This window comes from Arvicola amphibius, chromosome 12, assembly GCF_903992535.2.
Source record: "Arvicola amphibius chromosome 12, mArvAmp1.2, whole genome shotgun sequence".
Taxonomy (NCBI): Eukaryota; Metazoa; Chordata; class Mammalia; order Rodentia; family Cricetidae; genus Arvicola; species Arvicola amphibius.
Window position 1 is genome coordinate 152,050,034 of NC_052058.2, and position 264,866 is coordinate 152,314,899.

The window sequence follows — 264,866 nt, forward strand, 5'->3', positions numbered from 1 at the left end:
TATGCATGCATGCATGTATGCATGTATGCGGATGCTTGTGGAAGACAGAAGGCAGTACTGGAGCCCCTGAAACTGGACTCACCACTTGCCTCGTGGGTGTTAGGAACTGAACTCCCATCCTCTACAGGAGCAGTGTGTGCTCTTAACCAATGAACCGTCTTTCCAACCTTTATTTTTTTGTGTATTTTATCTGAATATATGGATGAATACCATAAACCTGCAGTGCTCACAGAGGCCAGAAGAGGGCATCAGATTTCCCTGGAGCCAGAGATACAGTGGTTGTGAGCAGCCATGTGAAAGCTGAGAACAGAACCAGGTCCCCTGTAAGAGCAGCCAGTGCTCCTAAGTGCTGAGCCCTTTTTCTCTAACTTCTCCCCCCTCCAAACTCTTAGTTTTAAGTCTTATGTTCTATCCTTCAACAATATAAAAATTGGCTAATAGAGTGATTCAAATGTTTTTAAATGGTCTGGCCACTTTTAAAGAGAAATTTAGTCTTTTTTGATAACAAGAGCATCTGTAAAGGAGGCAAAGGAGGCAGGGCACTGAGCAGGAGGAATGTAGCCCTGTCTCCCACACACAACAAGCGAGGAAGAAATTGAGTGATAATCTGTGCTGGAGAGGCAGCTGGAGCTCTGAGCATGAGCACCCTCAGGGATCATGAGGAAATGGAAGCCCCACAGGTTGAAAAAGCCATCTGTTAAGAGTTAAGCATTAAGCATCCATATGCAAAGTCTGAAGGGTAGGCCTAGTTAATGGGTTTCAGATGGCAGCATTCTCCATGGGAAAGGCTCGGGAAGCTTGTCTACTCCATTAGCAATACAGCACAGGCTGTCACCTCAGCTGAGTAAACAGAGCCTGACCATGTGCCCAACCGAAAACTTGCTTGCTCTAAGATTCCACATTAAACAAGACAGACAGAATTAGAAGATTTGGGACTAGTGTATATTGGCTTACCCTACATTCTGTTTCCCAGGTGGCTTCAAAATGAAAAGAAAACACAGTTGGGTTTTAGTCACAACTTCAAACTATCTCCTTAAGCCTGCATTAGAGAGAATGTAGAGCCAGTCACTAAAAAGAATGGGTTTAGGAAATCAGAATTGCAGCGGGTACAATACTGGTCTCCTGTGCCACCAGGGCCTCATCCGAATGCTGATAGTGAGGAACGTGCTGAGAGGGCCTCCAGGGGACAAGGGTCAGGTGTTTCCACAGCCAGGTGAAGCTCTCAATCACAGCACCTGGGACTGCACACCTCTGAGTCACACCCCAGTGAAGAATCAATTGTATGACTAAGATTTCCTATGAACGTCAATGGCTACACTGGCTTCATAAAAACAAAAACAAACCTAAACAAAAGCTCATTTGCTAGTATTTGGCCAACCTTAGCTGAAGGACAGTTCATACTAGAGCCTTTTCTCCTTTCTAGCTTCTCGAGACAGATCTCAATAGCCAGGTTGTCTTGAACTCACAATGGAATTGAGGATAACCTAGAGTTGATCTTCCAGTTTCTGGTGCTGAGACAGCCCAGGTTCTGGGTTAACAAGCATGTAATCTCCATGCTCAGCCACATCCAAGCCTGTGTAAACCCATAATGGGCATTAATAACCGGCCAAGGAAGGCACATTTCAGAAGCTTTCCCAACAAACACAATTCCGGGAAAGGGGATCAATGTGCAAAGTCTTTTATTTAAAATTTTGAAAAGTGAAGACTTCCGACCACCTCAGCATGTGCCCTCCTGCTCTAGGGAAGGACGACCGTAAGCTCGCGCAGAGCTGTGTTTTCATCCACAGAACTCTGTAGGCACTTTGAAGTGAAGCTTGGCTTCAGAATACAAACACTGGGGGCTTTGGCTCGACCTTTAATATAAAAATTCACTGGTGTACAAAAGTGTGAAGAGTGAAATCCTGTGACTGGAAGTCCCCTCGAGTGCACTCCACGGTGCACGTGCACCCGCCCACACATCCTCAGGTGTGGAAACAGAAACTAATGCAAACCAGTGCTACCAAGAAGCGCCAACATGTGTGTCCTCCGAATATCCGCCAATCACAGACCAGGATCTACTCCAAACAGCCAGTAACAAAAAGCACAGCATCTTCCAGGAACAGCGCGGCCGACTTCTTACTCACGATGGACCAGCACAAATAAACCCAGCAGAAACAGCACTGCATACTAGAAAACGAAACAAGCACGGTCAGGGCACTGCCAACAGCTCTTAAGTCTTCAGTGTTAATTAACTCTTCTGTGACCAGAGGCAATGGTTCAACCATCTAATCATGCCTGCATGCTTTAACTGTAATCCATTTAACAGTTTCCAAAATTAAATGAAAGCTACTGTGGGGGAGGGAACTGAATTTGGGGCCTCCTCACACATGCTCAGTACCCAAAACCCAAGAGCACTGCATTTTTATTCAAACACACGGTAGGGCAATCTCACCTTAAATTTAGGATAGTCATTCATGAGGATTGTCACAATTCCAATATAAGGAACAAATCTAGAACAAACAAGCAAACAAACAACTTATCATCACAGAAAAATGCCCTAAACAAAGCAGCTGCTGACATTTACTGGCTACTAGTTACCAGTACCTTCCAGAGTGCTAATTTTCAGTACAAAGTCCAATTTGCATATATTATATTTGCTCCTTCCATCAGCCTGTTACAAGGAAGTTAGGATTATCACCATTTTATAGATGAGGAAACATGATCACGCACCCAAGCGGTATGGTTTGTGTGTGGCACAGTTGGTATCTCTAATGACTAGGGGTTGGGTGTGGCCTCCGAGCCTTTGGGGAACTGTCAGTCATGATGGAGAGATAAGGCAGAGCCCTACAAGGTATTTCATGCAGAGCAGTCAGCGATCAGAGGAGCCTTTTTACAGAGTTCAGGGGTTCACCACCGGCCTGTGTAACTGTAACACAATTAAGCTCTTAACCCTGATTGTATTTTTCAGACAGGATCTTGAAATGTAGCCCAGGCTGGACTTGAGCTTACTTCCACCTGCCTGAGTCTCCTAAAATGCTAGGACGAGGACATGCGCCACTACATCTAGCTCTGAAACATCTACAGAGCCATGTTTGTCGGCACACACAGCAGACTGCTCTTAGTCCCCATCTTCCTGAGCACCTCGGCAGCATTTCATTTATTATTATTATTATTATTATTTTGGTTTTTTTCTTTTTTTCGAGACAGGGTTTCCCTGTAGTTATTAGAGCCTGTCCTGGAACTAGCTCTTGTAGACCAGGCTGGCCTTGAACTCACAGAGATCGCCTGCTTCTGCCTCATGAGTGCTGGGATTAAAGGCGTGCCCCCCCCCCCCCCCCCGCTGCAGCATTTTATTTTGATGACCACAAACTCGCTCTTGAAACGCTTCCTCTCTGGTCTCGATCACCCACAAGCCTGTTTCTACACCCACCTCTAGACTGCTGTACCTATTCTTTCATTTCTTTCCCAAACTGGAATCATAGATGGGTGACCAAGCTCTGGGGATCTGAGCCATCTCCCCAGCCCTGTGTTTTCATTGCCTTCTTTTTCTTCATCCCCTCAAACTAGACAAAACCACCTGCTGAAAATATACACTGCCACTGAGGTTTTTCCTCACAATTTTAACTAATTTGTTGTATCCCAATTATATGGTACCCGCCTCCCCTTCAGACTCTATGAGAGCAGCAATCTTGATCCCCCGCAACCTCAAGGCCAACATAGTGCCACACTGCCTTGTACATCCAACCCCTCCAGTAAACGTACAAGTTTGCACAAGGACACACACACTCACATGCACATGTGCACAGTTTCACCATGCTGGAAATCAAGCCCAAGGCTTCAGCTAGGCCAGGCACTCGCTACTGCTGAACCAAGTCTTTGGGCCAATACTGCCTCATGAAATTTTTGAATATCTGAGGTTTTTCTTTTCATTTTCTTGAGAAATTTCATTTTCTCCAGAATTTTCTCTATGCAAGGCAATTTAACATTGTAAGAATACAATGCAGGGGCTGGGCATAGTGTGCATGCATTTAATCCCAGCTCTTGGGAGGCAGAGGCAGGTGGATCTCAAGTTCAAGAGTAGCCTGGTCTACATTTTGTTTCAAGTTAACCAAGGCTACCTAGCGACACTCTATCTTAAAAACAAAATAAAACAACTCAATAATTATAATGATGATAATAATTCAGGACAGAACAAGAAAATGACCCGGTATCACTGATGTGAGAGAAAAGATGGTGTTTCTATTTAGAAACATTCAACTTCTTCCATTTTCTCCTCCCCTGACGGGTCCAGAGTAGACTGGACACACTGCGTGTGGCAAACTAACATTTCTCACAGAGAAGAGTGGACTCTGAGCTTCACCACAGCCCACTCTCACTCTGTAAAGGGAGCCTTCCTGCCATGCCAAAGGCCACAGAAACAGAAATTACCTCTTACGCAACACCTCTGCCATCAAAGTCACAGGCAAACCTCAACACTGTCTTTATAGGTGTCCTTCACTTCCTGTTCAGAACTCTCCTCACTTCCTATCTTCTCCTGTTCTCTATTAAAAATTAAACCGGTCTCCTCCCTGCCTACCCCCCTCCCCCGACTCCCTTTCCATATACTGGTTTTTAACAGCTGGACCTTCCTTGTTAGAATCACTTTGGGCTGCAGCTGAGCAGGGCCTAGCACACAGGCATGAAGCCCCGAAAGCAGGGTGCTCGTGCACCCTTGTAATCCCAGTGTCTGAGAGGTGGAGAGCTCACTACAGCAGAGAGCTTAAGGCCAGCCTGGGCTACATGAACACGGGGTCAAACACGCACAGCATCACCACTTTCGTATGGTTCAGACTTGCTGAGTGAACAAACCCTTCAAGAGATGCTCTTCAAATGATGCTCGAGCACACTCAAGTTCAAGGCGTTTAGGCTGATATACGGTGCATGACACGGGGACATGGTGACAAGCATGAGGACTACAGAGAATCCATGTCAGCATGTGGGTTCCCCAAGAGCTGAAAAGAGACACCTACAAAATACTGCTAAGCTCTGGGAAAGACTTCATTAGTCCCAGTGGTTTTAAATCCAAACCTGCAGTACTTTCCCCACCCTGCTCAGACAAACGGCTATGTTAAACAGAGCTGCTAGTAAGCAGAATGCGATTGTAGAAGAGTAAACAGATGCCATTCACAAACTACCTCCAGCCCCAGCCAATGCCAAGTTATTACCTGGACGGTAGAGCAAGGTCTATGGTTCACGTGACCAAGAGTGCTGTTCAAGCTCTGTGGGAGGCTGAGGCTGCACTGACTGTACCTGCATGTGGATTTTATTTTTTGTGTACATTTAAGACTTGAACACTCTTATGGAGTACCTCTCACTGTACTTCAATATATGTATACAGTCAGAGCACAGAGTAAGACACTGACTTCAAAAGGACTGCTAAAGAGACAGCATTACCAACTGGGATTTAAAGAGAAAGTAAAGGCTAGAAAGACGGCTCAGGACTTAAGAGCACAGGCTCCCCAGAGGACCAGGTCTGATTCCCAGCACTTTCATGGTTGCTGACAACTGTCTGTAACTATGGTTCCTCTTCTGACCTCCTCTGGCACCAAACACACATGTGGTATGGACATGAATGCAGGCAAAACAGCCAAACACATTTAAAAATATATTTTAAAAAAAGGGAGCTGGAGAGATGACTCAGAGGTTAAGAGCACTGCTTGCTCTTCAAGAAGTCCCAAGTTCAATTCCCAGCAACCACATGGTGGCTCACAGCCATCTGTAATGAGATCTGGTGTCTTCTTCTGGCCTGCAGCAAGCACACATGCAGGCAGAACACTGTATACATAATAAATAAGTGAACCTTTAAAAAAAAAAAACACTAAGGGGCTGGAGAGATGGCTCAGTGGTTAAGAGCATTGCCTGCTCTTCCAAAGGTCCTGAGTTCAATTCCCAGCAACCACATGGTGGCTCACAACCATCTGTAATGAGGTCTGGTGCCCTCTTCTGGCCTTCAGGCACACATGCAGTCAGAATATTGTATACATAATAAATAAATATTAAAAAAAAACACTAAAAGATTAACATATCAGCTTAAAGACCAAACAGTAAAGAAAACATGCTACACAAATTAAGAGTAGATCTAAATATATTTAAGAAGTTTGGGGCAAGTTGGGAGTAATAAATATGATAGCTAAAGTTATGTTTTAAGTTTAAATTACTGTGCTTAGGAGATCTGTAATATAAAGATGCCTCTGAGCTGTAATCCGCATTTGCCGAAAGACAGACAGCTTCCTAAAATGCTGGGAGCTTTAGTTAACGTAAGATAACAATTCATGTGTTTTCACTTCTGTAAACAACTGTATAGGATGTGCTTGATCACACACAGGCAGAAGGGTAGTACATAGCCTGTGGGTTTTGCCTTTATAAGCCTCTGACTAATGTAATTTGGTGTCATCCTCTGGGCATCCTAGGTATGGACACAGCCAGTGTCTATTGTCCAGGCCAGTACTTAATGAACCTTGTTCCAAACATGGCTCAAAATCTGTAGTAGTTGTCTTATTCTCGTCTGCTGAGAGGAACATAATTCCAGAGCTTTGGAGACACGGAGGTGGACTGCTTTAAGTTTGAGGCCAGCTTGGTCTATAAAGTGAGTTCCAGGACACTCAGATCTCCATAGTGACACCCTGTCTCAAAAAACAAACAAACACACGGGGCTGGAGAGATGGCTCAGTGGATAAAGCACCTGCCGCAGAGACCGACGACGTGAGTTCGAGCCCTGGGACACACACGGTAGAAGAAAGAATCAACTTCCCCAGGCTATCCTCTGACCTCCACATTGGAGTTGTGAAATAACCACATACACATTTACAAAAATAAATATTAATAAAAAATCTGGGTTTGGTGGATGCCCTTAATCCCAGCAGAGGCAGTGGTAATCTCTGGGAGTTCAAGGCCAGCCTGGTCTACAAAGTGAGTTCCAGATCATCCAGGGTTATACAATGAAACCATCAAATAAATGAATAAAAATAAAATAAATGAACAAACAAATAAGGAGTCTGCACCTCAAAAGCCAAGTTAATGAAACGCTGTATGATGACCCCAGAGTAGCTGGATTTGGAATGACCTGCTTCAAAGTAAATCTTGCCTTTTGAGGCAAGATTTCACGTAGCTCAAGCTGGCCATGAACTTTTAATCCTGTTAAAACAGGCATACAACTCCGAAGCCTAGCTGATAAAAAGTGCATTTAAAAATGTATATTCATAAAAAACATATAAATTGTAATTGTTGATTTTAGTCAAGAGAAAGCTCACATCAAACTCGTTTCTTATATTAGTGTGCCCGGTGCCCAAGGAGGTGGTGAGGCCCCATGTGGGTGTTGGGAACTGAACCTGGGTCCTTTGAAACAATAACCAGTGCTCTTAACCAGAGTCAACTATTCAGCCCTATATTTTAATTTCTGTGCTGCTGTAAACAGCTTCCACCTCCAGAGGACCCCGTCCCAGCTCCCAGGTAGCTAGGATTATACATATGACATATGTGCCACTGTACCTAGACACATGCTTTATTTTTTTCTTTACATGTAATTTACATGCGTTTTATGGGATACCACTTAACATACTGTAATGCATGTATACAGAGTGCGCTAGGCAGTCAGGGTGACCCGCATCTCTGTCCACCACCAAAGGCTGTGGCAAACCTTTAAGAGCAGACATTCTGCCTGGCATTTTACTTCCTCTTCTGTCGGACAGCCTTGTCTGGATGCTCTGACCGTCACTAGGCTGGTTTCCCTTTCCTTGAGTTCATTCCTTCCTCACCATCACATTTCTGCTCTGTGATCTCTTCTTTTCCTCCCATTGCTCTCTTCCGGGGACTAATTGGTCCTCTTAGGTTTTTTAACTTTCTGGTTCTCCAGAGTCATCTCTATTAAATATTTAGTTGGTACAATAATAGTTTCATTCCTGAAGTTTTTATTCTAGAAGATGAATTAACCTTGAAAATTAGGAGAGGTGAAAGAAGCCAAACACAGAAGACTACCACTATGATTCTGTTTAGGAGAAAGACCCCAAATAGGCCAACCCCTAGACAGCAGGTTAGCGACTGTCAGCAGCTGCAGGAGGAAGGGGTGAGACATGAACGCTGGTGAGTGTGGAGGGTTATCTGAAGGTGGAGAGAAATGTTCTGGAATGAGGTAGTAGTGATGGTGATGGCTGTACAAACTTGGTAGAAATTGTATTTATAAAGCACGAAGCTGGAATCTGTGAATTGTACCCCTTAATATAGAGAACCTTATCTCTCTAGATATGTGAATTCTGTTTCAGTAACATTGTTAAAAACAATTTTGGTTCAGAACCTTAGGTGTTCCTAAAGATATTTGTAGCATAGTCACAGGCTTGCCTGTAGAAATGCTCTGCCCCCAAGAGTAAGGTCCAGCCCCACTCTGAAATTCCAGCTTCGTGCTTTACAAATACAATTTCTACCAAGGAGGGCTACTCACGTCAACACGTGTCAAGTTGTTGGGGGAGATCGATGGAAAGTGAGTTTGTACAGTGAAGCCTGTCTGCCAGCTGTTCGTGTCCCAGGTGTTTCACAGTTCATAGAAGTGTTACCTAATTCATATTATTAATTTTTTATTAAACCATTAAAGGGCTTATATTGTTAAAGATTTTATTTTAAACTTTATATAGATTGGAATTTAAAAAATTCTTCAGAGAGACACGTTATTTGAGAGAAGGAAAACCTAACTACTCTAACCTAGAGAACGAGACATCCTTAGCCAATGAAGGGACAGAAGAGGCAGACACAGTTGTGACAATAAGAACCAAACACACACAAAGGGACACTCTTTTTTTTTTCTTCTTTCCCTGAAACAGGGTTTTTCTGTATAGCTCTGGCTGTACTGGAACTCACTAAGCAGACCAGGCTGGCCTCAAACCTGGAGATCAGCCTGCCTCTGCCTCCCGAGTGCTGGGATTAAAGGCATGCACCACCACTGCCCAGCTAAAGGGACACTCTTAAATGGAAGAGGCATACATAAAACAGTTCAGCAAAATTTGCCAAAAAGCTTTCAACTGTGCATATGTTTTATCCAGTAGCTCAGCTTTATTAATGGGAAGACTGGGTAGAACCACTGGATATATCTAACTACAAGACGCTCATTCTAACAGTGTCTACAAACAAATGAACACCAAGACATAAGCCAGGGGCCAGTGCTAAGAACACCCAGTAGCTCTATGAGCTACCCCGAGAATGGGGTGCTAACTCTGAAAATGATGGCAAATTTGTAAACACACTAATGAGCAGTTAGGAGCACTGGCTGGGCCGGGAGGAGGTGGTGGTGCACGCCTTTAATCCCAGCACTTGGGAGGCAGAGGCAGGCGGATTTCTGTGAGTTCGAGGCCAGCCTGGTCTAAGAAGCAAGTTCCAGGACAGATAGTGCTGTTATACAGAGAAACCCAGTCTCATTAAAAAAAAAAAAATGTTCTCCTGAGGTTGAATATTCACGCACGCAAGCATGCACGCCTACATGCATGTCCACACATGCAGACAAAACACAACACAACGGTACTTGTCTGATCTGGATTCCTTGATATCTCTCACCCACTCAGCAGGCACTCCTGCACAGCAGTGTCACAGGGAGGTGCTGCTGCACAGCTGACGTATTTAGTGAGGACAACGTTCCGACAACAGTAAGAATGCTTTGAAGCACCTAGAAAGAACCAGCACCCATCCATTTGAGGGACAGCAATTCTGCTGTGAGGGCTCAGAGTGGGCTCTGGAGCCTCCGCCGCTTAATCCCACCACCAGCAGCGTGATCTTAGACACGTAACATGACTATGAGTTTCCTCATCTGCAGAATGGAGTGTTAGGGTCATCTGGAGGTTAAAATGAAGCAATACTCATAAGGCACATACAATGAGTGTCTGCTATATAGCAAGCTCTAGTGAAGGTGAGTTATCGTTAATACTATTAATATATTAAAGTAGTAATTCCATACTTCTTTATACCCATAACTTACAAGTCCTGTCCTCCACTGATTTGTTCTCCTGATAATATCTGAAATAAACAGGCTTAACATAATTTAAAATTTTCATTTGACCTCATTAACTTCAAGACTAGAAATAAAACAATATAGAATAAATTAACACAATAAAATTAATTTAGATGAACAATTTAAACTGTCCCAATAAATCTCTATTAACTTAAGTTAATGCTTAAAGCAGCATTAATACTGGACCCAATAACCTAGCCAACTACTGACATCAATATTCCTGGGGTGAACTGAATAGCTGATTTGCTTTTAGAGACGCAGTCTCATGTAGCCCATGTTAGCCTCAAACTCAAAGTTTTTTAGTGAGTCTAGTCTTGAACTCTTAATCCTCTTGCCTCTCCTTCCCATGAGCTGGGATTACAGGTGTGTGCCATCACACCTGGCTGACATCAACTGTGATGTCCATCTCCTTCCCATGAGCTGGGATTACAGGTGTGTGCCATCACACCTGGCTGACATCAACTGTGATGTCCATCTCCTTCCCATGAGCTGGGATTACAGGTGTGTGCCATCACACCTGGCTGACATCAACTGTGATGTCCATCTCCTTCCCATGAGCTGGGATTACAGGTGTGTGCCATCACACCTGGCTGACATCAACTGTGATGTCCATCTCCTTCCCATGAGCTGGGATTACAGGTGTGTGCCATCACACCTGGCTGACATCAACTGTGATGTCCATCTCCTTCCCATGAGCTGGGATTACAGGTGTGTGCCATCACACCTGGCTGACATCAACTGTGATGTCCATCTCCTTCCCATGAGCTGGGATTACAGGTGTGTGCCATCACACCTGGCTGACATCAACTGTGATGTCCATCTCCTTCCCATGAGCTGGGATTACAGGTGTGTGCCATCACACCTGGCTGACATCAACTGTGATGGCCATCTTACAGTCTCATCCCTAGCATTCTACCCTCCATCTGTACCCATTCCCCACCTCAGGAATAAGCACAACGTAAGTAAGGCTTAGGTGCATTTTAAGATGTGTATTTTTTAAAGGACAAAAGGTGACTTGGTGGAAGCTGGGCCAACTGCCATGTGTTCAGTTGTGCACAGTAAGACCACATTTAAAGTGATGTGAAAAGCTCAAGACGTTTCCCATGGGTACTCACCCCCTCGCTCTTCCTACAACGTCTTTCTTCTCTAGCCAGTGTTGTCCTTGTTTATAGAGGCCTCGGTCGTCAACGGCATTATTATCTCCTTTGGTTAGAAACTTGATATGCCCGTTTTGCCTTCAGAGTAAGGGAAACACAAGTCACCAAAAACCATCACGGCCTTAATGCAGAGAAACTGTTCTTCCCAATGAGCACTGGGTAATCATCATGCCCAACAGCGAGTCGCTAACTGCTGAAGAAATGCTTACGGCTGGACTGCTCAGCTAGAGAAAGATTAAGAATAAGTGAGAAGTCTAGCATTAAGGAGCTGAAATACTTATTCAAGCATTATAAACACGGCTCTAGAAGAACACGAAATGACACTAGATCATACAAATTTTACTACTTGAACAGATAAACTAGCATATATAATAAACTTCATTTTATATTAAAATATGCTATGCACAACCAATTTTCTACAAACATAAAAATCAAAGGCACATACTAAATTATCCCTCAGGCTATAACTGTCTAAGTAAAGACCATGGAAAACTAACAAATAGCAGAATTCCTTTAAATAACATGGACATTTTCACATGGAACAAAGGCTGCCAGAGAAGGAAGCTCTAGGTGAAGCAAGAGTCTATACGGTGCAGCCAGTTTGACGACTCAGCAGATAAGGCATTTGCCACCAAGCCTGACAACATAAGTCTGGTCCCTAGGAACCACAGTACAAGGAAAGAAACAACTTCCCCAAGCTGTCCTCTCGCCTCCATATGCACCTGAGGTAGTGCATATTTGGAGGTAGTGCCCTCCAAATAAATAAATGTAATTAAAAAACAATAAAAGTAATTCAAAAAAGCATCCCAAGTAACTATTAAAGCCACATCAACCAACTGCGGCTGAGGACCTTAACTGATCTAAGTTCAAGCAAATGGTTTTAAAGGTCATAATGACAGCCAGGCGGTGGTGGCGCACACCTTTGATCCCAGCACTTCAGAAGCAGAGGCAGGCGGATCTGTGTGAGTTTGAGGCCAGTCTGGGTCTACAGAGCTAGTTCCAGATGGACAGCCAGGGCTGCATAGAGAACCTAGTTCAAAACACAAGACCAAAACCAAAAGAAAAAAAAGTGCAAAATCCCTCACTATCTTGCCTAATCAAAAAATGGTTACCTTGGGACTGGTGATGTAGTTTGGTGAGTGCTTGCCTAGCATATACTAGGCCTTGATCCCTGCACCAAATAAATGGAGCATGGCAGCATATGCCTATAATCCCAATGCTTGGGAGGTAAAGGCAGGGAAACGAAAGGAGACAGCCTGGGCTTCATAAAGCCCTATCTCAAAAAACCAACAGGAAGAAAGGGGAGGGGGAGAGATGGGGGGAGGTCAAGGAATTTAATACTACTAAAGAATGGTAAGACTTCCTGTAACTTTTTTAAAAACTGCTTTTAGATTTATTTTCTATGTACTAGTGTTTGACTGCATATATGTACACCTTGGATGTGCCTGGTGCCTGAAGAGGAAAGAAGACAGCATTGGATCCCCTTGGACCTAGGGCTACAGGGCTTGTGAGCCGCCTGCCGTGTGGGTGGTGGAACGCAACCGGGCCCTCTGCAAGAGCAACAAGTGCTGTTAATAGCTGAGCCATCTCTCTGGCCCAACTTCTAGTAATTCTGATAATGTAATTGAAAACAAAGCTAAGTTTACAGTTACGAAAGACCAGACTAAAACTAATACAAGTGTCTTTAACAATCACAGTCTACAGAAAAGAGACTTAGCTCCAGGTTTCTGCTGACTAATATCCACTCAGGAACTGACTCCCAAGATGCTAAGACCACAGGTGAAAACCGGGAGGTGTTGCAAACACCCAGGACAGTCAAGTGCAAATGCCACACTCAAAATGAGATTCCAGCCAGAAACAATGCAAACATATACAGAGAAAATTAACCGTAGCTGACAATTTGGAAAGTGAAAGAATGTCAGAGATACCATAGGGGATTAAAGAGAACAGTCAAGAGCATGGGGAAGGAAGAGTCAGTTAAGACAGAAAAGCGCCAGGAGGGAAGGAATGCTGGGCTATTCCCAAGGACCTGCTTGTCAGGAAACAACACATAGGCTTTCTCCTGCTGGCCTGGGATCAGCTCACTACTGTGTCCTGAAAAAGCACACACCCCATCATCTACTTAGTGGCAGAACAAATACTCTGCCCTGGCAACTGCCCCTCAATACACCTATTAAGATTTAAGATATGCTCCAGCCAGGCAGTGGCACACGCCTTGAACCCCAGCACTGGGGAGACAGAGGCAGGTGGTTCTCTGTGAGTTCAAGATCAGCCTGCTCTACACAGCAAGTTCTAGGGCAGCCAGGGCTACACAGAGAAACCCTGTCTCAAAAAACTTAAAAAACAAAGAAACCGATATGCTCCAGCCAGATGTGGTGGAGCCTGCAAGGAATTAGAAAAGAACATGAAAAACCCCTGGAAAAATCTTCAGAGAAACAGATGAATTAATAACTATTCAGTTTTCCAAATGTAAGCCAAACTTTCAGATATTCATAAAATTGGATGGAAAGTAAAGGTTAAAGGGTCCCTACTCTCTATAATGTTTTATTATTAGAGAAGAGGCTCATTTAGCCCAGGCTAGACTTCAATTTGCTATGCAAGCCAACAATGACCCTGAACTTGTCTGTCCCTGCCTCCCAAGTGCTGGGATTAGACATGCATGCCAAGGCCTGGGTTTTGTAGTGCAGCACTGGGGAGCTAATCCAGGGCTTTAGTCTAGCAACTGAGTTACATGTTACATCTCCAGTTTTGTTTATTAACTAAAAAAAAAATAAAAAAATAAAAAAATTATTAGCTGGGTAGCGGTGATGCACGCATTCAATCCCAGTACTCAGGAGGCAGAGGCAGCCTGGTCTACAAAGCGAGTTCCAGGACAGAGAAACCCTGTCTCAAAAACAAACAAAAAAAGTTTTACATAGATGAGTGTATTGCCTGCATAAATGTGCACCAAAAACATGCCTGGTGCTTCTAGAGGTCAGAAGAAGGCATCAGATTTTCCGAAACTGAAGTTACAGATGGCTACGAGCTACCATGTAGTTGCTGAGGACCAACCCGGGTCCTCTGTGAGGACAAGTGCTCTTAAGTGCTGAGTCAGCTTTCTAGCCCCGCTCTTCAATAATTTTTATGTATCAAAATTAAACACTTCAAACTCTAAAACAAAACTTTTCAAAAATACAAATGAAAAGCGGGCATGTACTTTTCATGGATCTTCAAGACTCGATGCACTATAGGAATCTCTCTTCCTTCTATCCTGAAGACGACGATCTCCCCCACTCGTATGGGATCTTCGACACGGTTAGTTAGGAAAAGGAGGTCCCCTCTGTGAAACGCAGGTTCCATGCTGCCACTGGGAGGAGATACAGAAAGATAGATACATTTCAAAATTAGATATTCAACAGAGCAACAGATACCAGATGCCCCGTGATGGACTCAGTATTTTAACAACTGTGGTACCAAAGATGACACTGTCCTCAAAATAGGTTGTCTTCATCCATGTGATTTCATTTCTTCATTTTGGGGGCATAGTTACAATCTCATAGTGTAGATCAGGCTGCCCTCAAACTTGTGGCAATTTTTTGACCTAAGCCTCCTCAGTCCTGAGATTACATGTTAACACCATCATACCCAGCTTGGTTCCCGTCAACTAGTAAAAGAATTTTTTAGTTATTAGTCTTTACTAACTAGTTCCATTTTAAGCAATATGACTCAAAGGTGCTTAAGTCTTGAAAAGGGCAGTGTTACTAATTCTTTAACCTTTTAGAATTTCAAGTGACAAACAATATAAAAGACTGAACTTTAAAAACACTGCCCTTCTTCTGGCTTCCTCTGAAAATACTAAACATATTCAAATATTCAAATGAGAACCGGATCATCTCTTGCCATTTATAAGGTACAGACCATGATGACCTTATGAGTTCAACTGATTAGGGAGGAAAACAGCTCATCAAGTCAGAAACAGAACAAAGAGCACTGGCGCTCCAGTCTCTTCTTTGTCTTTAAAGAGAGAGCTCAAAGACTCCTGGGATTTCTGTCTAAGAAATTCGGAAACTAGGAAGGGGGAAGAGCCCGAGAAGAGCATCTCCTTCTCTCCTGCCTGTCCTGCCTCACACCCGATTCTGAGAAGAGCCTAGGAGATTTGCATTTACATCTTCAGGAACTCAAACTCCAGTTTTCAATTAGAAAAACATTACAAAAAGTAAAAATATCAGCTGGGTGGTGGTGCTGCACACGCCTGTAATGCCAGCACTTGGGAGACAGAGGCAGGCAGATCTCAGTGAGTTTGAGGCCAGCCTGGATTACAAAGCCAGGACTGTTACACAGAGAAATCCTATCTTGAAAACAACAACAGCAACAACAAAAAGTTAAAAGTATCAGCAGGAAATAAAAGGAGACAGAACATCCAGGCCCAGACACTGTTGTCTGAAGACTACATATGTAACAGCTGCGGTCCCTAAACTCTCTTGTAACTGGATAACCTGACAATACAAATAAAATCCTCAAGCTCAGGTCACAAATAAACCCATTCATATCAGAGTCTGGGAATGGGGGGCAGGCATCACCAAATCCTCAGAAATTTCACTGTAGGCTGGGGAGATGGCTCAGTGGTTGAGAGCCCTGGCAGCTCTTCCAGAGGTCCTGAGTTCAACTCCAGCAACCACATGGTGGCTCACAACCATCTGTAATGAGATCTGGTGCCCTCTTCTGGCCTGCAGGTAGAACACTATATACATAATAAATAAATTTCACTGTAAAGCAAAATTGGGGAACTATGAGAAACGTGTTTATTTTGTTATTATTTTATCAAAGGCTAGCCTGAACTAGGTAGCCCATGCTGACATAAAACTCACAATACTCTTCTTGCCTCCCAAGTGATGGGATTACAGGCATGTTTATCTGTTTGCTTATTATATTGTTGAACTTGAACTTACAGTACTCTTCCTGCTGGGGTTGCAGTCTTGCACCACCATGCAAGGCTAGTACATGTTTATTCTTTCCCCACCTTCCAGACTGGTTTCTCTGTGTACTCAGAGACCCGCCTGCCTCTGCCCCCTCAGTGCTAGGACTAAAGGCGTTTGCTACCATCACCTGGTGTATGTGTTTATTTTTAAAGCTTCTGTAATAGGCAGGTAGATTTCTGAGTGTGAGGCCATCCTGATCTATACAGCAAGATCTAGGACAGCCAAGGCTACATACATAGTGAGATCCTGTCTCAAAATTAAATAAATAAATTATTATTTAAAAATTGCAGACTGAGGCTGTAGCTCAGTGGTAGAGAATTTGTCAGGAATGAACAAGACTCTGCGTTAACTCTCTAGCTGGATCTACCAAAAATTTTTAAAAAAAAGAAAAAAGAACTTTACATACAAGGCTACAAACACACACACACACACACACACACACACACACGAAAAGGAAAAAAGGATGTACATACAGAATTATCTCCATTACATGTAAAAAACCATACATGAAGAGACAACGAATTAAAAAAAAAAAAAAGGAAAAGAAAGAAAAAAAAGGAAAGAGACAACGATGTTAGCAGTGATTTCTATCTCAGAATTGCAAAGACAGGTTTATCTAGAGTTTCCAACATTTCACATTATGGGAATATATTAACTTTTTCTTATTAGAGAAAGCATTTCTCCTTAAAGGTCACTATGACAGTCAGGCAGGAAATGACAAGAGCCTGAAATAGAACAGCAAAGAGAACAGCTATAAAGGAGTGGAGAGGAGAAAACATCAGTGGCCAATTAGACATACGAGAAAAAAGGGTGACCCATAGATTTGTGGCACTGGCAACTGAGCAGATGCAGTGACAGTCACAGAAACAGGAGGGGAAGGATCAAAATGAAAAAAGGTTTTATCATGCAGAGAATCAAGAGTCTGGTTAGTAGTCAGGTGAAGCTGTCCCATGTAGTGAAATAAGAAACAAAAGCTTTTGGAATTCACATGTAAGTAGCCAGAAGTGGTGGAGATGCTTGTGTTACCAGCTCCTGGGAGGTGCTCAATGCCAGCCTGCACCACATGCCAAGACTGTGCCCCCAAACCAAAATAAATAAATAAGACATATCAAGTATGTGTAGAGGGTAAGGAGGCACAGAGGAAATGTGTCTGTATACCTTATATAAATTCCTGTGCCAAAGAGGCCAGCAGTTAGGAGCAGCTCTTTCAGAAGGCCTGAGTTCAATTCCCAGCACCCACATGACAGCTCACAACCTCTAACTCTAGTTCCAGGGGATTTGATGCCCTCTTCTGACCTCCACAGGCACCAAACATACAAATGGTGCACATACATGCATGCAAACAAAATACACATAAAACAATAAAATTTAAAAATAAAAAAAAACTAATGCCAAAAGAAATTGTAAATATTAAAAAGTACTTAGTATACCAAGCCCAAAGTAGTGTAAAACTTTAATCCCAGCGCTCAGGAGGCAGAAGCAGGTGGCTCTCTGTGAGTTCAAGGCCAGCCTGGTCTACAAAGTGAGTTCCAGGGCAGCCAGGGCTACACAGAGAAACCCTGTCTTGGGGGGTGGGAGGGGGAGTACCTAGTGAGATCTTTTAAACATGTTGTTACTACCACTATAATTATTCTGTTGCTATTTGTGCTGGAGAGAGAAACCCAGGCCTTCCTCTTGCTATGTAAGCGCTTCATCATGAACTACACCCCCATCTTACAAGGGTCATTAAAAAAGAAAATTGAGGAAAATTGTTTAAACAGTAAATCATTAAGTGAATTACGAGTAACTCTGATATCTGATTAAATTACACCTTTTTAGTTTGTTTGTTTGTTTTGTTTTATTTTGTTTATCAAGACAGGGTTTTCTCTGTTTAACAGCCCTGGCTGTCCGGGAACTCACTCTGTAGACCTGGCTGGCCTCAAACTCACAGGGATCCACCTGCCTCTGCCTCCTGAGTGCTGGGATCAAAAGCATGTGCCACTACTACCCAGCTAAATTACACTTTCAATATATCAAACATGCTTCCCTCTCCCCTTTTAAAATGAAGTAGGATTTTATGTATCCATGGTTGGCCTTGAACTGGATGTGCTTGAACATCTGGCCTTTCTGCCTCTACCTTCTGAGTCCTAGATCAAAGGTACGCACTGCCACACATTAAAAAAACAAATAAGGGAAGGGGGAGGAGGAGGAGTGGGGGAACGGGAGGGGAATGGGAAGAGGGGAGGAAGTGTAAATTTTTTGAATGGAAAAGCAAATAAATAAATAAATAAAACAAATGAACAAAAATTGTATGGGTGTTTTACACACAAGCATGCATGCATGAGTACCGTGTGTATACCTGGTGCTCTCAGAGGCCAGAAGAGGCATGGTAACAACTATATGGCTGGAATTACGTAGCCCAGGTTGGCATCAAACTCACAGTGATACTCTTGCTTCCACCTCCCAGATGCTTGAATGTCAGGAATGAGCTACCACATTCAACTACATTTTTATTTAGTTTTTTTAACTGATACATTAAAAAATGAATATATTGGTACTTGAGAAACGGCTCATGTTGCCAAGTCTGATGATCTGAGTGCAATCCCTGGTACTCACATGATGAAAAGAATCGATGCCCACAAGTTATCCTCTGACATCTACATGTGCATCTTGGCACGTGTACATCTATACACATACACAAATAAATAACACGTAATAAAATATTTATATATTGGAGTCTGGGACTCAGACTTATTGAAAAGGGTGCCTGCCTAGCAAGCAAAAGCCCTGAGTTCAATCCCCAGCTGCTGTGGGATGATGTTCTTGTACCCTGTAAAGCTTGTCACTTGTATTGATTTAATAAAACGCTGATTGGGCCGGGCAGTGGTGGCGCATGCCTTTAATTCCAGCACTCGGGAGGCAGAGGCAGGCAGATCTCTGTGAGTTTGAGGCCAGCCTAGTCTACAAGAGCTAGTTCCAGGACAGGCTCCAAAGCCACAGAGAAACCGTCTCGGAAAAACCAAAAAGCAAGCAAACAAACAAACAAACAAACAAAAACGCTGATTGGTCAGTAGCCAGGTAGGAAGTATAGGCGGGGTGACCAAATTAGGAGAATTCTGGAAAGAGAAAAGGCTCAGTCTGCAGTCACCAGCCAGAGGCAGAGGAAGCAAGATTAGACTGTCCCACTGAGTAAGGTACCATGCCACATGGCTAAACATAGATAAGAATCATGGGATAATTTAAGTTGTAAGAGCTAGTTAATAATAAGCCTGAACTAACCAGTTTATAGTTAATATAAACGTCTGTGTGTTTTGTTGGGACTGAATGGCTGCGGGACGGGGCAGGACAGAAACTTTCGTCTATACCCAGCACTCATACTAGATGTGCTGGCAGATGCCTAGGATCCTAGCATTTGAGAGAGTGACAAGTGTAGTGGCATTTCATTTGTATTTTAATAAATAAAGCTTTCTTGAAGATCAGAGAGTCAAACAGCCACACTAGTAAGCCTTACAGACCAGGCAGCAATGACACACACCTTTAATCTCAGCAGCCACGCTAGTTTGCGATAGAAACCGGGCAGTAGTGGTGCACACCTTTAATCCCAGCCCAAGAGAGGAATATAACACGGGAGGAGACAGCTCTCAGACTCAGTCTCATTCTGAGATTCCTGAAGGCAGGATCTGCATTTCAGACTGAGGTAGAGGTAAGAGTCAATGGTAAGAGTCACAACCCTGTCTTGAAAAAAGACAAAACTGCCCCCACCCAAAAAGAAAGAAAGTAGCAGTGGGAGCAGGGAAGCTATGAGTTTGTGCCTAGCCTGAGCTATGCAGCAAGACCTGCCCCCCCCCACCCAAAAAAAACAGTCTGAAAGGAGGAGAGAGCTTCAGGAAAAAACCAATCCAGATTCTGTGGCCAGGAAGGGCTTCCACTGATGGAACAGTGGGAAAAAACCAATCCAACAGCGAGCGGACAGAACGCGACACAGCTAGAGGGTGAGGGGACACGGTGAGAGCTGCTTCCGGGTCACTTCCGATGTCATTCTCTTCAGTGGAGGTACTGAACTTCAAGAACTTTAATGTCTACCTGTGATCAGATATACCTAGGAGGACTCATGTCAACTGACAGTTTACCTTTAGGGCTTTGGTGAAGTTGGTGGATTCTGGGAATAAAAATACTCTTACATGATTTATTATATTAACTGAGACTTCAGGTTATAGGCAAACTTTTCTTCCCTGAGACAGGGCTTAGCACTAAATATATAGAAAGACCTGACCAGCTTTAAACCTGCAAAGATCCTCTACCTCCTGAGTATGGGATTAAATGCATGCCCTGCATATCCAGCTCAAAGCTAATTTATTCTGCCTTTATACAGCTATTAAAAAACAAACAACTTAGCCAGGGATGATGTCCACAGGCAGGAAGATCAAAGATCACTCCAAGTTTAAGGTCAGCCTGGTTTACATAGTGAGTTCCAGGCTAGACAGGGCTACACAGCAAGACCCTGCCTCAAACAGTGTGAGACATTATCTCAAAAACCCAAACCAAAAAGTACTGCCTTAGTTTTGCTGGAGATCACTCAGGGTTAGAACATTCGCCTAGCACACAGGGAGGTCCCTAGGCTTTTCCCTAACACTGAAAACATCTGTCCAGAGTATTACCCCCTGGTCTCACATTCCAACCTTGAAGTGGAGAGTTTCAATTGGTGCTGCCGTCTAGCACTAAGGAAGGACACCACACTATTGACAGGAAGCACAGGGCTTGGGTCATGAGAATTCCTTTGGGAGACTCCTCCTGGGGCTATTCCCAATTTAGTTCTCCTTAGCAGAGGTGTTAAGGGACAGTCATCAGAAGCTGACTAAGGCCACTGGAATAAATGGAGAATTGGACCAGGGAACTTGATTTAAAAAAAAAAAAAAAAAAGAAAAAAAAATGATGGTAGCTTGATGTGGGATTCCCCTCTGTATGCTGTGAATATGTTTTACTATCACTGGTTAATAAAAGCTGCTGCTTTGGCCTATAGCAGGGAAGAATATAGTCAGGCTGGAAGATATGTAAAAAAGAGAGTAGGCAGAGTCAAGGAGATACCATGTAGCTGGCAAAGGAGAAAGCCACCGGCTGCCAGCCAGAACTTTACCAGTAGGCCACAACCTCATGATGATACACAGATTAATAGAAATGGGTTAATTTAAGATGTAAGAGTTAGTTAATAAGAAGCCTGAGCTAACAGGCCAAACAGTGTTGTGATTAATATAGTTTCTGTGTGATTATTTAGTTCTGGGTGGCTGGGAAATGAACGCGCAATCTCTGCCAACCGTAGCTGATATGGTTGAGATGCACCTATAATCTCAGCACTTGGGAAGTCTGAGGCAGGAGAATCATGAATTCAACACCAGCATGGGCAAAACTGTTTAAAAAGAGAGAAAAAGAATAAAAGCAAACATTCTAACATTCTTACCATGAGAGAAAGAGGGGGGGGGGGGGCTTCTGAAAATGCCAGGCACACTTTTGGTAGTGATGGTGGTAGATTTGAAGACATAGACTTACCAATGTCATCAAGCTCTGTACCGTAAAATCTACTGCTTGCTGCGCACTGGTCAGACCTCACTAAAGTACTAAGAACACTCTGGACACTGGACATGGCTCCATTCCCTTTGTACTCTATCAGCTCCAGAAAGGACTGAGGTGACAAACCAAGTACTCAAATAAGAGAGAACTATAATGACTCAATTAAATAACCACATAGTAATTTCCAAAAAAAAAAAAAAAACCAGTTGCTAAATTAGGTTTTAAAATCAGTAGGATTTATTTATGAGTGCAGAGATAAGAAAGGAAACGAGGTGAACAACAATTCAGTACACTCGCCCGAAGAGATGGTATTATTACCTTCAAAATTCCTGGAGTCTAGCTTAGGAAAGATACTTAAAGGTCAACAGAAAATATGGAAGTAGTTAGTGCTGCTGCTAGCACTTGAATACATGATGCAGGAAAACTCTTTAGTGGAGACACTGTACACCTAACAAACTAAGTTCCAGGCCTGATACACCAAACTAAGGAATGCAAAAAGACAGAAGGATAAAGTACCCTTTCTTAAGGGATGAACCAAAAATAAGGTTCACATAGCAACCTTTTTTGTTGTTGTTAAGACAGTGGTCCCATGTAGCCCAGTTGCCCCTTGAACTCCAAATATAGCTAAGACTGGCCTTGAACTCCTGATCCAACTGATTCCTGAGCACTGGGATTGCAGGCAGGAGCCATCACATTCAGCACATAGCAGCCTTCGAGTAGACAGGATCCTGGATTTGGGTGGTGGCTGGAGAAATAGCTCAGGAGTTCAGGGCACACCCTGCTCTCACAGAGGACCTGACTCTGATACTCACATCAGGCGGCTCAGAACCACTGTTTGTCTCCTGGCCTCCAAGGGCAACCGGAGTCACATGCGAACTCCTCCCCCATACATACATACAATTAAGGATATGGGTCCTTTGGGGTTCAGAATGGAAACACCTCCCATGGTATTTCTCACAACTGAGTAGAAACTGACTTCCTTCTGGGCTCTCTCCTAGGTAACAGTTTCTAAGGAACTGATATACAACTATTGACGTAATACCTCTATTTTCTCCCAAGTAACCCCATGCACTTCATGTCTTGAAAAGGAGCAGTTACCTGAGCACCACTACAATTGGACTCTCACTTCCGGTTATCACCATTAGCCCCTTCCAGATCATTAGTGCCGAGGAGACAATCATTCCAAAATTTAGGACTTGGTAGTATAGCTGTAGGAACAAAGAGAAGAAATCAGATCCACTATTATTCTCACTTAGGCAAGTAAAGGATAGTAGCTATTAATTCAAAAGTTTCAAACAGTCAAAATGGGTGCATAGCTCAGTTGGTAGAATGCCTGTCTAACATGCGCAAAGCCCAGGGTGCAATCCCAGCACTGCATAAAACCAGGCATGGCGACTCAGGCTTATAATCCTAGCACGCAGGAGGTAGGATCATGAGAAGGGTAAACGTCCATCGTCATCAGGCTATTTACTGAGCTGGAGGCCTACCTTGGTTGGGAGACCTCCCCATAAACAAACAAACAAACAAATCTAAGGAAGAAAAAAAAGTTCCATACCATTAAACTATCAAATAACTGTGAGGGAAAACTTTCTTAAAACTTTCAAGTAACTAGCATGGTGTCCTGGGCTACAATTCCAGCACTTGAGTAGTACGACGTGAATTTGAGACCAGCTTGGGCTACATGGTGAGTTCTAGACCACCTGACTTACAGTGTGAGGTCTTGTCCAAAAACAAAAACAAAAAAAACAAAAATAAGACAAAACAAATAAAAACCCCAAACGTTTCAAAGAAGCAGTACCACTGTGACTGCTGAAGTCCTGAGACATTTTTCTTAAAAGGTAGCCCAAGGTGGCCTCAGACTAAGTAGCTAAAGTTAGCCTTGAACTCCACATCCCCCTGCTTCCACCTCCCAAGTGCTGCCACCGTAGGTATTTGCCACCAAATATGACCTTTTATTTAGTAAAGCTTAAATCGACACCCGAGAAAAGTCCTGAATCCCACTTGCAGAAACACCAGTGCATTCCAGCATTCCAGAGGCTGAGGCAGGTAGATCTCTGTGATGTTGAGCTATCCTGATCTACATTGTGAGTTCCAGGGCAGCTAAGGCTGTATAGAGAGATCATGTCTCAAAAACAAAACAAGTAAAAATTCCAGAGTCAAGAACTATTTAGGTCACACTTCTTTACTAAACTTGCTCTACTCCACAAATTCTAACATTTCCTATCTTGAACTGATGCACTAGATCTAAACTCATTTTTCTGAATGAGAAAAATAGGGGCTAAAAAGATGGCTCAGAGGTTAAGAGCATTGACTGCTCTTCCAGAAGTCGGGGGTTCAATTCCCAGCACCCACATGGCAGCTCACAACTGTCTATGGTTCCAGTTCCAGGGGACCTGACATTCTCACACAGACATACATGCAGACCAGACACCAATGCACATAAAAAAGTTTAAATGAGAAAAATAGTAAAATTAGTATTGAGTAAAAAATGAAAAAAACTAGGGACTGTGAGAGGTGACTCAGTGGTTAAGAGCACTTCTCTCATGGGAGACCCAGCTTTGGTCCCCAACACCCACATGGCTATTAACTGTCCATGGCTCCAGTTCCAGGGGCTCCAGCACCTACCTGCCTCTGGCTTCAGCAGCCACCAGGTACACATACATACATACATGCAGGCAAAATACTCATATACATTTAAAAAAAACCTAGCAGGGTGGTGGTAGTGTACACCTTTAATCTCAGGAGGCAGAGGCAAGTGGATCTCTGTAAATTCGAGGCCAGTCTGGTCTGCAGAGCATTTCCCAGAACAGGTTCCAAAGCTACAGAGAAACCCTGTCTCAAAAAACAAACAAACAAACAAACCAAAAAAAACAAACAAAAAAATTAAAATTTTTACTTTCTTCTGCTCTTACCTTTGGAACAGGAGCTGTGTAGTCAAAGCTAGTCTTTTTAAACTTTATTATTTATTGTTTCACCCTGCATGCTTATCTGTGCACCTTGTGTGTATCTGACACTCTGAGTTCAAAAGAGGGTGTCATATGCCAGGAACCAAAATTAGGGATGTTGTAAACACCATGTGGGTGCTGGGAACTGAACCTGGGTCCTTGGCAAGAGAAACAAGCGCTCTAGATCAAATGTCTGCGCCATCTCCCCAGCCCTCTCAATGTTGGAGTTAATATATTTCATACCGGCCTTGAAACTCATGATATGCCTCAGTCTCCAAAGTGCTGGGATTATTGGCAGGTACCACGATGCAAAATATGTCTTATGGTTGGGACTTCCTCTCTTTCTTTTTGGTGTTTTGAACCAGGATCCAATAAAAGTTTTTCCATCACATTTGGTTGTTAGGTCTCTGGTCTTTCCTAATATAAACTATCCTCCCAACTCCTTTTTCCCATGACATTCATTCTCTTATGTGTGGGTTGAGGAAGGGAGACTTATGCCACAGAGAACATGTGGAGGTCAGGGGTCAACTTGGGGACGTTGCTTTCCTTCTCCCACCATGTGTGTCCTAAGGCTCAAACTGAGGTCATCAGGCTTGGTGGGAAAGAGACACCTCACTGGCCCAACACCTAGGACAGTTGTCTCACAAAATGTCTACACGTACAACCTGTTCGTTTTTGCAGTGCTTGGAAATAAATGGCTTTCTGATGTTTTGGTTTTTTGGAATCAGGGTCTTGCCACGTAGCCCTGGCTAGCCTGGAATTTGTCAAGTACATCAGGTTGATCTTAAAGTTGGGTTAATGTTCCTGCCTCTGAGTGCTAGGATTACAGATAAGAGCCTGGCTGAACTACATTTTAAAAAAAAAAAAAAAAAAAAAAACAGTGGTGATATGGGATTCCCCTCTGTATGCTGTGAATATCATTGGTGAATAAAGAAACTTCCTTGGTCTGTTGACAGGGCAGAACTTAGGTAGGCAGGGAAAACTGAACTGAATGCTGGGAGAAAAGAGGTAGAGGCAGAGAAAAGCCATAGAGTTGCTGCCAGAGACAGACATGCTGAATGAGACGTTAGCCGGTAAGCCACAGCCATGTGGTGATACACAGATTAATGGAGATTGGTTAAATTAAGATGTAAGAGTTAGCCAAGAAGATAGAGCTAATGGGCCAAGCACTGAGTTAATTAATACAGTTTCTGTGTGATTATTTCAGGGCTGAGCAGCCGGAAAATAACGAGCGGCCACTCTTTACAACATAGTAAAGCTGAACTTTTACTGTTAAAGTTTTAAAACCTTCATGTTTATGTTAAGGTCTATCATAATCATGTGGAGGACCACACTGTCAGTCTTATAGTTTATTATTTTTCAGACTCTGGCACTTTCCAGCCCAACCTTCCATCTGTCTTGTTATCTAGCCAGCCTCCACCTTTACCTACTTTTTCATATTACATTTAAAAAGGTTTAAAGATTTATTTATTTATCATGTATACAATATTCTGCCTCCATGCATGCCTACACGGCAGAAGCAGGCATCAGATCTCATCATGGATGGTTGTGAGCTACCATGTGGTTGCTGGGAATTGAACTCAGAACCTCTGGGAGAGAAGCCTGTGCTCTTAACCTCTGAGCCATCTCCAACCCATATTTATAACTTTTTATTATATGTATGTGGAGCAGGAGTCTAGCTATGTTGCCCAGGCTGACCTTGATTGAACTCCTGGTCCTCCAGCCTTGGCCTCAAGAACAGCTAAGAACTACTGGGGTGCATCACTGCACCTGGCTTAATAACTGGTTTTGAACATTTTTTTTTTTTATTAACTCACTTGCAGTGCTAGTGATCAAGCCCAGGGCCTTACGTGCGCCTAGCAAGCACTACTGAACTACATGACTCAAACCTACAACTGCTGTTTAAAGAAATGATTAGTAACAAAAAAGTTGAAGGTTTGAGGCTGGAGAGATGGCTCAGTGGTTGAGAGCACTAGCTGTTCTTCCAGAGGACCAGGTTTGAGTTCCCAACACCCATATGGTGGTTCACAACTGTCTATAACTCCAGTTCCTGAGTATCAGATGCTCTCTTCTGACCATGTGGGCACCACACACACATAGTACATGTACATTCACACACACAAAATAAAGCTCTGAAAGGAGAAAAAACTTTTTAAAGAATAAAGATGTTTCTGTAAGAAGTGACTTGATGTGGGATTCCTGTCTGAATGCTGTAAATATGTTTTATTGCCACTGGTTAATAAAGAAGCTGCTTTAGCCTATAGCAGGGCAAAATATACATAGGTGGGAAAACTAAACTGAATGCAAGGAGAAAGAAAACAGTAAGGCAGACACCATGTAGCTGCCGAAGGAGAAAGACACCAGAACCATACCGGTATAAACATGGCCTCGTGATAATACACAGAATAATAAAAATGAGTTAATTTAAGATATAAGAGCTGGCTAGGAATATGTCTGAGCTATTGGTCAAACAGTGTTGTAGTTAATATAGTTTTCGTGTGATTATTCGGGTCTGGGTGGCCGGATCTTTGTTTACAGTTACTTTCCCACTTACGTTAGTCTCCCCCTTTCCTTAGACCAAGGCACCACACTGACGATTGGATCTTTCTTCTGAGATTCAGCTAATCAAGATCATCACTGGTATAGGAAGTTCTGTTCATGTATTGCTTTCATTGGTTAATGAATAAAGAAACTGCTTTGGGTCTGATAAGGCAGAACTTAGGTGGAGAAGACAGAACTGAATGCTGGGAAGACAAAGTGAGAGATGCCATGGATCTGCCTAAGACAGACGCTGGTTAGAATCTTGCCAGTAAGCCATAGTCACATGGAGATACACAGATTAATAGAAATGGGTTAAATTAAGATGTAAGAATTAGCCAATAAGAAACTAGAGCTAATGGGCCAAGCAGTGTTTTAATGAATACAGTTTATGTGTGGTTATTTCAGGTGTAAGCTAGCCGGGCAGCTGGGACAAACAAGGGACCCACTCCATGTAACACATCACCTTTATTTTTAGTAGAATATTTTAGTTCCTTTTCTGAATTTTGTGAAAAAACAATGACAAAAGCACTTTAAAGTAGAAAAGGTTTATTAGTGTTCACAATCCAAAGGGACAGTCCATCGCTGAGGGGAGTCAAGACCAGGAGCTTGAAGGAGCCTGATCATATTCCATCCACAGCCAGGAAGCAGCGAGAGAGAAAAAAATGCTTGCTAATATTCAGAAGGCTTTCTCCATTTTATGTAGACTATGATCCTCTGGTTAGGGCTGGTCCCACCCATAATTAAAACGGGTTTTTCCACATCAATGAATGCAATCAAGGTAACCCCACAGGCATACCCTCAGGTAATTCTAGACTCTGTCAAGCTGACAGATAAGACTAGTCAGCACACAGAGAGGTCAGTCTGCGTGTGTATGAGTGTGTGTGTGTGTGTGTGTGTGTGTGTGTGTGTGTGTCTAGTTCCTTAAAAAAGATTAGTAAGTTAGTAATTCAGTTCTGGGAGAACTAGACAGAAACACACCATGTTAAAGCAATGTCCTATCTGAGCAGTGTCAGATGCTCTTACTTTCTTGTCTTTCTCTCTTCTCTTCCTGCCAGGAGACTTTACTTAAAAGTACATGTACCGCTTCTACTTACAGCTTCTTTACACCTACATGTTAATACTTATGGGCATAAATTATTAACTAAAAAGTGTTTTTATCTGTCTGATACTGGCAGGATAAGTTACCCAACCTCATTCCATTTGGCCACATCAAGCTATTGGTAAGAAACTGTGACATGTGCACAATGACAACCACAGAACTGAATCACCCTTTCTAAGAAGTGACCAGAACAGTACGTTCCTCGTTGTTCAAGGTCAAACTATAAATGAACATTATTAACCCAATGAAAACACTGAGCATGCCACACACCTGTCACCCTTGCAGTGAGCAGCCAAGGGGGCTGCCAGCTGCAGGGCTGCCTGAAACCATCTCAAATTTTAAAAAAAGAAAAAAGGAAAGAGAATTTTTAAGCTCATTTCAGGCAAGGTGGAGCATGTCTGTAACCTTAGCATTCGGGAGGCTAAAGCAGGAAGAATGCAGACTCCAGGCTGGCATGGATATGCAGTGAGACCCTATCTCAAAATTTACCTAAGGCTGGGCTCAGTTGGTCGAGTACTTACTTGCCTAGCCGGCCCCTAGGTTAGATCCACAGCTACACATAAAGTGGGTATGATAATGCCCACCTAGCACTGGGGAGGTGGAAGCGGGGGGGATCACAAGTTCAATCCTATCCCCAACTACAGGAATCTTCCTCCTTATTCTTTGAGGCAGTGTCTCCCAATCAAACACAGAGCTCACTGACATGGCTACTCTAGCTAGCCAGTTGCTGAGGCAATGTCCTTGGGTCTCCACCTGCCAAGACTGGAACTACAAACCCACCGCTACATTTAGCCAGTATTCAGCACTGATGTGTAGAGGAATCCCAGATCTGGTCCTGTTTGCCTAGCATGCACTTTAGCCATTCAGTCATTCACCAGCACGCCCTCCCCCACAAGAGAACGCATTTAAAACTGAATGAAAATAAAAATACAACAACAAAATGTATAGGATGTACCTACAAAAAGCAATATGGGAGGCAATTTTTGTAGCTCTAAAGGTTTATGTTGTTAAGAAGTCATCATTGTCTTCAGTACTTGGGAAGCGAGACACCAGCTATGTGGCACTCAGTATGGTGGAGTCGGAGTAATGTTCAATATCCTCCAGGGAGTTACATTTACTGAAAAAGCAACCAACACATTCTGTAGCTAGAATTCACTAGGCCAGTGGCCAATAAGATGTCTCAACATGGAAAGGCGTTTGCTTCCAAACCTAATGATCTGAGTTCAACCCCAGGAACACAAATGGTAGGCGAGTACTGACCTCCAAGTGTGCACCATGATGCAGCACAGACAGAAAGAACGGGGTGGGGGGGGAGCATAAATAAATGTAATTAAAAATTTTAAAAAGATACTTATGATATAACTTGACAGTGATTCCTATGCTCAAAACTCTCTAACATCTGCTAACTTAAAGGCTTTAATTCCCAAAAGAGACAGGTAGAATTCTCTTAGAGAGTACAACTCGAACTTCAACTAGAAGCTAAGAAAGCTGTGTACTATGGGCTCCTCATGCCACTGAATCAATATGCAAGGAACTGAGTTGCTACTGATTGGTGACTGGTCTTGGCTATCAGGGAGAAACTGAAAGGAAGGAAGAAGTATAACTGAGAACTCTCGGGTTCCCATCCAGCAGGACTATTTGACACTAATCTAGTCCTTCAGTAGCAAAGGTCTGAGGCACCCCATCAGGAAAGGGACGATGGCCAGTTAGATTCTTGCCCAGAACAGAAGAAAACAGCTACGACCACGTGATCAATATAGAAACAAAGGTTACATTCTATTAGAAACATAACAGCTTTCATCTTTCTGTGAGAGGTATGATCAAAACAGGTGCAACCAGATGCCAAGGTGACAAAGGGCAGGCTACAGCAGCTTTGTACTCTGTTAGTTTGGGTAAATCATCACAGTCCCCTACGTCCCCTTTGCTGCCATGGTTCTGAGTTAATCTGCCCAATGAGGGCAGTCGGCCAATGTTCTGGAAGGGGAAGGGAAGCTGTGATCATGTCTGAAGGTCACAGTGGTCACAGTGAGTGAGGACACTGCTAGAATCCAGTCTGCCCTTGCCTTCTGCAGCTCTAGGTCTACTTCCGGCTAGCAGATTACAAAAGCAATAGCCTTCCATGGGTCTCACCTGCTCTCCTCTGGGGCCCTTCTCCAGCAGCCACAGGCAGACTCAGGTCCTGGGAGTGTGGACTTTCCCACCCACACATACCAGAGAGGCTCAGGGGAGCTGGGTGGTGACAACTCTTGCCTGAGAGTCTCATTATGAAGCCCAGGTTGGCCTTGAACATGGTAATCCTCCTGCTGGGGAGTAATGAGATTATAGGTGTGGCCACCGAGCCCAGTAATGACAATTCTGTTCTCTAACTTCTGTTAGACTCTCATGTATGTAGTGTCTCCCACAATATGAAAGGTATCTTTATAATAAATCTTTCATGTAATGTTTGTTGTTAGTAACTTTTCACCAACCACACTGTGCAGGCTAACATATATGTGATGGTTAGCTTTACCTATCAATTTTCCATAACCAAAGTTTCCCAAATAGGGAGTCTCAACTGAAGGGCTATGTAGACCAAACTACCCTGTGGGAGTCTGTGGAGACTGTCTTGACTGTTAGTTGGCAGAAACCACCAGGGGCAGCACCATTCCCTGGGCAGGGGATCCCGGCTGTGGAAGAGTAGAGGGGGCTGGCTCAGAGTGAGCAAGCAGGCAGCATGGGTACATTTGATTCTCTCTGCTCTTCACTGTGGGTGTGGTGCGATTAACTGCTTCAGTTCTTGCTTTGACTTCCCCTCTATGACAAGCAGTAACCTGGAACTATAAGGCAGATAAAGGCTTTCCTCTCCTGCAAGGCCTTTCAGTCAGGGCATTCTGTCACAGCAACAGGAAGGAAACCTGTTGAAGACTGTTTCTAGGCGGCTCTGTCTCCATATATCCCTGTGTTTGGACTCTGTTCTCCCTGAAGTCAGAACACAATCCTACTGAGGAAGACCCACACTGCTCCTCCTCCATATTCACGTCTGCTTATGGGAATGAATGATCTCCAGTCCACAGAGAGAATGGTAGAAAGTTGGAAAATATTGAAGAACAGTAGCAAAAGAAGGCTGTAAGCTTTGTGAGTGACATACTCTAGATTTCCCAGTTTCAAATGACACACAGTGAGTTCTGAATGCTTAAGAAGCCCAGCTGTGGCTGGGTGGTGATGGCGCACACCTTTAACCCCTGCACTCGGAAGGCAGAGGCAAAGGGGATCTCTGAGTTTGAGGCCAGCTTGGTCTACAGAATGAGTTCCTGGACAGCCAGGGCTACACAGAAAAAAGCAAAAACAAAAACAAAAACAAACAAACCCAGAAATAACAACAACAACCAAAAGAGTTGGATAACCCTTCACTGCACACAATAAAGACTCTGATGGAGTCTTATGGCTGTCAGTCATGGTGGCACTCTCCTTTAATAGCAGTGTTCAAGAGGCAGAGCTCTGTGAGTTCAAGGCCAGCCAAGACCAAGGAGAGACATCTTGTCTTAGGCAGAAACAGACAGATAATTAAAACACAAAGAGCAGCCTCAGAGCAAATGGAGCGAGCAGCACTTGGGAGATGGAGGCAGGAGGATCAGGAACCTAAGGTCAGCCTCAGCTATACAGAGTTTGTAATCAGTCTGGGTCCCAGGAGAGCCTATCTTTAAAACAAAACAAACAAAAAATAATTTCAAGGGATCCAAAAGATAACCACGCAATGCTCATATACTCATTCAGGCAAAACACTCACACACATAATACAAAATCAATTTTTAAGAAGTCCCAAGAGAGAAGATGGCCTTATGGGGAGTTAAGCAACTCTGATGAGTCAAACTGATGATATCAGGGCTCAGACACGGATCAAGTCACATCCTGGCCAATGTCCCTGAGTCACTAAGAAATCTCAAACAAGGCCAAGCATGGGGTTCATTTCTATAAGCCTAGCCTTTGGGAAATGGAGGCAGGAGAGTCACCAAGAATCACCAAGCCTGTTCTATATAGGGAATTCCAAGGCAGTCTGAGCTACAAGGTGAGACCCTGTCTCAGAGATACATATAGAGAACTCTCAAATTTATGAACATTCTATAAAAACCCCATCAAGTTTGTTGAATAATCAAATTTCTCAAATAGCCCAAGTGATGGTGTCGCAGGCCTTTAATCACAGCACTTGGAAGGCAGAGACAGACAGATCTCTGTAAATTCAAGGTCAGCCTGGCCTACAGAGCGAGTTCCAGGACAGCCAAGGCTACAGAGAAACCCTGAATCAAAAAACAAAACAGAAAAGTTCTCAGACTACTTTTTAATGAAAATTTGTCTTTAAAAGGTAAGTGTGGTGGTGGTAATCCCAGAGAAAGAAGGTAAATCCCTACTGCTGAAGACACCATGCACTTTGGACAGAGCCCAGAGACCAAGAGCTAGGTCTGACCTGAAATCCTCCTGCCTGAGGACTAACTCCCATGGGACCAGAAGGTACCATGTAAGCTTCCAAGGATGGAAGGAACCAACAGCTCTACCCAGTTACAATAGCTATAAACACAACAATGACCACCACGGCACAAGAACCCTAAGCGTGCAGTAGGGACACATGTGCCTTAGTGGACAAGTTCTGAATGGACTGGTGACCTGCTCAACAAGAGAAACCACAACTGGCCACCTACCCAGAGCCAGTGAAGTCGTGGATCTGGAAGAACTCATAACCACCACTTTATTAAACCAGCCTAATCCCTAACTACAGTCTAAATATTTGTCCCTATACCCACAGGGAAGTGTAGTCTTCACCCCTTACTTCTCTTTGCAACAGACAGGGACCATTAAAGAAAACGACAACCTATCAAAATGCAGAGAGGTAGAGACCAGTTCCAACGGCTACATCTACAACACAACATCCTCACAGGGCTCCATGAGCACTGTGAAAGGAGAGAGAGAGAAGAGCCAGGAGACCAGAGAGTCTGCTGCGAGACTGTGTCAGAAGCTACACCTATGAAGTCTTCACCAGTCCAGTTACCTAAGCATGACCTGAACAGTGCAGATGCTAACGCAAAAGGGGCAAAGCTTATGAGGCCTCAAGCCTAGACAAGGAACTACAGGCGACTAAGGAACGCTGACAGTACAAGAAATAATCTTCCCCAGCAAGAGCACACCGGCTGGCTATGCAATCCCAAATGGCCAGCCCTGAAAACATATGCATACAAGTAACATTATATGGACTGAGAATCAGTTTGTATTTATGTATTTAGGAACACACACACACACTTTATTTTTTCAAGGCACGGTTTCTCTGTGTAACAGTCCTGGCTGTCCTGGAACTCACTCTGTCCAGGCTGGCCTTGAACTCAGAGATCCACCAGTCTTTGACTCCCAAGTGCTGGGTTTGAAGGTGTGCACCACCATGCCCAGATACTTGTTAATTTTTTTTTACTACAAATGAAATAAAAAATAAATTTGATATTTGCAAAGGATTAGGGAAATAAAATCCTCATTAGCAGCGAGAGGGTGGTGGCATCACAAGGAAACCACAAGCACAATTCTGTTTTGAGCTGCGTTTTCCACCCACTGATGCATTCTTTTTTCCTTTCCCATTCTTCCCCCCCCACACACACACCCCCCACCTCTGGTTTCTCTGTGTAGCTCTGGCTGTCCTGAACTAGCTCTGTAAACCAGGCTGGCCTTGAACTCACAGAGATCCACCTAATACACACTCTTACTTGTATGTATAACAAGCCAAGAAAAGGGGGCCATGAATTTGAAAGACGCAAAGAGAGGTGCATGAGAGGGTTTAACAAAATTTAATACTTTGTCTTAACTTTGTTCTATGCTGCAGAAGTGTGATTCTCTGTGGTGTATGCAGGTGTGCAGACACAGTCACCCATGTGGGCATGTGAGGAGGACAGAGGTCAACATTGAGAATCTTCTTCAATTGCTCTCGGTCTTAATTTTTGAGCATCTCTCACCAAACTTAGAGTTTGTCATTTCAGTTCAACTATCTGGCCAGCATGTCTGTGGGGTCCGCCTGTGTCAGCCTCCATCGCTGAGGTCACAGGCAGCATGTCAGTGGGGTCCGCCTGTGTACACCACCCCCATCACTGTGGTCATAGGCAGCATATCTATGGGGTCCGCCTGTGTACACCACCCCCATCACTGTGGTCATAGGCAGCATATCTATGGGGTCCGCCTGTGTACACCACCCCCATCACTGTGGTCATAGGCAGCATATCTGTGGGGTCCGCCTGTGTACACCACCCCCATCACTGTGGTCATAGGCAGCATGTCTGTGGGGTCCGCCTGTGTACACCACCCCCATCACTGTGGTCATAGGCAGCATATCTGTGGGGTCCGCCTGTGTACACCACCCCCATCACTGTGGTCATAGGCAGCATGTCTGTGGGGTCCGCCTGTGTACACCACCCCCATCACTGTGGTCATAGGCAGCATGTCTATGGGGTCCGCCTGTGTCACTGAGGTCACAGGCACATGCTGTCACACCCTGTTGTTTACACAGGTGTTAGGGATCCAAACTTAGGTGCTTATGCCTGCACAGCAAGCAATTTACTACTGAGCATCTCCCTAGGCTCCAGCTTAATTTGTATATATCTCCCCCCCAAAAAAAAACAGGGTCTCTCTATGTAGCCTTGGCTGTCCTAGAATCCCTTTGTAGACCAGGCTGTCCTTGAACTCATATATTCACTTGCCTCTGTCTCCTGAATTCAGGGACTAAAGGTACATGCCACCACCGTGCCCAGCTTTTAAGTTTAATATTTATAAAATGTTTAAAATTTGGGTTCAGTCCTTGGTTGGGGGCAGGAATGACAACAAAATAACAACAAAATAACAAAAATGTTTAAATCTGCTGGGTGTGATGGATCATGCTTATAATCATGGCATATGAGACACTAAAATGGGACACTGTGTGAGGCTAGCCTGCACTACATAAGGAGCCTACATTGTAAAGAATGAAAAGTGCAAGCCACGTGTGATGGCTTCACTTGGTGCTCCCAGTCTTTGAGAAGTTTCTGATAGAGAAATAACTTGAATGTGAGGCAGCCTGGGCTACATAGTGAGTTGTAGACTAACCCAGGCTACAGAGTGAGCCTATGTCTCAAAATAAATAAAAAACAAAACCCCAACAACAATAACAACAAAACCCAGAGGGACTAAGGAGATGCCTCAGGGGGTAAAGTAAGATCCTGAGTGCTATGCTGAGACTCCCAACAACCACAGGAAAGCTAGACACAGCAGCACTTGCCTATGACCCCACGACTGGGGAAGCAGAGATGAATGGATCCTGGGGACTCACTGACCTGCCTTTCTAGATGAAAGGGCAAATCCCACATTCAGTGAAAAGACCTGTTTCAAAGAGTAAGGTGGTTCTGTGCACAAGCCAAAAGCATAGCTACCACCTCTCCTCAAAGAAGCCTCTCTTACAGCAAATGGAGACATCACAGAAAACCGCAACTGGGCACAGCATAGAGATCCACAGATATTGGGAAGCCCAGCCCCAAAGGATGCATCTGCATCCCAGCTCCTGTATCTGTGGCTCCGAGAACGTCACAGAAAGGGGACAGAAGTCTGCTGTGAAACACTCTCCTAGAAATAGCTCCACGACCAAGACCAGAACGATGGCCATGCTTAGGTGGAGGAGGAAAGTTCGGGGGTTCCACCCTTAGACAAAGAGCTGCTGGGAGGAGAACTGCCCTCTCCCGGGGATCAGCCCTCTTACTGGTTGTCCAAAGCAGAGTGGTCATCCTTAAAACCATACACACACCAACAACAACAGACTCAGCAGACTGTGTTTACACACATACGCATGTATGTAAGGACAATAAAAAAAAAGCTATTAACTTAAATGTGGGGGAGATGTGAAGGGTTTGCAGAAAGGTACCTGAAAGGGGCTGGAAGAAGGAAATGGAAGGGGGAAGTGATGCAATTCTACATCAGATAAAAACATAAAATATTTTTTTAAAAAAAGGACCATAATTTGCCAGGCAGTAGTGACACACGCCTCTAATCCTAGCACTAGGGAGGCAGAGGCAGATGGATCTCTGTGAGTTCTAGGCCAGCCTGTCCTACAAAGTAAGTTCCAGGACAGGCAAGACTATACAAAGAAACCCTGTGTCAAAAAACAAAAACAAAATAGGGCCATAATTTTAAGTCTTTCTACCCTAGTGATTCCATATAGATGATTATAGATCCACACAAAGCTTGCCATTGTATCTTAACATGGAAATATGTAACTGAAGTGGTAGCAGCTCAGATAATTACTGTTTCAAAAGTTGGGCGGATAAAGTTATTAAGATCTTAAAAGAAAACAGAGAAGGACAGAGGCAGAGCCCCCATATACACATGCATAGATGAGCACCCCTGCCTGCACATGTACACACACTAAAATAAATAAAGAATAACATAAAATAAATGAAAGAATGACAAAAATAATCATTCTAGGGCAAGGGTATGTAAAACAGGTGTGGTATGTGATTAGCATGCCTAAGGCCCAGGAATCAACTTTTAACGGTCAAAAAGTTAGTATATTATATTAATAACAATGAAGCAATGTCCTAAATTTATCACGTTCTGTTTTATTAACTTACTATCACCTATGCTGTTGAGGTTGCTTTTCTATTTTGCCTACAAAATAGAAATTATAGTTGTGTATAGCTGTCTTTTCTTATTTCCCCTTCCTTAATGGCATGATATTAACCTTTTTAGGAGGATTTCTATCCCAGAAATAGGTAAACTCGACTGATCTAGGCTTCATGCATTAAGAAAAGCCTTAGTTAAAAGGTGATATTTGGGGGGAAGGTGTGTGTGAAAAGATGGTTCAGTGAATTAAGGTACTTGTCACCAAACCTGACAACCTAAGTTTGATCTCCAGGACCATAGGATGGAAGAAGAGAACCAACCCCCTGAAGTTATCCTCCATCCCTTGAACTCTTGACCCCACCCCCACCTCCACAATACGGGGATTACAGGTGTATACCAACATGGGGTTCAGTTTTAGGAATTTTGTTTGGTGGTTTTTGTTTTGGGGGGGGGTTTCTGTTGTTGTTTTTGTTTTCTCTTTGGAGGACAAGATTTTGCTTTTAAATACATGCTAGCCTTCAATTATGTTACGCAGGCTCGCTCAGCTTTCCAAATGCTGGGATTATAGATGTGTGCAAACATACTTGGTTCAAGGCAAGGCTGTCTTTCAAAAAACCAGGGGCAAGCAACAGCATAGCTCAATTAGTAAAGATGCTTGCTGCCAAGTCTGATGACCTGAATTCAATTCCTGGGACCCACATGGCAGAAAGAACTGATTCTGGCAACTCAGAGACTAACTTTCACATGTGTCATGGCACACTCACACCCATATACACACATGCACACACAAAATGAATACAATTTTAAAAAGGAAGGAAGGGTGATGTGGGAGAGTCTTCTGTTTGTGTTGATTTCATTCATTAATAAAGAAACTGCATTTGCCAGCCCTTAGGTGGGTGGAGTAGACAGAACAGGAAGAAGGAAGTGAGGTAGATGGCTCAGTCAGATGCCATGCCTCTCCTAAGTGAGATAAATCGCCATGCCTCTCCTCTCTGAGACAAATGCGATGAAGCCAGCCGCCAGGTCAGATGTGCTGAATCTTTCCCGGTAAGACACCACTCGTGGTGTTACACAGATTATTAAATATGGGTTAGTCAAGATGTGAGTAAGAGGCTGAAACTAATGGGCCAGGCAGTGTTTAAAAGAATATAGTTTCCGTATAATTATTTCAGGTATAAAGCTAGCCGTGTGGGAGCCCAGCAGGACGAAAAGCAGGCCTGCCCACAGCTCCTCACTACAGAGGGGCACCAGCTAGACCACTCAGCTTGTAAGCTCACGGACAGCTACCCGGAATACATAGCAAGGCAGAAACAAGAGAGACCCTGCCTCAACGAGGTGGTAGGAGAGAACCAACTCCCAAAAGTTGTCCCCTGCACACCCACATTCACACACACATACATCAAACACACTAAATAATAATAAATAAACAGGAGTAAGTAAGGGGCTAGAGAAATAGCTCAGCAGTTGAGAGCATCGCTGCTCTTGCAGAGGACCTAGGTTTGGTTTCCAGCATCCACATAGCAGCTCACAACTATTAAGTCCAAAGGGTCTACTGCCTTCTTCTAGACTCAATTGGCACCAAGCACAAACGGAGCACATACATATGTGTAGGCAGATACTCATACACATAAAGCTAAATAAGATCTTTTTTAAAGTAAAAATTTAAAAACAAGGGTTCCAGATGTAGTTTACTGGTAGAGCACACGATCAGAACCCGAAAAGCCAAGCCGAGTAGTGGTGGCACATACCTTTACTCCCATCAAATCCCAGCACTTGGGAGGCAGAGACAGGCAAATCTGAGTTCAAGGACAGCCAGGATTACACAGAGAAACCCTGTCTCAAAATAACAAAAGCACCTCAACATAAAGTCAGCCACACTGAACCTTACAGAAGAGAAAGTGGGAAGTATACTTGAACACATTGGCACAGGGGACCACTTCCTAAATATAACCCCAGCAGCATAGACACTGAGAGAAACAATTAATAAATGGGACCTCCCAAAACTGAAAAGCTTCTGTAAAGCAAAGGACAGGGTCAATAAGACAAAACGACAGTCTACAGAATGTGAAAAGATCTTCACTAACCCCATATCAGACAGAGGTCTGATCTCCAGAATATACAAAGAACTCAAGAAATTGGACACCAGGGGCTGGAGAGATGGTCCAGTGGTTAAGAGCATTGCTCTCCCAAAGGTCCTGAGTTCAATTCCCGGCAACCACATGGTGGCTCACAACCATCTGTAATGAGGTCTGGTGCCCTCTTCTGGCCTGCAGATGTACACACAAAAAGAAGAATATTGTATACATAATAAACAAATAAATATTAAAAAAAGAAATTGGACACCAAAAGATCACATAATCCAATAAAAAAATGGAGTACAGACCTAAACAGAGATCTCTCAACAGAGGAATCTAAAATGGCTGAAAGACACTTAAGGAAATGTTCAACATCCTTAGTCATCAGAGAAATGCAAATCAAAACAACTCCGAGATTCCATCTTACACCTGTAAGAATGGCCAAGATCAAAAACACTGATGACAACTTATACTGGAGAGGTTGTGGGGAAAAGGGAACACTTCTGCACTGCTGGTGGGAATGCAAGCTGGTACAACCCCTTTGGATGTCAGTGTGGCGATTTCTCAGAAAATTAGGTAACAACCTTCCTCAAGACCCAATAGTACCACTTTTAGGTATATATCCAAAGGATGCTCAATTGTGCCACAAGGACATGTGCTCAACTATGTTCATAGCAGCTTTGTTTGTCATAGCCAGAACCTGGAAACAACCTAAATGCCCCTTGATTGAAGAATGGATTAAAAAAAAATGTGGTACATTTACACAATGGAGTACTACACAGCAGAAAAAAATAACACTTGAATTTTGCGGGAAAATGGATGGAACTAGAAAACATTATTTTGAATAAGGTAACCCAGACATAGAAAGACAATTATCACATGTACTCACTCATAGGTGGTTTTTAAACATAAAGCAAAGCAAGCCAGCCTACAAACGACAATCCCAGAGAACTTAGACAACAATGTGGACACTAAGAGAGACTTACATAGATCTAATCTACATGAGAAGTAGAAAGTATAAAAAGACAAGATCTCCTGAGTAAATTGGGAGCATAGGGACCTTGGGGGAGGGTTGAAAGGGAGAGGGGAGAGGCAGGGAGGGGAGCAGAAAAAAAAATGTAGAGCTCAATAAATATCATGGAAAAAAATAAATAAAATAAAAAGTAAAAAAAAATGGAAGGAAGGAAGGAAGGATGGAAAGGAAAAAGAACCGGAAAGGTCCTGGGTATGACACCCAGCAACACACATACACAAAATTATTCTTCTGAAAATGGAATAAGGTGGGTGGGAGCTCGGATCACGCAGTCAGGCATGGTGGCCTGCCAGACATGGTGGTATATGCCTTCAATTCCAGCACCTGGGAGGCAAAGGCAGATGGATCTCTGGATTGCAAGACAGCTTGGTCTGCAGACTGAGACCCTATCTCACTGAAAAAAAAAAAAATTCCAGATGGAGCTATAGCTCAATGATTGATCGATTTCCTAGACAGCACTTGCAAAAAGCCCTAGGCATGACACTCAGGACTATATTTGAAGGGGGAAAAAAAGTTATTTGGCCTGACATCATAGTGCAGCACTCAAGATGCAAAGGCAGGATTCCAAATTCAAGGCCAGCTGAGGCTACAGAGTGAGTTCCAGGCAACAAGAGCTACATATAGAGACTTTGTTACAATAGACAGAGAGGTAGACAGTCACTTTAGTCAGTAAGGCCATGTGGTGACATACATCTAGCCTGAGCTCCATATCAAGACTGTGTCTCCAAATAAACAAAGTAATACAAATAAAGTATTTCAAGACTGTGGGAGCCTGTGATGACCATGCGCAAGGCCCTGGGGTTGACCTCCAGCACTAAAATAGGAGCTCCTGCAATTGCAGCTAAGTGACAGATGTTCCCTGAAGCGGTTCCAGTGACCTACCGGAACGTCTCACAACTGTGTAGGTATGTCTAAGGAGAGATGCACCTACCTTCCCTATGTGGTAATTATAAACAGTGCAAAACAAATGCCCCAGTCTGAAAGACAAATCTTTAATAGTCACACCGAGACAATTCTTAACACCAAGAGCAGAGGGAGGGAGGGAGGGGGAGAGAGAGAGAGAGAGAGAGAGAGAGAGAGAGAGAGAGAGAGAGAGAGAGAGAGAGAGAGGTGGGGGAAAAGCCAATGGCTAACAAAAGTAATCCCCTGACACACCTGGGTCAGAAGACAAAAGGGCGAAAACTTTTGAAAGATAGTGTTCTCAGTGCCTTTTAGCTCATGCGCTAGAAGATCAAGATAGAGTAAGGTTTAAGGATAAAACCAGGAGACCTTAGTTTCAAGATTTCTGTGCCGCTGTCGTTGTCATCAAAGATTCAGAGGGCTGTCACCTTCCTGCTAAGGGAACTGACACATTAGTGGTAGAACTGCTTCAACTCCGAGCTCAGAGAGACCCAAGTTAAAATGGATGAAGTCCACTGAGGTCCAGCTGGATTGGAAGGGTGACTATGAACTTAGAGCACCAGACGCTTTTGTGGGACCTGCAATGGTCCTCCCCAGAGCTCCACCACAAACGGTTAAGTCTGTCGCCTTACAGTGTCCAAAACCATAAGCAACCCCAAATCCCATGGACATTTTCCACTTACTCCCCTGCCTTCTAGAGAGGGAAGGATGGGGAAGGCGCACCTTCCCTCTCAGTCGCCCGAATCTGGTGCTATGAATGGGGTCAAAGAGGCCCTGGCTACAGACTGCACAGAAAGTTATGATCCATACACCGACCGACCCACGCAGGCCCTCAAACCCGGCCCAGAGGTCCGCAGAGCCCCCGCAACGGCAAAAAGGACCAGAGGAACCCGGGCAAAGACAGCGGCCAGTCTCACCTGTCTCTTGTTCATCCGCCGCACATCATCTAGAAAATCTAGAGACAGCATGGTGAGATGGAGAACGCGACAACCGGCAGCCAAGAAGAAGCGGCAGAATCACCGGGAGGAACCGCTACCACACGGGCCAGACTCAAAGTGGACAGGACCCCCAGACGCCTGCACTTCCGCTTCCGGGGCGGGAGCACAAGAGGCCCCGCCCCCTCGCAGCGAAGACCGGACAAAGAAAGACTCGCGAGCCCTGAGAATGGCCCGCGGGCCTGGCCTTGCCACGGGAGGATCCCCCGAGCTGACCTTCGGCGGCCGAGAACCCGCCGAAGCTCGCCTTCCGTGCTCAGCCCGCCTTCCGTGCTCAGCCCGAGGCTGCTCGTGAAGGCGGTGACCCTGGGTTAGATAGGCCCGCAGCCTGCGGAAGGCGGGCCGTTGCGTACGCCTGGCCAATCGGAAGCCGCGGCTGCTCCACCGCGAGGCCAGCCGTCTTCCTGCGTACTGCCGGGTCCTGGGTGTGGCCCGGGACGTGTTGCCTGGCTGTTTGTTCTCGGGGTGAGCGTGCTGGGGGTACGCTACCGGAAGCTGTGCGATCTTTAAAGCCTCGTATGCACACACACAGACACACACACACTCGAGGGACACGAGAGAGAGAGAGACAGACACAGAGAGAGAGAGAGAGAGAAAATGAAATGAATCTTCTGTAATGTCATGAAGGCACCACTGGTGCAGGTGGCCAGGAAGAACCTCCTCAGTCTTGACCCTTCCATACAGTAGTTTGCTTCATCTCCTGACACCTGGAAGGGAACCGTTTATTTGACCCGCAAGTTTTCACGAGGGTGGGAATAAGGAGTGACATCATTGCCGTGGCGTTTCTTTTGATGGGTGACAGTTGCAGGACTCTGTGGATACGCTAAAAACCATTGAATTGCACGCATCTGGTGAATTGTACAGTATTTGAATTATATCACAATATAGCGGGCGTGAGAATGAAAAAACTCATTGGTGTCTTCTTCGTGCTAAATTCCCAGCGGTGGCTGGACACCTATCAGTACTTGAATTTAAAGAGAGAGGGAGAAAGAGAGAGGGGTGGTGGTGGTGGGAGAGACTATCTCCAACTACTGTTTGAAACCTCATATTTACTGAGATGAAAAATGAACGTTTTGGTATCTCCAAGTTAGGAAGGTCTATGAAAGAAAATACAGGCCAGGTGGTGGTGGTGCACGCTTTAATCCCAGCACTTGGGAGGCAGAGGCAGGCAGATCTCTGTGAGTTCGAGGCCAGCCTGGTCTCCAAAGCTACCCTGAGAACAAAAACCTAATCTCGAAAAAACAAAAAAGAAAATACATAGAAACCCCACTAGAGCAGGTACTCCAACTTCTATAATGGTATGTGTACTAGAATGACTTACCCATTAATAAATGTTAGTTATGGTCTCAATCTAAATTCTGGCTCGTAGAATCCTTCACATAAGCTTATCAATGTTAAATTCAACCTAAAATCAAATTAAGTGGGTATGAGCTTTTGTCCTTTTCTTTCTTTTTTTTTTAATGTATACAGTGTTCTGTCTGCGTGTATGCCTGCTGACCAGAAGAGGGCGCCAGATATCATCATGGATGGTTGTGAACCACCATGTGGTTGCTGGGAATTGAACCCAGGACTCTTAACTGCTGAGCCATTTCTCTACTCTTCATTGTTCATTTCTTTCTTTCTTTTTTTTTTTTTTTTTTTTTCGAGACAGGGTTTCTCTGTAGCTTTGGAGCCTGTCCTGGAACTAGCTCTTGTAGACCAGGCTGGTCTCGAACTCACAGAGATCCGCCTGCCTCTGCCTCCCGAGTGCTGGGATTAAAGGCGTGCGCCACCGCCGCCCGGCTCATTGTTCATTTCTTATGTACCTTGAAGACCCTCAAGATGAGCTCAAAATCCTTTGGGTCCAAAAAAAGTAAATAAGCTATTTAGTTGGGAAGCTTTAAAAACAAATTGGGGGGGGGGGGCTGGAGAGATGGCTCAGTAGTTAAGACCACTGACTATTCTTCCAGAGGACCCAGGTTCATTTCCCAGCACCCACATGGCAACTCACAACTGTCTGAAAATGCAGTTCCACGAGATCTGACACCTTCACACCAATGCACATAAAATAAAGTTAAATGAATCATTAAAAATTAAAAAAAAGAATGAGGGGTATGGGGTGGGGCAGGGGCAGGTAGATCTCTGTGAGTTTGAGGTCATCCTGGTCTACATAATGAGTTCCAGGATAGCTAGGGCTTCATAATAGAAAGATTGCTATCTCAAAAAAAAAAAAAAAAAAAAAAAAAAAGGCCTGGAGCTCACTGGCCAGTCAGTGTAGCCTGCTTGACAAGTTCCAAATCAGTAGGAGTGACCTTAATCTCAAGAAGGGGAGGGGGACGGGAAAGATGGCTCAGTGCTTAGGAGCACTGACTGCTCTTCCACAGGACCTGCATTCAGTTCTTAGCACCCACATCAAGTAGCTCACTATCAGCTGTAACTCCAGCTCCCAAGGCTCTGACATCCTTTCCTGGACTCTGTGGGTGTCTGCACTCACACGCACAGACACATACACAGATGCACATAACATACGGAGATAAACAGGAGTTTAAAATAGTAAAAATAAACCTCTCATTCTTTAAACAAGCACCTGAGTAACAGCACCTGAGGTTGTCCTCTGGCCTCCACAGGCATGCAAACATACACACACACACACACACACATGTCTGCACACACAAGAACACACATGTACACATGAACCGCTTAGGTTGTTGCCAGATCTGATAGTGCCTGGTCTCATTGTTTCTCTGGCTAACCTGGAAGATCAGACTGACCTTGAACTCATAGGTTATCTACCTATTCTCTCTCTCTCTCTCTCTCTCTCTCTCTCTCTCTCTCTCTCTCTCTCTCTCTCTCTGTGGTTTTTCTTTTTTCTTTTTTCCCCCCAAGACATGGTTTCGCTGTAGTTTTAGAGCCTGTCCTGGAACTAGCTCAGCTAGTTCCTGGCCTTGAAATCGCTAGCCTCTGCCTCCCAAGTACTGGGATTAAAGGCATGTGCCACCATTGCCCGGCTAATTCTCTGTGGTTTTTCAAGATAGGATTTTTTTGTGTAGCCCTGGTTGTAATTCACTTTGTAGACCAAGCTGGCCTCAAACTCACATAGATCTGCCTGCCTCTGCCTCCCAAACTCCCAAATTCTGGGATTAAAGTCATGTGCCACCACCCTGCCTAAGCAATTTTTTTTAAAGTAAGGTTTCTTTTGATTCATGATTGGGAGAGTTACAGTGTCAGGGTGTAGCACAGATCAGCTGGAGAAAGAAGCACTCCAAGATGACATTTTAAGGCCTATGTGGCATCAAGAAGGTCCAGCCTCTGTGATGGACTGAACCCCGAGCAGCCATATTGAAAGTTACACAGGCTAGAGCGATAGCTCAGAGGTTAAGAGCACTGGCTGCTCTTTCAGAGTTTCTGAGCTCAATTCCCAGCAACCACATGGTGGCTCACTTTTACGATTTTTTAAAAATGCTGGCGGGTCCCAGGCAGCAGTAGGCAGTCAGAGGGCTCTGGGAGCGGCAAGATCCCCGGGCGGTTTATGAGTGGTGGCTCGTCCCTGGCGGGTTGGTCCTGCCTCGTGGCAAACGGGTGTGAGCAGTCGGTGGGTAGAAGGGACATGGGCAGACGCATCGTACAGAATTGAATTGAATATTTATTACTTAAAGGAGGGGGGAAAAGAAAGGAGAGAGAGAGAAAGGGAAAAGAGAAGAGAAAGGAGAGAGACAGAGAAGGGCCCAAGAGAGACGTGCACGCCAAGAGGGACAGTGAGAGATCTAAGATGCTAAGATGGGGGGAGCAGGGGTCGCCAGGAGTGGGGGTGGCTTGCCTCTTAAAGAGACAAAAACCATAACACTCACAATCATCTGTAATGAGATCTGGGACCCTCTTCTCTCTCTCTCTCTCTCTCTCTCTCTCTCTCTCTCTCTCTCTCTCTCTCTGTGTGTGTGTGTGTGTGTAATAAAATAACAAAATAATAAAAAAAAAACTGGGTAGTGGTGGCACACACCTTTAATCCCAGCACTCGGGAGGCAGAGGTAGGCAGATCTCTATGAGTTCGAAGCCAGCTTGGTCTACAAGAGCTAGTTCCAGGACAGGCTCCAAAACCACAGAGAAACCCTGTCTCGAAAAAAAAAAAAAAAAAAAAAAAAAAAAAAAAAAAAAGAAAGAAAGAAAGAGAAAGAAAAGAAAAGAAAAAGAAAGTTACACAAAGTATTTCCTCATGCCCAAGGTCCCTAATCTAATTTACATGTCCTATTAAAAAAGAGCATCACATGCCCCATGACTCTAGTCCTTTATTATGTAATGTTTGTAGTACACCATAATGCAAGAGCCTCAGGTGTGCCTGAGGTGTCTTGTGACCAGTCATGGGATGGCTACGAATCCCTTCAGCAGCAAAACAATTCTACAGATCACAGGAAACAGTCACTGTTTCCCACGTGATTCTTCAAGGTCACAGTACTTGTAAAAAAAAATAGCTATTCATTCTAGTACCCCCCCCAAATACGGTGACTCTGCTAAATCTGCACAGCAATACAGTCTGTCACACCAGATGCTTCAGATGGTCAGGGTTCATCCACAGCCAGGAAGCAGGGAGAAAGAGAGGAATCCTGGGGCTCAGCTGGGTTCCCTCCTTTGTTCTGTGCAGGACCCCACCCCACAGGCTGGTGCTGCCCACATTCACAGTGGGGCTTCCTTTGAGCTAAGCCTCTCTAGAAGCCTCTTGTCTACATGTGTATGTTCATGGCGGGGGTGGGGGGTTGAGTGCCAGTAGAGCCTGGAGACCAATATCAGATGTCTTCCTCTATAACTTGTCCAACTTATTTTTCAGGCATGTTTCTCTTGCTGAAGATGGAGCTCACTGATTGGCTAGACCCGTGAACCACAGGGACCCTCCTCCCGTCTATGTCTCCCCAGCCCCAGGATAGCAGGTGTGCCTCACCACATCCAACCCTTTATATGGGCACTGAACTCTGGTCCTCAAGCTTGTGTGGCAAGGACTTTATCCATTGATCCATCTGTCTTCTAAGACGACATCCTTAGCTTTTCACATGGGCTCTGGGGACCTGAGCCCCGATCTTCATGTTTAAGCAGCAGGTACTGGGCATCTTTCTAGCCCTTTATAGACTTAAACTTAAGTGCTAATGGCTGCTTAGGAAAAGACCAGCGCATACCCAGCTGTGGGCATGGACTTCTCATGAGAGAGCAACACTGACATGTCCTAATAGTAAGCACGCATATAATGTTGGTGACTTCTGAAGTTACATTGTTCAAAGGGTTTCTAACACACACACACACACACACACACACTTTTCTTCTCTCTCTTCCCTGAGGTGTATTAGACAGGATTACATCTATAAGGTAAAGCCATAGTTCACAAAAGTGTTAAGAGATATTTTTATTATGTACAGACTTTCCAGGCTTACGGTTAGTAAAGGAATAAGGCCCACATGTGAAGGTCACATGTGCTCAAGCAGTAAGTGTTAAAAATGCTAGAAGATCCCCGGCAGGCCCGCAGAGCAGCTAGTCCCAGGCAGAGACGGCAGCCGGTCCCTGGAGCGGTGGCTGGTCCCAGATGGGCTGGTCCCAGCGAGGAGGGTGGGTGTGAGCAGGCGGTGGGTAGAAGACACATGGGCAGACACATTGTACAGAATAGAATTGGATATTTATTACTGGGGGGGGGGAAGAAAGAGAAGAAGAGGTGAGAGACAGAGAAGGGAAGCTGGAGAGAGAGGCATGTGCGAGCGCCAAGAGGGGACAGTGAGAGTCAAGATGGGGAGAGGAGGGCAGGGGGTCGCCGGGAGTGAGCGTGGCTTGTCTCTTAAAGAGATGAAAACCATAACAGAAAGCATGGTTCATTGCTATTTTAACATTCTTATTTGAACTATTTCTATGTAAAAGGAATATTGTCTCTCTATAGGCAATCTTCACAGCAAATTTTTTTAATTGTGCTGAATTTTTTTTCAGGTCTTTAAGCATTGTGTGTGTGTGTCTTCGTATGATGTGTGGAGAGGCACATGCCAGGTTGAGCATGTGGAATCAGAAGACAGCTTTGCTGAGTCACTTCTCTACCTTCAGTGGGTTTCGGGTTGGGTTCAAACTCAGCTTGCCAGGCTTGCAGGCGGATCACCTTCACCTGCTGGGCTGGAATTGTTTACTCTCAGCAGAAGAAAGACTTTAGCCAGGGCTGCCTTTGTCCCTCAGTCTGTCCTGCCTCAGAAAGATGAGGGAAGCTGATAGAGGCCACTTACATTCTGTGACAGATACGGTGTCTCCTATAAAAATCATGTAGATGTTTGGGTAACCCAAGGACAAAAATGTGCAAGGCCCAAAGAATTACATTTTCCAAATGTGGGATTCAACTTGCTCTTTTCCTCATTGACGAGATGCCAACCTTCCCAATAAACATGGCTTTTGGACCCTATCAGTCATAATGGCATGTTGGTATTTTCTTTTGTAAGTAGCCTTCTCCTTGCCTAAAGGTCAAGTCTCTCACTTGGCTTTTAACCACAGATTACCTTGAGCCTTTGGTTATCTTGCCTTTTTTAAAAGTATATTTTTATTTGTTTTTTGAAATTTTCATACATATGTACAATGTATTTTGATCATATCCACCTGCACTGCCTCCATCCAAATGCCTCCTGAATTTTACCCCAACCTGAGCCCATTTATCTTTTTTTTTAATCCCCATTTTCTAGTGTGCAAAATGAGGATAAAAAAAAAACTCACAGAGCCAGGTGGTGGTGGTACACACCTTTAATCCCAGCACAGAGGGAGGCAGAGGCAGGAGAATTCCTGAGTTCACAAGGCCAACCTGGTCTGCAGAGTGAGTCAGGGGAGGGGAACTCATGGTGGGGCTTGGTGGCTCAACTCCGTAATTCCAACACTTGGGAAGGCCTAATATCAAGGTCAGCACACAGCGAGTATCAAGCCAGCCGAGGTTATAAACAGAGACCTGGTCTCTGAGAAAACAAAACAATAAAAATTCCTACCTGTACTAAAATCGCTATATGCTCGAGTGCATGAGCAGTTCAGTGCCAGAGCGCAGCTGGACAAGCTTGGGGCCCAATCCCATCCCAGGAACAAACACAATAGACAGACAAGTCAGCGATGAAGAAATGTGGGGCTGGAAGGATGGCTTAGCAGTTAAGAACATTGCTGCTCTATCCTGAGGAATAGGGTTCAGATCCCGACACCTACATCAGACAACTCAAAAAGGCCTGTGACTCCAGCTCCAATGAACTCAACCCTCTCTTCTGGCTTCCTTGGGTATCTACATGTGCACAACAGTGTGCACACATACACACCTCTGCTCTCTCTCTCTCCCTCTCTCCCCTCTCTCTCTCTCTCTCTCTCTCTCTCTCTCTCTCTCTCTCTCTCTCTCTCTCTCTCTCTCTCTCTCACACACACACACACACACACACACACACACACACATACACACTCACACATACATAGAAACAAAATAACTTTAAAAAATATAAGGCCAGCCTGGTCTACAGAGCGAGTTCCAGGATAGCCAGGGCTGCACAGAGAAACCCTGACTCCGAAAAAAAAAAAAATAAAAAACACCAAGTGAGGGCTGGAGAGATGGCTCAGTGGTTAAGAGCATTGCCTGCTCTTCCAAAGGTCCTGAGTTCAATTCCCAGCAACCACATGGTGGCTCACAACCATCTGAAATGAGATATGATACCCTCTTCTGGCCTGCAGGCATACACACAGACAGAATGTTGTATATATAATAAATAAATAAATATTTAAAAAAAAAAACCACCAAGTGAACAAACAAAACCCTTTAAAAAGTAAAACAAAAGGATGAACCAGTGGTTGGGGATGTGGCTCAGTGGTAGAACACTTACCTAGCATTTCTGAGGACAGAAATTGTGGCGTATCTGTAAAACATCATCCTCAGCAATCAAAGAACTATCGACATGTACAACATTGGTGAATCTTAAAGTAACCATGCTCAATGAAAGAAGCCACATGCCAAATATGTTCTTACTCTACAATTCCAATACATAATATTCTAAATTTAAAAAAAAAGATTTCTAAAAAAAAAATACAAACGTACATATGCACACAACTGTACTCTCAAAGTACCTCCTTGACCGTCTCGATGAAGGAAGAAAGGCTAGGTTCCTCTACAGTTCAGGAAAGGAAGAAGCCATGGCATTCCACAACACAATGATACAAAGACCAGACCAGAAATGCCTGTGCTCCAGGACTGTCTCCTAAAGGGATCTCCGGGATTTTCTGAAGACAGTCAACCTCCTCAGGGCTAAGCCAGGGGTCTCCAGAGACAGAGCTTTCTGCTTACTGACTCAGGGGCTGTGAAACCAGAGACAAGAAAGGCAAGCTCTTAGAGCGTGGGGTGTCAGCAAGATAGTTCCTTCCCACAAATCAAAGGCACTTTCTATGCAGAGGGATTACTGGAGTCGCTCAAATCTCTGGAAGACTTTTGAAGAGCTTTCTCTAAAAAATCCTGGACAGCTGCATAGGCAGCTGGGAGCAGGAAGCAAGGCCTTCTAGACTGGCATGTGTGTATATGTGGTGATGGACGGACAGGTCAGGGATGCAAGCGCTTCCTGCTTGGCCATGCTGCCTGCCTGTTGAAGAAAGGAATGTAAGTTCTCAGAGGGAGAGCCTCATTGTGAAGGAGGAAGCCCCGTGGGTCGAGTAGGGGCCAAGAATAAGGAACACTTCAGCCTTTCTGCTCCATTTAGCTGGGGCTTGGGCCTCCTCTGATGAGCTCCCCCTCCCCGTTTCTTTTCTACAATCCCAACTCTTCTTTTGAGCCCTGGATCTGGCAGCAGAGGGCTGGCTCCTGATGTTTCTCTACATAGCTTTAGAGATCTTACGGGAATTAGTTGATTTTTTTTTTTTTTTTGAGTCACCACTGAAAATGTGCCTGGTAAGTCTGACTATGAATCTCTTAATGCAACCACATTCAAGGATATGGACATTAACAATCAGACACACACACACACACAAAAGACTACCATGCACCGGTCTTCAAAGCGCTGAAGCTAAAACTGTCTTTAGCCCCTGCCTTGTTGATGATTTGACCTCTGACATTCCTTGGAGAAATTTACCCTATAATCCAGGCATATCCAACCACCTGCAGTCCCAGGATATGGCAAAGGGGTTAATGGATCTAGTTCCGAGGCCAAGCTGCTCTAACCTTAGAGATGTGGAACCCTGGAGAAGTTACCTTATATCCATGTACCCCTGTGCCATGCTCCATTTCCTCACCTATAAGCAGAGGTGATGGTTCTAGGGTTCCCCCCGACTTTGTGAAGGCAGGGTGTACTAGAACTTGAATTCAGGGCCTGTGTCTACTAAACAAGTCCTCTACCATTGTGCAACACTCCCACCCCAGTAGTTTCATTTTTTTTAAAGATTTATTTATTTATTTATTTATTATGTACACAGTGTTCAGCCTCCATTTATGCCTGAAGGCTAGAAGAGGGTACTAGATCTCATTACAGATGGTTGTGAGCCACCATGTGGTTGCTGGGAATTGAACTCAGGACCTCCGGAAGGGTAGTCAGTGCTCTTAACCTCTGAGCCATCTCTCCAGCCCCAAGTTTCATTTTCTGTAAATGAAGATTAAGTGTGCTAATGAGCGAGGGCCACTAGAATATGCTTTGCATTCCATAAATGAGAGCTAGCAGAAGGGTGTCCCACTTCGGATGACCAACTCCTGCTTCTTCGGTGGATCCCATTCAAGAGTCATATCCATTTAAAGCTTGCCTGGTCCTCTCCAGAGCAGATCACCCTTTCAACTGGCTCCACGTTAATAATTTAGTGGGGTTTTATTTTATATTTTTGCTTTTTGGTTTTTCAAGACAGGGTTTCTCTTTGTACCTTTGAAGCCTGTCCTGGAACTCACTCTGTAGACCAGCAGGACTCTGCCTCCTAAATTCTGGAATCAAAGGGCTGCTCCACCACCACCCAATTTCAGACGAGATCAGGCGCGTTCAGGGAGGTATGGCTGTAGACCACCACCCAATTTCAAAGTCATTCTTTACTACACATGGCCTGGGTTACATGGGGCCCTATCTGAAGGGAAAAGAAAAAAAAGAATAAGAAAAAAAAGATGGGGATTCAGTTGATAGATAAAATGTTGCATTCCTAGTGTGAAGACCAAAGTTCAACTCCCAGAACCCATGTCAAAAAGCCAAACATGGTGGTACAGAATTGTAATCCCAGTACTGGGGAGGCAGAGACAGATTGGTCCAGGCCAGAGAGTCCCTGTCTCTCTCTCTCTTTCTCTCTCTCTCTTTCTTTCTCTCTCTTTTCTGAGACAAGGTTTCTTTTTTTTTTGGTTTTTCGAGACAGGGTTTCTCTGTGGCTTTGGAGCCTGTCCTGGAACTAGCTCTTGTAGACCAGGCTGGTCTCGAACTCACAGAGATCCACCTGCCTCTGCCTCCCGAGTGCTGGGATTAAAGGCGTGCGCCACCACTGCCCAGCTGACAAGGTTTCTCTATAGCTTTGGAGCCTGTCCTGGAACTAGCTCTTATAGACCAGGCTGGCCTTGAACTCACAGAGATCTGCCTGCCTCTGCCCACCCCTCGGTGCTGGGATTAAAGGCGTATACCAGCACCTGGCTGAGAGTCCCTGTCTCAAAATTACCTGGAACAGAATTACAGGTGATTGTGAGCTATCTGGTGTGATTCTGGAAATTGAACTTGGGTCCTTTGGAAGGGCAGTAAGTACTCTTAACTGTTGAGCCATCTTTCCAGGCCCTGTCTGTAATTTTAAATGGGGCGACTAGTTGTCTTCTTCTTCTTCTTCTTCTTCTTCTTCTTCTTCTTCTTCTTCTTCTTCTTCTTCTTCTTCTTCTTCTTCTTCTTCTTCTTCTTCTTCTTCTCCTCCTCCTCCTCCTCCTCCTCCTCCTCCTCCTCCTCTTCCTCCTTCTTCTTCTTTTGACTAGTTGTATTCTTTTTTTTTTTTTAAGACAGGGTTTCTCTGTATAGCCCTGGCCATCCTGGAACTCACTCTATAGACCAGGCTGGCCTCAAACTCACAGAGATCCACCTGCCTCTGCCTCCTGAGTCCTGGGATCAAAGGCATGCACCACCACACCTGTACTTAATTGTACTTTTAAATGGGGCTACTAAGCAATTGTTTTTATTAACATTTTTATTGCATTTATTTATTTGTTTGTTTATAGTACACACACACACACACACACACACACTACATGCCCCAGTGCATGTGTGGAGGTCAGGGGACAGCTTGTGGGAGTCAGCTCTCCCTTTTTACCACGTGTGTCTCAGGAATGGAACTCAGGCTTGGTGGCAAGTGCCTTAACCTGCTCAGCCATCTCTCTCTCACTGGCAGACTACAAGAAAATTTTAAATTACAGCTTAAACCAGGTGTGGTAGCTCACAGCTGTAATCCCAGAAGGCAAGGCAGAATGATTGCCACAGGTTTGGGACTTAGCAAGGGCTGCATCATTGACCCCGCTCCACCTACCTTTCTACCCCCAACCTTCCAAAGGGGGAGGGATTTCAAATCATATATGTGGCTCATTTCATAAGCCTACACAGCAAACGGCATGTATTGTGACAAATAGGATTTTCTTGAGAAGTGGGTGGGCTGGGTGTGTAGGGATTAACCTCAAACTGGGTCAGGTGGTCGTTTTGGTTTAGCTACACTGCTTTTTCAGGTTTTTTGTGGTCTACCGGATGCCTTTGTGTCCTGACACTGTCTCAACTATCTGTTCTGACCTCTGGGGTTTGAATGTAGGCATGGCAACAACCCCCACACCTGCTCCTGTGTTCTGGACCTTGAGTCCTATTTGCCCAATTTGTTCACCATAGTTCCAAGTTTTCCTGTCTCTCTGGCCCCAGCCTATGACCTGACCATGACATTGCAGTTTTCTTTGTCCTATGATGTTTGGTTTGGGTATTCTCTGCACATGAGAGTGTGGTAAAATAGATGAGGTCTGTTCTGTAGGTGGCTGTTTTGGAGTCAACAGAAAATAGTAGGTGAGGAATATATCTCAAAGCCTTGTGTGATAACATACCCTCTTAATTCCAGTACTGGGAAGTGTTCTGGTGGAAGATCCACCCCAAGCCCCCTCCCCCATCTTTCTCCAAGCCCTGCAGCATCTCAGAAAGCCAGCCAAAGGATGACCTCTCCCCCACAGAAGCTCAAGACCACTCCCACAGGGTACTTAAACTGCCTCCAAGGAAACAGACACATGGTTTTATCCCCCCCTCCCAGTCTCTCTTTCCTGTCTCCTTTCTTGGGGGCTGGAAAAATCACCCAGGAGAGTTTCATCCATTAAACCTGGGCTTTTTCTATTTCGGTTTGATTTGGTCTGATTTGTATTGCTGTGTTGATGGAGAGGCTTGTTGGAGTGCAGAAACTTTTCAGAGAGGTGGAGGTAGTAGAATCAGAGGTTCAAGCTTATCCTCAGCTGCAGGAAGAGAAGAGGACAATCTGAGCTTGAAGAAACCCTGAGAAACAAAATAAGAAAGGAAGAAAGTTCTAATATTCTCATAATTATCATAAACTTGCCAGTGCACAGTAACTTCTCCCTTCCACTCTCTTGGGTTGAAGGGGGAGTAATTGTCCATGATGCAAACACTTGGGCAGAGGGTGGGACTCTGGGCCCACACAGTTGTTCGGAATCTGGCCAGGTCCTGTTCATTGTCTGACTTTCGAAAGGTCAGTCTGGATCTGCCACCTGAGGACTCTTCTGTGTAAAGTGAGGCCTTTTCAGCCACACAGCCTTTGCAAGTCCCTGTGTGAACAGGAGGGAGTCTAAACAATACAGCCAGATCATCAGCACAGGAGTGTCTTCCAACCCCCCAGTGCCTCGAGAAGTTCCTCTCTTGCCCGCCCATGCGTGCCCTGCTCTGGAGCAAGGGGAGTGAGCAAGCAAGCCTGGGCCTCTGTAGTCACATAACCAACCTGGTTCAGCCCTTGGCTTTGCCATTGATTGACAGTGCGCTCCTGAACAATCGATTTAATTTCTCTGTGCCCCAGTTTCTTCCTCTGAGGATAACATACCCCTAGGGAACATCCTGGCCCAAAGGAGCTATCCACTCCACGACTATATCCTGCTCTTCCTAACTTTCCTAGGCCCTTTTCTACTGGCCAGCATCTATAAATCCTGCTGTAAACACATGCACGCGCACACACACACACACACACACGCACACGCACACTCACGCCTCACTTGACTTTGGAATTCTCCCTGGTTAATGTCTTACTTCCCCCTTTCATTTGGCAGTCAGCGTTGTTACACAGCCTTGGGTTTACTGATCACCTGTCTTTTTCTTTCTGCTCTGTCATACTTCGCCCACTCTGACACTGTAGTGACCCCTCGGGCTACGACTACCTTAGTCTCGTAAGTCTTCATAGCCAGTCAGCTGGCAAATTAAGGGATCCCCCAAGCACAATTCCTTCCTCCTGCCTTTGCGCCGTGATAGTCTATAAATCTGCCCCCTTTGGGGTGTGCTTTTCTCTTCTGTGGCTCCTAGAACCATGGGAAAAATGTACCCAGTCTGTCACACTGCAGTCTCACTCAGCCCCTGGTCCTGAAGAACGTCCCACACTCTTATCCTCTCCTCAAATGTTGTCATGGATTTCCCACCTTCCTTCCCCCTTTGGTGACATTCCTTCTCACTCCTCTGTGGCTGCTTTACTCCATACCTGCACCCACATCTACTCCTCCTGTGGTCCACAGGGGAAGACATTTTATTTTATTTTATTTTATTTTATTTAGTCAGGGTTTCTCTGTGTAACAGTTCTGGCTGTCCTGGGACTCACTATGTAGACCATGCTGGCCTCAAACTCAGAAAGTTTATTTTTCTAAAACAGGCTTGCAAGGTGGTGGTGGCGCGTGCTTTAATCCCAGCACTTGGGAGGCAGAGGCAGGCGGATCTCCATGAGTTTGAGGCCAACCTTGTCTACAGAGCTAATGCCAGGACGTGCTGCAAAGCTACACGAAGAAATCCTATCTCAAAACAAACAAACAAGCAAGCAAAAGAAAACAAGAAAACAAAAACAAAACCAGGCCTAGTGTCTCATACCTACAATCCCAGCCTTTGGAAGTAGAGGCAGGAGGATCAGGAACTAAAGGCCAGCCTGAGCTACATGAGACCCTGCCTTAAACACACCAACCCGGGCAGCACTCTGTATGTAGGTGGGTTCTTTCCAGTCACCATGCCTACTCTGGAAGCTCCCAGAGAGGCTGAGAAGACTTAAGTAGCGAGGCAAAGGTGTGTCTGCGAGGTGACAGTTGAGGATTGCTGCCAGCCTGGAACTCTGAAAGACCAAGAAAGACGAACAGGCCTTAAAGAGAAGAGATATCAGTCGGTTCCCAGTGACTGGGTTTCTCACGCCAGCCACACTCTGGAAGACATAATCAAAGACATGAATAGCTCAGATCCAATCCTGTGGCCATCAGGGTGCCAGGAAAATGCTATCACGGGAAAGGAATCCTTCTCTAAAATTGATTATTGTGGCAGGGCTCGTCCCCAAGCTGGTAGAGTTCCTGAAGGTGGCAGCTCTCCCCAGCTGGCAATTCCAGGCAGCTTGGGCTTTCACCAACATTGCCTTGGGAGCTTCAGAGCAGACCTGAGCTGTTGTGAAGGGTGCCCTCCAGCCCTCAGCTGAACTCCTGTCTTCACATCTCCATGTGAGAGCAGGCCAGGTGAGGCCTTGGTGATAGCCCGGAATTCAGAGAGAGTATCATTTCCAACAACTGTTGTGGGATATTTGTACACTGTGTGAAAATGTATTTCTGTGACTGGTGTAATAAAGAGCTGAATGGCCAGTAGCTAGGCAGGAGGTATAGGCAGGACTTCTGGGCACAGAGACAGGAAGTAGGAGGAGATAATCAAGGTGCAGAGAGACGCCAACAAGACATGGAAGGAGTCAGACATACATACAGAATGAAAGAAAGGTAAAATGTCATTATGCAAAATGCAGATTAATATAAATGGATTAACCTAAGTTATAAGAGCTAAACTAAGGCTGAGTGTTCGTAAATAATAAGTCTCTGTGTGGTTATTTGGGAACTGACAGTACAGAGAAAGACTTGCTACAAACAATGCCATCCCTGTGCCCACTCAACCTTATTTTGATAAACATACCCATCACATTTCTCAGGAACATCACATGGGCTTCGTCCAGTCTAAGCTGAAAGAAGAATCCGTTTGGGAGGAGGTGCTCTCAGCTCCTGTGACATCATGATAATGAGACCCTCTCAGACACCTGCTGGGCCACATCCTACCTCACAGAGGCCTTCCATGAGTACATCCATCATGTGGTGGCCGCTGGGGTCCTGCTCAGGGTGACCAGCTTGGAACTCAATGTCTTGACCCCTTTTCTTCACACTGTGGCAATGTTGTCACAGAGACAGACCAACAGACCCAGAAGACCATCGATGCTGGCATGCTCAAGGTACTGGGCCAGCTCCCGAAGCACCGAAGTCCAGAAGGAGGCTGCCTGGGCCATGAGTAATGTGGCCACTAGATCCAAACATCACATCTGCAGCTGACTGTGTGTAACCTGTGGCCTCCATTGGTAGTCCTACTAAAGAATGCAGAATTCAAAAAGAAGCTGTGTTGACAGTGGCTAACTTTGCAACAGGGCCTCTCAGGGCCAGCTGACCACGCTTGTCTACTCAGGAGTCTTGGGGCTGCTGTGAATCTGCTCACGGCCCCAGATAAGAAGATCATCACCATCATCCTTGACATGGTTTCTTATCTCCTCCAGGAGCCAGAGGACCTGCACCAGAAGGAAAGACTGTGTCTTCTGGTAGAGGAAGTTGGTGGTCTTGGAAAGAATCGAGTCCTTACAGTTTCAGTAGAACTGTTCTATTAGCCAGAGGGACCTGAATAGCATTGAGAAACAGTTGGGTGAGGAAGAAGATGATGGCAGTTTCCCCAGTCCCAGGCTGAGAGCGTGAAGACGTGACGCTGGGTGTGGTATGCTGGATGGTGTGGTGCAGGCCTTTAACCCCAGCACTCGGGAGGTAGAGGCAGGCGGATCCTCTATGACCAGGCCAGCCTGGTCTACAAAGAGAGTTCTAGGACAGTCAGGGCCATTACACAGAGAAACCATGTCTCAAAAACCCCAAAGACAAAACCCCAAAAACAAAAACCAAACAAAACACACATACAAACACGTTCGTATATAGAGATCTCACAACTTCACAATACCTAAGCAACAAAGGGTTAAAAAACAACAAGAAACAGATAAACCAAAAAACTTGCCCCAAATCAGGACTAAACCAGGAACTTTTCGTGGCTCTCCCTTGCCTTCTGCTTCTCTCCCTCTTCTCTCACTTTAGCCCGCGTTGTAGAAATCCAGGTTTGGCCTTCTTTGCTCTTCTTGTATTTTTACTCAGGTTTCTGGCTCAAGACGCTGCCAGGGTTCCCTAGCAGGCCCTGAACTTTCCGTGCTTTTTGGGGGATGGAGGATTCACTGAATCCTCTCAGCAACACAAGAGGGTGGAGTTAGTCCACAACCATAGAACACCAGTAGGGTACAGATGGCATGAGTAAGTTAGCCACCTGGCAGGAGCTGGAAGCCAGAGGGTTTGGTTGAATCTGCCTTTGACCAAAGTAGCACTCTGTACCTTAGCCTCATGGTGAATGGTATCTGTTCCCAGCATTCAGTTTGGGTCTTGCCTGGAGGAGGCCCCTAAGCATCTCTGAATGAATGAATGAATGAATGAATGAGGCTGCAAGCTCATTCGTACCACCCCTAAATAGGCCACTAACCAGCTCTTCTTGAAAAGCACATGTTTTATTGATTCAGTCTCCAGTTTCATTGTCCTGCTTCTCCTCCCTTAGCATCCTGCACAAAGCCATTAGGTGACCAGGCTGTCGATGCCTCTGTCTCTCTCTCTGGAAAAAAAAATGTAAAAACAAATAACTTCTTCCACTTAGAAGTCTTGAATGCCTTCCTGATCACCTCCAAGATAGGAGTCAAATGCTTCAGACTTCTGGAGGTAGTCCAGTGGTAGAGAACTTGACCTGCTCACAAAGTCCTGGGTTCAAACGCTAGCATGGCAAAAACAAAGACAAAACAAAATGAAAACCCTTCAGAGCAACGGAAAGGCTTCAGTATGCCTTCCCACCCTTTCCCAGCTAGAACCATTGGCTCTGTGCCGACTGCAATCTTCTGACAAGCCCTGGGGCTCTCGTGCACCTTCCAGCCGACCCATCAACAGCCACAGTCCTGCATGGCATGCATGATTGCCATGACTAAGGCTGAAATACAGAGGTAAGTACAATATGGTTCATACGCTGAAAAATATGACCTTCAAAGATGAGAGCGAGAGAGAGAGAGAGAGAGAGAGAGAGAGAGAGATCACATTATAGTCACTGAGATCTCTCAGGGAGCAAGGGAGCTTGCTGCCTAGCCCGAGAGCTGGAGGAATCTGATCCCTGGGATCCACCTGGTAAGGACAGACTGGCTTTGCTGAGTTGTCTTCCAAACCCACACAATTGTCATGGCATGCTCCTCACATACAACAAGTAAACAAATATGTAAGAAAACACATTTAAAAATATGTGGAAGGAACTAGGCATGGTGGTATATGCCTGTAATCATAGTGTTTTAATCAAAGAATTAAGAATTTGTGGCCAGCTTGGGTTACATAATGACTTTGAGATTTGAGGCCTGCCTTGATTACATAGAATGATCTCTCTCTCTCTCTCTCTCTCTCTCTCTCTCTCTCTCTCTCTTTTCCGAGACGACAGGACCTTTCTTTCTTTCTTTCTTTCTTTCTTTCTTTCTTTCTTTCTTTCCTTCCTTCTTTTTTTCGAGACAGGGTTTCTCTGTAGCGTTGGAGCCTGTCCTGGAACTAGCTCTTGTAGACCAGGCTGGCCTCGAACTCTCAGAGATCTGCCTGCCTCTGCCTCCCGAGTGCTGGGATTAAAGGTGTGTGCTACCACTGCCTGGCAAATGATCTCTTCTTTAGAAAACTTTTTTTCTTTTTACTGCCATGGGATAGAGATCAGAGGTAGAGCAATTGTCTAGTGAGCACGGGGTCCAGCATGAATGAAGAAACAAAGCTACACGTCTGTGAATGTCTGCACTTCTATCTGTATCCATATGGAAGAATAAACTTCATAGGCATTGTTCCCATTGGGAGGCAGGCTTATGGAGGGGGTAGTAAGGAGGATTTTTCTGTCTTTAGAGTTATGTTTGTATTCATGTCTTAGTGCTGAGGATCAAACCCAGGGTCTCACACATGCTAGACAAGCTTGGTTTACATGGTTTACATGTGAGTTCTAGATTAGCCAGGGCTACACAGTGAGACCCTGTAAGGAAAGACTAAATAAATACATTTAAAAAATTTAAAACAACAAGCAAACAAAGACCATATGAAACAAAGCAGGGATGACACTCAGTAGTTCACTGGCACAGTACCGACTAGACTGAAAAAAATCCACCTCCATCCCTAGTCCCAGGAGCCTCACGTACTTGGTGAGTTCCCGAGCAGACCCTGCCCTAAGATACTAGGTAGGCAGTTCCTAAAAAAGGGGGTTGTTCTGGCCTGCACACACAAGTGCAGACACACATGAGCACATGCACACAGTTTTTTAGAAAGAAAAAAAAAACACTTTTTTTGTTGTTGGTTTGTTTTTCTTTTTTGTTTTTTCAAGACAAGGTTTCTCTCCATAGCCCTGGTTATCCTGGAACTCATTCTGTAGATCAGACTGACCTTAACTCACAGAGATTCACCTGCCTCTGCCTCCGGAGTGCTGGGACTAAAGGTGTGTGCCATCACCACCTGGATAAAAAAATTTTTTAAAAGGTTTATTTAACTTTTTATTTTATGTGCATTGGTGTGAAGTTGTCAGATCCCCTGCAACTGGACCTTCAGACAGTTGTGAGCTGCCATGTGGGTGCTGGGAATTGAACCCTGGTCCTCTGGAAGAGCAGTCAGTGCTCTTAACCACTAAGCCATCTCTCCAGCCCTAAAAAAAATTTTTAAGAACAAGAAAAATGGCTGGGTGGTGGTGGTGCATGCCATTAGTTCCAGCACTCAGGAGGCAGAGACAAGTAGATCTCTGTAATCAAGGTCAGCCAGGCCTAAACAGAGAAACCCTGTCTCCAAAAGACAAAACAAAACAACAACAAAAATAACAAGAAAAATGTTAAAATAAGCCCATACCTCCATTGTTGGGGATTGAACCTGGGCCCTTACACACAGTGAGAAAACTTTTTACCACAGAGCTACAATCCCAGCAATAAAGAGTGCTAGGTAAAAGGATATGTGTAAGTTGTCAATTCTAGTTTTTAGGTTGGGCTATGAGGAACAAAAGAAGTCTGCCCAGAGAGGTAGCTTGGTACTAAAGGATGTGTGTAGTATGAATGAGACCTGGATTCTGTTCCCAAACATGCTGCCTCCAAAGAAAAGAGATCAGTAAATATACTGTCTTGATCTATGTATTATATTTAACAAAATCTTGCCTGACGTTTAAGAAATAAGATTATATAGTATGATAAATGCATTCACTGGCACCTATAAAATATACAGGAAGGAGCTGGAAGATACCCTTATCTTTGGAAGCTCAGTGACCACACTGGCAGTTGTAGACTTATGAACAGAGATTGTCCAGCTTAGTGAGAACAGAGGGTGTGGGAAGACATTAGTGGAAAAAGAACCAGACCTTGTGGCACAGGCCTGTAATCATAGCTATTTGGGTGTCTGAGGCAGGAGGATTATGAGTTCAAGTACTACAAAATGAGTTCAAGGCCAGCCTGGGAAACCAAGGGAAGCCCAAATAAAAGATCAAGGGTGGTGGTAGACGGCCCAGTTGGTCAAGGTGCCTGCCACCAAGCCTGGCAATCTGGGACTCACAGGGCAGAACGAGAGACCTAGATCCCACTAGGTTGTTTTCTGACCTCCATATGTGGCCCCATGGCACAGGTGCACAACCAACCCCCACCACCCCATGCACACAGAATAAAATGTAAAAAAATTTGCTCAATAAAAAATCGGTCTGAGTTTGATGCCCAGTGCCAATGTAAATATGCAAGGAGTGGTGGCTCATGTTTGTAATCCCAGCATTGGAGAGGCAGAGACAGGAGGATCCCTGGGGTTCACTGGCCAGCCAGCTCCTTACCCATTAGCTTCAGGTCAATGAGGGACCTCATTCCAAAACACAAGTGAACAGAAACTAAGGAACTACATCCAAGGTTGTCCTCTACCTCATATGTACATATGAGCACACGAGAAACACGTATCCACATTAAAAACAAGATGAAAATGGGGCTGAAGAAATGGCTCAGCAGTTAGGAGTACTGGGTGCTCCCTTAGCAGATCCGGGTTCAATTCTCAGCACCTACATTGCAACTCACAGTTGTCTGTAACACCAGTTCCTTGGGATCCTTGGCACCAGGCATACATCTATATATGCATGCCGGCAAAAATACCCATACACATAAGATAAGTAAATAAATCTTTCTTAAAAAGACAAAAACAAAAGGGCTAGTGGAAGAGCCCTCGTCTAGCATGTGCAAAGCCGCAGGTTCAAGCCCAAATAATACAAAAAGAAAAAGAGAGAAATACAGCTTGTGGAATGGGGCAGAAATTAGAGGCGACATGGCATGTTCAATAAACTACAGGGGATAAGTGGGGTGAAAAGGAGAACGAGGAAGGCAGAAACAGAGGATGAATCAAGAGTTGAGAAAGGGGATGGTGAGCCAGGCATGGTGGCGCACGCCTTTAATCTCAGCACTTGGGAGGGAGAGGCAGGCGGATCTCTGTGAGTTTGAGGCCAGCCTGGTCTATAGAGCTGCTAGTTCCAGGACAGCCAAGGCTACACAGAGAAACCCTGTCTTGAAAACAAATCAAAACAAATATAAATAAAAAAATAGGTGGTGTTAAGCAGGTTAGCTGTTATCCAACATGGTCGATGAGGGAGCATCAGAGAGTTTCAAGCAGGCTACTGAAATGATTTTGTTTCAGGCATCCCCACGGCACAGCTGGAGGGTGCGGGACACAGGAAGATCAATTAAGGACTTTATGATCTCGGTCTAAGTGAGAGCCACCAAGGGTTCAGTGTGCCCAGAGGGTTTGGCACATAATGAGCTGTGCGGTTCAGATCAAGAGGTTTATCATAGGTAGGAGAGTAGACAGGATTCTATTCTGCCTTTCTCTAGTTAATTTATCTCCACTTAAGCATGGTCTGCCCACCCCCACCAGGATGTAAACGCCACAGAGCAAGGAGGCTAATTTTGTTTCCGCCTCAATCCCCAGGGCCTCGCAGTTCCTGGCACAGGATAGGTACCACAAAATTATCTGTGGACTGCATGAAGTTTCGCTAGGAAAGAGAAACCTATGCTAACAGTCTATTTAAACATATATACACCTTTAAAATGTTTTCAAAATCATTTTTGTGTATGTATGTGTGGGTGGGGGTGAATATGCTCATGGAGGACGAAAGTCACCCTTTAGTGTGGTTCCTCAAGTGCCGTCCACCATGTCATTGGAACCTAGTGCTCACTGATTAGGTTAAGCTGCTGGCCAACGGGCCCCAGGAATCTGCCAGTCTAGACCTCACCACTTTTAATACAAGTGTGGAGCACCATATCCAGAATTTTTGATTTTTGAGACAGGGTTTCTCTGTGTAGCCCTGGCTGTCCTGGAACTCACTCTGTAGACGGGCTGACTTTGAACTCACGGAGATCCACCTGCCTCTGCCTTCTGAATGACAGGATTAAAGGCCTGCATGACCACACTTGGCCTATACCAAGCCTCTGAGTGCCAGGAGACAAATTCAGGTCCTCCTGCTTGTGTAGCAAGTGCTTGGCCCAAAGTGAGTTATCTCTCCAACCCTTTCATACACATCTCTGATTGCTATCATTCCTGGCTTAGACTCTGTGCGAATTTATAACAAAACGATGGACCGGCTTCATTTGGGGCCATCACCCTGGCCTCAGCATGAATTAGTCTTTACTGCTCCTTTTATCTGTCCTATCTGCTTCCTGGCTACCTGTGCTTTCAAACTCTAGATAACTTGCTTCCCCAAGTTCCCTTGAGGTCCTTGGCTACATACTTAGGTTTGTTTGGCTTTTTCTGAATCTTTTTTTTCTTTCCCCATGTGGTTGAATCCAGGACCTTGTTCATACTAGACTAGGGCTCGAGCACTGAGCTCCACTTGCAATCCCAGTTTGCACACGATTAGATAGTCTGCCTTTGGCCCTTGCCCCAGTCCTCATTTTCCTCACTCTGCTCTTTATGTTTAGAGGCTGACCTTGTAAAACAGTTCACCTGGGCCAATTCAGCTTAGGTGTCCTTTTGGGTTCAACCAGTGTGGAGTACTATAGGAGAGTCGAAAGAAAGCAAGTAGGGCCGTGTGCTTCTAAGATCGCATTGTTCCTGCTTCTTCCTCTCAGAGCTAACAGTCCTAGTAACTGTCTTCATCTCTGGCCCTTCAGGCTGATGATTGATAGAGGCTTCCCTACAGACCTAGGGTGGGTCCCAGCTCCTTGTCAGTTTCCCCATCTTTGTACATTGTTTCTCTTCAGTTACGCATTTTGAGTGGTCCATCTGTTTCCTGCTGCTCTCGGTTGATACAAAAGCAGAAAATACACATTTTATCTTTTTAAGAGAAACAACCTTTATAGTATGTAGTTCAGTAGTTCTTAATTAGACACTAGAGAATTGTATCTTTTTATCATTTAATATGTAATCAAATGTTTCCAAGTAACACTCTTGTCTGTGTAGTGTTATACAATGTTTCATACATCAGTTACTTAACCATTTACTGTTTACAATTTATCACAATTAAGATTACATTGTTAGTAAACATTGTTGTGCTTATAGTTGTCTTTTGAGGGAGGACTGTTTCTCAAGAAGTTTCTAGGAGCCCTACTGGTGAGACAAAAAGGATTCAAATGTCTATTAAGGCTCTTTGAATTGCCTTTTAAAGATTATGCTAATTTACCTTGTAATCACTTTATCTGAATGTACCAACTGCATCATGAACGAGTTCTGGAAAGTACATCTTTAGAGTATATTTTGCTAATGTACTAGGTAATCATTTGAAATCAGTACATAACAGAATCTGTTTTGTTGTTGTTGTTTTGGTTTTTGTAGACAGGGTTTCTCTGTGTAGCCCTGGTTGTGCTAGAACTTGCTCTGTAGACCAGGCTGACCTCAAACTCATCTGCCTGTCTCAGCTGCCAGTGTGCTGATTAGGATCTGTTTTTGTGAGAGGATCTCACAGTGTAGTTCTGGCTGGCCTGAAACTTTCTCAGACGAGATTCTCCTGCTTCCACTTTCCAAGTGCTGGGATTACAGGGCTAGGCAACACCTGGCTTCTTTGATTCTATGATGGTCATACAAATCCTAAACTAAAGTAAGTTTAGGGTCTTGGGGATCTTGTGTGTATCACCACACTCGGCTCTTTTTTTTTCTCTCTTGTCTAGGGTTTCTCTGGCTGTCCTGGAACTCTGTAGACCCAGCTGGCTTTGAACTCACAATGACTCACCTGTTCTTAGATGTGCCTACCATGCATGAAGCCTTGGAGACTCTAGGGTCAATCAATCACCAGTACTATGGAAAGAAGGAAGGTAGATAAAGAGAAAAAGACCAGGAGACTGAGGTAGGAAAAATGGAAGTTTAAGGGCAGTTTGAACTGTATCTAGACCTTGTCTCAAAAACAAAAATCAAGGGCCTAGGAATATAGCTCAGCTAGCACAGAACTTACCTAGCATCCATGAGGCCTTGAATTTGATCACCAACACTGCATAAGTGGGGTGTGGTGGTACATGCCTGGAATCCTAGCTTTGGGAGGTAAAGGGAAGAGGATCAGGAGTTCAAAGCCAGGCTAGGCTACAAAGTTAGGTTCTAAACCAGCCAGGCAGAGACAGACCATGTCTCAAAAGTCAGAAGGAGCAGAAAGATGACTCCGTGGAGGGATGGCTCAGTAGTTAAGAGCACTTGCTGCTATTCCGGAAGAACCAAGTTCAGTCTCCACTTTGGTTCCCAGGATGCACACCAGGCACCTCACAGCCACCTCTGACTCTCAGCTTCAGGATCATTTAGTAGCCCACATGTATACGTACACGTTCCTCTAACTCTCAGCTTCAGGATCATTTAGTAGCCCACATGTGTACGCACACGTTCTGACCTCTGAGGACACCCACCATTGCATGGCATAGATTCACATAAACAAGAGATAAAATTAAAATTTAACAAAAACATTGAACAGTCAACAACCCTAACTCTATTGTCTAGCAAAAAAAATTGTAATTAATAAACAGAGAAGCAATGCCCAATTTTTATTGTATAAACAGCTGGAATACACTGATTGTTCTCCCTGCCTCATTGTTCTGAGTCAACCAAACGTCCAGTTATTAGGACCAAAGGGTTAAAGTCTACAATCTCACTGAGTGAGAAACAATGGGGAAATCCACTTCAGATTGTATTGCCAGCGCAGTTCAAGCTCCAGTGGTTCGCCCAGGTCTAAGAAGTCGAGTTCAACCTGACTCGCTGTGTTTTAATCCTTTCCTGACCTCCCAGACAGGCTCCCCTACTCTGCTATGGGAGTCCCAGGCTCCAACCAAACCGTACTCTTGCTGGGTATTCTTGATCTCTGTACTTTCTCTTGACTTTCTCCTCACCTAGGCAGGTTTTTGATTGTAAGAGTCCTATACACACTTAAAAGATCTAATTCCCATGGCCTTTTCTAAACCCTAATTCTTTGAAGGCTCACAGATACATGCGCACACAGCTGGTATGCACGTACAGTGTCTGCATGTAGATAACGACAAATTCATCCGTCTACGTTGAGGCAGTGTGGTCACGTTTGTACCGTGGCATGCGTGTGGTGGTCAGATGATAACCTCAGCTACTGGTCCTCATCTTCCTTCCTCACTTGAGATGGAATCTCTTTTAGCTTTTCTGTGTTGACCAGGCTAGTTGGCCCAAGCTTTCAAGAGTTGTTTTCTCTGGCTCTCACCTACCCACAGGAGTGATAGGATGACAAACATCCATACTATGTACTGGATCATGTGACTCCGCGGAAGTAGGCTCAGGTCCTTGCGCTTGCGCAATAACTACATCTAGCCACTGAGCCATCTCATTGGCCCCTCAACATGACTGTTACTCTTTTCTTTTTAAGATTTATTTCTAGAGCCAGGTGGTGGTGGTGCACGCCTGTAATCCCAGAATTCAGGAGGCAGAGGCAGGCGGATCGCTGTGAGTTGGAGGTCAGCCTGGTCTACAAGAGCTAGTTCCAGGACAGGCTCCAAAACTACAGAGAAACCGTGTCTTAAAAAAAAAAAAAAAGATTTATTTTTAATTGCGTGTGTACATGAATACCAGTGCTCAGAGAGGCCAGAGGGAACCAAACAGGGGCTCCGCAGGATCAGTCTATGCTCTTAACCACCGAGCCATCCTTCAGCCCCTCAACATGGTTTAATGGCTACAAACAAACTCAACTTTATTAAACATCTTATTGCCCTGGCCATTTTGTTCACAGGTGCAGTGCATCATTGGGGTGGAGGAAATGAAGTGACAACCAGGGAATGGAAACACATTTCCTGAACAGGAAAGGGTTTTTTGTTGTTCTTGTGTCTGTTTTCAAACAAGAAGTTTAGGAATAGGGCTGCTTAGCTGGCCCCGTAGACAAGTACTCTTCTTGCCTAGCCTTGCGCCCCAAGTCCAATGTCCGGGATTCACATGGTAGAAGCAGAGAACTGACTCTCCCAAGTTGTCCTCTGACCTCCACACACAGACAGACAGAGGAACACGCACACAAAATAAAGAAGTTAGGACCAGATCCTGGTGTGGGGGGGAATCAAGTGCCCCACAAACTTCTAGAGATGTCAGCCATGCTGGTTATGCTAAAGGTTTTATTCTTTTTTTTAGGGGGGGCAAGGTCTCAGGTAGCTCAAGTTGGCCTCAAAGTGGATAAGATAAACTGTAACTTCCCTATTATCCTGCGTGGAGTGCTAGAACTACAGGCATTCATTCCACTATGGGAGTTTGAACCAACTGCAGCCAAAGTTTAAAAGACAGAGACTCTACCTGTTTATGGATGCCTTGTAGGGCCATCCTCGTAGCTGATATGTGGAAACACGCATGATTCCCTGACTTTAAAAAAAAAAGTCCTGACGGGCAGGGTGTCATACACCTTTAATCCCAGCACTCAGAGGCAGGCGGATCTCAGTGAGTTCAAGGCCAGCCTGGTCTACAGAAAGAGTTCTAGGACAGCCAAGGATACAGAGAGAAACCCTGTCTAAAAAAAAATCCTTCCTTTCTTTCTCTCTTGTTTTTCCTTTTTCTTTCGAGACAAGGTTTTTCTATGTATCTTTGGATGCCCTGGAACTCGCTCTGTAGACCCGCCTGCTTCTGCCTGCCGAGTGTTGGGATTAAAGGCTGTGCCACCACCACCCGGCTTTTTGGGGGGCTTTTAAATCAGTCTTTCAATTTATAATGCCAGCTGGCCTTGAACTCAAGGTCCTCTTGCCTCTTCCTCCCAAGAGCTGGGATTACACACAAGCACTACCACAAGGGAGAAATATTTCTGTCTTTATTCATTTTTTAAATCTTGTTGGATAAACACCCTTTTCTTGGCCTTCCTCTCCCCTACTTCCCATCTTTTCTGGGATGCGCATTTTAACTACTATCTCCCTTTGGCTTCCTTACTTGAGTGCTCTCTTTCAAATTGGAGAAAACAAATACAAACCTTTCGTTTACTCCTCCTTAAAGTAGAGGCTAAATTTCCTCTCCATCCCCCCGCCAAGCTTCTGGAATCATTCCTCATAACTGCCTTCACGGCTTTATCAGTAAACACACTTCTCATTCAAGCGCTCGGCTCGGTCAGGGCCTGGCACACAGCAGATTCAGGCCCCAGCTGAATGTCACTCTTTCCTGGTTTCTTGAGAAGCGATTTCTCCACGCCTGACCATCTTGCAGGGCGCTCCGACCTCCCTGCTGCCTCAACGCTGCAGACCCAGGTCTGGGTTTTTGGAAAGTCCTGCGGGTCACCCTCGTAATCTGCCCGCCTCCCCAAGTTCTCGCCCCGCGGCCTCAGCCTCCCCGGTAAGCCCTAGAAGGACCACCCCGAGAGGTTACCAGCCCCCCGACTCCGCTCCCCGCGCCTCCCTTGGCTCCTCCAGAGGCGACATGTCTGAGCGCCCCACGCCTCCAAGCCTGCGAGAGATGTCCTTATGCCCTGCGCTGACCAGCCATTTAGGGCGCACCTGAGGGCGCCGGCCAACGCCACTCCTGCTTCCTTTCACTTCACAGCCGGGACTAGGCCCGGCTCGGCCCGGTCTAGGTGAAGACGCCATCGTCCGGCTTCCCGAGGCGTTCGCCGTCCGTTCGGGCAGCAGCCGCGAAGGCATAGCTCGGCCCTCAGGCGGGCGGGCCCGGGCCGCAGCGAGGCCTCAGAGGCGCGCCAGGGCTCCGAAGGCACAGGCGGCCCGGAGAGGCCGCGCGCGGGCCGCTCCAGCCCCGGGTGTGAGGCCGCGCGGAGGGCGAAGGGCGCCAGCCCGGGTCGCGGTCCCGGGGCCCGGGTGTAGCGCCGTCCCCGCCCCGCCCCTCCTCGCCGGCGGCATCGTCAGGGTCGCGCTCGCCTGAGGCGGAAGGCGCGAGGCCGGGCCGGGCCGGGCCGGGCCGGGCCGGGGCAGCAGCTCCTCAGCCGCACCGCCCTGGTCGGTGCCCAGGCCCGAGTCGCCTTCCGCCCGCCCTCCCCACCCGCGGCCTCAGCCAGGTCCCGCCGCCAGCCCGGCTCCCGCCCCCGCTCCGCCCCCGGAGCCGCAGCCCCGCCCGCCACCGCCGTCGCCATGTTGTGGCTCCCGCAGCCGGCGCTGGGGACGCGCGCGGCCGAGCCCGGGGCCTGTCGCTGCCGCCGCCGCCGCCAGGTAAGCGCCCCCCGCCGCCCGAACAGGGTGAGGCCACCGCCCCGGCCGCTCCAGCTCGGGCAGGGGAGTCTGAGGAGAGCGGGCTCGGAGCCCTCGCCGCGGCCCGGCCCTGCAGCCTTGGCGGACCCTGCCCGCCGCCCGAGGCGGCAGCCACTTCCCCCGACCGCCGCCAGGCGGGCCCCGGCCGCCACCCTACCCCGCCCCCGGCCCGGGTCGCCGGCCTCTTCCGCCGCCGCAGCCGCCGCCGCTCACGGGCGGCCCGGGCACGCCGCTGTCGTCCCGCGCGCGACCGGCGGCCGCCCGCCGAGCCCCCGGCCCGGGCCGGGATAACGGTGCACTTCGCCCGGCTGGGACGCCCTGTCAGCTCCACGGTCCCCGCCGCGCGGGGACCCGGCGCCGTCACGGGGCAGACACTTGGAGCGTCGGCCCTCCTCGGCGCCCCTCAGTCACCCCTCCGCTACGCCCAAGTTCTGACCCTGGGGAGGTTTCTCCCGGGGCCGACAGGTCTTCCTCTTCCACCGGAGTTGGGGTCCTCGGGGTGGGGGTGACCAGGCCTGTTGATCAGGCTTGGATTTATCTCTGCGGGGACTCTTCCTGCCAACCTAGGGGCTAAGGGGAAAGGCTCAGTGTGACCCGGGGGGAGGACAGGGGAGCGTCTGCTGGACAGATGGCCTCCTGGCCTTGGCTCAGCTCTCGTGAGGGGGAGGGGTCCGTCTGACCTTAGGTATGCTTGCTCTTGAGGACCGCGGGGTTGTTGGAGGTGGTGAGAGATTTTTCACTATTTTTACGAGCAGGCCAGAGGTGACATTAAAAGTCCAGGGATGGACTAAGCGCACAGGCCCACCCAGAGAGCGTGTTTTGTATTCCGGACTAGCCTGGATACTTCTTTCCTTAGGATGAGCGTGGGGCTTGGGTGAGTAAGATGGTGTTTGGACCCGGGTTTGCCCGCTCACCCCCGGGTCCGTGTTCGTGTAGGGGTTAGAGGGAGCTTGTGTCAGGTGCACACTGGCTGAGCACACAGTGTGCTTGGCCTGATGGATTTCAGACGTCTGTTTGCTAAACTGACTGACAGGCACATTACACCCTAAAGAGACGGGAAGCCTGGTGCTCATGGTTTTTGTTTGTTGTTGTTTTTGGGGGGGGGGGGCTATTTCTTTTGCTGTTCCACTGAGGGTTCATTTAGCAATCGCCCCTCCCCATCTCCCCTTTTAGCCAGGTTGGCCACCAAGCTCAGGTCTTAACCTCCCAGTACAGTAGTAGCTGGGACTTCAGGCAACCTTGCCTGACAGTAAAAATTGCCTGAGCACTTCTTGTACGGGCCGGGCGTGACTGAGCTAGGTTTTGGAGATACGGTGTCAGCCAGAACGACACCACTGTTTAGTGTTGGAGATCTTACCCTCGAGACAAAGTCCAGTAATAAAGAAAATATTTGTCAATAAACACATGCTTTCGATGTGGTGAACAAAGCCCTGGAAAATGACTGCCTTTGCAGGGCTTCCTTCTAGTGTGTGGGGAGACGGTAAACAGTGCCCAGTAAACCTGCAGTGTGCTACAGAGCACTGAATACCAGGGGGAGAGAATCTGAGGCAAAGGGGTGGGTGCTTTTTGTTTTATTCTTTGTATATACAGTTTAACTGTGTCTTCCTGACTGGCTAGATCTTCCTGCCTCAGCCTCTTGAATGCTGGGACACCTAAATGCCAGGCTCCCTGAGAATTTAATTAGGGTTACAATGACAAAGGTAGGTAGGGGTAGTTCTCTCTCTCTCTCTCTCTCTCTCTCTCTCTCTCTTTCTCTCTCTCTCTCTCTGTGTTTTGGGTTGGTTTGTTTTTGCACTGGGGTAATCAACCCTAGGGCCTCCCTTACTTGTTGAGCATGGACTCTACCTGGCCCCAGATGAGTCTTTGGAACAAATCTCTGCAGGAGGTGGTGATCTAAAAGTTATACTCTCTGGTGAGGTCAAGGGAAAAAAGATGAGGAGAGAGAAAGATTTGAGTTGGGGGCTGTGGGAAGGCTTCCCAGAGGAAGCCCTGCTGCATTAGGTCACGACCCAGAGAAGGCTTCAGAGTTAACCTTGTGTGGAGCGACACTCTGCTTGGCAGCCAGGAGGAAGTGAAAGAGGTTCATGGGAAGAAAGAGGGGAGAGGGGAGATAAAGTCTGTGGGGAGCTGGGCTTGCCTGCTCGCCCAGGCCTGGGGTGTAGGGCCTCTTGCCTCTGTAGCTTGGGTTGTAGCTTAGGCTAATTAGGAGTATTTGCATTTTGTAAGGCCTCTGGCCAGGGTTTTGTTCTGACTGAGATAAGGCAAGGATTTCTCTGTTTAGAAGATCTCAAATATGTGGGACCTCCTTTCCTCTGGAAGTTTTTCCTACAGCTTTTAGGAAGGGACACCGACACAGCATTTCTGAGTGTGTCTCTGCTAAGAGGGAGAACGCATTTGAATGATTGTTGTCCAGCTTACTCTGTATACCCTCAAAGACAAGGTTCTCAGGTCCCTTTTACAAGGAAAAAGCCCAGAGGTGAGGTGATGGTGTCCACAGAGATGATTGTAACACACACCGCCTGCCCCCTTCCAACACTCACTGGCTTTGGAGTCAGACTTTAAATTTACTCCAGACCCTTGTTAACCATAGATCTTAAATTATTTAACCTTGCTTATACCTCATTTTCCTCATCTTCAATGCAAGTGTTTACTTTATAAAGTTAAGCAGATAAAACAGAGCTATATAAAGTTTAGCACTTTGTCCAATAATATTTGTTTCCATAACTAAAAAAAATTCCTGTTGTTTCTTAGCTATATTGTGAGTATTTTGGGTAAGATTAAATAGATAATTCAGGGTTTTTGTTTGAAGACAGGGTTTCTCCGTAGCCCTGGCTGTCCTGGAATTCTCTCTGAGACGAGACTGACTTCTAGCTCAGAGATCCTCTTGCCTCTGCCTCCCGAGTGCTGGGCTTAAAGGCATCGCTGCCACTGCCACTGCCACCACCGCCCCATGATAGTTCAGTTCTTGAATTTTGTATAACTGTCTCCTTTCTCTCTTCTTTCCTCTTTATAACTTAATGCCAAAGCTGTTTCCATATGATCAATCATTCAGCATCGATATCTCATTTCATGATTAGTACTATGCTAGAGCTCAGCAGAGAGCTGGTAGATAGTATCGTCTTCACTAGAGTGTCTAGCAAAAGTCAGGATTTTAACAAATGAACTAGAGTCGCTATTTGAATTCTCTAATATAGTGGTGGTTAATGAGCTACTGGAGGCAAGTTCTGGGGCCCAGTCCTGTAATCCTAGAGGAAGGAAGGAGGAAGAGCGGGAGCTCAGCTCTTCAGTGTTTGAAGCCAGCCTGGGATGGATATGTGAGGTTCTAGAAATAGATGCCTGTGGGGAAGAGAGAAGGCTTCAGGGAGGAGATGACTTATGAACTGAGCTTTGGAGGATGAATAGGAATTTTGAATGTGAAGGACAGTTTAAGCATATAACTCTTCTCTGGAGATGAGGCTGGAAAACAGATCAAGAAGCTTGTATTTTATTCAGTAAGCATGGTGGGATGTTGGCAAGTGTTAGATACAATGCATGCATTCCGTGTGGTTGTTGCTACTGGAGAGCAATGGTCACTGTCAGCGTGTGGGGCACCTTTGTCTCTGTAGGGACCTTGGGCTTCACTGCCAGTTCCTAGATTTGAAGACCAATATTTGAGTTTAGTAAGGTTTTCAGCTGATCAGGGAGACTGATGAGTGGATCTAAACTACTGACTGACTTTAAATGGAACTGTCAAGTGACAGATGCTTCTGTCCTCTGGCCATGGTCCCCACCTTTCTTCCCCTTTCTGGCTAGGGCTAGGGCAACTTACAAACTCCCTCAATCCCCATTGTTTTTGTCAGGCTTCACGGCCATGAGCATCTTCCTTTCACCATTAGTCTTTCCTCAAGCACTGTCTGTGTAGCCGATAGTAATCATTGGTAGAGTGAGCAGTGGTGTAGTATTTGGGTGGGATCCCGTGCTTGTGAAACTCAAGAAAGAGGAAGAAGAACTTAAGAAAATGACAAGTTCAGGGTTATACCGAGTTTGAGGCTAGCCTGGTCGACAAGAGACCTTTTCTTACCTAAAAAAGAAAAATGAAATACATTTTAGAAAGAACGGAAGGGGTAAGCAGTAGTGTAGGTATATGTTTGGAATTGTCCAGGGGGTAACCGAGACTGTAGGTGATTTTTTTCTATTAAAACTCTAAAACTTGCCGGGCAGTGATGGCGCACGCCTTTAATCCCAGCACTCGGGAGGCAGAGGCAGGCGGATCTCTGAGTTTGAGGCCAGCCTGGTCTACAAGAGTTAGTTCCAGGACAGGCTCTAGAAACTACAGGGGAAACCCTGTCTCAAAAAACAAAAAAAAACAAACAAACAAAAAAAAAAAAACTCTAAAACTTGGGGCTGCAGAGGTGGCTCAGTAGTTAGAGGCATTTACTATTCTTATAGAGGATCTGAGTTCGGCCTTCATATCCGTACCAGGAGGCTTACTGCGCCTGTAACTCCAGCTTCAGCAGTTCTGACTCTCTTCTGGCCTTTGTGGGCACCTGAACTCATGTGCACATACCTACATGTAGACATGAATATACACATGTAATATAAAATCCTTTTAAAATTATTTTTTTACAATAATTTTACACATGAATAAAAATTTGGAGATGCAGATAGAAATACAAATGAACTAAAGCTTGCTGATAAATCCTATATTGAGAACTAGTGCTAACATTTAATTAAAATTGTTGCTCCTTTGTTTTGTTTTGCTTTTTTGAGACGGGGTTTCTCTGCCCAGCCCTGGCTGTCCTGGAACTCACTCTGTGGAGCGGGCTGGCCTTGAACTCAGAGACCTACCTGCCTCTGCCTTGTTGGAAGTAAAGGTCTGTGCCACTACTGCTCAGTCATTTTTCTTGTTCCTAAAAACCAAGAATACCCTCCCCCACCTGGCTCATTTCTTAAAACAGGGTTTCGTGTAGCCAAGGCTAGCTTTGAACTGATCTTCCTGTCTCCCAAGTGCTTGAGTGCTAGGATTACAGGCTTGGCCACACCCAGCTTAATATTTGATATTGATTTGTTGTTTGCTGTACTGGGGATTGAACCCAGGTCCTTCGCGCAAGTGTTCTCCCACTGAGTTTCATCTCTTAGCCCTTTTGATATTTGGATTAAATCTTTACTTCCATCCCTATTTTTGTATGTTTGTTTAACTTTCTCTTTTCTTATAAAATGAGAAACTTTTTTTTTCTCGAGACAGTTTTCTTTGTCTAACAGCACTTACTGTCCTAGAACTTACTCTGTAGACCATTCTGGCCTTGAACTCACAGAGACCCACCTGCCTCTACCTGCCTAGTGCTGGGATTAAAGGCGTGTGCCACCTCTTGGCAGAAACATTCTTAATGGTAAAGAATTCTGAGAATGGGTGTCCAGGAGGTAGCGTCTCATATACCTAGAACCTCAGTCTTTCTATTTGTGGGCCTCTGGTCTATTGCTTCCTCTAGGAGTGTAGGCTATGAAATCCATTAGATATGTATATTTAAGGAAAGTTTCTTTTTCAAATTTGCTTTTATTTTGACATCAGGGAAGCATATTTTGATATAACTTATCTAATGCATAATTTTATGCCTTCCAGAAAAGTAAATGACCTCATTTCAAGTTTGGTGTTGCCAATCAATGTTTGGATTATTCTGTTTACTGTGTGACTTAAGTCCTTACCGTCTGCATTAAAGAATCTGAAGGTGTTACATCAAGAGGTAATGGTGGCCCTTCATTCTTGTTAACATACTCCAGTAGACAAGACAGGATGTGATGTCTATTCGTGGTTGTGAAAAGACTCACAAGGCTGAGTGAAGAGGAGTGGGTGTGTGCACTCCTGGCCAGGAGCCAACTGACTCCTGGCCTCGAGTCAGTGTGCCTGTGAAGGCTACATGGCTTTAGCTTACATCTAAAGTTCCAGAGTTATTGGGGCCCCTGAAAGAGTCTTGAACTTTAAAATGTTTATTGAATTTTATTTTAATTTTTTGAGACAGGGGGTCTCTCTCTGCATAGCCCTGGCTGTCCAGAACTACTATGTAGTTCAGACTGGATTTAAATTCAGAGATCTGCCTGTCTCTACCTTCTATGTGCTGGTATAAAAGGGGTGTCCTACCACACCTAGCTTTTATTTATTTTTTAATTGAAATTTTCTGAGTAGTCCAGAGGTAGCTCTAAGGATCTTTTCACAAAGAATATAGACTCATCCAAAGAAGGCAAGTGTTGCACCAGGGCTCACAGCATGGCAGTCCCCTCTGGAGGTCAGTTTCCTGGGAGATCTTGCCTCTGAGTGAAGTGTATGTTGTTTAAAACATTTTTTAAGTGAATCTTGTTTTTGAAGATTTATTTACTTATGTATATGAGTGCTCTGTCTGCCTGTCCCTCTGCTCACCATTGAATCCATTACAGATGGTTGTGAGCCACCCTGTGTGTTCTGGGAACTGAACTCAGGTCCTCTGGAAGAACAGTGGTGTTCTTAACCACTGCGCCACCTCTCCAGCCCTAGCTTTTAACACGTTTTTCTTTGTGTTTTCTTCCTTTTATAAGATTTGAATCTTTTGGTTTTTCGAGACAGGGTTTCTCTGTAGTTTTGAAGCCTGTCCTGGAACTAGCTCTTGTAGACCAGGCTGGTCTCGAACTCACAGAGATCCGCCTGCCTCTGCCTCCCGAGTGCTGGGATTAAAGGCATGTGTCACCACCGCCCGTTAAGATTTGAATCTTCTGAAGGTTTTACTATTTCATCTTCACAAAAATAAATACTCAGTAAGGTCTGTTTTCATTTTGGAGATAAACACTGAGGGCCATGTAGCAAAACTGAAAGTGACTATGGCTGTGCCCTTATGAAAGTATGATGTTGGGACTGACTGCATCTCCTGGGACGTGCTGAAGGGAAGGTGCTTTTAGATGTTTTGAGATGGCTTGTCTTGTCACGGTCATTAGGCTAGCACCTCTGATTGGGACAGTCCTTGGAACCAGAGAGCCTGACTGGGGTCTCTTTGGGGTGTGGGGTGGGAGGGAGGATCTCGTAGTTTAGTGTAGTTTCAACTCAGAATCATTCTGCTTCAGCTGGGATTACAGGTCAACTTGGAACTCTCAAGTCCCAAATCCCCTTCTCCTAAATGCTAGAATTACAGGCAGGCACCACCTTACCCAGTTACCCAATTTGATTGACTAACTGATTGATTTCTCCCTCCCTCCCTTGTGTGTGTGTTTTTGTGTGTGTGTGTGTGTGTGTGTGTATCTGTATGTTTTGTTTTGAGGCAGGATTTCTCTGTAAAGTTGTGACTGACCTGGAACTCTCTCTGTAAACCAGGCTAGTCTTGAAGAGACCTACCTGTCTCTACCTCCCAAATGTTAGAATTAAAGCATGTGCCACTACTATCCAGCTTTTAAAGAAATGTCAGTTTGTTTCTGGTGTGGCCTGGTTTTAGTATAGTCCAGGCAGTCTCCCACACACCCATATGGAAGATGCTAGAAGTCTTGAGGGTACAGTTGAAGCCCAGGAGACTGCAAAGGGAAGGAGTTAGGTCTGTGTGCAAGTTTAAGGTGCGTTTCTAGGATCTCTCTTTCTGGAGGCTTGGCAGTTTTGGGGGTGAGGTGAGGACTGTTCCCTCCTCTTTACAGTCTTTGGATGCAATGATATTTTATCCATACTACCTGAGTGGGAGCCCATGGAATTGGTGCTGCTTCCTGTTTGTGCCCTCATTTGCTGCAGTTTACAACATTCTCAGTTTATCAAGTCAGAGGTGTTCACTTGTACAAGGCAAAGGGCAAAGTGAGACTGTAGCAGTGAATGTTGAAGATATGGGTCGGTTGTAACTACAGCCCATGCGGTCCCAAGGTCTGAAAACAAAGCTAAGCTCCAGCTTTTATTCCAGAGGAGAGAAACCCAGGAGTGGGTAGCAAGCTGCTGTTTCTGGAAGGGTTTTCTGTCTTAACCTGTTTTGATGTGTGTTTCTGTATTTTGTTTTTTGAGATAAAGTCAATCTATGTAGCCCTGGAACTCGCTCTGTAGACTAGGCCTCAAATGCTGGCTTGGAACTTACATGATCCAGATTAGCCTGCTTTTGACTCCAAAGTGCTGGGACTAAAGGTATGCCCCACCGTGCCAGTTAGTTTTTTGAGACAGGGTCTCATAGCCTGTGCTGGCCTCAAATCTCTATGTAGTGTTTGCCAGTCTTAAAATCTGATTCTCTTGCCTCTACCTTCCATGTGCCAGCATTATATGCGTCATCACATGCCAGCTCCTTCTTTATTTGTTTTGAGACAAAGTCTTACTGTGTAGCCCCAGATGGCTTGAAATTTGCTGTGCAGCCTTGGCAGTCCTTGAATTTGCAGTCCTCATACTTCAGCATCCCTGGTCTTAGTATCAGGGTAGGCCATCACACCTAGAACAAAGAATATTTTACTTGAATTTCAAATCCTGCATAGCTTTTTTGCACCTGCACATCATTGCTAGGCAATGTATAGTCAAGTACGAAAGGCTTCCCATTGGCCCAGCCCAGAGCGCTGTGCTTTGTAGAACATAAAAGAATCATGTGAGGTGAACTTTGCCTTTAGGAGCTCTCCTGCTGCAAGCAATTACAGAACAATTTACTTCTAGACCAGAAGTGTCTTGTTTTTTTTTTTTTTTTTTTTTTTTTTTTTTTTTTTTTTTTTTTTTTTTTTTTTTGAGACAGGGTCTCACTATGTAGCCCTGGCTGTCCTGGAACTTTTTCTGTAGACCAGGCTGGCCTTGAACTCAGAGACCTGCAAGCTTCTGCCTCTCGGGTGCTGGGACTAAAGGCTCACAACACCATGTTCGGCGAACCAGAAGTAACTTAAGGGGATTTTTCTTTCTGAGGGTGATGGTCATGTGCTATTTATTTGAAGTGCCTGGAGTTACCTCTCAGGAATATCTGACAACCAAAACAGGTGACACCATTTGGAAGAAGACAGTGGCAGTTGTATCATTTCATTTCTTGTTCCCCTACTCCACCCCATTTTAGTTGTTTTTGGTGCTGGGGATTTAATCCAGGGCCTTTCAGACATTAGGACATCACACTGTCACCACTGACCCTGTACTCGAGAAGGAAACCTAGTCACAAAAGAAGAGCCTAATTCACTGTAGTCCATGCCTATAGGCCATTACCTTTTTCTTCCTAACCTACAGAGGATTTTAAGGTTATTTACACCTCCTGGGAGAGGTTATACTCTTCATAGTTTGTCAGCAAATAACAAGGTAATTATCAGGAATTAATCTGGCTGAGGAAAAGCCTAGGACTCAGGCAGGTACTTGGGTAAGGACAATGAAGTGACACACTCCTGCATGGTAGGAGAGAACTGAGGGTAGCAAAAAAGACTTTTAAAGAAATCCCCCCCCCCTTTAATTACATTATTTCTGGGTGTTTTGCCTGCATGTGTCTGTGAAGCACCTGTGGAGGCCAGGAGAGGATGGTAGCTGCACCCCCATCACCCTGGGACTGGAGTACTGAGGATAACTGAGCTGCCAGTGCTCTCATCTCCTGAGCCATCTTCTGGCCCTGAAAGACACTTTGAGTTTGGTGTTTGAGATAGGGTCTCCTGTAGTGCAGGATAGCCTTGACCTTGCTGTGCAGTGGAGATGGCCTTGAGTTCTAGATTCTTCTGCTTCTACCTCTCAAGTGCTAGGATTATAGGTTCCTTCACGTGGACAGGATCTTTCTGTTTTGGAAGAAAGGTCTGGCACATAGTAGGTACCTAATACAGGAAATAAGGTTACTGTATTTGGCTAGAAACTTGGATGGCTATCAGAAGCTTGCAGTCTCTATCTTTTGAGCTACCTTTTTTTCCCCAACACCGGGCCCATCTGGCCCTCTGTTGTTTGGGTCATAGGGTAAAGTGTGTCTGACACTGGATATGAGGGCTTTTAAATAGAGGGAGAATCAGATTCTTTTTCCTCTCTCTCTCTCTCTCTCTCTCTCTCTCTCTCTCTCTCTCTCTTTCTCTCTTTCTATAAATGTTCAGTTAAAAATGTTTGAGAATAATTTAAGGAGAAAACAGATTTCTCTCTTTCTCTCTCTCTTTTTGTTTTCAAAACAGATTTTCTCAATGTAGCCCTGGCTGTCCTGGAACTCACTCTGTAGAAACCAGGCTGGCTTCAAACTCAGAGATCTGCCTACCTCTGCTGGGATTAAAGGTGTGTGCTACCACTGCCTGGCAAGATCTCTCTCAAAATATAAAATGAATCACCCCTTGTCCCACATTCTTTTATAGATTAAGAATCCAAATCCTAGGGTCTGGAGGGATGGCTCAGTGGTTAAGAGCACATATTGCTCCTGCAGAGAACCACCTATGGTGGGTGGCTCACAAACTCCAGCTCTAGAGGATAGGACACCTGTTTTGGCTTTTCCAGGTACCTGCACACATGTGTACATACCCTCACACAGACATACTCACATATACATAAATAAATGTTTAAAGTCTACGTCTTTGCAGCGGCCTTTCGCCATCTACCTTCTGTTCATCTGTCCACTGGTCCTGCTTCAGACTTTGCTGTTTTTCTCATTTACCCAAACCTTCTTTTCTTTATTCATGTGGACTGCCCCTTCATTTGTTTCAGAACTGAGACTATATTCCCTCTAATTTCTGATTTGGGAGTAGAAACCCCAGTTGAGAAAGGCTCTCTGATCCTGTCATGAACCAGTGTCTCTGTCCTCAAATTCATGGCAGCCCTCTTGCCTGTCTCCTGGTGCTGGGGATACAGTTATGAACTACTACACCAGACGACTCATACTGAGCGAATGAATGTGTGTGCACAGGTGTGTAGTGTGCGTACTGTGCAGATGGGGTAGGAGTGCCATAGAGGCAGAAGCTGGAAGATGAAGGAAGAAGAGATCCTTTGGAGGAGATTGATAACTCTTGGTAGGAGTGGAGGCTGGGCATGAGTGAGTCTAGGATAGCCTGCAGTCTTGTCTTTTACTAGTGTGTAGAGGGGAAGGCAGTGATGGGGTGTTCTGAGGTGGTGAAGGAGCAGCTGTTGCAATGTCAGATCAGAATACTGGGCTAGGTCTATCTCTGTGTGTGTGTGTGTGTGTGTGTGTGTGTGTGTGTATGTATGTGTTTTTCAAGACAGGGTTTCTCCGTGTAACAGCACTGGAATTCTTGGAACTCTCTTTGTAGACCAGGCTGGCCTCGAACTCAGAGATCCACCTGCCTCTACTGGGATGAAAGGCATGCACCACCACCGCCTGGTCTAGGCTTACATTTTCAAGCTTCTGAAGAGCTTGGCCTTGGTTAAGCCTGAGGTGGTAGGCCATAAGGAACTGTTTTAGGTTTGTTTGGTTTAAATGTAGTAAGTCATGTGATGAAACTGTGTTTGAGGGGAGTCACACAGACTGATCCTCTTGGAAGACGAAGACATGGTGTCAGTGAGACTTGATGACGGCAGGATGACACCTGTTGTGTGGCCACTGACAAAGACTTTCAGTGCCCCCACCGTCAACATGTTGGTGGTTTTCAAACACGTTTCCGAAGCAGATGAAGTGTGAAGAGAAGAAGGAACCAGACTGTCTCAGTGGATGGGTGGTGGCCAGGGGTCATGTCTTGTCCCATCTCTTGAGACAGATGTCTGCTCTTTCTGGTCTGCTGAGAGGAGTTTGCTTCAGGTTGTAGCAATCCTTTACCAGCACACTAGGGTGCTTCCTGAACTCTTTCGTTCTATCACCTCTCTTCAGCTTCTTTTTTTGTCTCTCTGATTTGTTTCTCAGGACAGATTATCTGACTCATAAATGATTAAACTGGCTAGAAATACCTATTTCTGTAAGCTTTCTTTTTCATTAGGCTTCTAGTCAGTTTTCTGCTCTCTCTCTCTCTCTCTCTCTCTCTCTCTCTCTCTCTCTCTCTCTCTCTCTTTCTCTTTAAGATAGAGTTTCTGTATTGCAGGCTACCCTCAAACTTGGAATCCCCCTGCCTCAGGCTCATGGGTGCTAGCCAATGTGTATGGGAAATTATGTACAGGTAAGCTGTACAAGCACTGGGAACATAGCAGAGAACGTGATTAAAACCTTCCTTTCAGCCAGGCGATGGTGGCGCACGCCTTTGGCAGGCGGATTTCTGTGAGTTCGAGACCAGCCTGGTCTACAAGAGCTAGTTCCAGGACAGGCTCCAAAGCCACAGAGAAACCCTGTCTCGAAAAACCAAAAAAAAAAAAAAAAAAAAAAAAACCTTCCTTTCATAGAGCTCATTACTTAGGAATTTGGGGACAGGAAAGTACTAAATATGAGAGATGGTGAGAAGTATGTAAAGAAACAAAATAGGTGTGGTGGGTAGGTCGCCTAGGGAGACAGTGTTCTTTCTTTTTCTCTCTGATACTGGGTATTAGCAGGGGGTCTCCAACATGCTGGGTGAAGTCCATATAATTGAGCTTCATCTCCAGCTCGGGGTTTCTTTTATTTCTAAGATTTTTATTATTTTGTGTGAAGGGTGTTTTGCCTGTATATATGTTTATGCACTATATACACGCCTGGTACCTGTAGAGGCTGGAGGAGGGGATTTGATCTTCTGGAACTGGAGTTTACAGATAGGTGTGAGCTGCCATGTGGTTGCTGGAACTGAACTCGGGTTCTCTGGAAGAGCAGTCAGTGCTCTTAATCACTGAGCCATCTCTCCAGTCCCTGGGCTTCTTATTTTCTTTCTTTTTTTTTTTTTTTCCCTTTTTTGGTTTTTCGAGACAGGGTTTCTCTGCAGCTTTTTTAGATAGGCTTCTTATTTTAAATGGAGAAGTTGGGGTTGATGAGATGGCTCAGTGGGTAGAGGAGCTTGCGGAGAAGCCTAATGACCTGAATTCCATCCCTGGAATACACATGGTACAGGGAGAGAGTTGACTCCTGGGAGTTCTCCTCAGACCTCCACTTATAGACTGTGTTACCTCCACTTTCTGCTTGCTTGCTTGCTTGCCTGCCTGCCTGCCTGCCTCTCTCTCTCTCTCTCTCTCTCTCTCTCTCTCTCTCTCTTACACACACATAATAAAATTGGATAGATGGATGGATGGATGGATGGTTGAATGAATGAATGAACAAATGAGAAGTCAAGCCTAGCACTTCGGAGACAAGCTTGGGCTATTAAAAAACAAAAACTGTCTCAAAGTAAAATATAAGGAACTCAGAGAAATCTCACTGATAAAAAGATCTTTGTAGGGGCTGGAGAGATGGCTCAGCGGTTAAGAGCACTGACTGCTCTTCCAGAGGACCCGGGTTCAATTCCCAGCACCCACATGGCAGCTCACATCTGTCTGAAAATGCAGTTCCACGAGATCTGACACCTTCACACCAATGTACATAAAGTTAAATAAATAATTTAAAAAAAAAAGATCTTTGTAGAGATCTGCTGGTGAGAACTGACTGTGCAAGTGTCTGAAGGAAGAGTGATCTGCATGGAGAAAGAAGCCAATGGAACCCTGCAGGCCAGCATGCGGAAGGAGACAGGAGGGATGATGCAGAGGCCACCCAGAGACTGACACAGTGGGCTGAGCTGGGGTCAGGTGTGGTGTCAGGTCTGCTTTCTCCCCAGGTGTTCCCAGTGTTCATCCAGGGTGAGACTTACTGACTCAGGGTTAAATAAGTTTCTCCAGCACTGGATGGAGATCCAGTGGTTACCCCCTGTGATGGGAAGGCCTTAGGGTGGGGTCTTGTGAGCTTGCCAGGGATGCTGGAAATCTTGCAGGTAACAAAAGTTCTTTTCAATTTGTATACCTTTTCTGATCTGATTGTCTCACCTCTTTGGCCTCGTGCCTTTATTTGTAGAGTGGCTTAAATTTAATGGGCTCCTGGACTCTCTTTGGCTCTAACAGACTTTTGTGTTTCTGATGTTGAAAAAAACCTCTAATCTAGAAAGATATTCTAGAGCAATGTTTTCTAATCCTGGTCTTACAACACTAAGATGTGTCGTAATTATGACAAGAATTACAGAGAATGTCTCAGACCAAACTGAAGGAAAATTTGTGCCATGTTCAGTAGGATCCCGGAAGATGAGCATGCGGGGAAGTGGGAAAACTGACTAGAAACATAAGCGCTTTTAGTACAAGGGTATCTTGGTCTTTGGAAGCAGGCAGAAGTCTGAGCATCCTTTGAGTGCTAGTCGTGGCTCATCTATTGCTGAGTTTCTTGTGAGGTGAAGGTAGTGTGTTATAAACGATAAAGTTCTTACATCAAACCCAGAATCTGTGATTTCAGTGGCTTGGGAAAAACAGCCAGCCTGGGTCAGTAATGTTGGGTCTGTTGGCCCTTCTCTGCAGCCAGACTATTTATTACACATTATAGACTCTGGTTAGTAGGCCAGAGCCCTGTGACTGGAGGCACCGAGGTTATCTTGGGCGATTAACCAGGTACATTCAGAACTTACTCACTGGACAGCAGGCCTGATACCTGCCCTTACCTCTTCAGCTCTCAGCTTCTGGCTTTTGTCCTAATTTTAATGTCACAATTTCTGGTAATTTATGTTTTGTTTGTTTGAGAGAGCATCTCATGTAGCCAAAACTAACTTCGAACTCTTGATTCTTTTGCTTCCACTCCTGGAGTGCTGGGATGCCAGGCATGGACCACCAACACCTAGCCTAGTTTATGTTTTGAAATATTAGGATCTAAACATGAAAAGGAAAAAGTTGAGAAAATGTAATTCCTGTTTCTTTCTGCAGAATTGGGGTATCTTCAACATTTTCATTAACACTATCTGTATCTTCGTTTAGAATCTAAAATAAATACTGACCTGTCAAAATTAAGATAAAGATGAAATCAGGCTTGAAAATGCATGATTGGAGTGAGAAAGGGCAGAAGAAACAAGTTAAAGAGATAGCCATGCATAATGGCTATTAAATGACTTTAATTCCAGCATTTGAGAGGCAAGGGCTGGAGGATCTCTGTGAGTTTGAGGCCAGCCTGGCTTTATAGCGAATTCCAGGTCAGCCAGGAAGAAAACAGAAAAAATAAAAAATAAATTAAAGAAATGAAATAAAGAAACGAAAGCTCTCCTCCCCTTTCTCCTCTAGACAGATGTGTTTTATTAAAAATGAAAGAAAAAAAAAGCAAGAAGAACAACAAAACTCTTAAATAAGGGTCTCTGACTATCCTGGAACTCGCTTTGTAGACTGGGCTGGCCTCAGACTCACAGATCCAGCTGCCTCCATCCCCCAGAGCTAAAGTGCTAGCGCTAAAGGCGTCCGCCACCTGGCTGACAATCTGAAACGAAGTTAAGATGTCCCACAAGCTGGATGTGGAAATATGCAAATACCTTACAAAATAAGCCTTATGATCCTAGAAAGCTCACAGAAGGAGACCAGAGGAGGGCAACAGCAAGTACCCTAAGCCTTCCGCTGGTGACATAGCCTTAGGGCAGGAACATTTCCTAACCCAGGCAATATGCTCTTTGAGGCGACTCTGCTTGTGACTTGGTATGCATAAAAAGTCAAGGCGCACTGTCCTGCATTGCTTCTGTTTCTTCCTAATCCTAATTCTTAATTTTCTCTAGTAACAGTTTTCCTTTGGTTTAAAAAGTTGGGCTCCAAAGTTTGAAGTCATCAACTTTTATTGGAATAGCATTTGGGAAATAAGAGCCTACAAAAAGCAGACTTTTTAACAAAGTTCAACATCCATCTCCCATGTATCACCAGACCAATGACAGGACCCCCCCCCCCAAAAAAAAAGATGTTTTGTTTTCTATTTTAAAAAGTTCTTTATTCTTTTCTTTAAGAGTTTCATATAACCCAGGTTCAGGTTGGCCTTGAACTTTTGATTTTTGATCCTCAAGTGCTCGGATGGCAAGTGTGTCTCATCATATACGACATTTTTCCCTTTTTCCCTTTTTTTTTTTGTTTTTTTTTTTGAAACCCTGTTTCAAAAAAACAAACAAAAAAACTACCTAATTAAGACAAAACAAAACAGAACGAAGCGTTCTGGCAGCTGTGCCCGTCTCTTCTTCCACTCTCACCAGGTCTCAGTCATCTCCCTACCTCTGCTTTCCCCAGCTTCCAGTTCCACTCCTTGTCTGGTGAGCTTCCTCAGCCTTGGTGGGTGCTGTCCTGAGCACTGCAGGGGGAGCTGTGGCAAAGCTGCCTGCCTGTTGTCTTCTGTTCTCTCTGCATGCACTTCCTGTTGGTGATCTGGAAGGTGTGAGGGGCAACCTGCCTGCCATCCAGGTTGGTGCAGCATCACAGAAACTGCTTGTACTAGGTGATAGCTACATTTTATGTATGGGAAACAGACACACAGGTGTAGATGTTCTCTCAAGGTTACAAGACTAGTTAGCTGTCAGTAGGATTTTATCTAGGCAAAGTCTATGCTGTGAACCACCGTGCTGGGCTAGGGAGAGGGCAGCCAGTCTGGGGCCAGAAGTTTCGCCTTTGTGGGGCAGGCTCTGAGTGTAGAGGTTGTCCTGGGGTGTTCCTATACTGGGATGGTTGTGTCTAGTTTTCTTAAATTTTTTCCTTACTTTAACATTTATCTTTAAACCCATTTAAAATCATTTTGTTTTTCTTCTTTCCATAGGTGGTGTTTGGACTCTAGACCATGTGCCTAGGTAGTTTTTCCTTTCTCCGCAGCTCCACTCCCCCAGCAGCGCTCACCACACCCTTGTTCTGAGAACCTCACTAAGGTATGATGTCGAGGTTGACCTGAGCTGGCCTTGAAGAGCTGAGTTTGACTACAGTAGAGCTTTTGTTGTTTGTTGGGTTTCATTTTGGTGGTAAAATGCAACAGATCTCCTAATTTTAAATGTACAGTGGCATTAAGTACATTTGCAATTATGTAGCCGTCACCACCGTCCATCACCTCATCCTGTCCTGCCCCACACTCTTGGCAGCCTTCATCCTGCTTTCTGTCTGTGAATTTGCCAGCTTTAGGGATGTCATGTAAATGGGACCGTTCAGTGTTTGTCTTAGTGTATTTGGCTTATATCTCTAATGTCTCCAAGATTTGTTCATATTGTAGGATGTCCAGATGTCCTTTTCTCCCCACTCCTTCCCTCCTTTCCTCTCTTCAGTTATATGAAGAGAGTACAAGACGTTATCCTACCACTGAGCTATATCCCTGGCCCTATCCTTTTTCAGGCGGAGTAACATTCCATAATCTGTCCATTCATTGATAAATACTTGGGTTGCCCTACCTTTGGGTGCTGTAAGTGCGGCTGCTATGAATGATTGTGTAGATATTTTGAGGCCTTGCAGTATGTGTGTTTTGTATGTGCTTATTTGGAGGCAGAGTCTTGTTCTGAAGCTCAAGCCTTGAATTTGACTCCTGCCTCAGCCTCCTGAAACAGACACTAAAGGGCTGCGTTCATTTGCCTGGCCACACACCAACAAATAAACTGGGTCATCTGATGTTCCATAGTGGTGATATGATATAATATATAGTATAGTATTGTATTATATTATATCATATTATATTTATTTGTTTATTTGGGTTTTCGAGGCAGGGTTTCTCTGCCTAGCCCTGGCTGTCCTGAAGCTTCCTCTGTAGACAAGGCTGGCCTAGAACTCAAAGATCCTGCCTCTGCCTCCACAGTGCTGGGATTAAAGGTGTGCACCACCACCGCCTAGTGGTAATATTTTATATTCCTAGCAATGCACAAGGCTTCCAGTTTCACAGTTCTTACCAAGAGTTATTATTTTCTGTTTGTTAATGTTATTATAACCTATCCTGACGGGTGTAACTTCCGGGCTTATCTAGTTTTTACCTCCCTTCTCCTGAAACATAAGTGTTGTAGAAAATAATTTGATTAAAAACTTCACTCAGGGGCTCAAGAGATGGCTCAGAGGTTAAGAGCTCTCTGGCTGCTCTTCCAGAGATCCTGAGTTCAATTCCTAGCAACCACATGGTGACTCACAACCATCCGTAATGAGATCTGGTGCCCTCTTCTGGCCTGCAGGCAAACATGCAGGCAGAACACATAATAAATTAAAAACAAACAAAACAAAACAAAATTTCACTCTGTTGACAGTTTGTGGCCAATCTTGTTTTATTTATGTGCCTTTCTTGTTCTCTTTCTCCTGTTATTTGTTATTTTGAGGCAAATCCCATGTATTATATTTGTGTTTCACTATATATGTTTAAAAAATAAGAAAGAGCCGGGTGTTGGTGGCTCACACCTTTAATTTAATCCCAGCATTTGGGAGGCAGAGGCAGGTGGATCTCTGTGAGTTTGAGACCAGCCTGGTCTGCAGAGTGAGTTCCAGGACTACACAGCCAGGGCTACACAGAGAAACCCTGTCTCAAAAAAACCAGAAAAATAAAACAAAACAAAGGGACTGGAGAATGACTCAGAGGTTAAGCTCACTGACTACTCTTTCAGAGGACCTAAATTCAATCCTCAGCACCGACATGGTGGCTCACAACCATCTGTAATGAGATTTTTTTCCCATGCCACAAGAGGGCATGGGCAGGCAGGCACACTCGGGACAGAGGGCCCACACCGCTCTGTGATCGGACTTGGGATTTGAACTCAGAACCTCGGGATTCACAAGCACCGCACTTAGCCGCTGAGCCACCGCTCAGCTCCTGTAATGAGATTTGATGTGTAGGCATACATGTCAGAACACTGTATACATAATAAATAAAGTCTTAAAAATAATAAATGCTTAAATAATTTGAAAAAGCAAAACAAAAAAAGATAAGGGCCTTTTTTCTTTTCTTTTTTGTTTTTGAGATAGGATTTCACTGTTTAACTCAGGCTAGCTTCAAACTACTCTTCCTGCCTCAGCTTTCTGAGTGGTCCGTGCCTATACATCCCACTAGCAAAAGGACCCTTACCATTCCATTCTGTCTGATGATAAGGAAGTACATAGTGATGTGAATTTTATATATTCTCTGATATTCCTTTAGACCAGTGGTTCTCAGCCTTCTTAATGTTGTGACTCTCTTTACCCTTTAGTATAGACCCTCATGTTGTGGTGACCCCCAAATTGTTTTTGTTGCTACTTCATAATAGTAATTTTGCTACTGTTATGGATTGTGATGTAAATATCTAGTATGCAGGTTATTTGATGCACAACCTCTTTCAGGGGTCAAGACCCACAGGTTGAGAACCACTTCCTTAGCTCAACAGAAACATTACAATGGGTACAGTGGTAAAAACAGCTGGCTGAATGTTGGGTCTGGAACCATGATGGGTTATTGGTGAGTGGCTGCCTTAGCTGGGGTCACTTTCTTGAAGATTAAGGTTAGAGAGAGGCTGACTGCCCTTAGGGCTGAGCAGTTATGGTAAGAGGCCATCCAGATCTCTGAAGAGAAGAAAGATGCCTGAAGGAGAGAGGGAAGAAGGAAGAAAGCTACATGGTTGATAGCACATGGAATAGAGAATGGGGAGATGGGAAAGGGAAGAGTACATGTAGTTCCAGTTTTCTGGTTTTATTGGACAGTGGTGTGAAGTGATAGAGACACACTTCTAATATGGATTCCCATCATTCTCTGGCTGTTGCTGGGCAGTGGCAGTGAGCCACAGTTCCTGGTCAGCTAGCTATGAGATCACATAGATAACCACCCATATGGTACAGTGTATTGTGTGACCAATCTATGATGCTTAGTGAGCCTCTTTGTCTGCTTTCTGTTGCTGTTGCTGTAAGACTGAGTCATGTATAAGCAGTGGTTTATTTGGCTCATGGTTCTAGAGGTTCTAGAGGCTGGGCAGTCCAAGGTCAGAGGGCCATATCTCTGAAGATCAGTGTTCTGTGTAAGATGAACTAGTAGACATGTATGTGAGATAATCCCACCATTTTTACTAAGAACCACTCCTGCTTTTATTTATCCACTCATGTGAGCAGAATCCTTATGGGCTAGTCTCCTCTCAAGAACCCCACCCCAGACTGTATGGATTCCCTAGCTCTTAGGAGGAAGAAGCAGGAGGATCAGGAGTAACGTCACCTTTGGCTGAATGAGACATTGTGTCACCTTCTGAACACCAAAGAAAGAAAAATCAAGTCCTACCCCTTTAATGCTGTTGCTATGGTCATTAAATTTGGGTGTGAGTTGTGAAGGAAACATTCTAACTGATAAAAGTAGGCTAGGTATCTTACTTCTGTTTGTTTTTGAAATAGTGTCTCATGTAGCCCAAGCTGGCCTTAAACTCCTAGTATTTACTGCTTCCACCTCCAAGTGATGGTGTTATAGACATGCACTTCCATATCAGGGTTATATTAAAAACAAAACATTTATTCCTTAGTATTTAGTATGCATGCACTTGCTATGATGTGTGTGTGAAGAAGAGGACAGACAGTTTTGGAGAGTGGGTTCTTTTCACTGTGTGGTCAACCTCAGGTTGTCAGGCTTGGCAGTCTTCACCCACAAGATTGTCCTACCAACCCCTAGGCTTACATTTTTTTATTTACATTTTCAATTTAAAATGAATGGGTTTTCTGCAGCATAATTCCATTATAAGCTGAGGAACCTCTGTGCATGTGTCGGGGTGGCTGAGAAAAGCCCCTTTCATTAGTGTCTACTCTTGTGGCAACCACAGAGATCCCCAAGATTAGCAGTAAGTCCTCATGTTCCTGCAGCATTTCAGCTTGGGAGCCTTTGCGACTCACTTGCTTTGGGAGATGAGATGAATAAGGGACAGCTCCAGAACCACCAAACAGTGATGCCCGAGATGGGGCCAGTGGTCCGGTGGAATGGCTACTTTCTCCTCTCAGGAATGGAGATTTGGTTTCCAGCAAGTCTGAGATCATTGGTTTTTTGCTTACTTTTGAGAGATCCTTACTACCAAGACACGATGCTTTTACAAGGTTCAGTGGAAGGGACTCTTTAAAATGATGTGTGAGCAGAGATTACCATCTCATTTTCTCTCAAGTGCTGAGATCTGTTTGCAAATAAGGCAAGGCAAAGTAAGTGCAGATTGTAGTCTCAGGTTTTCCACACCCAGCTCTCTGACCTTGTTGCCTAGTCGTAGTTTCTACTTCTCAGTCGGCTTTATAATCTGTATAATTCTGTTTTCTTTTTAATTTTTATTATTTTTATTTTATGTGTATGGGTATTTTATCTACACATACATCTGTATGCCATGTGTGTGCCTGGTGCCCTCAGATGCCGGAAAAAAGCGTTATATCTCCTGGAACTTAGAATTACAGACAGTTGTTAACCTAGGTCAAATGGGAGTCAAACCTGGGTCCTCTAGAAGAGCAGCCAGTGCTCTTAACCACTGAGCCATGAGCCATCTATACAAACTCTATTTCATTTTCTTGTAACACAACAGTTTTATTGTGGGAAAACCATACAGCACCTTTACAATACATAATTTAGTGGGATTTAGTGTGTTCATAGAGTTGTATCCCTTTATGATTCAGAATCAACCTGTGCTTTCCTTCTGGGTCCTAGCTCCTAGTTCTTAGAGCTAGCCTCCCATCTTCACTAGTTTCTCACTGATTTCATGCTCAGACAGATGTCCTTGTCCTTGGGACCTTGGCCACTAGGTGTTTTTTCACGATGACCTATTTAGATTTAATCAGTTTCTGTAGAGATCCAGGAACCATAGACAAGGGATACTTCAGATAGACCCTTTCCTACTCAAAAGGCCTATCACCCCAAAGACCTTTCTTTATAAAAGTTTCAGGGTCCAGGGTTGTGGGCAAGTGGTAAAGGGTATGTTCAGTAAGTATAGGGACCTGTGTTTAGTCCCTAGCCCCCAACTCCAGGTCTTAGAAAATACACACAGACATGTTGCATATTTACCAAATACTTGGCTGGTGATAAACTTACTTGGGAATCTGTGGCTATCCTTGAATAATCTAAGCTCTGAAGAAATGATCTTATGAGATTCTAGTGGTGGATCCCCTTCCAGTAAACACGTGGAGCTTGTGAACAAATAAGGGAATGGATGTAATGTATGGTTAGTGGTCGTGAGTGCTGTGCAAACAGAAGGCAGACTAAAGGGCTGGAGATTAGGGATAGGGTGATCATGGAGATTTGTAGGACATGAAGAAGTGAGCCCACAGGGACCTAGAACAAGAACCTTTCTTCTTGTCTTCATTTTCTTTCCATCTTGTCTCTCTATGTAGCCAAGGCTAGCCTCCAACTCAGCCTCCTAGGTTATGGGATTATAGGTATACACCAAGTGGCAGGACTTGCAGATCAGAGAGAGCAGGAAATTTACATGTTCTGAGGCAGGAGCATTGCCAGAATGCTTGAGGAATGGTAAGGAGATTTATGGGTGCCATGACAGACTTGATATGACAGAATCTTATGGGAAAGATACACCAGTGAGATCCAACAGGCTGTAAAGGCTGCAGGAAAGACTGGAGCTTATTCACGATGAGACAAGATGGTGTTGGAGCAGGGTAAGAGGAAGATGATTGCCTGACTTACATTTTCTTTGTTTTTTTTTTTCTTTTAAAGATTTATTTATTTATTGTGTATACAGTGTTCTGCCTACATGCATGCAGGCCAGAAGAAGGCACCAGATTTCATTACAGATGGCTGTGAGCCACCATGTGGTTGCTGGGAATTGAACTCAGGACCTTTAGAGAAGCAGGCGGTGCTCTTAACCACTGAGCCATCTCTACAGCCTCTGACTTACGTTTTCAAAGCAGCATCTAGCTGTTATGTTGACCATAGCTATTACAGGCCAGGGCAGAGTCCAGGCCATGATGGGAATCCAGAAGTGATGCCGTTGCTGGTAGCGAGAAATGGCTGAGTTTGGATGTATCTTAAATAGTACATGGTATTTCCTTGTAAGTTATGTGGAAGTTATGAAAAAAGAAAAAAAGTGGCTCAGCACCTGGAAGGATGGTAGTGCCATTGATTGAGGAAGGATTCGTGTAAGAGGAAATAAAAGTTGCTATTAGGTCTATTAGATGGGAGGTGTCTGTTAGACATCCAAGTAGAGTGCCAATTAATAATAAATAATAATAGAGTCTTTTACCGAAGACTTGTTAAGGCAGGAAAGCTAACATTTTACGGAAACAACTGTAATAATGGCAGAGAGGAAGTGAAACCACGGCGCTAGGGTGCCTTCCGTTGGAATCCCACGTCTCAGTGTGCCGTCAGCTTTGTTTCCATGAGCACCAGATTTGTAACCTGTGGATAAACTCCCCTCGCTGAGCCCTAGTTTTCCGTGTGTAAAATCAAGAGGTTGGACTAGAACGGCTTCGACCCAGCCCTATTGAGTTGGAATTGCTGTACCTACAGCCCAAGCTTCTGTTTTAGTCATTTGCATGCTGTTGTTACTATTGCTGCTGTTTTTATTTTACATGTATTGCATTTTCTTTCTTTGTGTGTGCATGTGCAGAGATACCATGGTACATGTGTGGAAGGCAGAGAACAGCCTGTAGGAGTTGCTTCTTACCTTCCACTAAAGGCCCATTTTTCTTTGGGCCACCAGCTCACAAAAAGCAACAGACTTCTTAGTAATTATGGAAGCTCAGCCTATAGCTTAGGCTTGTCCCTAACTAGTTCTTAGAATTTAAATTAACTCACATTTTTAAGTCTATATTCTTTTGCGTGGCTCAGTTACCTTTACTTTGTACCCTCATCCTGTTTCTTCCACATCTCGGCTGGTGACTCAACCTTTCTTCCTCTCTAAGTCCTCTCTGCCCCGAGAAATTCCACCTAACCTCTTCCTGGTTAGCTACCATCCATGGAAGCAATGTCTCTCTGACCAATGTCCTTGCCAGAGTCCAGGCTGAAGCTCCTCCAGGTCTTGGGAGCAGTGACATGTTCTTGATGTGCTTGGTCATTCAGCCTTTCTTTTGTCTTCCAGGTACAGAAGTTCTCTGTCCTCTGTCCTTTCCCTACCTCAAAAGTCACCTCCTCCTCCCCCTCCTCCTCTTCCTTCTCCTCCTCTTCCTCCTCCTCCTCCTCTTCTTCTTCCTTCCTTTTTTCTCTGTGTATCCTTGGCTATCCTAGAATCTCTCTGTAGACCAGGTTGGCCTCAAGATCTGTCTCCCCTGAGTACTGGGATTAAAGCCACCACTGCTTGACTTTTTTTTTAATTAATTTATTTATTATGTGTACAGCATTAGGCACCATGTCTCATTATAGATGGCTGTGAGCCACCATGTGGTTGCTGGGACTTGAACTCAGGACCTCTGGAAGAGCAGTCAGTGCTCTTAACCACTGAGCCATCTCTCCAGCCCCTTGACTAATTTTTTTTTTTTTTCTTTTGGTTTTTCGAGACAGGGTTTCCCTGTAGTTTCTAGAGCCTGTCCTGGAACTAGCTCTTGTAGTCTTGTAGACCAGGCTGGCCTCAAACTCAGAGATCCGCCTACCTCTGCCTCCCGAGTGCTGGGATTAAAGGCGTGCGCCACCACCGCTGGCTTCCCTTGACTAATTCTTAAACCATTATAAGGAATCATTGAGCATAGATTAGTGTCAGTATGTAAACTGGTCATTATATGGGGGACAGAATCAAGAGTTCTCCAACAGGTGGTAAGAAGCATTTCTTTCCTTCCTTCTTCCTTGCTTCCTCCCCTCCCACCCTCCCTTCCTGCCTGGCCCAAAAAATCATGACATATTTTGAAGATAACTCAGTTTTGTGGTCCTAGAGTGCAGTGGTCCCAACTCATGTGGGCAGCTCCCTGTGTCAGTCTACATCCGTGCGTGCTTCCCTGACAACAGAGCATGCTAAGTAAACATAGACCAAGCTAGAGCTAATGTATGTATGGCTTTTGTGTGTTACTTGGGCTCAAACCCAAGTCCTTATACATGCTAGGCATGTCTTCCTCTGCTAAGGACTCAGCTCCTGTATGTGTTTTACCCATATAATAACTTCAGTGTATTTTCTGTTAAGTCACCTCTTATTTGTCTGTATGTATCATTTTAGTAAGAATCAAAGTACTGTTCTTTTCTGTTATTTTGATGAACGAACTTCTACTTTAGTTACACTTTTCCCTTTTCCCCAAATGTTCATTTCTGAGGATGAAATGGTTATAATCTTTGGCTTTTACTCTCCTGTCTTTTGTGTGTGCACATGTGCATGCTTGGCTGCAAGTGCCTTTTCCCCTTGAGTCCTTTTGCTGGTCCCTCGCATCTGTTCCATAACTTCACTCTTTTCTCAGGACCTCTTCTGTGCCGATTATGTCCTTCCTTCCTCTCTTTTTTTTTTCTTTTTTCCTCCCTCTTTTTCCTTCCATGTCTTTTATTGTACTGGAGATTGAACTTTTTTTTTCTTTTAAAGTTGCCTGGGCAGGCCTTGAATTTGCAGTGAAATAATGCTGTTTTTCTAAGGAAATATTCTAAACTGATAACCAGGTATCTTAGGGTTTCTATTTCTGTGATAAACTCCATGACCAAAGCAACTTTTTTTGGGGAAAAGGGTTTATTTCACCTTATAGTTTTTAAGTCTGTCATTGAGGGAAGCTAGGACAGGAACTGATGCAGAGGCCATGAAGAAATGCTGCTTACCTGCTTGCTCCTTGTGGCTTACATATCCTGCTTGCTTGCTTTTTTGTTTTTGTTTTTGTTTATCAAGACGGTTTCTCTACGTAGCTCTTGCTGTTCTGGAATTCCCTTTGCAGACCAGACTGGCTTTGAACTCACAGAAATTCTTCTGCCTCTGCTTCCCAGTGCTAAGATTAAAGACACGCACCACCACCTCCGAGCTCAGAAAAAAGAGCAACTTTTCATATAACTTTCAGGCTGACCTCAGACATAACTCCTGGTCACCTCTCCACCTCGCAGAGTGCCGGGACTTCAGGTGTGCACCGCCGCACCTGTGTTTGCCGGGATCTCAGGTGTGCACCACCGCACCTGTGTTTGTTTTCTCATTTTTGAGATGAAATCTTGACATGCAGCCCTGTCTAGCCTTCTCCTCTCAGTCCTCTCGCTTCCGTCTTCCCAAGAGGTGAGAGAGACTGTAGGCGACACCACTCCTGTCACTAGCTCTGACTTTCTGACTATTCTCAGCAAACTCCTGAGATTTTTCTGAGAGGAGAGCAGGACATATTCAGATTTCATAACTCTTCAAGCCCCTGTCATTTTCTGTGGAGGACACTGAGCTCGAGCAAACCATTCCCTGTCAACCACTGCTCCTCTTCCCATCTGCTCCCCTCTCTTCCACTTCCTTCCCCCTAGGCATTGGAAGGCGGGAAGAAAGGGAGGGGGGAACCTCTGGATCTGGAGTCCTGAAGGCATTTCCTCACAGCCATGCTGCCTCGCACATCAGTTCTCTTGGCATTGTGTTGTGTGATGTAGCGACCTGTATCTGCCTGTTGTTTATGGACTCCAACACCTAGTCAGGAGACAAACAACTGTTGTTTAAAGCCTTCATCTTATTCCAGTGGGGCAGTCTGCTGAGCTGTGTGTAACTAACTCATGTTTACTTTGTCATTGTCCACCATGACTGGATGTGAGAAGTCCTGGGCAAGGAGCTGTGCTTTGTTGGGGGTCTGTGCTGTGGGTGTTTGTGATGAGAGACCAAACCCACAAACCTGTCACTGTCAAGGGTAGAAGGAGAAACCCTTTCATCATGTCATCTGCCTCCCTTGTGGTTCTAATTGCCCTTTCTGTTTTCTCCCTCTTAAAATTTATAAGAGCAATTTCTTAGTGTAAACAGATGTTTACAGAAATAACTTGCTAGTAATCCCATACCCTAAACAATTAGTTTTCTTTTCAATCATAAATACTTAATGTTATAATATATTATTATGATATAATAATACTTTTGTATTAGTCTTTTTTTGTTTTGTTTTGTTTTGTTTTTCAAGACAGGGTTTAGCTGTAGCTTTGGAGCCTGTTCTGGAACTAGCTGACCTCGAACTCACAGAGATCCAACTGCCTTTGCCTCCTGAGTGCTGGGATTAAAGGCGTGTGCCACCACCACCTGGCTCTGTATTAGTCTTTTTTAAAGTTAACAAGTAGTTTTCTTTGTTGTTGTGTAGATTATTGACCATGTTTTTGTTGACTACACAATAGTCAAATACTTAGTCCTCCCTCCTTTTTTTGTTTTGTTTTGATTTGTTTTTCAAGACAGGGTTTCTCTTTAGCTGTGGGACCTGTCCTGGAACTTGCTCTGTAGACCAGGCTGGCCTCAAACTCACAGAGATCTGCTTGCCTCTGTCTTCCACGTGCTGGGGTTGAAGGCAGGTGCCACCACCACCCACAACTGCCTGGCTAATCATTCTTCATTCTTAAGTGTTTAGTCTAGACCTTGAGTCTTTTATATAAAGAAGGATAACCTTGAATTTATGATTCTCCTGCTTCCACCTCTGAAGTGTAGAATTATAAGTATCCTTTACCCACCTGATTCACACCCCCTCACACTTTATTTGGTGCTGGAATTAGACTGACAAAGTCCTTCTGTTGGATGCTAGCACCCAGATGGAGGGATCCATCCCCTAGGCATTGATATCTCTACTTGCATTATATTTTCTATTTTTATTTCATTGTTTTTCTTTATTAAGGAGGCTGGAACAAGCTGGGTAGTGGTGGCTGTGCACACCTTTAATCCCAGCACTCAGGAAGCAGAGGCAGGCAGATCTCTGTGAATTCGAGGGCAGCCTGGTCTGTAGAGTAAGTTCCAGTACAAGCTCCAAAGCTACAGAGAAACCCTGTCTCGAACTGCCTCCCCCCTCAAAAAAAAACCCCAAAAACAAACAAAAAATAAGAAGGCTGGAGAGATGGCTCAGCAGTTAAGAACACTTGTTCTTGCAGAGGATCTCAACTGATTCCTAGCACCTACGTGGTGGCTCACAACCTTGTATAATGGGATTCTATGTCCCCTTCTTACCTACATAAGCACTAGGCTCACACATGGTACACAGATGACCATGTGACCAAAACATACATATACATTTTAAAAAATGTTAAAAAGAGATTTTAGAAGTAGAAGCAACAGCAATAGCTGGGCGCATGGTGGGGCATACCTTTGATTCCAGCATTTGAGAGGTAGAGAGGCAGGCAGGCCTCTGTGAGTTAGAAGAAAGCTGGCTCTACATATTGAGTTCCAGAACAAAATCAGAAGAATGAGGAGGAAAAGAAAGCCTGGAGAGAGGAAGGAGGACAGGAGAAGAGAGAGAATATATTTGGATATGAGCATACATACATGCTACAAAGATTCTCAGAGACTCTGGGCAGTGTTAGGGAGGACTCTATGCAACATTTGCTGCTGATACTTGTGTGTGTGAAATATGTGAGCCATCCAGAGGTGAACACATGCCAGTGAGATAGAGGTGGTGAGGGCAGAGGTGATGGGGAGGCCTCAGGGGTGTGGCCCAATTGGATTAGAGGGCATCTTCCCTCTCTTTTGGTTATGTCATGGGACCAGCCAGCAATGTCCAAGTATTGAAGGTTAAGACCTTCCAGGCAAGCTTATCACTTTTTAGCCTTCTCTTTTTAGCCTCCCCTACCTTTCAGCAGGCCAGACACCTCTAAGGGTGAAATTCAGGTATGTGACGTCTTACTGTAGAAGGTGGGGTTCTACAGGGGCATGTATGTGTTGAGCGATGAATATTCAGTACAGATGATACAGGACAGTTCAGTGTGGCCCTGCTGGTCATTGATCATGTGCTTTGTTTCTCCTGTAGCTCTTGTCAGCATCCAGCCATGGGGGATATGAAAACCCCAGATTTTGATGACCTTCTGGCTGCCTTTGATATCCCAGATCCCACAAGTCTTGATGCCAAGGAGGCCATCCAGACACCCAGTGAGGAGAATGAAAGTCCCCTGAAGTCTTCAGGCATGTGTATGGATGAGAATGTGTCCTTGTCTCACTCAGGATCAGCCCCAGATGTGCCGGCTGTGAGTGTCATTGTCAAGAACACCAGCCGCCAAGAGTCATTTGAAGGAGAGAAAGACCACATTGCTCCAAGTCTCCTTCACAATGGATTTCGGGGTTCAGACCTGCCTCCAGACTCCCACCACTGTGGAAAGTTTGATTCTACTTTCATAAATGGAGACGGTGCTAGGAGTTTCACAAGCAAGCTGGAGCCTTCCAAGTCAGAGCCATTACCCACCTTCAACCAGTTTAGCCCAATCTCTAGTCCAGAACCCGAGGATCCTGTCAAAGATAATGGGTTTGGGATAAAGTCCAAGCACTCTGATAGTTATTTCCCACCTCCTCCTGGGTGTGGAGCTGTGGGGGGCCCAGTCTTGGAAGCTCTGGGTAAGTTCCCAGTCCCAGAGCTACACATGTTTGATCACTTTTGTAAGAAAGAACCCAAACCAGATCCCTTGCCTTTGGAGAGCCAGCAGGAGCAGGAGCGGGGTGGGCCGAAGGTGGCGGAGCCTCACAAAGACCTGGATTCCAGTCGGTTCTTTGGGGATGCATTAGAATTCAATAGTCACTCTAACAACAGTATTGGAGAGCCTAAGAAACTTGCTCCAGAGCTTAGTGCTTGCTCCTCTGTCCCACCTAGGCAGCGTCTGAAGCCAGCCCATTCCAAACTATCTTCTTGTGTTGCAGCCTTGGTGGCCCTACAGGCCAAAAGGGTGGCCAATGTCAACAAGGAGGATCAGCCTGGTCACACAAAGGATTTCTCAGGGCCCACTAAAGAGGGTTCTAAAGGCAGCCCCAAAATGCCCAAGTCACCAAAGAGTCCCCGGAGCCCTCTGGAGGCCACTAGAAAAAGTATCAAGCCATCAGACAGCCCTCGGAGCATCTGCAGTGATAGTAGCAGCAAAGGGTCTCCTTCTGTGGCTGCCAGCTCCCCACCAGCAATTCCCAAAGTCAGAATCAAAACAATTAAGACGTCATCAGGGGAAATCAAACGGACTGTTACAAGGATCCTGCCAGACCCTGATGATCCAAGTAAGTCCCCTGTTGAGTCACCTGTAGGGAGCACCATTGCCGAGACCCCCAGTGAGGTGCCAGGGGATGAGGGCACAGCCCTGCCTGTGGAGGAGCACTTTCCTGAGGCGGGCATAAATTCAGGGAGCCCCCAGAGTGACAGAAGAGGGGATGAGAGTGTGACAAAGGCCAGTGACTCGACGTCTCCCTGCCGCGGCTCTGGGCCCCGGGCCCCGAAAGGTGCTGCCTTGAACTCACAGGCGAGCAAGAAGCAACAGAGCACAGCTCTTCCGGCATCAGCCCTGGCCTCTGCCAGTCTGTTGCCCAAAGCTGTGCACTTGGCCAACTTGAACCTGGTCCCTCACAGTGTTGCCGCGTCTGTGACTGCCAAGTCCTCAGCACAGAGACGGAGTCAGCCTCAGGTCACGCAAATGACAGTGCCCCTGGTCCACCAGGTGAAGAAGGCCGCCCCTCTAATCGTGGAGGTCTTCAACAAGGTCCTCCATAGCTCTAACCCTGTGCCCCTCTATGCGCCAAATCTCAGCCCACCTGCAGACAGCAGAATCCATGTGCCGGCCAGTGGGTACTGCTGTCTGGAGTGTGGAGACGCGTTTGCCTTAGAGAAGAGCCTGAGCCAGCACTACAGCCGGCGGAGTGTTCACATTGAGGTGCTATGCACACTTTGCTCTAAGACACTGCTCTTCTTCAACAAGTGCAGCCTGCTTCGGCATGCCCGTGACCACAAGAGCAAGGGACTTGTCATGCAGTGCTCTCAGCTGCTTGTGAAGCCCATCTCTGCGGACCAGATGTTTGTGACAGCTCCTGTGAACTCCACAGCACCAGCAACCCCAGCCGCTTCCTCCTCCCCCAAACCCAGCCCCACTTCAGGCAATGCCAACTCTGCAGTTCCAGCCTTGCCACTTTACCCAGACCCAGTGAGGCTCATCCGGTATGGAACCAAATGTCCTGAATGTCACAAGCAGATGCGAGACTATATGGTCCTGGCTGCACATTTCCAGAGGACAACAGAGGAAACTGAGGGGCTGGTAAGTAGACTATCACTATGCTAGGTTCCATAATGGGGACTAGAGAAAGCCCTGTTAATGTTTGAGCGGTGGTAGAATCTTAGACGAGGACATCTGACTTAATGGTAGTGTATGACCAGAATATATAGTGCTTGGTTTTTATTTGGAAAGATATCTTATCCATACCTGTGGAATGCCTGAAGATCTAGCAAGTTTAGCTATGGGTGGTGTCATATGCTTATAATTCCAATACTTAAAAGGCTAAGGCAGGAGGATCATGAGTTTGAGGCCAGTCTGGGTTATAGCAAGACTCTGTCTCAACAAATAAAAACAAAACAGTGTCTTTATGGACATGTCCCATGTTCTACTCCCACTCAGATTGGCAGTTGTTTGGTTCAAATTAAGGCTTGGCTTGGGTGGTCTCTTTCTGGCCTCTAGCAGATGGCAGTGTGGTTTTGGTCAAAGAACCTAGGGATAGGGATAAGCTGATTGCTGCCTTGTCCCTCAGTATGTTTTCTAAGACCTACGTCTCTAAGTCATAGCTGTTGAGCGGAGCCTCCTTGGAGACAGGGCAAGGGCAAGGCTGAGGTGAAAGAGAAAGTGGGCTCGACCCCATGCAGAGGCTTTGCATGTCTCCATTCTTCATCTCTAGAAGAGGAGTTGAGCTTTTCTGTTTGTTCTGATTCCTAGTTGTAACTGGTGAGATATGTGGTTTATTTTGTAAGGTACTTGGTGCTGTACCTTTAATGCCCTTTATTGCTGGCAGATTCTGTCAAGGAGACAGCTTTGAGTTGTGTTTGTATGTAGATATAATTCCAACATGCTGGAGCTGGAGGCAGGAGGGCTATGTAATAACTTTTATCTTTAAAAAACAGAAATACCTCCAAATTGGGCTGTGTGTATGTGTGTATGTGTGTGTCTGTGAATGTGCAAGCTCGCACATTTATGCAGATTACAAAGAACATAAAGTTTCTTCTTATTTCCTTGAGACAGGGTCTCTCTGAATTGGAAGCTCACCATTTTGCTTAGGTTGGATGCACAGCAAGCTTCCAGGATCTGCCCATTTCTACCTCCAAAACTGGTGTCACACTCATGCAGTCACACACTGGGTCACACTCATGCAGTCACACACTGGGGTCACACTCACTCATGCAGTCACACACTGGGGTCACACTCACTCATGCAGTCACACACTGGGGTCACACTCATGCAGTCACACACTGAGGTCACACTCATGCAGTCACACACTGGGGTCACACTCATGCAGTCACAGCATTTTCCCTTGGGTACTGTCTAACTCAGGTCCTCATACTGTGCAGCAAGTGCTCTCACCATTGAGCCATCGTTTCCACCTTTAGGGTCACTTTCATGATAAACCTCTTTACTATGCTTCCCTTAAGATATATTAGTTTGCTTTCTATTGCATAATAAAGACTATAATTACTGGCTAGAGAGCTGGCTCAGTGATTAAGAGCATTTGTTGCTCTTGAAGAGGACCCAGATTTGATACCTGGCACCTACATGTTGGCTCACAAACACAACTTCAATTTCAGGGGATTTGACACATTCTGACCTCCAAAAGCACCGGGCCTGCACACTATACATATATGTACATGCAGGCAGAACACTCATACATGTAAAAATAAAACTTAAAAGGTCAGGCGTGGTGGCACACATGGACCCAACCCTGGGGAGGCAAGCAGATGGATCTTTGGAGCTCAAGGCCAGCCTGGTCTACCTGGGGTGGGCCCTTCCATGTCAGTCATTAAGAGAATATCCTATATAGACTTGCCTACAGGTATCTGATGGAGGCATTTACTCAATTGAGGTTCCTCTTCCCAGATAAGTCTTGCTTGTGTCAGGTTAACAGAAGAACAGCCAGGATACAGGACTGCCGAGACCTAGGAGAACAGAGAGTTCCTTTCACTTCAGTCCAGTCCAGGTCACTGCCGGGCTCTGTAGCTCTGGGGATGCTAGCAGGAGGGAGTCACGACTTCCTCTAGGAGTTCATGGTGATAGCAAAAGCAGCAGTGTGCACCCAAACTCGTGCTATGTGTGACAGACTGTTGAGATTAAAACAAGGTTAAAAACCTAGTTCTGTTGCTGACGTCAGAGGGACTAATTCACAGTGGCGGCAGGCATAGGGGCTTGTGCTGTGTCAGTCAGAGGGGGCCTGTAAGGTGGGGAGAGGGTGTTCTGGCTATGGGGGACACAGGTCAGAGTTATGCAGGTAAGGAGCAGGATATTGTTAGGTGTGGTTGGCCATGTGCTGGGTAGAGGCAGAAGTTGAGCTTCTGCAGAGAACTTGGTGTCTGAAGTGGCCAGGGAGTGCCATAAGGTCACTATCTTAGTCAGTCTATGGCAACTCTTATAAAAGAAAGCCTGGCGGTGGTAGTGCACACCTTTAATCCCAACACTCGGAGGCAGAGGCAGGCGGCGTGGTCTACAAAGTGAGTTCCAGGACAGCCAGGATTGTTACACAGAAAAACTCTGTCTCAAAAAACCAAACCAAACCAAACAAAAAAAAAAAAAAAAAAAAACCCAAAAAGGGGGGATTTAATTGGGACTTGCTTACAGTTTCAGAGGTTTCATCCATTATCCTCACAGCAGGTTAAGGGGGTGAGTGGAGCGTGGCAGGAGGCAGGGAGACATGGTCGAAGAGAGGTAGCTGAGGGCTACATCTAGATCTGCAGGCAGCAGGAAGAGAGAGCACTGGGACTGATTTGAGTTTTTGGAGAGCCTGAAGCCCATCTCCAGTGACACTTCCTCCAACAAGGCCACACCTCCTAATCCCTTTCAAGCAATGCCACCCCTTGATGACCAAGCATTCAAATGTGTGAGCCCATTGGAGCCGTTCTTGCTCAAACCACCGCAGTCACTGTGTAGCCTCTCATCTTCATCTTTTCTGTCCCATTTTCTTGTGATGAGTCATGGAGTGTGGTCAGCACCCTCTCTAGGGCTTCCATGTTCTTGTTTGTCCCAGCATACTTAAGTTGGACTAGGACTCTGAGTTTGATCCTTGAAGGTCTTTAGTCATGGAGGTCTGGTGCCTGGACCTGTGATGTTTTCCACATTGCTTTTTACACAAATTCTAAAGTCTTGTGTAGGTAGAAATCAGAGCATAGAGTCAGGGCTGGCACCAGTCTCACACCACCTCTTCCCTCTGTCACTCTGTCCCGTGAGAGTTACATAAAAGCACAGTCCAGACATGTTTGCAGAGACTGTGCTTGGAAGGCTGCTGGGTTTCTCACAGCCCAGCTTGACTCCTTCAAGTTTCTCCTATTGCTAAATGTGCCTTTTAGGGAGGAAGACTTGAGATCAGGAGTTAGCCTTGATGGTCTCTGGGCTTGGGTTCCATTGATAATACCAGTATCAGGCCACATAGCCAGGGCAAAGGGTATTGAGACAAGGTGGGTTGCAGCTCCCTACCAAGTGAGGAACAGCGAGCGTGCTTGGATTCATGTCTTCCTGGAAGTCTGCGCCTGAAGTAAAGCTGTCTCCCTCTGCATTGACTAGGGGCTGGGGATGGGTGGGGCACTTTTCATACCTTCCCTTACATTCTAAGCCATTTAATTAGGACGGAATGTCAGCATAGAGGGGCTGTATCATCATCATTATTTTCTTCTCATTCGTCTTGGTTTTTTTGTTTTGTTTTGTTTGAGACAGAGCCTCTCTACATAGCTCTGGCTATCCTAGAACTTACTATGTAGACTAGGCTGTCCTTAAATTCAGAGTTCCACCTGCCTCTGTCTCCCAAGTGCTAGGATTAAAGGCATGTGCCACTATGCCTGGTAGAGTGTGTCTTCCTGTTCTTAAGCTTTTGTTTAACTATATTGTCATCACACCTAGTGAAATTAATGACATTCTTTAATATTACCCAATACAAATCTACACTTAAGCTTTCCTAATTATATTAAAAAGTCTTACAATGGACTTTTTTTTTTGTTTTGTTTTGTTTTGTTTTTCAAGACAGGGTTTCTCTGTAGCTTTTAGAGCCTGTCCTGGATACAATGGGCTTTTTATTTTCATTATTTATCTATTTATTTTGAAGCAGTGTCTCATGTATCTCTCTCTGGGTAGCTCCTAATTTACTCTGTAGCCAAGCTGGCCTTGAATTCCTGATCATCCTCACAAGTGCTAGGAACACAGATATGCCCCCACCGTATCTAGCTTTTTAGCAGATGAACACCTGGGTTTCCTTAAGTAATCCAGGCTGGACTCAAACTCACGACCCTTCTGCCAAGTGCTAAGGTCACAGGTGTGTGCCACCATGTTTGCCTTATTTGTTTGCTAGCTTGCTTGTTTGATTTTGTTTGTGTTTATAGTACAGGGCTTCTAGTGTAGAACCTTAAACATGCAAGGCCAGCTTTCTGCCACTGACGTGTATCCCCGACCCGAGTCTGTGTTCTGTATTCTGTCCTGGACCTCTCACAAATCACATATCGGTCTAGTTTCTTTCTTTTTTCTTGTTATTGCTTTGGTTTTGGTTTTGTTGAAACAGGGTATCACTCAGTATGTAACCACAGCTGTTCCGGAATTTGTAACAATCCTACCTTAACCCTCTAAGTTCTGGGATTCTAGGTATGAACTGCCTGACTGTGGTCAGTTGGTGACAGCACATTTCCCCACTCCACCCCACCTGTGTCATTTGCTTTCTTGGTTTTTTTTCCTAGACTTGTCAGGTATGCCAGATGCTGCTGCCAAACGAATGTAGTTTCTGTGCACACCAGCGGATTCATGCCCACAAGTCCCCCTACTGCTGCCCGGAGTGTGGTGTCCTTTGTCGCTCTGCCTACTTCCAGACTCACGTAAAGGAGAATTGCCTGCACTATGCTCGAAAAGTGGGCTACAGGTGGGTGCTCCCTGGCTCACTGTCCTGGAATTGCCCAATGGCAAGTCCTTTTTCCAGACTGGAATTTGTTTTATACAAATTTGGATTTGGATTTGGTTTTAAGAACCCAGACTGTGTATGTATTAGCGGGTGGGGTGCAGATGAGATGGTGCTCAGTTTTACCACTGATGAGTTAATGACCTGAGTTTGATACACTTTTCCAACATGTAGGAGAGAAACAACTTCTGTGGGTTGGCCTCTGATCTATACATGCCATGAGACATGCATGTGTGCTTGTGTGCACACGTGAGACACATATAAAGTAAATAAATGCAGGTTTTTTTTTTTAAGTTTTCTAAAGAGCCCCAATAGAACAATGTGAAGATGGTTTACTGGATAAAGCAGTTGCCACACAAGTGTGAGGACCTAAGTTCAGATTCCCAGACCCTTTGTAAAACTGGGCGTAGGAACATGTATTACAGTTTCAGTGCTTTCATGGTGAAATGGGTGCAGGTAGGAGAAAGCCTGGAAACTTGCAGCAAGAGAACAGTGCACAACAGAGAGACCCTATCTCAAGGTAGGAGACAAGGACTGACCCTGAGGTTGTTCTTCAACCTCCACACTCGTGCTTTTACATACCCACACAGTGATACATGATCACTTTCATACTAACACACAAATGCACACACATCTCACGCACATACAGCCAAATAGGACAAGTATGTTGGCTAGTGGGCATGAGATGTAGCTGAGTTGGTAGAATGCTTAACTAGCATGTTTGGAAGGCCTGGATTTGATCCCTAATGCCATATAAAAAAGCTAGCCATTATAGCACATGCCTGTTATCCTAGTACTTATGAGTTAGAGATAGGAAGATCGGGAGTTCAAGGCTGGCCTGGGCTACCTGAGACCCTGCCTCAAGGAAACAAACAAAAGCAATGCTGGCTGGTGGGTGGATAGACATTTTGTTTTATAGAGGAAAGGAAGGACAAGAGAGAGAAAGTGAGTTTTTAAAAAGTTAAGTATTAAACCAGGTACAGAGGTACACTCTTGTAATTCTGGAATTTGGGAAGTAGAAGCAGGGGGATCAAGCACTCATGGTAATCCTTGGATACTTAGCAAATTCAAGGCTAGCCAGTACCACTGGAGACCATTTCTTAAAATACAAGAACATGGCTAAGGAGATAGCTCAGTAGACAAAGTATATGCCATGCAAGCATGGATCCCCATGAACGCACACAAAAACAGGCAGGAGTCCCAGCACCCAGGAAAGCAGAGACAGTGGATCCCCAGCGCAAGCGTTCTAGCTAGAGCAGTGGGATTGGCACACTCTGGGTTCAGTGGAAGACCCTGCCTCAATGACAGAGTGAAGAGTGATAGAGGAGGATACCACAGTCAACCACAGGTCGCTGCACACTGTGTATGTGCGTGTGCCCACACAGGTAAGTGTGCTTACACTTGCCACCTACACATGTAAGTGATAGAGGAAGATACCACTATCAACCTCAGGTCGCTGCACACACTACATGTATCTGTGTGCGCCCACACATGTAGGAGGAGGGCCTGCTTGTTTGTCCCGGCTGCCCAGAACTGAAATAATCATACAGAAACTGTATTAATTAAAACACTACTTGGCCCATTAGCTCTGGCTTCCTATTGGCTAATATCTATCTTAATTTAACCCATTTCTATTAATCTGTGTATCACCACATGGCAGTGGCTTACCGGCAAAGATTTGGCATGTCTGACCCTGGTGGCTTCATGATGTCTCTCTGACTTCGCCCTTCTTTCTCCCAGCATTCAGTCCAGTCCTTCCCACCTATCTCTGCCCTGCTATAGGCTCAAAGCAGTTCTTTATTCATCAATGGTAATCACAGCACACAGAGGGGACTCCCACATCACACACAGGTAAATGTGCTTTTACATGCCACCTACATATATAAAAAAAGTTTAAAAAAAACCTCAAAAAACAAAAGTCAAATTAAATATTAGAATAAATAGCCTTAAAGGAGAAGAGTATATTTAGTTCTCTGTCAATTTGTCTAACTCCCTCCTTGGTTTTGTTTTTTTTCTTTATTCCTTTTTGCCTGTCTTATTCTGTAGGTCTGGTTGACCTAAAACTGTATCCCTCTTTTCTTTGCTTCCTGAGTTGTGCACATATATTATACACTCACATGCATAGACACACATACATGTATATGTATACTGTGTACATGTGCAACAACCACACCTGGCATTTTCCTTTATTATTATTATTATTATTATTATTATTATTATTAGTAGTAGTAGTAGTAGTAGTAGTAGTAGTAGTATTTTGAGACAGGGTCTCTGTATATAGTCTGTGTTGGCCTGGACCTCTATATTACACAGGCCAGTTTCAAATTCACAGTCCCCTTCCCAAATGCTGGGGTTACAAGTGGCACTATCATGCCCAGCTTGTTAGTTTGGTTTTTAAAAGTATAAACGTTTGGTGGAACATTGGAGACACATGCTTGTAATTCAGATCTCAGGAAGTAAAGGCGTGAAGGTTTACAAGGAAGTAAAGGCCAGGAGCTGGAGGAATGAAACAGCAGTTAAGAGCTTGGACAGGTCTTCCAGAGAACCTGCACTCAATGTGGCAGCTAGCAGCTATCTGTAACTCTATTTCCAGGGCATCTGATGTCATCTTTTTACTTTCAAAATACTGGATACACATGGTATATAGTCATATACACAAACAAAACTCCCATACATATAAAATAAAAATAAATAAACCTGACCAAAAAAGGAGTTTAAAGCTGGGCAATGATGGCACGACCAGGGAGGCAGAGCCAGGGGTATTTGTGTGAGTTATAGGATAGCCAGAGATACATAGGGAAAAGCCAGTCTCAGAAAAAAAGAAGTTCAAGCCTGCAGGCTAGAGAGATGGTTCCATGGTTAAGAGCACTTACTGCTCTTGCAGAGGAACTGAATTTTGTTTCCTGTATTCATATCACAACTACCTGTAACTTCAGCTACAGGGATTCAGTGCCATCCTTCGGCGTCTGTGGGCATGCATACATGAGGCATATACATAGATGCACACACATACACATTAGCAAAAATAAAAAATGAAAAGATCTTCAAAGGGGATTCAAGGTTAGCCTGAGGTATATTGAGACTGTTTCAAAATCCCCCCCAACACACTCATGCACACGTGCATGAGCGCATGGTAATTATAACTCAGAATGGTCGGGAAAGTTTCTGAAAGGAGATTGTCCTAGTTACTGTTGTATTGCTGTGATGAAACACCATGATCAAGGTCACTTACAGAAGCAGCACTTAGCTGGGGCTTACAGCTAAGAGACAGCTCAGTAGTTAAGGGTACATACCGCTCTTGCAGAGGATCTGAGTTTGGTTCCCAACACCCATACTGAAGGGCTCACAACCACCTGGACCTTTAGCTCCAGATCTGACTCCCTCTTCTGGCCTCTGTAGACACTGAACTCACATGCATAAACCCATACACAGACACATACCCATAATTAAAAATAAAATCCTTTTTCTAAAGCAAAACAAAATAAAAGCTCCCAGTACCTTTTAAACTTTGATTTAAGTTTATGCAGCTAATTCTAAGGTCAAATCTAATCTAATAGCAATTCATACACCAAAATATTTAGGGGGATGTGTCTTTTTCTTTCATTTTGTTTTGTTGTTATTTTGAGACAGTCTTATTGTATGGCCCTGGCTGGAACTTGCTGTGAGACCAGGCCATCTGCCTCCTACCCCCACGTGCCGGGACTGAAGGTGTGTGCAGTCACACCCAGCACCAAGTTACTTCTCATCTCTCCTAAATTCTAGGGCTTGAACCCAGAGCTTCAAGTGTTAGGCAAGTGCTTTTTTTTGTTTGTTTTGTTTTGTTTTGTTTTGTTTTTTAGTTAGGGTCTCTCTGTATTGCTCTGGTTGTCCTGGAACTCACTCTGTTGTCCCGGCTGGCCTCAAACTCAGAGACCCACCTGCCTCTGCCTCCTGAGTACTGAGATTAAAGGCGTGCGTCACTAAAACAGGGTTTCTGTATGCAGCGCAAATTGGACAATAACTCATAATGTAACCCAAAGCCGGTTTCAGATTCATGGCCATCTGCCTACCTTGGCCTTCTGTGTGCTGGGTTGGCTGGAGTGAGCCACACATCTCCTGCTTCCTTTCTTTTGAGTGAACACATAGGAGTAACTGAAATTGAAATGAAATTTATACCCTGGCAATGCTGAAGCATGCATGGGCAGCCCATATATGGTGGTTCTGTTGAACTTGTCCATATTAGGTTTCATGGTCTTAAGTTTCTCAAGAGGGAACCAGATCTCATTACATATGGTTGTGAGCCACCATGTGGTGGCTAGGAACTGAACTCAGGACATAAACTCAGCTCCTAACCACTGAGCCATTCTCCAGCCCCATAGGGGTAACTAGGAATACCAAATTCAAATTCTGCAGTTAGCTTTTTGAGGCACTGGCAGACTGTTTTCCAAAGCTGCTGTCCCATTTTAAATTTCTACCAGCAGAGTATGAAGTTTTTATTTTTTTGTCTTTGCCAACATTTGTTACTGTGTTCCTTGTTAAATGTATGAATTGCAGATATTTCTTCCCATTCTTCTGGTGCTAATGCTGTTTACTAATTTCTAAAAAAATAACTGCTCCATTTTACTGAATGCTACTACAGACTTTTACAATATTAGTTTGTATTTTGTATTCTTTCTGTTTTTCTTTTTTAAGGACAATGCTAAAAAGCTTGTACATCGTGTATATGTGTCTGTGTTATATAATTTGTATGCATTTTCTGTAAAGTATATGTATGCATTTATATGTTTTAGGAAATTAAAGTTTTGATTAATTTTATTCTTTTGATAATTTCATATGTGTATACAATGTATTTTGATTCATCTCCCCCTTTTCTCCCATTTCTGTGAGCCTTTCTCCTCCATCCCTACCAGTCTCTTTTCCAGATTCACATGACTTAGTTTTATTCTATGAGCTATTTGGTTTAACCAGCGTCATCTGTGTGAGCATTGAATTGGAACTATCCATTGATCCTGATGGGATCACCAAGACCCAAACTGAAGGCAACAACTTCCCTTCTCCCTGAATTTCTCAGTAGCAAATAGTTGAGCAGTGAGTGATATGTTCCCCTCCCAACCTCTCCTCCCTCCTTACCTATAGAGGAGTCCATTTTTCCTTTTCTTTTTTCTCTTTTCTTTCTTTTGGGTCTTGAGACAGGGTTTCTCTGTGTAGGCATAGCTGTCCCGGAGCTCACTCACAGAGATTCACTTGCCTCTGCCCCCGAGTGCTGGGATTAAAGGTGTGCGCCACTACTGCTGGCCTGAGGAGCCCATTCTTATACAGGCCCAGCTACCAATACCTGGCGCTATGAGTTCCTGATGGCAGTGGCTGTGTCTTGTTCAGAAGATGGCATCAAACAGCCCTTTTTCCTATCTTTAACCCTTAGATTCTCTTTTTAAATTTAGCTTTACTATTTTTTAAATTAATTTTGCTTATTATGGAATTTTGTCTGCTTATAAATTTATGAACAATGTGCATGCTTGGTATCCACAGAGACCAGAAGAAGGTGTCAGATCCCCTGGAACTAGAGTTACATACAGATGGTTGTGAGCCCCCATGTGGTACTAGGAATCAAACCCAGTCCTAAGAGCAGCCAGTGCTTTTATCCGCGGAACCATCTCTCCAGCTGTCTCATTCTTCCTGCCCTCTTCCCACAAATGGCTTAGAATTTTAAAATTTAATCTATCCTTTTTAAATAATTTGGAATTTATTCAATGATGTCATAAGAAAGCACAATTACACTATTTAAGTAGTATATTGTTTTCTTATTGCTGATAATGGACAGTGTTAAATATTATACACTTATTTCTTTCAAAACTTTACATGTTTCATAACATATAATTATAAAGTTGTCTTCTTTCTCTTTTAAAATTTGGTTATGGGATGGAAGCACTTCTGTTGATTTGGGTATGTGCACATATGTGCCATAGTGTGTGTGTGTGTGTGTGTGTGTGTGTGTGTGTGTGTGTGTGTGTATAGGCCTGTGAACAACTTATGGTAGTCGGTAGATTCCTGCCATTTGGATTCTGAGAACTGAACTCAGGTCAAGTTTGACAGTAAGAACCTATGCATGCCTAACCATCTTGCTGGCCTGGAACTGAACTTGTGATGTTATGTCATTAATTTAAAATGTAACAGCTGCATTATATTGCAGCTACAGAACTGTTCCTTGCTCATAGCAATCCAGCATAGTGTTGCCCTAGAGGACTTCCTGTTCTCCAGGGCTGATTGTTTGAACAGTGGTCCCTGCAATGGGCATCACATTCCTGTCTGCAAGGAGCCATCCCTAACGCTGCCATACTCCAGTTGGCCGCACTGGAGTCAGTATTGAGCCGTTCTCCCTCCTCCATTCCTGTCAGCTTCTCTCAGGAGGGCTGTAGGTGTTTGGTTTGCAGGATGGCCAGTTTGAGGAGGACTTAGGATTGTCCTTCCTTCTTCACCAGACGTGACCTTGGGCTCAAGGAGTCCCTCTGTGCAGCAATTACAGTATTAGGATGTGTGTGCAGAGACTGTAGCCCGTGTGCTGGAATGAGGGAGAAGGGCCCTGCGGTACTCTCTGATTGCCTTTTGTCCCTCCACCAGCACCACCCCGGGTCTAACACTCCCCCACCTTTGTTGTCCAGGTGCATCCACTGTGGTGTCATCCACCTGACTTTGGCCTTGCTGAAAAGCCACATCCAGGAGCGACACTGCCAGGTTTTCCACAAATGTGCATTCTGCCCCATGGCCTTCAAGACTGCCAGTAGTACAATGGACCACAGTACCGCCCAGCACCCCACCCAGCCCCACAGACCCTCCCAGTGAGTGCAGCTGCAGGACCTGCAGGTCCTGTGGGGCAGAGAGGGTGGCCTGGATACTGTAAGGGTGACAGAAGGATGGGCTGGGGAGCTAAGGCTATGGAGAGATTGTGTGGAGTCTCCTGAGGACCTCCCAAGGCAGGAAGAGATGTACACTGGCTCAGGCTCACCCTGGTTCAGAGAGAGCAGAGACGGGGAGAGGGCTGTTTGACCCTGCCGGCAGAGCCCTGGTCAGCTCACACCTCGGGCTTGTTTTGCCAGGCTGATTTATAAGTGCTCCTGTGAGATGGTCTTCAATAAGAAGAGGCACATTCAGCAGCATTTCTACCAGAATGTCAGCAAGTCACAGGCGGGTGTCTTCAAGTGCCCCGAGTGCCCACTCCTATTTCTGCAGAAGCCAGAATTAATGCAGCACGTTAAGGTGAGGTGCCCTGGGAGAAGCTTCGGAGGAAGTGCCGAGCCTCGGGTCAGGGGTGTGACTCTGCTCTTTCCATCCCCAGAGTACCCACGGTGTTCCCCGGAATGTGGATGAGCTATCCAGCCTCCAGGCTTCAGCGGACACGTCCTCTAGTCGCCCTGTTTCTCGAGCTCCCACTGAGCCCCCAGCCACAAGCGTAGCCGCTAGAGGCAGCTCCCTGACTGCTGGTCGTTGGGGCCGGCCAGAAACCCACCGCAGCAGGGCTGAAGCCAGGCCCCGGATGAGGAGCACTGGTTGGACCTGCCAAGAGTGCCAGGAATGGGTTCCCGATCGAGAGAGCTATGTGTCCCACATGAAAAAGAGCCATGGCCGGGTAAGTGCAGCCACGTGCCACCGTGCAGCACCGGAACTCTTGGTCGTCTTTCCTGTGAGGCAAGGATCCTCTTATGTGGCTGTCCTCTGCAGGTTCCTGGTACTTTAGCCTGGGTATGTGCTATAGATCTTAAGGTCTTGGGCTGCCCTCCTTCCTGGTCATATCACTAAAAAGAAAGATGGGCCCAGAGCTTAGGATTCTGATGCCTTGGGACTTGTTTCCTCTTCCCTTAGACACTGAAGCGGTACCCGTGCCGGCAGTGTGAACAATCCTTCCACACCCCCAGCAGCCTGCGCAAACACATACGTAACAACCACGACACAGTAAAGAAGGTCTACACTTGTGGGTGAGTTGGAAGGGGGAGGGGAAGCCCTGCCTGTGGCACCGCTGGGGCGCTCTTCTGTGCTGTGAGACCAGGGGCCTAAAGCAAGAGACAAACGAGTCTCCAGCAGGGACTCACCAGCTGAGTCAGAGACCAGGCACGTCAGGCAGAGCCCTTGTCTAAATTGTTCTGTTATTAATAAAAACTTGCTGGGTGGTGGTGGTAGTGGTGCACCACTTTAATCCCAGCAGCACCTGGGAGGTAGAAGCAGATAGATCTCTATGAGTTTGAGGCCATCCTGGTCTACAGAGCTAGTTCCAGGGTAATCTGGGCCCACACAAAGAAACTGTGTCTTGAAAAAAACCAATAATAATAATAATAATGATAATAATAATAATAATATAATAAAATAAAAAACTCTCAGGAATCAGATATTGGGGTAAAACCCTGATAAATCAAGAAAATGACCAAGGAATGACCAGTCGACCCTGTCTCCAGGATTCCTGGAACGAAAAGGCCCACAGATATTTTTAAGCCCTTCCCTGTCCCTTCCTATACCTTTATCATATCCTGGGTCCTCCAAAATCTTTATGGCTAATTCAGATCAGCTAGTCATTGGCTCTGCCCCCTGATTCAAAGTTAACTTTATTAACAGTCTCAGAGTGTCACAGTGCAATCAAAATATCCCGTGACAGTCGGGAACCAGCTTCCAGGGCCCGGATTTTCTCAGTGGTGCCTAATTCTTGAGGGTAGAGATGGTGTTGTGATGTTCTGGCCTTTTTTTTTTTTTTTTTAACCATCACCAGCTCAGCACTAGACCCTGATTGGTGTTGAGATGAGGGCTTAGTGTCAAGTCTGCAAGCCTTCTGAACTGCTGTTGTCTGCTACCTTAGCTGATTAAAAAGTTTACCTGCTCACATAGCTTTCCCTCACAGATTTGTGAGCAAACAGGGGAACCTGGGGTTTTACTCACCTCCTCAACTGCACTCTTGCAGGTACTGCACCGAGGATAGCCCCAGCTTCCCTCGGCCCTCCCTCCTGGAGAGCCACATCAGCCTTATGCATGGTATCAGAAACCCTGATTTGAGCCAGACATCCAAAGTCAGACATCCAGATGGACATTCCCCTCAGGTGAGTGTGGGATCACTGCCTTGAACTGGCTACTCAGTGAGGCCTGGGGCTAGAACAGCATTAGAGGGGCTTTCAGGGGCCCCATTAGTAGCTGTAGTCATGGAGCAAGCAGAGTGACACCTAAATGTGGTCCCAGTGGGGCACTGGACATGAGTAAGAGACAGGAACAAAAACTCATGGGAAAGCCTGCCCATCAGACAAACTGCTATAACCTTACTTCTGCTTCTTTCGAATCCTGTGAGGCAAGCAGGCAGAGCTACCTCGTCAGGCAGGATTCTTCCTTCCCTGTTGCTCTAGCTGTAGGCAGAGTCAGGTCTAGAACTCGCTCTGCGGCCCATGCTTTTGTCCCTCACCCCTGTCGCATGTCCCTTTTCCATCTCTGGTGTGCTTCTAGAGCAGCCTGATTGCCCCTCTGCTGCAGATTCTTCCCACATCAGGGGCTCTGAAGAGGACTCGGTAAGTCTGAGAGCTACCTGGAGGTCGTGGGCTGTCTTGAAACTTTTTTGTCTATTTAGGGACTGGTGCTAGCACATAAGTAGGTGGAATGTCAATTCCTTTCTTTCGGTGAATACCAATACATGAGACCATCTGCAGCCTCCCTCCCTTATCTTAAATGCATGCACGTGCCATTTGACACAGCAGTTCTGCTTCTAGGACCTGGTTAGAGAGTGCTGGGCCCTAGGCATGGAGGAGGGTGCCCAGTGATGTCTGCTGGAGTGAACTGTCAGCCCACAGTGGCTCAGTGTGCTGCCACTAGAAACACGAAGCTTCCGTGTTCGTTCACATGGAGACAAGCTCTGGTGTGTGTTAGGTGCAGAGCTGCGGGGAGAGGGGAGTGAGTAGCAGAAATCGTTTTATAGCTTTTTTTTTAATTCATGAGATAATTTTTAGAGGCGCTATAAAACCCAGGATTCTTAGTTTGCTCTCTATTGCTATGATAAAGACCAAAAAAAAAAAAAAAAAAAAAATTGGAGAGCAAAGACTTTATTGTAACTTATAGTTTATAGTCCATCATAGAGGAAAGTCAGGGCCAAAACTGAAGGCAGGAACCTAGAGGTAGGAACAGAAGCAGAGACCATGGAGGAATGCTGCTTACTGGCTTGCTAAGCCTGCTTTCTTATACAATCCAGAGCCACCTGCGCGGGCCGGGATCTTCCACGTCAATCATTAATCAAGAAAATGCCCTATAGAAGGCCAATCTGAAGGAGGCCTTTTCTAATTGAAGCTCCCTCTTCCCAGATGACCCTGACTTGTGTCAAGCTGATCAACACTAAGCATAGCTGGGAATGTGTTCTTTGAAGAAGAGACCCGAGAAGTGGGGTAGGCAGGACTCTGCCTTCATGTTAGGTCACATCTCTACATAATATTGAAAATAAAGCAGCTGGGCCGGAGAGAAAAGAATACTTTTCGTTACTCTGGCAGAGGCCCAAGTTCAATTCCTAGCGCCCACGTGGTGGTTCACAATTACCCATCAGTGCAGTTCCAGGGAACCCAGTACGCTTTTCTGACCTATTCAGGCACACAGTGCACATACACTTGCAGGTAAAACACTCACACATGAAAGCAAATGAATAAATCTAATAAAAATTAAAATAAAAAAATAAAAAAACAAAACAGAAAACTTGAGCTATCCCTAGAACCCACAGTGAAGGGAAAAAACTACTGCCACAAGTTGTCTTCTGACCTCCTCAGAGTTCCACGGCTCGTGTGCGCTCTCCCTGATGAGCAGAAAGTACGTCTGAGGGCTCGGCCTCGTCTCTGCTCACACCGTCTTTTCTTTCAGGTGAACCATCTGAAAAGACCAGTCAGCAGAACGGCAGATGCTCCAGGCACTAGCAATGGCGCGACTGCTTCCTCTACCAAAAGGCACAAGTCCCTGTTCCAGTGTGCGAAGTGCAGCTTTGCCACAGACTCGGAGCTTGAGTTCCAGAGCCACATACCTCAGCACCAGGTGGACAGCTCCACAGCCCAGTGTCTCCTCTGCGGCTTATGCTACACCTCCACCACTTCCCTCAACCGCCACCTGTTCATAGTCCACAAAGTGAGAGACCAGGAGGACGAGGAGGAGATCGTGGAAGTGAAGGTGGAGGCCACAGACACAGAGGCGTGCTCTGGAGAGGAGGTGGCTATGGAGACTAGAGAGAATGGACTGGAAGGATGTGCCAGTGAGCCTTTGGTGGCTGACCTAGAGCCAAGGAGATCACTAGGCCCATCCCTGGAGGAAGACAGTGGCCAAGGCCCTCAGAATCAACCACAGGCCTCTCAGGACCAGAACAGCCATGCACAATCTCCTCAGGTGTGACCAGTGGCTTTGTAGCCATCAGCTGGGCCGTGGCACCTTCACCTGCTGTGCAGACTGTGAAATAAAAAGCTCTGCCCCAGTGTGTGCGTGGCCACCGTGCTCCGGAGCAGTCTGTCCTGAGCTGTAGGTTCTGGATGTCCCCAGCCCCAGGAAATATGGGGTCATCCAGAATCTCTCACAACTCTGGATTTGCTTGAGTTATTTATGGCTTTATGCTGCTTCCTGGTACCCCAGTTCTCATACGTGTCCTTCTAGCCCCAGGCTACTTAGGTAGTATAACCCCAATGCTGTCATCTCAGCTTCAGCCCCTCAGTGGCTGTACTCTGGGCTCCCTACCTGCTGTGTTCAGCAGGAATTCCTTCAGAGCTCCGTTTCCCTGTAGACACCAGCTCTTCTTCCTGCCTTCAGAGCCCAAGAAGGAGGGAATGAAGGGTGCTGGCCGTTCCCCTGGAATTGTACCCAGCCTGGCTTGGTGAGGTCCCTTACTCACCCTTTCCTTCCTGTCTTCTCTGATTCTTCTCCCCAGAAACATCCTGAGGACTTCACCTGTCACACTGGCTGAGCATGTCTCCGTGGGTGGGAGAAATGTCAGTACACTCCTGTTTGGAACTGAGGAAAGCATGAAGTATGGCCAAGGCAGGCAGGTGCCGAGAGCCAGGCCCTCTTCGGGGGCTGTGGGTGGGTCCTCCTCCTGCTGCTATCCTGCAATCTCTGACAGGTGGGGCGTGGGGTGCACAGACATTGGGATATTTGTATTCTTGCTCCTGTGCCCTTAGAGAGGCTGCTGCCCCAGGCAGGCCAGTCCCTCCTCCTCTCGGCTACATTCTTGTTGCTCAGACTATTTCAATAAAAAATCTTCTTACCATGCAGGTAGGCTCTTGTATTCATCTTCAGGTGAGCTAGCCCTTCTTCCCAGAGTGCCCTGACTGCCCTATCTGAATGAAAACAGTGTTTCTGCTGCTCGTGGAGCTCTAGGTTCCAGACTTGTAAAGGAGCAGAGGGAAGGCGTCAGTCCTGGTCAGAAGCTACCCCCAAAGACCCTGGCCGAAGGCCTATTGATGTTCTCTGGGAGTCTTTCCATTAAAGGGCTTTCAATCCAAGAGGTTCTTGGTGAGGAGTAGAAAAGGAATTCTGTGGCTTTTGTACGGCATTTGGAGACCATTACCATTGCCACAGCAAACCCAGACATGGTAGAGTTAGGATTAGATGAGAGGTGGGTTCTGCCTGAGCATGCAGGACAGGTTGTGGCACCATGTTCTCTGACCCAAATGGCCTGGGGCTAGGCCCAGCAGGATCCCGTGCATCGCAGGGAAGGGTGCTGACTGAGTTCTTAAGCCTTGATCTTTCCAGGGACGCATGAATATGTATTAGGAATCAAGTTGGATAAATATGCATGGCCTTTTCACAATTGAAGACTTTTTTTTCTTGCTCTACCAAATGCCAAATTTGTAGTGAAAGACTAATGGCAGTAGGGAGAGTTAGTTCTAAGTCCAGAGAGGCTCTACTGTCTATTCCATTTAAATGAGCATTCTTCTTGGGGGGCCTCTACCTCCCTTCTTCCCCAGCTGGCAATGAGGGAAAGCCTGGCCTGTTGAGAAAGACCCAAGCCAGCCACTGTCCCTTCCCGATTCCATCACATAATCCTGGTTTCTCTTGAGATGCCATCAATCTTTCTCCTTAGGTTAATCCCCATTGCAGGGAGTATACCCCAGCTCATTCATGAGAACAGGTTCTTGAGGTGAATAGATGGCTTTGAACTGTGTAGTTGCATTTCTTCCACTCTGAAACCATGGGAGCTGGAACCCAGAAGGTGGAGAAACTGCAGGTGGAGCAACTGTCCCCATGCCAGGTCCAGCCTCTTGGATTAGGAGAATAGAAACTGCTCTGGGAAGCCTGAGCCATGGCCTGAGTTCTTCCTGCCCTCAGCCAGCTTGCCTAACAGCCCTCCTCACAGGCTCCTCCTCAGAGCAATCCCCATCCAGCTCCTTCCAGACTCTCATGAGGTCATAAGTGTGCAAGCACTAGTTTCTAGAACACTATGTGGGCCTGGAGACTGGAGCATCTCATCAGCTGCTCACATTGGATGTGGGGTATCAGTTAAGAATTGGCCTGCATGCCTATCCATTATTCAATGATGATGAAGATAGCATTTCCAGTCCTGCTCATGGCCAGAGATGTTCATTTAATCCTCACAAGGATCTCGGTTATCCTTCTGTTTTACAAAGAAAACAGCCGTAGGGCCACCTGTGATGATGGTGCTGAGTCAAGCCTGTCAATCACTGTGCTACCTTAGTGACAGAGCTGCTCTGGCTGCTGCCAGCCTATTGGCAGCATGGAGCCATCAAAGCGCCCCCTTCTTTCCAAAAAGGCAGGGCGCCCCATGGGTGTCAGATCCTCCACGGAGTCCACCAGTGCCTTGTCACCCCAAGGGGCCCTGCATTTGCGTGCACGGTGTCCCTGTAATGTCCATTCTCACTGGGGTTCACCATGCTATCTGAAGACCCATCGTTTCTGGAGCACTGCAGAAGTTACCTAACTCTTGGGGAACACCCGGTTCCCTTGGAGACAGTCTCCCGATGGCTCATAACGATTTTCCACGCACTGTTATTTGTCATCTGAGGATGCTTGCTGTATTTCACTGCTGCCGTGGATGCTGTCCTCAAGTGAGAGCAGGTTCTCTACTCTCCAGAAACTACCAACACTGAGGCCTGACAAAGGACTAGTATTTATACTTTAACTGCTTTGTCTTTGTAAAATGATACGCCAAATTACCGTGGACTAATTGTTGTAAAGAATTTGCCTTTTATGTAAACAGTCTGGGTTTTAAAAACTCAATGGTTGCGTTGTGCCCACCCCCCGCCCCCCAAATTCCACCTTTGCCTTGCCCCAGACTGAGGAACTTCTGTCCTGTACGCCATCATACATTCAATGCCAGGTAAATTATGAAAAAAATAGATACATATACATTTGACAACAGACAAAACATCCAACAGTACAAATGAATATACAATAAAAAGTAAACTTCCTCATGGAGGTGAGCCTCCAATGCCCTCACCAGAGTTCCTCATTGTTATCTCTATCAGTGTATCTTTTCAGAGCAATTCTATGCATTTATGAGTTTATAAATATGTATATTTATATATCTATTTTTAATACAAACAGTAGCATTCTATACGCTATGTTCTGAAGCTTGCTTTTTTTTCCACCTACATAATGTTATAGAGGTTGTTTAAAATTTAGACACGGGGTCAGTATAATTCTTTAAAAGCTTCAAACAGGTTTTTGCATCCAGCGGCTCTTTAAAAGGCGTGTGGGTGAGTGAATGCATGTGTGTCTGAATGAATACAGCTGGCTCAGCTAGTAACACAGCCGTAAGTTCCCAGGCTGACCTAAACAAGGAAGACCTAGATTCTAGACTATGTATGTCCCTTGTCTTTTCCAAGAGGTCCAGACAGCCACCCATCTTTATCAATATACACGGCAACTTAGACAGTGAACACAAGATGCCTTGGGCCATGACTCCCAAAAACATAATTTTTCCCCCAGGTTCCTGTTTAAAATGCTTTTTTTTTGTTGTTGTTTTGTTTTTTGTTTTTCGAGACAGGGTTTCCCTGTAGTTTCTAGAGCCTGTCCTGGAACTAGCTCTTGTAGACCAGGCTGGCCTCGAACTCAGAGATCCACCTGCCTTTGCCTCCCGAGTGCTGGGATTAAAGGCGTGCACCACCACCGCCTGGCCTAAAATGCCTTTTTATTGGAAAATGATGGACCATTAATAGAGAAAATATAAAACATGTATATATCTATCTACCTGTTTTATGTGTGAGTGCTCTATCTGCATGCACAACTTCATGCCAGAAGAGGGCATCGGATACCATTACAGATGGTTGTGAGCCACCACGTGGTTGCTGGGTATTTAACTCAGGACCTCTGAAAGAGCAGTCATTGCTCTTAATCTATGAGCCATCTCTCCAGCCCCCAACCACATCTTTATAATCCTATCCTCTTAGCAAGTGCAGTTACCAGTTTTGCCTCACCTTCCAGTCCTTTGGTATATTCCTAATTGAATTTACGGTATAATTGTAATTATGATCATAGCAGTTAATGTCCTAGAGTGTTGGGCATACTAGACAAGGGCTCTACCACTGAGCCCCTCCCAGCCCTTTTGTTCTGTTGAGACAAGAGTCTTGCTTTGTAGCCAGGCTGGCTGCCTCATCTTCCTGAATAATAAGATGTCAGGCATGCCCCACCACAAAGACTTTCTCATTTTTCTTGGGTGATCTCAAGAGCTGTGTGAGAGATCGGAGAAAGCCAGTTGCTAGAAGTCAGAAACACTAGTTCCTGATCCCTGTTTACAGTCATTTGGTCTCAGTTATTGGTCCTTATTGGGAGCAGTGAACCCCCAAATCCTGAATTTCTTGTAAACAACTTGTTTTCCTCTGCTCTGAGACAGCCTGCAGGTGCTCTGAGCACAAGACCCACGGGAGTTCCTGATGACAGGAGAGTGGTTTCTGGTGGGTTTGGCTGGGGCGTGGCTATCAGTTAAGGATCCCTATATAAGCTGCTCCTGAACACAATTAAAGGGGGCATTCTTGGGGCATTCCTGTTTCGAGGATGACCCGTGTCTCTGTCTGTGTGTCTTTGTGTGTTTAAATCTCCAGGCCCTTGCCCAGTTCGCGAGTGGTCCTGTAGTGCAGGCTCCACAATACAGGAGTATCTGCTGGATGTGAAGAGTGTTTTATCTCTTTGGGTATCTTGACCTTGGCTTGATTCTATCTTCTCATTCCACATATGTTTATACCCAAATAGAGAAGACTGTTTCAAAGGCAAGAATTCTTATGGTGTTTTCTCTCGCTTATTCGTTACTTTTTGGCTAAGATCTATACAAAATGGAAAAGATCCTTTCCTAGCGTGGCTTATCATTTTACCTGTGCATGTGAACATATATGTGTGTGTATGTATGTATGTATGTATATATATGTATTTAGGTATATAAACACATACACATATGCGTTCTACCACTGAGCTACATTCCCAGTACATTTATTTATATTTCAGTTTTGTTAATGGGTTTTTGCTTTTATGTACTGAGTTCTTTGCTATTACTTTTGCCTTTTGTTAACCCTTTCCAAATTGGACTTTTCTGTCTGTTGATAAATTTTCAGGCACCTTCAAACCTTGTCATGTAGGCACTTTAGGACCTGCATCCAGATTGAGCTAGTTCATTGTATAGTGTATTGGCCTTCACATATGTTTTTGATGGTACACACCTGCAGTCTTGGCACTTGGGAGATGGATACACTGGACGATTGGGAGTTAAAGACCAGCCTGGGCTGCATAGTGAGTTCCAGGCCATCCTGAATACATGAGACTCTGTCTCAAAAAAAAATGTGTGCATACAGTTTCAGTCTCTAGCACAGGCTAACCTGAAATTCACTGTCTAATCCAGGCTGTCCTCAGACTCATGAAGACCCATCTGCCTCAGGCTCCCAAGTGCCAAATGACACGTGTAAGCCACCATACCCAGTGGGTTTTTTAAAAATTTAAGTTGTGTTTAGTGCAAGAATGACAAGTCACTAAATGTTATTGATTATATGGAAAGTTGATGACAAAATATGATAAAGTCGTTTATGCCAGTGCAGCTGAGAGGAGCCCCATAATATTGAGTGCCTAAGTCGCCACAGATCTGTAGTATCGCTGATTTCAAGGACAGACGTGGTGTCACATAGACAGCCATGGTCCTGATCTGCAAGACCTAAAGTCGAAGCCACCTTTGCCGCCTGTCCCTGAAAGTGGGTGTGGCTCATGTGCTTGTTGGTTTGGTTTTGGAGAAAGGGTTTCTCTGTGCAGCCCTGGCTGCCCTGGAACTCACTCTGTAGACCAGGCTGGCCTCGAACTCACGAAGTGAGTGCTAGGAGTAAAGAACTGATACTGTCTACGAAGTTCTACCTGCGGGGTTTTCACAGCTCCTTCCTAGGCCAGCTCTGAAGAGGACTGTGGCTGTGATTCTAAAATGGAGCCAAAACACACTTTGATCCTAACACCAGGGAGGCAGAGGCAAGACAATTGGGAGTTCAAGTCTATACTTTCCCACACAGTGAGTTGGAGGCCAGCCTGGGCTACAATGACCTTTGATCGAAAAGAAAAATAGAAGTTATCAGGCACGGTGTCACACGCCTGTGATCCCAGTTTTGGGAGGCTGAGGTCGGGGGATCTCTGCAAGTTTGAGGCCAGCCTGGTCTACATAGTGAGTTGTAGGCCAGCTGTAGCTAAATAGGAAAGACTCTCAAAAACTGTGAAGAGATGGTAGCAATGAAAGATAGTCGTGGAAGGGTCAGGCCTGATGATACTGACCAGCAATGGGGAGGTGGATCGCAAGTTCAAGCCCTGCCTGGACTGGAAGTTGTGGTAGTGCTGGTGTGTAGCTCAGTGGGAGAACATTTGCCTGGTGTGCTCAAGGTTCCGGGTTCAACCCCTAACGCTGGTGGTGGGGGAGGGAGCAATGGAGTAGGAGGTGGGTGGGGCTGGTAGTGGCCCGATCCCTTACTGGCATTCCTTGCGAGGGCAGGAATGATAGCAGTTGTTACTGAAAGGCATTCAAAGTTTAAAAAGAGTGAGAAGATGCAGATGAATAGGCAAGGGAGGGCTAAGCCACAGGAAGCCTCCGTAGCACAAGCCTGAAATCCTGTTTACTTGGGGCATGGAGAGAAAGCTCACCAAGCTCTAGGCCAGCCTCGGTAGTTAAGATGTGTGAGAAGGCCCTATCTCATGTTCAAAGAAAAGGCGGGGCAGAGCTTAGTGTAGAGCACTTCCCGGCATTCTCAAAGCTGGGGTTCAATCCTCAGGATAGGGTTGGGGAAGAGAAGAAAGGGCTCCTTTGCCCTGGAAGGAGATGCCAATGTTGGAAGGCTTTCTTGGCTCAGTTGAGATGAGTTGGTTTTCTGGGCCCAACTAACTGTGCCCTGTGACCTCTGGAAAGTGCCCGCACACACGTGTAGCACCCTGGTTTGCAATCACAGCATTTAGGATGGAGAGAATTCCTATCTGAGTAACCCTACTTTGAGGACCCAAATTCCCCTTCCAATCAAACTAGAATCAGAGAGCCTTCTTGTTACCCATAATCCTTTCACTGGTACCCACTTAGTCCAGCACAGCTGTGGCCATGCCTCCAGTCCCAGGAGAGGAAAATGCCAGACTGGTTAGCTCATCCCAGAAGGGCAGGACCTGGAGGCCACGCCCTCTCGGAACAGAGGCTCAGTTGCCTGAGCTGATTACTATCTAAGCTCTTGGAGGGAGTTCAGACAAGCATCCAAGGATACTGCGACATGGTCCAGTGGCCCAGGCCTGTCATTGCAGCTGCTCAGAGGCTGAGGCAGGAGGATTGAAAGTTCAAGGTCTGCCAAGCCAAGAATGAGTTCCAAGGTAGCCCTTATAGTTTAGTGAGACCCTGTCTCAAAAAACAAAAGGTAAGAAAGAGGCCAGAGATGTAGCTCGGAGCTGGAGTGCTTGTCTGGCCCACGTGGGGCCGCCACACACACACACACACACACACACACACACACACACACACACACAAGGCCAGATCAGCTTGCAGGAAGGAGAGCCTGCACTATGGGGTAATAAGATCTCATGGATACAAAGACCAGCAGAGAATCTGGGTCCTGTTGAACTCAGGGCTAGGACTTGGCTTTAATATGAGGAGAATGAAGAAGAGGTGTGTGGAGGTTCACGCATTAAGATGAAGCGCTGATGCTGAGACAGGCCACCAGTCTGCAGAGCTCGGAGGGGAAGCTAGGAAATCCCAACTGACCTGTGACTCAGGCGTGTGCCGTAGCTTGTAGAAAAGGTCACCTCAGTATGGGTCCACAGGGTGCCAAAACCACAAAATACCATCTAGGAAGTCTCCAGGCCAGAGGGAAGTTACTGCTGGTTTTACTCCACTTTGCTCTGGGAGGTTGACGGGAAGTGTGGTAGTCCAAGGTGCAGTAGCCCGGTGGATATGTTGAGAGAGCCTATGACAGGGAGGCTCTCTGAGCCATTTCGAGCAAGGAACTGTTGGGGGGAGTGGATATATCATCAAGCAGAGAGACATCAGGCTGGAGAGATGGTGGTTAAACTGCTTGTGCAAGCCTGAGAACCCAAGTTCATAAAACAGCTGGGTGTTGCCAAGTGGTGGTGATGCACACCTTTCATACCAGCACTCGGAGCTCCGAGTTCAAGGCTAGCCTGGTCTACAGAGTGAGGACCAGGATAGCCAGCGTTATGTAGAGAGGCCATGTCTTGGAAAAAAAAATAAAGCAAAACAAAACCTATCAGCTAGATGTTGCAGTACAGGCCTGTGAACCCAGTGCTAGGGAACAGGGGTTGGGGAGAATAGCAACTAGAAAATCTTGAGGACTCACTGGCCAGCCGGTATAGCACTGTGAGCTTCTGGTTTATTAAGAGACCATGCCTCAAAAAGTAATCATGGAAAGACATCGACCTCTGGTTTCTACATGTCCACAAGACCAAGTGTATACATATGAACCACACACATCTCAGAAGAAAAAGAGCAGCCGGGCAGCGGTGGCACGTGCCTGTCTTTAATCCCAGCACTCGGGAGGCAGTGGCAGGTGGATCTCTGTGAATTTGAGGCCAGCCTGGTCTACAGAGAAAATTCCAGGACAGCAAGGACTGATATTTAGAGAAAACTTGTCTCAGGAAACCAAAAAATAAGAAAAAAAAATTAAGAGCAAGAGAGAGTTGTGTTGGTGCATACCTTTTAACCTTTTAACCCCAGCACTCTGAAGGCAGAGGCAGGCATCAGATCTCTGAGTTTGAGGCCAGCCTGGTCTACATTGCAAGTGCCAGCCACATCATCATCATCCAGAGTCACCACATAGTGAGACCCTGTATCAAGAACAAACGAAGACAGTAAAAAGCTATCCCATGGGTAGTCTGCATCTTTATGTGGGTTTTATACCACGAGAGAAGTTGGGCTTCTGTCGTCTCAGAATTGAGCCGCCTTAAAATCGAGTTATGAGGCGGGCTGTACATGAGAAGGGTGTGGTTCACAGCCTGGAGCTACTACATATGCAGGGGCTGGGCACCTCTAGGAGGGACAGCCTCGCTAGGGCTGAGGCACAGTGATGGCAGGGCGGGGACCAAGGTAAAGGAATACTTAGTGATGCCGTTTCCTTCTTGCCAACCCTGACTGGAACCTGCTCAGTTTCCTCCCTTACAGCTGTGGCCAAATAGTCTTCCCTCCACTTTCCCCTGTTCCTGTCTGTAGCGCAATGCCTGCTCTATGTACTATGCGCTACGGTACGGTTTGAGAGTCAGGCAAGGGGCTGGAGATGGAAACACACATGCGCATGTGTACACACACACACACACACACACACATGTAATGCCAAGAATTCTTTTATTGTGTTCCAGGGCGGCTTATATAGGCTCTCCTTGACTAATGGCCATGCCCTAACGAACTCCCAGCTGCAAGCCCACCAGAAACCACTCCCCTGCCATCAGGAACTCTTGAGAGTCTCAGGTGCTCAGAGCACCTGCAAAACAAGTTGTTTACTCCAGCAGGCAGGGGGTTACAGGAAACTCAGGGTCTGGGGGTCCACAGTCCTCAACACTGTCTGGGGAACTAACTCTGGTCTCTAGGAGATCAAGTTAGCCCACAGGCACTGGCATCTGTCCATTCTTGATGAACACAGCCAGGGGATGGCTTTGGCCTTGTTCAGGAGGCTGTATGTACTTTGTAACCCAGGTCAGCTAAGCCATCACAGCTTGAGAAGGAAACTGGTCCCCTCTGGGCTCTTCTGAGAAGTTCAGCAGTGAAAGGAAGAGTAAATATCTCAGGGAGGAGCAAACACTTGTTAACCTTTAAGGCTGCAGGGAGGAGAGCCTCGGAAGGGAACAACAGCAGCACACCCCGGGGCAGAGGTGGCTGTGACACAGGACGTTACAGCTAGTCTGTTCTTCAAAGCTGGTATTCTTGCCCAGTAACCTTGCTTTGCCCTGTGGTATTTTTGTTTAGTCTCCTTGTGTAGCCCAGGCTGGTTTTGAACTCATGGGCATTCTCCAACTTAGCTTTTTTCCTTGTTTTCTGGGACAGGGGCTCACTATGGATGTAGCCCAGGTTAGCGCCTAGCTTGGAACCATCTTCCCATGGCCTCTGGATGCTGGAATTGCAGGCATGAGCCACCAGCATCTCACTTCCTGCACCCTGATCCCCGGGCTTTGAAGGAACAGGGAGCAATTGACCAATGGGAGTGAGGAAGGCAAAGGGGAAGGTTCGAACCTCTCTTTATTTCTGTTTTTAATTATTGTTATTCACAAATGTTTGTTATACTGGATGGCAGTTCTAAGACAACACTTTGTTCCAGTTGGCAAAAGGTGCTATGACAAAGAGTCCAGATTTTAAACAGGAATGGGAAAGAGTTGCGTTATCTCAACCACAGCTTGCTTTTGGCCAGATTTCTTCTTCTTTTTAAAAATGTAGTGGCTGGAGAGATGGCTCAGCAATTAAGAGCATTGGCTGCTCTTCTAGAGGTCCTGTGTTCGATTCCCAACAACCACATGATGGCTCACAACCGTCTATAGTGGGATCTGATGCCCACTTCTGGCCTGAAGTCGATAGAGCACTCATACATAAAATAAATAAATCTTAATAAAAAATAAAAATAAAAATGTATTTATCTTTATTTCATGTGCATTGGAGTTTTGCCTGCATGCATGTCTGTCTGTATGAGGGTGTTGGGTTCCCTTGAACTGGAGTTACAGACAGTTATGAGCTGCCATGTGGGTGCTGGGAATTGAACCTGGGTCCTCTGGAAGAGCAGTCAGTGCTCTTAGCTGCTGAGCCATCTCTCCAGCCCCAGAGATTATTTTTTCAATGAATTACATTTCTAATTTTATGTTTATTGGTGTTTTGTCTGCGTGTGTGTATGTGCACTAAGCTCATGCCTGGTACTCATGGAGTCCAGAAGAGAGGGCATCAGATTCCTTGGAACTAGAGTTGTAGATGGCTGTGAGCCACTGTGTGGGTGCTGGGAAGTGAACCTGGGTCCTCTGGAAGAACAGTCAAAGCCCTTAACTGCTGAATCATTTCTCCAGCCCTCTTGCCAGATTTCTGAAACCCTCCTGTGGCAGGAGGTGCACCCCCACAGCTTTTGCCTTTGGCTCCTCCAATTTCTTGTTCCTTGTTTGTTTCCCCTTGAAAGCCTTGTCTCTGATCCATCCCCTGGCCCACTGTCTCTCTTCACCCTGACAGACACCTGCTGCTGCCCCATCCCAGGCCCATCTGAAGCCTGGGCTTTTCCACCTTTTTGTTGTTGTTTTTAAGACACAGTTTCACATTTTAGTTTAGGCTATCCTGGAACTCACTGTATAGCCGAGTGATTCATGGCAGTCCTCCAAGTGCTGAGATGACAGACATGGGCCACCACACCCAACTTCACGGGGTCATGTGTGGAAGAGTTAGAGGAGGAAAACGTGAGTGGATGCCAAGCTCCAAAAACTGGATTCAGGTTGTTCCTTGATTTGTCACTGGAATCTAGGAGAGATAGACCTTTTCTTCATCCTCCTCGCCCTCCTTGTGTGTGTGTGTGTGTGTGTGTGTGTGTGTGTGTGTGTGTGTGTGTGTGTGTGAACATGGGTGCCCGAGGAGGCAAGCTGCATCCAGGCAGCTCTGAGCTGCCTGATGTGGGTTCTGGGAATTGAACTTGGGTCCTCTGCAAGAGCAAAGCATCCTCTTAAACACCGAGCTGTCTCTCCACTCTGACCTCTCTGTCTTCCTCTCCCAGGGAAGTGTCTGTGTGTCCTCTGTACACCTTGGTGCACAAGTGTATGCACATGCAGCTCACACACTAAATAAACTGCAATACTTTTTTTTTAAGGATGTTTTGGGGCTGGAGAGATGGCTCAGTGGTTAAGAACACTGGCTGCTCTTCCAGAAGAGCTGGGGTCAATTCCTAGCACCCATATGGCATCTCACAGCTGTCTGTAACTCCAGTTCTAGGGGATCTAACACCCTCACACCAATGCATATAAAATAAAATTAAATAAATTTAAAAAATAATCTTGGTAAATCAGGAATGATTGCACACACCTATAGTCCCAGCACTAGCCTTGAAGCCAGGGCTGAGAGAGACAATAAAAGAATATTTTGAAGACCTTTAATTGGCACAGGTTGGGTCTGTGGTCAGGAGATCACCGGGAATGGTCTGGCTGAGTCAGACTCCGGTGGGCTGAGGCCAGAAGAGGAGAAAGATAGTCGCCAGACTGTGGGGGGAAGGCCATTTCCAAACAGTGGGGTAGGAATCCAACCAGAAAGCAGAGGGATTGCACTGGTCACTCCCACTTTCTGTCACTTAGAGCAGGCTGTTTCTAGGTGCAGGGATGTGGAAGGAACAGATAAATCCACTGAAGGAACAGATAAATCCACTGAAAGAACAGATAAATCGCTCCCAAAAAGTAAGCACCCGGTTTAGGCAGCGCTTAGCAGCTTGTTCTGGAAATGCTGAAGAATGTAATCATTTTTCTAGGCGTTAGGACTTGGCCCATTTCCCCCTTCCGATCTTAGGAAATTAAGCCTGCAGGGATGGAAGAGGTTGGGTTATTCTCGAAGCCTTTGTTGAGACGCTAACATACGCTAGATACTGGTAGCGGTTCTGGGAAGACACTGAATGTGTACCCAGGAATCTTGGGCTCCTTTGGACAGAGGGGGGTCCGCGATAGAGGTGACAGAGTTTGTCTAAGTGTTGGCCTAAAGGCTGCTGGCCAGGTGGAGGTGGTGGGGCCCTTTCAGGATCTCTCTCAAACTCCCCTTTCCTTGAGCCTCTTTGCTGCCCTCTTTCTTTTTACAGGCTTCTTTGAAAACGGGAAGGGAGCCAGAAAAAGGTTGTGGGGAGACCGGGGTTCTAGGCACCCTTTCTTTCTGCTTCAGGGCTGGCATTCGCAGCGCTTCTCTGCAGGCCTCCCTGGCCCTAGGGTCAGGCTGAGGAGCCGCGCTGGTCCGGGGGAGGGACAGCAGCAGGTGACAGCAGCCTTGGGCTATAAATAGGGGCGCGCGTCAGCGTCGGGCAGGAGCCGGGGCTGGAGGCAGGGGCAGCGGTGCCATGGGGTCGCGGAGGGCCGTGGGCCGGGGCTGGGGCCTGGGTGGACGGGCAGGGGCGGGTGGCGATGGCGAAGACGACGGGCCGGTGTGGACGCCCGGCCCGACTAGTCGCAGCTATCTGCTCAGCGTGCGGCCGGAGACTAGGTGAGTCGCCTGGGCCCTGGGTCGCCGAGGGCCCGATCTGCCCCTTGGGTGGTGGCCGGGTGTGGCCAGGCTCTCAGAAGCGCCCCAAACTCTGGAGGCCTGGGGCGAGGCCCGTGCCCTCGAGCTTTCTCAACTCGAAGGCCCTGAGGTCTGGGGACAGAACCAGGCCACAGAAGGGACCCTCATGATACTCTTTTTGACCCCTTGAGATCCCTTGTGCCTCAAATGTGCTGCCCAAAAGAGAATTTGAGGAGATTTTACAGGGGCCTAAAGGCCTTTTCACCTCCCTCACCCCCACACCGGGCTACTCCCAGGGCTGAATTCCACAGTTACTGATAAGGAGATCCAGAGTGGCTGAAATTCCTCTGCTTCACAGGAGGGGAAGCTGCTGGTGGGTGGGTGCTGGGGGAACCAGTGAAGGCTGTTTAGCTTAGCGTGAGAGCCAGACAGCGGTGGGATAACTCAAGTTCCTCCTTCGGGCCCAGGACTTTGGCCTTCCAGCACTGTACTGTGTCTAGCTGAGAGGAAGGGGTGCCAGGAGGTGGCGGTGGCCCTGTCTGGGAAACCAGGGAGGGATCTAGGCTTGAAGCTCCGAAGGAGTCAATCGCTCTTGCCCAGTCTCAAGACCGGTGGGGGGTTGAGGTGCCTCAGGAGGGGTGGGGCTGATTGAGCTCTTCATTGGCCTTCTTGGAGTTAAAGAAGTTGGAAGACTTTGTTTTAGGAGCTATGTTATTCCTAGATACAAGGACACACAGACAATAGGCAAGTTTCTGCAAAGACTCTCAAAGATGCAGACACTCAAAAAAAAAAAAAAAAAAAAAAAAGGGGGCATTGCCCCCACAGACAAACTTCCTGCCCTCTGTGGGCAGCCCAGCTTCCCTCGACTCTTGAGTCCATTTTCCAAAGGGAAATGGGACAGTGGTGGCGCTTGGAATAGGCGTTACTCCTTACCACAGAGTTTGGTTTGTGTGTTGTGCAGAAGTTGCTTCTCTGAGCCACTGCTGTTAGGCGTTTGCTCCCAAAAGCAAACAAAAAAGGGCACCAATGACATTCAGGAAAAGCCCTGGGTGCTTCCTCTTGGATGGGCTGAGTCCTATTGACCTTGGAGTTGGAAAAGTTCAACTGTAACCGGAACCTGTTTCTGCATAAAACTCTGCAAACGGTGTCACATGTTTGGGGCAGGGCTGAGGGCTGGTGTTAGTGACCCAGTCAGACTCAGACAGGCTTCTGGGCTGCTGGGGGGTTGTGGTGGGGCACCCTTTCCCCAGTTATTGGCTCTGTGGAACATTGCATTGAAACATGGACATTTATTGTAGTCCTTAGTGAAGCCACCTCCCTAGTGAGTGCCCCACGTTTATCTCCCATGTCGCGGTGACTTATCTGGGCATTGCTGCTTTCTGTGTCTGGCTTTTGTCAATACCAGTGGAAGAAGGAGAAGAAGATGTAGCAGGGGAGGAAGGGAAGAAAGGATGGTTTGAAAGCCGGGCAGAGCGGAGGGGGTTCAGGATCTGGGCTCCTAGGAACAAGGCTGGAGGCTTGGGCACGGGGCTGTTTCCTGGCAGAGCTTGTGTTAGACAGTTTTATAGTGTGCCAGGCGGAGGGCTGGAAGTAAGAAAGGCTTGTCTGGCTTGAGTCCTCGGACCTTAATGGCGATGCTGTTAGCAGGGCTGTTCTTGTTGGGTATTTGAAGGCTCCGGACAGGAGCAGCGGGAGAGGGGCTTTTCTAGCCTTGGACTTGGGACACTTTAGCCTGTACTTTTTCACCTTCTGCCAACTGGCTGCAGACGACCCTCCCGCCCCCATCCCCCATGGGTCCTGACAAGAGCAGCCAGGTTTTTTTAGCTTCTGGAAGAGCTCATTGGAAGAAGAAAAAGAAAAAGAAAAAAGATTGTGAAGGGGGCTGAACTGGGGTGGGTGGAGGGACAGTTCCCAGGGCTGTGGGAAGGTCTGACTTCTGTTGGAGGAATCTGTGCGCTCTGCTGCCCCTCAGATGACTGCCTGTGGGGGTGGAGGGAGCCCAAGAAACAAAGAGAAAAGGGGTCGCTTGAGGACCGCTAGCTGCATTCATCTCCAGCCCAGCTGAGCCCTGACCATGCCTGGGTCCTGGCTGAGAGGCAAGTTCTGCCCTCACTCAGTTTGGATCCAGAATATTCCGGGTCCGCCTTTCTGTAGATCTGCTGCAGGGCTTTTGTTTTGTTTCTTTGTTTTTTGAATATTTTTGAGACAAGAGTTTTTCTGTGTAGCGCTGGCTGTCCTGGAACTCATCCTGTAGACCAGGCTGGCCTCGAACTCACAGAGATCTTCCTGCCTCTGCTTCCAGAGGGTTGGGATTAGTCTCACGTCAGTTCAAGGTTATTTTACCGCTCACTGAGGTCAGAAGAAGATAGTCCCGGTCGGCTGTCCTGTCTGATAGCCAATCTCTGCTCATCCTCTAGGAAGGTAGGATGCGGATTGGCTGGAGTACTTTAAAGAATTGGAGTGGAGAGTAAACAGTAAGGACTGACTGACTTTTGTGTGGTACTCAGAAGTTCTCAAGCCCCTGGCCTCTTGTTTTGTGAAGGCCCTGATCCTGGTGGCCTCGTAGGAGCAGAAGGGCTCTAATATCTCTACAGATCATTTCGAAACAACCTCTGCCGCCCCTCTTGGGTAAGGCAGGTTGTCTAGAGTGTTAGGGAAACTAAGGCATTGGTCTAGAATTTTCAAGAGGCCTTCTATGTCTCATAATAGATGAGAAGCAGAGCCATGGGAGGCCCCCAGCGTCCATGCGAGCCCTAGTTCTTCCAGGTTTGTTTGCCCCTTTATGAGGAGAAGAACTTTGCTTTCTGGGCCCCGAATTCCTATTTTGCAAAGGGAGCATGACAAGAACTCTAAGGTCCTTCAGCTCCAACATTAGATGTCCCTGACCCTTCCTGCCCCCCACCCCCAGAAACTCCTCTGCTAGGATTAGCCAATCAGCTAGGCCCCAACAGATCTTCTGCATTTTGAGGACCAGGTTCTTCTGGTCTGATTAACATGTAAGGTAAGGGGCTGGAGAGATGGCTCAGCAGTTAAGAGAACTTACCGCTTTTCCAGAAAACACAGGATTTGGTTCCCACGATCCAAGCTGGGCCACCCACAACTGTCACGGCAGCTCATGGGATCCGATGCCATCTTCTGGCCTCTGATGGCATCCATACACATCCACACATCCTCCTCACCCCATACACACAATTAAAAACAATATAAATCAGGCTGGCGCGAATACTCAGCAGTTAAGAGCGTCCTCTGCTCTTTCAGAGGATCTAGTCTCGGTTCCCGGAACTAACCCTGGGCAGCTCACCACCACCTGTAACTCAGGCTCTAGGGGATCTGATGCCGCTGCCCTCATAGGGCACTGGGACTCTCACAGACACACACATGTGCAGACAGTTTTAAAATAATAAAAATAAAACCTTAAAAAAGAAAAATCTTCACAAGCACACATGTAAGGTGAGGCGGAGAGACAATGGGGCCAGGAAACAAAACTTCACAAACAGCCCGAGAGGCCTGGGGAGGACACACTGTCTCTTGCCCACGTGGAGGTGGAACCTGTCATTTTCCGTTGTAAATTAGAAAAACTGGCCCAATGCCTCCTCCTAGGGAGGAGGTCCAGGCTCAAGGGGAAACCTCTCAACCCCAAGGAGACAGACAAAGGCAGTTCGCGGTCGGGAAAGGATAGGGTTGCCAGTGCCCACGCAGCCTCCAGAGGAGTTTTAAGACTCTCAGCAAAGGCACCTGCGGTGTGTACCCTTTGCCTGACTCTTCTGAAGCAGCTGCCTGGGGGGAGAGGGCAGGACCCTTCCTCCTGGAAATGCTTCCCTTTCCTCCTCCTCCACCTCCTTCTCCTCTCGTAAGAACAGCCATGATGACCCATCGTACACCTCGCACTACCTGAAGAGCCACAGAAGCTACAAAAAGACCTGCGAAATGGCTGTGTGGACGGGGCTTAGCCGAGCAGAAGGAAGGAGAGAAGTGGAGGTCTTGGCTGTGGCCATGAATGGAGGGCCTTGGCTGCTGTAGAACCTGAGTGTTGGAAGGGACTGTAAGAAGTCCGGAGAGGGGCTGGAGAGATGGCTCAGAGGTTAAGAGCACTGCTTGCTCTTCCAAAGGTCCTGAGTTCAATTCCCAGCAACCACATGGTGGCTCACAACCATCTGTAATGAGATCTGGTGCTCTCTTCTGGCCTACAGGCAGGCAAATCACTGTATAGTTAATAAATAACTAAATCTTAAAAAAAAAAAGAAGTCCGGAGAGAGGCTGGGCACCTTTAATCCCAGCACTCGGGAGACAGAGGCAGGTGGATCTCTGTGAGTTCGAGGCCAGCTCTGCTCTACAAGATCTAGTTCCAGGAAAGGCTCCAAAGCTACAGAAAAGCTGAGAGAGGGCTGGAGAGATGGCTCAGAGGTTAAGAGCATTGCCTGCTCTTCCAAAGGTCCTTAGTTCAATTCCCAGCAACCACATGGTGGCTCACAATCATCTGTAATGAGATCTGGTGCTCTCTTCTGGCCTACAGGCATACACACAGACAGAATATTGTATACATAATAAATAAATAAATATTAAAAAAAAAACCCAAGAGAGCCTTAACTGTTGGCATGAGTTGAGTCCGGACAGGCGGTAGGTTTAATGCAGTATTTTCTACACAGCAGTGTGTGAAGTCACGTATGATGGCGTATGCCTGTAATTCTAGTACTTGGGAGGCTGAGGATCACTATGAATTCAAAACCACTTTTGGCTACCCAGGAAGTTTGAAGCCAGCCTGGGTGGGTTACATCAGACCTCGTCCCCCCCAAAATCAACCAAACAAGCAAACAGGGTAACAAAACCAAACTCAAACAACAGCCTGTGAGAGGATCAGGAGATAAAGGGGGCGGGGAGCTGTTGAGTGTGGAATCGCCAGGAAACAGATCAAAGCACAGCCAGGCTAGAGTGTTAGAGTAAAGGACAAGGAAGAGTTCAACAGTTTGGAAGGATGCTGGTGGCATCCAAATAACCCAGGTGCCAGGAAAGAGAAGGGCGGGTTATCAAGAGATGGAAATGAGCTTCCCTGAGTGCCCCTGAGCAGCCTTAGTGCACCATAAAGAAGGGTGAAGTGAAGGGGTGTGTAATTGGGGGGACGGCCCTTGCCACCTCCCAAAGATGCCAAAGAGGTCAAAGTCAGCTCAACACTAAAGGACTGGTGCTTCACTGCATTATGGGCCTCACTCCCCAACGGAGAATGAAGCCCTCTTCTGTGACTCTAAAGAGGACGTGATGCTGGACCGAGGGAGCTGGGTGTCTCTAGCTCCTGCCGAATTAACTGCTTTGTCTTCCTCCTCTTTGCTCTCCCAGCTGGTTTGCCTTGCTCTTTAACCATACTTTAACATATTAATGGTGGGCGTTCTCCAAGCCACCTGTCTCCTCCAATCCTGCGTGGGGATTTCCAGGAATGAGGCCGCTCTCCCTCAAAGGCAAGGCCTGAAGCAGCAGCTACCCACAGGCTGGTAGGCTTGGGCGGGGGGAACAGGCATAGGCCTCCCTCTGGGGAAAGAGACTTATGTCCGAAGTACACCTTTCTCCCAAAGCACAATCCCCAGGGACCTCCATCCTGCCTGATTTCCTGGACTCAGCTGCACTTAATGAGCTCTTGGTTTCAGACACATTGCTGTCCAGTGGTGAGGCCGCTTGCTGCTAACGGGAGTGGCCAACTAAGACAGCTGGTTCCTTTTAATAGAAAAGCCTCTGGGCTTCAGATGGTGGCTGATTAATACTTTGGGACTGTTGTTGATTTTACCCCCTCTCCTTGCTTTTGGGCCTAATGATTCCGTTTACTGTTTTTGCTTAGCTTATCAAGCAACCGGTTGTCTCACCCCAGCTCTGGAAGGTAAACGCACACTGCATTACATTCTCCGACTGCTTTTGAGAGGCCTCGAGAGGCCGCAGGGTGACTGCTTGTCCACTAACCAGGCTGCATGGGATGATGGGGAGGGTGAAAGAGGGTACTCACCTGGGCATGGGTCTTACAGGGACCAGAAGTGATGTTTGCATGGACCTGGACTCAGGAGCAAAGATGTGGGGAAAAGCTGCTGAGATGCTTGCACTGATAGCCTTTGGAACAGACACCGCTGGGGACACGCGAGCAGCCACCAGCCACAGGAGCCACATGATGCCTTATCCATCTTCCTGTAATAGTGGCCCTGCTTTTTACAGTTTTTTTTTTCCCTGCCATCCTGTAACTTCACCTGCTACCTTTTCTTCCTTTGAATTTTCCTTCCCATTGACTCAGCCCCACCCTCAGAGACTCAGAACTCTGTGAGATCAAAGAAGACCACCGTACTGTCCTGTGTATCCTCTGACTGGAGCCAGCTCAGCACCTGAGCAAGTCTGTGGTCAAGGCTTGCGGGCTGCAAAGCTGCCCTTTCATCTGCCAGCTTGGGGACAGCTCCCTAGTGCTGGCTGAACGGACTGTTTCCATCAGAGTGGGACTGTTTCCTGGCTACCTCTCACCTCCTGGGCCCCATCCCAGACTGGGAGGTCTGGGCAGAGTTATCCATAGGGTTTTTTGTTGTTGTTGTTATCATTTATTTTTTGTTTTTGTTTTTTCACACAGAGGAAGATTTTTGACTAGCCAACTGATTTCTGTTCATCATGTCTTCAGGCCCGATTAGTTAATTCTTAGGGTATGCTTGGTCCTTGATGGGAATGAACACCAAGGAAACTTTGGTCTGGGAGGAAGTGAGGGGAGCCCAGGTGATACAGAATGATGTGTGGAAGTGCCACGAGAGAGGACCTGGGGATGTTCAGAGGGAGGGCAATAGCACACCCAAGGCAGGGTTAGGTTCCTTTGAACATCATGGAAACCTTGATTCTGGGATTCTCCAAGATTCTTAGGAGCCCATGATACCATTAAAAAACCAAGGAAATCAGGCAGTGGTGGTGCATGCCTTTAATCAGGAGGCAGAAACAGGCAGGTCTCTGTGAGTTCAAGGCCAGCCTGGTCTACAAGAGCTAGTTCCGGGACAGGCTACAAAGCTACAGAGAAACTCAAAAATCAAAATCAAAAACAAACAAAAAATACATAAAAAAATCATGGAGTTGGACGAACTTGGAAGTGGTTGGAAAGACCATTACCAGATGTGTGTGTATTTCCTGGTTTCTTGGGTGCCTGGATAGGATAACCAGGAGTCTAGCCCACCAGAGTGGAGGACAGGGACAGAAAGCTGTGGCAACCAGAAGCTGTATGATGGTCACCAGAACACAGAAGTGTTGAGTGACTTCCCCTGTCCCAGTTTGGTCTATATAAAAAGTCCCAGGTCAGTCAGAGCTATGCACCGAGACACTGTCTCAACAAACAAACCAAAAATTCCCAGAGAATAGGACAGAGTAGAAAGATGCCTCAGCAGGCAGGGCACTTCCTTGTTGCTCAGTCTCTAGAACCCACGCAAAAGTGGAAGGGAAAAGAAGTGCAAGCTGTGCTCTGAACGCCATGTGTCTGCAGTGGTGCATTTGGGCCCCAATCGCATGTGCACGTGTACACGCAAGTGCACACACAAATGTATGCATATTCATGCACACGTACAAACAAACATGCAAACATACGTGTATGCACACACATATGCGCACACAAACACAAATATGCACACACAAACACATATGCACACACACACAGTTTCTGTCTCTCATTCCTCCATTCTTTCTTTCACACTCTCTCTCTCTCTCTCTCTCTCTCTCTATATATATATATATATATATATATATATATATATCACAAAGGAGATACATAAATTTAATAAGATAGAACCTCAAGTCTGCTCCAAACAACAAGCAAAAGCCAAAAACAAGTTATGTAATGCAACGAGGATTAACAGCAGTTGGGGCTATATTTGGCATAGAACTTTCTAGAAAGTCCAAGTCAGAAGTTGCTATTATATGATAGGAACAAGAAACATTTTCAGATAGGGTGCAGTGGTGCACGTCTCTAATCCCAGCACTTGGGAGACAGAGGCAGGGGGATCTCTGAGAGTTTGAGGCCAGCCTGGTTTACATATTGAGTTCCAGGACAGCCAGGATCACATAAAAAAAAAAATCCTGTCTTAAAAAGGAAGAAGAAGAAGAGAAAGAGGAGGAGGAAAAAGAAAGGGAAAAAATATTTGAGACATTTTCTGGGTCGTCAATCACAGCTACTTGGAAGGCTGAAACAGGTCAATCACAAGTTCTAGACTACATAGCAACACGTTGTCTGGAAAAAGAAACCTTTCCAGACATTGTATTCTAAGTGTTCAGGGACTTGAAGCCTAGGCCCCACAAGGGTCTCTATTTCTGAATGACTTAAAGGGGAAGGAATGGTGCTAGTTCTATTCGACAATCGATTACTCAGTGAGAGGATGCTGCCGGATGCTGCCGGATGCTGCTGGATGCTGCCGGATGCACCTTGCAGGCTTGGTTCAGTGTTCAGGTGGATGAGAGGGAGATCCCCATCCTGGGTGGGCATTAGAGGGAAGGCTCCTGCTAGCTCTCCAATGCCTGCATGTTTGCATTCCTAGACACCTTCAATCCAGAAGTCTTACGTGATTCAAAACACTTCTGGGGATTCAAACTTTCTCGTAGAACTCAAGTGCAGAGTAATGTTTACGGAAAAGACACGTTGAACATGGAGCCTTCTCCCAGCAGAGTATGTAGGGTTACCCCCTCTGCATCCCACACACTCCCACTTATACCTATTAAACAGTCACGGGCAGGTGAATATGGCTCTTGGGGTCAACACCTTCCTCTGAGGTCCAGAGAAAGGCAACTTGGCATGACCTGCCTTTCCCTATGGTTCCTTCTGCTTCAGTTGACTTTCTCCTTCACGGTCCCCCCACTGCTGCTCACAAAGGGTGTGTGCCCAGAGAGGGGAGGAGGGCTGGGCACAGCTTGTGCACCACACAACCTGGCTATGTGGTTGAGCTGCACGCCTGGGAATGCACTGTCTTTGCTGGCCCATGAAAGGGTTTGGCACCAAAGTTTGCTTCCTGCGCCCAGGAGGGAGTGACTGTGAGCCCTGAGGATTGTTGGTGAGTTTGGGGTAGACGTTATAAGACTACAGATTCTGCAAGAGGGACTTTGTCACAGGGGAACCAAGAGTTCTGGCTTGTCCAGGAGTCAGTTTGTGGCTTGGTGGTCCTATACAGCCACCAGCCTTGCTTCAGCACGTGGTGTCCCTAAGAGGAGCAGAGGAGCCATGGCTAGCTTGCTAGTACCACCCCATAGCTCTGTGTGGCATCAAAATTCATCTGATGGCCCATAAAATAGAGTCCCCTTAAGGGCCAAGGCTGCTGGCATTGCCGGCTCATTCTTCACCTACCATGGCCTGCACTCACAAATGCTGGTGCTTTCTTTTGAACCCGAGCTCTGGGATATACATAGTTCCATGCCTTCAGGATCTCTGAATCCTTGAGGGCTGGCTGGCTTTTCCCTCTTTGGCATGCTGTGCTATGCTAGACTTGACATATCTACGTGTGTATCTCTCCCACATACCAATCCCTGAAGAGGAAAATGGAGGGTGAAGCCCTATCATCCCCCAGTAAGGATTTGATGGGGATATGGAGGATGGCAGTCTGCTGTGCTCAGGAGCCTGGTCTGTTGTCAGCCTCTTGCCTATTGTAATGGCCCTGGGTCGAGATCACATTCAATCTCTTAGTACCCGCCCCCAACCTGGCCAGGAAGCCCAGATGCTCTTGAGTAAAGACTTGCTCAGGTCCGCCCAGGATTTTTGGCCGCAGGATATCTGCCAAACATGGTAAGGCTTACACTTGGGCAAGGCAAGGCCGGAAGATAGTCTGTAGGGAGGGCTTCTCTAATTGGCTTTTGTTTTTTCTAGGAGCACTTTCTGCTCCATCATTGCCCAGCTCACAGAAGAGACCCAGCCTCTATTTGAGACCACACTCAAGTCCCGGGCTGTGTCCGAAGACAGTGACGTCAGGTTCACCTGCATTGTCACAGGTAATGAAGCTATTGATGCGGCCCCTGCCAGGGTTCCTGCATGGAGCAGGGTCCCAGGAGGATGGAATGGGCATGGAGGGGGGTGTAGGTTGTACGTACCAAACTGAGTGCACTGACTTTAGTTCCCCCCTCCCCTGGTTAAACGCTGTGTGTGGGCTGGTCACTGTGTTTTCTTCTGGAACCGTGTGTGTGTGTGTGTGTGTGTGTGTGTGTGTGTATGTGTGTGTATGTGTGTGTGGGTGTGGGTGTGTATAGAATGTGGCTCAGTTGGTCAGGTGGTAGAGTGCTCACTAGCGTACATGAAGCCCTAGGTTTTACCCTTGGCACCACATGAATCTGGAACAGTAGTTTGTGCCTGTAATCCCAGCACTTGGGAGGACAAGAAGGGCAGATTTTTAAAGTCATTCTCAACTACATAATGAGTTTGAGATCAGGGTAGGCTACATGGGACCCTGTCCCCAGAAGATAGTAAAGGCAACAAACCCCCAACTGTGCTCAGCCAAGTTTCTTCTTCTTCAAGTATATTCACGGTTGGTGATTGATCTTTGAAGCCATCCATTGAACAGCCCCCTTGGGGTACCTAGCCGGAGAGACAGTAAATCATAGTTATTACAACCATAGACCCTGGAGGCAAACTGCCTGGCTTGGAATCCCGACTCAGCCTTCCCAGGATATGGTGCTGGGCAGGTTGCTATTAAGCGGCACAGCATTGTGAGCCTGGGGGAGTTAATATCTGCCTAGCCACTGGACTAGCATTCGGCACACCGTGAGTACACACAAGTGTTGGGAATCAAGACTCTTCACTTTCTGCTGAGTTTCCTGCGGGTTTTAAATAGGACGCCCAGTGGTGCACCGTGGAAGCCCCGGTTAAGAGTGCTGGGATCCTGGCTCCAGGCATTGTTCCTTTCCCGCGCCTCCCGGTACAGCTTCCCTCTGCTCCATCCTGACCTGTCTCAAGGCCTACAGGATATTACTGGCAGCTGTGCTCACCATTTCTAAGGGCCCAGACTCACACACCTCCAAGACAGCTCCCCCACCCCCTTTCTTTTGTTTTCCTTCAGTTAGTCAAGGGCTTGGGTGGTTTCCAGCTGTCACATTTCCAGATCTTGGGGGTGGATTTGTTTAGCCCAGCCAGCTAAACAGCTTCTTTGGGATTGATTTTTTCATGGGTAGTTGTCCCATTGACCAGGACTGTCCACATTTGCTAGAGAGACACCCACTGTCCCTCCCCTGTAGCCTTTATCTTTGTATGACGTGGTGTGTTGCAATTGAATTCTTCCAAACCCTGTGAAGTAAGCGCTATTGTTAGCCCAGCTTTGCAAAGGACGAAGTTAGAAGAGGCTAGGTGAGCCATGCAAGTCATGAGGAGCTAGCTGCTTTGCCTTGTGCATTGCCCTTGACCGAGTCTCTGCGGCACTGCCCGTGCTCGAGTCTTTGCCTCACTGCCCGTGCCCGCGACTCTGCGGCACTGCCCGCGTCTCTGCGGCACTGCCCGTGCTCGAGTCTTTGCCTCACTGCCCGTGCCCGCGACTCTGCGGCACTGCCCGCGCCCGAGTCTCTGCGGCACTCTGTGATACTGCAGCTGCAATGGTTCCTTAGAAACTAACCTCCCACTGGGCTGTGGTGGCACACACCTTTAATCTCAGCATCTAGGAGGCAGAGGCAGGTGGATCTCTGTGAGTTCAAAGCCAGCCTGGTTTATAAAGTAAGTTCTAGGAGATAGCCAGGGCTGTTACACAGAGAAATCCTATCTTAAAAAACAAACAAACAAAAAAAAAAGAAGAGAAGAAAAATAACCTCACTCTATATGTTCTTATATGCCGCTTTCTGTAGAGCGTCTTTAATTCTATTTGGAGAAAATCGGGAACTGGGATGTAGTTCAGTTGGTAGAGCGCATGCCCGGCATGCTGAGCCTGTGGAGTTGTCCTGCAGCTCTGTGTAAATCAATGGTGGGCTTTCCTGTGATCCCAGCACTCTGCAGGGGAGGCAGGAGGATCGTGGGTTCAAGGTCATCTTCTGTTACACAGCCAGTTTTAAGCCACCTTGGCATGCATGACACCTGTCTCAAAGAAAATTAAATTTTATTGTATCAAATCAATACATGTACATATTCTAAGGTTTCAAATTATACTAAAAGGTATTTATCAAAATACAGTCATTTATCCCTTCCACCAATCTGTCTTCCCAGAACCCGGGATTGTAGGTATGAGCTACCGTGTCTGTTTGTTGCTGTTGCTGCTTTTTAAGACAGGGTCTCACTAAGTATCTCCAGCTGGCCCAGAATCTCTATATAGACCAGATGGTCTTGAGTTCACAGAGATCTGCCCGTCTCTGCCTCCCGAGCGGTGGGATTAAAGGCGGGCGCCACCACACTCAGCAGGTTCTTGTTTATTTGGCTTTGTTTTAGGACAGGGTCTTAACTGTGGTCTAGACTGGCATCAAACTGGATTCTTGTTGCCCCGGCCTCCTGAGTGCTGGGATTACAGGTGTGTGTGCACAAGGCCCAGAATTCTGGTTTTAAACCAAATTCTGGTTTAAAAGCCCTTTTAACCTTCCTTTCCTTTAGTTCTCCATTTCTACGGCTTCTAAACTCAGGGTTTGGCTCTCTTGAGTGTGCTTGCCTATCTACTTCCTGTTTACAAAGGTTTTAGCTCTCATTTCTCTTCTTGCCTGTTCTCCCCATGTATGTGTTCGTGTGTGTGTGTGTGTGTGTGTGTGTGTGTGTGTGTGTGTGTGTATGTATGTGCATGAGTGCATTTGCATGTGGGTTCCTGCTCCTTTGAATGTTTATCCTGCTACCTAGAAGACCCTGCTGCTTTGCCTGGCCAATTCCTCAGCAAGAGCAGGCACCAAGGGTGTCATGGCTTCTCAGAATCAATGTGGACTTCCCAGACACCAGTTTGGTGTACAGAATCATGGGACATCTTATTGAGTGCTCCCAATTTTCTCATGAGAGTATGTCTTTTCTTCAAGCCCAATCCAAAGGAGCAATTAAAAAAGTATTATTAGTGTGTATGTGTGTGTGTGTGTGTGTGTGTGTGTGTGAGAGAGAGAGAGAGAGAGAGAGAGAGAGAGAGAGAGAGAGAGAGAGAGAGAGAGAGAGAGGTGTTTGAGCATACATACCAAAACACACATGTGGAGGTCGGCCTGTAGGAGTTAGTTCTCTCCTTCCATTCTGGAATCCAGGTGCTGAGCTCAGGTCACTAGGCTCACATAGCAAGTGTTTTAAAAAACACTGAGCCCAAAGGAATAATTTTTAAAAACATACATGTTATTTTAGTGTGTGTTTGTCAGACATGGTAGGAAGAACCTTTATCAATTAATTGTCTCATTGAGCTCACAGAGATCCACCTGTCTCTGTCTCTCGAGAGCTGAGATTAGGCACCGTAGTCAGCAGGTTTCTTTCTGTTTTAGGCTTTGTTTTAGGCCAGGGTCTTTGTTTTGTTTCAGACAGGAGGACAGGGTCTTAATATGTAGCCTAGGTTGACCTTAAACTTGCCCCATCTTCCTGAGTGCTGGGATTACAGTTAAGCATGCACCTATAACCTGTGGCCCGAAACATTTTTTTTAATCCCTGCATCTCATGCTGACCAGCTCAGGCCAGGATCTTTTACTGAGGAGGACCTACTGATTGAGCTGGCACAGATTTCGGGGCTTTGGGCCCCTATAATATCCATATTCTCACTCGCTGTTGTGCCTCCCCCTTTCTATCCCCACAGACATTCCAAATCTCAGCGAATTAAATTTTCTGTAGCAGATTAGAAAGTGGTCATCATGGTATCACTGTGTACCAGAAACAAACAAGGAGAAGATGTGGTTGTAGGAAGTGGGGAGGGGAGAAGAGGAGAGAGCACCAGACTCTAGGTCTCCTCAGTTAGGAGGTGTTCCTGGCTGGTCAGTGGCTGAGACTGGCCTCTGTGTGCCATCCCTGGCTTCTCTTAGTGGATGCAGGGGGACTGCATCAGTTTCTCTTCTCTGAGCACAGGTCTACCTGGACCTGGCTCCAGGGCCTCACCAGGCATTGATGCTGCTTTCCTCTGTTTGGACCCTTGTCCTGTTGTACCAGGGGAGCAGGGAGCAGGGAGCAGGTACCAGGCTGTTCTGGGAGGGAAGCCTGAAGACCTAGAGAAGGAACTTGGGACCTCCAGGGTTCTTTTTCTTCACAGTGGGAGAATAGGAGATGGTGGACCTCCTATGGCTGGGCAGTTTGATTCCTGGGTCCTGCAGGCCCCTTAAGGCTGGAATGCTACAATCTCAGACAGCTCATTTCAACCCAGTGTGCTGGCATCCCTCTACTCTCTTCAGCTCTGGGGTTCACTCTATGTTGGGGTGTGTATGTACACATATGTGTATAGTCACATGTTGAAATGGAAGAAGGAAGCTTCAGAGGTAGGTTAGGCAGGTTGAATCAAGGGAACTAATCTGTAGTAAGAACCACATTTCTTTCTTTTTAAAACATCGTTTATTTGTATTTTATGTGCGTTGGTGTTCTGCCTGCATATACATCTGTGTGAGGGTGTCAGAAGTCCTGGAACTGGAGTTACAGATAGGAGTGAGCTGCCATGTGGGTTCTGGGAATTGAACTGGGATCTTCTGGAAGAGCAGACAATGCTCCCAACTGCTGAACCATTTCTCCAGCCTCCAAGAACCACAATTCTTAAAATAAAGAAGAAAAAGTCAAGTGGTGATGACCCAGTGGGAGACTGAGGCAGGTGGATCTCTGAGTTCAAGGCCAGCCTGGTCTACAAAAATGAGTTCCAGGACAGCCAGGGCTACCTAGAGAAACCATGTCTCAAAAAACAAAAAATCTTTTTTTGGAGGGGAAGTAAGTCTAATATGATAACTTTTTAGGAGCAAAATTTTATACATTAACCCCAGAACCCTCTTTGGAAAGAATGCATGACCCTAGACAGAGCTCCCTTAGGCCCCCTGGAGCTTGGTTTCCTCTTGTATGAGGCGGGTTATAGCTGTCTCTTCTATAGTGGAGAGGGAGTGAATTCAGACTGCTGCTTACTCACTAGGAGGCTTTTGCAGAAGTCTTAATCTCATGAACCTTGGTTTCCTTTTCCGTTTTTCTTTTTAATGGTTTTTTTTTTTTTTTTTTTTTTTTGAGACAGGGTTTTTCTGTGTAGGTTTAGCTGTCCTGGAGCTCGCTCTGTAGACCAGACTGGCCTTGAACTCACAGAGATCTCCCTGCCTCTGCCTCCTAGTGCTGAGATTAAAGGTGTGTGCCACCAGCACCAGGCTCATTTTCTACCCCCCCCCCCCAAAAAAAACCATGTGTGTGTTGTGTGTGTGCCAGAGTTTATGTGTATATCATGTGTGCACCAGTGCCCAAGTGGCCTGAGAAGGGCATCAGATCTGGAACTGGAGTTCCAGGTGGTTGTGAGCTGCCGGATATGGGTTCTGGTCACTGACCCTCACTCAGTCCTCTGCAAGAGTGGCAAGTGCTCTCAGCCACCAAGTCAGCCCTTGCCTTTTTCTTACAGTGAGGATTAGTGATTGCATTCTCCTGAGGACCAGCATAAGGGTTAAATGAGATAGACATGGAGAGTATTTCATTCGGCTCATCTTCTGGCACACAGGAAATCTTCAGTAAGTGTGAGCAGTTTTGCTCAGGGGAACCAACTGAAATTCTATCTCTGAGTTCTCTTAAATCTCTAAACTCCCACTTCTACAGATCTGAGTTTCTCTAAACTGGGAGTGGTTGGGATGAGGCTGTGGGTGTCCAAGTATCTCTCTGTATGTACACACGCACACCTGCTCAGGGAGTATGTGCACACACACACCTGCTCAGGGAGTATGTGCACACGCACACCTGCTCAGGGAGTATGTGCACACGCACACCTGCTCAGGGAGTATGTGCACACGCACACCTGCTCAGGGAGTATGTGCACACGCACACCTGCTCAGGGAGTATGTGCACAGCTGAGCCAAGAACCTAGCCCTGTCCAGAAAATACAGCTCACATTATCCAGGGGATAACCAGCATGTTCCCCAAATAAATTCGTTTTCAAAGCCATTCCTGCTAGGAAGCTTTGATTGTCAGCTTGATCCCCACTGTGGGCAGACTCACAAGAAGCTCCTACGGGGGTTAGGCTGCAGCCGTGTATGTGTGTGGTGTGTGTATGTGTGTGTGTGTGTGTGTCTGTGTGTGTGTTTGTTCAACAGGTTCCTCTTCACCCCACGCCGTTGCTCCACTCCAGCCTCTCTGGACTGGAGGCTGAGGATGTCCCAGGCAGGTCATGAGGCTGAAGACTCTTAGGCCCTGGTGGGTGAGGTCATCTCACAAGATGGTGAGAGCACCTGCGCTGGCCCGGACCACGTGTGCAGCGACGTAACCAGGGGCTTTAGTGCACAGTGGAAACACGGGGCTCGATTTACAGCCAGCACAGCCTGGTGTGTCCCCCGGCCAAGCCAGCTGTAGCCTCGCCTCCCTTGCTCCCTGCTGCCGGGTGCTGTTCCCTGGCTTGCCCTCTGCTCTTCCTCAGAGGCCATGGGGCAGTTCCTGTGTCAGGCATACCCCCACCCCACCTTTTGTATTGCTGTTCGCTTGCTCCTTGACTCGCTCATCTGTGAAGTAACTATTGCACAGGCGGCGGCTCAGGTGGAGGAGATACAGGAGCAAACAAAGGGTCATTCCTGCCCACTTGGGTCTGGAGTCTAGCAGGCTTGATGGCCAAGGTGCTGGGCTCTCACAGCACCATGATTAGTGGAAGGAAGGGGCCGTATGTTTCCGAGTCTTCTGAAATTCCGCTTAGTCTTTGGGTCTAGATCAAGTGTCACTCCAAATCCCCAGCCAAGGAGCTTGCTTCCTTCTCTGGACCCTTGGCTCTTCATGCCCTGTTGATGTATTCATCCGTAAATATTTACTCGCTGTGGATGGCGTGCCAGGCACTATTCTAGGAACTGAGGACATAGCAGCGAAGAACACTGATAAGTCCCCGCTGTCGTGACGCGGACATTCCATGACGGGCAGGATGGACACTAACAAACTCAGTGTGTCTGTCGTGTGGCAGTGTGCTCTAGGAAGAAACGATGATGAAGAGGAAGTGCTGAGGGGAGAGAGCTGCAGGCTTGCAGGGGTGTTGGGAGGCAGAGCTCCACAGGAGCTGAGGTGTGGCCTCCTGGGCTGTGTTAGAGTGAGCTGGCAGGACTAGGTTGGGGCACAGATCACAAAGGGGAGAGGAGAGGAGAGCAGTAATAGGGCATAGACTGTGTGGGCTGTGTGAGATGGGAGCCCCTGGCGCTTTGAGAATATGGGCATGAGCAGACCGTGAGGGAAGTTTCACTCCGCTTGTGCTTTCATGGGCTGAAGAGAGGCCAGAATGGTCAGCAAGGAAGGTCTCCCTGGAATCCAAGTTAGAGACAAAGGTGATGGGGACCAGGCTGTGATAGGAAGTGGTCAGATTCTGGATCTGTTCCAAGGGGAGAGCCTTAGGACTGTCTGGTGGAGTGGGTGTGAGGGAAAGGAAGGGAAAAGAACGGTCCCCTGCTTTGGCCTGAGCCACACTGGGCAGATGGATTGTCTACCTACTGAGCCGTGTGTGAATTTTCTTAAGATGAGAATGAGGAGTCTGATGTGTGTCACACTGCCACCTGCTTGGCCTTTGCCTGTAGACACAAATACAAAGTCAGTGATACAGGTCAGGATTTGAGGGGAGCGGGCCAGGCTGGAGATGGCCACTTTAGGGGTCCTTGCTGCTCCTTGGCCAGCTTGAGCCAGTCTAGGAAGCGATCAGTGATTTAGCAATGTGCACATCCCAGGTGACCTTGGTGGACAGCTCTGATGTAGCAAAGGGAACAGGAGCAGGGCTGGAAGATGGGGAGAAGGAGCTCGGTAAAAGATTTCTATGGGCTTGTGTGTAGTGGCGCACACCTTCATCCCAGCACTCGGAGGCAGAGGTAGAGGCAGGCAGATCTCTATGAGCTCAAGGCCAGCCTGGTCTACATAGTTCCAGGACAGCTTGGACTACAGAGAAAGTCTCAAAAACAAAACAAACCCCAAAAAGCCAACAACAACAAAATAAAAATAAACAAATAAGTAAGCGAATAAATAAAAGATCTCCCTTATTCTTTTTCTTTTTTTGTTTTGTTTTGTTTTGTTTATTGAGACAGGGTTTCTCTGTAGCTTTGGAGCCTGTCCTGGAACTAGCTCTTGTAGACCAGGCTGGCCTCGAACTCACAGAGACCCGCCTGCCTCTGCCTCTCGAGTGCTGGGATTAAAGGTGTGTGCCACCACTGCCCGGCTAGAAGCAGGATATGGAAGTATGTTGCCTTCCCTGACTCCTGTTAGTGTCGTTCCCTGTCTCTCACTGTAACCGAGCACCATCCCCTCCGAAGGCTGTGCTTCGCAACAGAGCTGTCTCACAGAGCCTCAGAATTGTGTGTCCAGGCGCTAGGGGACAGCCAGGTCAGGAAAGTGTTTGCCCTCCAAGCACAAAGACCTCAGTGTGATCCCAGGCGCCGGCCGGCGTGAAAGCCCAGATGTAGATGCACACACCCAGAACTCCAGCCGGAGGGAGGCAGAGACAGCAGGACCTTAGTGGAACTCCAGACCCAAGAGAGAATCGACCTCAAAAGAAAACCATCTGTGAAGACTTGGGTGTTGGTACACACGTGGAAAACGACATGTAGAAGACACGCTGTTGACCTCTGGCCTCCACATGCATGCACACCTATTCCCACATACATGTATCCACACATGCAAGCACACAAATGTGTACATGCATATACTACAAACACAATTAAAAATAAAAGTAACATTTCTAGACAGTGATTGAATTTAGATTAGTTGCCTTGATGTACATTAATGGGCCAATCAGCTGTGTTCAGGGAAGCAAGAGGCATGAGACTGTGTAGTTAGGAGCTCTGCCACACGGGCAGTCTGGGAGTCCCAAAGGAAGGGACTGGTAGGTTCCCCCTCTGTATAACAGCTCTGGCTGTCCTGGAACTCTCTTTATAGACCAGGCTGGGCTCAACTTCACAGAGATCCATCTGTCTCTGCCTCCTGAGTGGTGGAAATAAAGGCATGTGCCACCACCACCTGGCAACTGGTAGGTTCATTAGTTACCCTCATTACAGTGATTGTGTGTGTGTGTGTGTGTGTGTGGATTGGTGGGTAGATGGATCAAGAGTGAATGTGTGTGTGTGTGTGTGTGTAACTGTGTGTGTGACTGTGTGTGTGTATTGGTGGGTAGGTGAATCAAGAGTGAGTGTGTGTGTGTGTGTGTGTGTGACTGTGTGTGTGTTTGTGAATTGGTGGATCGGTGGATCAGGAGTGAGTGGATGGATGGATGGGTAGGTGTTTTAATTGTATTGTCAAAGGATGCAGCTTAGGAACTTGGAATGAAAGGAGGGGTCGCACCAGTGATGGGGTTTGTAGAGGGACCTAAGAGGCAGAGTCCTTGCTGTACCTGAGAATACTGAATGGGCCATTATAGAAAGGAAGTTTGTTATCCCCAGTTATCAGTTGCTGAAAACCCCTCACCCCTTCCTACTAGAAAGGTAAGAAGTCGCTTCCCCTGGTTTTCTTTGTTCCTGTTGGAGGGAAAATACTTTCCCTTTAACATATCCTAGTGAGCTGAACAGTAGGGGCAGGCAGGGCTTCCAGAGGGCCCAGGGCACCGGTACTGTCCAGCCTCTTCAGGAAGTGAGGGAAGCCCTCGCTGCTCTGAACCCTCCCACTATTTTGGATCATGCCATAATATTATTCAATCACTTGCTTCCTTGTTCAGGATACCCAGAGCCAGAGGTGACCTGGTACAAGGATGACATAGAACTGGACCGTTACTGCGGCTTGCCAAAATACGAGATCACTCACCAAGGCAACCGTCACACCCTGCAGCTGTACAGGTGAGGGAGAGGGGGCCTCCACAGCTCTCTGCCCTCCCAAGGGCCCCACACCGGATCCTGCTACAGGTCACGGAGTCAGCCGGGTGGAATGCCCAGGTGCTCTCTGCAGTTAGAAGGCAGGGTTCTGCGGCTGAGTTGATCTACCTGGAACTGTGCTGTCTGCCAGTGTCTGGGATCTCCCAAGGCCAGGGTAGGAGTGCTTCTCACAGCCGCAAGTCTGTGCAACCAGAGGAGGTCCTGACCCGCAGAAACCTTTTCCATGAGGTCAGCAGCCAGAAAAAGCAACGGTGTCACCATCCCTGCTCCCGGGTGCTGTTGGTCACCTGCTTCTGAAGGGAGCTCTTCTGGGCCCCAAGTCTAATCCCCTCCTGGGACAGTGTGACCTTGGTCAGCTGTCAGTTGCTACCCTCTGTGGCCTCAGTTTCCTCCACTGTAACTGAGGAAATTCCTGATGCCAAAGGTAGGGCAGGACTCGGCTTGGGAGGGAGCATGTGGTCGATGCCAGAGGCTCTGGTTGTGGGGAGGAGGCCTCTCGCCTATTAGGGGGAGAGATGGCGCCTCATGCTCCTGCCTCTAGGTGCCGGGAAGAAGACGCTGCCATCTACCAGGCCTCTGCCCGGAACACCAAGGGCATCGTGTCCTGCTCAGGGGTCCTAGAGGTGGGCACTATGACGGAGTACAAGATTCACCAGCGCTGGTTCGCCAAGTTAAAGCGCAAGGCTGCAGCCAAGATGCGGGAGATTGAGCAGAGCTGGAAGCATGGGAAGGAGGACTCAGGGGAGGCCGACACTCTTCGCAAGATCAGTCCTGACCGCTTCCAAAGAAAGCGCCGACTGAGTGGGGCGGAAGTGGCGGTCCTCTCAGCCCCCGCCAGGGAAACGGAAGAAGGGTCCTCGGCAACTTGGCAGGAAGGAGAGACTGAGTCTGCTCAGCACCCAGGTTTGGGTTTGATCAACAGTTTTGCTCCCGGAGAGGTACCCACCAATGGGGAGCCTGCCCCAGAGAACGGGGAAGATGGCGAACATGGCTTGCTGACGTACATCTGTGAGGTCATGGAGCTGGGGCCTCAGAACGCCCCTCCGAAGGAGTCTGGGGCTAAGAAGAAAAGGAAAGACGAGGAGTGTAGGCCAGGAGAACAGAAGCCAGAGTTAGAAAAGGCAGATGGAAGCCAGTGCGCTTCAGAAAATGGCATCCCCAGTACAGATAAACCCAATTCCAGTAGAAGAGAGAAACCGGTCGATACACAGCCAGCTCAGACCCAGCCCAGAGGCAGGGGAGCACGGGGGTCTGGGCCTTCCGGAACAGGAAGCACCAGGAAGTCAACCTCTGCTGTGGGCATTCAAGACAAGATCCAGGATGTCGCTGCACCAGCCCTGGCCTCTGCCCCAGCCCCTGCCCCAGCCCCTGCCCCAGCCCCTGCACCAGCCCCGGCCACCACCTCTGTCCCAACCCCTAGCCCAAACCTCAGCTCAGAGCAGGTGTATTTCTCCCTGAAGGACATGTATATGGAGAGCACCCAGGGAGGCAGGCCCCAAGAAGAGGAGATGCCTCCACCCACAAGAACCAGGTTACCTAGAGAAATTCCCTCAGGGAAAGAGCCTGTCAGGGCTCGAGGTGAGAAGGTACCTATGGTCTCTGGCCAGCCCACACCTTCCATGGTCCCCCCACCCATCAAGCCTTTGAATAGGAAGAGATTTGCTCCTCCTAAACCCAAGGTGGAGCCCACTACCACTTCTTCCTCAAGTCAGGCTCCAGAATCTGTGGCCCAGAGCTTAGGGAAGGCCCCACCTCCAGCCTCGGCCCAGGTCCCCACACCCCCTGCCCGACGGAGACACGGCACCCGAGATAGCCCCTTGCAAGGACGGACAAGCTTCAAGACTCCAGGAGAGGTAAGTGTGGGGGCTGCTCTGGGAAACTGACCTCATGGAAACTCTCGCTGGAAGGGCTTGGCAGCCCGTGGGTGGTGGGCTATTTATAGAAGGGGGTGGGGAAGGACTGGAGGGGCAGCCAGGAGCAAGGGGGCACAGGCATGGACCTTGCTCGATCACCCTCCGGACAGATGCACACAGGCAGCATAGCCTGGCTGTGTCTCTTGGTGTGAGAGAGCAGGCAGCTCCTGCTTGACAGAAGAGGAGGGAGATGCTGTTCTCTGGGGGTGGGGGTGGGGAGGAAAATGGGTCAGTGGAGAGGGTTTTGTAGCCATGCTGAAGCTCTAGTGCTCCATGGGGGAGATGGGAGTGTTTCGTAGCATGCAACAGTCCCCGTGATGCTTAAAATACTCCCAAGCACTTGGGAGATTTAGGCAGGAAGACTGTTAGCCAAGGCTAGCCTTGGATGGGTAGCAAGACTTTGTTTCAAAACCACCCCCCGCACCCCCAAAACTGAATGTCTAAGAAGTACTGGTTCATTCTGGTCTTACTTAAGTTTTGGGATATGGTCTACCTATATACCTGGCTGGCAACCCTCAGCAAGGTGTGATCTCTCAGGTGAGGAATAGTGGCAAGAACCGGGTGCTTAGGAGGCATGGGGCACGCAAACTAAGTGTGATGGCATAGCATATACCAGGGCGGGAGATGGGGAAGCTGGGAGCAGGAGTCAGCCAATTATAGGGGACAGGTAGCCAAGAGGAAAATGTGTTTTGTGTGGAGGAGGGACAGGGGTCCTCCTCTGCCACGGGCAGAGATTCAGCAGTACGGAGCTTGAGGAGCGGGGTTGAGAGGATGAGAGGTGGCCAGGGTTTCCTACTCCAGTGGCAGAGGGACAGAAGATATCCCTAGGATTAAAGTGTTCCACTTCTGGACAGAAAGGAGAGACAGTAGTCTCATGCATGTGGGTGAGATCAGTTTATACTAAAGAATATATCACTGTTTATCAGAAATTCCAATTTTATTGTGCCCCATATTTCTCTTCGTCTAATGTAAGTGGAGATGGCTTCTTGTTTGGACAGGAACTACGCCGAGACTCTCTCAGGGTCAAGAAGCCTGAGTCCTAGCTTTTATGAGCTGAGGCTTTCCACAGAAAGGCAGCATTTTTCGGGCGTGCGGGCAGGACAGATGACTTTTTGGGACAGTCAAGGGAAACCCACGAGCGACTATCGATTTGGCATCTCAGGGCAAGGTGGGGAGGAGGGTGTTGGGTGGGTAGCCGAGGCAGAGGAAGAGCATTCGCGAGGGAATAAGGGAAGAGGGGTTTACAGGTGACTGGGTGTGGCTTTATTTCAGTGGATGCTAAGGTTAGGTTTTGGGAAGGGCAGGCCAGAGGGCTTTGAAGCGGGACAAATTTCAGAGACCTCACACCGTGTTCTGCATCTGCTTATTGCTTTTCCCTACCTTTTTCAAGGTTCCTGGGCGTGTCAGCCCCTCTTTGGCTCCAGGAGGGCTTGGTAGGGCTACTCTATGTTCCTGACAGCCTCAGGCTGCACAACAGCCTTCCTGAGAAATAGCCCTCCGAGGCCCCGAGGGAACTCATTTAGGAAGTGATCAGGCTAGCTTCCAAGTGTGTGTGACAGTACAGACACAAGAGATCTCAGCCAATGCTTTCAGACCTGAAAAAATTTAAAAAATTGTCTATGTGACTTTTTGCCCAAGGATCTCCTGCAACTGGGGATCCGTGCTTAGGAGCCCTATGGATACTGCAGTGGTTATGAGCCACCATGTATGCTGGGAACTGAACCTGGGTCCTCAGCAAGAGCAGCCAGTGTTCTTAATTGCTGAGCCAGCTAACTCTCCAGGCCCCTGAGCATGTCTCCTGATAAGCCTGTAGGTCATGAGAGGTGGTCATCCCAAGAGGTGGGGATTCCTGCCTCACAGTAGGGGATGTGGCTTCCTGGGAGTGCATGAGTGCATTTTCTGAGGTGGAGATGGGGCGATGATTATCTACGGAATCAAGGTGGACACCAGAGATAATTGCCAAGCAGATGTGCTGATGACAGCTGTGCAAGCAGATGTGCTGATGACAGCTGTGCAAGCAGATGTGCTGATGACAGCTGTGCAAGCAGATGTGCTGATGACAGCTGTGGGCTTTGAAGCAGAGGGTGCGTGGTGGGGTCTCAGGGTTCAATGGGAGACACATCTCAGAACCTGCCAGACTTGTTTGACATCATGGATTTATAACATGTCATACCATATTAGAAGACAATATTGAATGGAATATTTAAATTGTAAAAGAATGTCCATAGTATCTTCAGATACTAAGAAACCAGATGCAAGAACGGAAGGATGCTGTCCTAGGAAGACAGAGTGAAGCCAGGGTAGCAAGGTGAGGTGGTGGCTGGGTAAGGGCTGCAAAGTCAGCTGGCCCCACTCATGATACTCAGAGCCTTCGAGTTCTAGAAGCTTTTCCACACTCTCTTTGCTTCTGTCGTGTCTTCTGTGCCCTATTCCCCTATAACACTAAGGTTGGTTTGAGGCAGAAAAGAGGAAAGAACGGATATTTATGGAATACGAGCCTCCATTAGCATGGGTTAGGAATTCAGACCAACTTCACTGTTGAGGAAAGTCAGGACATCTGAGCAAAGCATGAGAAGTGTCTTCTCGAAAGCACTGGAGAGTATACAAGGTGGAAAGTTAGTGGGCTGGGTTCTGGGAGGAGATTGAAATCAAGAATAGTGGGGGCCAGAGAGATGGCTCAGTGGATACGAGCACTGGCTGCTCTTCCAGAAGACTGGGGTTCAATTCCCAGCACCAACATGGCAGCTCACAACTGTCTGTAACTCCAGTTCCAGGGAATCTGACACCCTCACACAGACATGCATGCAGGGCAAACACCAATGCACATAAAATAAAATAAATAAAGTATATATAGTATAAAAGACTATTTATGAGTCCAAGGTCTTGAGAGATGGCTCAGCAGGTTTAGAACTTAGCTTGCTGTGCAAGTGTGAAGACCACCGTCTGGGTTTGCAGCACCATGTTGTGCTGGACAGACAAACTGGCCTGCCTCTAATCCAGCACTCGGGAGCTGGAGATGAGGTTCCCAGAGCCTGGTGACAAACTTGCTGCAGCCCTCTTTCTTCGACCTCCCAGATGCATGCGTGGGATTGCATGTGGGTGCTTACTATGCCTGTTTTTTCCAAGTTACTTCTTAAAATTATTTTATATATAATACTTAGCAACCTAAGATATATAGTGGGGTCAGGGAAGAAACATGAAAAAAAAATCAGCAAAGCCAGCTGAGCCAGCTGTGCTGTGGTGGTGCACGGCTGGCTTTCATTCCCGTGTTTGGGAGGCAGAGGCAGGCAGATCTGAGTGAATTTAAAATCAGCTTGTTCTGCACTGTGAGTACCAGGTCAGCCAAGACTACATAGAGAGACTCTGTCTCTAAAAAACTAACCAAACAAAATCCTGCTGACCGTAGAACTCCAGCTGTTGGGACTACTAGACATGATTTGAAAGTTTGAATTATAACCATTTATTTAGGGTGAATGTGTCCTTGTTCACATGTGCATGTGCACAGAGGTCAGGGGACAACTTGCAGGAGTTGGTTCTCTCCGTTACTATGTGGGTTCCACGCATCAAACTCAGGTCTTGTCTTCAGGCCTGGCAGCAAGTGTTTCTCCCACTGCGGCCACCTTGGCAGCCCCAGACTGATTTGTGAAACTCAAATTCTACTTTCTGTGTTGACCGTGTTTTCTGTCCCACCAGGTCCCACAGGTGTTCAGTCCCAAAGCATCACACAGAGGTCTACACTAATTTTCAAACATATTGGCCTATTAGCTCAGGCTTCTTATTAACTAATTATAACTTATATTAACCCATAATTCTTATCTGTGTTAGCCACGTGGCTTGGTACCTTTTTCGGAGAGGCAGTCACATCTTGCTTGCTCTGTGTCTGGGTGACAACTGCAGACTGACTCTTTCCTTCTCTCAGAATTCCCCTGTTCTCATTACTCCGCCTCTACTTCCTGCCTGGCTACTGGCCAATCAGCATTTTACTAAACAAGTACAAGAAGCAAATCTTTACAGGGTAAAACCATTGTCCCACAGCACTTCTGAGTTGAAGAAGGTGAAAAGGTGAGGTGAGAATGGCGTGAAGGGGTTGGAATGTGACTCAGTTGACAGAGTCCTTGCCTAGCCTAGCACGCAGGAAGGCCTGGGTTGGATCCTTAGCACAACATAAACTGGGCATGACTGTTAATGTCTGTAGTCCTGGCATTCTGGAGATAGAGGCAGGGGATCAGAAGTTCAAGGCCACCTTGGGCATGGTAGGGAATTCTAGGCCTGCTTGTGAGGCATAAGACACTATCTCAAAAAAGAGGGGTAAAAAGTCCAAATACCCCAAGAAAGGCCTTGAAAATGGGCTGATGCTGGAAATGACAGCCTCAGCTGCTTGAATGGAACTTAACAGCATGAACACAAAAGGCGCCGCTGGGGCTTTTCTCTGCTGTGAGATCAGGGCCTAAGACAAAAGACCATGAGTTTCTAGCGGGGAAAACACCAAGTTAGAGATTAGGCAGGTCTGGAACCAGTTTTCTCATGAGTTCTGCCTCCCTCTCCAGCCTGGAGTCCGCTCAGTGGGGCCTGATGTTGAGAGGCGTTAGTAAGGAGACCGTATCTCCCTGTGTTAACTTGTCCAGGTTCCAGGATGTGCCCTGGCCCTTCGCACTGACCCTCAGCCTAGTGCTGGGACCTGTGGGTCATGCTGCTGGGGAGTGAGCTCACAGCTGAGCACCTGCGTCGAGTGTGCAAGCCTCTGATTCCCTGTCGTCTGCCCCTTGGCTGTCTTACTAGTTAGATCTGGTGGGCAGCTGAGGACACGGTCATTAGCATGAACATTTTAAGAAGCCCTGTAGGTCAGGCTTGAGGTTAAGTCTCCTTGTGACCATGGTGACATGGTGGCAGAAGCCAGCTGTCTAGAACGTTGAGGGAGGAGGATGTTCTCTGTGTTCACGGGGCCTTGGTTCTAAGACCATGAGATGTAGCCCTGATGAAGATTTTAGTTTGTTTTCCCTCTGAATTCTCTTCTTTGTTTGAGGCAAGGCTCACAGGTGAAATTATGTGGCAGAGCTGGGAAATTCTAGGGACAATGTACTGGGGACATCGTGAAGGGGGAGCGGCTTGGGAAAGTGACCACTGAGACTCATGAATGATTGACTTTATAAATGCTACATATAGCAGGGTGGTGGTGGCACACGCCTTTATTCCCAACACTTGAGAGGCAGAGGCAGGTGAGTTCGAGGCCAACCTGCTCTACAGAGCTAGTCCCAGGATGGTCAGAGATACACAGAGGAACCCTGTCTCAAAAAACCAAATAAAATAAACGCTACACCTTTCTAAACATTCCCGAGTTTGAGAACAAATGTAGCTGGGACCATCATTCAAGTATCAAGCTGGCCACTGGGTGGCACACACAGAGGACAGATCCAAATACCACAGGAGAGGACTTGAAAATGGGCCAACGTGAAAATCACAACCTTAGAGGCTTGAGTGGAACTTACAGCTTGAACACAATCTAAGAGATTGCCTCTTAAGTAAATGTTTTGGGGCCAGAGGGATGGCTCAGCAGTTAAGGGTGCTGGCTGTTCCTCCAGGGGACCCAAGGTTGGTTTCTAGCTCTCTACTGTCTCAACTCCAGCTCCAGGGCATCCAGGGTCATATCTATCCCATCTCCATCTTCCAGAAACCGTCCCGTCTTGTAGCCACTGTGTGTGTGCACTCTCTTGTCATGGTTAGCTGCTTCTCAGTCAGACAAGTCCAAGACCTAGCTCTGTTCATTTTATTTTATTTTATTTTATTTTATTTTATTTTATTTTATTTTATTTTGAGACAAAGTCTCATTATGTAGCTCTGGATGTCCTGGAACTCACTCTGTAGACCAGGCTAGCCTGCTCGAGCTCACAGAAATCTGCCCGCTTCTGCCTCTGTCTCCAGAGTGCTGTGAGGAAAGGCTCTCACCAGCACACCTGACAACCTTTTGTGACAAGGCACTTGCTGTTCTTGAAGAGGACCAGCTTCTGTTTCCCATCTCCGCTCTGGATGGCTTTCAACTGCTTGTAATTCCCCTGCACAGATCCCATGCTCTCTTCTGGGCTCCTCAGGTGCCTGAACTCACGTGCACACACACATACACACACAAGTTAGTGTGGAAATAAGCCCAAGAGCAAAAGGGCTGGCGAGATTGTGCGGGAAGTGGAGGCATTTGACTCTAAGCCTGACCACCTGATTAGATACGCACATGGTGGAGGGGACAGTGGAGTCTTGCAGGTTGCCCTGTATGTGACCTCCATGTCCTTTGACCTCTACATCCCCGACCTACTGACGTGGTATATGTATGCACACACACATTAAGTGTAATAAAACTATAACATGAAACAACAGCATCAAAAAAAAAACAAACAAACAAACAAAAAACCCACAAGTTCAGCAAACCACAAATAAGGGAGATATAACCCAGTGGTTAAGAGTCCTGGTTGCTCTTCCAGAGGACCTGAGTTCAATTCCCAGCACCCACAGGGTAGCTCACAACCTGTAATTCCAGCTCCAGGAGACAGGACCCTCTTCTGGCCTTCAGGGGCACTATGCATAAGCCACAAATAGGATAAATGCACATTTAAAAAAATAAACTGTTGAAAAGTAAAGAAAATGAAACAATTTTTAAAATAGATGAGGAAAATAATGCATTCCTTATAGGGGAACATTTGTTTGAGCGACCACAATTTTCTCATCCCGGAAAAAGAGGCTGAAAGAAAGTGGAATTTAACTGATAAAGGAAAATACTTCACAATCAAATTATACATTTAGCAAAAATATTTTTGAGTGTTAAAGGCAAGCTACAAATGTTTGGCCAGTGTGTCTGTTCTAGAAGAATTGCTCAGGAAATTCTTCAGAGGAGACCGATACAGTGCAGTTTTCAGTATCAAGGATGATTGTGGATCTGGGGATGGAGCTCAGTTGGCAGAGGCTGCACTAACCCGGGATTCATCCCCAGCACTTGCTAAACTGTGGTAATGTGCGCCTGTCATGCGACACCCTGGAGGAGGAGCCAGTAGGACCAGGAGTTCGGGGTTCCTCTGCTGTAATCGAGTTCCAGGCAGAGTGAGACCTTGTTTCAAACACAGAACAACCCAGAAGAGGAAAGAACTAATGTATTATTTAGCAGCGGTTGGGTTTGTTCATTTAACTGACATAATAATCATTTCAAAAAGTTTTTTAAAAGGTTAAAAAATTCTTTTTATTTATTCATTTATTTCCGAGACAGCATTTCTCTGTGTAGCTTTGGAGCCTGTCCTAGAACTCTCCTTGTAGACCAGGATGGCCTCGAGCTCACAGAGATTCACCTGCCTCTGCCTTCCGAGTGCTGGGATTAAAGGTGTGTGCCACCACCCCCCAGCTCAGTTTACCTATAATTCTATACAAGCCAATTATTACATAGGAGAAGGACTGGCCAGGATGGTGGTTTGTGCCTGTAATCCCAGCACTTAAGAGGTTGAGGCAGGAGGATCAATAACTTAAGACTTGCCTCAATTACAGAATGAGTTTGAGGCTAGACTGTGCTACCAATGACCATTTGAAACCCCTGCTCTCTACCTTTCAAAAGAAAGAAAGACAGACAAGGGGGAGGGCACACAAATGAAAGTTCTGAAAGCCCTGGGGCAAAGACAAAATCCTCCGAATGGCAGAGGTGAAGGCAGGGTCAGCTATGAGCAGAATCTTTCAAGACGGGGCAGGATTTATTCAGGGAGAGGCCAGAAGGACAGAGAGGCTTGGGTTCTAGATATTCCTTAATCTAGTTTCTGGGATCAGGACATGAGGCTTTGGGATTCTACATATGTGTCTGCCTGATCTTTAGCATGCCCAAGGAACCCAGTGGCAAGATTCCCTTCAGAGCGGTTCTGAATGAGACCAGAGAAAGCTGGGGTGCCATATTGCAGAGATCCCAACACAGGTATAGTTAAGACTTTGCTTTTTGCCATGTGTTCTCAGGTTCTGGAGTCCCAAGCAACCGTGGCTCCTGCCACGTCTGCCAGCAGCAGCCCCGATACCGTCTCTGTTGACCGCAGCACCCCTGGAACTCAAGGCGTCGTGGAGCCCATGGATACAGACACTCAGGAGGCTGGGAGGACATGTGCTGATGCGAGAGCTGGAGGCAGGAAGAAAACACAGACAGATGGAAAGCCGCAAGTGGATGGAAGGACCCGGGGAGATGGAACACGAGCCTCCCAGAGGACACAGTCTGATGGGAAGGCACAGGTGGACATTGCGACACAAGAAAGCGAGAGGCCGCAGTCAGACAGGAGTTCACAGAAGGATGCAGTGACACAGAGAAGGGAGGATATGCAGGTAGGACAGACACAGGCAGACGAGAAATCGCGGCAAGATCTGAGAGACACAAGGATATGTGAAAAAAAGGAGACGCGGTTGGTGGACAGCATCCCTACAGCTTTCAAAACCCAGCCAGAGCAGCCGTCTGTGGCCAGCCTCAACTCAACACTCCAAGCCTTTAAACCCTCACCATCAGAATACCCTAGAACTGATCAGGTTATGGAATGTGTTGAGACGATCCCGGAAGCATCTCATGTCCAAGAAAAATCTGGTTTCATGCTTAGGTCTGAAGAGCCTGCAGTGACAGCCTTCAGAAGTGATGAGGACACTGGACTAGATCCCCTGTCAGGGAACCATGTGTGCCTGGCACAGCCGCCTCCTGAGGGGAACTCAGCGCAGTTGGGGGGAGAAACACATCAAAAGTCAGAGTTGTTAGGTCTGGTCAAGGTCAAGCAAGAGGACAGTCTGTTTCAGTGTCCCAAGGAGGAGCAGCCGGGGGAAACGCCATCCGTGGCTCTCCCTGGTGGGCATTCAACTGGCTTGAGTCAGGAGGTGCCCGCCACGCCCTCTTTTTCTGGAACTGGCCTGACCAATAGACTGCAGGAGGGGCTACCCAGCACCACAGCTTCTCAGCACATGCGCACGGGCGACTTAGGCCCCTCCAGGGACCAGGAGCTGCTGAGTTCTGTTTCCACTCTACAAATGGGGCCAGGGTCCCCCACCCAGAGTCCCCCACCAGAAGTCACGGCTCCCAGTAGTGAGGGAGCCTGTGCCAAGGAGCCGAATGTGGAGGGGAGCTCATCAGGTCCCCGGAGCTGTGACCCTGGGCTTATAGATTCCCTGAAGAACTACTTGCTTCTGCTGCTGAAGCTTTCCAGCCCGGAGACAAGCGAAGCCAGGGCAGACTCACAGGAAGAGGCTGCTGCTGGAGGCCTAGCTTCCTCCTCTACTCTATTCCCCACCATGGAAGTGGCTGGCCTGAGTCCCAGGACATCGAGGCGCATCCTGGACCGCGTAGAGAACAATCACTTGGTGCAGAGTGCGCAGACCCTGTTGCTGAGTCCCTGCACCTCCCGCCGCCTCACTGGCCTCCTGGACCGTGAGGTACAGGCTGGCCAGCAGGCCCTGGCTGCTGCCCAGTGCTCCCGGGGCTCGTGCCCCAGCCCCCTTACCATTCCTGCCATTGTGGTGGGCGAGGAAGGCTCTGGTACTGGTGAGGAAGGGGATTCCAGGGAGGAGATCTCCCAGGAAAATGACAAGAACGGACTGCTAAGAGAGGTGGGTGGGCAAGTAGTGGAGAGTAGAACCCAGGAGCCCTGCCAGGAAGAAGCGACCCCAGGGGAGGCTTTGACAGGTCTCCCTGCAGCGACACCCGAGGAATTGGCTCTGGGAGCCCGGAGGAAGCGGTTCCTCCCTAAGGTCAGAGCAACATCAGACGGAGATACTAATAAGGCTGAAGAAAGGGAGAGCCCCACAGTTTCCCCTCGGGGACCCAGGAAGGGCCTGACACCTGGATCTCTAGGGACTCCAGGGCGGGAGAGACGTTCCCCTACCCAGGCCCGAAAGAGCAGCATGCTAGAGGTGCCTGGGACAGACGAGCCTGCAACGGGAGACCTGGGCTCCAGACCCAAAGCCAGTGCCTTGGAATCAGAGCCTGCCCCGGATGAAGGCAAGCAGGAAGCTCTAGCCAAGCCAAAGAACGCCAAAGACCTGCTAAAAGGTGAGTGCTGGGGACGGAGAGCGGCCAGGAAGCTGAAGCCTAGCTGAGCATAGTATTCCTGTGCCTGCACCACCCCATGGCGGAGGGTAGGGAGGTGGGGGGAGGGTAGGGGGAACAACAACACGGGGCGCCTCCCTGTTTGGGATCAACAGGGTCCCTTGGGAGCAGCAGAAGGGCCTGGAGCTTGTCATGCTCTTGTTCCTCAGAAGCGAGGTGACATTGGCAGCAGCTTTGGCACAGTCAGGGTAAAGGCACAGGAGAAACCAAATACTAGGTGAGGTGCCATGGTGGGCGGCTTTGATCCCAGCACTCGAGACTAAGGCAGAAGAACTTAGAAAGTTCAAGGTCAGGCTGAGCTACGTAGGGAGACCCTGTCCGAAAACCAAACCCAAACAACAAAACAAAACAAACAAGCAAAAAGGTGCCACTCAGCGCAGGACCTGGCTTCGGTGGCTCCACGGTCACCATTGCCCCCTTACTAGACTTGTTCCACAGTTACCCTAGAGTCAAGATAAGACTCAAAGGCAGGGCCGTGGAGACAGGAACCTTTATTGACTGCTGGTCACTGTTGGTATGCTTAGCTATGAGTCCCTCCCGGGCTTGGGCTTGGGGTGATTTTTATTTTCCTGGTTAAGATGTGTGTGCTGGGGGCAGGGGCAGGGTAGAAGCCTGAGATATGGGTGGGAGGCAGCCAGGGCTACAAACTGCTGGGTTTATGTTCACTGCTTTCTCTCAACCCGTTTCCCAAGGAAACCCAGGGATGCAAGGGCGTGGCCAGAGAGGGCACCGGGTGCTGGGGATGTAACGGGATCCTGTTCGCAGCCCCACAGGTGATTCGGAAAATTCGGGTAGAGCAGTTTCCAGATTCTTCTGGCAGTCTGAAGCTCTGGTGCCAGTTTTTCAATATCGTTAGCGACTCAGTCCTGACATGGGCGAAGGATCAGCACCCAGTGGGCGAGGTGAGCAGGAGGTAAGCTGCCTGGGTACCGCAGACTGACCAGTTACAGTCACGGTGGACACTGGCCCGATGCTTTCGGTCCATCCCCTCGTCTCATCCTCACGGTAGCCCCAGGGAGATCAGGAAATTGAAGCTCAGAGGTCTTATCACGGGTCCTAAATCACACAGCCAGTGTCACCTGTGTGACTGAGGACCCTCTTACCACCTCCCCAGGGCTCCCAGAGCCTGGGTTCCCAGCAGCATGTGCCCTGTGTCATGGCGCTGACCCTCATGAGAAAGGTCTCCACTCTCTCTAGTGCAGGGGACGAGGGGCCGGCGGCCTTGGCCATTGTGCAGGCATCTCCCGTGGACTGTGGTTTATATTGCTGTACCATCCATAACGAGCACGGCTCTGCCTCCACTGACTTCTGCCTCAGCCCTGAGGGTGAGTGTGGTGTTAGGATCTCGGCGGGCCTGGCTTTGTGGGCGGCAGCCCTGTACCACGCAGGGGTGGCACTCTGCCCAGACAGACAGCCTGAGGCAGTGACATCCTCCTTTTCTCCACACAGTGCTGTCTGGCTTCATCTCCAGGGAGGAAGGTGAAGGTATGTTGCCCCTCTGGGTACGGGGTGGGCCTTCATCCCCAGCTCTACCCTTTGCAGGGTTCCCTTCCTTAGGGGTTTACAATCCTCCCTAAATCCACACGCTGCTCCCCGCTGCCCAGCTGTGTCCATGTGTTGCTTGAAGTCAGGAGCTGCTAATCTGTTTGGCTGGTATGTCTCTTGTTTTGTCTAATGTTGCTGTCCCCACCCCTATTTGTCTTTCCTCCTGCATTCATTTGTTGAAGTCACTTGATACACAGAACTTCTCTTTTGTCTGTTTGTATGTGAGCAGGTACACGTGCGTGTGTAGAGATGCTGGTCATCAACTTTGAGTGTTGATCCTCAGGAGAGCTGCTCTTTTTGAGACAAGCTCTCCCAGTGAGACCTGGGTCTCTTCAGTTTGGCTGGCCAGCAACCCCCAGGGATCTTCCTGTCTCTGTCTCTCCAGGGCTAGGATTCACGACAGCCTTTCCTGAATGGGGATAACTCAGGTCCTCATGCCTTAGTGGCAAGCATTCATCACACTGAGCCCTCTCCCCAACCCCTGTACAGTTTCTCACGGTCTCGATTTTGTTCACTCTGTCTTCATGTACTAAATCCTTCCATCGATATGCTTCTTCAAAACTAATAATCCAGGGTCTGGCTGACTATAGCTGCTGGGTGTTAGGGCATGAAGACGGGGGTGGGGACAAGTTCTTTGGGCAATTGGTGAGCAAGGAACTCCTCCGAGAGGGTGAACATGGATGTGACCTTCAGAAGGCTTCCCAGGCCAAGGGCATCTATGGGCTACAACCCATTCTTGGAATTAGGAAGTTGGGTCAGATTCAGATTCAGGTGTAACGTATTATTTGTTTGTTTGCTTGTTTTCTTGGCAAGAATAATTCACAGACTGGATGTAGTATTACAGGCTTAGAACCCCAACTCTTGGGATGCTCAGGCAGGAGGATTATGAGTTCAAGGTTTGCCTCGGCTGTATAGTGAGCCATTGTCTCTGAAACCAAAAAGACAAAAGCTGCCACTCACAGGAGTACTGTTTATCCCTTTCATCCTAGCCAGAGGCAGGTACTGCTACATCCTTCCACTTGCAGTAATGTTCATTGCTCAGTGGGTTTGGCAACCCCTCTGCAAAGTTCAGCAATATTGTTCCCCACCCCACTTTGTCATGTGGGCTGACTTAGTGGTCACTGATGGGATTGCCTAAGTCCATCGTCTCTTTGGGAGTCACAGCATGGACCACTTCGTCTTCCTTCACCAGTCGAGTTTTCCAAGAGAAGGGAAGGCTAAGTGCTTGCTTCCCTTGTAGCTACAGCTTCAGAATAATGAGTTTATCTCTGGGAAGCCTCCAGGGTGACCAGTGAGGCTTGTTATTTTTTCCAGGGGGCTGGGAGGTTTTTTAATTACCGTTATGACCTAGTGGGCTTTGGCATATTTGATATGCATAATGCCTCACGCTAATTATTTTCTTTGTTGCTAAAATTGCTTCATTTTGGGCCAGATGGGGGCCCCTTTGGTCGGCTCTTACGCTCTTATGACAACTCTTATGTAGGTTTTTCATTGTTGTTTTGTTTTTACAGTGGTGGGGATTGAACCCAGGGCCTGGCAGATGCTCACCTATTAAACTTATCTCCAACCCCCTTTCTTACCTTTTATTTTGAGACAGAGCCTCAGTAAGTTGCCTACACTGGCCTGAAGTTCACCCACAGTAGCCCAGGCAGGCTCTGACCCTGTGGTCCTGCGACCTCAGCCTCCCAAGTACCTAGGATGAAAGGCCTGGCTTCTCAGTTGTTCATGGTCACGTTCTTCTTTCCTGGTGGCATACAATGTTCTAGACCCATACCATAAACTTCCTGTTGAGCCTTGGAACCAGTTGTTTCTTCAGGGAGTTCTGCTTCCTTTTAGTGGGAAACGCGATTCATAACCACACTAAGGTCTAGTGCTGGTCACTGCTATTGAATTGATCCGGTAAATTTTTCTTCATCAAACATGTTGGCTGAAATACAGTCATTGATTTATTTGCTTAAAACACTTAACTCTGCGAGGTCATTCTGATGATCTACAAATGCCATGGAAGATGTTGGCTGCCAGGCAGTAGTAGCACACGCCTTTAATCCCAGCACTCAGAAGGCAGAGGCAGGCAGATCTCTGTGAGTCTGAGGCCAGCCTGGCCTACAAGAGCTAGTTCCAGGACAGCTAGGGCTGTTGCACAGAGAAACCCTGTCTCAACAAATCAACAAACAAGCAAATAAAAAGTAAATAAATAAAAAAGAGACGCTGGCCTTCTGCAGGCTCCTGCTGAGTCCTCACCCATAGGTGCCATAGGAGCAACGTTAAGTGGTAGGAGTCCCATCAGGTAGCTTCTGCCCCAAACACCCTCCCGTGTGACAGTTTTTCATCCCAAGCCCTGTCCTTCCTATGAACCCTGCACTGGTCAGGCAGGAGATGCCGGCTGGACAGCATGGGGACTATTTGAGCCCTTTTGGTCCTGTGGACCCTGGATCAGTCAGGCCGGAGATGTGAGTCCCTATGTCTCTCCTGTTCCCCTTCAGTTGGAGAAGAGATTGAGATGACCCCCATGGTGTTTGCCAAGGGTCTGGCTGACTCTGGCTGCTGGGGGGACAAGCTCTTTGGGCGATTGGTGAGCGAGGAACTCCGAGGGGGTAGACATGGATGTGGCCTTCAGAAGGCTTCCCAGGCCAAGGTCATCTATGGGCTAGAACCCATCTTCGAATCCGGCCGTACGTGTGTCATCAAGGTGTCCAGCCTGCTTGTGTTTGGACCCAGCAGTGAGACTTCTCTTCTGGGCAGAAACTATGACGTCACTATCCAGGTACTGTTCTCCCTTTCCCCTCCCCCTCATGTGCCCTCCCTGTACTCTCTTACCGTTTCTCCTTCCCCAGCCTGGGTTCTTTTGGAAGCCCCACACAGTGATAGACGCCACTTCTGTTCCAAGTTCATGAGGCTTCTAGGGTAGGCTTCAGGCACTGGCTGAGATGGAACCGTGAATCCAGACTCTTGGCCTCAGAAAGCGGTAGTTAGTCTCAGGACTATTTGCAACCTACTTTTCAAATTATCTTTGTGTGTGTGTGCGTGTGCTGTGTGCACACACGTGTACCCATGCAGAAGACAGAGAAGGATGTTGGGTATCCTGCCCTGCCACTCTCTGCTTTATCCAATTAAAACAGGGTCTCTTACTGAACCTGCAGCTAGGCTGGCAGCCAGTAAGACCTAGCAGCCCAGATACAGGATTGCACGTAGCCAAGGCTGACTTTTTACATGGGTCCTTGGGATTTGAACTCAGCAAATGCTCTTACATTGTCTTTTGAGTCAGGATTTTTCTACGTAGCTCTGGCTGACCTGGAACTTGCTCTGTAGACCAGGCTGGTTTTAAACTCTCAGAGAGCCACCTGGCCCTGCCTCCTGAGTGCTGAGATTAAAGGGATGTGCTATTATACCCAATTAAAATTCTTTTTTAACCAGGTAGTGGTGGCGCACACCTTTAATCCCAGCACTTGGGAGGCAGACAGGTGGATTCCTATGAGTTTGAGGGCAGCCTGGTCTACAGAGCGAGGTCCAGGACAGGCTTCAAAGCTACAGAGAAACCCTGACTCCAAAAACAACAACAACAATAATAATAATAATTTTTGTATGTGTATGGCTGTTTTGCCTATTTGTGTGTGTGTGTGTGTGTGTGTGTGTGTGTGAGAGAGAGAGAGAGACACTGAAACAAGGGTGTCAAACCCCCTGAGCTGGTGGTAGGGGCCACGTAAGCCTGGGAACCAAACCTAGGTCCTCTGGAAGACCAGTCAACCGTGGATCTACCTCTCCAGCCTCCACATTATCCTTTTTGTAGCAGAAGCCTTTCTCCTTCTTCAAATCCAATCTCACTGAAGCCTTGCTATGCCAAATAAAAGGGAATAGTGTGGGCAGGGAGGAGAGTCTACCCCACATTCTGCAGAGGGGTCCCTGGGACACCATTCCCTAGTATTAAGGCTCCAGTACACCCAGTTCAGAAACCACTTTGAAAACTTAAATTTGACAAAAAGCCCATAGTGCATTGTTATTCATAAGAGAAAATTAGGCGCAGAGAAGAAAACCTGAAGCCCTGAGCCTTACTTTCCACGGGGCTGGAATTCTCCCTGCAGGCCGCTGGCAGGCAGCCATTCATTCACTCAGACAGCTGTGGAACTTCCTGGCTGATGAGATTTGCTTTCTTCTAATCCACAGGGGTGCAAAATCCAGAACATGAGTAGGGAGTACTGCAAAATCTTTGCAGCTGAAGCCCGGGCAGCGCCTGGTTTTGGGGAGGTACCTGAGTAAGTATTCCAAGGGGGGGGGGTGTTGTGTAGTACATGCCATGGGCTTGTGGAAGTGATTTCACAACCACCCAGGGCCCTCCGTTTTTCCAACCAGGTACAGATGGCCTCACAGCTGCCCCACGCTCAGCTCCCTCATTTGGAAGCAATGACATCAAGATTCACTATCCACTTTAGGAAACTCTCTCTCTCTCTCTCTCTCTCTCTCTCTCTCTCTCACACACACACACACACACACACACACACAAAAGCACCAACAAGATTCCTTCCCCTCACCTTTAGGCCAGATTTTGCGTGTTGTGCAGATTCTGGGGCTCCGCAGAGGGGCCGGGGTGGGTAAGCTAGGCATATGGGGAAGATTCTAATGTGGCAGGTGGGCAGGGGTGGGGCAGCGTGGACTCTTGGCGTGAACTGTGAATGCCTCCTCACGTCTGGTCTCCCGCTGGCATCAAGCCATCAATCCTTGCTGCCGTCCCTTAAATCCTTCCCGCAGGTGTCCTTTCTATTTGCACACACTTTCCCCAGCCCTCACCCAAACACAGGCTGCTTGGGGCCACAGCAGGGTTTAATTTTAGTCCTACTGACCACAGAGAACGGGCCCAACTCTGAAGTGAGCGGCCATTTTCCATGCTCCTTCTGTCCCCAGGGCTGAGCGCTGTCTCCAGGAAGGTCCCGTCTTTTAGATAGAGAATGAGCAGGGCAGGGGGACGGTCCCCTCTGTGGCCACTCTTCCGACTTACCGCAGGGTACCACTGTCTTTAGGATCATCCCACTGTACTTGATCTACCGGCCTGCAAACAGCATACCATATGCTACGCTGGAGGAAGACCTGGGCAAGCCCCTGCAGTCTTACTGTTCCCGGCAAGGGGGCTGGGCTGGGGCCCCAACAGCATCTAGCAGCTCGGAGGCCATGCAGAAATGCCAGACCTTCCAGCACTGGCTGTACCAGTGGACGAATGGCAGCTTCCTTGTGACCGATTTGGCAGGTATGAGGGCCGAGGGTGCACGGGGCCCATGGTGTGGAAGCATGTGGAGAAGGCAGAGCTCAGAGCATGCTGGCCGGCTCACAACCACGGAGCCTCCTTTGTGTTAGTGATTTTATTATAACTGAGATCGGGCAGAGACTGCATGCATGCAACCCTTAGCTATAGATACCACGGCCTGGTGGACCCAGTTTGTAATGTCGTTATGTTTAAAGGAGTGAAATCCAGGCCTACCTAAAATGGAAAAAGATTGGTTTCAGATCTCAGTTGTTTTTTATTATGCAAAGTTACGTAAAATAGTTGGATTTTTGTTTGTTTTAGTTTTTGTGTTTGAGACAGTTCTTGCTGTCTAGCCCTGGCTGGCCTGGAACCCGATATGTAGACTAGACTGGCCTCCTGTCTCCCAAGCACGGGGACTGCAGGTGCACCCAACGGCACCCTGGTGCCAGTTGCACTTAAAGGAGCTCAGGCCACTTGCTTATTTTCTAGAGCATTAGACGGGATCTAACTCAAAACCCCCAGTCGGCTTTCCGATACCTCCTTTCCCTGCCGCCTTGCCTCGACTCTCTCACTTCCCAAACCTCCCAAACTCCCTGTTACCATAGCACAAAAGGCTTTATTGCCATACATAGTGCTGTGTACCTATACACCTGGAACTGTGAAGCCAAAGCAGAAGAATTCCTTTTGCAGCCAGTCTGAGCAACAAGTAAGACTCCATCTCAAACACAGATGAACCGCAATCCCAGCAAGTAGAGACAGGAAGATCAGGAGTTTGTGGTCATCCTTGGCTACATGGTGAACTTGGAGATAGCCTAGGCCACCTGAGAAGTGATTGGGGGGGGGATGTGGGGGGATGTGTGTGTGTGTGCGGGGATGTGTGTGGGGGATGTGGGGGGAGATGTGGGGGGGATGTGGGGGGGATGTGTGTGGGGTATATATGTATGTGGGGGGGGGATGTGTGTGTTGAGGCAGAGCTTGGTTGGGTTGATTCTTTCCTTCCATCATGACTTGGGTTGCCCGGCTTTCTCAGAAAGTGTGTGTGTGTGTGTGTGTGTGTGTGTGTGTAGCTAGGTGACACACCAAGCCACCACCATTCACTATATGAACTCAGAGCACACACTTATCATCTCAGCACTAGAGAAACTGAGTCAGGAAATTAGCAAGCTCTCTTGTAAGCAAAAAAAAAAACAACACACAGCAAAACAACCAACCAGAAGGGAAGCAAAGCTCAGGCAGGTGAAGCCACTAATCCCTCTGGGACATAATTGCCTTTTTGTTTTGTTTTGTTTTTTGAGATAGGGTTTCACTGTAGTTTCTAGAGCCTGTCCTGGAACTAGCTCTTGTAGACCATGCTGGCCTTGAACTCTGAGATCCGCCTGCCTCTGCCTCCCGAGTGCCGGGATTAAAGGCGTGCGCCACCACCACCCAGCCATAATTGCTTTTTATTCTCTGGAATGGTGCAGTCAGCATGGAGACCCTGCCTTTGGGAAGGTCGTTTGCAAGCTAAAATTCTACGCTAGTATAAGGGACCATTAGGATAACGTAAAATAGACGTGGCTTATTAAGTTCATACAGCTCAGAAGTGATAGAGTTCAAATTTAAATCTAGATCTGCCTGATCCCAGAGAGATGCTGGGCAGCTTAGAAATGGGGACAGAGGATCAGAGGCCCAAACCTCAATGCTGAGATGCTTACAGACTACCCTTCATGAAAGATTGTCCCCTGTCCCTGTTGTGCCAGGCTGTGTGTGCTCTCCAAGGCTGCCTTTACCTAGCCAACTCCCTGGTTCCTTAGAGTTCTTGCCTTCCTGAGTGCGCTTAGCCAGTGTTGTGTTTCTGCTGGTCTCATTGCTACCTTCTCTTCCCTGCTCGGACGGCTACCCTGTTGAGAGGAAGGAGAATATTTCAGTCCAGAGCCCAAGAATGATCCACTCTGTGGACTGGCCTGGCCTATAAAAGCCCGCTTGCAGAGTTGGCTCCGGTCAACTTAGAAGTTCCTTTCTAAGGTGGCACGGTGACAGGGCCCTGGCAGCTGGCCAGGCTGCCTTCAACCCTCTACTTTCTTCCCCCAGGGGTTGGCTGGAAGATGACCGATGTCCAGATTGCCACCAAACTTCGAGGGTGAGTGGTTCTTGGCGACAGAATGTCTTATAGGGTCTTCTCGGGGTGTCAGATGCCCTAACTCCTCATGACTCTCCATCCCAGAGGTGCTGGGCCTGGGGCTGTACAATCCCAGTCACGTGAACCTGTGGCCATGTGGTAACTGCTAACACCCTGGGGATACTGATCCTCACCACCCCATAACCCCACAGTGCTCACCCTGAAAGCTTCCTGCACTTCTGGGCCCTCTTCCACTTCCTTCATCTTTGAAACAGGTACAGGATATAGATGAGCAAGGGTCATGCTACTAGACCAACTAGACAGTCGGACCCCCAGACTATAACAATCTACATTTAGAAAAATGGCCCATTTGATGACTCCTATGTGTCGGGATACGAGGAACCCATTTTAAGTTTGGGTTTGGGGGGAAACCACCTGAGGTAGCACTCTGGTACAATACAACACTCTGACGTCAGACGTCCCAAGGCCAGCTATGATGGACCAGCCTGTGACACAGCAGGGTCCACTCAGTTCTTGTGTTTGGCTACAGATACCAAGGCCTCAAGGAGAGCTGTTTCCCTGCCCTGCTGGACCAGTTTGCTTCGTCCCACCAATGCAACACCTACTGCGAGATGCTGCAGCTGAAGCCTCTCAAGGGCCCCGAGGCTGTCCACCCCCAAGCCAAGGCCAAAGGCTCCAAGAGTCCATCTGCTGGCAGGAAAGGCTCCCAGCTGAGTCCCCAGCCACAGAAGAAAGGCGTTCCCAGTCCTCAGGGTTCCCGGAAGAGTGCTCCAAGCTTCAAGGCCACACCTCAGGTCTCTGAGGCAGTCACCGTTCAGTTAGTAGGACAGGCGCCCACCCAAGAGGGGAGCTCTAAGGCTCAGGGCATGCGGTAGCCCCCACGGGAGGCTTGGGGGGCTCTACCTGAGAGTAGACCAACAGGAAGCAGCTTGAACCAGATGGAGACGTTTTCACTTCAGGACTAAACAGAGAAGGTGCCCAAAGCAGCTACCTCTTGGGGACCTCTCAGTAATTTCACCTCATTGAAAGGCTTTGGGCATGGTACATGACCTGTTGGCCTCTTCCAGTGCCATGGTTGCCCAAGGCTCCCAGGCCTCACGTGGGGCCCACCTCCAAGTGCCTGGTGGCCTCGGCCCTCATTGAAGTTTACACTTGCCACTGCTGGAGGCTCCCTGAGTCCTCGCATGAGTTCTGCACTCTTGGCCCAAGCCCCACACAAGCAAACGTTGCACTCTGGGGCCTGCGGGCCAGCATTCACCTTTTTACCCCTGCTTATCCTGGCTCTCTCCCTGTCCTCAGGGCACTAGACTGCCTGTGGGGTCTAGCCTTGTGACTCTCAGGGTTTCTCCTGCCAGCTTTGCCTCACTCAGCATTGCTCATCCTGCGACTAACCTGTCCTGAGTCCAGATGGGGCCCAGAGCCCTTCTGGAGCCGCCCACCGTGTCTTTGCAGTGTTTCTGTTTGCTCTTGTTTTTTTTTTTTTTTTTTTTTTTTTTTTTTTTGATGGTATATGTTCTTGTCACTCTGGCACTCGCTTCTTTCCCATGCTCCCTTGCTCATACCCTCTTCCCAGCCTTGAACCCAATGCAGTCTGCTGCCGGCCCTTCGCCAGCTTTCGCTTGTTCCTTCGTCCAAGGGCTCCTTCCATCCTGACCTCCCCACCAATGGCTAGGGGAGGAACAGCCTCTCTGGCTTCACTCCACCGCAGCGCACTCTGCCCTGGTTCTCCCAGGTTCTCTGCTCAGGAGGAGAGAGGTAGCATGAGGGCATGTGAACAGCTGGAGGCAGAGGGATGGCTTTGACTTGGAGGCACCTTGTGCTCTGTTCTGAAAGCCGTGAGGTTGCAGTCAATGTCACATCTCTGTCCTAAAGCACTGGAAGACGGGGCTCTTCCTCCTAAGGCAGGGGACACGGCGTTCCAGGAGGGTCACGATCTTCAGTGTGCTCTGGTAGAGAAAGATGTCTCTGTACCTACCTCCAACCATTTGCTCTTGATCCTGGGGCTCAACTCCAGATTCTCAGGTGTGGGTTCCCAGGGAATTTCTGTGCTGGGTCCAGCCCCCTGGGTCTTTCTAGACACCCCTCCTTGAGACCCAGGATGGGATAGGTCTGGAGCTAGCCTGCCCACCCTCCCCACCTTGTTATGCAATAAAGGCAGCAACTGTGTGTCCTGATTGTTGCCCTCATCTGGTGTGAGCATCGATTATGAAGGGTCAAGCAGTCTCTTTGGTGTCCCTGGGCCTGTAGCAAAATGGATCTGATTTGGCTCCTAGCCTGATTTGGGTTCGGTCATCTGTGGCCACAGCTGGACAGTCAGTGCTACAAATGGAGCTGATGGCTCCTGCCCTGCAGCAGGTGTCCGGGACTCAATCCCTTCGGGATTGAGCCTTCATTTGGAAAAAGGAACTGGAAGGAAGGGATCCGAGAAGAGCAGAGCTAGGGGCTCAGCAGAAACTTCACCTCTGCCACTTCCACCAGCATGAGGAGCCCAGCAGCACAGCATCTGCCTTTCTCCTACTCGCTGGTCCTTTCCTCCTCCTCAGCAAAAGCTCATGACCTGCCCCGCCCAGCCCTGTCCCGCCCCGCCCTGCTCTGACCTCACTCAGGCCTTTCCTTGACTGAAGCTTCCCTTTCCATGGGGAAGCTTGTAACTTCTCTACATCCTCCCTGCTCAGGTGACTCCTCACTTTTTCTTCTTACCCAGTGTGCCCCAGTTCTAGCAGCCTGAACATCCAGTAAGAGCTGGGTCACCACATATGCATTTATTCATTCATCAGACGGGTACTAAGCGCCTGCTGTATGCCAGACCTAGACTGGTGGCTTTTGAAAGGCAACATGCATCACTTTGGGAGAGATGTGTATCTTTCAGGATGTGGATTTTAAGCAACAGAAATTATAACTTGGACCAACTTAGTGGAGAAAACAGCTATGGGAAGGATATTGGAGTAGATCACTCACAGAACCAAACAGTAGATCGATTAGCTTAGGGAAAGGAAGGAGCCTGCGCAGCTCCCAGTGGCTGCTCCCTTTATCCCCAATAGTTTCCTCCACCAAAATTCAAATTCTAGTCTGGGACTCAGGGACTCACAGGGTGGGAGAGAGGCAGCATTCCAAAAGTTGGGGATTATTTTCGAAACAGCATCTCAGGTAGCCCAGGCTGGCTTCAAACTCACTATCCGTAGTAGTTGAGAGACTGGCCCTGAACCTCCAAAGTGCTGGGATTGCAGGTGTGCCACACCCAGGCTAAGGGGGTTCCTCTCGGATGGAGAGTAGAAGGATGAAAAGGATTTGGTTGGCAATGCTGACAGATACCGCCCGATGCAGACACAAAGACTTCCCCCTGTGTTCTGTTCCCGCACCCACATTCAGCCAAAACCCAGTTCCCTGCTTAGAGAGGGACAGGCTCAGTACCCAACTACCAACCCTGAGTCTATTGATGAGGCTGCCATTGTCAAAGCCGGGTGCCGCTAGCTATGGCTTTTCAGTTTATAATCATAATCCCACCTTGAAATTCTGCACTCCGTGAACTGGCAAGATAAACCAAACTCAACCGTAATTATAGACCCTCCTGGATTTTGGCCTCTTGGGTTCAGTTCTCATGTATGGCCCCTTAGGAGTCTTGTCTGTGTGACAGGACCTTCTGTTGGACGTGGCAATGCCAGAAACTCTCCGTCCTGTCATGTAGCAACATTTTCTTTCTCCTGGAGAGTTCCGGCCAGCTGTATCCATAACCTCTTTTCACGGGTTGCTCAGGGGTCTAAGGACCCTGAATGGTGACTGCCTTGGCTTTCACCAAAGCCTACTGCATCTTTGAAGGTGGATATCTATCTCTCTTGGGGACCTAGCAGGGAGCTGGAGAGCTGCTTCTCAAAAGGGTAATTCTTGTTGACTAGAACATCATATTTGGTTCCAAATTCTGGACTCTCTACCATATTTTTCTTGCTAGGGCTTAACTGTGAGCTCTCTCTAGCACTGCCCATGTAATTCCCCAGTGTGCCACAGATAAACACCTCAGCACTGTTGGATCTGGCAGCCTGGTGGCAGAACCAGTTAGATCAGTAGCCTTCCCAGCTGGAGAGCTTTCAACTTGATTTAGGCCCAGCTAGGAGCTGGCAACCTTCTAGACTGATCAGTCAAAAAATGGACCTTAATAGCAAAGAGTTTGACTCATAGCACAAAGGGAGTTAAAAAAAAAAAAAGACCTTAACAGACCCATTTTCCACCAGAACTTTCTCAAGGAGTATGTGCTGCTTGCATTTTCAAGTCATATATTCTCTCTCTCTCTCTCTCTCTCTCTCTCTCTCTCTCTCTCTCTCTCTCTCTCACACACACACACACACACGAGTGTATTAAGGCATCCGGGGAAACTGCTGCTCCCCCTGCCATACAGACCACAGACGTAACACATCTCTTGGAGGAGGCTGGAAGGAGCCCTCACAGTGTGCATCTGGTTGTAAGAATAAGGGCTTCCTTCAAAGAGGTATTTGGTTGCCTGATTTCCTCTGCAGGTAAAGTCTAGAAATTGAGTAGGAGATCCTGACTTTTACCGTGGCAGCTGAGACTGGCCTATTGGTCCAATCAAATGCCTTTACATAGGTACCACTCAGGGACTGCCTGACCTTTTCCTACTCCTAGGACTCAGCCATTGATAAACCACAGCTCCAAGGCTGGTTCCTACACCCAAGTCTGTTAGTCACCCACCCAACTCTGCTTCTCCACTGCTGAGCAAGGGGGCAGCCCTGCTAGCCAGTACTCCAGGGGAAGCCCGCAGAGCCTCACCTACTCCTCACAGACGGAGTGGGGGGGGGGGTCCATCTTCTTTGTCCTGCCTGAAAATAGGCAGGTGGGGATGGATGCAAGCTAGGGACCCCAAAAAACATTTTTGTCTCCTGTAATCTTAGGACTTCTGTTTTTCTTGTGTTGGTCTTTGTGATTTGTGTTTCCTAGCTTGGCCCCATCCTCTATCCTCAGATGGCTCTTCCGTCCCAGCCTCCCAAGTCCCTGGGACTATAGGCACACATAAGTACAGCAGCTCTTTTGGTCTTTGATGTGACCTAGCATAGGCCAATATTTGTCCCAGATTCACGCTACTCAAAAATGGGGGAAACTGCCGGGGTTCGTGAGGTTCTATACTGGATGAAGCAACTCCGGTGAGTGTGTGCATCAGCAAATATGATCTGAGCCAGAATTCCGCAGCTCATCTTCCTGAGCAACATCTCACAAGTGTCTGCTTACTGAACAGTATGTTTCCTCTATTCTGTGTGGTTTCCTCTGGGCACAGTTTCTTCTTTTCCTCATGAGATGCTGCTTCTATCTCTACAGCTGCAGAGAGTGGACTCAGCTCATTGGCAGAACCTTAGCATAGCATCAGCAAAGGGAGGCTGTCTCCTGCCAGGGCACCAAGGAAATATTCCTGTCAGCTTGTGTTTGGAGCGCTCTGTATGCTGCTGGGCGAGGCTGTGTTTCAACTAGGGGCCGATTTCCAATTTTGCAGAATAGACATCTGGGTTTATTTTTAAGCCCAATCAATGGATGCAAGCTGCAAAAAGATTTCCACGGAACCACAGCAAGGTTCCTTCTTTCCCTCCTGTGGAAGGGGAGAGAAGCTACACCCATAAAGTCTCGCTGACATGACTGCCCGAATGTGAGCTGAACAAATGGGACACCAACAGATGTGCCAAACTGGATGGGGAAAAGCCTGTGAGACCTCAGCCCTACACAAAGAACCATAGGCAGCGGGGGAAAGCTGAGATGGAGAGAGGTGGGACTCCCTAGGGAAAAGCACACCAATCGGTTGTCTAGTGCCTAATGGTCAGCCCTAAAAACAAACCTACAAGGAACACTATGTGGACACACAGGTTATATTTAGGGATATACATGCATATACACATACATATATGCATGCAATAACAATGAGTAAAGAAGGCATGATTTGGAGGAGAATGGGAAGGGGTGCATACATGGGAGGGCTTGGATGGGGGAAAGGGGAGGGAGGGATGTTATGATTACATTATAATCTCAAAAACAAGTTGGGTGTGGCCAAAGCATCCCCTGGAACCCCAGTGCTGGGTGGTGGGAGACAGGGACAGGAATCACTGGGGCTCCTTGGTGTCTAGCCTAGCTCCAAGTGCAGTGAGAGCCCTGTAACAAAGGGAGTGATGGAGCAGGATGCCCAGTAGCACATGCACAGGCCTCTGCACGCACGTACACACGTGCACACATGTATATGCAATTCCGCCTCCCCAGAAACCCAACCCCCACCCCCATACATACAAAATTAAGAGAGTTCTCTTGTGGAGACTGCTGAGTCACCTGACCTTTTGTGGCTTTGTGGTTGCCACTGTCTCTGGGCAGGAGGTACTTCTTACTAGTACCAAATGTCCTGGAGCCAATAGAGTTTAGGAATAGTCTTCCTTCCTTTCTTTCTTTCTTTCTTTCTTTCTTTCTTTCTTTCTTTTTTCTTTTTTCTGTTCTTTCAAGAGAGGGTTTCTCTGTGTAACAGCCCTAGCTGTCCTAGAACTAGCTCTTGTAGACCAGGTTGGCCTCGAACTCACAGAGATCCACCTACCTCTGCTGCCCGAGTGCTAATACACAGCAGGGGATGTGTACCACACATGAGGAGGCCGTGGGTGGCTAGCGGAGTTTTAACAGGGGGTGACTGTATGGCTTCTGAACCGAGATAATGGTGTCATCCACTACTCCACTCTGCTTTTTAATAATTAATTGGTAAACTGGGCAGTGATGGTGTATGCTTTTAATCCCAGCACTCAGGAGGCAGAGGCAAGCAGATCTCTGAATTCAAGGGCAGCCTGGTCTACAAAGTAAATTCCAGGACAGTCAGGGCTTCAGAGGAACCTTTGTCAAAAAAAAAAAAAAACCCAGTAAATAACAACAACAATAATAATGTAACACATCCAGGCCCATGATGGAATATGTCCCCATTAATTCAAGAAGGTGACAGTTCTGGCCAAATTAAATGCCCTGGATGCATGCTAAACCTCTTTAGTTTCACCATTTCTGATAAAGATTCTGACTGGAACAGACCAGCTCAGGTCCTCCATGGGATTCCTGAAGCAGGCAGGAGATCAGTGGGGAGCAGATCGCCAGGTCTTGGCCTCTGTTATGGGAGCCTTTTCCCAGCTTCCTGCTCCTGGTGAGCCAGAATGGTCAAAGAAACAATTGGTTACCACTTATCTAGGCTGCTGCTGCACAGCCCAAGACCCCTTTTGTGGCACCTACCCTCCATGGGCTATGGTGGGGTAGGTGGCGGCTCACAGCTGCTCTCTTCTGAACCAACAGGAAGCAAAGTTACCTGGGAGGCAACATCAGGGCCTCCTCTCCTGCTGGCCCACAGCCCACAGAGGATTTGGCAGGCTGCAGGACATGCTCTTCATTTCCCCTGTGTAGCTGAGCAGAAGCAGGCTCCAGCCATACAGGCCTTCAACCTGGCCGACACGGCATTGCACTGTTCTCTCGGGGACCCCAGGGTCATGGGGGTCATCCAGGCAGACCGTGTTCTTGGAGTAGTTGGGCTCTTACTCAGGGTGTTGGGCTGGCTGCCTGGTACAGTCATCCCTCACAGAATTCACACTGGGGCTCACTTGGAAAGTCATCCAGGGACACAATGTCCTTTGCAGTACAGATCATGAGCAGAGACTGTATGTATTTCACAATGGAGGCGTCCAAGTTTGGGCCAGAATCCATCCTGGCCACCGAGCAGCAGACAAAATGGAAACAAGGGTTAGATACTGTTTTAGGGTTTCTATTGCTGTGAAGAGACACCGTGACCATGGCAACACTTATAAAGGAAAACATTCAATTGGGATGGCTCACTTAGAGGTCAGAGGTTCAGTCCATTATCATCATGGTGCAACACGTCGGCATGAAGGCAGATATGGTGCTGGAAAAGTAGCTGAGGGGGCTCGAGAGATGGCTCAGAGGTTAAGAGCTCTGCTTGCTCTTCCAGAGGACCTGAGTTCAATTCCCAGCAACCATATGGTGGCTCACAACCATCTGTAATGAGATCTGGTCCCTCTTCTGGTGTGTGGGCATACATGCCAGCAGCACATTGTATGCATAATAAATAAATAAATCTTTAAAAAAAGAAAGAAAAAGTAACTGAGGCTCCTAATCTTGCAGGCAACAGGAAGTGGACTGTCCCACTGGGTGTGGCTTGAGCATATGTGAGACAGCAAAGCCCGCCCCCACAGTAACACACTTCCTCCAACAAGGCCACACCCACTCCAACAAAGCCACGCCTCCTAATAGTGTCATTTCCTTTTGTAGGTTTTTTTTTTTTTCACTTTTTGGCTCTTTACTCTTTTGGGGGAACTGCCACCCTGCTCCCGAATAAATACATGAAGTTTTATTCTTTCTTTTGAATGCCTGGTTTTAGTTTGGCTTATTTCTAGCCAGCTTTTCTTAAATTAACCCATCTACCTTTGGCCTCTGGGTTTTTTCCTTTTCTTACTTCTGTATCTCTTACTTCCACTCTTACTCTGTGGCTGGCTGGGCGGCTGGTCCCTTCTTTCCTAGCTCCTTGATCTCTCTTGCTTTCTTTTTTTTTTTTTTTTTTTTTGGTTTTTCGAGACAGGGTTTCTCTGTAGCTTTGGAGCCTGTCCTGGAACTAGCTCTTGTAGACCAGGCTGGCCTCGAACTCACAGAGATCCGCCTGCCTCTGCCTCCCGAGTGCTGGGATTAAAGGTGTGCGCCACCGCCGCCCGGCTTCTCTTGCTTTCTTATCCCTCTTTTCCTCCTTCTATTTATTCTCTCTCCCTGCTAGCCCAGTCTATCTCTCTCCTGCTCAGCTATTGGCCATTCAGACCAATCAGATGTTTTAGACAGGCAAAGTGACACAGCTTCACAGAGCCAAACAAATGCAACATAGAAGAATGCAACACATCTTTGCATTATTAAAACAAATGTTCCACAGCATAAACAAATGTAACACACCTTTAATATTCTACAATACTCTTTGGGGGCCATTTTCTTTCAGATCACCACCAATTCCTCAAGAGCAAACTTAGATTCCCTAAATCCCAATATGGGGTACAGCTGCACGGTCGGTTCACCTCATGTTGTTTCTCCCCCAAGCAGTCACTCCCTTATGGTGCTGGCTCCCTGCCACACCTCTGTGGAAAGAAGACAGGCAGTGCCTACTTCACAGAGTCTTTGTGACTGGATTCTCTGAGACAGTGCAGACAGAGCTCTGCGTGATCAGCTTGCCATCCATGAAGTTCTCGAGTAACCATATGGTTGCCCCATCTCCTGGAACTCAATGATCTAACTCAGAACCCCTCACACACCGCTTTTCTCCTTCATGCTGGGGCCCTGCTGTCTTTCCAGTCCCTACAGGGTGGTGACTAGCAACATACCTCTGTTCCTGACCCTGACTGCTGACTTTCCAGCTCTCATCTGTCTGGGAGGAAGTTGGCTCTGCCTGGGGAACGGAAGACTGGTGGGAACCACTAGGAGATGACACAGGAGCCTGCTGACCCATGAGCTGGTTAGGCACCTACACATTCTCCTAGTCATGGACCTGAAGGCATGGGGTGACGAGCCTTGCTTCTGTAGGCATGACAAAGTGGAAGGAGTGTTTCCAGGTCAGTCATGGTACGTGGGGATCAACTCAGGTGCTAGAGTACTTGTATAAGGGCCTGAGTTGATCACCAGCTCTGTATAAATCAGGCATGGTGGATACTCAAGCCTGTAATCCCAGCATTAGGGCATTGGAGGCAGAGGATCAAAAGTTCAAGGTCATCTGTGGCTACATGGTGAGTTTCAGGCCATCATGGGATACATGAAACCATATATCATTTTTTTTTAATAAAGAAAGGTTTTTTGTTTTTATTTTTTTAAGCACAATAACTGGGTTTGTAGTACATTAGTCACCTTCTCTCACAGGGAGCAAGGTGATGGACTAAACAAGGATTCATTTTTGCCTTCATAACTAATAGATTCACCTGTAAGTGTTGAGCTCTCAGCTAACGAGTCAACGAAAGCAAATTGAACAGTCCCTTCACCTCCCTTCACCCTCGCCAGTAGCAGAAGGAAAATGGTTCACTCTGAAGAAAGATGTAGCCTTTGCCGTAAAACCCATGGAGGCCAGAGTGGCTGGAGGGAAGGTGGGTGTTGGTTTGCAGACTATCTTAACTTGCTCGGACTGAAAAGGAAACAGCTTAGATGTCACTGAGTGTGTGAGGTTGAGCTGAGCCAGACGAAAATTAAAGCGTAATGAAGTCGCCATTCCAAAGCTCCAGCCAATTAGATGTCTGCAAACAACGATCTCTTGACTGAGTCAGTTCTCCCCGCTGATAGCACTGAGCCCTGCTGGGTGCGAGGGCCATGTGTCCTTCCTCTAACCAGTCCTGCACTGTGACGGAGGTCCATGGGCAGCAGACTCGTCCTTTCACTCGGTGTTGGACAGTGGCTGTGACCATCTGACGGCCTGAGAAGGGCTCCTTGCTAGCTGTTTGGCTAAGGATTTTCCTGAAATGGGAGATGGCTCCTAAAAAAGCTAAATCAACTAGGGGGCTGCTTTCAGGGAGCGGCATGGGACTGGGGGTTGAGGCGGCGGCAGCTTTTTCTTGGTCATTTGGTATCAGAGGGATGACGTATGCATTCATATGGTCTCCTCTTCCAGGTCTCCTCTTCCAGGACCCGGTGCCCTGTTTACTCATCCTTGTGCCTCCCTCAGCTGGCCTGGTGGGGTACCATGCCCTCAGGGAACAGATCTCAGCAGAGGGGGCCAGTGAGGCAGTAAGGCAGAGAGGCAGAAGCCGGACATTCACCCATCCCCCTGCTCTCTGTCCTTCCCTGGTGTCTGCATCCAGTCCTTCAACCTCCCGGGTTGTCAGTTGCTTTCATTCTTTGCTCTTTTGGCTCTTTGTGTTTTTACTCTTTGGGGGGGCCTGCCACCCAGTTCCCAAATCATGATACAAGGAGGCTTATTCTTTTTTTGTGGGGGGGGAGGTATTTGGCTTACACTTCCATATCATACTTCATCATCCAAGGAAGTCAGGACAGGAACTCAAACAGGGTAAGAACTTAGAGGCAGGAGCTGATGCAGAGGCCATGAGGGTTGCTACGTACTGGCTTGTTCTTCATGTCTTGCTCAGCCTGCTTTATTACAGGATGCAGGACCACCAGCCCAGGGATGACACCATCTTCACTGGGCTGGGTCCTCTCCCATCAATCACTAGTTAAGAACATGTTCTAAAGGCTCACCTACACCTCAACTAAGGGTTTATCAATCTTAACCCTTTGTTTCACTGATTCTTTGTGTTACTGTTTTTTGTTTCCACCTTATTGATTATAGAGGCTTATTATTAATTATAAATGCCTGGCCTTAGCTTGGCTTGTTTCTTGTCAACTTTTTTTTCTTTCTTTCTTTTTCTTTTCTTTATTGCTAGCTTTTCTGAACTTAAATTATCCCATCTACCTTTTGCCTCTGGGCTTTTTTCCTCTTCTTACTTCTGTGTAGCTCACTTTCTACTCTTACTCCATGGCTGGCTGAGTGTTAGCCCCTAGTTTCCCCCATCCTTATTCTCTTGTTCTGTCTCCCCCACTTCCTCATTTCTTCTCTTATTTATTCTCTCTGCCTGCCAGCCCCATCTATCCTTCCTCCTGCTTGCTACTGGCCCTTCAGCTCTCTATTAGACCAACCAGGTGTTTTAGGCCTCACAGATTTAAACGAATGTAACATAAAAAAATGCAACACATCTTTGAATCATCAAAACAAACATTCTACAGCATAAACAAGTGTAACATGCCTTAAAATAATATTCCACAATATTCCCAACTGCCCAGTCTCTGTGCCTCAAAGACATTTGACTTCCTGGGTGTGATCTCTGCTGGCCACTCTAACACTGAGGGGATCAGCCTGGGAATGACTTGGGGCATCCTGGGATTGCGGCGAACCCCTCTGGCCAGCAGGGAAGAACGACCACTGAGTCGAGGATTCTTCTCAAATCACGCTTTATTGGAGCCTCTTGATTGTAGGGAGAGCAGAAAGCGAAGGGCGCAGAGCACTAAACGGCAGCCGCTTATATAGGGAGAGCGGACACGGGTCGTGCCTGGATTGGCTACTCGCTCGTCTTTCGATGCCCCCGGCCATGGGATTGGCCAAGATTACTGCGCACTACTGCGCATGCGAGAGGTTCCATCTACAGCCTTGCCTAATATGGAGTTGTTTACTTGGTGGTGCAGGGGCTTGGCGCCATCTTGTAATGGCGGCCAGCAAATCGGCTCCCTGCATGGGATGTAGGAAGGGAGCAGTGTGCCAAGACGTCCAAGATGGGCCAGGGACAGCAAAGACAGCTGCCAGCTTGCCAGGGCTGGGCTCCCTGCCAAGCACTTGGTTTAATCCTCAGAGTTAGTTCCCACCCTCAGCGGTTCACAGATGAGGGAATATGTTAATTTCAGAGTTCAGGGTGAATCTAGATCTCTGGGCTCCAAGCTCAAGGTTCATCTTGTGACGTGCAGCACATTAAATTCTTGTTGGAGGCCAGAGCCCTGAGGCTCCAACGTAGGGCAGAAACGGCCAACACACTGCTGGATGTAGGCACCTCGGGCCTGCTTCTGGACACCGAGAGGAAGAAAAGGCAGAGGAAATGGGTTGGGGGCACGAAAGGAGCCACTGAAAAGGACAGAGGCATCAAAATGGATAAAATCCTTTCCTTTCATCTAGGCTGAGTATCAGCTCTGGTCCCATCCCAGTCTTGTTCAAGGTAAATGTTTATTTTATGTCCAAGGGTGTCTAGGGCCCAGAATGTGGGTGTTGGATCTCTGTCAGATAAGCAAGCTTTGAAGACCCTGAGGTAGTAAGATTTCCTATTGGAAAATGAATAAAATAAAATAGTATACAGTTTGGGAAATAAGGGACATTCCTGCTCTCTGTATTCTTAACCTCCCCGTTTCATTCTGCATATGTAGTGATTGCTGGCTAAAGGTCAGGTGTAGAGTGCACACCTGTAATTCCAGTACTGATGTGGAGGCAGGAAGATTGGACATTTAAGGCCATCCTCAGCTACACAGCACGTTCAAAGTCAGCCTGGACTAGAGGAGACCCTAGTCCTCCAACCCCAATAGAAAAGGAAGTTTCCCAAGAGCAGTGGGTACCCTGACTTAAATCTCTCCTTTTCCAGATGTCTGAAACAGCCAGTGGGTGCCTCTGTGTGAGGAGTATCTTTTGTGTATGTGATAAAGGGCCACTAATTATTAAACAGACATTATTAATCCTATCGCGTAGGTTTAATGTTTAGTTTCAGGACTAAAGATGGAAGTGTTGTTTCTCAACTTGGCACATGTTGCTTGGACAGGAAGGAAGAAAGGAAAGAAGGAAGGAAGGAAGGAAGGAAGGAAGGAAGGAAGGAGGGAGGGAGGGAGGGAGGGAGGGAGGGAAGGAAGGAAGGAAGGAAGGAAGGCAGGCAGGCAGGACGGGAGGAAGGAAGGAAGGAGGGAGAGAGGGAGGGAGGGAGGGAGGAGGGAAGGAAGGAAGAAGGGAAGGAGGGCGGGTGGGCAGGCAGGAAGGAAGGGGAAGAAGGAAGGAAATGGTGGGAGTTTGGTTTACTTTCATGACTGTACGATGCTTAGACCTGAGTCACCCCATTTGTGACAGACACTGCTCCCCGTATCTCCCAGTTTCGGAAGATGAGTTGCTGATCCTTGAGAAGAGGAAGCTGAATGAGAGACTGCATGTAAACAAATCACCAGAATGGCTGGCAGAGGAGCAGGGGAGAATGGGGACAACCAAGGTGGCTTCCTGGAGGAGGCAGCCAGAAGCAAGGCCCAGGAGAGGTCAGTGCGGGAAAGAACAACAGACAGAGGGCCTGGCCTTGAGTGGGCCTGGTTTCCCATCTCCTTCCCCCCACCCTGAAACAGGGCTGGAGTCCCTGCCTCGGCTATGGCCCTGAGCTCTGGGGAGGTCCAACCTACTACAGCTTTGAACTCTGCCCAGGAACAGGTCAAAGCCCAAGCAGGTTGGCCTCAGCCCTCCCCACAGCAACCTGTCCTTCAGCCAGCCTTCCCGACACTGCCTGCTCACAACAAATCCGTGAGTAGCCCAGGCTCCTCTCCCCTCTCTCTGCAGCTGTGCACCTGCCTGGGCGAGCCCAGGTAGCAGGCATCCCCAGCTCTCCAGGCAGGCTCCACAAGCTGCCCCCCCCCCCTTGCGGGAGAGTGTGTCTGGGGAGACCTGCTTAACCAGCAGGTGTTTGGACAGAGTAGGAGACCCCTGAGGCTCGGAGAAGAGGGAACTGCAATAGGAAAAGCGGATTCGGGGGCTCTTGTTTTCAGATGAGCTAAAATCGAAAAGCGGCGTCACCGAAAAGGTGAATGTTGGGCTTGGAATGGAGAAGCCCAGGGGCAGGACTGGATTCAGCTATGTTTGGATCCTGGGGCTGGATGGATGAAATGAACACTTCATTTGCTGACAATGTTTTTCACCTGTTGTAGGAAGCGATGGCCATTAGGGCCTCTTTTTGGGACAGTGTCCGTACCAGGTGCAGAAACCAGTCCTTCTTTTCCTTCCTGGGACAGTTAGTTCACCATTTCTCCAGGAATACCCGGAACTTGCAAGGAGTTGCCTCTCAGAGGATCAGGCATGAGGGCAGGAAGGGGGTCTTTCCCTCTCTCTGGTTCTTCTTGTCTCATTGGGCCATCCCTTCAGCTTTGGGACTTTCCCGACTTCTTTGTCTTTCAGCTGAAGAGGCTGTCTCATGGCAGACGACACACCGAGGCAGAGAGAGTCCTTCTCTCTCACACCTGTGATGCATGGCCTGGAGAACATGGGAGCTGAGTTCTTGGAAAGGATGGTTGGTCTGTCCCCTCTCCCGATAGCGCCTCCTCGGCTTGACCACCACTGCTTGGTGGGAGGGCCTTGGTCTGCCTGCTTCCTTCCCTCTGCCCTGCTCACCTCCCCCCCTTCCCCCCCCCCCCCCCCCCCCCCCCCCCGGCACAGAGTGCATCCTTTATTTCTGCCTCTCTACTGTGTCCTGAGTACCCACTGTGTGCTGCCCTGTCTGTCCTCACTCGAAAGGTCAGCAAAAGTCCCTGGAGGGGGGAGAACATCTGATCTGATTGAGGAGCCAATGATAGAGTGGGGTGTCTGAGGGAGCCCCAGCTTACAAACAAGGCAGTCTTGCCTTGGCTCTCCAAAGGCCAAGCTGAGGACCACAGCTCCAACTGTGAAGCCTATTATGATACCCTCCGTTCCCCCGCCCTTCCTAACCAGGCTCCCTCTCCTTTACTAAATGGCTTCCCACTCCCACAAATGACAACCTAGACAAGAGGCGCCCTGGAGTGACGTGGTGGGTGAGCTGCCTGGGACTTTCCTTAGGTATTTCCTTCTGGCCTCCAGGAAGCCACAGTGTTTCTGTACACAGCAGATACTCAATGCATGCTTTGCAGAGTTTAATTAGGTAGCCCCCATTTCCCATGGAGAAGTCCAGTCTCTACCTCTGTCCGCTCGTGAGGGTGCCTGTGCGTGCACAGGGCAGGAGATGGGCAGTCTTTCCTATCTCCATGCCCTTCAAGTGTAGTTGTCTCCTGGTGGGAAGACTGGCCCTGACTGTACCTTGTTGGTTTTAGGAGGAAGGCCAGCTCCCCAGGAACTCAAGCCCTCTGGAGGACGGGGGCAGCAAGAACCAAGCAGCGTCAGAACCCAGCTCCAGATGGTAGGTGATCTTAGCGAGAGACTCAGGTCACCAGGAAAAGAGAATCCAAGTCTGTCCAAGGGAGGTCAAGGGGAAGCGAGGTTTGCAGGCCTCTGCCTCAGGAGCCAGGCAGGGCGGGGCGCCACCCCCCTGTCTGGAAGCAGCCAGGATGTCATGCCAGGAGGAAGCCCAATGCATGCCTGGCACTTCTCAGGCCTCTCTGCCACCTCCCTCTTCTGCCTTACTCCATTCAGTTGCGGAGCCATTTTGGGGACTCCAAGACTTAATCTGTAATACTCCTCCTGCCTTGGGCTAGACTTCCTGCTTTACCCAGAGCGGAAGGGACCAACCCACAGGATCTGGCATGAGCCTAGAGGGTCCTGGGTGGCCAAATTCAGCTATGAACAGAGCAGGAAGGACAGCCCAAGGACAGGGTGTGGCAGTGAGGGGGGATCCTCTTGTTTCTTGGGGAAACTGGAGAAGATACCTTGTTCCCCCCAGGTGGGGAATGCTTGCAACAGCAGCAGAGGGTTGAATTTTATGAGCAACGGGGCGCTTGGCTAACCTAGAGGGCCCTAGAGGAGATTTGGGTAGCAGCTGTTCCTCTAGGGACAGGCAAGTGACCAATTGACCAGAGGACTAGTGTCCATTCTGGATGCCCAAGGCAGTGAGGGCGGCTGACTGTATACTTTTTCATGTCCTGTATCTTGAATAGGCACTAAGGACCCAGACAATAAATGTCCCTGTCCTAGGGGAACCAATGCAGAGCTGAGAACCTCTCCATCTTGCTCACTGAGCAGGGGGAAGCAGGGAGGAGGTTGGGCAGTCGTGGCTGTGCTTTTCTGAATGCCCATAAACTTCTGCCTGTGGGTTGGTTCCCTCCATCACCCAAGAGCAGGGCTGGCCTTGAGTGGCCCCACGTCTCCAGATGTATAGAACCATGTCTTGTGTCTTTAGACTGTGGTGGCTTTTCAGCCTGGTTAGATAGCAGGGCCAGCCTGGGGTTATCCCATGATTGCACCGGGCACATACCTGAGTAGCTTCTACCTGTGGGTTGGGAGGCTCTCTGGTGGGGTGGAAGTTGGGGGCCATTTATGAACGCTGGCGGTCCTTTCCTCAGGAGGAGCCTGCAGCTGACCGTGCGAGCAAGAAGCTTCTACAGGGAGCACAAGCAGCTGTTTGGATGGATCCTCACAGGCCTGCTCTGTACTGGTGAGTGGGGACCCACTCTGCCCCATTGAGGGGACAGTCACTACCCCTCTAGTCTCCATGTCACAAAGTGGGCTCATTCACTCACCCCATCAACCAATAAGGTTTGTGGAGCATCAACTTGGCCAGCTCAAGATAGGCGCTCAGGTCTCCGTCAAGCCCAACTAGATCCTAGTCCCAAATCCTTCCCCAGGAGCAATGGGGAGGCCCAAATATGCTCACTCAGGGCAACAAGCCACCTGGGAGGATGGTAGCGTTCAGGGCTATGGTCTTGGAATAGCTAGGTAGAGGGGAGGGTAAAAAGGGCTGAGACCCTCCCATACCCCACCCCTCAAAGAGCAAAGGTCAGGGAGCAAAGGTGAACAGCATCAGGGTGTGGGCTTTGATAGTCTAAGCGTGTCTGGAGGGTAAAGTTTCTGCAGGGTGCCCAGCCTGGGTCTCCCGAGGCTGGAGGACTCTGAAGGATGCAGCAATTAGGAGCGAGGAAGGGAGTTGATGTATTCAGGAACTTGAATTTGACTCTGAGGTCCAGAGACAGGCACAGAAGGATTTAAACTGAGAAGTGTGCAGATGGATCTCATGCGGGGAGACCGGAAATGGCTATAGGAGAGACAGAAGACAGTGAGGCTTGAGTGTGTGTGAGGATGAAGTAAGGGCAGATGGGGATGATCTGAGAATCCAGACGGTGATTGGTGCTTGCTGAACCTGGGACGTGACCGAGTGTGCAGGGTGGAGGCGGTATCAGGATAAGGCTGCCTTAGTTTCCTGCTTGGATGACGGACACACACACACACATACAAACACACACACATATACTAACACACACATACAAACACATATATACACACACACACAACACAACAGACACAGGGGTTCCTTCCACAGAGCACAGGGGGATGAGGTGATCTGTACGGGGAGGGAGAGATCGGATCCATTTGCTAGGGTAGCACTCCTAAGCCATGGGCAGATGAAGTCATTTCCAGAGGATCTTTGCAGAACGATTTGAGAAACGAGTTAGGGACAGAAAGTCTGGAACCAGCTACATAGAAAGTGCTTGCAGAAACCAAGGGCTTCAAAGAGAGGAAAAAACCAACAGTAATGTCTACAGAGCGTCAGCGATAAGGGATGAGCAGTGTCCACTGATTTAGGGACAGCGATGGAAAGGTGGCTTTAGGGTTGTGGTGTGTACCTCTAATTCTAACCCTCAGAAAGCAGAGGCAGGCAGCTCTCTGCGAGTTCAAGGCCAGTCTGGCCTATGGAGTGAGTTCTAAGTCAGCCAGAGCTACACAGTGAGACCCTGCAGTGAAGAATAGGAATGGACGAGAGATCAGGCGAGGGAGACAGGAAGTAAAGATGACTTCTTCAGAGAAGTATTTTTGTTTGTTTGTTTTTAAAGATAGAGTCTCACTTTGTAGCTTAGGCTAGCCTCAAATTCACCATATAGAACAGGCTAACCTCGAACTCATAGCAATCCTCCTGCCTTAGACTCCTGATTGCTGAAATTCTAGGCTTGAGACAGCATTCCCTGCTGAGAGAAAGAAGGAAGTACTAGAGGTCAGGGTGTGACCAAAGATTGAAGACAGCCAGACAAGTCGTTGTCGTCGTCGTCGTCGTCTTCTTCTTCTTCTTCTTCTTCTTCTTCTTCTTCTTCTTCTTCTTCTTCTTCTTCTTCTTCTTCTTCTTCCTCTTCCTCTTCCTCTTCCTCTTCCTCTTCCTCTTCCTCTTCTCCTCCTCCTCCGCCTATCTTTATTCTTTCTTCAAGACAGGGTTTCTCTGTGTAACCCTGGCTGTCCTGGAACTAGCTCTGTAGACCAGGCTGGCATTGAACTCATAGAGATTGGGATTAAAGGCGTGCACCAACCCCACCCAGCCTAACCGTGTGTTCTTGATGGAACACACTTTGAACCTATTTCTGAGCTAAGGAGACTTTTTAGAAAGAAGCTGGAAAAACGCCATGCTGGTGGCTGGAGGACTGGGAGGAAAGGCCAGCTTCATCTATATAGTGAACTGGAGGCCATCCTGGGCTACATTAGCCCCTTTGTCTCCATAGCTTGGTCAGGGAGATGGTGGCTCAGTGGCCAAAGATACCTGTCACACAGGTCTGGGGACTTGAGTTATCTGTCTAACACCCAGGTAGGTGTCCAGGGAGAGCGCAGGCTCTCAAAAGTTGTCCTGACCTCCACACCTGTGCGGTGGCACCGCCTAGTACCACACGATAAATTCCAGTTTTCTTCTTAAGTGGTCTGGGGTGGCAGCTCACTTGGTAGGGATCCCACCAGTGTGAGCAGAAGCCTGTGTTCAGTCCTAGCACTGCACAAAACTGGGAACTGGCGTGTCCCGGACTCTCAGCCCTCCAGAGGCGGAGGAGGCCAGGTCAGAATTCAAGGTCATCTTTGGCTATGTGATGAACTGTTTGCCCTCATGGGCTATAAGGTCCTGGGCTTGTTGTTTGGGTTATAATTCAAGGTTGTCTTGGTTCTAGGAGGGAGAGAGGGAGGCAGGCCTTGCAGCTGGAAGGGGTGACGAGAACCTTGCTCTGTGTGAGCTCCCTGGGGGAGAGAAAGGAAGCTTCATTTGTACGTTTTCTTGACTTACACTTCAATTCTGTCAACCGTTGAGTGACCAGAGCTTGATTTGGTGACTCTGGACTGTTCCCTCAGGACCCGTTCACCAGCAGGTCCTCATCACTACCATTCCTAGGTGTCTACTGACCCATCTCCTTCTGTGGCTGTCCTGGCTTCTCTCAGGGCAGGTAACTCTGGTGTCCCTTCCCCCAGTGTGCACCTGCCCTGGGCTCTCACCTCCCCTCATTTCTGCGGGGGTCTTTCCCAGAGCTCCTCTGTTTGCTGCAGTGTGCAGTACTCACAGGTCCTGCCTACCTACACGCCACACCCAGCGTTCCTCTGCCCTGTGGGACTCCTATCAGGAAGTGAGGCCTGGGGTCCCTCCCCTTGCCATGCCACAAAACCCTGGGCTTGGGCCAGTTTGTGAGGTCCACACCTCCATCTTCCCTGGCCCAGAACACTTGCTGTGTGGTAGATGAGGTGAGACTCATATCTGAACTCTTTACCTCATATTTATATCAGTGGCTAAGTCCTTTCCACTCTTCAAGAGCCCTGGATCTTAAAACTCAAAAACCAGGGAGAAGCATTCCCTTACTGCTGTTGCCAGGTTCCTTTTCTGAGGCAAACGCTCAGACTGGCTCAGTGGCCCACAGGAGAGCCAGACTGAGGAAGAGGAAACTCCAGGAGCACAGTGTCGCGGGTGAGGTTGGGAGATGGGATCCATCAGTAAAGTTCTTGACACATAAGCACGGGTCCCCAACATTCGTGTGAAGAACTCCATCTTGAGTCTGTTCTTTTAGGTAGGAGATGTATTAGTAGCGAGTGATATGGGGTATGGTGTCCATTGGGGAAGAGAACCCATGTGCTCAGACATGGGTTCAAGCCAATAGAAAGCCTTTATTAGCCAGACAGCAACTACTCTGGGTGTTCAGGATCCCAGTGTAGCACCGAGACTTTCTCAGAGTGAGCACAAAAACCATGCCCTGGTTGACATACTCAGTTAACAAGAACAGTTAGCTAGAAGTGGAACTACAAAAGCCAAAAGGCAAGGCTAGTGCATTTTGAGACTTTCCCAGATCTGCGGGCTTTGATGGATTAGGTCTTTGTTTCCATTTTGGCAGGTGGTACTGTCTACTCGCTGAGTTTTATGGCCTGACATCATGGTGTCCTTTCTTCATGAAGTCGGCTGTGCTAAGGTCTGGGGCTCTGTTTCAGTGGAGTTCTCAATACCGTGAGCAGGCAGCGAGGCAGGGACTGGATAAGTTCTGGCCCAGGAGACAGAGCAGTGGTTCTCAGCCTTCCTAATGCTGCTTCCTATCCGGTTCCTCATGTTGTGGTGACCCCCAACCATAACATCGTTTTGTTGCTACTTCATAACTGTAATTTTGTTGCTGTTCTGAATCGTAATGTAAATATCTGATATGCAGGGTGTTGATGACCCACAGTTTGAGAACCGCTGTCGTAAGGGTTTCAAAGAGAGGAGGACAGTCAAGAGCCATAGTTAATGAGTAGTCAATAAAACGTGTTTGTAGTCAGGTTGCCTGGGCAGCTGGAGAAGGCGGAAGCTATCCTCCTTAGCCGCTGCAGGGTCACAGCAGGGGGCTTATCAAGTTCCCAGAGCCCAGTAACCCGAGCTTGCTGAACTCCTAGAAAGGAGGGTTACAGACCCGCAGACCTAGTAGGGTGCCTGCCATCTCTTTCACAGCCCCAATGAGGGCAGAGAGGAAGCTGTTACAGATGAGTGTGGCCTAAACCAAACCTAGCAACCCTTGCACAAGCACACACACACACACACACACACCCTCACCCTCACCCTCGGAGGGAGGGAAGGAGTGAGGGAGATCATTGATCAACAGTAGTGGGTGGAGGGATAATCTGGAGTCAAGGAGACACTGAGTCATCCAGCCTGGTCCTCTGTAGACCTAGCATGGCTCAAGCCAGGAGCTCTGTTGACACCATTATGCTGTTTCTGCCACCACTGTCTAACAACGTACAAGGGCCTTTTTCACACATTTGCCAGGGCGCTGGGCACGCTGGGCAAGCCTCCACCACTGAGCTGCGCCCCCAGTCCCCTAATAACCTTTTGACACAGTAAGGGCAGGTGTTTTCTCTTCTAGATAAGGAACGCAAGGCTGAACTGAGTTCCTTTCCTGCCCCTCTTGCTCTGGGCAAGCGAGGCAGAGCCAGGGTTTAGAGCAGTGGTCTTGCCCTGCTGATCCCACCAATGACTCCTCCTGCAGCGTACGGTGCCTTCTTGATCACGGCCTGCCTCCTGAACTTCCAGAGGGCCCTGGCGCTGTTGGTCATCACCTGTGTGGTCCTCGTCTTCCTGGGCTATGATCTGCTGAAGAGGCTTCTGGGGCCCAGGCTGAGGAGGTGTGTGAAGTTTCAAGGCCATTCTCGCCTGAACCTCTGGCTGAAAAGGTGAGTGACCCCTCAGCCTGTGGCCTCCTGGAGGAATGTGTCCCACTCTGCTTGTCTCCTGGAGCCCTAGGCAGAGGTGCTGGGTAGCCTCAAAAGCATTGGCCAGCTCTGGTATTTTGCCAGTGTTTGTGATACCACAGGTAGCTGAGGGCTAAAACCAGGCTGGTGAGAGAGGTTTCTATATTCAAGAGCCTGGCCACTAAGCACGAAGGCCTTTCCATGATGTTCTGTTAGGTGGATCACCTGGGGCTAGCTTATCAGTCAGCTGCAGAGATCACAGATGCCTGGGAACACTCCAGGAGCCCAGTTCAAAAGGCTAGTAGCTTGGGCCAGGTGCCAGCAGTTTAAATTAGCCCTCAGGGGATTCTGATATAATTAGCCATGTCCCTGAATAATAGTTTGGTGTTTGGTCCCTGGAGCCTGTGGTGGAAGGAGAGAACTCCCAAAAGTTGTCCTTTGATGTCCACATGTGTATACACACACACACACACACACACACACACACACACCAGTAATAAATCTTGTTGTATTTAGTATTGTGGGTGCATGTGTGCGTGTGCACGTGCGTGCGTGCGTATGCACATGAATAGTCATGCGTGGATGTGCTTCTGTGGAGGTCAGAAGATAACTTTTGGGAGTTTGTTCTCTTTTTCCGCCATGGGGGGTTGAATTCAGGTTGTCAGGCTGGTATGGCAAGCGATTTTATCCGATGCACCATCTTGCCAGCCCAAGACCTTAAATCTTCTGACTCCAGAATCACTTTTCACTCCTCTGTGTGCTGTCTCCTGGGCATCCTGGGGTGGTTGGACAGCTCAGACCTGTGGCTCTGCTGGGCTCAGTCGACGGGGCTGTTCCCATGGGTCGGAACTGTAAATTAATATCTATGGCTTTCCTAGGCTAAGGTTCTATGTTGCTCCTAGAGCCACTGTTCTGGGGCCTCCAGAGTGGTCTTATTTCTGCCATAGTCCTCTATACCTATACCCCTAGACTGCTCCCAGCATCCTTTGCAGTCTACTGGAAGAAGCAGGCCTTACAGTTCTTGCATCCTGCGTATCTGCAGAAGCAGCACCATGTGGGCAGCTTGGATTCGGTCAAGGGTTATTACCTGTGCCTTCTACAGTGATGGCATATTAGATGGAAATGTGGCAGTTACCCAGAGAGAAAACTCCAGACAGCTACAAGATTTCTCTGGCATATCCAGTTGAGTTCAGATTAGTGAATGCCTCTGATGAAACTATCCCAATGAACCACCCCAAAGCTGGGAGCAATTGGGTCTGGAATTGCCAAGAACCAGGAAGAGGGTCTGTTCCCAACTGTCAGAATAAAGAACCAGTAACACACAGGGCATTGTGAGAAGTACTTGGGAGGCTCTATCGTTCCCTGGGTCCCTAAGGGTGTGTTTGTATATACGTGTGCGTGTGCGTGTGCGTGTGCGTGTGTGTGTGTGTGTGATGCTAAAGCTGATGGCTTTCTCTCTCTCTCCCTCAGAGGTCTTGCCCTTGCTGCTGGCCTGGGCCTGATCTTGTGGCTATCTCTGGACACCGCCCAGCGGCCCGAACAGCTGGTGTCCTTCGCAGGGATCTGTGTGTTCCTTGTCCTTCTCTTCGCTGGTTCTAAGCATCACCGGGCTGTAAGTGTTCAGCGGGCTACTCAGGCTGGAAGCCAGTGGATGCTCCCTGTGGGCTCGGGGCCGGGGCTCGGGCTGGGGCAAGATGGATGCTCCCGTTGGGAGAACACCTGAGGCTCAGCTGGGGAGGAACCGTGTGTGCTGGGACACGTTCCCCATGCAGTTGTTCACTGGAAACCCAAAGTGAAAAGTTATCTGTCTCAGAAGTCCTTGAATCCCCCAGGGGACAGAGAACTCTCTGGGGAGGAAGGCTACCTCTTCTCCAAACTCACAGGCCACTGGGGTATTTATTTCCTTAGTGACACATTCCTCAGGCCTGTGGGCTCAGGAATCACCCTGCCCCAGAAGGGGACACAAGCTTCCAGTTCTGTGGGAGAATCCAAGGGTATTCTGAAATCATTAGCTTACAAAAGTGGTTCTCAAGGTCTTCCCAGTCCAGGGGCCATAGTGTCTCCTTAGAATGCATTAGAAATACTAAATCTTAGGCTTGATGCCTGACATATTGAGCTAAAAACTCTGGAGCAAGGCTGGCCCTCCAGGTGACTCGTACACAAAGGTCTCTGCTATCCTGATGGGTGGACTCTTCTCTCATCATCTCTACAGCAAAGCAGGCAGAATCAGGACCCCTGTGCCCTTCAGAGCATGGCTGCACAAGTGTCTGAGGGAGGTGTCAAGGAGTCTTTCTGTGCTGAGTGGGAAAGCAGCCCTAGGGCCTGGCTCTCTTCTGTCGCGTGGGCCATCAAGAGACCTGAGGTCAGGGTGCTGAACTCCCATAGAGGGTAGATGATGAGGGTCCAGGCAGACAGAAATCATACACTAAGCTGAAGAGGAGCTGGGTCCGGGCAGGCTCGTGCCTATATCCCAAGGCCAAAGTCTGAGAAGTGAACTATGTCACGCTTGAGACCCAAGCAAACTGCTCATCAGTTTATAAACTACTGTACTTGCCCTGTCTCCCCGCTGCCAAGAGCCTGGCCTAGTCTGAATCCCATGCGACCGTTGACAGCAACTGCAGGCAGGACAAAGCTCATGGTGTCCTCCCCGTGCCCCTGCCACCACCCTGCACCCTGCCCTGGACCTGCGGATTCTCCAAGCTTTTGAGCTCACTGGGACCTTTCTGTTGGCTGACAGGTGTCATGGCGGACTGTGGCCTGGGGCCTGGGGCTGCAGTTTTTGCTTGGCCTCTTTGTCATCAGAACAGAGCCGGGGTTTGTTGCGTTCCAGTGGCTAGGTGATCAGATCCAGGTGTGTATGTCGGGCCCTGCTTCTGGGGAGGTGGGGAGAGGCCACGTGATTCGGGGGAAGACAGATGTGGAGGTCCCAGAGATGGTTTGGGATCAGGAAGACGAGGGCCCCGTAGCTGGGGTGGGGATGGGGGTGCTGGCCAGGCGCTAGCAGGAGTCACCAGCCCAAGGAGTTCTCATCCTGTCAGAGGCTGGGTCTGGTGTTCAATGGATTCCCGGATGGTGAGGTTCTCAGGGTGTGCTGATGCTGGGTCATGTGACCTGCAGTGGTTTTCAGTGGCTTAGGATGTGTATGAGTTCAAATTGCTAACAACAGAAATTACCCACTTGGAATTTGGGCTTAGAAATAATGTTTATTACGCCGGGCAGTGGTGGCGCACGCCTTTAATCCCAGCACTCGGGAGGCAGAGGCAGGCGGATCTCTGTGAGTTCAAGGCCAGCCTGGTCTACAAGAGCTAGTTCCAGGACAGGCTCCAAAGCTTCAGAGAAACCCTGTCTCAAAAAAAAAAAAAAAAAAGTTTATTGAAGTCAAACTTGGTTTCGTTTTCATTTTCTTTTCAGTTGCCTCTTTTTTTTTTTTCTTTTTAGACAGGGTCTCATTATGTAGGCTTTAATGGTTTGAATCTCTGTAGACCAGGCTGGCTTCAAATTCATAAAGATCTGCCTACCTCTGCCTCCCAAGTGCCGGAATTCAAAGCGTATGCCATCATACCCAGCTTATATTATCTGGTTTTTATTGTTTTGAGCTGTTTCATGTCTTGGAGCCGGCCTGGTTTAGCTTGTGTACGTGTGTATGCATGTCCTCGTGGTGTGTAGTTACAAGTGTACACGTATGTAAAGATCAGAGGACAGTCTTGGGTGTCATCCCTCAGGCAGTGTCTCTAGTGAGATAGGGTCTCTCACTGGCCTGGAGCTTGCCACGTAAGATGGTGACCTGGAGCTAATGAGGGTCCCCGTGCCTACTTCCCCAGAACCAGGTTCTAAGCACCTGCTCCAGCACCTGGTTATAAGCACCTGCTCCAGCACCGGGTTCTAAGCATCTGCTCCAGCACCTGGCTTTTTTAAAAACTGTAGATTCTGGGGATCAAAGCCTTGTTCCTATGAGCAAGCACTGTACCAAGGGAGCTCTCACCTCCAACTTCAGGGCTGTTGTTTGCTTGTTTTAGTTTTTGAGACAGTCTCACTATGTAGCCCAGGCTGGCCTTGAACACCTGGCAATCCCCCTGCCTCAGTTTCCCAGCTGAGATTACAGGCATGAAATAATCCATCTGTTTTGCTTTGACAGTGTCTCATGCTATTCAGGTTAGCCTCGGACTCACTATGATAAAGTATATATGACATAAAACTTACCATTTTTCATTCTTATATGCTTCGTTAAGTTAAATTAAACACTGTTGTGGGAGGCTGCATGGTGGGACTGTGCCCCAGAGCTGGCACATCTTGAGGCAGGAAGGCCTGTGGCACCTGGGCTGGAGCTACTCACTCCAGCCTGGGTTTCCAGCCATGGTTCTCCCCACTCCCCTTCCTAGCCCCACTCCTGTGTTTGTGTTCCCTCTAGGTCTTCCTGAGCTACACCGAGGCCGGCTCCAGCTTTGTCTTCGGGGAGGCTCTGGTCAAGGATGTCTTTGCCTTTCAGGTCAGTGGACTCTTGCTCCAGCATGGGTAGGCAGTTGCTGTGGGAGCCAGCTGAGCGGAGACGTGTTGAACTCAGGTGATGAGGGCTCCAGTGGGCACAGGCTGGTCCCTAGGATGCTAATGAAGCCAAAGCTCAGGGTGGGAAAGGACCCAGCAACCTGTTTGTCTGATGACATTTGGGCTACATTTTGTAAAATGTGGGGAAGTTTGCTATTTCTGTATTTTCTGTCTTTCCTTCCTTCCTTCCTTCCTTCCTTCCTTCCTTCCTTCCTTCCTTCCTACCTTTGTTTTTTGAGACAGGGTTTCTCTGTGTATTTCTGGCTGTCCTGGAATTCACTCTGTAGACCAGGCTGGCCTCGAACTCACAGAGATCCACCTGCCTCTGCCTCCGGAGTGCTGGGATTGAAGGCGTGCACCATCACTTCCCTGCTGTATTATTTTTCTTAAGCACTAACCACAGAGCTGCTAGAAGGTCCAGGGCAGGAAGTAGGGACTGAGAGATAGAGAGATAGCTCCCAGCTTGCTGTGGGGACACTGGCTCCGTAGATGCAGTTTCCTGTCTGGCCCTCCCATTCCCACCCCTCAGGGCCAGCCTCCCCCACAGAAGCCTCCCACTCCTATTCCAGCCACAGACTGCAGCTCCCTCCTCTCCTCCTTTTTTCTTCCCCTTTCTCCCTCTCTCCCCCTTCTTCTCCTGCTCTCTCAACATTTTATTGTACATCTACAGTCATGAAAATATTATAGAAGAAATTAAGGTTAAAGTTACTCTTCTGTTTTCAAGACTCCATTGTCTCATGGCAGAGCCCATGACTAGAAAAACACAGAGCAACTCCTGCTGGGGCTACTGCTGATGCGGTCCCCCTTGCTGTTCTAAAAGGAGTTGTAAATGTATTTCTTTTCCCTCTGGTAACCTGGCCAAGCCTCTGAAATGTGGTTAGCGAGGACTTTGGTATGATTCCCCCTTTGGTATAGCCTGGTTTACAGCCAAACTGTCCAGAGATCCTGAAGCTCACTCCAGACTTACACTGCATTTCCAAAAGCCAGACAGAGAGAGAGCGACAGTCTGGCCCCAGGGTTCTGCCTCTGGTGCCATAGCAACAAGGAGATGAATCATTGTTGCCTGTCTAGACCGCTAAGCCCATGGAGGGGCTGCACGGATGATGTTGGTAGGTTCTGGAGTTGATGCCTTTGATAGCTGTTCCCAGAGCCTTTCTACACAGCTGGGGATGTTGAACCCAGGGGCTTCTAGCTTCACCTAGAGATTTCTGGGCTTGTGGTGAGCCAAAGTCCAGCCCTTTCTTCTGGGCCTGAACCCTGACCTCTTACCACTTTTTCTTGGGGTTCAGGGTCTGTTGTGCCAGTGACCCCATGAGGAAGACCCAGCCTGTCCAAATAGTTTGAATGATGCTGGGTTACAAGGAAAGGGAGGGTCCCAGGTTCCTAGAGTCTGCCCGACCCTGGGCAGATTTGCCCCTTGAGATCCCTCTTGTATAAAGACATTGGGAAGGCCTTGGCCATCTAACATGCTCACCTGAGTACCATTCCCATAGGGTGTGGGGACTGTTCTCTTCATATCTGCACAACCAAGTAGGGGCAACAGCGGATAGGAAAGACAGTAGGCAGGATGCTGGTGTGTGCCGGCAAGGGGCTCAGCAAAGACGATGCATTATTGCCTAGGGATACCAGGTTGGGGACAGCAGACAGCTATGCATTGCTTCTCCCTCAGCTCCCCGAGCTGCTGTCATGATAGCATTGGTCATTTGAGGACAAGGCTTGGTCTTACTTTGCATCCTTCCTTCAGCCTTAAGCCTCACAAAGCCATGCCCAGGGGCTCCGCTGTTTGCTGAATGAGGTCCTGGGAAGTCCCTCTGGGCCTGCTAGGAAGGTTGTACAAGGACACCCAGTCACAGTGACCCTGTGGCCCTGGAGTCATTTCCCTGTGGTCTAAGACAATGGCTGAACTTCTTTTTGTTTTTAAGATAGGACATCTCTATGTATCCCTGGTTGTCCTGGAACTCCCTCTGTAGAGCAGACTGGCCTCAAACTCACAGAGATCTGTCTGCCTCTGCCTCCCAAGTGCTGGGATAGGATCTTACGTAGCCCAGGCTGGCCTTGACCTTATCACAGAGCTGAGTGTGAATTTAAATTCACAACCCTTCTACCAAAACCTGGGATTCCAGGCTCGCAACACCACGCCAGAGTCAAGAACCTTCCTCTCTAACTCCTGTAGCATGGCCTAGGGCTTCTTATCCCTCAAGGGCCAAACGCAGACTCTGAAGCAGTCCAGGGTTATTACAAACCGCTGAGGGGCGTGGGTGGGGCAGGGGTGGGGTGGGAGTAAGTCCTAATAGCTGCTCCAACTTACAGAGAGGAGATGTGGCTGGGCTCACACCAACCCTTCAGAGAACAATTATCCCCTTTATAGATGAGGGACCTGAGGCTCTGTGTGGCTGACGCTTATGCAAAGTCAGTGAGTTAAGATTGGAGCCCCAGTCCAGTGTTCTTGCTTTATAGTTTCTATGCCCTGACATTAGAGCCCCTTTCTTAGGTGGCAAGAGCTCCGGGTCCTCCCAGCTTGTAAGAAATAGCATTCTAGCCGGGCGGTGGAGGCGCACGCCTTTAATCCCAGCACTCGGGAGGCAGAGGCAGGCGGATCTCTGAGTTCGAGGCCAGCCTGGTCTAAAAGAGCTAGATCCAGGACAGGCTCTAGAAACTACAGGGAAACCCTGTCTCGAAAAAAAAAAAAAAAAAAAAAAAAAAAAAAAAAAAAAAAAAAAAAAAAAAAAGAAAGAAAGAAAGAAATAGCATTCTTTGGGATTGCTGGTTGAGTGGGACAGAAACTCCCCTCCCCCGCTTGCACCTCACTTCCCAGGGAGGAGGGGGCCAGGCTGCTTCTTGGCTCACTGACTAGAAGGGCAGGTGGAGCAGGCAAAGGCCAGAACCTGGCCCCAGAACAGCTGCAGCCTCCCAGCCGTTCTGCTTAGCCTTCGGGGTCAGCTTCATCCCTCATTCCATGTTTACCCCATCAGCACCAGATGTTCAGCCTTACAGCCCATCGGCTAGCACAGAACCACTCTCCTCTGCCAGCTGGACGGTCCAGGGTTCTTATTGGACCGCACTAGAAAATATGACCATGCTTAAACCAGTTACCTTGCATCCAGCAACCGGAGCAACTGAGCTCTTGTATTGTGCTCTGAAGCTGGGGTTATGGAATTAAAACGCTGATTGAATGGAAGCAATCCTTAGACATGCATCTTTTAGCTGGATGGTGGTGACACACACCATTAAGCCCAGCACTTGGGAGGCAGGTGGATCTCTGAGTTCGAGGCCAGCCCGGTCTAAAGAGTGAGTTCCTGATGGAGAAACCTCGTTTCAAAACACAATGCCAAAACCAAAAGAGAAATGTTTCCTTTGGAGTATCTCCCAGGAGAGGCAGGATGCTAGCTCCCTTCAGGACCTGTGATTGGTTACATTTTCAGGGTCCCCCAGTGTTCCAAGCTACTGTTAGGGGTCTAGTATATGATTAGAGCAATGGTGGCAGACAGCATCCCTGCCTGAGAAAAGCAGCGGTCGATGGATCCCTCACCCCATCTTGTCTCACAGCTTGGGGCTCTATCTGGGAGTCTGGGCTGTACTTCTGACCAGTGTTTAACTTTTAAAGAGCTGTATATGCAGAAAGTCAAACTGGCTGTAGGGCGCAGAAAAGATGAATTTCTGTGATTGGGAAGTACCAGGACTTCGGGTCCTACTGGATCCAGGTGCTCAACATGGCCTGGGATCTATCCGCCTTAGTCTCCTCTTGCTGTTGTCCTGGTTCTGATTCCCGGTTTTAGCTATGAGCGAGCTGTCTTGAGGTGGCAGTAAATATTTATTTATTTATTTATTCATTCATTCATTCATTTATTATGTATACAATATTCTGTCTGCACGTATGCCTGCAGGCCAGAAGAGGGCACTGGACCTCATTACAGATGGTTGTGAGCCACCATGTGGTTGCTGGGAATTGAACTCAGGACCTTTGGAAGAGCAGACAATACTCTTAACCACTGAGCCGTCTCTCCAGCCCGTGGTGGTAAATATTTACCAGGCTTGTATCTAACTAGCTTTAGCAACATTAGAAAGGAGAAAGAGGAGAGGTGGGAGAAGAGAGGAAGAGAAGGAGAGAAAGTGACAGACAGACAGACAGACAGACAGAGACTGACGTTCTCGCTAGCTCCCACAAGTGGCTCTAGGCCTGGCTGACAGCACACACCTGAGAAGGACGTACCTGTCGCCCCAGGAGCCCCCAGGCTTACTGTGAAGAAGGTGGTTGCTGGTGGACAGGAAATCCTCTGTACAAAAGAAGGCATGGAAGGGGATCCAGGCCAGGCAAACAGCAGATGCCTCTCCAAGGCTCCCCATTCCAGACTGTCGGTGTCCCTGGTATGGCTGCTGTGTCCTTCCCTCCCTGGTGGAGGCTGTGCCATCCATTCTGGAAGAACATGCACACATCTGCCACATGTCTCTTCTCAAATCACCCTTTTGAACCACTGCACCTCAACTGTCAGAACTAGGCAGGAGCCCTGCGGCCTTTGACCTCCGCTTTGATTTACAGAGGGTCTAGCCAAGTCCTGGGCCTGAATCACCCAGGGAGGCAGGACTGCCCAGCGTTAGACCTGTCACTGGACAGCCCACTTCCTCACACTCTGAGGTGACGCCAGGAATGGTGTTTTTCTTGGTGACCCAGAAGCACCTTTAAAAACACTGGAGAGGCACGCTTGCAAACAGAACCCTTGAGGATTCAGCATTCAGTTAGGGGACCAGTAGTAAGTGGCTCATCATTGGTCATCCTCAGCAGTTTGCAGTCCAGTTCTAGAAACTTCCTGGGAGGTCAGTCCTGCACATAAATTCCTGGTCAGTGTGTTAGCCAATGGCAACCTTAGCAAGGTCAGGCCATACACACGCATACATAGAAACACACATACACAGACACCTTTCAACATTGAGAGGACACACATACATGCATACACACACATACCTTTCAAAATTGAGAGGACACACACACACACACACCTTTAAACACTGAGAAGACACACGCACACACACACACCTTTCAACATTGAGAGGACACAAACACACACCTTTCAACATTGAGAGGACACACAGGCACACACCCATTTCAACACTGAGACTTGCCCTCAAGGTACCGTGGGTCTGTTGGGTACTGAGCTGAACTCGAGGCTCTTCCCATGAGCCTCCCAACCTAGCCTAAGCCTCTGGCCAGTGTCCACTCAGAGAAGCCTTCCCTGAGTGCCTGCAGATTTTTAGAACCTAGGCTGTCTCCTGCTGGGACCTAGTCCAAACGATCTTGTGTCCAGGAAGTAGAATCACCCTGGGACCTCTTCAGCCTCCAGCTTCTCCGGGGCCCAGAGTTCTGCACGGTCTACGTGGTGTCCCGCTCCTGGCTGCATGTGCTTGCTTAGTCACCCTCTCACCCCGGTCCCCACCCCTGCTTTGGCTCTGTCTCCTTTCTAGTAACTTTCCACCCAATCCCCCTGTGCCCCCCTCCTCACGTCCCCAGTTCCTGCTTTCTTGCTGGGTCTGGCTGACCCAAGATCATCCGTCCTCTTTCTCTCACAGTGGATGGCTCCAGCCTCTGGCATAGGCCCCACCTCCTCAGCTAAGCAGTGTCTGTCCTTCAGCGACTCCCCCTGAGGAGCCCCTGAGGTGAAAGAGACTTTTTATCTCCCCAGAATTTGAGGGTATCTGCCTAATGCAGACACTAATCCCCTCAGGTTTTCAGAGAGGGGTTGGGATGAGAGCCAGGGACTGAGTTGGAAGGCTGAAAGGAAGGACGTGGGATGGCTGAGAAAAAAACAGCCAGTTTGAACAGGTTTGACTTCCCCGGCAGGATGAAGTTGGTTCCAAGGGTGTGGGCCTCTGCAGCAATGGTTCTCAGGGTATGGGATGCTGTGATGAAAAACTATAGGCGGGCTGGCTCACGGACAATAGGAATTCACTCGGTATTCTAGAGGCCAGGGAGGTGAGCCGAGTGCTCCCATGTCACGTCCTGATGAGGACTCTCTCTTCCTGGTCATAGTCACATGGTGGAAGACCGGGAGCACTCCAGAGCCCTCTTGTATAAGGTGGGGGCTGACCGCATCTGCGAGGGCTACACCCGTAACCCAGTCACCTCCTTGGCCTTTCTAATCCTGTTGTCACCCAGGCTTTGGTCTTATGATGTGAGTCTGGGAGACTCAGCCTAGCGCGGGGACATGTGCTGCCCTGAACAGAGACGCAAGCTTTCCCAGGGCAGATCCCTCAGCTGTGTGCAGGACTTTGGCAGCGTTCCTGGCAGAAGGTGGCCTCTGTCCGTCCTCAGTTGTGTGACCTCAGATAGGCGGCTCACACCACAGAGCCTCAGTGTACCCATTGGTTAGGTGGAGATGGCTACAAACATCTCAGTTGCTTTGAGGATCCACGAGCCACCATGTATCAGTGGATATCTGGCTCATAGTAGGACTTCCCATCAGGCACATAGTAGGAGTTAATAGTTAATAGTTCTTCCTTAATCCTTCCTGATTGTCTGCCATCCCAGGCACTGTAGGTCCAAAGGTGGTTTTTGGGCTGTGAGGTCATGCTGGCTATAGGGACATTATTACATACCCTAGTTCAGAAAATCGGAGCCTGTCTGCCTTCCCCTTCCCTCCCCTTCCTTCCTTTCACCTCCCCTCTCCTCCCCTCCCCTCCCCTCCCTTCCCGTTCTCTCCCCTTTATGCTTTTCTTTTATTATTTCTGGTGCTGGGGCTCCTTGGGTTCCAACCCCGGGCCTCAAATGCTAGGCAAATGCTTTATCACTAAGCTACTCAAAGGCCACCCTTCTTCTCTTCCATGTCCCTTCCCCCTTCCCTCCTTTGCTGTTCACCACATCACCCCAAAGGTGGCTTCTCTGTCGCCTACAGCCCCCATCTGTAGTGAGAACAGGCCTTCTGATGCCCACTCTGCCAATCCTGGACACACCTTCCTGCCTTGAGCCTGGGGTTGTAGCCAGCCGGTTGGCTGCCCTGGAGTCCCTCACATGACCAATTACACAGGCTGACTAGATGGTATGCAGAACTGGCTGCTGGGAGAGCAGAATGACGTCACCACCCTGGGCTGTGGATAGTTCAGCTCCCATGCATTAGTAAGGTAGAGTTATAGGGCAGGAATGGGGTTTCTGAAATCAGTACCTACGTTCCCTGCTGGGTTACAGCCCCAGCAGCAGGCATGCCATAGTAGGGGGGGGGGGGTGGAGAGGAAGAAGTCCAGAGAAGGCCAGTGATGCTGGTTGGGGTGGGGGAGGGGTGCCCCCCCACCTCCTCTTTCATCCCCAGCTGGGCTGCAGGAGCAGATCTTTGCTGCCACCTATGACCTCTGCTTGTTTTGGGAGATTGTGCAAGACTCTCCCCTTTCAAAACATAAATAACCAGCTCCTGCCCTTCGGCCTTCCCTGCCAGCTTGGCCTCCTGGAAATGCTGTCTGTCCTGGCCATCTCTGGGTGTCTTGTTCCTTCTCAGTGTTACTTGGCATCTGGTCTGTGTGTACATCCTTTCTCTGACACTGCTCACCCCTAGCTAGGCTTCTTACTAGTTTGACAGTCTGTCTCAAGTCTTATCTTGCCAGAGTGCTGGGGCTCCCTACCAGCTGACTGGCCGTGCCTGGTTTTGGCCATCCTACCTCTGGATGACCTCAGGTTCCTAGGCTCTTTTTTCTCCTCTCACCTTAGTAATGCAGACTCCAGGATCGGGCTCTGCCTGTTTCAGTCTGTGAGTGGCGTTTGCTCTGTCGCTTCAGCTGGACTTTATCATCCTTTTTTTTCTTTTAAAATAACTTTTAATTAATTAATTTGGTATGTGTGTGGGAGCTAGGGTGTGTGTATGTGTGTGTGCCACGTGTATGTGGAAGTCAGAGGACAACTTGTGACAGTCGGTTCTCTCCTTCCATGTGGCTCTCAAGGGTAGATCTCAGGTTATCAGACTGGATGACAAGCCTTTACCTTCTGAGCCATCCTGAAGGCCTCAACTGCATTTCTTATGGACCAAGTCCCAAGTCCAGTCCTGTAGCAGGCTTTTTCTCTTGGGCCACCAACCAGCTCCCAAATTACGACACAGACTTCTTATTAGTTATGAGCACTTGTAAGTGGAGACTGTTCTTTAGTTTTCTGGCTACCCTGACCCAAACAATCACATAGAAACTGTATTAATTACAGCACTGTTTGGTCAATGGCTTAGGCATATTCATAGCTAGCTCTTACATCTTAAATTAACCCATTTCTATTATTTTATATTTTACCACAAGACTTGTGGTTTGTAATCTCGCTTCTTGGGCAGCTACACGGATGGCTAAATGGCATCTGCCTGACTCCACCTTCTTTCTCCCTGCTTTCAGTTTAGTTTTCCTGCCTATTTATATTGTGCCCTGCCATTAGCCAAAGCAGCTTCTTTATTAACCAATGGTAATAAAACATATTCACAGTATACAGAGGGAAATCCCACATCAAATGCTCGACATAGCTTAGACTCATTTCTAGCTAGTTCTTTTAACTCAACCTGTTTCTTATTATCTATGTTTTGTCCTGGGGCTTTCTACCTTTTCTTCCTACATATCTTACTTTCCTGCTTTCTCTATGTCTGGCTGGTGGCTGCCTGACTTCTGGCCCTGGGCGTGTCCTATGTCCTTTCCTCTCTTCTTTCTGGCCTCCTCCTCCTACTTATTCTGTCTGCCAGCCTTGCCTATCCCTCTCCTGCCTAGCTATTGGCCATTCAGCTTTTTATTAAACCAATCAGGTGCCTTAGGCAGGCAAGGTAAAAAAAAAAAAATGCAACACATCTTTACATAACTAAACGCAGATCCTTACATCATTAAATAAATGCAGCATAAACAAATACAAAACATCAATATTCCACAGCATAAACAAATGTAATACATCTTTACCTAATTAAAACAATATTCCACAACACAGTCCCCATCCAGTATGGTTTTGTTTGTTTTTGGTTTTTGAGATAAGGATTCTTGGCTCCCCGGAAACTTGCTTTGTAGACCATGCTGGCCTTGAATTCACAGGATCTGCCTGCCTCTGCCTCCCAGTGCTGGGAATAAAGGCTTGCACCACCAAGCTAAGCTTGATAACCTGCCTTGAGAAGCTTCTCCCAAGCTCCCAGAGGGACTTCCTCCTACTTTCCTATTCCCGTTTTATTCTTAGCAGGAGCATTGAGGGAGCAAGAAGGGCTTAGGAAAAGGCCATATACTATACTATACACTAGTTTCTCAAGGGACTTCCAGAGCGTCCCTGTTCTCATTTCCTGACATTTAGTTCACTCTATGTAGCCATGCTGTGGGCTGTGAAGTCAGCCCTCTGTCCAAAGACATGCAAGTTCTGTTACTATAAACGGGTCGAAGTGGGGCTGGAGAGACGGCTTAGCAGTGAAGAATGGCATGAATTGCTCTTGCAAAAGACCCAAGTTTGGTTCCTAGGACCTGCATCAGGCATTTCACAACCATCTGTGATCCCGCTTCAGGGCATCTGATGCCTGTTTTTGGCTTCTGCAGACCCCCCGCACTCATGCGCACGTACCACGTCCCCCCATCTAATGTCATTAAAACAAAAATAAATCTTCAAAAATAAATAAAAGAGTTGTAGCATGAAAGCCCCGGGGTGGGGCTGTGGAGCTGGAAGGGAAGGAATGGATGTGAGGATCCTGGCATGACTGAAGAGGAAGCAGGGTGGCAGGATGAGGTGCTAATTGCAGTGCCAGGATAAGTCTGCTCCAAGTTTGACAACGACCCTGAACAGAAGCAGAAAGCCACAATAAGGAGGGTTCCCCCATTCAGGCCCAGAGAGGAGGGGGCCTGATCAGGCCATGGACCAGAACTGAGCTGACAAAGAAGTAGGAGAGTCCATCGGAGTGCTAGAGCTGAGCCAGCACTTTTAACCTTCATGGCAATCCCAAGGATTCATCCTCGTGATGGAGATAAAGAAACAGGTGGTAGGGGCTGGAGAGATGGCTCAGAGGTTAAGAGCATTGCCTGCTCTTCCAAAGGTCCTGAGTTCAATTCCCAGCAACCACATGGTGGCTCACAACCATCTGTAATGAGGTCTGGTGCCCTCTTCTGGCCTGCAGTCATACACACAGACGGAATAATGTATACATAATAAATAAATAAATAAATATTAAAAAAAAAAAAAAGAAACAGGTGGTAAAGGCAGTCCCCACCCCCACAGCCCAGCACAGGCTCACGTTGGGGAAAAGTGGGGGTCTTCAGTGGCCTTACTAAAAACGGGAGATAGGGACCTGAAATAAATCCCGTCTGGGGTCATCTGGGACACTGGCATTGAATTCAGGCTTCTCCCTGCACTTGGAGGACCCCTGAGAGACAAGGCTTTGGGGAGTGGACCAGGGCCCTGCTGCGCACCTCTAAGCAGGACCCCTGAGAGGCAAGGCTTTGGGGAAGTGGACCAGGGCCCAGCTGCGCACCTCTAAGCAGGGGTTCTCTGTTTCCCGGCAGGTTTTGCCTATCATCGTCTTCTTCAGCTGCGTCATGTCGGTTCTCTACTACGTGGGCCTCATGCAGTGGGTGATTCTGAAGGTGAGTCCTCAGGCCCGTGCTTAGTTCTTCCGAGTGACCAGCTCTCAGGTTTACACCCTTCTAGAATGCTGTCATCCCAGGAAGGCTCTCCCAGAGTCCCATGGCTCAAGATCTACCTCCCCACCTTAGAATTCCTTGCTTTCTGGAGCTATACCTTCCCAGAATCCTCTGCTCCTAGGGTCCACACCCTCCCAGAGTCTCTTGCTCTTGGAGGCCATGCCTTCCCAGAATCCTCTGCTCCCAGGGTCCACACCCTCCCAGAGTCTCTTGCTCTTGGAGGCCATGCCTTCCCAGAATCCTCTGCTCCCACATTTCATATTCTTTCTGAATCTATTGCTCTAATCAAACATCCCTTCAGAAGGTTTCTTGCCCAAACACTGGGGGAAAATGGCATCAAAATTCAGTGCAGTCTCTATGGGAGGGAGGGTGGGGGGTCTGTGAGGCGACACAGGCTTTAGAAGAAAAATTATTTATACCAAAATGATCTTGAACGATGATAACATCAGGCCACGTTGGCCTTAGCTGGTATAAATGTGCTTACTTTAAAAAGCCTATTACATTTGTTTACTTGTTTGTTTATTGTGTGTGTGCATACACGCATGCGTGCATGCATACACATCAGGCTACACATGTGGAGGTCAGAAGACACTTTGCGGGAGTTGGTTTTCCCCTTTTGCCGTACGGGACCTGGAGTTCAAACTCAGGCTGTCAGACTTGGCAGCAAGCTCCTTTACCTGCTGACCCATCTTGGCAGCCCAAAGGCGCTTAGGTGTGTGAGATGTGCATCACATCAGGATGCTGGAAATAGCCTTGCACAGCGTCAGACCTGGCAGAAAGTGCTGAGGGTTTAGCCGACAGAGCTCAGAATAAGTCAGCGCCTTTGGAGGGCAGCAAGAATAAAAAGTGACCTGTGGTTATGTCAAGAGCACATCCAGCAGAATCCAGGGAGGGGACAATCCCTAAACCTGGAGAATGTGTTCAAGCGTGGACTTGGACACACAGTACTGCTATAAGCCGCAAAGTGCAAGGCTTGAATCCTCAGCAACAGGGACAGAGGGACAGAGGGACAGAGGGATGGGCCTGGACAAGAGGAAGAGAGGAAGAGAGGAAGAGAGGAGGGGATTTATTTCCAAACGCTTATGACAAGAGCCTGGACAAGGACAGGCTGCGTGGTGGCAGCAGAGCAGAAATGTTCTAAGGAAGAACTTTCTAGTACAGTGTGTCCCAAACCCCTTCCGCTGAACTCTAGACCGTGGCATGCTACCAAACACTACTTGGAAAAGGAAGTCTCTAGTGAAGTAACTGAGGAAAGCTAGGCTAGACTTTATGGTGAAGACATTTTTGGAGACAGGGTCTTACTATGTGGCTCTGGTTGTTCTAGAACTCACTGTGTGAATGAGACTGGCCTTGAACTCACAGAGATCTGCCTGCCTCTTGAGTGCTAAAATTAAACATGTGTGCCACCAAGCCCAACTAACATTTTTTTTCTTTTTAAATTATTTATCTGGGGGCTGGAGAGATGGCTCAGCAACTAAGAATATGTCCTGTTCTTGCAGAGGCCCTAGTCAGGTTCCCAGTGTTCACCTTGGCAGATCACAGCTCCCTGTAACTTCAGCCCCAGTGGATCTGATGCCTTTTCTCTAAGCCTCAGGCATAAAACAAATCCAAAAATAAAATCTCTGTTTTGTGTGTGTGTGTATGTGTGTGCCATAGACTTGTATAGTAGTCAGAGGAGGAGTTGGTTCTCTCTCTCCACTGCGTGGGTCCTGGGGATCAACCTCGGTCATCAGGCTTGGTGGCCAGTGCCCTTACCCGATGCACTGATTGGCTGAGCCTTCCCCTTATTTTCTGAGGCAGGATCTCTCGCTGAACCTGGAGCTCACTGATGTGGCTAGGCTGGTTGGTTGGCGAGTCCCAGGGATCCCCCAGTATCTTCCCAGCACTGGGATTCCAGGCGCATGTGTTTTACACGGGAGCGAAAGTCTGTACCTGACTGACTGAGCCATCATCTCCCCAGTCCCCTCTTGCTCACCTCTTAATACTGCCCCAGTGCTAATTAAATTTCAACATGAATTTTGTAAAGTCCATTCAAACCACCACAGCGCCCTGAGCTGGAAGGAAGACTTTTAAGGTACCTTCGTCCCCCAGTTCTTTCTGAGTCTGCGCTTGCCAGTGTCCACTCACGAGCACTTTGTTTTCTTCCAGATTGCCTGGCTGATGCAGGTCACCATGGGTACCTCAGCCACTGAGACCCTGAGTGTGGCAGGAAACATCTTTGTGAGCCAGGTGCGTGCTGCAGCTACCCACACCAGCCTGGAGGTGGGGCAGGGATCCAATTTAATTCAAGGGAGAGCTATTTGAATCTGTCTCCAGGTCATCAGAGGCTGCTGCCCAGGGATGCTCAGTTTGGTGGCTGCATGCCCTGCCTGTGTCATGCCAAACCCGGACATGGCCTTTTCGGCACCTCTGCCACTCCAGCCTAGGCTGTTGTCATCAGCTTAGAGACTCACAGGCTTTAGATGGGCAAACTAAGGCCAGCAAGATATGAATGGTTTGGCGAAGATACCCCAAGGATAAGTGACGACAACATTTAACTTTTTTGTTTGTTTGTTTCCTGAGCAGGCTTCTTTCCACTGTATCATTTCTCTCGGCTTTCCTCTGTCTAAAATGTATTTTTCAGAATAACTATGGCTCTGTAGGCATCAGGACTCCCAAGTCTCTTCAGGTCCAACCTTCATGAGAAAGAAAACTGTGCAAGTCAGGGAGTCCCTGAGAGATAGCCTTGTCAAGCGATTTCTTAGTTCACTGGACAGTTTGAGAAAATGTTGACCTTTTTTTTTTTTTATTATGGTGCAAGCATGCTAATTTCAAAGAGCTTCATAGTTTGCATGTTTGGTGTTCCAGACAGAAGTGGTTGCAGACAAGTTGTTCCCAAAACAACCCCCACCTTCTCTCTGTCTATCTGTCTCTGTCTCTCCTTTTAGGCTTTTGTTTGTTTTGTTTTGTATTTTGAGACAGGGTTTCGCAGTGCAGTCCTGGCTGTCCTAGAACTCACTCTGTAGACCAAGCTGTCCTTGAACTCAAAGATCCACCTGCCTCTTCCTTCTGAGTCCTGGGATAAAAGCCTTCAGCTGCTGATCCTCTCACTTTTATCTCTTGAGTGTTTGAATCACAGGTGTGAACCACCACCCAAATCTCTTTAACATGTTCGAACTGAGGTCCAAGAAGAGGAGGAGGACCCCAAACTACAGAAAGCCGACTATTATGAAAACTTAGAGACACAGCCTGTTTCTGCTGAGAACCTCAATAGCAGTGGGTATAAGGCTGGCTGTCGTAAAAAGCTCCCAACATACATTACTGTGTCTAAGCTGTTTTCCAATTGCCCTAGACCTCTGGCTCTTTGCCTAATTTTCATCAAAGGGAGGGATGGAGTGAGCAGCCTTCAAGGTTTGCTGACACCACTACAGTCTCTAACCATGGCAGGCCCGGGCCTCCTATTCCCCAAGGTTTTACAGTAGCCCCTTGGCTGTAAACGCTTGATATAGGCCCCTATCTGGAGCCCTGAGCCCATCCTTCCTCCCCGAACTCGGGAATGGTGGTCTGACAGGTTTCTTACCCCTCTGACTCGATAGTAACTCAGAGATGTTGCAGGTTCACCAAACAGAACCTGGATTCCCCCGCTTGGCACAGCTGTGTCTTCTCACGACTCCCGGGAAGCAGCCACATCTCCATGGGTTGCTCAGACAGCTCAGAAAGCCACTCGCCTTCCTCTGCTTTCCTCATTTTGTTCTATCCGTGCATCCCGCCTGGTACCAAGTCCCTCGCTCCGCCTCTACATCCCTCCATCTCTGGTCTTGTCCTTCTTCCTTGCTGTGAGCCATGCTGCCTGTCTCCTGGACCACCACAATCGTTACCTATTCTTCCTGCTTCCGTCCTTAGACATTTGTCTGAGTGACCTGTCAAAGACAGGTACAAGGAGCTAGGGGTGTGACTCAGTGGTAGAAGGCTTGCCTAACATGGGCAAACTCTTGAGGTTCTATCCTAGTCACACTCACACACACACACACACACACACACACACACACACCCCTCATACCATGCCTTGCCCAAATGGTGAACTTCTTCCCCCTGAGCTACCATCTGCTCTCATCTGCCTCCACATCAAACTAGTCCTCACACACAGAACTCTGTGACAGAACCTCTTCCTCTTCAGCACTTCTCAGACTTGGCCAAGCTAATTCCTGTCCCAGGCCTTTGTTCTGCGTGGACTGCTGAGCCACCTGGCTGTAGTTGGCTCATTCCTGTCTCAGTTAACATTAATCCAATGCTGCTTCCTCAGAGAGGCCTATTCCCTAACCGAGGCCTTTTTTCTCACGTATCTCCCTACAGCCTATCACCTTCTAAAACCACTGCATGGTTCTACCTGGCTCCTCCCCCTGGACCTCCCGCCCACTTCCTGTTCCCAGGAAGGAGCTCTTGCCCCTTCCTTGTATTGTTTACTTTTCTTGTCCCTTTGATGAAATACCTGGCAAGAGCACCTTAAGGCAGGAGGGAGATGCTCATTTTGACTCACAGTTTAGAGGTACAGTCTATCCTGACAGAGACTGCCTGGCAAGACGGGAAGGCAGCGGTCGGAGGCGGAGTGAGAGGGATGCTGGCGTTCAGCTCACTCCCTACTTTGAATTCATCCTGGGGCCTCAGCCTGTGGGATGATGCCATCCACATCAGGGTTGGTGGTCATCCCTCCTCAGTTAGAACTCTCTGAAAGCACCCTTACAGATGCACCCAGAGGTGTGTTTCCATGGTGATTGTGAAGATTAGCCGTCATACTCTGTCTCCCTACCCTGCAGAGCAGTACCGAGACGCCAGTGACTCCATAGCTGTACTGCACAGAGTGGCCCCAGACTTCCCCACAGGTCCCAGAGCAAATGCCTGTTGCCTACCCAGCTCCTTTCTTAGTGGTACTCCCCTTAGCATCCACAGACATTTAGGCTTCTGTTTGCTCCTCTGGGAAAGGAGGGTCTTTTCTGTTTCAGGTAGGAAGCCATGAGGAGGTGCCTGGGTTTGAGGCACATAGTAAGTGTCAACACAGGGAGCATTGTGAACCAGAGTGTGGTGTGGAGGTCCTTCCACAGAGCTGGGAGGACCCAGAGAGGCCCAGATACCCCTGCTCATTGTCTACCGTCTGTCTTGTTTATAGACTGAAGCTCCCCTGCTCATCCGGCCCTACCTGGCAGACATGACACTCTCCGAAGTTCACGTTGTCATGACTGGAGGCTATGCCACTATTGCCGGCAGCCTCCTGGGCGCCTATATCTCCTTTGGGGTAGGTAGAAGCTTCTGTTGCTTGGTTATGCCAAAGCCCTGAAATTGCCTTTCTAACACCCCCACACGGTCACAGCAGCTCAGGGTGTCCCCTCTCTGTCTCAAAACCCAGCTTTGCCTGAGCAAGGTAGGCTTGTTGGGCTGAACCACTTGCTCAGGTTTCTCACGTGGCTCCTTGGGCAGATTCCCAGAATTCCCTTTACTAAGCTCTTATGTATTGGGCACTATGCTGGGCTCTCTAATATCCCCATTTTCTAGATGAGCAAATTGAGGCTTTTGTGTGTGTGTGGGGGGGGGGTCATGTCTTTCCTTTGCTCCTAAAAGATGATATATGTCATAATGCTTTCATGGGCCAATCCAGTGGTTTGAATTGGACCCCAGTTCATAGTGCAATAGCACGAGCAGATAGGAGTTTTTGTCCCTGAGAGAGCACCTGGCATTGATACTTGGTGAAATCCAGTGTACCTGCTTGTAATTTCACACTCAAAGCTCCAGTCTGATATTTTTTTCCCCTTTGTAACTATCATAGATATCTTTGCCTGTTATGGGAGTAAATGAAGCATTTGTTGTGGGTTTGGTGAGTTTTGTTGTCGTTTGGGACAGCTCCTTGGCTGGCCTGGAGCCTACTCTGTAGACCAGGCTGGTCTCGAACTCACAGAGATCTGCCTGCCTCAGTTCTCTCAGTGCTGGGGCTAAAGGTGTGCATCACCATGCCCAGTTTGGTTTGATGTTTTGTTTGCTTGTTTTGAGACAGGATCTCTCTATTGTAGTCCTGGCTGTCCAGGAACTAGCTTCGTAGACCAGCTGGCCTTGAACTCAGAAATCCTCCTACCTTTGCTTTCCAAGAGCTGGGATTAAAGGAGTGGACCACAGCGTGAGACTGGTTTGGTGTTTTTGGCAGGGTTTCCCAGTGTAGCTAGGGTTGGCCTCCTGCCTTAGCCCAAGGTTTAGGAGTTCAGACATGCACCACAGCACCTGGTTTATGTGATGCTGGGGTTCACATTCAGGGCACTGAGATGCTAGGCAAGCACTGCACAGACTGAGCTGTGTTCCAGCCTCAAAGTAAGTTTATAAAAGGCTCACATCCTAAATTGGTGGTGGTGGTGCAGGCCTTCACCCCAGCACTTGTGAACTGGAGGCAGGAGGATTTGGATTTCAAGGCTAGATTTTTTTTTTTTCTCCAAAGAATCAAACTAGAGGCTGGAGAGATGGCTCAGCAGTTAAAGGTTAAGGCAGTAAGGTCCTTAGTTCAGAACTGACTGCCTGGGCTACATAGTAAAGATGCTGTTAAAACCAAACCCAGGTGGGCAAGATGATACAGCACGGAAAGCACCTGCTGCCAAGCCTGACTCTACTACCTAAGGTCAACCCCCAGAGCCTCACGCTGTGCACACGGATACACACACTTTTTGGTTGTTGCTTTTTTGAGACAGGGTTTCTCCATGCAGTCCTGGCTGGCCTTGAACTTGCTCTATAGACCAGGCTGGCCTAGAACTCACAGAGATATGCCTCCCAATTGTTGAGATTGAAAGCATGTGCCATTCCCCCTAGCCCCATATTTTTTTTTAAGAGCTGTAATCTTAGCACTTGGGAGGTACAGGCAGGAGGATCAGAAGTTCCAGGTCATTAGCTACATGTAGATCTGGAGGCTATCCTGCCTCAAAAATCAAACAAAGAAAAATTGAAACCCCAAACTTTGTTCGCAGAAGTGTTTCTCATAGCGACATATTGGACATACTATTTTCACGGCTGAAGGTCTTCAAATGCCTTAGCTTGACTCTGGGCCTCATGGTCAGTGTTAGGAATCAGTCCCATGTTCTCTAGCCATGTGAGCTTTGCAGAGACCTTCAGTAATTTGCTAGGACTTAAAAGACAAGAGATCTATCTCACAAATAGCGTTTGCTGACCATCTGAAAAGCCCTGAGTTCCACACTAAAAAAATATACCTATAATCACAGCACTCCAGAAGCTGAGGCAGGAGGATTATAAGTTCAACGCCAGCCATGGTCACATAGTGAAACCCCACTTCAATAAAATAAAAGAAAACAAAAAGAAAACTTAAGGACAGTTAGTTGGCTGTATTGAGTGTACAGTGGGCTATGCCTGGTAAACACATCTACAAATGTATCGTTATGAAAATACATGGAATATGTCTAACCTGCTCCATTGAAGACAATATACTGTCAGCACTAAGCCTTCCCCCAGCCTGAATGTGGGGGCAGACCTGGATCTGGGGCTTGGCTGGCTGCTACCACCAGCATTGCCAGAAAGCATCCCCCACTACATTTGCTTAGCCTAGGAAAGATCACGATTCAAAATGCCAAGTGCAATTTCTACAAAAACGCTTATCACTCTAAGACGACCTCAATGTAAAAATGATCTGTTTGAGCCATTAAGGCAAAGACCATCCATACCGGAAGACCTTTATCCCTTTTCCACCATCTGGCTTAACACTCTGCTCCTTCCTCTCTTTTTCAGTCACGAGTCCAGGTCTGGCCCCTGGGGACATTTTTCCTCCCAGCTGACAGCCTGGCTACCCCTCCTCTGTAGCCCTACAGATGTGTGGGGGTTGCCACAGGCTCCCCAGGGAAAGCCCAAGGCTGCAATCATAACGGGGCGGGAAAGGATGTAACTGACCTTCTCCCTTCCCTTCCTCCCCCTCCTTTCCTCTTCCCCTCTTCCCTGCTCCAGGCCTCCTCTCCTGGGCAGCAGAGAAGCTCTCTTCTGCCCCCACCTGCCCTTAGCAGGTCATTGCCTGGCCTCCAGCCCTATATCCATGGAGACTCGCCCCCCCCCCCCCCCCCCCGCCCCCAGAGTCTTCTTTTTGTCCAGCTGGGTTTCAAACTCAGGACCCTGTACGTGCCAGGCAAGTTGTTGACCTACATTCCCAGTGCACAGATTCTTTTTTTTTTTTTTTTTTTTTTGCTGTTATTGTTTGTGTATGAGCACAGGGACGCACATGTCAAAGGCATGTGTGTGGGGGAGGAAGACAACTTTGGGAGCTGGTTCTCTCCTTCCACCATGGGCTCTGGGCATTGAACTAATTTAGACAAGTGCTCTCACCTGCTGAGCCGTCTCCCCGCAGTTCTGACCTTTTGCCCACATCCTTCCCATTGCGGGTGTCTGGCTAGTTCTAGGACCTGACCAACGCTGTAACTGGGAGCTGCTGAGCACTTGAAACATGGCTAGTTTGAAAGGAGGTGTGTGGGAGGCTTTGCACAGAAAGAAATTAAGATTTTATTAAACTTTATTAAATAAGTTTATATTATTATGTGGGTGGAAAGAAAGACTTTGGAGATATACTGGGTTAACTAAAATATATTTAAAATGAACTAGACCTCTCTCTCCTTCTCTTTCATTCTTTCTTCTCTGTCCGGGGGCCTCTATCCCAAATGCTAGGCAAATGCCGTATCACTGAGTTAAGGTGCCATTTTTTTTTTTTAAATAATGTCTCACTGAGTTATTTAGACTGGCCTGGACTGATGACCTCCTGCCTCAGCTTCCCAACTAGTGTTACTAACTTGCTCCTCCCAGGCTTGGTTTCCTTTGCACTTTAAAAGATGTGGCTGCTGCCGGGCGGTGGTGGCGCACGCCTTTAATCCCAGCACTCGGGAGGCAGAGGCAGGTGGATCTCTGTGAGTTCAAGGCCAGCCTGGTCTACAAGAGCTAGTTCCAGGACAGGCTCTAAAAAAGCTGCAGAGAAACCCTGACTCGAAAAACAAAAAAAAAAAAAAAAAAAAAAAAAAAAAAAAAAAAAAAAGATGTGGCTGCTGGCCACAGTAAATGTGTTGGTGCCTTCCTGTGTGACGTCACATGTCTTAGAGGCCCAGCGCCGGGGAGGTAGAGGAGAAAGATCACAAGTTCGAGGTTACCATCAATCGCCTGAGACGAGCCTGAGATACATGAGACGCTATGGAAAAGACATGGGACAGGCGTAAGAGTGTATTTGTGTTCTCCATCATGTTTGTGTTGGACAGCGGTGGCCTAGGTCTTCTCTTTTGTCATACAACCCCAAGTGCCACTTGAATCATTCTGCTATGACTGCTACATCCATCTCCAACTATGCCGTTGTTCCAAGGCTGTAGACTAGATACCAGCTTTTACTACAGATCCAAGCAGACTGGTCTCTTGGCGCAGGGGCCTCTGAACCCAAGCTGGTCGGGGGAAACATTCAGGAGTTGGCCACTCATGTTTCGTACTGATCTGTCCCCAAGTGGAACAGGGTCGTCAAGATCCTGAGTGGGCAACGTGACTCTGTCGTTTTGTTTCCACACCTGTAAAATGGGCAGCTGGCCTTGCCGCCTGACCGCCGTAGGTGGACTGAGGATGGGCAGAAAACACGTAGCGTAGCTCCGAAAAGGTAGTTAGCATAAGATGGGAAACCTGCCCGGTGACTGGCTCCTTTGTTTCCTTTCTGAAAGGGGGTGTGCTCTTGTCCCCTTTCCATGGGGGACACCTGGGTAGAAGGGGGCCCAGGTAGCTTATGGAAGGCATTCTTGATTGAGCTCCTAGAGACAGGGCTGGGGGAAAGAGGCTCAGTAGGCTGGTGTGGGATGAAGCAGGGCCAGCTTCCCAGCCTGCATGCAGGTCTCCGCCTCTCTGAGAAGAGCGGGAATGGCCGCTGTGGGATTTGAGGCTGGGACTGCAGTGTCTCTGGAATCTGTGACCCCCACTAAGATCGACGCTTACAAACCGGGTGTGCTCTTCAAGCTGAAGAATAGGTCAGGATCCATGCTGGCGGACAGAGAAGCCCCGGACTGCAGGTGTAGTATTGTCTACACTGGAGCTGGGCCGTCAGGGAGGAGACCAGAGAATCCCTGAAAGTTCAAAGAGGGCACCTGTGCAAATCGCCCTTTCTTGGAGAAGGATCGGGGTCCTGGGCCTGCCATCCAGTGCTTGTGGCAGAGGAGTTGGAGCCGTCACAGGTTTGTTTCATGGTGTGTGAGTGGGTTTTCTGTTGCTATGAAAAAGCACCCCAGAGAAACACTTAAAATGAAGGTTTAGCTTTTTAATTATCATGCCTACAGAGGTTCCCACTCATACTCACTGCAGGCTTGCGTTGAGATGGAACAACATGGAAGAGAGGGTGCGGTAGAACAATATACCCAGCCTACCTCATGGCAGCCAGGGAAAGCAGAGAGACAGAGAGGAGGAGTCTGGACAAAAGATACACACTTAAAGGTGTGTCCCAGTGACCCACTCTTCCGACCAGGCTTTCCCTCTGATTCAGTGTGTTGATGGATTAGCCTGCTGGTGAAGCGAGCCCCTCGCTGCTGTACATCAGTGACTCCTCTGTTGCATCGACTGAGGACCAAGCCTTAACACTTGAGCCTTTGTGAGTGACACTTCATTTTCACATTCTGTGCAGTTTCTGCTTCTGGCTAAGGAGAAGCAAGCAGTTTGGAAAAAGAAGGAGGATTTCGGAGCCTGCAGAGATCCTGAAGATCTCCAGGCCTGCTTCTTCCTCCCCAGCACTTCCTGGCTGTTCCCTCATAACTTCTGCTTTCATTGGCCCATGCAAACTCACCTCTCTCCTTCTCTCATCTCCTCTCCCTCCTCCATCTTTTGAGACAGGGGCTCACCGTGTAGCCCTAACTGGCCTGGAATTTATTACATAGGCCAGGCTGGTCTTGAACTCACCGAGATATACCTGCCTCTGCTGGGACTAAAGGCATATGTCATTATGCCAAGAAAAGGCCATTTGTTTTGAGCTGTCTGATGAGGGTCTGGGAACTGAACTCAAGTCCTCTTTAAGAATAGCAAGCATTCTTAACTGTGGAAACATCTTTCCAACCCCACCCCCTTTTAAAATAGGGTCTCATGTGTCTAGGTTGGCTTCAGGCTCACTGTGCAACCAAGGATGACTTTGAACTTCTGATTCTCCCATCATCCCCAGAGTACTAGCATTACAGGACCGCACCACCGTTTCCAGCTGGCATGGTGCCAGGAAAGGAACCCAATACTTCTTGATGCTAGACCTGTTTATAAAAATGGTATAGATTTGTGGACCTATTGGAAGCTATCAAAACACATCAGGGAAGAAAATTACTTCAAACCCAGCTCACCAGGGACAGCCAATGTGCCGATAACTTTGGGGGACTTGTTTCTGGAGTTCTTTCTAGGCAGTTTGGTGTTGGGTTTCCCCAGCATTACAATCCCAGTCTTCATGCATTGTTGTGGGCATGTTCCTATGTTACTGCAAGACCCTGAGAAGCATCATTTCCTAGAGATCATTCTCAGGATGGAGCAATGGTTCAGTGGCTAAGAGCCCTGGCTGTCCTTACATAGAACCATGTTCCAGCACCCACATGACAGCTCACAATCACCTGTAACTCCAGTTTCAGGAGATTGGAGGTCCTCTGCTCTGGCCTTCTCAGGCACCAGGCACCTACAATGCAGCACGATGCACCATCATATAGGCAAAACATTCATTCACACGGAATAAACGAAGTTTTAGAGGCCATTTGCTCATTGTTAGATAGATGGTTGGGCAGGTTCTGAGTTCACTTTTTGGTGATTAACGCAGCAGAGGTGGAGGTTGTCTCATCTGTCACTGGGGCAGCGAGGGTCTGTGTCTTGGAAGCAACCCACCCTTCACCCTGAGTTGGTGGTGTTCTACTATCTTGCCGGGGTGCCTGTCCAGTGTGATTGCCGGAGACAGACCCAGTGCCTCCCGGGTAGTGGAAGAGTCTGACTCTGAGAAAAAGAGCTCCCTAGCATAGGAGCGAGTGTGGTGGGTGCGTTGAAGTGGTGAGCTTCCTGTCACCATAAGCACTCAGAGATCAAATCTAGGGGCTGCCCTCCTGTACCAACACTTGTGCTGTGTTGAGGGGAGGGGCCGCCTCTTGCATCCATCCCATCTCTCAGTTCTGGAGTGTTGTCTGAATCTGTCACAAACTCCTCAGCCGGGGGTGGTTAGTGGTCAAAGAGAGACAGCCTAGATGAGGAGGAGGACCGGTGAAATTGGAGCGAAAGCCCACGTTGGATTTCAGTTCTCCCTTTTCCATTATTCTGAGCAAAGCATAGTTATTCCTCTGGGGCCTCAGCTTCCTTGCATATAAATGGGGTAATAACACTTGTGCTACCTACCTTGAAGAAGTATTTTTTTACATGTATCTTTTTGTTGTTGTTGTTGTTGTTGTTTTTGTTTTTTGAGACGGGGTGTCTCTGTAGCTTTAGAGCCTGTCCCAGAACTCACTTTGTAGACCAGGCTGGCCTCGAACTCACAAGAGATCTGCCTGTCTCGCAGCCGGGCGGTGGTGGCGCACGCCTTTAATCCCAGCACTCGGGAGGCAGAGGCAGGCAGATCTCTGTGAGTTCGAGGCCATCCTGGTCTACAAGAGCTAGTTCCAGGACAGGCTCTAAAAAAAGCTGCAGAGAAACCCTGTCTCGAAAAAACCAAAAAAAAAAAAAAGAGAGAGATCTGCCTGTCTTTGCCTCCCATGTGCACCACCACTGCCTGGCTTACATGTGTATCATTTGTGTGCACATATGTGCGTGTGAGTAGAAGGCAGAGGACAACGTGCAGTAGTCAATTCTCTCCCACCATGTCAGTTCCAGGGATTGGACTCAGGTTTTCAGGCTTGACAGCAAGTGCCTTTACCTGCTCAGCCATCCCATGGGCCCTTGCAGAAGTACTGAGAAAGCCTCAGAACATAAAAGGGATTATTAATGGCCATGCCAGCAGTAATACAGTGAGGTCATACTAATGGAGTAAATTTAGAGCCTGTCCCTCTGCCACATTTCTACTACCTGTCGCATATAACCTCACGTCATTTATTTATTTATTTATTTATTTATTTATTTATTTATTTGTTTATATTTTTGAGACAGGTTCTCAGGGCGATCTTGAACTCACTGTGTGGCTGAGAATGACCTTGGCTTTCTGACCTTCCTCTTCCTACTTCCTGAGTGCTGGGATTACAGGCACGCACCTCCATACTGGTTCTGTGGTTCTAGAGATCAAATCCAGGGCTTTGTGCATGCTAGCCAGGGACTCTACTATTGCCGGCCCTGGCTCACCCTCTTGGTTGTTCTTGCAGATCGATGCCGCCTCCTTAATTGCTGCCTCCGTCATGGCAGCCCCCTGCGCTTTGGCACTCTCCAAGCTGGTCTACCCGGAGGTGGAGGAGTCCAAGTTCCGGAGTGAGGAAGGGGTGAAGCTGACTTATGGGTGAGTGCAGCAGGGGGGCTATCACAGAGGGCATGGGTCCTGGGTGGGGGAGCAGGGGTAGAAAGGAACAGTGCTGTCCTTGCCTCATTTCCACTTTCCACGGAGCTCTCTCTCCCATTGCTACCTTGGCTTCACAAGCAAAAACAGACTTTTTTTTTTAAAGAACTAGTTGATTTATTTACTATGCGTGAGTATTTGCCTGTGTGTCTGTATCTGCATCATGAGCTTGAGGAGGCCAGAAGAGGGTATGGAATCCCCTGGAACCAGAGCCTCCATGTGGCTTAGGTTATGAGCCTCCATATGGGTTGGTTATGAGCCTCCATTCGGGTCCTGGGAATTGAACGCGGGTCCTCTGGAAGTGCAGCCAGTTACTTCTAACGTGTGAACCATCTCTCCAACCCGAACACAGACTTGTTGAATGAGGTAGGAAAACGGCCAGCCTAACTACATAGCAAGGTCTGAACCAACTTGGGCTCCACAGTGAGACTCATATATCAACAGGACAAAACTAAGAAAAAAACCCCAACAAGTACTGATTGCATTTTTCAAGTCATAATCTGCTTCTGACCAGAAAGAAAAAAAAAAGGGCTGATCAAGGTTCACCCAGTGGGGCTCAGTTCTTGATGAGGCCCAGTGTTGCTCCTTGCTACCATCGCTGCACGCCTGACCCCTGACCACCAGGTGGCAGCCTTACATTGATAAGTGGCGTGTCAGGTCCTAACAGGCCGTTGTCAGGGTCTTAGCCATCACTATTAGACAATCCTTTAAAACTGGTGAAAAGACTCTGGGTGTGGTGTCTTATGTCCATGATCCCAGCACCTGGGAGATGGAGTCAGAAAGGCAAGGAATTGGAGGCCATCCTTACTACATGGTAAATTCCCAGCTAGCCTAGGCTCTGTGAGGCCCTGTCTCAATCCTCAGAAGTGGAAAAGACCCACGTGTGAGTTACCCAAACTTCTTGTGAGTTATTCACACATCTTGAGGCTTTGGGGCTGCTCTTTCCTGTGGAAATAGACTGTAAACCACCTCTATCATCCCCCTCTTCCTCTTTCTCTTTTTCTTCTCTTCTTCCTCCTCCCCTCCCTGTGCCCCTCCCCACCTTGAGACAAGGTCTTAAGTATCCCATCTAGTCTCAAACTGGCTGGGTATCTGAGGATGACCTTGAACTTCTGACCTTTTGCCTCTACTGCCTGCGTGTTGGGATTATAGGTGTACTATCACATCCAATTTATGGGGTGCTGGGAAATCGAACCCAGAGTCTTGCACCTGCTAGACAAGCACTCCACCAGCTGAATTACATGCTTAACATTTATTATATATTTTCTAGTAAACTTCTTTATACACATGCATATTTACAGGCTTATTTCTTTTTATTTTATGTATATGATTGGCTTTGCCTGCATGTAAGTGTACTGCATGCATTCCTGGTGCCCTTAGAGAGCAGAAGGAAACAGATCCCCCAGTTAGCTAGAGGTAGGGACAGTTGTAAGCTGCCAGGGTCTGGGAACTGAACCCGAGTCCTCTGCAAGCAGCAAGATCTCTTAACCATTGAGCCATCTCTCCAGCCCCTTGGCATCTTTAGTTGCATTTCCGTTATTGATTATGTGTGCATGAGTGTGTTCATGTGTGTCACAGCACTTGTGTGGAGGCTCCGGGACATTCAGAGGACCCTCAGAGAAAGAAAAGGACCTCAAGAGGGAAAGGGGGCTGCTGGTCACAGAACTGAGACAAGATCAGGTTTCTGCAAAGGCTGCAAGGCAGAAGATGATAGCTCAGTGTATCTCTGGCCTCTTGAAAGCAGGCTGGTCCCTGTCAGCTCTGCTTCTACCATGTGGGTCCCAAGCATCAGACCCAGGTTATCAGCCTTGGCAGCAAGCATCTTCTTTTTTAGACATAGCTGGCTTGGAACTCACTATGTAGACCAAGCTGACCTCAAACTTACAGAGATCTGCTGGGATTAAAGGTGTGTGCCCTCAAGCCTGGCTTCTGGTCGCTTTTTAAAAATAAAGAGAAACAGATGTTCTTAATAAGATCTTTTGCTCTAACCAATATATCAAAAACATTTTCATTTCATCAGGCGACTCATAAAAATAATAAGAGACCAGGCATGGTGGTACAGGTCTTTAATCTCAGCACTTGGTGGATCTCTATGAGTTCTAGGCCAGCCTGTCTACATCATGAGTTCCAGGATAGCCAGGGCTACATAGAGAGACCCTGAATCAACAAAATAAAACAAAAGCTAAAATCTTTTCCCCTTCCTCCTCCCCTCGTCTCAGATTCTCAAAATATAAGTGGAATATTGAATTTACAGCACAGTGTGGTTGGGGCCAGCCTGCTTGAATTTACAGCACAGTGTGGTTAGGGTCAGCCTGCTTGCAAGTGACCAAAGGCACTGGATTATCAACTGTCCTGCAGTGCAGCCCAGAACCTGGGTGTTTTCCTCATTCTTTGACCAGCAGGTCCCCCTTTCCTCCTCTTATCTCTCTCTTGAAGTTCTTTCCTCTCCCTGTCTTGGAAAGAAAACAAGCCTCCTCGGTTCTGAAACCCTCTGTCCAAGGTCCCTCTTTGGACCTATAATGGGGAGGGGGGCTTTCCTGTTTCTGGGGACATACTAGTAATGACACCTATTGATCCTGATGCTAGAGACGCTCGGAACCTCGTGGAAGCAGCCAGCTCTGGGGCTGCCATCTCAGTGAAGGTCGTCGCCAACATTGCTGCCAATCTGATTGCCATCCTGGCTGTCCTGGCCTTCATCAACGCTGCCCTTTCCTGGCTGGGGGACATGGTGGATATCCAGGGACTCAGCTTCCAGGTGTGGCTGTGGTGGAGGGGAGGGTCTCAGGGTAGGGAACGACAGACGGGGACCCTGTCTGACCCAGATCTCTTTATCCTCAGCTCATCTGCTCCTACATCCTGCGGCCTGTGGCCTTCTTGATGGGCGTGGCCTGGGAGGACTGTCCGGTGGTGGCAGAGCTGCTGGGCGTCAAACTGTTCCTGAATGAGTTTGTGGCCTATCAAGAGCTTTCCCAGTACAAACAGCGCCGCCTGGCAGGGGCTGAGGAGTGGCTCGGTGACCAGAAACAGTGGATCTCTGTGAGTGCCCCACTCCTTCCTGGCAGTGCGGGGATGGCCCAGCATTCATTCCCTAGGGCCCCTGGCAACTGTTTTTGTGTTTCTCTGGGCCTGCCAGAGGCACACTGAGGTGACACTTAAGCACCCATACCCTGCTCTCCTGGCAGACCAGACAGACATCAGGGCCGCACTGTGAGCTCCCGAAAGAGATTTGTCTGAGACCAAGTTCCAGATGGGCCACTGCTAGCTTTGGCCTTGGGTGAGCTACTGTGTCATGCCTCTCTTTTGGAGAACAGGGATGTAACGCCTGCCACCTCTCCCCCAAAGGGGCATGTGGGATTGCCTGGTGAACTAAAGAACGAGTGAGCTGGGAGACCCTACACCACAGCCCCTGATGGTACACATGGTGTGCAGTCTAGGGCTTGGCTTTTTTCATTGACATTTATTCTAAAAACACCACCATGAACAAAATGACAGAAGACCTATATGACATTCACCTTTCTGAAAGAATACAAAGTCAGAACATAATGTTGGGAATAAAAAAAAAATCTGTAATCTCACTATCCTAAAATGACGACTATTGCTATTTTATCCATCTTTTTCTTTTTCATTGCTGTTTGGGAGTCAGGGATTCGTGTAGCTCAGGCTAGCCAAAGGTACGTGGAAGAATGGCCTTGAACTCCTGATCCTTCTGGAGTGTGGGGATTAGTGGTGTGAGCCTCCACGAGCAGCTTCTTTTGTTTTTTTTTTTCTAAGACAGAATTCACAGTTACTATAGGCCAGCTTTCTCCCTCATCATTAAAATGTATGTAGATTTTTATTTTCAGTGTTGGAGATAAGATCCTAAACACTTGTTGTGCATACTAAACACTGAGCTATGCATTTGAAATTTATGTTCACCCCCCCCCCCATTTTTTTTAAGAGACAGGGTTTTTCTATGTAGCCTTGGCTCTGAATCTCCCCTTGTAGACCAGGCTAGTCTTCTAGTCTTTGCCTCCTGAATGCTGAGATTAAAGATATTTGCCACCATGCCCTGCTCCAAAATTCATGTATCTTTAAATTATTTGATACTAGTCATTTCAGTGTGTGTGTGTGTGTGTGTGTGTGTGTGTGTGTTGCACATATGGAAGCCAGGGAACAACTTGCAGGAGTTGATTGACAGTTGACTGTCAGCCTTAACAGCAAGCATTTTCCCATCTCACAGGCTCAAATTTGAGTGTCTCACAGTATTTACCAGTCTTGTGCTGTTGGGTCATTCATCTGAACTCCTTATTTGGCTGTGTGTATGGCAATGTTGAAATGACTCTCAGTGTATAGAACTTTCCCTGACCCCTGGGTCATTTCTTCAGGAGCTTCCTCAGGTGGGTGAGCAGAACTCCACGCAAAGCCCGCAGCAACTTTCCTAACGAGCATGTGGTTAAACGCCTCATTGGGCTCGCTGCTGTCACCACCGGAAACAAAGCAGCAGCCTTGGAAGCCTCTGTACTTCAGAGCAAGCTTGGGGGCTGAGGGTGTAGCTCAGTTGGTAGAGTGCTTGCCTGGCCACACACAAAGCCCAGGGTTCCATCCCCAGCACCGTACAAACTGGGCGTGGTAGCGTATGGGCAAGGTAGTGTAAGTGGGTTAGGAGTTCAAGGTCATCCTCAGTTATAATTATCTCGAGACCAGTTTAAGACTATTTGAAGCCCTGTCTCCCAAACCAAAGGTGGGCACTTAGGATATAGGCCGAAGGACAGCTGAGAGAGGGGCTGGGTCTTTGAGGCAGTAAAGTGGGAGCTCCCTTAAAGTGGGAGAATAAGACTAGCAAAGGAGCCTCCTGAAGGGCCCCAAGGCCATAAAGGAATTGAGTGAATTAATATTAGGGAGGGAGAGATGGCTCAGAGGTTAAGAGCACTGGCTGCACTTTCAGAGGTCCTGAGTTCAAATCCCAGCACCCACGTGGTGGCTCACAACCATCTGTAATGAGATCTGGTGTCCTCTCCTGGCACAAAGGTGTACGTGCAGAAAGAGCACGCATACACATAAAATAAACAAATCTTTAAAAAAAAGAAAAAAGGACTAGGGAGGCTTCATGGCCTGGGGTGAGGCCTCTTTGTAATCTGTATTTCCAGGTCAGAGCAGAAGTCCTGACGACGTACGCCCTCTGCGGATTCTCCAACTTGAGCTCCATCGGCATCATGCTCGGAGGCCTGAGTGAGTCCCTGGCCTTTGAAGCAGCCAGGAGCCTCCCGCTCAATGGGGATGGCTGGGAAGTGTTGATGGGGACAGTGAGCATAGGTTGATGAAGGACACCCTCACCATGTCCCCTTCCTGCTCCCCCACTTTTTCCCCTCTCGATGTGAGTCTTCTGGCTCATCTCTGCTTCCCACTGTGCCCTCACAGCCAGGGAGAGGAAGGCCCCTCGTGAGTGTGGCTCAGCCCAGATGGGCACAGCTGCAGTTGGCCTGGTTTAGAGAGAGTAAAACTTTGTGTTGGAGAAGTGAAGTGATTGCCAGGGAACGGCTTGGCCTGTGTTTATCAATATGCCGCCACACCCCAAACCCATCTTCCTAGCTGGGCATAGTAGCATATATCTATAATCTCAGCACCCAGAAGGCTGAAACTGGAGAATCATGACTTCAAACCCAGCCTCAGCTATATGAAACCTTGTCACAAAACAGAACAAACGACAACACACACATACCCCAAGGCTGGGGATGTCACTCAGTTGCTAGAGTGCTTACTTTGCATGCTGGAGACTGTGTTTAACCTCCAGTACCAGATCAGCAGGGTACAGTGGCTCATACCTGAAATCTCTACATTGGAGAGGCAGAGGCAGGAAGATCAGGAGTTCAAGGCCAGTCTGGGCTGTGTGAGACCCTGTCTCATAAAAAGAGAAAGAGAAACCAACTTCTTTTCCACCTCCTCCTACAGTGCGTGGGGTGAAGGGGACATTATTGAAAGCTTCTTGATAGGTCAGGGGACAATGAAGGGCCACATCTGCCCTCCTGCTACTCAGCAGAGGAGGCGGTGCCAGAGCTTCAGGAGGTGGGCAGAGGGGTGGGGTGGGTGGTTTCCTTGACCCTGAGCTCTCTTGCCCCTCTTGCAGGCTCTCTGGTGCCCCAGCGGAGGAGTGACTTCTCCCAGATTGTGCTCCGGGCACTGATCACTGGGGGCTTTGTGTCCCTGGTGAACGCCTGTGTGGCAGGTAAGTGCTGCGTGTCCACCAGGCTCAGAACCCCGCGTCCCGGTTTCTCCTAGGCGGGCAGGGTTGGCTCCCGGGCTAAGCCTCCAAGCTGCTTCCCTCCACAGGGATCCTCTACGTGCCCAGAGGGGTCGAGGTGGACTGCGTATCTCTTCTGAACGAGACCCTCAGCAGCAGCAGCTTTGAGGTGTACCAGTGCTGTGGCCAGGTCTTCCAGGGGTGAGCGCCTGGGCCGTGGGTGGTGGCTAATCTGGGTTTCCAGTCACAGAGTCCAAGACTGAAGTATCCTACCTGCTTTCGTGCTTTCGGCACTAGGGGGCGGGGTAGGAGGAACGTTCGGGCTGCCCCAGTTGTGAGGGGCGGGGGTGGCAGGGTGGAGTGCGTGGGGCGGGGGCGGGAGCAGGGAATGAAGGCTTAAAGACCAAGGCTGTGGTGGAAAGGTGGACCAGAGATATGGAGCGACTTTCCTAGGGCCGCACAGTCTATGAACTGTCACAGAAGTGACCTGGATGTCCTACTGTGGCTTTCGCTTTCTTCTCAGCACCAGCTTGGAGTTCAGCCCCGAGGCCCTGGACAACTGCTGTCGGTTTTACAATCGCACGATCTGCACATAGCTGGACCTGAACATCTTCCTACCCACAGGGGTCATTCAGCCCGGGAAGTGTCTGTCCTCAAGGAGGCTGTGGGACTCATCAGTACTTCCATTCTACAACCGGGCAAGGGTGCTACAGGGAATGAACCCTCCCTCACCCCTAGCCCCACCCCCACTCCCGGTCGCTTCACTGCTCCTCCATGCCCTACCTCTTCAAGTGTGAGTTCCCCACATCTCCTCTGCTCCCGTGCGCTCTGTGGGCTAACATTCCCGTCCTCTCTAGCCCTCTTTCCTTAGCGTCCTCATGTGCACCTGCCCCAGGCCTCCTCCCTGCTCCCTCCCAAGCCTCAGACTTCAGTTCCCAGAGCTCTTTCTAAACCCGCATCCTGTGGGACAACATCTCAGTGGGTGCCATGGTCTGAGGGTCCCGTGACCCACTCAGTTTGGAACACTGAGCTAAATAAAGTTAGACAGGGTTAGTTTGTCTTGGTTTTTAGATGGGGTCTCATGCAGCTCATTCTGTAGCTGGTCCCGATCCTCCTGCTGTCGAGTGCAGGTGTGCCCATTAAACCTGACCCTTAAGAACTTGTTATTTGAGCTGTCAAGAGGCCTCAGCTGGTAAAGGCATCTGACGCTAAACTCGATGAGCTGAATCCCGTAGTAAAAGAGAATGACTTCTGCTTGTTGTCCTCTGACCTCGACATGTGTACTATGGCAATGCCCCCACACCCTCCCGATGAAAAATAACAAAATGCAGCCGGGCAGTGGTGGCGCACACCTTTAATCCCAGCACTCAAGAGGAAGAGGCAGGTGGAGCTCTGAGTTTGAGACCAGCCTGGTCTACATAGAGAGTTTCAGGAGAGTCAAGGGTACACAGAGAAACCCTGTCTTGGAAAACCAATAATAATAAATAATAATAATAATATATAATTTTAAAACTATTATTTGTGTGTGTGTGCACATATCACCGCACACATGTGGAGATCAAAGAACAACCTTTGAGCCGGGCCGTGGTGGCGCATGCCTTTAATCCCAGCACTCGGGAGGCAGAGGCAGGCGGATCTCTGTGAGTTCGAGGCCAGCCTGGTCTACAAGAGCTAGTTCCAGGACAGGCTCTAGAAACTACAGGGAAACCCTGTCTCGAAAACCAAAAAAAAAAAAAAAAAAAAAAAAAGAACAACCTTTGAGAGTATGTTCTTTCCTTCCACCTTTGTATGTTATGGATTCTGAGGATCAAACTCAAGTCTTGTCTTCAGACTTGCACGGCTCTTTACCTGAGGAGCCATCTGTCAGCCCAAGAAGTTTCTTTGTTTTGTTCTTTTCTGCTTGTTTGTTTGTTTGTGACAGGGTCTTACTATGCAGCCCTGGCTGTCCTGGAACTCACTGTATAGACCAAGCTGGCCTCGAACTTGCTTAATTACCCCCACCTGTCTCCTGAATGCTGGGATTAGCACCCTCAGCTCTGGGAACTTTTCTTGAAGGAAGTATCTTTTTGAAGGTGTCACAGAATACAGTTGGGCAAATACCTCAGAGTCATATTGCTTTATTTTCCCTCATTGTGGCACTAGATTGCACAGACTGGGATCAGACAGGACGCTTAGTGCTTTATAGGGTTTTCTTTAAGTCCTTGTGCCAATCCTGTGAGGTTGGCACTATTGTTATCCCTAGTTGGCAAGTCAGAGCCCCAGAGAGGTTGAACACCTTGCCCAATGAAACAGCTGGAAAGAAGGAGAGGCAGGTTTTAAACCCAGGGCATTAGAAAGTTCGGTCATCAGTGATGTGTTTATTTCTCTGCTAGGCCACCAGTGTTGGCGGAACTCCTCTGGGTAACTAGATAGCTGCTTCTTTTCCTCATGCCTTGCCTTGAGCCCATTAGGTCGGGTTTTGATATGTGTTTCCAAATATCCAAAGACCCCTGAGCTGGTTAGTCTATGCTTCCACTGGTTTATGGGCAAGTCTGTGGATCATTCTCCTGATTGTGTGTTGATATGGGAGGGCCCAGCCCACTGTGGGTGGTTCTACCGCTAGGTAGGTGGTCTTGGGTTGTATTTGAAACCAAACTGAACAAGATGTGAACAAGTCAGTAAGCAGCATTTCTCTGTGGTCCCTACTTCAGCTCCTGCATCAGCTTCCCTAGGTAATGGCCTATGCTTGAGATATGTAAATCAAATAAATTCTTTCCTCCTGAGCTGGTTTTGGTCAGTTTTATCACAGCGGTGAAAGGAAACTCAAGAGATTGGTACCAGAGAGAAGAGTTTTATGGGTTTTGGAGAGGATTGTGGATGCCCTTGGGACTTTGGAAAAATTGTTGAGTGCTTAAAACTTAATGGGCTGTTCTGTGGAAACTTGAAAGACAAGAATCCTGAGAGAAATGCAGATGGTGGAGACCCGGCTTCTGAAGCTTCAGAGCCCCTCAAAGACTAGCAAGGCTATTTGTATGATTTGAGTCAGTCCATGGAAGTGAAACTGTTAGTTTACTGGGACAATCAGGGCTGGTGAGCTGGCATGAAAAATCAGCTCTGATTAACAGAACCCAGAATCATTGAGTTAAAATCTTCTGGGAAGCATTTCCTCAAGATGGGCATATAGAAATGGTGGCCAGCTGGAGTGTCAAGGCCGTGCATCCAGCTGGCAGCAGACTATGGCAATGTGAAAGAGACTCGCATGCCATACTGGTTTTGAAGGCCTGAAGGGGTCATGGAGAGCAGCAAGGAGTCCCTGAGGCTTGGCACGGTGTAGAACTAGGAGGGACCGTTGGTGAAGGTGCTCTCAGTCACAGTGACAACTCTAGGACTTTGGGGGTCATGAAGAGAAGCTGAGGCACAGCACCATGTGCCAGAGTCAGCCATTCTGAAGATGCCAGGGGAGAACACTGGCATAGGTGCAGCCTCAGTTGCAGTAAAGACCCCAGCATATGGGAGATGCCAGGACTGTGGGATGACCACCCAGGACAGCAGCGGGGATGGAGTGGAGCTGGCCTGAGTCTATGAGACTAGCTTTTCATGTTAGAAATGGCGGAGCTGGGAAAATGGGACGCCCAAACCCTTTGGAGCCCAGAAGATCATGAGTGAGTCCTACATGTCAGAGATTGAGCTTTGCAAACTGTTGAGTTTGATATGGTTGTGATCGTGCCCTGGTTCTTCCTTTTGGAACAAGAAAGTATATAATTTATTTTGGATTTTATAGGAATCCGCAGTTAAGAGACTTAGAATATTTAACTTTATTTATTTTTATTGCATATGTGTAAGATGTATGGTTGTGGGCACACACATTTACTACAGTGTGTGTGTGTGTGTGTGTGTGTGCACTTGTGTCCACCAACAGACAACCTGTGTAGTCTGTTTTCTCCTTTCATCTTTATGTGTGTTCCAGGGATTGAACCCAGGTCATCAGACTTCCATGCCAAGCTCTTTACCCATGGAGCCATTTTACTGGCTCTGACTTTGGTTGTGTTTAAAATAATTTATTTTTATCTTATGTGTGCGAGTGTTTGTGTGCATATATTATGTGTACTATGAATGTGTCTGGTGCCCTCAGAGGTCAGAAGAGGGTGTCGGATCCTCTGGAACTGGAGTTAGAGACAGCTGTGGATGCTGGGAACCTGGGTCCTCTATAAGAAAAGCAAGTACTTTTAATCTCTGAGCCATCTCTCCAGCCACAACTTTATTTTAAAGAGATATTGAACTTTTAAGTGATTGTTGTTTTTTTTTTAAAGACTGAAAGTTAGAGGAGTGAAGGAGGGAGAGGAGCTGTGGTTGGTATATAAAATGAATTTAAAAAATCAGAAAAAGAATGTGGGACTTTTAAAAGTTGGACCACATTTTTTTTTATTTTGATCTTAGTATTAGTATGAGATCTTGGAAACAAAAAACCTTAAAGGTTCTGGTTTAATAGAGATGTATTTATGTGTCAGGTTGACCTGGGGTCATTTGTGTTGACTGGTCTTTGTCAACTTGACACAATTTAGAGTAACCAGGGAAGAGAGCCTCAGCCAAGGAATTATCAGATTAGTCTGTGGGAATGTCTTTAGGGCATTTTCTTGATTGCTCATTGATATGGAAGGGCCAAGCCCACCGTGGGCAGCACCAGCCCTAGGCAGGCCGCCTTGGGCTGTATAAAAATACAAGATGAACAAGCAAATAGGCAGTATTCCTCCATGGCCTTTGCTACAGCTCCTGCCTTGGGTTCTGGCTGGACCCATCAATCATGGACTGTGTTTGGGACATGTAAACCAAGCAGACCCTTCCTTCCCCAAGCTGGTCTTGGCAGTGTCTTCTCACAGCAGGAAAAGCAGCCTGGGACACCTTCTTTTGCTTCTGGAGTTCTCTCTGGTGCACCCTCCCCTGTCCTTCCTTCCCAGGCTCCTATCTCAATATTCATTGGCTTCAGGGACCTTATGCACCTGTTTCTTCACCTCTACCTGTCACCTCCAACCTCCTTCCCAGTACAGACTGTACTTGCCTGAGGCAGAAGGAACTTGGAGCCCTGTGTGGCAGCTACTGGCTCTACCACAATGATCTGGGTCCTGTTGTCTTGGCCATGTATTTTTGTTCCAAGGGCACCTTCCTTTCTCTGTAGGCCCCATAGCAGACCTGAGTCCCAGTCCTCTGCACCCTTTGCTATGCACTGTGGAAGCTTGGCTTGACTCCTGTACCCCATGGCTATGGCCCTGGCCTTTTCTAACTCCTAAACCCTCCTCCCACAGCCCTTGAACTATTAGCGGGACGCCGCTGAAGTTGTACACACAGCTGTCTTCCAAGGTCAAACCTCCACCCCCTTTCACCTCTCTGTTGGGTCTAACTGTCCTTGTCCTGATGTTCTGGGCTCACTACATGGCCAGTGATGTTCCTGGGGAAATGGCAGCTCCTTGGACATGGGCTTCACGGTGTTTCTAGTTTTCTCCCCAAGTAACGAGCATTGTGCTGGACTTAGGTTTGTGGAAATGAATAACAATTCACTGAGAGTCCTTCGTGGAGACAGCACTGCTGAGCTGATCTGGGCTTGAGATCTGGGTGCCATGAGATTAGGGTCAGAAGTTAGCATTCTGTGAGCCAGAATGGGGTTCTCATGAGATTTTAACCATGCTGGCACCTTCCGGTCTCAAAACCTGTGCGAAATGAATTCCTGTTGTGTATAAGCCATCCTGGTCATAGTATTTGTAATGGAGACTGATGTAAGACAGAAGAGCCCCACCCTCATGATCTCATCTGAACCTAATGACCATCGACAAGCCCAACCTCCAAATCCATCGCATTGGGAGCCAGGGCTTCATCACAAGAGCTAATGGGATAAAACCCAGTGCACAGAGCCTGTTATGCACCCGACTCTGAGCAGAGCTTATGGGAACAGCAGGGCCCAGACCCTACAGGAAACCAAAGGACTGGATTCTTCCTTAGAGAGGAGGGAGTTGCCCCCACCTCCTTCCTAAGTGCTGGGTTTACAGATATGTGCCACTAGGCCTTGAGCCAATGCCAAGCTTTTTGTTGTTGATTTGAGACAAGGTTTCTCTGTGTAGTTCTGACCATCCTGACGACCTGCCTGCCTCTGCCTCCCAAGTGTTAGGATTAAAGGCATGCGTGCACCACCACCACCCGGCTCATACTTTAATTTTGGTGTCTGAATGTACGTCTGTACTCCACTTGAGTGCCTGGTGTCTGCAGGGTCCAGCAGAGGGCATCGGATCCCCTGGAACTGGAGTTACAGATGATGGTGAGCCACCAGGTGGGTGCTGGGACTCAAACCCTGTTCTTCTGGAAGACCAGCCAGTGCTCTTAACCACTAAGATATCTCTCCAGCCCTGGCACACTTAATTAATTAATTAATTTATTTATTGGAGACTGTTTCTATATTACAAAGAGAAATGGGTTGTTTGAATTCATTTATATCAAGGGCCATCTATTTTGCTGTTGTTGTTGTTATTATTGTTTTCAAGGCAGGGTTTCTCTGTGTAACAGCTCTGGCTGGCCTGGAATTTGCTCTGTAGCTCAGGCTGGCCTTGAACTCACAGAGTTCTGCCTGCCTCTGCCTCCTGAGTGTGGGGAATAAAGGCATGCGCCACCACGTCCGGCAAGGCTTATCTATTTAAAGACAAAATGTGCTGCAATATTTGGATTGTCTACAAGATAATAACAATATTTATATATTAATAAATTTTGTCTGAAGCCCAATCTAACAATTCAAAAACCATTATTATATTAAATATGTGACTGTGATTGCATGTTTCCCATAAGCATGTAGATTCTGTGTTCTGTAGTTGGTATAGTAATGATCAATATATTTATTATTTTAAATTAATTCCTGGTGGGCTTGTCTGGTAATTGACTCTTTTTAGCTCTCACAACCATATGAATGATTGGTTTGCTATGGAGATCTTAGCAAAAACTCTACATTGGCAGCCCTTCGTTGATGCCATGCTCCTGTCCCCTTTTGCTATCCCCTGCATGGACCAGCGTACTAGCAACACTTAGGGCACTGTAAGTTTAGTGTGGGCAAGAACCCTCCCAGGCAGATGGGTCAGAGGCCCTATATCAAGCTGATTGAAGCAGGCTGGAGTGGTCAGAGAAGGTCTGTCTTGCCTTTAAGGTGGGGCAGGACCTGCAACCGAGTGGGGGGGGTAGGGGTGTAGTAGGAAAAACACACTAGGGGGAATAAAGGCATAGGCAAAAGCTTGGCATAGCAAAGCTGGAAGGGTAGCCCGTTGCTGGGTCCCGGCCTCTCCATCTCATCTAGAGAACATCTGTGTGAGGCCTACCTGTCCTGGTGCACATCGCTTCCTGCAGTGTGCCTTCTCCCCCCTTGGTCCCTGATGACGCTTCTAGGAAGACAATAGGACAAATGACAAGAAAACGGTAACAAAGACCCATGAGGACACTTACCCATCAGAGCTTGTCAGGGACTGGTTCCAGGATCCCATGCAGATGCCCAGATTACAGATGCGCAAGCCCCTTGTATAAAAGGTTGCTGGCTATGTGGGAAGCATGCTTGTAATCCCCGTACCCAGCAAGTTTGGGGTCAGCCTAGGTGACATGAGACACTGCTTCAAAAACAAAAATACACTAAATCAAATCAAATCAAATGCTGTTCATTTGTGCACGGCCTGAATAGATCCTACTCTAGGTCTGCTACAGTCAGAACACAATAGGTGTGTGTAGACAGATGCGATCCCGTGTTGTGAGGGACTTACGGCAGAATGCGCATGCTCAGGGCGCATGCCGTACTCCCGCTCCTTGCAGTTTTGTTTTCTAGAACATTTTCAACCTACAGTTGGTGGAACCCGTGGGTATAGAAACCACAGATGCAGAGGGTAAGCTGTATAGGGCTGTATTATGTTTCATTTTATCGTGTGTGTGTGTGTGTGACAGAGAGAGAGAGAGAGAGAGAGAGAGAGAGAGAGAGAGAGAGAGAGAGAGAGAGAGAGAGAGAGAGAGAGATCGCCTGCTTCTGCCTCCTGAGTGCTGGGATTAAAGGTGTGCGCCACCACCACCCAACTAACCTCATTTTGTCTTTTGTTTTTTGTTTTTTGGAGACAGGGTTTCCCTGTAGTTTCTAGAGCCTGTCCTGGAACTAGCTCTTGTAGACCAGGCTGGCCTCGAACTCAGAGATCCGCCTGCCTCTGCCTCCCAAGTGCTGGGATTAAAGGCGTGCGCCACCACCGCCTTGCTAACCTCATTTTTTTTTTTTTTTTGGAAAAAAAAAAAGCCTCAATTCTTTATTGTTGGAGTTAATGAAGTTACTTTTTCAATTGCTATGAAATTGTCTGCAGTTCCACCCGATTCCTGTAACTACATTATTGCAGATGTGAACCAACTAGTCCATGGCTTACATTTCAGTTTTTAAAATAATTAATTTATGTGGGCGTATGCATGCACTATATCATGCGTATGAAGGCCAGAGGACCACCTGTGGGGGTCAGTTATCCTTTCCTGCCATGTGGGCTCAAGAGAGCAGCTCAGGTTGTCAGGCTTGGTGGCAAGTACCCTCACCCATGCAGCCAGCTCCCCAGCCTCATGACTGTGTTTTTGCATAACTTTGTCCTTAGAGTATTTTTAGTTAGTTAAAACTAACAGAGATTTATGTGCTTGGAGGTTAGGCCCGCATTTGAAATTCCTTCAGGAGAACTAGGTCAAGGCAGATTGTGTGTGTGCGTGCGTGTGTGTGTGCACGTGCGTGCGTGCGTGCGTGCGTGCGTGCGTGTGTGTGTGTGTGTGTGTGTGTGTGTGTGTGGTGTGATTTTTTATTTTGACACAAGGTTTCATGTATTCTATGCTGGCCTCAAGGCTGCTCTAGCCAAGGATGGAGTTGAACTTCTATCCTTCCGCCTCCACCTCCTGAGTGATGAGATTGTAAGTGTGGACCAGCAGAGGCAGTTTCTGTGGTTCTGGGGAGACTGTGAGGAAGCAGTCCTGCTAACTGAGCTACAGCCCCTTTCACGCCAGAAAACCGAGCAGAATTTCAAAGACAACGGAAGACGTCTGAATCGTTTACACAAACACGTCTCCTGGGGACAGTAGCTTGACTGCCATCTCTTTAAGCGTGGGCGACACTTCAGAAATGTGGTTCCAGAGAGCACAGCAGCGGAGATAGAGGAAGTAAGAAAGGAAGTTTGCAGGAGAGAGGCCTCCTAGGTATGGTTAACACCAGCAGGGAGGGGCCTGGTGGCACCCACTCTGGGAGCGGGGCTGAGAATGACCCTTCTCCTCTGTGGTCTCGCTCCCTCAACCTAGAACCTCAGTCTAAACACAGGGAAAGCATTGAACAAACTCAAACCATGACATACTCTACAAAGAATTTAACCACGATGCCACAGAATTGTCAGAGCCTTCGCCCACAAGGAAAACCTGCCCAGTGGAACCTAAGGAGACGGGGTGACTAAGTGTGATATTGTAGTGGTTAAGTTGTGTTCTTCCCCCACCCCACCACCAGAGCTCAAGCCCTAATCCCCAACATCTGTGAGCACTCCCTTATTTGGAAGCAGAGTGTTACAGTTCCGATCTAGAGTATCCCCGAAAGGTGATGTGTTGGAGGCTTGGCCCCCAGGCTGGGAGATGCTGAGGATGGGCCTAGTGGGAAGAAGGTCGTTCCTTGGGGAGATAGTTCACTGGAGAAGAGATCAGAACCCTACTTCCTTTCTGTTTTTCTTTCTTTGCTTCCTGATCACCTTGCATTGACCTAAACAACAGAGCCAAATGACCACAGACCAAAACCTCTGCAGCCATGGTCCTGAGTTCCTAGCAAGTGGGTTATCCCAGACAGTGCTGTCATCATGACAGGAAGCTGACTAACGCATTGGTCCTGCAGGTGTAAATTAAGGATCCAGGATGAGAGCATCTTGTATTTCAGTATGACAGGGAATGGCAGGTAGAAGAAGGACAACAACATCTGAGACTCTCAGACCCAAAGACGCACACAGAAGAAAGCCATGTGTAAAATGAGGGAGATGAGAGTCCTGCTCTTACAGACTGGGAAGGACGGAGCCAGCAAGAGTTCTTCGGGCAGAGAAGGAGCCTCCCTTCCTTATGGAGCTTAGCTGGGCCTGACAGACACAGCTGCCAACATCTGTGCTCCAGACCCCTGAGAATAAACCTCTGTTGTAGGCCAACAACTTTATCGCACTCAGTTAAGGCAGCCTCAGGAGACAGATACAAACATCTTGGGAAGAAAAAGGACCTCAGTGTGGGGGTCCCTGCGACCAGCATAGCAGTGGTCAATGGGAGGTTTGACTAAGTAGCCAGTGTTGGTTCAAACTTCGGGAGTCTGACTCTGAGGAGTTCATTTAAGCACAGCACAATTTGGTGAAAGATTTCCCGGTGATAACTAACTCAATCCCATGTGCACAATAAAGTTTAAGATGTAGCCAGGTAGTGGCGGCACACACCTTTAATCCCAGCGCTCGGGAGGCAGAGGCAGGTGGATCTCTGGGAACTTGAGGACAGCCTGGTCTACAAGAGTAAGTTCCGGGACAGCCAGGGCTGTGCAGAGAAACCCTGTCTCAAAAAAAACCAAAGACCAAACCAAAACAAAAATAAACAATAAAAGCTGAAGATGTGAGTACGTCGAAACTCTTTGTAAAATCCACGTGATACCTTCCATAAGATGGGTTCTGTGGACTGACAAGCTCACAACAAGGGTCTGCGGAAGGATAGTGCGAAGGTCACCACACTATTCGTCATCTCTGTTTTGGGGCAGATAACAGGTTATGCATCCCTCCCTTTAAAAGGACAACCCTGTATGTTGAACACTTCTGCTTCCTCTAGTGCTTATCTATGAGCACAAGGACCTGACCATCAGGGAAATAATGAAGTCCAAATCAAATATTGAGTTCGGCTCCCAGAGCGTCATTGTTACAATGAACCACACTGTCTCGTTCTCCTTGGGACACTATAACAAAACAAACACAAACCACATGGCTCACAAACAACAGAAAGTTTTCTCTCACCATTCTGGAGACTGTGTAATCCAAGATCAGATCCAGCATCCTGCTGTGTTGAAAAGCCAGAGTCTAACTCAGGCCTCTTATAAGGACGTCAACCCATTTGTGGAGCATCTGCTTTCACTACGTGACCACCTCCCAAAGGCCCCGCTCTGATATGATCACCTTGGAGGCATAAAATGCAGTCCAGCACATAGCAGAGCCTGACATTAACGAAACTTGGGGTGGGGCGCATGGGAACTCTGGATTATTTCTGAAACCTTTCTGTCAATCTAAACGTCTAAAATGTAAAAGCTCGCTCTACTGAATCTTTTTTTTGACATTTTGTTTTATGTGTGCACGTGTATGGGTCAGGTACCTGAAGGTCAGAGGGCATCTTGCTGAAGTCGGTCGGTTCTTTCCTTCTACGGTGTGGGTCCCATGTATCAAACTCAGGTCTTTGGGCATGGTGGCCGGTGTTTTGACCTGCTGCGCCATCTTGCTGGCCTCTATTTTATATTCTTGAGAGACTCTCATTGTACAGTCCAGACTTCAAACTCAGTCCTTTTGTCTTGGCTTCCTGAGTGCTGGGGATCAGCACTTGCAGCTGTGGGTCACCATTTCCAGCTCCTAAAAGTCCATTAAAAAAAAAAAAGAGTCGTGGAGGGGAACCCCAGTGTGGACAACTTGTAATTTAGCCTGAAGTATCTCTGCCCCTGATAGTGATACTCCGGGTCAGCATCGGGGTCTTTCTGTCCTTCTTCCTAGAGCCCTGTTCTCACCTCTGCTTCCCCTCACTGACTCTGCCTTCAGCTGAATATGAGTGAGATCTGACCTCTTTCCAACCATGTGGCAAACATCATCGACATGAAATTACCCATGAGTCACAACTAGTGAGCCCCAAGTTTTTAGACAGGACCTTAAACATCATTTTGAGGGTGACCACACCCCCTCCCCTGCCTCCCAGTATTTCTGAGAAATTTTACACCCGTGACATGGAGGGTGTCTGTCACCACATTTTGTTTTTGGTTTTGTTTTGTATGTTAATGGTAAGACTCCACTCCTAGGAGTGATTCACTGACTGAGCAGGACCGAACGCCTGACCCAGGAAGAGCCAAGTCCATATTTTTGCCAAGGGCCTTTCAGATTTGTGCAAAAGAATATGAATTATAAAACCCAGAGGCAGAGAGCTGGGAGCTGAGTCACCACCACGGGGCTGTCTGTGAGCTGAGCTCACCCCTATCCTGCTGCATGGGGCAGTCTGTGAGCTGAGTTCACCCCATCTCCTGCATGGGGCTGTCTGTGAGCTGAGCTCATCCCATCTCCTGCACGGGGCTGTCTGTGAGCTGAGCTCACCCCTATCCTGCTGCATGAGGCTGTCTGTGAGCTGAGCTCACCCCATCTCCTGCACGGGGCTGTCTGTGAGCTGAGCTCACCCCTATCCTGCATGGGGCTGTCTGTGTGCTGAGCTCACCCCATCTCCTGCATGGGGCTGTCTGTGAGCTGAGCTCACCCCATCTCCTGCACGGGGCTGTCTGTGAGCTGAGCTCACCCCTATCCTGCATGGGGCTGTCTGTGTGCTGAGCTCACCCCATCTCCTGCATGGGGCTGTCTGTGAGCTGAGCTCACCCCATCTCCTGCACGGGGCTGTCTGTGAGCTGAGCTCACCCCTATCCTGCATGGGGCTGTCTGTGTGCTGAGCTCACCCCATCTCCTGCATGGGGCTGTCTGTGAGCTGAGCTCACCCCATCCTTCCTGCATGGGGCTGTCTGTGAGCTGAGCTCACCCCATCTCCTGCACGGGGCTGTCTGTGAGCTGAGCTCACCCCATCCTTCCTGCAGTTCACTTGCTCAGCTTTGCTTTGAGGGTGATGAGAGAGAATTGTTGCTTAGGTTTTGTTTTTGAGACAAATTCTCCCCTCTATTCAGCCTGGAAGGCCGAAGTCTCTACAGAAATTCTCTTTAAGCTGGGTAAATGGGAGAAGACTTTGTAATGGGAAGGACATTGCTTAGAGCATTTGCTTGATTAGTCTTCCTTCGTGCTCCTGGGAACCCGTGGCTACTTAGTCTTTCCTTGAATCCCACCAAAGACAACCCACTCTCGAGCAGCCCATCCCACACTGGAGAACTCTGCGTCTTAGACTTTCTGAGGTTTTGATTTTGCATCAAGAAATGTTGTGTTTTGATCTGTCTTGCTGTTCTGGTTTGCTTAAAAGGGAGCTTCATCTCCTGGCTATAACTTTCTTTTTTTTTTTTTTTTTTTTATCTAGTTCCCAAAGTAAAATTTTGTTCATTAATCCGATGATTGCTATTTTATTGTATTTTTTTTTTTCTTTTTGATGTTTTGAGGCGGGTCTCATTATGGCCTGATACTTACTGGGTAGAGCAAGCTGGCCTCAAAGTCACGGAGGGCCTCCTTTCTCAGCCTCCTGAGCACTTGGATTCTGGGCCTCTAGCGTCACACGTGACTCTTATAGACATATTATAGGAATAGTCTAGTTTTCCCCCCACATGATAATTCTTCAACAATTTTTTGGTACAGTTTTTTCATTTAAGTTTTTAAATTTCCTGTTACTTGCCTGTGTGTGAGGGTGTGTGTAAGGGCACACGTGGAGGCCAGAAGACAACTTGTCGGAGACGGTCATCTCCTTCCACCACGTGGATCCCAGGGACAACTCAAGTCATCAGCTTGGCAGCAGGCAGAGCTTAGCCATCTCATCGATGAGTCCCCTCCAACCATTAAAGATACTGACCGTCCAGGCTTCCCTTCTCTGACACAGAGATCTTCAGCTCCTTCAATTCTTCCTCAAGCAACACATGGACAATGTGATTTTAGCTGTCCTGCATCCCGATGCAGGCAGCCTATGAGTCACAAGTACATGAAGATGAAGCCAGGGAATAGCATGGTAAAGATGGCCTCATGGGTGTAACCAAGATGATGTAATGGGGCTAAAGACTGGATACAGCCTTAGCAGGGTTCTCAAAAGAGTCGGCTTCTTAGGAAGGGCACAGGTTGAGAGGCTGTGATAGCTTCTGAAGTTCTCAACCCTGGGGGCTTGCGTGTTGAAGGTGAGACTCAGGAAGGACTATCACTGTGGGATAAAGTTCCGGCTTAGTTTATACAGGGGGCGGGAGATACGACGGTGCAGGAATGGAGTGGATGGAACCTTAGGTATCAGGATGTTCTGCTGGCTTGGCTGCCATTCCCGACTATAACCAATCCCTAATTTACCCGGTCGTCACTTTAAGCTCCCAGAGGTGACTGTCACTTTGGACAAGTTCTGATGATGACGTGGAACAGTTTTAATCTTGGTTCTGTGTATGTGTGTATGTGTGTCTGTGTATGGATATGGGAACACGAGGGCATGTGCCTGCAAACGCCAGAAGAGGGCTTAGAGTCCGCTGGCGCTGGAGCTATGGGCACTTTGAGTCACCTGATCTGGTTTCTGGGCACTGAACTCAAGTCAAGAGCATTGAATGAATTGCTGAGCAATCCCTCCCCACACCCCCAAGGGAGACTCGAGGCCTGGAGAAAGAGGAGAGACCAGCATAGGGAGGTTCTTACTCCACGCTTGAGGATACGGCTTTCGGGAAGGACACTGGAAGGGAAGCCAGATGTTGAGCAGAATCCTGCCCTGCTCTGCCAGGGCAACACATCTGGATGATGAAGGAAACGCGGCAGTGACAGGAGAAATCAGCGTGGCTGCAAGTGAATATCAAGGACCTTTCTCATTAGCTAAGAATTTTAATTAGCGTGCGTGCACCACATTGGAAGTATGGAGTTCTGAGAACAGTTTACAAGCATCGGTTTTCTCCTTCCGCCGTGGGAGCCCAGGGATAGAAGTCATGTTGTCAGACCTGGCAGGAAGCACACCCCACTCCTATCCCCCCTCCTCCCACGCATCTCACTGGCACCCCAATTTGTCTAAGGACAATGACCAAGTCTAGAAAAGATCGCGAGTGAGTAACCAATGGTCACTGTCCCCTTTTCCCCTTTGGTAACAGAAGGGTTCACGGTCACCACCCTGGTTGGTTGGTTTTTTTGTTATTGTTGTCTGTTTCTGTTTCTGGGTTTTTTTTTTTTTTTTCTATTTGACAAGCCAGTGTTATCTGGGAAGATGAATATCACCTGAGAAAACACCTCCATCAGATTATCCTGGAGGCAAATCTTTGGGGACTTTTCTTAAATAGTGATCAATGTGGAAGGATGCAACCCACTGTGACACTGTGAGCTGTACTATCTCTGGGCTGGTGGTCCTGAGTGGTTTAAGAAATCAGGCTGAGCAAACCATGCTGAGCAAGCCAGTCAGCAGGATCCTTCCCCATCCGCTGCTTCAGTCCCTGCCTCTAACTTTGTTTTGTTTTTCAGTCACAGCCACAGAAACTCTAACTAGAACAGTCACTGAGGATATGGATGACATCTTCCAACCTCCTTGCAGCTAGGTGGTCAGACAACTTGGGTCTGGCCAACAGGGTGAGCAGAAGCCAGCCAGGCTAACTGTGTGTCGTGCCACTAGAGGGAAGGTGAACAATTTGCCTGAATGGATGTGAGAGCTAATCTTCATTGGTAGCTTGCCCAGACTTGGAATCACCCAGTAATGCACCTCTGGATGTGTCTGTGGGCATGTGCGCAGAGAGGCTCAAGGGGTGGGAGTGGGGGAGCAGAGACCCTGAATGTGAGCTGCACCGTCCTCTGGTCTGGGGTCCTGAACCGAACAGAAAGGGGAGAGGGAACTGAGCAGGATTCCCTGCTCTCTGCTTCCCAGTCTGCCCAGAGGCTAAGACTCCTACTGCATATTGCCACCATGAGCACTTCCATGATCTTTGCTGCTACAACGGACTGCATTTTGTCAAACTGTGAGCTAAATCAAATCTTTCTTTTCATCCTGCAGGTTGCAACAACCAAAATAATAATGAGATGGGTCAGAGAGTAAATAGTTCAGTTTTGTCTCTAGTGCAGATATCCATTACAGTTTGAAAGCACCTATGCACCATAAGTACCTATACAGATGAGAGTATAAACTTTTAATTTATTTTAATAAATTAACTAATAATTTAAAAATAAATGTGCTTGCAAAATTAGATTCTGGGCTGAGGAGATGGCACAGTTGGTAAGATTCCTGTAGTGCAAGCGCAAGGACACAGGTTTGAATCCCCAGAACCCATGTAAGAAATTGGGCAGGATGGTATGCGCCTATTGAGGGGAAGCATGGAGACAAGAGGATATCTGGGGCTGCTGGTCCTGCCATCCAAACCAAACTGGATGGTTTCAGGTTTAGTGAGAGACCCTGTCTCAAAGGAACAAGATGGAGATGTAACTGAGGAAGACACTTGATGCTAACCTCCAGCCCTCATATGAATGTGTACACATATCTACCCAAACCTGCTTCAGGAAGCATGAAAGTAGGCCCTATGTTATGACCCCTGCCTTAGAAGATGGGGCTCATTATCCATGTTCCTGTTCTGTTTTGCATATTTGTTCCACAAAGGTTAGACTGCAGTAGGAAGGACAACATCTTAATGATTGGCTCTATCTAAAGGTACCAAAGCTTCAACATTTGAGCCTTTGGAGGGAGGCTTCCCATGCAAATCCTAATAGATTATTTATTTAGACTAACAGTCTAGACAAGCTCAACTCCTTTGGGAGGTCAAAGGATCCTTTCATAGGGTCGCAGATCAGATATCTTGCATACCAGATATTTATATTATGATTCATGACAGTCACAAATTACAGTTATGAAGTATCAATGAAATAATTTTATGGTTGGGGTCACCACAATGTGAGAAACTGTATTAAAGGGTTGCAGCAAGCCGGGCAGTGGTGGCGCACGCCTTTAATCCCAGCACTCGGGAGGCAGAGGCAGGGGGATCTCTGTGAGTTCGAGGCCAGCCTGGTCTACAAGAGCTAGTTCCAGGACAGGCTCTAAAGCTGCAGAGAAACCCTGTCTCGAAAAACAACAACAACAACAACAAAAGGATTGCAGCAATAGGAAGGTTGAGAACCACTGGTCTAGACTAACAAGTTGTCTAGACTAACAGGCTGTCTAGACTAAGAGGCTGTTTGGACTAACAGGCTGTCTAGATTAACAGATTGTCTAGACTTCATGTGAGAGGAATACACGTCTGACTTGTTATTTGGAATCTCTGCTTCGTGGACCCTGCCAGTGGAGAAGAAGGACAAGGCAGGGAATGCCAATGCACACAATGAACAAAGGGGGAAGAGAATACTATTAACTCAGTGTTGTTTGTTTTCATCTTTTTACTCTTTACTCTTTGGGGCCCAGCTCCCAATAAACATGCAGAGACACTTATTCTTTCTTATGAATGCTTGGCTTGTTTCTAGTCAGCTTTTCTTAACTTAAATTATCCCATCTATCTTTTGCCTCTGGGCATTTACCTTTCTCTTTTTCCATATACCTTTCTTTATTTCCTACTCTGTGGCTTGCTGTGTAGCTGGGTGGCTGACCACTGGTGCCCTCCTCTTTTCTCACTCCTTGATCTTCTCCTCCCAGATTTCGCCTCCTATTTATTCTCTCTGCCTGCCAGCTCCACCTATCCTTTTTCCTGGCTTTCTATTGGCCATTCAGTTCGTTATTAGACCAATCAGATGGTTTAGACAGGCAAAGTAACACTGCTTCACGGAGTTAAACAAATGCAACATAAAAGAATGCAACACATCTTAGCATCATTAAACAAATGTCCCACAGCATAAATAAATGTAACACATCTTCAATTATATTCTGTAACAACCGAGTGCCCATCTCCCAGGCATCTCTGCTGTCATGGTAACATGGGGCAATGTGATTAACGGAGGTTCTAGCAAAGTCCAAATGGGGAATATACTCTCCATTGGCCACAGCGACTTGATGAAGGACAGAATCCTTATCCACACAAGAGGGGAAGTGGGGAGAGAGCCAGATGGTCCATCGAGGCAGCTTTAAGCCTCAGACTCACTGGAGCAGGAAGTGGGAAAAGGCAGGTCTACTGTGTGGAACCTGCTAGCAGTGACATTTGTGCCAAGCAAGGTCACTAGCAACTGGTCACAAACTAGAATCACCTGAGCAGGAAGCCTCACCTGAGGAATTGTCCTGATTGTCTTACGTGATGTGGGAAGACCCACCTCCAAGGTGGTGGCCCTAATAAAACTACCTTTCACTTGGTTGTCCTCTACCATCTCTGAGTTGATTTGTCCTGTTGTTGTTGTTGCTGCTGCTGCTGCTGCTGCTGCTGCTGCTGCTGCTGTTGCTTCGTGCAGGTTTTCCGGAGCCTCACTGGGACCACTGAGCAAGCCCCTCAGCAGCGTTCCTCTGCGGTCCCTCTCCAGGTTCCTGGCCTGACTTCCCTCAAAGACAGACTGTGAATTGGAAGTCTAAGATGAAATAAACTCTTTCCTCCCCAAGTTGCTTTTGGTTAAAAGAGTTAATCAGAGCAACAGAGAAGCTCACCAGGCACGGGTCTACCGGGAAGCTCAGCCCAAGGTAACCAATCAAATATCTGTCATCTCCTGGTGGGGATCAGCAAGATGTCACCAGGAGGAGAGACTCAGTTCCTTCAAGAAGCCCTCCCACCTGCCAGCCCGCGCAAATTACGTTCAGAGCCACGAGAACAACAAAGAGAAAGACAGCTCCCCGAGAACTGTTTGGAACAGTGTTCAAATCCCCACACAGTCACTCTGTCATCCGACCCCACATCAACACCTTTCATGTCTTTGCAAGGTAGGACTCCTATTTCTCCTTTGCGCATAAGACAGGTAGGTGCTGTCCACAGATCAGGACTGCTAATTGCCGTACCTGACACTGCAGACTCCAGGAAATACCTGGCGTTCAATGACTCTGCCTGGGCAAAGGACTGAGTGTGGTGGAGGTCCCCAGGTGAGAGAGCTTCCCTCAGACTGTTTGGGCAGCTCAGCTCCAGCTGACACCAAGACGGTTCCCCCCCACCCCCGCACAGTTTCTTTCTCTTTCCTGGAAAGACAGAAGTGCTTTAGGAGCAGAAATCGGAGTCTGGTGTGGAAGTTCATGCCTGTAACCCTAGCACTCGGGAGGCTGAGTCCCCAGACCAGTTTGGACTCTCTATTGTGCGGGCTATAGTGTGTGAAACCATCTAAAACCAGGGGAGGGTTCCCACCTCTGGGTCTGAACCTGAGGACTAGGAAGGAACCCATTCGTGGGGGCTGTCCTTAACTTCCTCATTTGCGTTGTGAGTTTGGTTTTTATTTCTTGAGACGTCTCTCTTACTAAGATCCTGTTGTACTTTTAGAGGAAGCACTTGTTTTTATTCTCACCCAGCTTTGTTTTGTTTTTTTTTTGTTTGTTTGTTTTTCAAGACAGGGTTTCTCTGTGTAAATGGTCTGGCTGTCCTGGAACTTGGTAGACCAGGCTGGCCTTGAACTCAGAGATCTACCTGCCTCTGCTTCCCAAGTGCTGGGATTAACAGCTCGGGCCGCCACAGCCAGGCTCTTTCTTCTTCTTCTTCTTCTTCTTCTTCTTCTTCTTCTTCTTCTTCTTCTTCTTCTTCTTCTTCTTCTTCTTCTTCTTCTTCTTCTTCTTCCTCCTCCTCCTCCTCCTCCTCCTCCTGCCTCCTGCTTCTGCTTCTTCTTCTGCTTCTTCTTCTGCTTCTTCTTCTGCTTCTTCCTCTTCTTCCTCTTCTTCCTTTTCTTCTTCTTCTTCTTCTTCTTCTTCTTCTTCTTCTTCTTCTTCTTCTTCTTCTTCTTCTTCTTCCTCCTCCTCCTCCTCCTCCTCCTCCTGCTTCTGCTTCTGCTTCTTCTTCTGTTTCTGCTTCTTCTTCTGCTTCTTCTTCTGCTTCTTCTTCTGCTGCTGCTTCTTCTGCTTCTTCTTCCTCTTCCTCTTCCTCTTCCTCTTCCTCTTCCTCTTCCTCTTCCTCTTCCTCTTCCTCTTCTTCTTCTTCTTCTTCTTCTTCTTCTTCTTCTTCTTCTTCTTCTTCTTCTTCTTCTTCTTCTTCTTTTGTCAGTGGGTTTAATTAGAGAAGAAACACACCATATCAAAGCTCCTGGGCAGTGCCTGGAGGGCAGAGAGCTCTAATCTGCTGTGTTTGTGCCTAGAATTTTCTTTCATTTTCGTAGCAGCTGCTCTGAGCCAGAGTGTGGCCCTAGGGTATAAAGAGAAGCCAGAGGTGAGGATCTGTGAGGGTGGCGTGGAAGAGGCTAGTGAACAGTTTGCCTTTCTGCTAAAGCAGGAATGAGTTTGCAGAAGTTTGGGTCGGTAGCTTTGACCATGCTAGAGGGTGTCACTACTTACAACGGGGTCACAGGTCATTGTCTTCCTTCTGAAAAGAGAAGGCTGTGCCCTGCCCTGTCACTCCAGGTCATAGAGAACAGCAGCCGTTAAGCCATACCTTGCCTTGTGAGATACTAATTTACAAAGCAAGTTTGCTCCATCCTGAGGGCAAAAGCTAAGGTGCAAGGACTTTGCACGTGGATTTTGTAATTAAACATCTCTTGAGCACAGCCACAAGGCCCAGACCAGTAACTTAGTTATGCAAATAAAAATTACCAAGTTAAAGATACGTGCACCATATTAAATGCATGAGGGCTTAGACTCCATCCTAGCACTGCAAGACAAACAAAAACGCTTGCTTATAGCTAGGGGGTGGCAGCTATAAGCCTGTACTTGGGAGGCAGAGGCAGGCGGATCTCTGTGAGTTCGAGGCCAGTCTGGTCTACAGAGCGAGTTCCAAGGCAGTCAATGCTACACAAAGAGACACTGTCTTGAAAAACAAAAAACAAAACAAAAAAATGTTTATTTGCAGAAAGCAGTCCTCCAGCCTCAGTCTTTGTGGCCTTCCCCTCCACTACTCTTTTGTTTAATTGGTTTGATTCATCTGCCCTTCTTGCTGGGTGCCTCCTTCACATGTACAGTGACATTTTGGTTTTGCATATATCCAATAATGTGTCCTTGGGGGTTGTTGGGGTGCTGGGGGGTGCAGCATGGAGAGGGGTAAGGTTCAGTGACTAGTCACTAGTGAATCTCCCTGTCAGGGTAATTGGGCTGGGACTATTCCTTTCACCAGAGAGGAGGGGTCCCTTTGATGACAACACCTATAGGTGTCTTTTGTAAGGTTCTTTTGTTTCTTCAGCGGAAGAGTCTCCCACTTGTGGTGGATACTTAGGGAAGAGAGATTTCTGACTCTTAAAAATGTATTACATGTATTTGTGTGTGTGTGTGCGCGCGTGTGTGCACACGCGCGTGAGCATACACACTCACGCACTAGTGCGGTACAGGCACACGCACAGATGGCAGAGGACAACCTTGGGGGTTGGTTTCTTCCTTCTACCATGTGGACCCTAGGGACTGAACTTGGCAGCAAGCACCTTTACCTGCTGAGTCATCTTGCCAGCCCCAAGCATTGATTCTTAATCCTTTGCATATGAAACAGAAACAGTCCTCCAAGAGCCCTCTGTCCCCTACTATAGCTGATTCCCTTTAGGTCTGCTGCCTAGCTGTCACCCCGGCTCTTGAAATGCATTGCGAGGAGGATTTAGTGGCCTGCAGGGTCCGTCACCTCTGCCTTGAGCCCTCTCAAGAATGCACAATCCTCCCCACCACGGCCAGGTATCTCTGCTTCCACCCCTACAGGAAAGACGCTGCAGTTTGCTGCCTGAGACAGGAAGACAGAGCCAGGCAGTTACCTGGCATGGAGGGGGGGGGGGGTGCTCTCAACTGAGCTGTTTCTAGCATTCCTTGGGCTTAGTAAGCAGCAACAGTTACCTCCATTTCGGAGCCAGTGCGGCTTTCTCAGCTCTGCCTCCTCCCGGCTCCTCCCATCTCAGTGTTACCCCATCTAACCTGCACCATCAGCTCTTCTTCTCTTGGCCTTTACTGGTTTATGAATTTTTGCCTTTAATCTTTTTTTTTTAAAGTGGGGTTTTGAGAGACAATAATTAGGCTGAATGTTTATGTTTGATTTGCTGTTAAACTGGCAGGCCCAGAATCTCCCTTGCAGGAATAGAAGAGAGGGGGAGGGGAGGGGTTGGGGTTCAGAGCCAGGCCGAGCCAGGTTGTATGAACTGACCACCTGGCCGCTTCCTGGTATGGTTAAGGGAAGGTTTTTATTGTAGATAGGACAGAGAGAATGTCCAGAGGCATCCGGAAGAGTCCAGAGCAGAGAAAGAAAGTAGACGGGGCGTGGCCAGCGAACTGGCCCTGGCCCTGAGAGAAACAGGAGCAGAGCAGAGAGACACAGAGAGAAAGAATGAGTTGTGGGATACTTGGATCGCACTCTGACACTCCAAGACTGCCAATAAAGTTAAACCTTGAATCAGAGGGCAGAGTCAACATTCCGCGGGCCACGATTAACCATAGAGCTTTTGGCCTACCCATAGTAGACTAGAGAGCCTCAGGAAGGAACAGGGAGGGGCTAAGAAAGACTCGACGGCCTTTTCCATCTGGGAAGATGGAGAGGTAAGGTCTCTGTTGCTCTGTGGATCTATCAGGTTTATACCCCAATATCTGACTTCTGGGGTTTATTGAATAATGGAACAATAAAAGTAATCCCTTCATTGAGTCGCTGGGGGCGGGAAGCCCGTGAGCAGGAGGGAGTTTAGGGTAGGGGAGGAGGTGAGGAGAACCGGGCCAGCGCTCGCTTTAGTATGCTAATTGGCACTACCACAGCCTTTCATCCCTCCACCTTTGGAATTTGGGGGAATGGAGTTTCTTTGGGACCTGACAGCGGTGAGCTCCAGTCTTACTTGCTTCTGTATATCATTGGGTAAGAACATGAACTCTGAGCCTCCCGTGCCTCCCCTCTGAATTGGGGAGACTACTACTACACGGGCTCTGGTAAAGCAGGAGGATTTGCTCAGCTTAATCAGTGCAAGGCCGTGTTCTGCATCATCAACTGGAGCCGCTTCATAGACCAGCGTGACTCAGAAAGACGCTGCGCCGCCTTCCTTCTGAATCCTAGGACAAAGGTAATATGTCCAACACAGTCACAGCCACCCTGGCTGACTCAGGTTGTTTGTGAGATTACATAGCTTTGACAGTGAAAGTTGACCACAGTCTGCTACTCCAGGAAGACGCCTGGGGTAAGAAAGTCCCAAGGCCACCAGGTGACTTTGGCAGGTGAGAGCTGTGTGAGTTGACCACAGAACCTGTGACAGTAGGAGACACTTCCTTCGTCCCACGGCAGAGGCAAGATGACTTATGGAGACACTAACTGGTTCTCACATGCTTCCTAATTCCTCTTCTCCCAGCTCTTGCCAGCGGAGTCAATCCCTAGGTATTTCCTTCCCTTGCTTATTTCCTGTGGCCAGAACCCAGAAACCACAACTGGTGAATCTTTCTGACTTTAGTAATAACCCCGACTCTATGTTCTATGAGGTGCCCCCGAGGGAGAAAGACCAAAGTGTGGTCTTTGAGAGCAGCAAGAGGGAGTGAGATTTTGCCACCGGAGAAGGAAGGATAGAGAGCGACTCTAGCTGGAAATGAAAGGAAAAGCTTCCTGCCTCTGCTTCTAGGCAGTGTTGGAAAGAAAGGTCTGTGTGGTCCACCTTCGGAGGTTGGACTTCAGCAAGGAGTTTGTGTCCTCCTCTGGAATTCCCACATCTCTAGGAGGACTCCAGATCGGCAGAACCATGTCCTTCTCAGGGGGTGACCAAATTGTTCCACTTTGCCTGGGGCTTTGTTGGTTTTAGCACGGAAAGGCCTGAAGACTGGGAAGTTGTTCATTCCTGGGCAAATCAGCTGACTTGGTCACATTCACCTCCTCTGGCTAAACTGGGCATGTGCTGGACACTATTTTGGCTCCATGAAGTGGAAGCCACATGTTACAATCTCTGTGGGTATGGTACACAAGTATACTTGAGTATAGTTCATTCCGATTGTTTCTATACAGATCTCCAATTACATTGCTTATCTATATAAAACTAAGCCTGTGGAAGCTTCTGGCATTCAGAGTGTCTACCACAAGTTGCTGTTATGGTTCCTGGTTCACACAGAAGTGTCGTTAAATCCTTCCTAGGTTGGGTGCTGGGGTGCTTGGGTGCTCTGATCCTGGGATACTGGGCTGCTTGGATGCTGGGTGCTGGGATGCTTGGGTGCTTGGGTGCTGGGTGTTTGAATGCTGGGGTGTTTAAATGCTGGGGTGCTGGTATGCTTGGATGCTCTGGTGCTGGGGTGTTCAGGTACCGGGATGTTGGGGTGCTGTATACTTGGGTGCTAGGTTACCTGAGTGCTGGGATTTGTCTTGTTATGTTATGAGTTGGGTATGTTGGAGAGAAGGTGTTAGTCAGTCTTGAAATTATAATATTTTTTACAGTGTTAACTTGGGGGGCTGCACTCCAGGGCATCTTGGGGCTGACATTATGGTTTGGTTTCTGCCTTCACCTGGCCAAAGGTTTAGCTGTTGTGTTGAACACTGGGCAGAATCTTTGCTGTAATGTAATTTCAAAGTTCCTGGCTCTTGGGCTGGAGAGATGGTTCAGAGGTTAAGAGCACTGACTGTTCTTACAGAGGTCCTGAGTTCAATTCCCAGTAACGACATGGTGGCTCACAACCATCTATAATGAGATCTGATGCCAGCACTATATACATAATAAATAAGTAAATAAATCTAAAAAAAAGTTTCTGGCTCTTAAAGGGGTGGCAAGGGCTCTGACATTTCCTTCCCAGCAACTCAGCTACTTCCTGATTGTTTCTGTCTGAACTACACACAAAGCACTCAGACAAATGGCAAAATGATGGACACAAAGTCCAAAGAGAAAGAGGAAGTTAAATCCAAGAAACAGTTGCATAAGCCTAACTCCCTAAGAGACCTGGTACCAGACAGCATAGCTGGCAGCAGTAGGGTATCGGTCTTGCTGCTATGGGAACTTCTCTCCGAGCCACTCCAGTGGGGAACCTACAATACCCAGGGGTGTTACATCATGCCCCAAGGGGCTGTTCTTTCTAACAAAGCATCTCTGTTCCTGGAAATACTGGCCGCAGGTGCACCTGGGATACTCAAAAGCTCTTGGGTTTATGCATGAATGTGTATTGGGATGGGGAGAGGAGGGCTGCCAGATCTGGGAATGAGTACTGGAGTCAGAGGTCTGTGCTGAAGGAAGCCGGAGGTTCAGTGAGCCTGGGAGGCAGCACTTCCTATTGGTCTTGATGTCATGTGGCTAGAAGGTCCAAATAGCCCTTGAGAAACAAATGAGGGCAAGGCACCCAGAGCAACTCTCTCTCTCTCTCTCTCTCTCTCTCTCTCTCTCTCTCTCTCCCCCCCCCGTCTTCTCTCCCCTCCCTCCCTCCCTCCCTATCTCCCTCCCCCCCCCTCCTTCCTCCCTCTTTCCCTCTAGTTTCCTCTCTACCTCTATGTTCACTCCCCTCTCCTCTCTGAACAGGGTCTCATGTATCTCAGGCTAGCCTCAAGCTCATTACATAGCTGAGGATGTCTTTGAACTCACAATTCTCCCGATTCCACTTTCTAAGTGCTGGGATTACATGCCGCTGTCTAGTGCCGGGGATCTGAGTTACAGTCCTAGCTTAATAAGGGGATTTCTGAAGTACACAGCCTCAGGGGCTTCCGTTGCAAACCTTGGTTCACTGCAAATCTTGGTAGGAAGCTTCAGTTTCTATACCCGTGTCTTTGTCATTCGGTGGCTGCTTCCACCGGAGCGTGGGAGAGGGAGAGGATGGGGTGAAAGCCACAGGTCTTCTGTGCCCTACCCATCTTGTGGACTGCCACATTCACGACCGTGATAGCTGTTGAGCATCTGGTGCAGATGTTAAGTATTCTCAGAAGTCCTCTGTGCAGCAACACATGTAGCCCTTGGTATCCTGAAACTTCCTTCTGGAAAGTTCCTTCTCTCACTAAAGTAGCTAGATATGGGTTCTGTTTGACACAAAGCCCCTAACAGATCAGTGGGGGAATCCCAGACTGTCTGCCTTCTTAAGAGACATGGGAAAGGGGCCTCCTAGCCTGAACCTTGCAAACAGGACCCTGTCTTTTAGGGTTCAAGAGCAAGCACTGTGAGGAAGAGGAGTATGTTTATATGGAGTGATGTTTCATTTGTATTTTAATAAATAAAGCTTATTTACCTGAAGATCAGAACGCAAAACAGCCTCACTAGTCAGCCATACAGTCTGGGCAGTGGTGGCGCACACCTTTAATCCCAGCAGCCACACTAGTTAGCCTTATAGGCCAGGTGATGGTGGTGCATGCCTTTAATCCCAGCACTAGAGAGGAATATAAGGTGGGATAAGAAAGGGACTTGCTTTTTTTGTTGTTGTTGTTTTTCAGTCTGAAGATTTCATAGAGGTAAGAACTCTCTAGTGATTTAGCTGCTTTGTTTTTCTTATCTTCAGGTTGAACCCCGATATCTGTCTCTGGGTTTTTATTATTCGTGCTACAATTGGTGCCCAACGTTTGGGGTTAGAATTCATGAAAAAGCCATTTCAGCCACCAGCACAGGCCAGAGCTTTGTATGTGGGGCTCCAGCCTCTCCTGGCTAGGCTCTCCTTTCTTTTTTCCCCAAGCCTCTGAGTGAGTTTGGGATTTTCCTGTTGTAGCCTCTCTGAAACAGTCTCCAGCGGCCACCCAAACTCCAGAAGCACCTGGGCTCCAAATGCCACAGGATTTACCCACCCTAGACTGGCTGGTTCTGCCTTCAGGCAGCAACCCCCACCCCATCCCCCACCACCATATGTGCTTTTTCCAAACAATCCCCTGTGCACTTTTTTTTTTTTTGGTTTTTCGAGACAGGGTTTCCCTGTAGTTTCTAGAGCCTGTCCTGGAACTAGCTCTTGTAGACCAGGCTGGCCTTGAACTCAGAGATCCGCCTGCCTCTGCCTCCCGAGTGCTGGGATTAAAGGCGTGCGCCACCACCGCCCGGCTCCCCTGTGCACTTTTAAGACGGCTCTCTCTCTCTGTCTCTCTCTCTCCCCACAATGGATTGCCGGTTCTCATTGAACCCCCTTCTCAGGCTGCTGCCGAACTAGGTGCTGCCTTGCAATCCAGTCAGGCCTTTACTCTTCCATGCAGCAGCAATAAGTCTCACATCTTCATCACCATTGTAGGTAGATTTGGTAAGTCAACTGGGGATTTTTAAAGGGAGGAATTAGTTAAAATAGAGAGTTTTTTTTTCCACATTAAAAGATGGGAGAAATCATTACAATGGAGGGATTTGTATCTCTGTATGATAATATGCTAGACAGTTTGAAAATGGAAGGATTAAATGAGAGGATATCTAATTTAGATGGGATTTATGTAATGTCAATTGTAAACATTATCAACTTTATCATTTTTGTTTTATCATTAAAAAGTTGATTAATCTGAGTGCTAAAATACAGGCCTTAGAAAAACCTAATAAAACAGATCACAGAAATATTAAAAACCAGAGAGAGGAATTTGACGGAGAGTCAATTTCAGCATTGCATTATAAGAATAGAGAGGAACAGTCTAAGGTTTTATTTATTTATTTATTTTTAAATTTTTATTTAATGATTTACTTAACTTTATGTACATTGGAGTGAAGGTGTCAGATCTCGTGGAACTGCATTTTCAGACAGTTGTGAGCTGCCATGTGGGTGCTGGGAACTGAACCTGGGTCCTCTGGAAGAGCAGTCAGTGCTCTTAACCGCCGAGCCATCTCTCCAGCCCCAGTCTAAGGTTTTAAAACAACCAAACTTAATATATCCAGTAACTTTACAGGGATTGCCAAATGGCAGAGGCTCTGTTGCAGCTAACTGGACTCCTGTGCCAATATTAGATTTAAGGAGATTCAAGGAAGCAATAGTCTCATATGGCATGCATTCACCTTTTGTGAAGCAAACGTTAAACTCGTGGTCAGTTTGTAACAGAATTATCCTTAAAGATTGGACAGAGTTGGTTAAAGGTGTTTTAGGGCCTGGTCCACAATTACAATGGAGTACCTGGTTCAGAGAAGAGTATTGGACAATGGAGTAAAATTAGAGGTTTGAAAATCTCTCAAGATCAAGTTCTTGGAGAAGGAAATTATACTACTGTAGAAAGGCAGTCTCTATATGATAGTCACATTCTGGCTTTATGCTGTGCAGCAGCTTTGAATGCTTGGGACAGAACTGGAGAAATAAGAAAGAAAATTGAGTCATTTACTAAAGTTATACAGGGCCTTTATAAAGGAAGCCTTTACGGATTTTACAAAGATTGACTTCAGCAGTAAACAGATTTATACCAAATTCAGAATCTAGACAAATAATACTTGAAACTCTGACTTTTTGAAAATGCCAGTTCTCTATGCAAAAGGATAACTAGGCCACTAAAGGCAGGGTCAGCACCTTTGGAGGAAAGGATTCGAGATACAGTTAATATTGAATCTCATGCCCATGGTAGTTCATGGATAGGAGAGGTGATTTCCAGAGGTTTGAGAAAAAAAAATTAAAATGTCAAATGTTATAATTGTGGTAAAGTCACCTTAAAAGGGATTGTAGACAGGGTGTTCCTAGAAATAATTTTTTTTTCTAAGACTAATCCACTGAGAATGCCCCTACTTCTGGATTATCCAGAAGGTGTGGCAAAGGCAGGCATTGGACTAATGAATGTAGGTCAATGAGGAATATTCAAGGTAATTCTTTGCCAGCGGGAACCTCCATGAGAAATTTTGGTTCAGTTGTTTCCTGACATTGCAGAGGATACTCCTTCCCAGAGCAATGAAAGAACCTAATGCCTGTTGTAAGAAACCATACTGCTCTGGATAATAGAACAGCTATAGATGAGAGAACAAAAAGTTCAGGAGAAACCACAAAGCGAGTATTTTGGCAAGCTTCTATAAACGAATGAAGACCAAAATTAAAAATACAAATAAATGATGTCATTGAAGGTTTAGTAGACACCGATGCAGATGTAACAATAATTTTATCAGAATCTTGGCATCTAAATTGGCCTCTTCAGGACATAAATGTTCAGTTTTTAGGGATCAGAACTTTATCTCAGGTAAAGCAGAGTGCAAGATGCGGTGAACGTATTATAGGGTCAGAAGGACAGAGAGGAATATTGAAATCATATGTTGTTAACACAGCAATGAATTTGTTGGGACGTGATTTGTTACAGCAATGGAATACTCAAATCAACATTCCCCCAATCTTAGAAACAAACCATAAATTAATGTATGTTTTAGGGAAAAATATTAGAAAGTTTTATAACAAACTGTCACCAACCATTCAGGTTGTACAAAACCAGGCCACAACAGCTGCTGATATTTTAAAAGCACCAACAGCCCTACCTTTAAAATGGTTGACAGACAAACCTATATGGATTGTCCAATGGTCTTTAACAATAGAGAAACTGCAGGCTTTAGCACAGCTGATATAATTATCAATTCACAATATGCAAAAAGAATTGTTTTGCATATTGAAATCACTGAATTTATACCATATGATATAGAACTGACTTTATTATTTATTCAGCTACTAGATACAGTCAGGAATAGGAATCATCCCTTATACATAACACACATCCAGGTCTGACAGGTCCTCTAGCACAAGGTAATACAGAAATCAATCAATTGATTGGAAATATGTTGAAGGCCTCAGAATTTTATAAAAAAACATCATGTCAATAGCAAAGATTTAAAAAAAAAACTTTTCCATCACATGGTAACAAGCCAAGAAGATGTCCTACTTGTTCTTTATGCAACCAAACACCACTATCTGCAGGAAGTAACCCGAAGGGTACTCAAAGGAATAAAATCTGGCAGATGGATGTGTTCCATTTTATAGAATTTGGAAAACTAAAATATGTACACCACACTATTGATACCTATTCAGGCTTTCAATGGGCAACTGCTTTGAGTTTGGGAAAGGCTGATTTTGTAATCACACATTTGCTAGAAGTTATAGCCATCATGGGTATACTTGTACAATAAAGACAGACAATGAGCCGGGCGGTGGTGGCGCACGCCTTTAATCCCAGCACTCGGGAGGCAGAGGCAGGCGGATCTCTGTGAGTTCGAGACCAGCCTGGTCTACAAGAGCTAGCTCCAGGACAGGCTCTACAAACTGCAGGGAAACCCTGTCTTGAAAAACCAAAAAAAAAAAAAAAAAGACAGACAATGATTCAGGATATGTCTCTAAGAAAATGAAAGGTTTTTTTGCTTATTATAATATAAAGTGTATTACGGGTATACCATATACTCCTACAGGCCAGGCCGTTATAGAAATATCAAATCAAACTCTAAAGGATATGTTAGACAGGAATGATAAATATCCCCAGAAATCAATTGCATAATGCTTTATTAACTTTGAATTTTCTAAATGCTAATGAGAAAGAAACAACAGCTGTGGAGAAACGCTGGTTAGTAGACAAAACTATAGAATTAAATCAGCCAATATACTTTAAAGATGTACTGACCTCAGAATGGAAACCAGGACATGTGTTACGTTGCGGAAGGGAGTTTTTCTTTTGCTTCCATGGGAGAAGAAAAGCTATGGATACCATTAAAATTGATAAATACTCGATTTGAACAAGAGACACCTCTTAGAAGAGATGATAGTTCATTAAATAGCATGGCTGCTTAAACTAACCTATAAAACTAACAAATATTTTTCATTTGATCAGATATAACTTGCCAAAAGAGAATCTTCCCAAAATCAGGGTTGGGGAAGGGTTTTGTTTCTGTCTTTTCAGGAGAATAAAGGTATTCAGCTATGAAATCTGAAGACCATTGGACAAATGAGATGTCTGAAGAAAAATGACAAATTGGACTCACCAAGATAGGTTAGATACAAAGTATTTTCTCTGAATTTGTCAAATGCAAATGCAAATGGACTAGACATTGTTGATATATTTATTGTCTGTATATATTGTATATAGTTGTTATACTTACTGTATATAGTTTTTCTTAGTTATAGCCTTCTTTTTTATTTTAGACAAAAAAGGGGAAATATAGTGATATTTCATTTGTATTTTTAATAAATAAAGCCTGCCTGAAGATCAGAATGCAAAACAGCAACACTAGTCATCCATACAAGCCAGGTGGTCATGGCACACACCTTTAATCCCAGCAGCCACACTAGTTAGCCATAGAGGCCGGGCAGTTGTGGTGCACGCCTTTAATCCCAGCACTAGAGAGGAACATAAGACAGGGACTTGATTTTGTTTTCAGTCTGAAGATTTCATGGAGGTAAGAGCTCTCTAGTGTCTTGGCTGCTCTGCTTTTTCTGATCTTCAGGTTGAAGATCAGTCTCTGGGTTTTTGTTGCTCATGCTACATTTATACATGCTTTCACATATGTAAACAGTCATAATTAGAAAGCGCTTAACTCATGATATGACTGACACCCCTGCCTGCCACTGGGGCTGGCTGTGGCTGGGCCTCAGCACAGGCTCAAGGTCCTTCTCAGGCCTCTCCCTTATGAGACTCCCTGCTTAACTCCGAGGTTGGGCAAATTCCTCCCTGACCCTGCTGCTGCTTGAACGGCTAGCCACAAAGAAACTCTGCAAGGTTGGGAGTGTGAGCCAGAAGAATGTTGAAGGTACACAAAGTCTGGTCTCCTACCAAAAGTTAGGGCAGAAAAATCAGGCTTCATGGGGCCTCCGCTGCCTGTGTGTGGGCACTGGCAACTGTCCACATTTCCAAAGGCAGAGACGCCTTTTGAACTCATCCCCTTCTGATCTTCCACATCAGCTGCAGCTGGGGCACAGTTGCTGGGTGGCCACGAGCGCCTGGCAGTACCGTGGCTGGCCAGCGTGGTAATTATGTGCTGGGAAGGCTGTGCCCTGCCCCCTCCCAAGCTGGGTCCCAAGGGCACACAGAGACAGGGCCAGGACAGAAAATGATGGAGGATTGCGTTCGGTTCATCGCTTGCTTGCCTGCAGCTCAGAGAAGCAGTAGGTGGAGGAGAAAACGAAGCATTGTTTAGAAATAAGGCTATAATAAGAAATATAGAAATAAACGTTGTTTAGCAATGCTCTCCAGCATTGTGTACGAGGGGCTTGGGCAAAGGCTGGGGTGAGTGCTGTGAGGGGAGGCTCTGGCTGCGCCATCCTCTCCTCCTGCTGAGCCTCATTTTCCGCCTTGGAAAAGAGAACACATTGAATCACAAGGTGGCACATGTGAGGAGGATACAGGAATCTGTCTGGGGGCTTTAGAAGTCAAGTAGAACATTTCTGGGGACAGGTAAACAGCCCCAACTACAATTAGTTTGAGCCACAAGCGCATGCTTTACCACACAGCAAGGCGTTCAGAGGCTGGGTGGCTTTACGGTTGGTCGATTTCGCAGCTCTGTGATTACCTATGGGGCAGGATGGCACAGGTTCATCCATGTTTCCACCTGGTCTTCCTCAGGTGTGGGCAGACCCCTATCACGGGGGCCAGATTTCTGAAATAGCTCCAGGTTGCTGAGAAAACGGTTCCTTCCCTTCCTTCCTTCCTCCCTCCCTTTCCCCATAAGAAAAGATGTTCTCAGCAACCCCTCTTCACACCACTCCCAGGCAAACTCACCTCTCCATGACTGGAACCGTGGCACAGGCACATGGCTGAGCCGATCCCTGACATGGGGACAGGAGTGGTGGTGTTTAGCTGAGAGCAATCAACCCTCGCACCTCAGGTGTAGGACGGGTCCATAAGTCGAAGGGGGAACATGGAAGTTAGTGAGGGGTAGACGTGGTTGCCACAGCTTCCTCTTATACACTGGACTGAGGTTGAGAGTCCTTTCTCGGAGCCATGTCCCACAGATTTGGTGGCAGAAGCGAATGTGCTTCTGCCTTTCAGACAAGCAGTTTTGCCACAGCTTGTTGCTTTCTGTCTTGGTGATCCCCAGCCTGGAACTAAACATTTGATTTTTTGTGAAGATTTTTTCTTTCACGACCACCCTAAGTCAAGAGCTAGCTAGCCTGTGCAAGCTCAGCTCATTAGTGAGGGGAGGCAGTTGCTCCGTGGGAGAGGTCTCTTCAAGAGCAGAGTGGTTCTTTTCCTGCCTCGTTCACTGCCAGCTGGTCCATCAGAACTCACTCTGACAGATGGTGGTAGTAGTGATGCCCTTGGTTGATAAGGAACCTATATCACCAGTGGCCAGCGAGAAAAGGAATCCCACAGGAGAGATTTCTTTTCTTTTCTTTTCTTTTCTTTTCTTTTCTTTTCTTTTCTTTTCTTTCCTTTTCTTTTCTTTTCTTTTCTTTTCTTTTCTTTTCTTTTCTTTTCTTTCTTTTTTTTTTTACAGGAGAGATTTCAAGCAGAGTAATTTAAAGAAAGGAATTGGTCCCAAAAGTGTTGGAAGGTCAGGAAGAAAGAGCATGGAAAGATGTCACCCAGTGATCAGGACGCTGTCTGTCCCAGGAGCCTACACACCTCACTGCTGAGCTGTTGGCTGTGTGCCCATCACCAGAATTCTCACCTCACACTACCCCTGCTTTCCCACTGAGCTGGAGCATCTTAGTCGACCTGTGGAAAGAGGGATGATGGGTGACACGCGGATCTCAGGGCAGGGCTACGAAGGCTCAAGAAGAACGTCACTACAAAGAACTTTAGCTAGTGTCTAGCAGCTTAGGAGGGGTTCAAAAGCAGAATTAGGGTTAGATTCACCATCACCAGCACGTCATCACCATTACCACCCGCATCATCACCAACCCACCACCATCACCCTAATCACCACCATCACCACCAACTTCACCACATCATCACCGCCATCATCGCCATCACAACCGCTGTCACCCGACACCCCAGCAGCAGCAGCAGCAGCACAGCATCATCGTCACCATGGTCACCACTGAAATCACCATCATTCCCATCAGCAGCAGTCACCCCAATGCCACAGCTTCTGCAGCAAGTCCCCAGCCCCTTTGCACCAGGGCAGACAGGGCTCCCACAGCTCTTTTACTGGGACCCCCTCTGACTTTCTCCAAAGCTCTCACTGAGGACAGCCATGCTTCCTGTCTTATGACTGAGAAAACATAAAACGAAGGCAACCCCATGAACTCCAGCGTACCTTTGAATGACCTCATTCATTGGTTACTTACTGACTACAGATTCTTCAAAGGGCTGTCCCCCAGCCTGGGGCCACTTCCTTCAGCTGGGGATAACGTCCTTACTTGGGAGTAGATCCTCAGAGTTCTGAGGCCAGAGACTCTGCCAGGCTGACAAGGACCCGCAGAGTCTGACTGTGTCACTGCCCATCTCTGCCACCTCCATGTGGTCACTTAATGCCATGCTCCCTTCCCTCCCTCTCTCTTCCTCCCTCCCTTCCCTCCCTCTCTCTTCCTCCCTCCCTTTCCTCCCTCTCTCCTCCTCCCTCCCTTCTGGTGAGGGTTCACTGTGTTTCCCAGGCAGGCCTGCAATCCTTAGACGACCCTCCCAGCTCGGCCTCTGACGCAGCTGTGACTACAGGCATGCGCCGTCACACACAGCGCCATGTTTTCCTTTGGCAGATATGCATCCAGCTCCCCCTTCAGCTCCTCCTCCCACTCCACCGTCTTTATAACCTTGCTTACCCCTCCCTGGAGTGGGCTGGAGTGTTCTTCCGTTCATATACACTCATCTATATTATCACGTGACTCACCCTTCCGGGACAGATAGTTTGGGTTGTAGTGGATCAAAACCCAGTCCCAAAATGATGTTAGCAAACCAGAAGCAACAGGTCATCACAGCGGAGAGATCCAAGGTCAGCGCTGACTTCAGGTATGGCTTGATCAGGAACTCAATCCCTGACATCCATACTTGCTGACTGGATGGGCTCATGGGCCCATCTTAACCAATTGCTGTGGTCAGGGAAGTGGCGACAGTAAACCGTCTACCAAAATAATTTGAGCTGATACTCAAGGTAACTGTGGCTTCCCAGAGAAAAACCAAGTGCAATTTTAAGTTGGGGGTATGAAGGAAAAATGTTGTTTCTTGTGTCTCACCTCAGGACAGGGCTTCTGGACGCTCAGTCTCACCCTGTCAAAGATGAAGTCCTCTCCTCTTGGGGCACACACTTAGAGCACCCATAGCTCTCATGACTTTAGGAGATACCTGCCTCCCCCACCACGTTCTGCACTCACTGGAGGCTGGTTTTTTTTGGTTGTCCCGTGTTCTTCATGTAGGGTCTGGTGCCGGCAGGCAACAATCACCCCGTGAGGCATCCCTGCGTGGAGGGATAAATCTAGAACGCTCCTAACTAGGCCCTTCAGCGGTCCGACTTTCCAGCTGTACTGATCTGATGACTCGCTTTCCACGTCTTACAAAGCAGGCTTGGGGATCATACACACAGGGCACACGTTCCCAGAGATGTGGCAGATTTCTCGTGAGACCTGCCAGGCCCGAGTCCCAGGACCCGGAGAAGGGAGAATTGATAAATCAGGAAAGGAGCCAGGAGGAAAAGGAGGTTGCTTTGGATTAAGAGCTTTGAAAACAGTGATTCATGATCGTTGCGGCTGGCATTTCAAAAGCCCCACATACTTCTGGTAACCGGCTTTGCATTCGCCCCGGGGAACAGAGCAGCCCACAGTCGCTCTGGGGTGTATCGTATTGCACTGCTTGCCTCCCAAGCCTCAGTGATGTTTGACTCCTCAGCTGCCCATATTTAGCTTATTATTCTAGGGTTTACTTTTACAGAAGCTCTCCTACTGTACAGGGGACACATTCGGGCTCCAGTTTCAGATACATTAGAGCGGGCAGCTTTCTTTTGCTCTCCGCTGTGTGACTGAGGGTGGGTTGCTTAACTCTGAGGCCCTGTTCCCTGTCCAGTGATGTGAGGACACTATTGTCTCATGGAGCACTAGAAGGGACTACACGGGGGTGTTTCCGTGTAGTATGGCTGCAAGGTTTCCGCCTTAGCTCTGATGCAATGGGGGAAGGAAGGAGTAGGAAGAAGCGAACGTCGGTGTGAGGCCAGGGTGGAGATTCCCCCTCTCCTACCATGGTGTGGGCATGGACCTGGGTCCCCAGAGAAGGTGTAGGAACAAAGCTGGGAGGATTGCTTGCCAAGATGCAAACTTCGTAAAACATAGTTTCCTGTCCAAGGTAACAATGTGGATGTGTGTTGTGTGTGTTATATGTGTGTGTTGTGTGTATGTTGTATGTTGCATTGTATTATGTGTATGTTGTGTGTGTTGCATGTGTGTTGTGTGTGTGTGTATGTGTGCGTATTGTGTTGGGGGGAAGGGTTGTGAAGGGGGTGAAAGGTGGCCAATCAGCTTGGGTTGCCCGGGTCTACGGGGCTTTCCATACACATGCGAGACTGTCAGTGAGTTTTGGTTCATTTGTCACCAGCCACCCTGTGAGTGTGCTTCTCCTGCTTGTGCCTGGACCTCTGAGGATTGTCACTAGCCACCCTGTGAGTGTGCTTTCCCCTGCTTGTGCCTGGATCCCTGAGGATTGTCACCAGCCACCCTGTGAGTGTGCTTCTCCTGCTTGTGCCTGGACCCCTGAGGATTGTCACCAGCCACCCTGTGAGTGTGCTTCTCCTGCTTGTGCCTGGACCCCTGAGGATTGTCACCAGCCACCCTGTGAGTGTGCTTTCCCCTGCTTGTGCCTGGACCCCTGAGCTGCAGCCCCCTGAAACCTCAGAACTGTGGCTTCCCCAGTACCCCAAGTCAGTGCTTAGGGCCTGGCTACCAGCCTGGTGCAGGCCACCAGGGGCAGAGGGGACCATGTCCCAAAACAACAGGCTGGAGCTTTGCAGAGGAGGGAGGCCTAGTCAATGAGCTGGAGAGGAGCCAAGCTAAGAAGGTTCCAGAAAAGCGAGCACTGGCACTCACTGCTTTTTATTTCTCTCTCTCTCTCTCTCTCTCTCTCTCTCTCTCTCTCTCTCTCTCTCTCCTTCCCTCCTTTTTTTTCTTTTCTTTTTTTTCCTGAGACAGAGTCTTGATCTAGCCCAGGCTGGCCTCATCCTTGAGATCTTCCCACCTTAACTTCAAGTGTTGAGATTACAGACACAGATTGCTTGGCCCAGCTCTCACTCTGATTTTTTTTTAACCATTGCATTTTCCAATTTTTTGCTGATACCTAACAATATAATTTTACCTTGAATCTGGACACACTAGAGAAATATTTCTTCTTAGTAACAACTGAATTGCTTTTTTGGAATCTTGGCTATAAGGCTGGGTCCTCTGCTATGATGATCAGCATGGTCTCAGATGTCCCCAAATACACCCTAGTGGGTGAAGGCGCTTGTGGTCGGGACTGACTACCTGACCACCTGAGTTTGACCCCCAGGTCCCATATGGTAGAAGGAGAAAACTGACTCCTATAAGTTGCCCTCTGATCTTCACGCATGTTATGGTATGCCGATGAGTGCTCTCTCTCTCTCTCTCTCTCTCTCTCTCTCTCTCTCTCTCTCTCTCTCTCTCTCTCTCTCATGCTCGCTCTCTATCTCCCCCCCTCCAAACACACACACCAGTGAGGGAGGGAGGGGTGGGAGGCAGGAAAGGAAAGTTATAATTAAAAAGAGAAAGATGTCAAATGCCACTGTTGTCCTGTTTCATCCTGGGCCATTTTTGGCACACAGCTTCCCTTCCCTAAGGTGGGGCATCCACTGTCTTGGGGACCATGGACCCCCAGACCCTGAATTTCCTATGACCCCTTGCCTATCGGAGTAAACAGCTTGTT

General features: G+C 47.6%; 4 protein-coding genes and 1 pseudogene across 11 annotated transcripts; 4 read left to right on the forward strand and 1 right to left on the reverse strand.

Moving 5' to 3' along the window:
• Positions 1-1,662: 1,662 nt before the first annotated feature.
• Positions 1,663-42,147, reverse strand: Sec11a (SEC11 homolog A, signal peptidase complex subunit). The gene is made up of 6 exons (XM_038314021.1): positions 41,768-42,147; positions 22,764-22,873; positions 14,360-14,509; positions 11,122-11,241; positions 2,432-2,489; positions 1,663-2,166 (listed from the first exon to the last, which is right to left on the reverse strand). The coding sequence occupies exons 1-6, from the start codon at positions 41,816-41,818 to the stop codon at positions 2,116-2,118; spliced, it is 540 nt and encodes a 179-aa protein (XP_038169949.1). The 5' UTR covers positions 41,819-42,147; the 3' UTR covers positions 1,663-2,115.
• Positions 42,148-55,996: 13,849 nt separating this feature from the next.
• Positions 55,997-57,647, forward strand: LOC119802499 (annotated as a pseudogene).
• Positions 57,648-69,578: 11,931 nt separating this feature from the next.
• Znf592 (zinc finger protein 592) lies at positions 69,579-119,826 on the forward strand. Of its 7 annotated transcripts, none has more exons than XM_038313385.2 (12): positions 69,616-69,679; positions 75,318-75,438; positions 85,695-85,865; positions 86,215-86,320; positions 98,175-100,422; positions 105,075-105,253; positions 111,928-112,104; positions 112,363-112,522; positions 112,602-112,892; positions 113,126-113,238; positions 114,210-114,345; positions 116,129-119,826. In XM_038313385.2, exons 5-12 carry the CDS (start codon positions 98,194-98,196, stop codon positions 116,645-116,647), a joined length of 3,804 nt encoding a protein of 1,267 aa, XP_038169313.1. In that variant the 5' UTR covers positions 69,616-69,679; positions 75,318-75,438; positions 85,695-85,865; positions 86,215-86,320; positions 98,175-98,193; the 3' UTR covers positions 116,648-119,826. The 7 variants fall into 7 exon arrangements, with proteins under 7 accessions (XP_038169314.1, XP_038169313.1, XP_038169316.1 ...); XM_038313384.2 differs by lacking the exon at positions 69,616-69,679 and adding an exon at positions 70,248-70,592; XM_038313388.2 differs by lacking the exon at positions 75,318-75,438 and having other exon boundaries at positions 69,661-69,679.
• A 9,921-nt stretch (positions 119,827-129,747) lies between these two features.
• Positions 129,748-171,531, forward strand: Alpk3 (alpha kinase 3). Of its 2 annotated transcripts, XM_038314237.1 has the most exons (15): positions 129,748-129,890; positions 135,733-135,771; positions 139,747-139,868; positions 149,606-149,723; positions 150,301-151,129; positions 151,199-151,612; positions 159,644-161,702; positions 162,525-162,672; positions 162,957-163,084; positions 163,209-163,244; positions 165,788-166,068; positions 167,466-167,554; positions 168,317-168,540; positions 170,608-170,656; positions 171,186-171,531. In XM_038314237.1, exons 1-15 carry the CDS (start codon positions 129,748-129,750, stop codon positions 171,529-171,531), a joined length of 5,025 nt encoding a protein of 1,674 aa, XP_038170165.1. The 2 variants fall into 2 exon arrangements, with proteins under 2 accessions (XP_038170165.1, XP_038170164.1); XM_038314236.1 differs by having other exon boundaries at positions 150,301-151,612.
• Positions 171,532-184,872: 13,341 nt separating this feature from the next.
• Slc28a1 (solute carrier family 28 member 1) lies at positions 184,873-228,701 on the forward strand. The gene is made up of 18 exons (XM_038313908.1): positions 184,873-184,986; positions 185,358-185,469; positions 186,245-186,330; positions 187,430-187,521; positions 192,323-192,506; positions 193,995-194,136; positions 195,262-195,375; positions 196,933-197,010; positions 207,534-207,614; positions 209,820-209,900; positions 212,815-212,940; positions 220,982-221,112; positions 223,756-223,924; positions 224,008-224,205; positions 226,296-226,377; positions 227,273-227,371; positions 227,476-227,587; positions 227,910-228,701. Exons 2-18 carry the CDS (start codon positions 185,374-185,376, stop codon positions 227,980-227,982), a joined length of 1,944 nt encoding a protein of 647 aa, XP_038169836.1. The 5' UTR covers positions 184,873-184,986; positions 185,358-185,373; the 3' UTR covers positions 227,983-228,701.
• Positions 228,702-264,866: the final 36,165 nt, after the last annotated feature.

Bases quoted from the DNA above. Each gene is read 5' to 3' on its own strand.
- Slc28a1 (XM_038313908.1), top strand. From the start codon at position 185,374: ATGGCAGACGACACACCGAGGCAGAGAGAGTCCTTCTCTCTCACACCT. The intron at 197,011-207,533 runs GTCAGTGGACTC...GTTTCCCGGCAG, and splicing joins AGGATGTCTTTGCCTTTCAG to GTTTTGCCTATCATCGTCTT. The intron at 227,372-227,475 runs GTAAGTGCTGCG...TTCCCTCCACAG, and splicing joins GGTGAACGCCTGTGTGGCAG to GGATCCTCTACGTGCCCAGA.
- Znf592 (XM_038313386.2), top strand. From the start codon at position 98,194: ATGGGGGATATGAAAACCCCAGATTTTGATGACCTTCTGGCTGCCTTT. The intron at 112,893-113,125 runs GTAAGTGCAGCC...CTCTTCCCTTAG, and splicing joins TGAAAAAGAGCCATGGCCGG to ACACTGAAGCGGTACCCGTG. The intron at 113,239-114,209 runs GTGAGTTGGAAG...GCACTCTTGCAG, and splicing joins AAGAAGGTCTACACTTGTGG to GTACTGCACCGAGGATAGCC.
- Sec11a (XM_038314021.1), bottom strand. From the start codon at position 41,818: ATGCTGTCTCTAGATTTTCTAGATGATGTGCGGCGGATGAACAAGAGA. The intron at 2,490-11,121 runs GTGAGTACCCAT...TGTTTGTTCTAG, and splicing joins GTTGTAGGAAGAGCGAGGGG to ATTTGTTCCTTATATTGGAA. The intron at 2,167-2,431 runs GTGAGATTGCCC...TTCGTTTTCTAG, and splicing joins ATGACTATCCTAAATTTAAG to TATGCAGTGCTGTTTCTGCT.
- Alpk3 (XM_038314236.1), top strand. From the start codon at position 129,748: ATGGGGTCGCGGAGGGCCGTGGGCCGGGGCTGGGGCCTGGGTGGACGG. The intron at 135,772-139,746 runs GTAAACGCACAC...TGTTTTTTCTAG, and splicing joins TCTCACCCCAGCTCTGGAAG to GAGCACTTTCTGCTCCATCA. The intron at 166,069-167,465 runs GTACTGTTCTCC...TCTAATCCACAG, and splicing joins ACTATGACGTCACTATCCAG to GGGTGCAAAATCCAGAACAT.